At 44.0% G+C, this 277,662-nt stretch overlaps 1 protein-coding gene across 2 annotated transcripts; it reads left to right on the top strand.

The window, feature by feature from the left end:
* The first annotated feature begins 39,338 nt into the window (after nucleotides 1-39,338).
* LMX1A (LIM homeobox transcription factor 1 alpha) lies at nucleotides 39,339-230,852 on the top strand. Of its 2 annotated transcripts, none has more exons than XM_077278323.1 (9): nucleotides 39,339-39,646; nucleotides 40,894-40,973; nucleotides 43,705-43,891; nucleotides 188,236-188,468; nucleotides 217,223-217,386; nucleotides 219,559-219,636; nucleotides 220,704-220,779; nucleotides 224,453-224,620; nucleotides 229,885-230,852. In XM_077278323.1, the coding sequence occupies exons 2-9, from the start codon at nucleotides 40,901-40,903 to the stop codon at nucleotides 230,040-230,042; spliced, it is 1,137 nt and encodes a 378-aa protein (XP_077134438.1). In that variant the 5' UTR covers nucleotides 39,339-39,646; nucleotides 40,894-40,900; the 3' UTR covers nucleotides 230,043-230,852. The 2 variants fall into 2 exon arrangements, with proteins under 2 accessions (XP_077134438.1, XP_077134439.1); XM_077278324.1 differs by having other exon boundaries at nucleotides 39,363-39,409.
* Nucleotides 230,853-277,662: the final 46,810 nt, after the last annotated feature.

Raw genomic sequence — 277,662 nt, 5'->3', positions numbered from 1 at the left:
AGGGAGAGAGTGACAGACCCCACACTACACATGGAGGGCAGGTAGAGAGTGACAGACCCCACACTACACATGGAGGGCAGGGAGAGAGTGACAGACCCCACACTACACATGGAGGGCAGGGAGAGAGTGACAGACCCCACACTACACATGGAGGGCAGGTAGAGAGTGACAGACCCCACACTACACATGGAGGGCAGGGAGAGAGTGACAGACCCCACACTACACATGGAGGGCAGGTAGAGAGTGACAGACCCTGCACTGCACATGGAGGGCAGGTACAGAGAGATAGACCCCCACACTACACATGGAGGGCAGCTAGAGAGTGATGGTGTGACTCCCTGATATGACTTCTGGGGGATCTGGGATCAGAAGGTTACAACATTTATTAGATCGCAGGTCCTCTTTCAGATCTGTTGTTTACCATGAATTGGTGTGGATTTACTTTCATTCGGTGCTGAAAGGGTTAAGGACCCTTTCTCTTCTGGCTGTTAAGGCTACTTTCACACATCAGGTTTTCGCTGTCAGGCTAAATCCGGCTAAATTAAAAAAAAAACGGATCCGGCGAATGTTGCCGCCGGATCCAGCTTTTTTCCCATAGACTTGTATTAGTGCTGGATTGCACCGGATGACATTGCGTTTCGTCTGGTTTTAGCCGGATCCGTCAAATCTGCCGTTCTGGAAAAAACGTCCATAGCAACGTTTTTTGTCTCCGGCGAAAAAGTCGGAAGCCCCGGATCCGGCGCTTCCGGCTGTTTGCTAGGATGGAAGCCTATGAGAGCCAAAAGGTGCCGGATCCGGAAAATGACAGATTCTGGAGCCGGATTCTGGTTTTCTTAAACTGAGCATGCTCCAAATTTTTTTTTATCCAATAATCTAGATATGCCAGCCGGATCCGTCGAAAAAACGATTCCGTCGCATCAGTTTTTCACAATCTGCGCCGGATCCGATTTTTCCAACATTCGCCGGATTGTGCCTGATGCAAAAAACCTGGTGTGCATACCTCCCAACTTTTCAAGATGAAAAAGAGGGACAAAGTTTGGCGCGCGAAGCGCGCCGTGGCAGATTTTAGGCCACACCTCTGACCACACCCATTCATAACTAGCCACACCCATATCCACATCCCAACCACACCCATTTAGCACTGCTGATCACAATGTTTCATAAAGAATAATTATAAACAAAAAAATATGGCCACACAGTGCTCCATACTGTTTAATGACTGCACATGATGCTCCATCTATATATATATAATTGTCTAAGGGTTTTTCTGTCTGTCTGTCTGTCCTGGAAATCCCGCGTCTCTGATTGGTCGAGGCCGCCTGGTCCTCGACCAATCAGCGACGGGCACAGTATCAACGTAGATGTCATAAAGGTTGCCTCGACCAATCAGCGACGGGCACAGTATCAACGTAGATGTCATAAAGGTTGCCTCGACCAATCAGCGACGGGCACAGTCTGCCGCGAATTCGCCTCGACCAATCAGCGACGGGCACAGTATCGACGTAGATGTCATAATGGTTGCCATGGCGACGATGATGTCATAAAGGTTGCCTCGACCAATCAGAGACAGGCACAGTCTGCCGCGAATTCTGGAATCATCATTGTCCATATACTACGGGGACATACATATTCTAGAATACCCGATGCGTTAGAATCGGGCCACAATCTAGTACTGTATAATGGCTCCACATGATGCTCCATACTGTATAATGGCCACACATGATGCTCCATCTACTATATAATTGTCTAAGGGTCACTTCCGTCTGTCCTTCTGTCTGTAACGGTTATTAGTTTGCTGATTGGTCTCGCCAGCTGCCTGTCATGGCTGCCGCGACCAATCAGCGACTCGCACAGTCCGGAAGAAAATGGCCGCTCCTTACTCCCCGCACTCACTGCCCGGTGCCCGCATACACCCCTCCGCTCACCGCTCACACAGGGTTAATGCCGGTGGTAACGGACCGCGTTATGTCGCGGCTAACGCACTCCGTTACCGCTGCTATTAACCCTGTGTCACCAAGTTTTTTACTATTGACGCAGCCTATGCAGCGCCAATAGTAAAAACATCTAATGTTAAAAATAATTTAAAAAAATAAAAAATGATTATATACTCACCTACGCCGCCTTTCCGTTGGCACGGATGGTCTGGCAGAAGGACCTGCCGTGATGTCACGGTCATGTGACCGCGACGTCATCACAGGCCCTGCGCGCCTGCGCGAGCAGGCTGGGACCGGAAGCTGCCGCCTGTACCTCGCACAGGTGACAGAACTACAAGTATGGTGAGTATGTTAGAACTACAAGGGGCCCTCGGATGTTTATTTTTTATTTTTTAACCTGTGACATATGTGGCTAGGCAATATACTATGTGGCTGGGCAATATACTACGTGGCTCTGTGCTGTATACTACATCGCTGTGCAATATACTGCGTGGCTCTGTGCTGTATGCTACGTCACTGGGCAATATACTACATGGCTGGGCAATATACTACGTCGCTGGGCAATATACTAAGTGTCTGACCAATATACTACGTGGACTGTGCAATATACTACGTGGACATGCATATTCTAGAATACCCGATGCGTTAGAATCGGGCCACCATCTAGTACTGTATAATGGCCCCACATGATGCTCCATACTGTATAATGGCCACACATGATGCTCCATACTGTATAATGGCCACACATGATGCTCCATACTGTATAATGGCCCCACATGATGCTCCGTACTGTACAATGGTCCCACATGATGCTCCATACTGTACAATGGCCCCACAAGATGCTCCATACTGTATATTGGCTGCACATGATGCTCCATACTGTATAATGGCCACACATGATGCTCCATACTGTATAATGGCCACACATGATGCTCCATACTGTATATTGGCCGCACATGATACTTCGTACCATATAATGGCCACACATAGCTACTCCTACACACGCGGCTGCACTCCGTACACACGTGCTCCGCTCCATACACCTCATACACACGCGGCTCCGCTCCGTACACCTCGTACACATTTAGCTCCTCTCCATACACCTCATACACACACGGCTCCGCTCGGTACACCTCATACACACGGCTCCACTCCATGCACCTCATACACACACGGCTCCGCTCCATACACCTCGTACACACATGTGCTCCGCTCCATACACCTCGTACACACACGCGCTCCGCTCCATACACCTCGTACACACACGTGCTCCGCTCCATACACCTCGTACACACACGCGCTCCGCTCCATACACCGTCCTCTGTTATGATCCCAATGGTAGAGGATCTCAGGGTTCTCAGCAAAGTCTGCAAACATAAAAAACCAGCTCATAGGGAGGTGGTAACTGAGCTGACCGCATACCTGATCCTAGCCCACAACTAATAGCAGCCGGGGAACGTACCTACGTTGGTTCTAGACGTCTCGCGCCAGCCGGAGAACTAACTAACCCTTTCAGAGAAAATCAGACCTCACTTGCCTCAAGAGAAAGGTACCCCAAAGTAAAGACACGCCCCCAACAAATAATAACGGTGAGGTAAGAAGAAAGGACAAACGTAAGTATGAACTAGATTCAGCAAAGAGAGGCCCACTATATAATAGCAGAAATATAGAAAGCGGACTTATGCGGTCAGCGAAAAACCCTACAAAAATATCCACGCTGAATATCCAAGAACCCCCGCACCGACTAACGGTGTGGGGGGAGAATATCAGCCCCCTTAGAGCTTCCAGCAAAATCAGGAATCACATTATGAACAAGCTGGACAAAAAACAGAACAATGCAAATGAACAAAAATAAGAAAGCAGGACTTAGCTTATCTTGCACAAATCAGGACCAGTGGACAGGAGCAACCAGACAAGGACTGATTACATTGATGCCAGGCAATGGACTAAGAATCCAGGAAGTTTAAATAGGAACACCCAGGGTCTAACGAACCAGGTGACTACAAACCTGGGGAAAGAAAATCCAAGTGCCATACCGCTAGTGACCACAAGAGGGAGCCAAAAAGTATAGTTCACAACAGTCCTCGTAACATACGGCTCCGCTACATCCACACTGTACACCTCCTGACCCCACACACGGCAGCTTACCTCATCCAGCAGGCACCATGGCAAGTTGGCAACCAGCACAGAGCCGAGTCCTGCAATCCACGAGGTCCCGATCATGTGACCCCTGACTCCTCCCCCCTGTGACCTCATCACAGGTCTTGTGGCCACGAAGCAGCCAATATGTGGTGTGCTGTGCTCAGGCAGCTCTGCGGGTGCAGGGAAGAGGCTGACCACAGTGACCGCCTGATATTGCAGCACACCTCCCAACCACTGCGGGACAACTAATGTCCCGCCCAGGATCGCGGGGCTGACTGTCAAAATCAGGACAGTCCCGCTGTATCAGGGACGGTTGGGAGGTATGCTGGTGTGTGAAAGTAGCCTAACTTGGAGCTTGAGTTCTTAGCTGCAGTATCTTGTGACCACTCCCTTCCACTATATAAACCCACTGCTAGCTTCATTCCTTGCTGGTTATAGTTCACCTATACTGACCTCTTTGAAGGTGCTTGACTCTGGATAAGCTGAGGTGGGCGGTCCAGTTGCAACAGTGAAGTTTTCTGTTTGTTGTACCTTCCTTGTGTTGTCTTGTTGTAGTGGGACTAGTGTCTGGATGGCCTGCGCACTAGACAGGGTAAGTTCAGGGCCAGTGAGGGCTTAGGCATATGATCGCATGTGCGTGGAACTACCCGTCTAGGGACAATAGGGATTGCAGGGATCAGACTGAGGTTTATGTTAGGTAGTGACCCCCTCTCCCTTCTCCCAATCGCCAGGGTCTCCTTGTACATATTCCCTGGTGTTGCGCCGCACGATGGGTGTCCTCTCGTCCCCAGTCTGGCAGATGGACCTCGCACTACACTTGCCCAATGCTCTATGTATTCTACATTATATGCAGCCTAAATTTCTGGCATGGCAGGTTTGTTTGGGCGGTCCGGTCCTTTTTATGGGCCATTGTAGCATGTATGTTCCCCTGTGAGTATCCTTTGTACCTGCTCATCTTGTTTTTATTGTTATCTAATAAAATTTGTACTTTTTATGGGACTATATGGCTGCTTGTTCGCTTTTTGGTATCTATATTGTTTGCAGTTTGTCTCGCTATTAGTCTGCTATGCATGTCTTTTATTGTACAGTTATAGTGCTACATAATTTATAATCATCTGAACATGCTTGCCTCAGTATTACTTGACTACACATGAAGGTAGAGTGTCACAGACTCTCACTATACATAGAGGGCAGGTAGAGAGTCCAGGGCCGGACTGGCCATAGGGCACTTCTGGCAAATGCCAGAAGGGCCGGTGCCAGTGGTGGGCCGCTCAATCCGCCGCCCCCGCCGTCGCATTCAACTATACCGGCGTATAGACGCCGGTACAGTTGAATGCAATGATGGAGGAGAGAGCGTCTACAGACGCTCCTCTCCCATCATTCCCCGCTCTGCCTCTGACACTGCGGGTGCGCGATGATGTCATATCATCGCGCACCTGCTGTGTCCCGGCAGACTGCAGCTGCTGAGACAGGAGCAGGAACCAGGAAGCAACGCTGGGCACGAGGAGAGGTGAGGAGAGTTTTTTTTTTTTCTGGACTGTGGGGCCATTCTCGGAGGAGGTGAGGGGAGGAAGAGAAGAGATGTGGGCTGTATATAGTTCTCTGTGGGCTGTGCTCTGTGCTGTATACTGCTGTGGGCTGTATATAGCTCTCTGTGGGCTGTGCTCTGTGCTGTATACTGCTGTGGGCTGTATATAGTTCTCTGGGCTGTGCTCTGTGCTGTATACTGCTGTGGGCTGTATATAGTTCTCTGTGGGCTGTGCTCTGTGCTGTATACTGCTGTGGGCTGTATATAGTACTCTGTGGGCTGTGCTCTGTGCTGTATACTGCTGTGGGCTGTATATAGTTCTCTGGGCTGTGCTCTGTGCTGTATACTGCTGTGGGCTGTATATAGTTATCTGTGGGCTGTGCTCTGTGCTGTATACTGCTGTGGGCTGTATATAGTTCTCTGTGGGCTGTGCTCTGTGCTGTATATAGTTATCTGTGCTCTGTGCTGTATACCACTGTGGGCTGTATATAGTACTCTGTGGGCTGTGCTCTGTGCTGTATACTACTGTGTGCTCTGTGCTATATATAGCTCTCTGTGGGCTGTGCTCTGTGCTGTATACTGCTGTGGGCTGTATATAGCTCTCTGTGGGCTGTGCTCTGTGCTGTATACTACTGTGGGCTGTATATAGTTCTCTGTGGGCTGTGCTCTGTGCTGTATACTACTGTGTGCTCTGTGCTATATATAGTACTCTGTGGGCTGTGCTCTGTGCTGTATACTACTGTGTGCTATATACAGTTCTCTGGGCTGTGCTCTGTGCTATATATAGTACTCTGTGGGCTGTGCTCTGTGCTGTATACTGCTGTGGGCTGTATATAGTTCTCTGTGGGCTGTGCTCTGTGCTGTATTCTCTGTGGGCTGTGCTGTATATAGTACTCTGTGGGCTGTGCTGTATATAGTACTCTGTGGGCTGTGCTGTATATAGTACTCTGTGGGCTGTGCTGTATATAGTACTCTGTGGGCTGTGCTGTGTATAGTACTCTGTGGGCTGTGCTGTGTATAGTACTCTGTGGGCTGTGCTGTGTATAGTACTCTCTGGGCTGTGCTGTATATAGTACTCTCTGGGCTGTGCTGTATATAGTACTCTCTGGGCTGTGCTTTATATAGTACTCTGGGCTGTGCTGTATATAGTACTCTGGGCTGTGCTTTATATAGTTCTCTGTGGGCTGTGCTGTATATAGTTCTCTGTGGGCTGTGCTGTATATAGTTCTCTATGGGCTGTGCTGTATATATTACTTTGTGGGCTGTGCTGTATATATTACTTTGTGGGCTGTGCTGTATATATTACTCTGTGGGCTGTGCTGTATACTACTGTGTGGACTGTGCTGTATACTTCTACGTGGGCTGTGCTGTATACTACTGTGTGGTCTGTGCTGTATACTACTGTGTGGTCTGTGCTGAATACTGCTGTGTGATCTACTACGCGAGCTGTGCTATAGTATGCAGGCTGTGCTGTATACTATGCGGTTTGTGCTATATAATATGCGGGCTTTGCTATATACTATGGGGAGTATATTATATTCTATGGGGGAGGCCATGTTATGTACTATGTGGCTGTGTTATATACTATTGTGGGGGTATATTATATTCTATGGGGGAGGCTGCGTTATATACTATGGGGGGCTGCATTATATTCTATGGGGGGCTACATTATATATTATGGGGAGGTGGGCTGTATTGTATTCTATGGGGGTTACATACTCTGGGGTGGCTGCATTATACTCTGTGGGGTGGCTGCATTATACTCTGGGGTGGCTGCATTATACTCTGGGGTGGCTGCATTATACTATATGTGGGCTGCATTATACTGTATCGAGGACTATGGGGAATACGTTATACTATATGAAGAACTATGGGGTGCATTATACTATGGGAAGTGAATTGTACTACATGGATGACTGTGGCGGTGCATTATACTATATGGAGCACTATGAGGATTGTATTATGCTATATGGAGGACTATGAGGATTGTATTATGCTATATGGAGGACTATGAGGAGTGTATTATACTATGTGGAGGACTGAGCAGTGTATTTTAATATATGGAGGACTATAGGGAGTGTATTATACTATATGGAGGACTATGGAGCACATTATAATATATGGAGGACTATGGGGTGTATTTTACTAAACAAGTAAAATGCTGCATATTCGGATTGTTTTTGCTGGAACTAAAAGCCTTGTTGTCAGCAGCACATTGCCAGTGTAAACTGTAGATGTGCTGCTGAAAACATGATACTGTATGGTGATCTGTTAGTGATCTATTAGTGATCGTTCTGTCTCATCATTATTCCTCAGCTGGTGGAAAGAGGCCGGGAAACAAGCGTTGAACAACTTCAGTATTGTCGATCAAACTCGTTTAGCGGCCTGAACTCAGCGCACGTAAATACAACAGAAAGGCTTCTGTGTGATGTGCAATATGTTAGCATTTGGGGACCCATTTTAAACTTTGCCTAGGGCCCCACTTTGCCTAAAACCGGCCCTGCCTACAAGTGTACAAAGATATTATACAGTCACCATGTGACAAGTGGGCCTGTGTAACTTCAAATGCCAGGGCTGAATTTTAGTCCCAGTCCGGCCCTGCTAGAGACTGAGGTAAAAAAAACACCAAATACTCAACGTGCACGTGGCCTTAGGGTTAGGTCACATGGAGCTGATATGCAGAAGATTTTACCAGAATTGTCAAAGATTTTAAAGGGAACCTGTCCCCCCCAAAATGGAAGTTGAGCTAAGCCCGCCGGCATCGGGGGCTTATCTACAGCATTACAGAATGGGTGAGTATATTATACTCACCCAGAGGCGGTCCCGCTGCGGTCTGGTCCAGTCCGGGGCCTCCCATCTTCATAGGATGACATCCTCTTCTTGTCTTCACGCTCCGGCGCAGGCGTACTTTGTGTGCCCTGTTGAGGTACGCCTGCGCCAAAGCTGCGGCGTGAAGACAAGAAGAGGACATCATCCTATGAAGATGGGAGGCCCTGGACCGGACCTCGACGCCCATCGGATTGGACCGCTTGCCCAGGTGAGTATAATCCGGCGCAGGCGTACTTTGTCTGCCCTGTTGAAGGCAGAGTAAAGTACTGCAGTGCGCAGGCGCTGGGCCTCTATGACCTTTCCTGGGGCCTGCGCACTGCAGAATTGGTGAGATCAGTCAAGGACAATCCTCAGACCACCTCCAGAGAGCTGCAGCATCAACTTGCTGCAGATGGTGTCACTGTGCATCGGTCAACTATACAACGCACTGTTTTTTTGCCGCCATGCATAACGCCTTTTTGTATTACCAAACTCAATCTTGGTTTCACCAGTCCACAGGACCTTCTTCCAAAAAGAAATTGGCTTCTCCAAATGTGCTTTTGCATACCTCAGCCGACTCTGTTTGTGGCGTGCTTGCAGAAACGGCTTCTTTCGCATCACTCTCCCATACAGCTTCTCCTTGTGCAAAGTGCGTTGTATAGTTGGCCGATGCACAGTGACACCATCTGCAGCAAGTTGATGCTGCAGCTCTCTGGAGGTGGTCTGAGGATTGTCCTTGACTGATCTCACCATTCTTCTTCTCTGCCTTTCTGATGTTTTTCTTGGCCTGCCACTTCTGGCCTTAACAAGAACTGTACCTGTGTTCTTCCATTTCCTTACTATGTTCCTCACAGTGGAAATTGACAGGTTAAATCTCTGAAACAGCTTTTTGTATCCTTCCCCTGAACCACTATGTTGAATAATCTTTGTTTTCAGATCATTTGACAGTTGTTTTGAGGAGCCCATGATGCCACTCTTCAGAGGAGATTCAAACAGGAGAACAACTTGCAAGTGGCCACTTTAAGTAGCTTTTCTCATGATTGCATACACCTGGCTATGAAGTTCAAAGCTCAATGAGGTTACAAAACCAAAAAAAGTGTTTTAGTAAGTCAGTAAAAAGTAGGTAGGAGTATTTAAAACAAGAAAATGATAAGGGTGCCCATACTTATGCACCTGTCAAATTTTGTTTGAATGCAGATTGCACATTTTCTGTTAGTACAATAAACCTCATTTCAAGGCAGAAACATTACTGTGTCCAACAGTTATTAGATATATGAAACTGAAATAGCTGTTGCAAAAAAAAACAATTTTTATAAAACATTAAGCTTAAGATTAATAGGGGTGCCCAAACTTTTTCATATAACTATATATATATATATATATATATATATATATATATATATATATATATATATATATATATATATATATATATATATGGAATGGTCTATGTTTTACTAAGGGATCTTGGACTTCTGTTTATGCCTCAGGTCTGTGGTTCCTATCTATTGATGTTTTTCATTGCCTGATTCACCCTTTTCTCTTTTGCTCTGCAATTTTACTGTATTTGTAACAATGCTTTAAAAGATTTTGTTAATAAATATTATTTTACATTATTTTGGTTCTCTGTGCCTTTTTCCTGTATATGTTCTTATGCTTTGTTGCACTGGACCTTCTTTATGGTTTATTTCCCTCTAGTGGATACATGGGGTTATAACAACTTTGTATAGTGTTTTTGTTATCTTTTTATATTCTCCATATTCTCTATATGAGTAGATAAACATCAGAGCAGCAGGGGAACAAGGAAAGGTAAAAATTGTATTTATTTTTAAATCAATGAGTACATAGTGGCCATAATACTTGTGTAATATGGGGTGTGCATTACATTATATAGGGGCTGCATTATACTCAATGGGGCTGCATTATACTCAATGGGGCTGCTTCATACTCTATGGGGCTGCATTATACTCTATGTGGCTGCATTATACTTTATGGGGGATTCTTCATACTCTATGTGGGCTGTGTTATACTCTGTGTACTCTATGAAAATGCATTATCCTCTATGGGGCTGCATTATACTCTGTGGGGGCTGTGTCATACTCTTTGGGGGCAGAATTATGCTCTATGGGGGCTGTGTTAATCTCTGGGGGCTGCATTATACGCTATCAAGGACTATGAAGAGTGTATTATACTAGGTGCACTATATGGGGGATGCAATATACTCTGTTGAGGACTATTGGGAGTGCATTCTACTATATGAAGGCTGCATTATACTGTATGGATGGCTATGGGGAATGCATTATACTATATGGAGGACTATGTGATGTATTATACTATATGGAGGGCCATGCAATGCATTATGCTATATTGAGGCCAATGGGGAGTGTATTATACTACATTGAGGACTATGGGGAGTGTATTATAATATATGGAGGTCTACGGGGAGTGTATTATACTATATGGAGGATTATGGGACACATTATACTATGAGGAGGACTATTGGGTGTATTCTACTATATGGAGGGCTATGGGATGCATTATATTATGTTGAGGACCATGGATTGTGCTTTACACTATATTGAGGACTATGGGGTGTGCATTATACTATATGGAGGACTATGGGAAGAGTATTATAATGTATGGAGGACTCTGGGGCACATCATTCTGTATGGAAGACTATGGGGTCTGCATTATACTATGTGGAGGACTATCGTGTGCATTATACTATGATGAGAACTATGGGGTGCATTATACTAAAGAAGGAAAATGCTGCCTATTCATCAAGTGATTGGATTGGTTATGCTGGAGCAGAAATCAATGTTCACAGCAGCACATCTGCTGATAACATGATACTGTATGTGGACAGTTTGATCTACTAGTGATGGTTCTGTGCCCATCATTCTGCCTCATCTGGTGTAAAGATGTCGGGAAATAATCATTGAACAACTTTAATATTGTTGATCACGTGTTTTTAATGGCCTGAACTCAGCGCATGTAAATAAACCCAAAATGTTTCTGTGTGATGGTGCAATATGTGAGCATTTGGGGCCCCACTTTAAACTTTTACCCTGGGCCCCATTTGCCTAAAACTGGCCCTGGAACACAACATATCTGGGCAAGGGAGACCAAAAAACAGCCAATTTTTGACTTTGGCTAAAACTCGAGAAATACCTGAGCTGCTTTGAGTTATGAGATATAAAATGTCCCACGATTTGGTAGTGAGATATTGAGCTATGAGTGTTTATCAGACGGCCATGTGTTTTATATGAGATGATCGCTTTTTAAAATACACCAACAAAAACACGAGCATAAGCTAGCGCTTGATTTACGCTAGATTGGGATGACTTTAGCAAATCAACATCAGAAAATCTCCAATAAATACAATATATAACAAAATAAGAATTTGTTTCAGCCAGAAATAATATTTTGCAGTGGGATAATCAGCCATAAGCATGTAGTGCACACACATAATCACACAATTATCTTGACCGCTAGAGGGCGATGTGTTACTATTAATTGCTCCAGTGTTGCTTCTTTCAGATACTTCGGGGACCAGACATTCATTTCATTACCACGAGGGGTCAGCAGCACAATTAGTGGAAGAGTGAGTCAATAATTTCCAAAAACAAGCCAGGGGTCCAAGTATAAATCCTGAAAAGGTAAAAGTATTAACTATGAAGGAACACGCATATCTTCTTAGGGTATGTGCACACAACGTCTTTTTCTGACAAATTAAAACTATAACCCGCTTGAAAAAATGTAAAAAAATTGTAAAAATTAATAAAAAAAAGGTCATAATCACTTTGCAGTGCTTATGCTACATCCAGTGTAGTGGAAAATCATTAAGTGGTTTTTAAAAAAAATATCATACTTTCGGTAATGCAGTGTTTGGTGAGAAACACTAATGACTACTGGATGCCGTAATGGAAATAAGCAGCCACATACCAAACCTATAAACTATATGCTAGACCATAGAATTTTCAACCGGCATTTGGCTGCTGAGTATTGGCCCCTTGAAGAAGACACTGCCGCATAAAATGCTCAGTGACTGCTATGGAACGGCGTGTGCCTATCTGGCCCGAAGAGGTGGGTTCATTGGCACAATCCCTTTCATTTGCAGTTGTGCTGGCAGGGAGTTGACCCTCTACAGTGCCTACAGGGGGTCTGTGGTAGTCTGAGACACGCCTCCTGCATCCCCATAGGTCCAGGCTGTGGCTCCTCCTCTCCATTGTAGACCTGCCTTTTTTAGATTAGCGGCTTCTTACAAATGAGTGCACAGCAATGGTGGAGAATGAGCTTTAGTAAGGGGAAGCCTGAAGGGTAGGTTCAATAGCATATGTCCTAACTGCATCGTTTTGCTGGACTTTTTGAGCAGAAACTCTAAAATATTTGAGTTTTTGAGGAGGATTTGGAAAGTTTACCCATACCCATAGAGGTGGTTTTGACCAAGGAATAAACTTTCTGTTGAAGGTATACTTCAGGAGGACTACTGGCGTATATGTGAGTTGGATGGCTGCAATATATTCCATAATGTATGCATATTTTGGGATAAGTGACATGCTGCCAATAGCTAGGGGTACAATATTAAGAGAAGGATGGAGCCTTCTCACCCCCTATACGTGGGGCTGTCCTGCTGTGGGGGACCACATTGTTCCTGGGCCAAATTCCTGACATACTTAAATTAGTAGGACCATACCTCCCAGCATCAGCAGACAGACAATAGCAGAGGTGATCACCGAGCCAAAGGCGCTGCGCAACCTTCAGATGCTGAATTTGGCAGCAATGGTGAATGTATATAAATGTGAATGGCAATTGTTCAGAGAAAGAGCACCAAGATACATTTATGCAAGGGAAGACAAAAAAAAATGTATATACTTTACTGATGACTTGTAAAAACAATACATCAATACTGTAAGATAAAAAGTACAAGGCAAAACAAAAAGAACGAGTCAGAAAAAATGGAGAGGACGTCTAGATGCAAATAAGCTGTAAAGCCTGCAATGTAGTCACATACCACAATGTGGTGCTGCGAAATACTCAAAGAGAAGAAACCCGAACTCCTACAATGAGTGTGCGACGTGTCATGGAGGGCACAGTGCAAGTATAAGGTGCAAAAGATGGGGAGAATGGCAAATCCACCATACCGATAAATCTAGCCACTTCTAAGCCAATATAACAAATGTTAATGCCCCCCATGAGCGGTCTGACAAACAGGAGATCTTCCCTAATATAAGTCACGCAAGGAGTAGTATATGCAGGGGACCAAGGACCCCTCCAATTCCATCTCATGTTTTGCTAGAGAAGCCTCCTCAGAGATGTAATTAGCCATGTATGAATAGTTACAGTATATACTATAGAATATACTATAGGCTCAGTCACTGCAATCCCTTTAAATGAGCAGTGCAGTCCTAGGAGTTGTCCAGTTTCCTATTCTCTGTTGTTGCCCAGAACCTAAGAAGGAAAGAGGCGGCTGTATGCGACATTTACTGTTCCACCACCCCAACCACTCCACATACCAGACCTCTGCTCTTCCCTAATAACCTCCCTCTCCAACATCACTGAAGGAGAGCTTACTCGCCTCCTTTCCAAATCACACCTCACCACCTGTGCACTTGACCCCATCCCTTCCCACCTGCTTCTCAACCTCACTAACATGCTCATTCCAGCCCAAACCCATCTCTTCAACCTATCGCTATCTTCTGGTACCTTCTCCTCTGCCTTCAAACATGCCACTATCACACCCATTCTCAAAAAACCTAACCTTGACCCAACTGCTATGTCCAGCTATCGCCCCATATCACTCCTCCCATTTGCTTCCAAACTCCTTGAGCAGCATGCTCATGCTCAACTTTCCTCCCACCTCTCATCTAACTCTCTCCTTGACAACCTCCAATCTGACTTCTGCCCCCACCACTCCACCGAAACTGCCCTGACCAAAATTACTAATGACTAAGGCCCCTTTCACACATCAGTTTTTTGCTATCAGTCGAATTTTGAAAAAAATGGATCCTGCGACTGATGCCGCCGGATCCGTTTTTTTCTCATAGACTTGTATTAGCGACGGATTGTGACGGATGGCCTCACATTTCATCTGTCGAAAATTGTTTGGCCGGAGACAACGGACAAAGTAACGTTTTTTGTGTATATCAAAAAAACGGACAGCGACGAATCCATCGCAGTCCGTCGTTTGCTCAAGTGGAAGCGTATGGGCACCGGATCCGTCAAATGATGGAATCCTGCAACGGTCTCCATTTTTTTAAATTGAGCATGCTCTGATTTTTTTTTAGGATTCAATTAGCCAGATCCACTAATCAGATCCGGTGAAAAAACAGATCCGTCGCATCACTTTTTCACAATCTGTGACACATCCGTCAAGCCAACGGATTGTGACAAAAAACTGAGTGAAAGGGGCCTAACTCACAGCCAAAGCTAACAGACAGTTCTCCATCCTCCTCCTTCTCGGCCTGTCCTCTGCCTTCGACACAGTCGACCACTGCCTACTGCTACAGGTTCTTTCTTCCCTTGGCATCAAAGACCCTGCCCTGTCCTGGATTGCATCATACCTTTCCGACCGCACATTTAGCGTTTCCCTCTCCCACACTAACTCCTTTTCCCGCCCTCTCTCTGTTGGAGTCCCTCAAGGCTCTGTCCTGGGGCTCCTACTCTTTTCCATCTATACCCTTGGCCTAGGACAACTCATAAAGTCCCATGGCTTCCAGTACCACCTGCATGCGGACGACACTCAGATCTACCTCTCTAGCCCAGATGTCACCTCTCTGCTGTCCAGAATCCTGGAGTGTCTATCAGCCATATCCTCCTACACCTCTCGCTTCCTAAAGCTCAATGTAGACAAAACTGAACTCATCATCTTTCCTCCCATCTCGCGTATCTCCCCTACCCGATCTATCTATTATGGTAAATGGCATCACACTTTTTCCCGTACCTGAAATCCGCTGCCTTGGAGTAACTCTCGACTCTGCCCTGTCCTTGAAACCGCACGTCCAAACTCTTGCCACCTCCTGTCGCCTCCAACTCAAAAGTATTTCCAGAATCCGTCCCTTTCTCAGCCCTCAATCTACTAAAACTCTTGTGCATGCCCTCATCATCCCCCGCCTTGATTACTGCAACACCCTCGTCTGTGGCCTCCCTGCTAACTCTGTTGCACTACTCCAGTCTGTCCTCAACTCTGCTGCGCGACTAATCCACCTCTCTCCTCGCTACGCCCTTGTTTCTCCGCTCTGCAAATCCATCCACTGGCTCCCAATTCCCCAACGAATCCAGTTCAAACTACTAACACTGATCTACAAAGCCATCCACAACCTGTCCCCCCCCTATATCTCTGAACTAATCTCCCAATATCTTCCCTCACGTAATCTCCGATCCTCCCAAGACCTCCTACCCTCCTCCACACTTATTCGTTCCTCACACAACTGCCTCCAAGATTTCTCCCGAATATCCCCCATCCTCTGCAATTCCAGGCCTCAACATGTCCGATTATCCACCACCCTCAGATCCTTCAGATGGAACCTGAAGACCCATCTATTCAGGAAAGCCTACAGCCTGCAATAACCATTCTGCCGCCTCACCACCACCCGAGCTGCTGCCTCACCAACCACCCGAGCTGCCACCTCACCACCACCAGAGCTGCTGCCCCCCTGACCTTCTGTCTCTTCCCCATTATCCCGTAGAATGTAAGTCTCTGTACTAGTCTGCCATCGTAAATCTGTTTACTGTAAACGATATCTATAACTTTGTATGTAACCCCTTCTCATGTACAGCACCATGGAATTAATGGTGCTATATTAATAAATAATAATAATTTGTTAATTCTCTAATTTTCAACTTAGGTGCTCTACTTTATTTATTTTTTTTGCTTTTCCACTTTCGTAGCCATATCTTCTATCTCCATCAGTCACATTGACTTTAAACCGAGCGCTATCTCACTTGCTGGACCATCGGCATTCACATGGGGAACACAGGAACCTGATTCTTATGACCAGTAAACGTCCCAGTGGTGGGACTCCCAAGGGTTCAGCAATTTTTGACTAGCATTACAAAAAACACCTCTAGCTTTTACAAATAAACTTTCATTTATTTCCAGTACCTATCAAGTGGAAATGCTGTACATATTTATATGTTTGTGTATATGACTGTAAAAGGGATAACTGTTGAGGATTTTAGGCAGAGACAATACTACAGGGTGGGTCATTTATATGGATACACCTAAATAAAATGGGAATGGTTGGTGATATCAACTTCCTGTTTGTAGCACATTAGTATATGTGAGGGGGAAAACTTTTTAAGATGGGTGGTGACCATGGCGGCCATTTTGAAGTCAGCCATTTTGGATCCAACTTTATTTTTTCAATGTGAAGAGGGTCATGTGACACATCAAACTTATTGAGAATTTCACAAGAAAAACAACGTTGTGCATGGTTTTAACATAACTTTATTCTTTCATGAGTTATTTACAAGTTTATGACCACTTATAAATTGTGTTCAAAGTGCTGCCTATTGTGTTGGATTGTCAATGCAACCCTCTTCTTCCACTCTTGACAAACTGATAGCAACACTGCAGAAGAAATGCTAGCACAGGCTTCCAGTATCCTTTGTTTCAGTTGCTGCACATCTTGTATCTTCACAGCATAGACAATTGCCTTCAGATGACCCCAAAGATAAAAGTCTAAGGGGGTCAGATCGGGAGACCTTGGTGGCCATTCAACTGGCCCACGACGACCAATCCAGTTTCCAGGAAACTGTTCATGTAGGAATGCCTGGACCTGACACCTATAATGTGGTGGTGCACCATCATTTTTCGCATTTTGGAAGGCAAGGTTTCTAAAAAATGAAAACCCAGCAATTTGGTTGTGTCTTCTGTGGTGTATGCATAGTTTATTTATATTTTATTACTTTTTTTTACAGTAAAATCTAAGTTTAAAAAAAATGATTTGGAGTGTTTTTCAGTCACCATATTCATATTTGCATTGATTGAACTGTATGAGTGTTTGTTTGTGGCAAACATTTTTATTGATATGATTTTGGAGTTCATGTGACTTTTTGATTACTTTTTATTCAGTTTTTTTTGTTGATGTACAGTAACTAAAAAACAGCAATTCTGTTGCTAATTTTACAGTTGCAAAACTGACTATACCTAATATGTATAACTTTTTTCTTTTTTTATTTGTTTATATAATAAAGCAGTTTTATGGGAAAATACTGATTTATGATTTTGTACTTTGATTTTTTTTTTTTACTTTTTTTTACTTCCATTTTTGGACTTCAATATGTAACTTTCAGATCACTGGTATAATATACTGCAATTGCAGCGCCCCAGAGTCCTGGTCGTTGCAGTACTGTGGTTCCGCCACTAAGGGGAGCTATGGTACGTCTGATGGCACTGAAGGAGTTCATCTGGACAGGTATCACAGACACCAATACATTTCACCGCCGGGCCTCCAGGGGGAGCTAAGGGTTCTATTCATTAGGCCACTCTCCACACACTGGTAAAACTGGGGGTCAGGCAGGAAGTTAGACAGAAAGCTGACTGGGTTGGAACCAGGCAACACCTTGTAGCAGAGGGTGTTGTGGGAGAAGATTCAGTAGGGTCCCTGTCAGGGGTGGGATCCTGGCAGAGGCTTGGCAACTTGAGCGAACGTAACGGGACCGTGCCTGCTCAGTATAGCGACGGTACCCAAGAAGGGACTGGAAGCGAGATAGATTGTGCTGAGTGAGAAACGAGATCAAAGCAACAAGGAGAATACCAGTAGGAGTCGTGCTGTAAGACCGAGGCAACATCCTACTGAGGCGCACAACCGGCGGCCGGAACGCCGAGGGAGTATTACAATATTCAGCTTCAAGCAATACTCTAAACCACGGCAGGACAGTCAGTCTAAGGCGGGCTGTCTCACCTAAATCACCTATGCAGTCTTGGGGGGCAACTTGTGGAGAGGGGCGACTCTAGGGTCCCGGAAGAGCTCCGAGCCTACCCGTCATACGGGTGCCGTTCCAACCGTAACATCAGGGAGGGACGGAGGATTAGCAGAACATCATCTAATCGAGTTGTGAGGGAACTTAAGAAACGGACACAACAGTTGTGGGGACTTTCCGTAAGCACAGCAGGGAAGGACCACAACACATAGCGCTAGCAGGAAGGCGCAGATTTCTACCTGTTAAGAGAACTCTAGAGGTGCCATTGGACCGGCCGGACTTGCGCAGCCTGGTTATCCGGATTCCGGACTGAGGACCCAGAGATCTTCAGTAAAGAGGTAAAGAGACTGCAACTTGGTGTCCTCGTTATTTACTGCACCGCACCACTACAGCATCACCACCACCATCACCTACCCACATCTATTACTGTACGCCCCTCAGCAGGGTCACGGACCGGGTCTAGACACCGTGACAACCCCAGAGCAGAGACTCAGAGGCCCGGTACCGGGTACCCCTCAGCCCTGCGGCAGTGGGGGCGCTACAACTTGGCGTCACAAACAGGATCTACTTAAGCCTGAAGAATCAGGTCATGTGTGCCTTGGAACTGTGAATTATTGTGCTTGGACTGTGCTTTATTGAGAGACTGTGTGTTGCCATTTACCGCCAAAATCCGCCGCCATTACAGCGCTGAGGAGAGCGCAGGAGAAGAAGAGAGGCGTGGAGTAGGCGTGGACAAGCTGAAGAGCGCGAAAGACAATGGCCGCCCAGTCTAAATATTTCTGCACTGTGAGGACGTGTCCGTCAGCAGCGGAGATCCGAGAAAACGACACCGCCCACGAAGGAGAGAGCGGGAAAAAGACCAGGAAGTGACCCACGTGGAGAACGCCATGGCCAGCAGCTCCGAACCCGAAAGTGGGGTTGAAGCGGGAGTCTCCCCCAACTACCCGGATGAGCGCAGCAGCCCGTTCTCCACGGACAACACCGATCTCTTACAGGCTGAGATGGAGGACTTGATCGACCAGCTCCTTCAGCTGAACATGAAGGCCCAGGCCCCGCACCAGGTGGCGCCGGAAGAAGGTCCTCAGGCGTCGGACCCTGCACCGTTACCGGAGCAATCGCCGGGACCCTCGCCAACACCGCCAAAGGAACCCGCCGCGGAGGAGGAGCCTGCATCGGCTGGTGAGTCCGCCGACCCCGTCCCGCCGGCCGAGGGCTTGCTAATAGGCCCCGTTGCAGCACCCCCTCTCCCTGGAACCCATAGACTCCAGCGCCTGTTGCCATGGGAGGAGCCCACGGGTCTGGAACACCGCCTGAAGGCCCCGATTTCACCCACTGCCTTGCTATATGAGGACCGTGCGAAGCGCACAGTGTGCCGCTGGGTGAACCCAGGAATCAACCTTATGGGGTTCCCCGGGGTGGAGACCCAGGAGGGAGAGACGGTACAGGCCCTAAGCTGGGAGGAATACCAAGTCCAGCTAGAGCAGCAATGGGAGGAGACACGGAAAGAATATCAGGCTGGGATGGAGGCCGCCCATCAGAAAGATCTGGCGGTCAAGGACCGGGCCCGCAAGGACCCCACCGTTCACCAGGCCCCGCGCAGGCAGGGCATCATCACTACCTTCAAGCTCCGCGAAGGCTGGGGCTTCATTAAAGAGCCGGGCCTGTATGCTGAGGTGTTTGTGAACCGAAGAGATGTCGAGTCGCACCTCAGAGAGGGCCACCCAGACCGGGATCTCTACCCGGGGGATGAAGTCTCATACACCAGGCACTTTGGGGAAAAGGGGTGGTTTGCCCTGAACGTCCGCAAGGGGCCGAACCCTGTGATACCACCGATTAGGGTGCCGGTGAAGCTAACCTCTGTAGCAAAGGTGCCCCCTTGTGGTCGGGCCGTGGTCATTGCCAGGACCACCAAGGACACCCCCACGTGCACTATGGTCAAGACCACGACATGCAGCATTGTCACCTCCACCACCTTCGTGGCCAAGGAGTCACCTCTTCCGGTGAGTGGTGCCCGTGCTGCCGCAGAACTGAAGACGGTGGGTACACAGACCCCCAGGTGGGACAGCAGACCTACTTATGCAGTACCGGGCGGTTCGCAATACCCAAAGGGGTTGCCTCCGCCGGTGTTGCCTCCTGAATGGTTCAAATAAATGTTTAGTATTTTGAACATGTAAATAGTTCCTTAACTGTTTGTTTGTTCCCTGATTTTTGCTGCTAAACCCGTCCAGGGTTAATTATTAAGGGGATCCCTTTGTTGACCCGGGATCCCTATTGTTTTGTTTGCTTTTTCCAAATTTTACACAAGTTTCCAGAACTGCCGCAATCATGAACAGTGCATGATACAAACTTTTTGTAAATAGTTTGCACCTTCTTAAAGGTGCTCCCTACTGGTTTTACTTAAGGAAGGACTCTTTGTGAAGTTACCGCACCGGAGCCTTTGCTGAGTACGGACTGGTAGCTTGAGAAGATATGCTACCTCATGGAGACTTGGTCACCTTTTAAAGGGGACGTTCACCTGTTGCACTTAAAGGGTGATATTGCTTTAAGACAGAAAGTAATAATGCCTTGACAGAAGAAAATGATGATGATGTTTATATGAAGAAGTTATGTGTATTTAACAAGTTAATTGTGAGAAATGTTTAATAATGTTGATAGTAACATGAAGACAGTGAACCCGTACGGGGTTAGTTAGTGAGTCCTCTTAGGAGCCATATAGAGATGGCTCATAGATCTAAAACTGAAAGTAATGTTATGTTCTATACTGTGTATAGTAGTTGAAAAGGCAGTAGGCCCGGGCTGAACGGGGCGGTCCTGTAACCGAAAGGAGAGGCAGAAGGTCTGGTGCCGTTAGGACAGGCGGTCCTGCAGATTTAAAGTAGGAGAATGAAAAAGTTAAATTGCCTTATAATGTGATTATAAGAAGGTCTTTAGTGGATTCAGAGTGTATGTCCTTAAAGGCAATGTTAAATTATTGTTCGAGCATTTGTACTAAGTAGAATACCCGGTTGGGTAAGAAAAGTTACTTATAGCATGTTGCTATGATATCTAACCATGTTTGTAACGTTCAAGTGTCCTCACCTCCCATAAAGGGAAGCTCTGTTCAAGTATACTTATTGTTATTGCACTCAACAAAATTGTATGTCTTTTTGCTAACCTGTATTGTTGTTTTCTTCCCAGTCCCGGAGTACTGGATTTAACCGGGGGGGAGTGCAGCGCCCCAGCGTCCTGGTCGTTGCAGTACTGTGGTTCCGCCACTAAGGGGAGCTACGGTACGTCTGATGGCACTGAAGGAGTTCATCTGGACAGGTAGCACAGACACCAATACATTTCACAGCCGGGCCACCAGGGGGAGCTAAGGGTTCTATTCACTAGGCCACTCCCCACCATTGTGGGTAAACTGGGGGTCAGGCAGGAAGTTAGACAGAAAGCTGACTGGGTTGGAACCAGGCAACACCTTGTGGCAGAGGGTGTTGTGGGAGAAGATTCAGTAGGGTCCCTGTCAGGGGTGGGATCCTGGCAGAGGCTTGGCAACTTGAGCGAACGTAATGGGACCGTGCCTGCTCAGTATAGCGACGGTACCCAAGAAGGGACTGGAAGCGAGATAGATTGTGCTGAGTGAGAAACGAGATCAAAGCAACAAGGAGAATACCAGTAGGAGTCGTGCTGTAAGACCGAGGCAACATCCTACTGAGGCGCACAACCGGCGGCCGGAACGCCGAGGGAGTATTACAATATTCAGCTTCAAGCAATACTCTAAACCACGGCAGGACAGTCAGTCTAAGGCGGGCTGTCTCACCTAAATCACCTATGCAGTCTTGGGGGGCAACTTGTGGAGAGGGGCGACTCTAGGGTCCCGGAAGAGCTCCGAGCCTACCCGTCATACGGGTGCCGTTCCAACCGTAACATCAGGGAGGGACGGAGGATTAGCAGAACATCATCTAATCGAGTTGTGAGGGAACTTAAGAAACGGACACAACAGTTGTGGGGACTTTCCGTAAGCACAGCAGGGAAGGACCACAACACATAGCGCTAGCAGGAAGGCGCAGATTTCCACCTGTTAAGAGAACTCTAGAGGTGCCATTGGACCGGCCGGACTTGCGCAGCCTGGTTATCCGGATTCCGGACTGAGGACCCAGAGATCTTTAGTAAAGAGGTAAAGAGACTGCAACTTGGTGTCCTCGTTATTTACTGCACCGCACCACTACAGCACCACCACCACCATCACCTACCCACATCTATTACTGTACGCCCCTCAGCAGGGTCACGGACCGGGTCTAGCCACCGTGACAACCCCAGAGCAGAGACTCAGAGGCCCGGTACCGGGTACCCCTCGGCCCTGCGGCAGTGGGGGCGCTACACAATACTTCTGTCATGAAAAGAAATAATTAAAAATATAATGCATGCTTGGGATAGAGGGTAATATTCCGATCGCTGGGAGTTCAAATGCTGGGACTGCTCTCGAAAAGAGGGCTCTGGAGAGTCCTAAGAAAATCGAGTGGTGATTGATCATGTGCACCTCTGTTCCATTCATTTTCAATGAAGGTGCCGAAGCTCAGTTGAACACTGTGCTCAGGTATCGCCAATGGTCACATTAAGAATAAATGGAGTGGAGGTGCACATACTCGACCCCCACTGTTCAGAGCCCTGACCTTTGAGATAGTTGGGGGTCCCAGCTGTTGAACCTCCAGCAAAAAGGACATTATCCCCCATAATGTGAATAAGTGATAACTTCCAAACTTTGTACGACCACTTTAACTTTTAGGTCATGGAAAAAAAACTAGGGAATACATGGAGTAGCAATCGTAGTAACAGTCAAGCTCCTAAAGGAAGTTCATAAATACGAACACTAAATATCAGAAGAATTATTATGGGAAACACATTGGAAAATGAATGCTGAACTCTGGGAGAGAAAGCAAAGGATGATGGCTCATTCACGCATCAGTGATTTATCATCAGTATCTGTATGCCAAAACCAGGAGTGTCTCCAAAACACAGAACAGGTGTCAAATTTTCAATTATGGTTTTTCTCTATATATTCCACTCTTAGTTTTGGAACTTAGACACTGATGAAAAATCACTGTTGTCTGAATAAGCCCTGATGATCTGTTTTGTCATCTTATTTTAACATTTTATAGTAAAAAAGTATTTTAAGAATTAGGAAACTGAGATAAATTTTTATCTTTTATAAGTATTTATGCCCTGAACTGTTGATGGTCGTGTTAGAACATTGCCATACCTACCAACAAGTATGTCAGAAGCTGTTAAGTAGGGTTGGGGTTTGTTTAAAAGTAGGGGGTCTGGTTGCTTTTGAGGTATTCACATAGTGGGGCTTAACTATCCCTATTCTGGCTTTTGTACGGTTGGACAATGCAGTGATGCTCTATTACTAGTTTTTCTGTAATTATTTTCACAATCTCTTTCATTCTCTTCTTCGTGAATCTGATGTAGAAGATTTTTGATCAATTCAAGCACCTGACATGAAGCCAACCATTCACTGACCAACATATAACATTGCGATCGTGGTAACAAATTCTCTGCAACTTTCCTTTATGCTTTTCCCACATTTTACATTCAAACTGCCCAGTGTGAACCTGAACTTATGCAAATTACAGAGTTTACATGAATGAACTAGAATTTCTACACATAGTGATTTTTTTGTAGATCTGCTTTCTGGATCCTTATTCTATCACTATGTCCATTGATGTACAAGAGGACTCACTTCACATGCTGAAAGGATTCTGGACTCAGTGGAAAAGGACTTTTCTGGTCTTCTGGTGGATCCAGCCTTTGATACAATTTTGGGCTTTGACTACAACAGGATTGCAAAGATCTAGCAGAAGACAACCTCATTTGGAGCCAAGTTGAAATTTCAGGGACGTTTTTAAAGGGACTCTGTCAGCAGAGAATGACTGTTCAAACCAAGTACAGGTGCTTGGTGCTGCACGGCATGGCCAAAAATTTAGATACAACTTCCCATCCGCTAGGTTTACAGCTATCTCTGCTCTTCTCTGGCTCTATGAAGCCAGAGCTGTCAATCAAAGAAGAGGGGTGGAGATAGAGGGAAACCAAGCAGGCGGGAAGATGTATATAAATGTTTGGCCATGACTTGAAGCACTGAGTGCCTGTACTTGGTTTGAACAGTCATTCAGTGCTGACAGAGTCCCTTTAAATTTTTTTTTTTTTATCAGTCAGCAAGTCCTTGGTAGGCTGTGGTCACACTTGCGAGTTCAATGTGAGAAACTCGCACGAGTCTCTTGCATCAAGTCCTGCACTGCCGCCGGTACTCGGGACCGGAGCGTGCGGCTGCATAGAAATACATACAGCCGCACACTCCAGTCCTGAGTGCCGGCGGCAGTGCCGGGCATTGAGACGCGAGACTCGTGCGAGTTTCTCACAAGTGTGACCACGGCCATAAAAGGCGGCTCTGCGTATTAGGCCGGTTTCACACGTCAGTGGCTCCGGTACGTGAGGTGTCAGTTTCCTCACGTACCGGAGACACTGACTCACGTAGACACATTAAAATCAATGTGTCTCTGCACAAGTCAGCGTGTTTTCACGGACCGTGTGTCCATTTGAAAAACACGGAGACATGTCAGTGTTCGTGGGAGCGCACGGATCACACGGACCCATTAAAGTCAATGGGTCCGTGTAAAACACGTACCGCACACGGATGCTGTCTGTGTGCCGTGCAGGAGACAGCGCTACAGTAAGCGCTGTCCCCCCAGCTTGTGCTGAAGCCGCCATTCATTTCTTCTCTCCAGCAGTGTTCACTGGAGAGAAAGAATGAAAAATCATTGGGTTTTTTTTGTGTGTGTTTAAAATAAAGATCCTTGTCACCACCCCCTCCCACCCCCTGTGTGCCCGCCCGCTTGCAGAAAAATACTCACCCAGCTCCCTCGATGCTTCCTCTCAGTGCCGCAGCTTGTCCTGTATGAGCGGTCACGTGGTGCCGCTCATTACAGTGACGAATATGCGGCTCCACCCCTATGGGAGGTGGAGCCGCATATTCGTCACTGTAATGAGCGGCACCACGTGACTGCTCATACAAGAAGAAGCTGCGGCGCTGAGAGGAAGCATCGAGGGAGCTGGGTGAGTATTTTATTTACAGCGGGCGGGCGCACAGGGGGTGGGAGGGGGGTGGTGACAAGGATCTTTATTTTAAACACACACACAAAAAAACAATGATTTTTCATTCCTTCTCTCCAGCGAACGCTGCTGGAGAGAAGGGATGAATGGCGGCTTCAGCACCATGCTGGGGACAGCGCTTATCTCTAGCGTTGTCTCCTGCACGGTCCGTGTGGCCCTCAGCGGGCACACGGACGGCACACGGCTGCCGCACGTGTGCCACACACACGTGAGCACACGGACACGGATAACTCCGGTACCGGAATTATCTGGACGTGTGGGACAGGCCTTAGGGCACTTCAGCCTTATTCAAGTGCCCCCACTGCACTTGTGTAAATAATGAAAGGTATTTTTAAAAGGGTTGTGCAAGATTAAGCAATCAATAACCTATCAATATGAGATCGGTGGTGGTCCTATTCTATAGATAGGTTAGGTCATCAATTGTTTTGTGCCGTACAGCTCCTTTATCAACAAATTCAATTTTTTTTGTCCTAAAATAGAACATAAACCTAAATACAAATCCATGTTTTTATAACATGGCTATGGGGACAGCCATCTGTACAGTAATCATAGAGGGTTGCCGTTTAGCAGGAAACTGGACAAAATAAAACTGAGACAGGAGACATCCATAGGAGAGTGTTGTGAGCGCGCTCTGTACCAAATGCAGCAGTCGCTGCGCAGGGAGGATGTTATATGTTCAAATATAAATATAGCGTTTTAGATGCTTCTCTGTCAATCAAAAAGTAAAAAAGTTATGGTCTCAGAAACAGATGACAAACCAAAATGTTAAAATTTTAGTGTTTTTATTATTTTAAAAGCAGTAAACTTGAAAATAAAATACATAAATTTGTTATTGCTGTAATCATACTGGCATGCAGAATTACCTGCTTATTTTGACAGTGGAGTGCATACTGTGAAAACTAAACTCAAGCAACAATTTCAGGACTGCAGGGGGGAAAATTCTCTATTTTGCCACACAAAGGAAATTTTTTAATTTGTTTTTCCGTACAATATTTTATTATACCAGATCTTAGACAAAATAATTCCCCATACCCTGCATAAGGCCATGTCGATCTAAAAATAAAAAAGCTGTGACTCTTGGAGGACCGTAGAGAAAAAATGAAAGCAAAATAATGATGGTCGATATGGAAAGGTGTTAATTGTATGGAACACCATCTTATAAAACATATTAGGCGCCTGTGTTAACTGCAAAGTCTATCTATCTAGAAAAAGTTTCTTTAAAGTAGCCCCATAATAGTGTGGCGCCCCTGAGGGTCCAGTCGCCACAAAGGTACTGCACCTCAGACAGAGGTGTGGTACTCCGCTCTCTGTTAAGGAGGGGACACTACCCAGTACCCACACGCTAGCAACCAACACTAGACCTCTCCAGGCCAGGGAGGGACTAGGTAGAGGCTGTGGGTGGAGAGAGTGACAGTAAAAGGGAGGAGTTAGTGAGTGTTCAGTGAGGAGTTGGTGAGGGGAGCAGATGTGGAGAGAGAAGCTCCTGACAGAAGAGAAAGAAGGGGTCCTAGGGGCACGGGAAGTGAAGAATCCACCCGTGGCGCCCGAATCCACGCCAACTGTAGTCGGATGGAGGGACTAGTTCGCAGGGGGGGAGCTACAAGGCTCAGCTGGCAAGCTGGAGGCTGTGGTAATTGTATGTGCCACAACCACACATATTCACCGAAAAGGCAGCCACATTGGGTCAAGGGGACCAGGAGGACATCGACCAACAGGATCCGAGGCTGCTGGCTTGGGATACTGTGTGTGAGACGCAGGGGAGGCGAGGGCCAGTGCAGTGAGATGGCCAGAGAAGGAACATAAGAATGGGGTTCTGGCAAAGTGTACCCCAAATTACCTGAGAGCTGGCTGGACCACAGAACCGGAGGACACAGCACCCGACTGGGGACTGCATAAAAGAACTGTGAGTAAATTGTGGAAACTGCACCCTACTGTGTTCTCAGAATTATTTATTGCGTCACTGCCCTGCACCACAACATCCATCATCATTGACTTTTAATTATTAACTGCCCTGGGGCCTAGCTCTACCCTTGGAGAGCTGTAACATCCCTGCTGCATTACCAACTGCCCCAGTGGACCTGAACCGCAGTATTGGCCATTTCCCAACTGCCGAGCCCCACGGGTGGCGTCATGAACAAATCCCCTATAAACTTTATTCCCCCTTGAATTGACTTTTATTGGATGCCCAGGGCCACGGACCGGGTCACAGCTGCCGTGATAATCCCCTTAAGAACCGTCGGACTCGGGCCAAGTACCCCATGGCCCTGTCGGGCACTCCATTCTGGCATCACAAACAGGATGTACCGACCCGGTAAACCAGGTCCCGTGCGCCTATCGTGGGCAGGGTTACCGAATGGCGCGACAGCCATATCCGCCCACTGTAAAGATTTCCATGTAAAAGGACTTGTCCATCAGTGAGATGAATCTGCCTCCTAATATGGGTGTCGGGAAAAAGAAGGAACTGCCCATGAAGGAGAGAGCGGGAACAGCTCGTGGGTGCGGCAGAGAACCCGACAAGCAAGATGACGAGCAGTGGTTGGCCGGAGAGTGGGGTGGAAGCGGTGGACTCCCCCAGCCAGTTGGACAGGGACCAAGACCAGCTGCCTACCATGGACCCGGAGATCCTTGGAGTGGAGGTGGAAGAGCTGCTAGCTCCTGCGGTCGCAGATCACTGCTGTCTCGTCGTGAAAGGAGGCTTTGTTGCAGAAAGTGTGCGAGCGGTGGGCAGCCTCGTGGCAAGCATCCCTGACCCCAGTGGAGGAGGAGGCCAGCACCAGAGAAACAACGGATGCAGGTACTGTGACCACCCCTGCCCCGGTGACCGAGGAGACCTTGGTAGGCCCACTGAAACCCCCGTTGGCCCTTAGACCCGGACAGACATGCGAAAATCTAGCCTGGGAGCAGGCAGCAGACATTGGGACCGACTGGCGGTGCCGCTGCAACCTAACCGTACGTCCCGGGAGAAGCGAGGAAAATGGATGACATTCCGCTGGGAACAAATGGGAACTGATTTAATGGGGTTCCCTGGGAAGGCCCAGACAGAGGGAGGCTGTGTAGAGATTATTAGCTGGGAAGAATATCGCCAGCAGCAAGCGCTCAAGTGGGAGCAGGAGGAGAAAGAGCGCGAAGCCCAGCGGAGGGACATGGAGGACAGGAACAGGCAGGCCAAGGCCCGCAAAGCTAGATACACTGAACGGGGTCCACTGAGGCAGGGCATCGTGGTTTCCTTTAAGCTAAAGAAAGGCTGGGGATTCATTAAGGAACCCGGAATGGTCTCAGAGATTTTTGTCACCCGGCGGGATGTTGAGGAACACTTCCTGGAAGGACACCCAGACTGTGACCTATACCCGGGAGACCAAGTTACTTACACTCGGCACTGGGGTGAAAAGGGGTGGTATGCCCTTAACGTACAGAAAGGTCCATGGAAGGGCATGGCACCCAGGCCAGTGGCTGCCAGTCCAGAAAGACAATCAGAGGCCTCAACATCAGCTGCTGCACCGTACCCTGCAACAACAACAGCAATAACAACAGTGCGCACACAGGCTACAAAGACCCCGGTGGTAGGGCATGATCCATTTGAGTTACCAAGTGTGACACAGGAGCCGGAACTTTGCCAGCCAGGAGGTTGCAGGCCTGAGGACCTGCCCTGGAGGAAGAAGAAAGAGGTGACAGAACAGAACTGTAAATAGTTAAGTAAACCTGGTTAGGTCTTGTTAAGTCTAGTTAATGCAGAAACAGAGTGGTCATAAACAGTGAATGGCCAGAACTTTTATTGTACAAAGCTAGCACTTAATGTGTTCCTTGTTGGTTTTACATTACCCTTTTAGGCCGGCGTCACACTCGGCGTAAGACAATACGGTCCGTATTTTACGGCCGTAATACGGAGAAATGTTCCCAAAATAGTGATCCGTAGGCAGGGTGTGTCAGCGTATTTTGCGCATGGCATCCTCCGTATGTAATCCGTATGGCATCCGTACTGCGATATTTTCTCGCAGGCTTGCAAAACCGACATCTAATGGATTTATGTGCTCAAATGTTCGGGAAAACATATATACAGTATATATATATATATGTCATTGAGACACATATATATATATAGTCTGTATTTATATTTACTACAGCGCGATATCTGTGAAAAGCCGGTAATTCAATTGCCGGCTTTTCATTTCTCCTTCCCAAACCCGACAGGATATGAGACATGGTTTACATACAGTAAACCATCTCATATCCCAATTTTTTTGGCATATTCCACACTACTAATGTTAGTAGTGTGTGTATGCAAAATTTGGGCGCTGTAGCTGCTAAAATAAAGGGTTAAATGGCAGATCATTGACCTACATTTCCTTCAGTCGCGGTGATGCGCCCCCTGGTAGATGTCCTCATATGACCTGGAGCGTGGGAAAAAGTTCCCAGGCTGCAGTTCATGAGAACATCCAGCAGGGGCGCATCACCGCGACTGAAGGAAATGTAGGTCAATGACCTACATTTCCTTAATTCGCCGGGGAATTACAAGCACGAGCACAGCTGCATTTGCAGGGCTCCTGCTTGTAAATTATTTTAACCCCTTCAGATGGATTACCTCGTGGGACGTGACGGGTCAGCAGAAGGTATGTATATTGTGGGTTTATTGTTTTGCCAAGCGAGGGTCTGCAAATGGATTGAGAGAGCAATAAATTATTACAACAACCGCTGTGTTTATTTCATTAAAATACTTTTAAATCATGTGTGTGTGTGTTTTTAACCCTTTCAAACAATTGGATTAATAATGGATAGGTGTCATAATTGACGCCTCTCCATTATTAATCTGGCTTAATGTCACCTTACAATAGCAAGGTGGCATTAACCCTTCATTACCCCATATCTCACCGCTACACGGGAATGGGAAGAGAGTGGCCAAGTGCCAGAACAGGCGCATCTTCCAGATGTGACTTTTCTGGGGTGGCTGGGGGCAGATGTTTTTAGCCATGGGGGGGCCAATAACCATGGACCCTCTCTAGGCTATTAATATCTGCCGTCAGTCACTGGCTTTACCACTCTGGCGGAGAAAATTGCGCGGGAGCCCACGCCAATTTTTTCCGCCATTTAACCCTTTATTTTAGCAGCTACAGCGCTGAAATTTTGCACATACACACTACTAACATTAGTAGTGTGGAATATGCAAAAAAAAAGGGGATATGAGATGGTTTACTGTATGTAAACCATGTCTCATATCCTGTCGGGTTTAGGCAGGAGAAATGAAAAGCCGGCAATTGAATTACTGACTTTTCACTAACACCGCTGCGTATTTCTCGCAAGTCACACTGCTGGTCCGTGTGGAATCCGTATTTTTCTCGCCCCCATAGACTTTCATTGGCGATTTTTTTGCGCAATACGCTGACAAACGCAGCATGCTGCGATTTTCTGCGGCCGTAGAACGCCGTATATTACGGATCCGTAATATACGGCTGATAGGACGAGACCCATTGAGAAGCATTGTGCCGTATGTAATGCGAGTTTTACGCACGTAGTTTCTGCGCTCTTACGTCCGTAAAACTCGCATGTGTGACGGCGGCCTTAGAGTGCGAGTAGGATACTCTATATCTTTCACAGAAGACCAAAGAATAAAAACCATCTGGCGTGGCAGAAAAGTGGTCCAACGAGGTGACCAGCTATTCCCTGTAGCCACGCCCAGGGCTACGTTGGGGGTTTGAGACGGGTTCCCCCATATTGCACTAATGATAGTAAGGAGAATACCCGGCTCGGGACCTCACTGTAATTTATTGAACTTGATTGAGAAAGTTTTATTGAACAACATGCCATGTTTTAAGTTATTGTTATTTATATGCAATGTTAAAGTGCGCAATACCTCCCATAAAGGGAAGAAATAGTTCTTGATTGTTTACCCGTTTGACTTGTTGAATTTCAATTCAAAAATTTGCATCTTTTTTAACATTTATTTTGTTTACTCTGTTCCAGTGTGCAGACATGCTGTGTTTAACGGAGGGGGAATGTGGCGCCCCTGAGGGTCCAGTCGCCACAGAGGTGTGGTACTCCGCTCTCGGGTAAGGAGGGGACACTACTCAGTACCCACACACTAGCACCCAACACTAGACCTCTCCAGGCCAGGGAGGTAGAGGGTGTGGATGGAGTGACAGTAAAAGGGCGGGGTTAGTGAGTGTTCAGTGGGGAGTTGGTGTGGAGAATTTGAGGGGAGCAGACGTGGAGAGAGAAGCTCATGAGAGAAGAGAAAGAAGGGGTCCTAGGGGCATGGGAAGTGAAGAATACACCCGTAGCACCCGAATCCATGCCGACTGTAGTCAGGTGGGGGACCAGGTAGCAGTAGGGGAGCTGGCCCCCTGACTAGTGGAGAACCACAAGGCTCTGCTAGGAAGCCCGAGGCTGTGGTAATTGTATGTGCCACAGCCACAACCAGACATATTCACCGAAAAAGCAGCCACATAGGGTCAAGGAGACCAGGAGGACGTCTCCCGACAAGATCCGAGGCTGCTGGCTTGGGGCACTGTGTGAGAGGCGCAGGGCAGGAGAGGCGAGGGCCAGCGCAGTGAGATGGCCAGAGAAGGAACATAAGAAGGGGGTTCTGGCAAAGTGTATTCCAAATTACCTGAGAGCTGGCTGGACCACAGACCTGGAGGACACAGCACCTGGCTGGGGACTGCATATAAGAACTCTGAGTAAAGTGTGGAAACTGCACCCTGCTGTGTCCTCAGAATTATTTATTGTGCCACCTGCCCTGCACCACAACATCCATCATCATTGACTTTTACTTATTAACTGCCCTGGGGCCTAGCTCTACCCGTGGAGAGCTGTAACATCCCTGCTGCATTACCAACTGCCCCAGTGGACCTGAACTGCAGCGTTGGCCATTTCCCTATTGCCAAGCCCCATGGGTGGCGTCACAAACAAATCCCCTATAAACTTTATTCCCCCTTGAATTGACATTTATTGGACGCCCAGGGCCACAGACCGGGTCACAGCTGCCGTGATAATCCCCTTAAGAACCGTCGGACCCAGCCTTAGTACCCCATGGCCCTGGCGGGTGCTCCAATAGCACCGGGTATAAATCCAATGGCCTCAACCAGGTCCTCAATAAATGTAGCTCCAAAACACGGTGGCACTCCAAAATTCAGGTAGAAAAAAAACAAAAGTGCCTTTATTTAATCCATGACTTTCAGCAGCAACTTTTCAGTTCCGCCGTTAAGAGCTTGGTCAGATGGTCGTATTTTCGGTCTGAGTGCGATCCGACAAAACATTGGATCGCACTTGGACTGATATTATTCTATGGGGCTGCTCACGTGTCAGATTTTTCCTTGGACTGAGCCGGTCTGGGGAAAAAAATAGCTGTATGCTTCAGCTTGATCCGATATTCGGATCGCACTTAACCATACAAGTCAATGAGTGTGTGGGAATTATCAGACTGCACACGGATGACATCTGAGTGCAGTCTGATTTCTGCAGACTGACAGAATGGAGAAGATGGAGAATTTGTTTCTCCATCTTCTCCTCAACCGAGAGAATCGGATCACGCTATGCTCATGTTCTGATCAGAGTGTGATTTGCGTAATCAACCTGATTTTCCCAGATGAGAGAATACACAGTTGTCTACACCTGCGATAAACCTGAGAAATTGCAATGCTAGGGTTCCACATCCCCTAACATATGCTAAGCTGAAGGTGTGAACCTAAACTTTGAAGGGGTTTTCTAAAACTCCCATGGATGGCTGATCCTAGGGCACAGGTCTGTGAAGGTTCTTGTTTGACCACCAAGATTCCCACTAATTTGCAAAATTATTTTTAGACACAATGACGCATCCAGTCACTGTGACTAGTAATCATCTAGCCCAAATACTGCCTGATTCACAGATCACAGAACCGTCAGGAACACCTAAGAAAGGAGTCATGCTTCTCCAAAAGGCAAGTTGCCACTTAAAGGATTATTCCCCAAATATTATGTTATTATGGATTCAGGTTAAAATACCAATCGCTTGGGGTGTGACCACTGAGACCCCCGCTATCCAGAGATCAGGATGTTGGGACCCAGGTAGAGGGCTCTGCACATCCCCATCTTGGATGGTGTGGAGGTGCGCATATCCAACCTACACTTGATTCTGTGAATATGGGACTACCAGGAATACCCAAGCGCTGGAGGTACGCTGTAACCTTTTTTTTTATGGAATCACTCGGAATGAATTGTGATACATGAGTAGATATCTATGAGCAGGGGCGTAACTACAACAGGTGCAGGGCTTGCAATTGCACCCAGGCCCTGGAGCCTAGGGGGCCCTAAAAGTCCCTTTGGCCTATAGAAAAAACTATTGCTATTACAGATTTAAAATATTTGGGGCCCAAATGGTATATGATATGAACTATGTTAAAAATTCTGTTCATAATTCAGAATTTATTATATAAAATCTGATTTTTGTTAATAGCTTTCACTAGATCAAAAGAGTCATTTTTTGATCAGCTGAAATTTTTACCAACTTTGCAAAATGAAATCGACTGATAAACTGGTCAAACAAGCTCCACCTGACGTATCCTACAGCTCCGTACCCCCCTCTACAAAATCTAAACTCCCCAAAGGAGTAGATGTTTCTGGGAAAATGGGAAGATTACTGTAGTACGAGGACATTTGTTGCACAGCGGGAATCCGATCGGCTTTATCAGGTGGTCAGAAGTGGATAGATGGCCATACACAGTGCAATGGTCAACACCATTATTAGGTGACCTGCTCTGTGGAAGGAATAAATGCAAACAAATCCTTTTACAACTTCCTAGCATTCACTCAATATTAGTTTCCTAATTCAAGGGTGAGACAGCAGAGGAAAAAATAGTATGTGAGCCCTTGGCTCTCTGATGACTCAGTGCAGAGCCTCCTCCTTTATCAACAGTGAGACATGAAATTCTCCAGCTCACTCCAGTACATGGAATCTAATAGACAATGGGAAACTTAGGGTATTTTTGCGATAATGTTTGCATCTTTTTGCATTAAAAAATACTCTGGCTGTAAGGCCGATTTCACACGTCAGTGGCTCCGGTACGTGAGGTGACAGTTTCCTCACGTACCGGAGCCACTGACACACGTAGACACATTGAAATCAATGCATCTGTGCAGATGTCATTGATTTTTTGCGGACCGTGTCTCCGTGTGCCAAACACGGAGACATGTCAGTGTTCGTGGGAGCGCATGTATTACACGGACCCATTAAAGTCAATGGGTCCGTGTAAAACACGTAACGCACACGGATGTTTTCCGTGTGCAGTCCGTGTGCCGTGCTGGAGACAGCGTTACAGTAAGCGCTGTCCCCCCAGCATGGTGCTGAAGCCGCCATTCATCCGTTCTCTCCAGCGCTTTTTTTTTTGTTTTTATGTGTTTAAAATAAACTTTAGGGCATCCGCCCCCCTCCCACCCCCTGTGCGCCCAGCCGCCGGCATTAAAATACTCACCCGCCTCCCTCGACACTTGCTCTCCGCCCCGCAGCTTCTCCTGTATGAGCGATCACGTGGTGCCGCCCATTACAGTGATGAATATGCGGCTCCACCCCTATGGGAGATGGAGCTGCATATTCATCAACTGTAATGGGCGGCACCACGTGACCGCTCAGTGCAGGAGAAGCTGCGGGGCGGAAAGCAAGCGTCGAGGGAGGCGGGTATTTTAATGCCGGCGGCCGGGCTCACAGGGGGTGGGAGGGGTGAGGATGCCCTAAAGTTTATTTTAAACACATAAAAAAAAAAAAAAAAAAAAGATTTTTCATCCCTTCTCCCCAGCGAGCGCTGGAGAGAACGGATGAATGGCGGCTTCAGCACCATGCTGGGGGGACAGCGCTTACTGTAACGCTGTCTCTCCTGCACGGTCCGTGTGGTACCCAGGCGGCACACGGCTGCCGCACGTGTGCCACACGGATGGCCTACGTGAGCTCACGGACACACGGACACGGATAACTCTGGTACCGATTTTTTCCGGTACCGGAATTATCTGGACGTGTGGGACAGGCCTAAGTCAGTATGAATAAATTAATGGTTCATTGTTCATTTTTAGTGTTATGTAAAATTGAGATATTTTTGGTTTACTTTTTGTATCAATTGCATTTGATCATGCTCTAGGTATGGCACCTTTCTCATGGGCTTTAGCATATACTTTTCTATAGTTAAGAAATGCATTTGATATACGTGTGTGTATAAAACGTGTAACAAGAGATGCTGGTGTAAAATTTGGTGTTTTTACAAGCCAGAAAACACACTAAAAAAACTGCTGTATATTAATATAATAAACCTTGTCCTCAACATTGAAATTGTAACACCAACAAGGAAAAGTCGTGGAATTAGGAAATATTAGGAAAGACATCTTAATGATATGCAAATGAAGATAACCTTTTCTAAATATTTAATTTTTTTTAGTTTGCACAACCAACATGGAGCCTTGCATTTTTGTTATGCATGTTATCTCCTGGGAGGGACACTTTGGAGAAATGGCCGTGTCACTGGTTCTATGACCAAATCAATGTAGTGTAGAGCTGCTAGGTTATCTGAAATGATTAGAGGGGGCCAAAAAACAGCAGCCATGGATTCTTCTAAGCAGGTAACTTGCACTCTGAAAATGAAAATGGTGGAGGCCCATAAAGCAGGAGACGACTATAAGAAGATATCAAAGGGGTTTCAATTTGCTCTTTCCTAAGTTTGAAATGTATAGGGTGGGCCATTTATATGGATACACCTAAATAAAATGGGAATGGTTGGTGATATCAACTTCCTGTTTGTGGCACATTAGTATATGGGACGGGGAAACTTTTCAAGATGGGTGGTGACCATAGTGGCCATTTTGAAGTTGGCCATTTTGGATCCAACTTTATTTTTTTCAGTGGGAAGAGGGTCATGTGACACATCAAACTTATTGAGAATTTCACAAGAAAAACAATGGTGCACTTGGTTTTAATGTAACTTTATTCTTTCATGAGTTATTTGCTAGTTTATGACCACTTATAAAATGTGTTCAAAGTGCTGCCCATTGTGTTGGATTGTCAATGCAACACAACCAAATTGCTGGGTTTTTATTTTTTTAGAAACCTTGCCTTCCAAAATGCGAAAAATGATGGTGCACCACCACATTATGGGTGTCAGGTCCAGGCATTCCTACATGATCAGTTTCCTGGAAACTGGATTGGTCGTCGTGGGCCAGTTGAATGGCCACCAAGGTCTCCCGATCTGACCCCCTTAGACTTTTATCTTTGGGGTCATCTGAAGGCAATTGTCTATGCTGTGAAGATACGAGATGTGCAGCATCTGAAACAACGGATACTGGAAGCCTGTGCTAGCATTTCTTCTGCAGTGTTGCTATCAGTGTGTCAAGAGTGGGAGAAGAGGGTTGCATTGACAATCCAACACAATGGGCAGCACTTTGAACACATTTTATAAGTGGTCATAAACTTGTAAATAACTCATGAAAGAATAAAGTTATGTTAAAACCAAGCATACCATTGTTTTTCTTGTGAAATTCTTAATAAGATTGATGTATCACATGACCCTCTTCCCATTGAAAAAAATAAAGTTGGATCCAAAATGGCCAACTTCAAAATGGCTTCCATGGTCACCACCCGTCTTGAAAAGTTTTACCCCTCTCATATACTAATGTGCTACAAACAGGAAGTTGATATCACCAACCATTCCCATTTTATTTAGGTGTATCCATCCAGGAAAGAATGGATACAATTAAATTTCAACAAATTATTGATGCAAACATAACACCATCTGTAAAAAATCTGAAGTTGAAAAGAGCGTAGCTTCTACAAATGGATAATGATTCTAAACACACGTCAAAATCCACAATAGACGATCTCAAAAGGCGCAAGCTGAAAGTTTGACAATGACCCTCACAGTCCCCTGATCTGAACATCATTGAAAATTTGTGGCTAGACCTCAAAATAGCAGTGCATACAAGACGACCCAGGAATCTCACAGAGCTGGAGGAATTTTCCAGGGAAGAATGGATGAAAATCCCTCAAACAAGAATGGAAAGACTCTTGTATAGCTACAAAAAGCGTTTACAAGCTGTGATACTTTAAAAAAGGAGGGGCTACTAGGTACTAACCATGCAGGGTGCCAAAAAATTAGCATCAGCCCGTTTTCCTTTTTGTAATTAATAAAATGTAAAAGATGAATATATATATATATATATATATATATATATATATATATATATATATATTTGCCTAAAATACAAAGAAAATGTGTCATCTTTAACTTTAGCCTCTTAGAGATCATTTCATTTTCAACTTGCCTAACTGTTCACAATAACAGTAATTTTGACCAGGGGCGCCCAAACTTTTACATGTCACTGTACAAAACAACACAAATTATGAAACCACCCAGTAAAGGAAATGTTCAGGGGATTATAAGCCTCTCTACTGGGCTCCTGTACAACTTCACAAATTACGCATATGGTACAGTAATTCTGCCCATGTTTTTGTCTGCTGATATCTGCGTTCAAATTTATAAAATTATAGCCATGTTTTCATTACAATAAATATAATTTTTGACCCACATGAGAAAGTGTCACATTATTTTTTTTTCCTTATATACCTGGAATTCTTACTGAACTTCTGATCTGCGTTCATTACAGGCCTTCTGCTTCCTTTACCAAATCATCAAGATCTCAGAGATAAAGTCTGAAGCAGCTGGGCTCAGCAGGGAACACTAGGAAACCCTTAGGCTATGTTCACACGTTGCATTTTTGCTGCTTTTCTTGATGCGTTTTATTATGCAAATTTTCAGCTGCGTTTCACAGTACCAGCAAACTCTGAGATTTCAGAAATCTCATGCACACACCTTTGTTTTTTTTTTCCATTTTGTGCTTGTTTTTTGCAGGATAGGGCATGTCACTTCTTTCAGCGTTTTTTTTCCAGAGTTTTTCATCCTTTGAAAACAATGGGTGAATAAAACACTGAAAAAAACGCAGGTATCAGGTTATGCTACGTTTTTTTGTGCCAAAACCTTGTGAAGTAGAATCAGATTTTTGTTTTGACATTAAACTTTGCCAGAATGCGCAAGAGACTAATGTAGAATGAGAAAAAAAGCAGCAAAAACACATAAAAAACTAAACAAAACCTGTTTTTTTTTTCCTGCAACTTCTTTACTACCAAGAGAGCAGGTTTTGCTTCAGAAAAAAAACGCAATGTGTGAACATAGCCTTAGTTCTAATGATTGTATACGTGTCTCCCACTAATATGTCTTCATTGCAAATATCATAGGACAGAAAATAATGTATATTACCATAGAAAAAGATAGGAAAATCATTTGTCTAGAACAATCATTAGAATTTCATATCTAGGAAAGAAAGTTATCATGTAGTCTCAGTATAAGTATATAAGGCTCAGTATAAGGCTCCCTTTACAGTTGAGTTGGATACTATTCGGACTTAATGACTATAATGAGAATTCAGACTATGGCTGCTATCAGTTACCAATAGATTCTTCAGTGACCATGTGATTTATTCAGATCTGAGATAGGTTGATAAGGATCCATAGCTTTCACATAGGGAAAAGTTTACACCCCCCCCCACTATCCCCAAATATCACAGCTGGGGTATAACTTTTAGCAATTTCCAATGTCATACCTGCTGTGATAATAAAGCCATGATATAGAGAAGCATGGGACGTTTGGACCATAAAAGTTGACATGGAGATACAAGAAATCATGGAGACATACTGATATTTGCTGCAGGGTGAAATGCTGAGGAAGTGGAAAGGAAACTTGGACTGGTGCAAGAAATAAGAGCGGAGAAGAAGAAGAAGAAGGAGGGGAATGTGGGAGAGGGAAGAGAAGGAACATTGGAAGGAACATCAGGAAGTTTGGCTCCCAGGCAGCAGGAGATGATACAGTGGAGGAGACACCACAAGTAACCACCAGCAGGAGGGAGAAGGCAGGAGCTGCTGCAGGTAGTGGCCGAGGAAGAGTCTGTGGCCCCAGGGTCCCAGCAGCACGGTGACCAGTGAGGAGTGACAGGTGTCAGGTCCCAGTGACCAGTAGCCGCACAGCTGGGCAGGGCTCCGGGCAACCTGTAGCCTGGAGGAGGAGACAAGGCTCAGGACAGGAGCAGCTCTGCTCCCTCTTCTATCAGGATACCCATCGCTGGCTGTCAGTGTCTGCAGGAGCTGCCCTGTCCTCACAGCCGGGTGAGTGCTCTGTACCCCCTGCCCCGCCGGCCTGGGGTGCAACCATCCATCCCTGTCCTCTGCCCACATGTGACTGTATATGTCAGCGCACGGTGTCTGCTGCGCACGGTGTCTGCACTGGGTGTCACCTGGGGGCTTCACCTGCTGTGTCCTCCCGGGCCTGCACTCCTGTGTAGGGGGCCACGCAGCTCCTAGTCATCGCCATGGTGGGTCATGGAATACAGGGAAAATGACAAATGGGCTATAGAAGTGACATCCAATACAGACATGTGTATGGGGGGCTCACACTGAGCAGGGGGCAAACTGCACAAGAAAGTTACATATACAGATTATCTGTGGAGGGGATCGGGGTCATTATTGGAGAGGAACAGCGATGTTCTCTTATCTGGGGCTGATATCTGAATATTATGGCTCTAGTACTGTATGTATCATCTGGTTACTACTGAATTATTGCTAGTATCAAGTTATTTATCTATCGGTAAATATTAATCTATACCTGTCTGCGCATCTATCTACAGTAGCTATCGATTTATTATTATCCATTATCTATTTTTATTATCTACCTATCTCTTAGTCTCATTTATCTATTTATCGGTCATCTATCTATCTAGCATGTAGTATGTATCTAGCTCATATATATCACATATATATATATATGTATCTATTATCTATCTATCTATCTATCTATCTATCTATCTATCTATGTATTATCTATCTATCTATCCCATATCTATCTATCTATAGATCTATCTATCTATCTATCTATCTATCTATCTATCTATCTATCTATTATCTATCTGTCCCATATCTATCTATCTATTATCTATCTATCTATCTATCTATCTATCTATCTATCTCTATATCTATTATCTATCTATCTATCACACACATATATATATCTATTTTCTATCTGTATATCTATCTATGTATTATCTATCCATTATCTATCTATCTATCTCTATATTTATCTATAATCTATCTATCACATACATATATAATGTATCTATTTATCTATCTATCTATCTATCTATCTATCTATCTATCTATCTATCATCTATCTGTCTATCTTATCTGCTTACCTTTTTTCCGCTGTGTATCTATCAGAAAATTGCTCTTATGTAATAAGTTGTTACAACAAAAAGTTCTTTCCAATTGAGTCGTTGTGATCCCTGCACACAGGTGGCTGTGTAGTAATTGTATGGATGGAGCTGGCTCCTAGATGATGGCTGTCTGTTTGTTCCCCTCAGTTTCACAATGCTGGATGGGCTTAAAATGGAGGAAAATATACAGAATGTCATTGACAAGTCGGCGGCTCTGTCTTTATTTGGTGAGTGTGACACCGAGGGGTCCAGGGATTTAGGACTGTGGTCGGGATATAACGGGACCCCCGGCTGTCGGGAGACTCCTGTGTTACCTTTCGTGGCTGAACCTTGGTCATCATCATTCATCTTCCTAATATAATGAATAATAATCAAGACGGTTCATCATGTTCTTACTATTATAATTATTATTATTAGTATTAATAATCATAGTAATAATAACTTGTTTTATATTGGAGCAGTACAGCTCCCACAGTGAGCATACACTCAGGGAATGTCCCGGCCATGGAGGTGGACCGTATTTGATTTATATCAATTGATTACATCAGATTGGAGTCAGATTTCCGTTTGCTGTAATATTCTGTGATCTGATGATGTGTATATCGCTGTAGATGAGCAGATTACAGTACAGATATACAGCACTTACTATCGGCTGTAAATCATTGCAAACAGAAACTTTCTGTTATATTCTGGTGTTAGTGGTAGTAATAATAATGCAGAGCCCAATGGGAGCAGGAGGAAATGTAATAACGAAAACTGACCCCTCAGTGCTGCCTGCCCGGGGGCGACACCGCGATCATCTGCTGCATGAGCGACCGAATCCTGCACCGACAGGAAAAGCGGGGCTCAGAGGAGGCGACGGTATATGTGGGGGCAGATATAGACAGATACATGTGCATCTCTGTGTATATATACATATATATAATCTATACAGAGATACATATGCATCTATCTGTCTATCTCTATCTATATATCTATATATAGATATATATGTATATATGTATATTTACATATATATATATATATATATATATATATATATATATATATATATACATATATATATATATACATACACAAATCTTCTACATAGATGTAGCAGTGTCCAGGTTATCAATGCAGCAGTGCTTACCTAATCATTTATCTAATTTATGTGAAAAATACAGCCAATCTGCAGAAAATGTATGTAATGTGTGTAAATATGTATATATTGTGTGTATATATTATATATACATATATATATATATATATATATATATATATATATATATATATATATATATATATATATATATATAGACACCGATAGGTTTATAGATAGGATTAGGGTATCCATGAATATATTTTAGGCGTAATACATTTTATATACAAGTAATGTATCCCATTTTATGTGTGTATGTCCGAACATAATATACTGAGGATGGATGATAAGTAGATAGAGAGAAAAAAATAGATAAATTTAAATTTAGATAGAAATTAGACAAAGAGATAGATAACAAATAGATAGATATATAGATAGAATTAAAACTGACACTTAAATATCGGATGAATATTATTGAGACGATTTCATAGCATTGGATTTAGATGAATCAGCTGTCTATTTAAATGACTCTCATTTGTTTCTTTCTTTTTAATGATCCATCCATGCACTGTGTGTATAGAGATTTTTATAGCATCACTGCAGAGTTATAATGTTCCTCATAGGGAGGGATTGTTTTATTTGCGGAGAAGGGAAAAGATCGCACCAGGATCGCAGCGACTCTGCAGAACGATTGAGTTTGAATATGTAATAATAATAATAATAATAATAATGTGAAGTGGGCTCTATGGAGCCTTCCTACAGTTCTCTGCTGATATTTGTTCCCAAAGATTGTGCTGTGCTGCGATGATCTGATCTCTGCACCCTGTGCTCCTGGCTCTGGGCACCCGATGTTACTACTTACTATACACTCTATGGACTACAGAAGATTCAGCAATAATAATAATAATAATAATGAGTATCATATATGTAACACTTGTGCACTCTTATATAATGCTAGTTTCTTTTATGGGATGTTATTCAGATCTTCTACCTACCCAAATAAAAGGCTCCTCATTCTATAAAAAAGTATAAATGACCCCACAGGAGATCTCAGAACTGCCATAATGAAGAAAAAACACATTATTAATTGCTGATAACTTGTATTGATGACTCCTGCTGGGCAGTATTATTATATAACTATGATATTGGTATATTTCTATTCTTTAGATGTCTGACTTGTTGGGACTCTGCTGTTTTTGGCAGTTGAATTATTTTCTAGTAATATTTCTGCGCTTAGAGTCTGCCCCTGCCTTCTCTTCTGGCAGGATACCCCTACAGACTATATATTCTCATTCTGGGGGCCACAGTAGTCCCTTATTGAACTTTTGGTGAAGTTATAGGAGCATTGATGTCATTTCCACACACTGTGTCTGCCAGTTATTTCAATAGTTGATTACAGTGGACTTGCATTCAATCAAAATGTATCTAGTATCCACTGATAAAAAAAAGTAAATAAGCAAAGAAAACTTTTTATGTTGGTAAAATTATAGACACATTTTTTTTCTGACATTTTTTTTTAATGAGTAATAGCTAAACAGTTTCTATGTGCCAGCAATGTACAGCAGAGATATAGGTCATTGGAATTAATATGTCTATATATAAATAAGTACACCCTGCATTATAGATACATGATTCTGATATCTATTTACTTAATTGTAAAGTGCTGCGGAATATGTTGGCGCTATATAAATAAAAAAGTATTATTATTATTATTATTTACAGACTATTTACTTCTCACATGTTATAGGGTTATTAAAATAGCAATAATATGACCCCCAGCTCCTGCTCTTCCCCTGTCCCCAGGGTGTTTTAGGATCACTTTAATAGCATCTGTCTGTTTTCTGTGTTCTAGTGATATTGTTATTATTATATTACAGGGCGAGCCCTGGATCAGAAGTGGGTGTGCGAGGGCTGTGAACGTGTCATCTGTGACCGTTTCCTCCTGCGGATCAGTGACAGTCTCTGGCATGAACAGTGTGCTCAGTGCTGTGACTGTAAAGAACCCCTGGAGAGCAGCTGCTTCTACAGAGACAAGAAACTGTACTGCAGGGCTGACTACGAGAAGTAAGTCCGAGACTGAGGCCTCAGCATTGGGTCCTTTATAGATTAGTCATATCAGTTCTGCAGAATGTCTGATGTGTTCACACTATCAGTATTTGGTCAGTATTTTACATCAGTATTTGTAAGCCAAAACCAGGAGTGGGTGATAAATACAGAAGTGGAGCATATGTTTCTGTTATATTTTTCCTCTAATTGTTCCACTCCTGGTTTTGGCTTACACATACTGATATAAAATACTGAACGTGTGAACGTGGCCTTAAGGTCTCATTCAAATGTCAGAGTTTTTCATGTATGCAAGCAATGGTAGCGGTGTTATCAGTGTTTTTCACATATGGATAAATAAATGACTAGCTTTTCCTATCCATTGCAATATTAAATACGGATAGCACATGGATGATACAGAGATTCCATCCTTGTGCTGTCAGTGTTTGTCTCGGACCCATAGACTTGTATTGTTGCTTTTCACTCATGCTGGTAAGAAAAATGGACATACTGAATCTCCATGATTTCTGAATGGACACATGATCGGTGAAAAAAAGCGGACATGTGAATAGCAGCATAGGGTTAAACACGTACGTGAAGCGCGGACATCTGAATGAGGTCTTAAAGGGAATTATCAATAAGTTGTCAAATGTTTATCAGGATAAAACAGAAATGAATGGCTGATAAATCTATGCTAACACATGCTCCTATTCATTTCTTTTATTTATGATATACTTTTTCATCCATAAAAAGATTAAAAAAAACTAAAAAATCCAATATTCAATTCTCCAGTAAATCACAAAGATTAGTCATGTTTGTGTTGGGCATTGACCAATACTATCCATGCAAAATAACAGAATGCAACATTTCTACCAAAAGAGTAAATTAGTTTACTATACAGAAGGAAGCCTGTACGTATGTAATGCACGTTTTCTGTGTCCTCCCTGTGCTGTCCACACAAACTAATGCATAAAAGCAGCCTGGAAACTTTATTTCAGCACATGTGCATATAATGTGTAAGTATCTAATCAGATCGGACACAAAATTGGGTGAGCACCAGCAGGTCGCCATTGCCCAATCCCGATAGCCATGGCAATAGTGTTCATATTGCTGCTGGTAAAGTAAAGGGTGGAATATTGCTGCCAAACTCAATCTAATATATAAAGCTGAATGTGTGTATGTATGTGTGTGTATGTATGTATGTATGTATGTGTGTGTGTGTACGTCCGGGATTGGCATCTGCACCGTCGCAGCTACAGCCACAAAATTTTGCACAGTCACACGTCTGGGCCCCGAGAGCGTCATAGGCTATGTTGTGAGATGAAATTTTAACCCCGAGCATTCCAATTCACCAAACAATTTTGCCCCTATCTACATAATGGGGAAAAAGTGAAAGGAAAAGTGTTGGAGGCAAATTGACAGCCAGGAGGAGATGGCATACAGGTATATACTATATACAAGGGAGATGATATACAGCTATATATTATATACAGGAGGATATGACATACAGGTATATACTATATACAGGGGAGATGATATACACGTATATACTATATACAGGAGGAGATGACATACAGGTATATACTATATACAGGGGAGATGACATACACGTATATACTATATACAGGAGGAGATGGCATACAGGTATATACTATATACAGGGGAGATGATATACAGCTATATATTATATACAGGAGGATATGACATACAGGTATATACTATATACAGGGGAGATGACATACACGTATATACTATATACAGGAGGAGATGACATGCAGCTATATATTATATACAGGAGGAGATGACATACAGGTATATACTATATACAGGGGAGATGACATACAGGTATATACTATATACAGGGGAGATGACATACAGGTATATACTATATACAGGGGAGATGACTTACAGGTATATCTAATATATAAAGCTGAATGTGTGTGTGTATGTATGTATGTGTATGTCCGGGATTGGCATCTGCACCGTCGCAGCTACAGCCACAACATTTTGCACAGTCACACGTCTGGACCCCGAGAGTGTCATAGGCTATGTTGTGAGGTGAAATTTTAACCCCGCACGTTCCAATTCACCAAACAATTTTGCCCCTATCTACATAATGGGGAAAAAGTGAAAGGAAAAGTGTTGGAGGCAAATTGACAGCTGCCAGATATGAACAAGGGGGACTTAAAGATTGAGAGCGATGGCGCCAAAGAGTATATACCGTACAGTTTCTAAGGTGGGGCCCCAACATGGGATACCACACACAGGGATATGAACACACACACAAAATGCGCCACACACTACCACGTGCTTGAACACATATACCACCCTCAGCACACATTTCACCACACATACACCAACCTCGCCACATAAAAGTTGAAACACAAAAGTCGCCGCTCAAAACTCACCACGCGCAAAACTCGCCACATGCAAAACTAGGCTCACGCAAAACTCTCCACACGTGCAAAACTCACCTCATGGAAAACTCGCCACACGTAAAACTTGCACAAGCGGAAAAATTGCCACATGCACAAAAGTTTCAACACATGCAAAAGTTGCCTCACACAAAACTTGCACATACTCAAAACGCACCACACATAAAACTCGCCACGTGCAAAACTCGCCATGCGCAAAACTTGCTGCACACAACTTGCTACACTAAACTGTCACATGCAACTCGACACACAAAAAGTTGCTACACGCATGTCGCCACACGCAACTCAACACACAAAAGTCGCTACATGCATGTCGCCACACGCAACTCAACACGCACAACTTGACACATGAAACTCGCCCTAAAACACACACAAGTGTTGTGAAATTGGATTCTGGGCTCCCCCGGTGGCCACTTGTGGAATTGTACTTGTGTGCATCATCCCCTCTGTTCACCTGCTCCTATCAGGAGTTGGGAGTCGCTATATAACCTTGCTCCTCTGTCAGTTTCATGCCGGTCAACAATGTAATCAGAAGCCTTTCTGTGCATGTTCCTGCTACTAGACAACTCCCAGCTAAGTTGGACTTTTGTCCTTGTGTGTTTTTGCATTTTGTTCCTGTTCACAGCTGCTGTTTCGTTACTGTGTCTGGAAAGCTCTTGTGAGCGGAAATTGCCACTCTGGTGTTATGAGTTAATGCTAGAGTCTTAAAGTAATTTCTGGATGGTGTTTTGATAGGGTTTTCTGCTGACCATGAAAGTGCCCTTTCTGTCTTCTTGCTATCTAGTAAGCGGACCTCGATTTTTGCTAAACCTATTTTCATACTACGTTTGTCATTTCATCTAAAATCACCGCCAATATATGTGGGGGCCTCTGTCTGCCTTTTGGGAAAATTTCTCTAGAGGTGAGCCAGGACTGTCTTTTCCTCTGCTAGGATTAGGTAGTTCTCCGGCTGGCGCTGGGCATCTAGGGATAAAAAAACGTAGGCATGCTACCCGGCCACTTCTAGTTGTGCGGCAGGTTTAGTTCATGGTCAGTATAGTTTCCATCTTCCAAGAGCTAGTTCTCATATATGCTGGGCTATGTTCTCTCGCCATTGAGAATCATGACAGTTTGACCGGCCCAAAAAAAAGGGTTAAATTACTGGCTGAGAAAGGAGAGAAAAAAGAAGTCTGCTACAATTTTTTTTTTTTTTTTTCCTCTAGTTCTGAGTGTGCTCTTAATTGAATCACTTGCTAGTCTGCCTATACTGCAGCCTTCCTCTCTTTCTCTCCTTCTTATCCTTGAATGGCTCTGTGTTCACCTGTTTCAAATGGATCTTCAGAGTGTAGCTACAGGTTTGAATAATCTCGCCACAAAGGTACAAAATTTGCAAGATTTTGTTGTTCATGCACCTATGTCTGAGCCTAGAATTCCTTTGCCTGAATTCTTCTCGGGGAATAGATCTCACTTTCAAAATTTTAAAAATAATTGCAAATTGTTTTTGTCCCTGAAGTCTCGCTCTGCCGGAGACCCTGCACAGCAGGTCAGGATTGTAATTTCCTTGCTCCGGGGCGACCCTCAAGACTGGGCTTTTGCATTGGCACCAGGGGATCCTGCGTTGCTCAATGTGGATGCGTTTTTTCTGGCCTTGGGGTTGCTTTATGAGGAACCTCATTTAGAGCTTCAGGCGGAAAAAGCCTTGATGTCCTTGTCTCAGGGGCAAGATGAAGCTGAAATATACTGCCAAAAATTCTGCAAATGGTCTGTGCTTACTCAGTGGAATGAGTGCGCCCTGGCGGCGATTTTCAGAGAAGGTCTCTCTGATGCCATTAAGGATGTTATGGTGGGGTTCCCTGTGCCTGCGAGTCTGAATGAGTCCATGACGATGGCTATTCAGATCGATAGGCGTCTGCGGGAGCGCAAACCTGTGCACCATTTGGCGGTGTCTACTGAGAAAACGCCAGAAAATATGCAATGTGATAGAATTCTGTCCAGAAGCGAGCGGCAGAATTTTAGACGAAAAAATGGGTTGTGCTTCTATTGTGGTGATTCAACTCATGTTATATCAGCATGCTTTAAGCGTACTAAGAAGCCTGACAAGTCTGTTTCAATTAGCATTTTACAGTCTAAGTTTATTCTATCTGTGACCCTGATTTGTTCTTTGTCATCTATTACCGCGGACGCCTATGTCGACTCTGGCGCTGCTTTGAGTCTTATGGATTGGTCCTTTGCCAAACGCTGTGGGTATGATTTGGAGCCATTGGAGGCTCCGATACCTCTGAAAGGGATTGACTCCACCCCATTGGCTAGTAATAAACCACAATACTGGACACAAGTGACTATGCGTGTTAATCCGGATCACCAGGAGGTTATTCGCTTTCTGGTGCTGTATAATCTACATGATGTTTTGGTGCTGGGATTGCCATGGCTGCAATCTCATAACCCAGTCCTCGACTGGAGAGCTATGTCTGTGTTAAGCTGGGGATGTAAAGGAACTCATGGGGACGTACCTTTGGTTTCCATTTCATCATCTATTCCCTCTGAGATTCCTGAATTCTTGTCTGACTTTCGTGACGTTTTTGAAGAACCCAAGGTTGGTTCACTACCTCCGCACCGGGAGTGCGATTGTGCCATAGACTTGATCCCGGGTAGTAAATACCCTAAGGGTCGTTTATTTAATCTGTCTGTGCCTGAACACGCGGCTATGCGAGAATATATAAAGGAGTCCTTGGAAAAGGGACATATTCGTCCTTCGTCATCTCCCTTAGGAGCCGGTTTTTTCTTTGTGTCTAAGAAAGACGGCTCTTTGAGGCCGTGTATTGATTATCGACTTTTGAATAAAATCACGGTTAAATATCAATATCCGTTACCACTGCTTACTGATTTGTTTGCTCGTATAAAGGGGGCCAAGTGGTTCTCTAAGATTGATCTCCGTGGGGCGTATAATTTGGTGCAAATCAAGCAGGGGGATGAGTGGAAAACCGCATTTAATACGCCCGAGGGCCATTTTGAGTATTTGGTGATGCCTTTTGGTCTTTCAAATGCCCCTTCAGTCTTCCAGTCCTTTATGCATGACATTTTCCGCGATTATTTGGACAAATTTATGATTGTGTATCTGGATGATATTCTGATTTTTTCGGATGACTGGGACTCTCATGTCCAGCAGGTCAGGAGGGTTTTTCAGGTTTTGCGGTCTAATTCCTTGTGTGTGAAGGGTTCTAAGTGTGTTTTTGGGGTTCAAAAGATTTCCTTCTTGGGATACATTTTTTCCCCCTCTTCCATCGAGATGGATCCTGTCAAGGTTCAGGCTATTGGTGATTGGACGCAACCCTCTTCTCTTAAGAGTCTTCAGAAATTTTTGGGCTTTGCTAACTTTTATCGTCGATTTATTGCTGGTTTTTCTGATGTTGTAAAACCATTGACTGATTTGACTAAGAAGGGTGCTGATGTTGCTGATTGGTCCCCTGATGCTGTGGAGGCCTTTCGGGAGCTCAAGCGCCGCTTTTCTTCCGCCCCAGTGTTGCGTCAGCCTGATGTTGCTCTTCCTTTTCAGGTTGAGGTCGACGCTTCTGAAATCGGAGCTGGGGCGGTGTTGTCGCAGAGAAGTTCCGACTGCTCCGTGATGAGACCTTGTGCTTTTTTTTCCCGTAAATTTTCGCCCGCCGAGCGGAATTATGATATTGGGAATCGGGAGCTTTTGGCCATGAAGTGGGCTTTTGAGGAGTGGCGTCACTGGCTTGAGGGGGCCAGACATCAGGTGGTGGTATTGACTGACCACAAAAATTTAATTTACCTTGAGTCTGCCAGGCGCCTGAATCCTAGACAGGCGCGCTGGTCGTTGTTTTTCTCTCGGTTTAATTTTGTGGTGTCTTACCTACCGGGTTCTAAGAATGTTAAGGCGGATGCCCTTTCTAGGAGTTTTGAGCCTGACTCCCCTGGTAATTCTGAGCCCACAGGTATCCTTAAAGATGGAGTGATATTGTCTGCCGTTTCTCCAGACCTGCAGCGGGCCTTGCAGGAGTTTCAGGCGGATAGACCTGATCGTTGCCCACCTGGTAGACTGTTTGTTCCTGATGATTGGACCAGTAGAGTCATCTCTGAGGTTCATTCTTCTGCGTTGGCAGGTCATCCTGGAATCTTTGGTACCAGGGATTTGGTGGCAAGGTCCTTCTGGTGGCCTTCCCTGTCACGAGATGTGCGAGGCTTTGTGCAGTCTTGTGATGTTTGTGCTCGGGCCAAGCCTTGTTGTTCTCGGGCTAGTGGATTGTTGTTACCCTTGCCTATCCCGAAGAGGCCTTGGACGCACATCTCGATGGATTTTATTTCGGATCTGCCTGTTTCTCATAAGATGTCTGTCATCTGGGTGGTGTGTGACCGTTTCTCTAAGATGGTCCATCTGGTTCCCTTGCCTAAGTTGCCTTCTTCTTCCGAGTTGGTTCCTCTGTTTTTTCAAAATGTTGTTCGTTTGCATGGTATTCCGGAGAATATCGTTTCTGACAGAGGGACCCAATTCGTGTCCAGATTTTGGCGGGCATTCTGTGCTAGGATGGGCATAGATTTGTCTTTTTCGTCTGCTTTCCATCCTCAGACTAATGGCCAGACCGAGCGGACTAATCAGACCTTGGAGACATATTTGAGGTGTTTTGTGTCTGCGGATCAGGATGATTGGGTTGCTTTTTTGCCTTTGGCGGAGTTCGCCCTCAATAATCGGGCCAGCTCTGCCACCTTGGTGTCCCCGTTTTTCTGTAATTCGGGGTTTCATCCTCGATTTTCCTCCGGTCAAGTGGAATCTTCGGATTGTCCTGGAGTGGATGCTGTGGTGGAGAGGTTGCATCAGATTTGGGGGCAGGTGGTGGACAATTTGAAGTTGTCCCAGGAGAAGACTCAGCTTTTTGCCAACCGCCGTCGTCGTGTTGGTCCTCGGCTTTGTGTTGGGGACTTGGTGTGGTTGTCTTCTCGTTTTGTCCCTATGAGGGTTTCTTCTCCTAAGTTTAAGCCTCGGTTCATCGGCCCGTACAAGATATTGGAGATTCTTAACCCTGTGTCCTTCCGTTTGGACCTCCCTGCATCTTTTTCTATTCATAATGTTTTTCATCGGTCATTATTGCGCAGGTATGAGGTACCGGTTGTGCCTTCCGTTGAGCCTCCTGCTCCGGTGTTGGTTGAGGGTGAGTTGGAGTACGTTGTGGAAAAGATCTTGGACTCTCGTGTTTCCAGACGGAAGCTCCAGTATCTGGTCAAATGGAAGGGATACGGTCAGGAGGATAATTCTTGGGTCACTGCCTCTGATGTTCATGCCTCCGATCTTGTCCGTGCCTTTCATAGGGCTCATCCTGATCGCCCTGGTGGTTCTGGTGAGGGTTCGGTGCCCCCTCCTTGAGGGGGGGGTACTGTTGTGAAATTGGATTCTGGGCTCCCCCGGTGGCCACTTGTGGAATTGTACTTGTGTGCATCATCCCCTCTGTTCACCTGCTCCTATCAGGAGTTGGGAGTCGCTATATAACCTTGCTCCTCTGTCAGTTTCATGCCGGTCAACAATGTAATCAGAAGCCTTTCTGTGCATGTTCCTGCTACTAGACAACTCCCAGCTAAGTTGGACTTTTGTCCTTGTGTGTTTTTGCATTTTGTTCCTGTTCACAGCTGCTGTTTCGTTACTGTGTCTGGAAAGCTCTTGTGAGCGGAAATTGCCACTCTGGTGTTATGAGTTAATGCTAGAGTCTTAAAGTAATTTCTGGATGGTGTTTTGATAGGGTTTTCTGCTGACCATGAAAGTGCCCTTTCTGTCTTCTTGCTATCTAGTAAGCGGACCTCGATTTTTGCTAAACCTATTTTCATACTACGTTTGTCATTTCATCTAAAATCACCGCCAATATATGTGGGGGCCTCTGTCTGCCTTTTGGGAAAATTTCTCTAGAGGTGAGCCAGGACTGTCTTTTCCTCTGCTAGGATTAGGTAGTTCTCCAGCTGGCGCTGGGCATCTAGGGATAAAAAAACGTAGGCATGCTACCCGGCCACTTCTAGTTGTGCGGCAGGTTTAGTTCATGGTCAGTATAGTTTCCATCTTCCAAGAGCTAGTTCTCATATATGCTGGGCTATGTTCTCTCGCCATTGAGAATCATGACACACAAGTCTGGTATTATCCTTCAAAAACAAAAATCTGATTAATAAGCAGACAAACTACAAGAGCAACAACTGTACCATATAGGAAATCCGGCAGCTGTCAGTCACATGACCAGTCTATTATGTGTATGTGTGAGCTAATATATACTGCCAGGGGGTGGGCTTACTGTTGGCTGGGGATTTATCAGGCTGCCAATTTAGCTTACAAATACTGAGGTAAAAATACTGACCAAATAACGTGTGAACGTGGTCTAATACAGGAGGAGATGACACACAGGTATATACTATATACAGGGGAGATGACACACACATATATACTATATACAGGAGGAGATGACACACAGGTATATACTATATACAGGGGAGATGACACACACATATATACTATATACAGGGGAGATGACACACAGGTATATACTATATACAGGAGGAGATGACACACACATATATACTATATACAGGGGAGATGACTCACAGGTATATACTATATACAGGAGGAGATGACATACAGGTATATACTATATACAGGAGGAGATGACATACAGGTACATACTATATACAGGAGGAGATGACATACAGGTACATACTATATACAGGGGAGATGACACACAGATGTATACTATATAACTATATATAGGAGGAGATGACACACAGGTATATACTATATACAGGAGGAGATGACACACAGGTATATACTATATACAGGAGCAGATGACACACAGGTATATACTATATACAGGAGGAGATGACACACAGATATATACTATACACAGGAGCAGATGACACACAGGTATATACTATATACAGGAGGAGATGACACACAGGTATATACTATATACAGGAGGAGATGACATACAGGTACATACTATATACAGGAGGAGATGACACACAGGTATATACTATATACAGGAGCAGATGACACACAGGTATATACTATATACAGGAGGAGATGACTTACAGGTATATACTATATACAGGAGGAGATGACACACGTATATATTATATACAAGAGGAGATGACATACAGGTATATACTATATAAAAGAGGAGATGACACATAGGTATATAGAGGAGGAGATGACATACAGCAGGTATATACTATATACAGGGGAGATGACATACAGGTATATACTATATACAGGAGATGACATACAGGTATATACTATATATAGGAGGAGATGACATACAGGTATATACTATATACAGGAGGAGATGACACATAGGTATATAAATATACAGGAAGAGATGACATACAGCAGGTATATACTATTTACAGGGGATATGACATACAGGTATATACTATATACAGGAGATGACATACAGGTGTATACTATATATAAGGGAGATGACAAACATGTATATACTGAGGGGAAAATGAGAGGTGTGAGGTGAAAATGAGGGGTGTGAGGTGAAAATGAAAAGGTGTGAGTGCAAAATGAGAGGAGTGAGGGAAAATAGTGGAGTGATCGGAAAATGACAGATGTGAGGTCGAAATGACAAGTGTTAGGGGGGAATGAGAGGAGTGAGGGTGAATGAGAGGAGTGAGGGGGAAAAATAAGAGGAGTGAGGGGGAAAATGAGAGGTGTAAGGGAGAAAATGAGAGATGTGAGGGGGAAAATGAGAGGCGTGATGGGAAAATAAGAGAAGTGAGGTGCTATAACTAATCACAGATATTTACTATGCCCAGGCAACGCCGGGCTCTTCAGCTAGTGTAGTTTATAAAAAAAGTATTAGGGTATGTTCACACTGGGCATTTTTGCTGCTTTTTTAATGCTAATTTTCAGCTTTATTTTACAGTACCAGCAAAGCCTATGAGATTTCAGAAATCTCATACACACACATTGATTTTTTTTGTCATCAGGATTTTGTGCTTTGCTGCTTTTTTTGGACATAGAGCATGTCACTTCTTTCACAGTTTTTGCAGCATTTTTCACCCATTGGCTTCAATGGGTGTTGAAAAAACGTAGCAAAAACGCAGCAAAAACACAGGTATCATTATTTGCAGTCTTTTTTCTACAGAAAAGTCATGGACATTAGCATGGACAAAGAGACACAAGTTAGCCAAAAAAATGCACCCAAAACCGCAACAAAACGCACCAAAAATGCACCTAAGGCTGCCGTCGCACTATCAGTATTTGGTCAGTATTTTACATCAGTATTTGTAAGCCAAAACCAGGAGTGGGTGATAAATCCAGAAGTGGAGCATATGTTTCTATTATACTTTTCCTCTATTTGTTCCACTCCTGGTTTTGGCTTACAAATACTGATGTAAAATACTGACCAAATACTGCTAGTGTGACGGCAGCCTAAACCTGAGTTTTTGCCACAGCTTCTTTCCTGCCAAGAAATAAGATTTTGCTGCAGAAAAAAGCAGCAAAAACGCCCAGTGTGAACATACCCTTAGTTTGGTCTCTGGCAGTTCCTTAAATGTTGGTATATTAGTATACACTAATATTGGGTGTACTATAAGTTCCCATTAAAAGGTACAGTAGTGTAATTTGTTATTAAATAAGTTATGTAAAAGTGGGCATTACTACTACCTTAAAATTGTATTTCTTTACTTCTTATTAATTAATATATTACTGGTCATCGTGGAGGATTAATTCTCACAAAAATATAGTTTATCTTAAAATGACAAAGTTGTAGATGTAGAAAGATATCCGGATACGGAAAAGTGGAACTCAACAGCAATACAACTTCAATGGCTTCTGTTGTGTTATATGTTAAAGGGGTTATCCTGGACTATTTGTATTTTCTCTTGCTATGGGCCTAATAACTACTAACTACCTGCCTGTTGTGCCTGGCACCAGTCTTTACTGGCACAGAGTGGTCACAGACTGCTTCTGCCAGAGATCCAGCAGCTTCCGCTGATGTCATGTTGACAGGACAGGGTCTTCTTTTCTGCTCTGTAGACAGGACATGGCTGCCAAAGTGATGGTGATTGACAGCTGCCTAACTCCGGGGACTTGACTGCCAATCAGCATAACATCGGCTGTCATGTCCAATCGACAGAGCAGCCTGGAAGAAGATCTTCCTGTTGATGTAGAGCAGCTGAATCGCCAGCAGGAGCGGTCAGTGATCACTCTGAGCCGGCACCGGCTAGAACAGGCAGATAGTTGCCTCTGTTAGCAGCTACCAGACTGTTAGTATTTAGGACTATAGTAAAAAAAAAAGTTCTGGACTATCCATTTAAAGGGTTCATCCAGTGAAAATAAGTTATCACTTATCCGCAGGATATGTGACTACTTGCTGATTGTAGATATCCAACTGCTGCGACCTGCACTGATGGAAGAACAAGGAATTTTTATCCACGACATAGAATTTTATCCCTGTTACAAAATGTAACAGCAAGCCAGACGCTCGACCACTGCAGCATTTATTCTTTGCAGGGCTGCTGGAAAGACCCGAATACAGGGCTCGGCAGCCCAGTAGGGAATGAATGGAGCTGCTGTCAAACATGTACACGGCTGCTCCATTCTATTGGGGATAAACGTTACCCCTTCTGCCGATCGGTGCGGGTCCCAGCAGTAAGAACTCCACGATCAACAAGTTATTACCGATCTTCTGGACAGATGATATCTTGTTTTCTCCAGACAACCCGTTTAACGTTTGGCATTGCCACTTATTTCTTGTACATGCTTGTTCGTCTGACCAATGGTGGTTTTGTGCCTCTAATATGGGAGAAACATTGGAGGTAAACTAATGGCAGTTTTCTAGGGGATCATTCCCGGTATCAGGTGCATTGATGGTCGTGCTGGACTGGTCCTGGAGCTGGATCATAAAATGTTGCATGGAAGCCTATGACAATTTTGTTGTCAACTGTGGTCAGACACAACTGGTTTATGGGAACCAACCCTAAGAGTCTACGCCATGTCTCTTACTGTGGACTAATATAGTTATAATTTTGTTTAAATGGCCATTTTTTATTTAAGCCATTTGGAAGATATAATAGATAAATAAAAGACATAAAAATCTGATACGTAAAGGAGACCCATCAGTTCGACTGACATGTCTATCTCATTAAGTATGTGTATTCTTCATGAAATAACAATTCCAGATCTTCTTTTATTAGAAATCTACATTGTGTAGTTGCTCTGTTAGTCCTCCATAAAATTTACAAATAAATTGACAACTAGGGGTTTTTAGTTGGGGGTTTCCTTTCCCTCTCTACACACAGTGATACTGTCCTAAGCTGTGACAGGCTTCCGCCATCAGTGCAGCCATTTTTTAGTGGTTGTATTATTATATTTCATTTTTTACAACACATCCAAGTACTGTGCACTTCTCAGCACTACTGTACCTGGCTGCACTCCATGACCTGATCTGTCCAAGGTACTGAATGGATTGATGAGCCATACTATATACAGTAATGAGCTCCTCTCTATAGGACACATTACGACACCGAGTAGTCCAAGGGGAAAAAACTGATTTCATGTTTGTTAGGGTAGGTTTACACAACCGCGTTCTCCACATCCGAGAAAAACAATCTGATCATTCTGAGCATTCTGATCAGACTTTGATCAGAGTGGCATCAGACGTGGAGAGAAGAAAAAAGTTTCTCCACCTTCTTCATTTTGTCAGTCCAAGAAAATCGGATGGCAATCGAATGCATGGACCCATAGACTGGCATTGACAATTTTGATCTGACACTCGGATTCAAATCCGACTTGTCTCCAATTTTTTTCTGCTTCCACTCAGTCCAAGGAAAAAAATCAGACTTGTGCCCAGCCCCATAGCATATCATAGGTACGAATGCTATCTGTGAACACCGCTGATATCACTCGTCCAAGAACGGTTGTGTGCACAAACCCTTACTATGATGTTACTGCAGAATTACAATTATTGATGTCAGTGTCTCCATTATTAAATCACATGGCAGGAGTAGAGTATCAATTCCTAAAAAGTGATGAGGTTTCTGAGGTTTAGAAGCTCATAGACTTTGGGTTTTGACTAATTCAGATACAGATATAACTGAGTAATTATCCTTCTTTTTAATAATGCAGTAGCACAATGTTTTGTAGGTTGTTATTAGATATATATGTTTTATTTCATTTTCTTGGTCTTTATATGGTGGCTATGCACCCATTGGAATGGATATCTTTTCTAACCATATATTTAGGGGGTGATTCATTAAAGGGAATATGTCACCACATTTGACCTATCTAAGCTATTAACATGGGCTTACAGGTTATAGATGGCTGAAAACAGTCCTCCCTGTGTGTCTCATATCAGATTCTTTTGTTGTGGAGAAATCATCTTTTATTACTTTATATATACTTTATATAAGTGACCTCTTCCATTCTACGGGGCGGAGGGTGTCCGGAGATAACTCGGCCTCCAGAGATTATGTTACATGAAGGGGTGTTACCAGTGTGATGGCCGCTCTCTGCTATCCTGATCTACCTGCAGAGAGACTTCCTGTAAAATAATCTCTGGAGGCAGAGTTATCTTCCAGATAGCGTCCTCCCCATAGCCTGGGAGAGGTCATATTCATGTAAGAAAAAAGTGGATTTCTGTAGAATAAGACATCAGATTGCAGATATTAAGGTATCATTTATTCAGCTTCCTATGACCTGCATGCCCATATAGATGGCTTAGGAGGGTTGAACCTACTGATTGTTACCCTACAAGGTGCTTTAAGCGAGAAATCTGGTGTAAACACATGAATAAATCAGTGTTTTTGCTCAAAAATATTACGACTTTTGGTGTTTATGCGGGAGTCTCGACCAGCCTCAGCAATATGGGTATAGCATGGGTATGGCATAGGTGGGACTGTCCATGGTCACATCCGTCTGTTAAAATCATCAAAAAGTGGCATAACTAACTCCATAAATGTACGTCATCCCCGGGTACAGACTATCCTGATTCATTAAGATGTTTTATGAACCAGGTTAGTGTACTCCAGCGAGTGTTTCATTAAAGGGACACTGTCACCTGAATTTGGAGGGAACAATCTTTAGACCTAGGGGCGGGGTTTTTGGGTGTTTGATTCACCCTTTCCTTACCCGCCGGCTGCATGCTGGCTGCAATATTGGATTGAAGTTCATTCTCTGTCCTCCGTAGTACATGCCTGCACGAGGCAAGATTGCCTTGTGCAGGCATGTACTACGGAGGACAGAGAATGAACTTCAATCCAATATTGCAGCCAGCATGCAGCCGGCGGGTAAGGAAAGGGTGCATCAAACACCCGAAAACCCCGCCCCTAGGTCTAAAGATTGTTCCCTCCAAATTCCGGTGACAGTGTCCCTTTAAGACTGACGTGCATTATGCTAGGCTTAATGAATCGCCCTGACTGTGTTGAACACAACCACGATTCACCAAAGCTTTTACTCCAAAAAGGTGTTGTAAAAGCTTTGAGAACTCGCAATATGTTGCCACAACTTGGAGTTGTGCCAAAAATATGCTACTTTTGGCATTTTAAGGCACATTTCTTCTAGCTCCGTTGAAAAGATAGGAGCTAGGGTGAGACGGGTGCGTGGAATTGGCGTGACGCCACGGCTCATCTTATTCAAAACTGGGGTAAGATTTCTGTCTTATAGTGCGCAGGCACATGGCACTCATTAGAGGCTTCACTTTCATGAAGAGATGTGTGTCTCTTCATGAATCAGACATGTCTGACTCCAACACATCCCCTCATCAAGACTGGCAAAAAGTTTGCCAGTCTCGATGAATCAGGGCCATAGTTGTAGCTAGATGTGCCTTCACTGTGGGAAAGGCTTTAGGATGATTCCTTTGCCTTATATGTAAAACACGTGCAAAGCAGCGTGATTTGTTGGCGATTACTCTGATACTCAGCACCGTGGGCACATGCCACATAAGCCTCCCTAGGCATACATCTGGTTGACCAAATAATGTGAAATAATCACTTCCATCTATTTTGTATTCATAGAGGTTTACTATGAATACTTTGCATGAGGGACAATATGGTATCCAACTTGTAGGTTTGCAGGGTGCACCATATGTTCTCTGTCAGCTAGTTTTACTTCAATTCAATCATGTTTGTCTGGATTGGGGCCTCTTAAAGGGGTTTTCCCATGAATAAAGCTAATTTTAATCAATAAATCTTTGAATAATAATATGTTCCCCAATTAGATGTGTTTATATAAAATATTCCTGTGCTGAGATAATCTTATAAATGTGCCCCTGCGTGTACTGTGTAATGGATGTGTCTGACTCTACAGGAACATGGTCTGATGAAACCACGTCTCCGGGGCAGGGGAGGAAGCAAAAGACCATACAGATATTACAGCACGGGATCACAGATCATTCTTTCTGTGAGGTAAAACCTGTTTAAAAACAGGCAAGGAAATGTTTTACCTCACAGAAAGAATCAGCTATGATCCCCTGCTGTAATGTATGTATACTCTTTTGTGTCCCCCTGCCCAGGAGATGTGGTATGATCAGACCATATTCCTGTATGGTCAGATACGGCCATTACACAGTACACAGCAGGGACACAGGTTTTACCTCACAAAAAGATTCAGCTGCAATCCCGTTCTATAATGTCTGTACATTTTGTTTTAACACATCCAATTGTGAAACATATTTTTATTCCAATATCTATTAAATAAAATGTTGATTAAAAGTAACTTTATTTGTGAAAAAACCCTTTTAAGTACACTATGATTTCTTGAATTTTTAATGTCAGATTTTTTTTATACACTTTTATACACTTCTTTTCATGCATATTTTTTGTTTTGAGAAGCCAATGGAGACACTTATAAAACGACACAGGTAGAGAATGTTGTGTTTGGGGAAAAATACAGGCGCCCAAAAAATGCATAAAAAGTATGACGAAATGACACAAAAAGTGTGGCTGGTATTGTATTTTATATTCTGCTGATGACTTACAACCAATTTCTAGTTGCAGAGAAAAAACAGCAAAAGTGGCAGAAAAAATGCAAAAAAACGTATATAAAAAGAGGCTTGGAGCCCCTCAGTAATTTTAGTCATGCAGTATAGCCTTAAGAGGAGAAGACACTGATGGGTATACTGTAGATCCTGCTCCTCATAGTAATATAAGTGTATTCATAATAGTAGAGATAGTACAAGATAAAGCAAAATACACAAGCCACTATGTGAATGACCAAGAATATATACGTTCCCAGTGGTAAATCTATCTTTCTCAGCTCTGCTTTGTTTGAAGACATGTGGAATTTATTTCCCTTTTGCCCAAATATACGTAGAGATGGTTCTGTATTTGTTGGTTCAGTACTTAGTGACGATGTTGAACATTTCTAGAAGGACTTTTCTTCTCCTCTACAGATAGTTTTGCTTAAGGGGTTAATTAGCTCTTTGAACCTGCTGCTTTCTACACTCTGAGGGATCACCGAAGCTATTTCTGGAATGTCCGAGTGGGCCGTAATAAGAAGACCCCGCTGGGTGTCAGCCCTGTGGCTACAACCTTTGCCATCCTCACAATCCCTGGGCAAAAAAAACCACTGTCTCTGGCCACTTTCCTCACCTCTTTTGAATTAAAAGGTGAAAACAAATTTCAAGTTTTTTCATTGGTGATGTAAAAAAAATATATAAATCAAATATATGATAAGACATGGATAGGAGGCCAGATCCAAGATTATTTTCATTCAATTATTACATATGATAAATTGTATTTAAAAGAGATTTTAAAAATTTGGTGAACTGTTGATGGTTTGATGTAAATTAACGCACAAATGGAGTACATTTCTGACAGTGGAGCATGGCAGCTAAAAATTCAAGGCCAAGCCAATGAATTTGGGGCAATTTACTTAAGTGCACCATGGATCAAGACTGGTGGACGAAGCGCCAACCTTGATGATTTGGACCCTTAATGCATAGGAAAGCCTCACTAACATGGGAAAAGTAACTACACTCTAACCAGTTGGCATACACATACGGGCCACATGCAGCCCATAGGAGCCCACCCTGATGTCAATGCTATAGGGGTGGCTTCTGCATGGATCGCTTTCTTAGGTCAGGTACATATGGCTGTAGAATCTCCAATTCGAGAGAATATGGTCGATTATGCAAATGGCATTCTGATCACACTCTGATCAGTGTTTTATCAGAGTATCAGCATTTTTTGTGATTCAATTCTCTCGAATGAGAAGATCTTGAAAAAAATGTCTCCATCTCCTCCATTGTGTCAGTCCGTGGAAATCAGGCCGCGCTCAAAGACATCCGAGTACAGCCCGATGGTTTGCACGCACTCATTGACTTGCATGATTCGAATATCGAAACTTGGGCATTCTGTGATTTTTTTCCTCGGACATCTGCATGGCCCCATAGACAAGTGCTATCCCTCAAAACGACAGATATCACTCATCCGATTATTACGGTCGTCTGCACGAGCCCTTAGGATGTTTGGGATTTTTGGCTATATAGTAACATTTGCTGGACCATGGACCCAAAGTACTATATGCCAAATATGATGCTGGTATACTCTTTTGGGGCAGAATTAATTTTGTCTCTAGACTCCAGTGCATGGGTGCAACTTTTACCCCTGCAAACCCAGATAGCTACACCTTGGTAGAAGTCTGGAAGTAATACTTTGGAGCTTACAAAGACTGCAGGGCACTCTAGATGGACCAATAATTGGCCGTACAAGTGTTGCTAGACATTGTAAGCAATCAGCTGACAAATGAGCTAAATGGTCAATCACTGGCTGATCATACAGTATATACTTTTTTTCACATATAAATACTAGATGTGGTCTTGACAATGTAAAAACTGTATGGTGACCAAACAATACTGTAGTATGAACGATCATTTGTCCCCATACAGTTTGCCATGGACCATGTCAAAATTTGTTGATCAACTTGTTATACCTTTAGTAAAAATCTGCCATGTAAACCTGCCAACAAATGAGACAGAAAATAATATTTGGTTCCTGAGACTCCAAGATTTTCATAAATATTTTATGTGCCATTTTTGTCCAGTGTGTATATGCCAGTTGTGGAAAATAAAACCTGAAAAAAACAACTGATTCACATCTTCTTCCAAAAGGTTTATTCCCATAAAGTAAAGTTTACATCCAATGCAACTATAAGCTATAATTCGTGTTTCGATATAATTGGGATTCGGAATTAGACTAACTCTTAAAAATAAAAGATATGTTTAAAAAATGTCTGTTTCACATAAAGTAAAGTTGACGGCCAAGAAAAAAATGGCAGTGTTTTTCTACTATATATCTTTTAGTGTATTTCCTTTAATTCTCTTCCTTAGCCGCGGGCAGGCAGTGTCTTCCTACTGTGACCTTACAGCTCCTACTGTGACTCTCACAATAACCGTCAGCCCTACCTCTCTCTTTTCCTAAGTCTGGAGACTAATGTGACTCCGTGGAGACTATTCTCTGTGTGACAGCGCAACAAATCTTATTTAGTAAGAGTTATCAGTAAGTAGTGATGCTAACTGATGGATCTTCCCACATGGAAGATAAATCACCCATTATTATTCATCTGCTGGAGTCCAGTTATAAAATCCAGGTAAAAAGACCTGAATATATCTTGTATGAAGAAATCATTTCTTTATAGACAATCAAGGCTAATATTATACCTCCACATTTTCTGAATATAGTAGACAAATTTCCTAAATAGTCCTTATCATATATAGTCCTTTTATTGCAGTAATGGATTGTTCACCTCAGTGACGTAACTAGAGTCTGATGGGCCCCGGTGCAAGATTTGGACTGGACCCCCCATTCTGGCATAGAAATATGTCCTCCATCCTGGTATATATGTCCCTCATCCTGGCCCCATCCTGGTATATAAATCCCCCCATCCTGATACACATGTCTCTTGTTCTGGGCCCCATCTTGGTATATACATCCCCCATCCTGGTATATATGTCCCTTATTCTGGGCCCCATCCTGATATATATATCACCCATCCTGATATATATGTTCCTTATCTTGCCTGGGCCCCATCCTGATATATGCCTGGGCCCCATCCTGATATATATATATATCCCCCATCCTGGTATATGTCCCCGCTGTTATTTAAAGTATGGAAAAAATAAACAATTATATTCAGTTCCTATCTGCTCCCCCACCATGCGGCATCCTCTTCTGAAGCCGGCAGCTGACTTCAGCATGCAAGCGATGGGAGAGCATGATGTCACTGTCATGCACTCCTAGTCACGTGCAGGCCGAAGTCAGCTGCTGGCCTCTGATTGGCTGGCAGCATATATTGCCGCACACAGACCTGAAAGGTCTCTGCACCACAATACACTTCAGCTGAATGTGTGTCCTAGAATGCACATCCAGTTGAAGTTAGTGCTGATGTCGCAGGCCCCCACACTCATGGGCCCAGTCACGGTTGTGACCTCTGCAACCATAGTTGTTACCCCCCTGGTTCACCCAATCATATGGTTTTTCTGAAAGACTAATACATATGAAGTCAACTTTTGGGGTATGCACCATATAAAATATACCGATAGGCTTGGAGTGAATTGTATGGCTGTATACTACAGTTTAAAGACTTGTTCTCACCTTGTATCTTGAAAAGCCTCTTGGGTTCCTAGTTTCCAGGGTTGGAGCACACCTTGTCCAACCTGAGCGCTCTCTGAGGCTGCTCTCAGGGTCAGCTTTCTCTCTGTAGCATGAAAAAAGTGCAGGGGAACTGAAGCTGGCCAGATCCAGTGATCCATCCAGGGTCAGAGCAGTATGAGAAGTCTCGAAAGCGTAGAGCCTGCAAGTGGTGCATGTTTCTTTCCTAGGTAACATGCCACCAAAGATCTCCTGTGGATGTAGGCTTGTACAAATCCGTCTGTCTTCATGTAATCCCAGACAGATTCGACGATGTTGAGATCGGGGCTCTCTGGGGGCCATATCATCACTTCCAGGACTCATTGTTCTTTTTAACACTGAGGATAGTTCTTAATGACATTGGCTGTATGTTTGCAGTTGTTGCCCTGCTGAAGAATGAAACCAATCAGATGCCTCCCTGATGGTATTACATAATAAATAAGTATCTGCCCGTATTTCTCAGAATTGAAGACACCGTTAATCCTGACCAAATCTCCAACTCCATCTACTTAAATGCACTTGTAAGGAACCTTCACCATGCTTCACTGTTGCCTGCAGACACTCATTATTGTACTACTTTCCAGTCCTTCCACCAAAAAACTGCTACAGCCAAATATTTCACATTTTTGTTTATCAGTTTTGACCGCAATTCTTTCATGAAAATCACTTCTGGCTAGACTTTCCCAAACAATAGAGGGTATAACTGGGTTCCACTAGTTGGTTCCTGTTCTGTGTTGATGACACTTTTGGACACCTTCCATTTTTGAAGAGAAGAATGCAAGATGTGTCTCTCACCTGCTGTACCAAATCTCCTGGGTCAACTACTTCTACTACATCTATGGTGCTTAACATTACCCATTTCTTGGTGCTTCTTCAAAAGAATGTGAACATCACACCTTGAAATCCCAGCCTGCATTGAAATCTTTGCCTGGGAGAGACTTTGTTGCTGCAGTATAACTATCTTGTTTCTTGTTTCTGTGCTCAGTCTTATCATGGTGACATGGTGACATGTGACATGAACCTGTCTTCCACAACCTCACCTTTGTAGCAGAGTCGGTTTGTTCTTCATCCAGTTTTAAGCCTCCTACAAAGCTTCTTCTGTTTAAGTTAATGACTGTGTTTCAACCTACATATGAAAATGACGGTCATACTTTCCAGTTTGGTTACTCTGACACCGGACTGTAATCGTACAAAATCCCTGACTAAGAGCAAGCGTTCCTAGAAGAATTGATGCTGTTTTGAAGGCAATGAGTGGTCATCACACCAAATCTTGACTTGATTTATATTTGTTAATTTTCTTTGCATTGTTAATCGTTAATCGTTAAGGGTAAACTACTAACCCTTCTATTCATGAAAGCATTCTAACTTTGCAGATTTTTTTCCAGACTTGTCTAAAAATTTTGCACAGTTATTATTTCTCTTTAGAGCACCATTGATTCATGGAGCTGTACATGAGAAGGGGTTACATACATAATACAAATAACAATTAGTGTACAAACTTTGTACAGGATAATGGGGAAGTTCTCTATCTTGCTCTTCTCTTTGTAAGCCATAATCATCAACATTAACAGAAATAAACACTTGAAATAGATCACTCTGTTTGTAATGACTCTATATAATTTATGAGTTTCACTTTTTGTATTGAAGAACTGAAGTAAATTAACTCTTTGGTGATATTCTAATTTTGTGAGAAGCACCTGTGCATGTATCTATGCAGGCCCCTCATTTCATTCAGTTTTATGTACTTTTTTATTTAAAGCGAGCTCAACACAGATGTATTTAACACTTCCATACATCTGGGCATGTTTGGTAGACTGTTTAAAGTGATATGGATAACTAAAATGCCTGAACGCAGTGTGAACCTTGCTGTAGTCTGTCATCATATCACAGACTGATTTATGATATACAGCATTCTGTGTCCCATTTGCACATGACACTAAATAGCAGTGTGAAGCCTACTAATAGATGTCTATGGCAATAGCAGTGAATTCATTCATACACTCCTTTACAGCTCATAAACACATTAGATGGTAAACCAGGTGCTTTATTAATTCAGTTTTGTGGAATTGATATTTGCAATGGCATTTTTTTTACATTGACAAAAGTTGATCCTACACTGCATGCCTCTTTAACAAGGACTATCCTATATAGAAAAGATACAATAGACCAACCACACGCCCAGCTACAAATGCGCTGTAGTGATGAGGCATGCGCCTAAGACTCAGTGCACATTGATTTTGCTATTTATCCTCAACAGGTCTGTATGCGTGAATACATTTGTCAAAAAATAATCTGTAGCATAAATTGACGCAATTTGTATTTAAAATCTGCAGCGCTGGTCAGTTTATGCTGAAAGTTTTCTTTGAAGTGCATAGATAAGATTTCGGAATATTTTATCCATAACGCTGGTGCCTATATTTCTGTGTAATAATAAACGGGGAAGTTTGTTAAATTAATATTGAGATGATGCCCTTGTAAAATATGTATTGTGCCAACTATTTCTCATATACAGTACAGACCAAAAGTTTGGACACACCTTCTCATTTAAAGATTTTTCTGTATTTTCATGACTATGAAAATTGTAAATTTACACTGAAGGCATCAAAATTCTGAATTAACACATGTGGAATTATATACTTAAAAAAAAGTGTGAAACAACTGAAAATATGTCTTATATTCTAGGTTCTTCAAAGTAGCCACCTTTTGCTTCGATGACTGCTTTGCACACTCTTGGCATTCTCTTGATGAGCTTGAAGAGGTAGTCACCGGAAATGGTCTTCCAACAATCTTGAAGGAGTTCCCAGAGATGCTTAGCACTTGTTGGCCCTTTTGCCTTCACTCTGCGGTCCAGCTCACCCCAAACCATCTCGATTGGGTTCAGGTCTGGTGACTGTGGAGGCCAGGTCATCTGGCATAGCACCCCATCACTCTCCTTCTTGGTCAAATAGCCCTTACACAGCCTGGAGGTGTGTTTCGGGTCATTGTCCTGTTGAAAAATAAATGATGGTCCAACTAAACGCAAATCGGATGGAATAGCATGCCGCTGCAAGATGCTGTGGTAGCCATGCTGGTTCAGTATGCCTTCAATTTTGAATAAATCCCCAACAGTGTCACCAGCAAAGCACCCCCACACCTCCTCCTCCATGCTTCACGGTGGGAACCAGGCATGTAGAGTCCATCCGTTCACCTTTTCTGTGTCACACAAAGACACGGTAGTTAGAACCAAAGATCTCAAATTTGGACTCATCAGACCAAAGCACAGATTTCCACTGGTCTAATGTCCATTCCTTGTGTTCTTTAGCCCAAACAAGTCTCTTCTGCTTGTTGCCTGTCCTTAGCAGTGGTTTCCTAGCAGCTATTATACCATGAAGGCCTGCTGCACAAAGTCTCCTCTTAACAGTTGTTGTAGAGATGTGTCTGCTGCTAGAACTCTGTGTGGCATTGACCTGGTCTCTAATCTGAGCTGCTGTTAAACTGTTGTTTCTATGGCTGGTGACTCGGATAAACTTATCCTCAGAAGCAGAGGTGACTCTTGGTCTTTCTTTCCTGGTGCGGTCCTCATGTGAGCCAGTTTCTTTGTAGCGCTTGATGGTTTTTGCAACTGCACTTGGGGACACTTTCAAAGTTTTCCCAATTTTTCGGACTGACTGACCTTCATTTCTTAAAGTAATGATGGCCACTCTTTTTTCTTTACTTAGCTGCTTTTTTCTTGCCATAATACAAATTCTAACAGTCTATTCAGTAGGACTATCAGCTGTGTATCCACCAGACTTCTGCACAACACAACTGATGGTCCAACCTCATTTATAAGGCAAGAAATCCCACTTATTAAACCTGTCAGGGCACACCTGTGATGTGAAAACCATTCCCGGTGACTACCTCTTGAAGCTCATCAAAAGAATGCCAAGAGTGTGCAAAGCAGTCATCAAAGCAAAAGGTGGCTACTTTGAAGAACCTAGAATATAAGACATCATTTCAGTTGTTTCACACTTTTTTTAAGTATATAATTCCACATGTGTTAATTCCTAGTTTTGATGCCTTCAGTGTGAATTTACAATTTTCATAGTCATGAAAATACAGAAAAATCTTTAAACGAGAAGGTGTGTCCAAACTTTTTGTCTGTACTGTAAGTGGCGTGAACAGCCCTGCATGACGGCCCACCAGAGGATTCTCCTGTTCTCCTGTGGGCCAGTCCAAGCCTGCGCTGGTACTATAAGACACAGTGGATTATGATCCGTGTGTACACTTTTTAACATGTATTCACTATCAAAGTCTATTAGCATTTGAGTGGACATTGTAAGATTTTTCTGAGGTTTACATCTGTAGAAATTGAGTCATAGTCCCTTGACTATATGACCCCAATTTTGCCAGACAGACAGTGCTGCAAACCAATATTGCTAATTCTGATTACGAACACATTGTGAATGTAGAGAAAGAAATACTGACAATAGCACAAAACATATACCGTATATGGAAAAATCATTGAGGACTTCATTTTTTTTTTGTAATTCCAAGGAAAGAAGGGCATCGCGCTACCAATATCACACGTGAGCCGAGCAGAATGTTGGATAATGTTTCATAACCAAGCGTCACTCGGTGCTGCTCACCAGCCTGGCACATGTAACCTTCTGCACAGTCTGTTCCTGATGTATATCTGAGTCCTGCTCCCTCCTTCCATGCTTTCAGCAGCATGTAATATGCCAGTGCTACACTAAGGCGTTGCTGGCAGATGTCGCACCAGTACAGACACAAAACGTTTTATTTTGGTACATGTGTAACCTGGAAGGAAATAAATCATGTTGGCATTGACCTTTCAAGTTGTGATGTTACCATACAAGATATATTATTATTCATTTTTTTTATTTTTTTTATTCACTGATACAGGGTCATTAATCCCATAGCACTTTACAGACATTATCGGCACTGTCCCCATTGGGGCTTCACAGTCTAAATTCCCTATCAGTATGTTTTTGGATTAATTATATTAATGATAAGAACAATAATTGGGGTAATTGTGAAAAAATAAAATGGCATGCACACGTATTGAAATGTTAAAATTAGAATTGAGGGAATTTATTCAGGTGGAATTAAATTCTATTCGAATTATACCAAAATCTGTTTTTTTCCAGAATGTGGATTTTTTTGTCATTAATTCAGTGCTAATTGATCAAAATGCCTCTTCCTACTGCCGCCACATGCTGAAACGCCAGTCATCTTCACGCACAGCAGGAACTTGCAGGTTCCGGACATCCCCGTGCATACACGTTCTAAGTAGAGTTGAGCAAATTTTTCAATATTCGGTTCAGATTACGATTGCTGGCGAATATTGTATTTGCAATATTCTCTGAACACAGCCGAATGCCATTGGAGTCTATAGGATTAGAAATGAGCGAATATGTTCGGAAATGATCGTTAAGCATAAATTCGGTACGAATATAACAAATTCAGATTCCGAGCATATTCGCTCAGATCTAGTTATAAGTTTACAGTGACATTGTGATGTTAAGACTTGTGTCGCAACCTTAGGATGCACCCTCGAGTCTAGGCCAAGACTTCCAGCAGCTACCAGAGCCTGGATGAACTTTGTAAGGTGGGGGAAACATTGTGATCTCGTCGTGATGTCACAACGTGTGCTGTGACCTTACAACACGCACTATAGACTGAGATTTCTAGGCCAAGCGGGTCTGCATTCTGGGAACTTAAAAGGGGTTCCACAAAAATAACACACATCAGCTGTCCACAGAATAGGTATGATCACTGGAGGTCTCACTGCCAAGACCCCCACCGATTATAAGAATGGGAGACCCAGATTCTCCTGTGTGATAAAAGCAGTAGTATGGAAACTCAGGGATCATACACTTACCATCTATACTGTGGATAGATGATGAAAGTTGTCTACGTGATAACCCTTTAGTAACACCCCATGTAGGAGCTCTGCTGTTGACCATATTACCCAAGTTGGGTGTAGTATTCAGAACTTCTTCACTGTTATCTTTGAAGGATTAATATTAGGGTTAATATACAGTACAGAGAATGCCAAGAGTGTGCAAAGCAGTCATCAAAGCAAAAGGTGGCTACTTTGAAGAACCTAGAATATAAGACATATTTTCAGTTATTTCACACTTTTTTGTTAAGTATATAATTCCACATGTGATAATTCATAGTTTTGGTGCCTTCAGTGTGAATGTACTATTTTCATAGTCATGAAAATACAGAAAAATCTTTAAATGAGAAGGTGTGTCCAAACTTTTGGACTTTTGATCTGTACTGTAGCTTTCTTCAGACTTATTTTCTGGAATATTCTTACTCATTTAGGATTAATATCTAGGATGGTAGTCATTTTGTTTTCTGGCCTGTCACATCACCACTATCATATAGTATTTCGAGGGTTAATATCTGGGATGGTGGACTTTGGCGCTCTTGTGTGATATCTCTCACATGGACTCTTCTTGGATGATGTGATCATTGAGTCACTTCACAATTAGCTGCAGGCGTGTGGAAGTGTTTGTCTGCCGTCCCTACATATCGTCTCCTATGTAGTTGCAGGTCCCAGCAGTTTGCTGCAAGACATTGCAGGGCTGTGATGATTGTACAGTGTAGCCACGTGTCCTCCTACTGACAGCAACACCGAGGCGAGCAGAAAACGTGGACAACTTATCACTCAGTATCTGAAATGACCCAGAAGAAAGACAGAGGATACGAATCACATTTCCTCGTTTCTTCTCCTGTATTGCAGTTGGTGGCATACTTTGAGTGTGTAAATTCACCCGGTTGCAAATGCAAACATATTATAATGCACTTTAGGAAGTTGTTTGAGCAGTTTCTTTATCGCACTCCTATGTGTTGCTTGTTCTTTATTGTCTTTAGGGGAAATCAGTGTTGCAAGCAGTAATTGTTTTTTTTAACATAGAGAAATTGTTTTTAAACATTTTTTGTCCTAAAAATATGACATAAAAAATACTTATCAACAATGGGGATTTTGCTTTGTTTTTTTTTCTGTAAATTTGGCCTAACGCACTTTAAAATGAAATCAATCCATTTATACATTCACAGGTTAACCCCTATAAAAATCATATCTGTAGTGTATAATTTATTGTGATTTGTATAAAAAAACATTTTATGAGATATGTAAATGAGGGGGCTTTGGTGCACCCTTGGCATGGCCAAGAGTTCAGTGCTCCCCAAATACAACTCTCGAGACCTCCCCTTTTGTTGATTGACAGCGCCTACTTTGGAGCTCTGCCTGCATTGAATTCCAAGTCTTGTACACACTGACACTGCAGGAGCCAAGAGCGCATGCAGTGTCAGTGTGCAGGTGCATTCTCAACCCTCTTTCTTGTCTGCAGCAGCCATTCACTTCACACAGGATCAAACAGCACAGGGCAGACGATGCTAATAGGAGAGAGGGATAAGAGTGCACACCCTAACAATGGTGGCTCCAAATGCTCATGAACATACATTGTCGGAGCTCTCTCTGATCTCTCTCTTCTGTCATCATTGGCTGCTCGATACTGTGTGTGGTGAACAGCTGCTTCAGACAGGAGAGGGAGGAAAACGCACCTGCACCCAGACACTGCCTGTATTCTGTACTGTGTCACTACGTATGTGGCTGAGGATTTAATTGAGGCAGCACTCCAAAGGGAGCATCATCAGAGGATTATAATTGGGTGTCAGATCAGAGCAGCGAGCTGTTGGCCACACCAAGGGTGCGCCAAGCCCCATTCATTTACATATCTAAAAAAATAATTTATATTAAATGCAGTTAGTAAAATTTACACTACTGGTATGATTCTTATCAGAGCTAAATTCCATACATCATTTTATAAATGGTTTAATTTGCATTTTGGGGTGTCAGACTCTATTTAAATTGGTTCTTACCTCAGGACCCCTAGTATTTGCAATTTAAGATCAGAAAGATAAGATGGATAGATGTGTATGCAGTTTCTTCTTACCCCTGCACCTGTGACATCTTTAGTATTAGATCAGATAGACAGGTTGGACAGCGGTGTGAGCAGCCTCTTCTTTACTCAGCATCCCTGGTATATCCAGTATTGGACCAGATAGACAGGGTGGGCAGCAGTGTGAGCAGCTTCTTCTTTCCTCAGCATCCCTGGTTTCTCCAGAACTAGATCAAATAAAGAGGAGAGCAGTGTGAGCAGCCTCTTCTTACCCCAGCACTCCTGGTATCTCCAGTATTAGATCAGATAGACAGGGTGGACAGCAGTGTGAGCAGCCTCTTCTTACCTCAGCACCCTGGTATCTCCAGTACTAGATCAGATAGACTGGGTGGACAGCAGTGTGAGCAGCCTCTTCTCACCTCAGCACCCTGGTATCTCCAGTACTAGATCAGATAGACTGGGTGGACAGCAGTGTGAGCAGCCTCTTCTCACCTCAGCACCCTGGTATCTCCAGTACTAGATCAGATAGACTGGGTGGACAGCAGTGTGAGCAGCCTCTTCTTACCTCAGCACCCTGGTATCTCCAGTACTAGATCAGATAGACTGGGTGGACAGCAGTGTGAGCAGCCTCTTCTTACCTCAGCACCCTGGTATCTCCAGTACTAGATCAGATAGACTGGGTGGACAGCAGTGTGAGCTGCCTCTTCTTTACTCAGCATCCCTGGTATATCCAGTATTGGACCAGATAGACAGGGTGGACAGCAGTGTGAGCAGATTCTTCTTTCCTCAGCACCCCTGGTCTCTCCAGTATTACATCAGATAGGCAGGGTGGACAGCAGTGTGAGCAGCCTCTTCTTACCTCTGCTCTCCTGGTATCTCCAGTATTAGATCAGATAGACAGGGTGGACAGCAGTGTGAGCAGCCTCTTCTTACTTTTTGCATTCCTGGTATCTCCAGTATTAGATCAGATAGACAGGGTGGACAGCAGTGTGAGCAGCCTCTTCTTACTTTTTGCACTCCTGGTATCTCCAGTATTTGATCTGATAGACAGGGTGGACAGCAGTCAGAGCAGCCTCTTCTTACCTCAGCACCCTGGTATCTTAACTATTAGAACAGAATATCCACTAGGAGTGTATTTTCATATACAAGAAGGGAGGGGATGGAGCTTCCTACTGCACATGCTCACTGGCACCTGTTCAATTAACTTTCTAGGATAAATTTTGTAATTATAAAAAAAGCGGATAACTTAATGCACCACAACATTTACCTCCTTAGACAAAACTAGTCTGATTTGCTAATTTAGGAATTTAGAATGACATTTTATTTCATTATTTTTATTTATTCTTGGAAAACTCATTTAAAGAGCACCTGTCAGTATGATTTTGTAATGTAAAGTAAAGCCATGGCTGTAATGGTGCTGTAATACTAATTTCATTGATACCTTTGGTGGAGAAATCCACTTTGTTGTTCTTCTTTAAACACCATTTGAAGTTTTCTGCTTTCTAGATTTCGGTGCACAGGGGCCGGACTGTGTATTGGGACTTCTAATCCTTGTCTGTGATTTCCCAGCCCCTCCGCCGGCCTCTGGTCTGTGAATGACAGGTCACTGCTGAGATTTCAAATTGAGAAGGCAGGTCATTCACAAACCAGAGGCAGACGGAGGGATCGGGAATCACTGATAGGGAGAAGTCCCAGTGCACAGTCCGGCCTCTGTGCACCGAAATCTAACTAGCAGAAAACTTTAAATGATGATAAAAGAAGAACAACAAAGCGGATTTATTTACCAAAGGCATCAAATTAATCTATATTACAGCCATGTCTTTAGTTAACATTAGAAAATAATGCTGACAGTTTCTCTTTCAAGTGTTTGTTTAGGACGAGAAGAAAAACGCTTGCAGTTTTTCAACAAACAATTTCATATCTGTCCATTAGATGTGCATGGTATTATAGTTTAATGTAATTTATTTTAATAGGCCTAATGTGCAATACCAGATAAGGTCTATGGATAAGGCTTAAAAATTACATTCTGGGAAAAAAGTAAAAAAATTAGCTTTTGGCCAAAACAGAGGTACTAATACTTAAAGGGAATCCGTCATCAGGTTTTTGCTCCCCTATCTGAGAGCAGCATAAAGTAGGAACAGAGACCTTGATTCCAGTGATATGTCACTTACTGGGCTGCTTGCTGTAGTTTTTATAAAATCACTTCTGCTTCAGATCTTCCAGTTCGCCAGTTGTTGAGCTGTGTATAACCCCGCTCTCACCACTGATTGGCAGATTTCTTGGTACATTGTACATTGGCAGAAAGCTGCCAATCAGTGGTGGGGGCAGGGTTACACAGAGCTCATTAATATAAAGGATTACATGGCAACAGGTTTACTAGTCTTCTAGTGATAATCTAGTGCTGATAAAACACAGATTTTTATAAAAAAAATACAGCAGACAGCCGAGTTAGTGACATATCACTGGAATCAGGGTCTCCATTTCTACATGATGTTGCTTTCAGATTAGGTGGCAAACAGCTGGTGACAGATTCCCTTGAAAGTTTACAAACCTGTTCCTTCTAAACTAGAGATCCCAAAGTGTCTTATTTTGTCTCACTACGGGCTGTTTTTCCTGAAGAACTCCATAAGGTTGGATGAGTTGCATTTAAGATTTTCTGTGCATTTAAGTATACATCAATTGACACTCTTCATTTTGATTTGGAGGATTGTTACCAATAATTATTTAAAAGGGTTTGTATAAAATATAGCGCCACCTTTGTCTATGGTTGTGTCTGGTATAGCAGTTAGTCTCCGTTCATGATCCCTTATGCCAGAGTTTACGTTTGGGAAGCAATGAGAGATTGCAAGGTTCAGCTTGTGTCATTTGATATAGACATAACCCAGCGCTAGGTCGTTGTCACTTTACAGACATTAGGGCTGCTGATCTTCATGTAGAAACACATAGTTTATCTTACGCTAGCAGCTAACACTTCTTGACATGGCCTTAAATGTTGAGTTTGGGCAGTTTTCTCAACAGTCCAGATGTCTTTACGCACAATAGAACTTTTCATGGTGCAGAAATAGAGGGCGCACTGTGGAAATCATCTCAAGACTTAGCACAACCTTGGGCCAAGGAAGATCAAACAAATAGGACATTGTTACAAGCTTAACGTGACGGGAGCACAGCATCTTCCACACCTGTGCACCATGAAGGCATCTTATACAACAGAGGAACTATTCCAAAATTATCCAAAATCTTATAAATTTAGCTTTTTTATGTTTTATGAACACAACTAGACTTCATCCATTTTTCCCTTTATATTTAACCGATGCATTGTTTGCTATCGCGGTTACGCAGAATATTCATTACAAATCCAGATTATTGTAAATGACCCAGGTAGCAAAGGGGTTAAAGCATCTGGGGTTTTGTCAGTTCTTGAATCAGAACATGGTTTTCGACAAGCAACCAGAAGGGCTCCAGGGATCCGCCAGATGTTCCACGAGAATCCTCTCCATCCAGCTGTGCAGAAACCTCTCACAACTGGAAGGAGTTCCAAAGTTTAGTCACTCGGCATTAACTCTTGCATGATTGAATACGTCTCAAACGCTCATAGATGTCTTTCTTTCTGTAAGAAATACGGCCTGGAGGATACTAAGATACATGAGTGGTGTCGTCTAAACACCTGACATTACTCAGTTCCCCCCAAGTCATTTACAGTTCTGTAACTTTTGATGGAATCACAGCTGCAGTTATTGAACATCTCAGCGCAATAATTCCTCCCTTTATAAGAGGTCAGGAGGTATAAGACAAGATCCGCTTACAATATGTGAAATTTCATCTTGTGTTACAAATACAAATACATATTTTCCGAGTCAGAAATACTCGATGGTAGATACTGATGAGATTAAGGTCTACATAAATGTCACATACATGCAGAGAGTCATTTACTTTTACTACATGGGTGTTTTCTAGCTTTATGTTGTTTTTTATGTATTTTTAAAAAAGGGGATTCTTTGCTAGGTGAAGAGAATGGGGCATCAGACTGCGCTGCTCACCTGTCAGGATAATGTACCAGAGAAGTCCTAGTAGATGTAGTAGAGAATAGACTTTATTTCTACGTGTTTTGTGGTCTTCCTCAGGACAGCCATAGACATATCAGGGGGAGTCCGACATTGGCGTACTATTACGCCCGATGTCGGAAAAGGGGTAAAAGAACACTCCGATATAAGTGATATATTGTGTAATTCCATGTACATGGGCTAAGATTCAGAGATTTAAATAACTCTAGAGAAGTCATGTACCAGGCAGTAGGCATAACACATTTATACCTAAAAAGATCCTTTAAATGAGTTTTCCACCAAAATTGTGGTAGTAAAAGATAAAGAAAGGCTTAGTTTTCCTGCCTTCTCTACCCACAATTTGGAGGCACTTTGGTCTGAAGACCAGATTAATCTATGGGCATTCTCATTGTAAATGCCAAACTCATTGACTATGCAGTAAGTTTCCTTGTTAATATATTACCCACGTTTGCTCTCGCCGGGATCCAGCGCCGTTCTTCCCCTCATCTCAATGACATCACCGCTCTTCAGACTCTGCAGAGCTCAGCCTGACCCAGAAGTGGCCTTTATAATGTACCATATTTTTTGGACTATAAGTCTTATAGTCTGAATGTAGCTTACCAGAGGTGGTAGTGACGGTGGAGGGGAGGTCACTGGAAGTAGGGTAGCGGCTGCAGGAAGTTGGTGGAAGCAGGAGTCAAGCGATGCTGAGAGGAAGGGGTGTCCCAGCGCTGGAAGGCAGGAGCCATTGATCTCCTGGTGGGCTTCAGGAAAATGTCGGCAGTGCAAGGCAGAAGCGGAGTTCTCACTCAGCACATTGATCGACCAGCGGTGGGCTTCAGGAAATTGGCGCATCGCCGGGACACCCCTTCCTCCCGGCCTGGTGCCCACAACATCGCCCCACTGACTTCCTACAGGGGGCGACTTTGCCTCCTGTGACCTCGCTCTACCACCACCCCCACCAGTATGCTAAATTTGGACTATAAGACAGACCCTCATTTTCACATTACATTTTTTTCCCTATTTTCCTCTTCTAAATTTGCAGTGCATCTTATAGTCCGAAAAATATGGTAAGTCTATGGAGCAAGAAGAATGAGGCATCATAGGCCCACATTGTATAAGAGACTTCCTGCTCACGTATGGAGTGAGCTGGCTAGTGGTAATTCCGGTCACATTACTGAGAAGAGGAGAAGAGTGGTGGTGGATCCCAGAGAGAACGGCGACATGTGAGTATATTAATACACTCACACCACATTACATGAACATATACACACATGTAATGAATAAAAAACTTACTGGGAGTACTTCTTTAAATGGAACCTGTCCTATTGAACATGCAGTCCTACATGGGGGCAGCAAAAGAAGATAAGCAGATAAACACAGTTCTGTAGTAAAAGATGTCCATTCTGTGCTTCATAGTCCAGTGGGTGGTCTTAACATTGATTGACAGCCTTCTTGCATAAGTGTGTGAATACTGAGATGCAATCACTGAGGAGAACCACCCTCTAGAGTCCTAAACCCAGAGCGAGAAGAGATTACCATGAAAACAAAAACACAATTACACTGAATCTTTTTCTATAAACGTATATATGAGACTGCTCGGCTCCTTCTGTTCCATGACATTCTGCCTGAAAATCAAGCCACATATCTGAAGCAACAGATTCACTTTAAAGGGAACCTGTCACCAGGTTTGGCCGATATAAGATGCGGCCATCGCCTTTCAGGGCTGATATACAGCATTCTATAATGCTGTAGATAAGCCGCCGATCCGTCCTGAAAGATAAGAAAAATAAGTTTTATTATACTCACCTGTGAGGCGGTCCAGTCCGATGGGTGTCACAGGTCCTGGTCCGGCGCCTCCCATCTTCTTGCGATGCCGCCCTCCTGCTTGCTTCACAGGCTCCCCAGCATTGTGCAGGCGCAGGGCCTCTCTGACATTTCCAGGCGTATGCACACTGCAGTACTTTGCTCTACCCTCAGCAGGGCAGATAAGTACACCTGCGCAGGAGCGTGATGCCAGGTGACAGGTTCACTTTAATGTGTGTTACAACACATAATTGTTTCTGGATGTCATGGCCAGAAAAATCACAAAATATGTTACATAGGTTCTTAAAGGGAATCAGTCACCAGGTTTTTGCTACCCCATCTGACAGTGCCATGACGTAAAGGCAGAGACTCTGATTCCAACTATGTATCACTTACTGGGTTGATTGCTGCAGTTTTGACAAGATTACTGCTTTATCTGCTACAGATCTACCAGTTCTCTTAGGGTATGTGCACACGTCCGGATTTCTTGCAGAAATTTCCTGAAGAAAACCGGAAATTTTCTGCAAGAAATCCGCATTTTTTTTTTGCGTTTTTTTTTCCGTTTTTTTCGCGTTTTTTTAGCATTCTGCAAGCGTAATTAGCTTGCAGAATGCTAAAGTTTTCCAATCTGTAGCATCGCTTGGAAAACTGACTGACAGGTTGGTCACACTTGTCAAACATAGCATTTGACAAGTGTGACCAACTTTTTACTATAGATGCTGCTTTTGCAGCATCTATAGTAAAAGATAGAATGTTTAAAAATAATAAAAAAAATAAAAAAAATGCTTATACTCACCCGCAGACAGCTGATCTCCTCACCGGCGTCCGTTCCGTATAGATGGTGTGTGCGCGCAGGACCTTCCATGACGTCGCGGTCACGTGAGCGGTCACATGACCGCTCACGACCAATCACAAGACAGTGACGTCATCAGAGGTCCTTCACCGCACACCAGCTACAGGAACCGAAGCGGCAGCATGTAGCGGAGAGGCGGGAAGACATCGAAGGTGAGTATAGGACTATTTTTTATTTTAATTCTTATTTTTTGACCACTTATATGGTGCCCAGTGCGTGGAGGAGAGTCTCCTCTCCTCCACCCTGGGTACCAACCGCACATAATCTGCTTACTTCCCGCATGGTGGGCACAGCCCCGTGCGGGAAGTAAGCAGATCAATGGACTCCTAGGTGTGCGGAATCCCCTGCAATTCCGCATTTTAATGAACATGTTGCTTTTTTTTCCGCGATGCGATTTTTTCGCGGAAAAAAAGGCTACATTTGCACAAAAAATGCGGAATACACTGAAAATAATGGGAGGCATATGTTAGCGGTTTTTTTGCGTTTTTTTCGCATTTTTATCACGTTTTTATAGCGAAAAAACGCGAAAAAAACACGAAAAATACTGAACGTGTGCACATGGCCTAAAGGCTGCATTTTATATGACCAGCCCACACTACTAATTAACAACTTTCTGTGCACACTGTGCATAGGCGGAAAGCTGGTTCCCTTTGAAGATTGACGTCTGTGCAGTAAATTTAAGTTCATTACCAACTTGTGATCCTTTGAGCACGAGAAACTGGGCATGCAAAAGCTATAGCCACAACTCTCCAACTTCAAGCCTGGATCTTGAGAAAAGCCAAAGCCATTGTCCTCTTTCACCAAACTTTATACATTGATATGTCTTTGAGCAGGAACTGGTATCTTAGCTTCCATAAAACGAATATTGACCAATCAACCTGCCAGATGGTATAGCATGACATCTATTATTCACTATCTTATTCCAGAATTGTCAGTGCACGTTACACCCCACCGTATGGCCACCTGAGATGGGAATCACTAATTTGTGTGCAGTTCTTTCCTACCAGGTAGAATGGAGGTCTACATACTTGAGTCCATCCAGTGTACTATCAGCACCCCCCAAGAAACACTAGATAAAAGAATGTGTTTGTTTAGTAGTTCTTTACTGTCAAGTTAAAGTAAATTTCTCATGTTTCACTTGTATCAAATATATTTCTTGATTCACATCTTCAGTCCCACCAGAGAATGCATCGGTAACCCCAATGGTCAGGACACACTTGGCCGCTTTAACTATACATCTGTAAGCTTGAAATCATATAAATTTGCATTGGTGGAATGGGAGCTGTGTATTTCATCAGCAAATATAGGCAGAGGGACCAACTACTGTGATGAAATTCATATATAACCCAGAACAAACATCCTGTAGCCTAAACATTCAGTAACACTTAAAGAATCACTCTCATACTAAATGAGAACGTAAGATCATGTTGTCCTAGTTGTCTGCTCCGTTGAGACTTACTGAGCAGCTTTAGCCTGGCAAATGTCTTATATTACTAGATCCTGGTCCGAGCACTATTTTCCATTAATACCATGGCTAAACATTTGTCGCAGAAGAGGTGACTAAGTGTATTTTGTGACTAAGAAGATTTGTATGACTGCAAGAAGAAAATATGTGTGAAAAAGTCAAAAGTGATTAATTGGTCGTCATTATCTATCAATTTTAATATTGGCTATAATAAATTTATATACCAACTCAGGTAAGTCAGTATGTCTCCAGATATTTGCATTTGCCCAATTTACAGTGTAATGTGAACTGTGTGGAAATGTTTTAGTGTGTGTATAGACATGTGGATGGTTAGATGCGTTAGTATGTGTACAGTATAGACATGTGGATGGTTAGATGTGTTAGTATGTGTATAGAAATGTGGATGGTAAGATGTGTTAGTATGTAAATAGACTGGTTTCACATTTGCGGTTGTGTCCGCAGCGTTTTCCGCATGAGTTGTGTTTTCCTATCTTTAACATTAGGGACGCATGTGTCTGCGATTGGTTGCGTTTTGCCGCGTTTGACGACGCATGCGTCGTTTCGTCGTCTGCGGCTTGGCGCGGTAAACGCTACATGTAGTAATTTTAGAGGCGTCAATTTGCCGCCTAGAAACGTATGCGATTGTTAGCGCTAGGAATGCGGCAAAAAAACGCATTACAGTTTATGGGAACACATGCGTACACATGTCTTTGCGTACGCATGCGTTTGATGCACTTGCGTTCTTTGGACTGCACATGTCCAGGAACTGATTTAGACATGCCCATTAAAGACACACCCTCCTGGAAATATCAAACGCATGTGCATAAAAAGCGCAAACATATGTAAAAACGCATGCAAACGCTGCGTTTTTTTTTACCATCATGTGTAAGCTGATGCGGATAAAAAAAACGCTGCATTATCAGACGTTTGCATGCGTTTTTGCATGCATTTGTGGTTGCGGACAATACGCTGCGGACTTAACCAAATGTGAAACTAGCCTTAGTATGTGTTTAGACATATGGATGGTCAGATTGATATGTAGAAAGGTAGGTAGATATGAATGAAAAAGTCCCAGAATAGTTGCGCTTGGGCTAATAAAGTCACTTTTCCACTGAAGATCTTCAATTGGTTTGTAGGATATACTGTGGGGGCATAGAGTTGGGGGTGCTGAGTCCTGCACTCTATCTCTCCTGGTGATTATATGGTGCATGCCCTCTCCTGTCCATTTCAGGCCGCTAAATGAGCGTGATTGACAATATTGAAGTCGTTTGATGCTTGTTTCCCAGCCTCTTTCCAACAGCTGAGAAAGAATGATGGGGACAGAACAATCACTATTAGCTCAATCTGTCCCAATACAGTATCATGTTATCAGCAGCACATCTGCAGTTTTCAATCGCTTGATGAATAGGCAGCATTGTGCTTGTTTAGCATAATGCACCCCATGGTCCTCCACATAGTATAATGCACCCCATAGTCATCCACATAGTATAATGCACCTCACAATCCTCCATATAGTACAATGTGCACCACAGTCCTCCATATTGTATAATGCACACCGCTTAGACCTCCATACAATGTGTCCCATAGTCCTCCATATAGTATAATGCACTCCCCATAGTCCTCCATATAGTATAAAACACTCCCCATAGTCCTCCATATAGTATAATACACTCCCCAGAGTCCTCCATATAGTATAATACACTCACCATAATCCTCCATATAGTATAATACACTCCCCATAGTCCTACATATAGTATAATGCACTCCCCATAGTCCTCCATACAGTATAATATGCTCCCCATAGTCCTGCACATAGTATAATGCACCTCACAATCCTCCATATAGTGTAATGTGCACCACAGTCCTCCATATTGTATAATGCACACCGCTTAGTCCTCCATACAATATAATGTGTCCTATAGTCCTCCATATAGTGTGATGCACTCCCCATAGTCCTACATAAAGTATAATGCACTCCCCATAGTCCTCCATATAGTATAATACACTTTCCATTGTCCTACATATAGTATAATGCACTCCCATAGTCCTCCATATAGTATAATACACTTCCCAAAGTCCTCCATATAGTATAATATACTCCCCATAGTCCTCTACATAGTATAATACACTCCCCATAGTCCCCCATATAGCATAATACACTCCCCATAGTCCTACATATAGTATAATGCACTCCTCATAGTCCTCCAAATGGTATAATACACTCCCCATAGTCCTCCATATAGTATAATGCACTCCCCATAGTCCTGCATATAGTATAATACACTCCTCATAGTCCTCCATATAGTATAATACACTCCCCATAGTCCTCCATATAGCATAATACACTCCCCATAGTCCTCCATATAGCATAATACAGTCCCCATAGTCCTCCATATAGCATAATACACTCCTCATAGTTCTAGATATATTAAAAAAACACTCCTCAGTATAATACACTTACCATAGTCGTCCATATAGTATAATACACTCCTACTATTACCTTAGGTAATAAATTGTAAACGTGTTTGTTTTTACAAGTATTTTACATTTTTATCCGTTTAGCAAAATGAGACAACCTCAATAAAGAGCAAGTGCACACCCAAGTTTATCTTCCCAAATCAATATTAAACTAGCCCAAAATCCTTCTGCTCATTGTCTGTGCATTAAAGGGGTTTCCAGATTTGTGACGAAACTCTGTAATTACTCTCTGTGACTGCAGACTTGAATCTTCACAGATCACGAGTCACGACTTTCAGCCACATTCTAACTAGATGTGTACGGCCTCGTCCACTATAAGTGACTTGAGCAAGGCTTCCACTATCTAGCTGCGATATAGCTAGAAGTATGAATTTTGCATACTTGAGGTCACACGACTGTCTCCTCTTGCAGCCGGCACCAGAGAATCCTAACTGTGTGTGTTTAGCTTGCTGTAGAGATTCAGAAGTTTGAAGTCGCATAAAGTGACAGCAGTCGTTCGTCAACAAACCTGGAAAACCCCTTTAAGATTCTCTAAAGGCCCCGTCTCACATAGCGAGATCGCTAGCGAGATCGCTGCTGAGTCACAAGTTTTGTGACGCAACAGCGACCTCAGTAGCGATCTCGCTATGTGTGACACGTACCAGCGATCAGGCCCCTGCTGTGAGATCGCTGGTTGTGTCGGAATGGCCTGGACCTTTTTTTGGTCGTTGAGGTCCTGCTGACATCGCTGAATCGGTGTGTGTGACACCGATCCAGCGATGTCTTCACTGGTAACCAGGGTAAACATCGGGTTACTAAGCGCAGGGCCGCGCTTAGTAACCCGATGTTTACCCTGGTTACCAGCGTAAAAGTAAAAAAAAACAAACAGTACATACTTACCTTCCGCTGTCTGTCCCCCGGCGCTGTGCTTCTCTGCACTGTGAGCGCCGGCCAGCCGCAAAACACAGCACAGCGGTGACGTCACCGCTCTGCTTTCCGGCCGCTGTGCTTACACAGTGCAGAGAAGCAGAACACCGGGGGACAGACAGCGGAAGGTAAGTATGTAGTGTTTGTTTTTTTTTACTTTTACGCTGGTAACCAGGGTAAACATCGGGTTACTAAGCGCGGCCCTGCGCTTAGTAACCCGATGTTTACCCTGGTTACCCGGGGACCTCGGCATCATTGGTCGCTGGAAAGCGGTCTGTGTGACAGCTCCCCAGCGACCACACAGCGACAAAACAGCGACGCTGCAGCGATCAGCATCGTTGTCTGTATCGCTGCAGCATCGCTGTGTGTGACGGGGCCTTAAGAAGTGCTTATCCTGTTAGAGATCTGGTCTTTATCCAAGTCTTCTCTGCTGGTAAAATATTCAACATATTTCTTTGGCCACAGCTGATTTATAGATACACTGTGTGCAGAATTATTAGGCAAGTTGTATTTTGATCACATGATACTTTTTACACATGTTGTCCTACTCCAAGCTGTTCAGGCTTGAGAGCCAACTGCCAATTAAGTAAATCAGGTGATGTGCATCTCTGTAATGAGGAGGGAGGTTGTCTAATGACATCAAAACCCTATATAAGGTGTGCTTAATTATTAGGCAACTTCCTTTCCTTTGGCAAAATGGGTCAGGAGTGAGATTTGGCGGGCTCTGAAAAGTCCAAAATTCAGAGATGTCTTGCAGAGGGATGCAGCAGTCTTGAAATTCCAAACTTTTGAGGTGTGATCACCGAACAATCAAGCGTTTCATGGCAAATAGGCAACAGGGTTACATGAAGCGTATTGGGCAAAAAAGGCGCAAAATAACTGCCCATGAATTAAGGAAAATCAAGCATGAAGCTGCAAAGATGCCATTTGCCACCAGTTTTGCCATATTTCAGAGCTGCAACGTTACTGGAGTAACAAAAAGCACAAGGTGTGCGATACTCAGGGACATGGCCAAGGTAAGGAAGGCTGAAAAACGACCACCTTTGAACAAGAAACATAAGATAAAACATCAAGACTGGGCCAAGAAATCTTAAGACTGACTTTTCAAAGGTTTTATGGACTGATGAAATGAGAGTGACTCTTGATGGGCCAGATGGATTGGCCAGAGGCTGGATCAGTAAAGGGCAGAGAGCTCCACTCTGACTCACACGCCAGCAAGGTGGAGGTGGGGTACTGGTATGGGCTGGTATCATCGAAGATGAACTTGTGGGACCTTTTCGGGTTGAGGATGGAGTGAAGCTCAACTCCCAAACCTATTGCCAGTTTCTGGAAGTCAACTTCTTCAAGCTACAGGAAGAAGTCGGTCTCATTCATGAAAAACATGATTTTCATGCAGGACAATGCTCCATCACATGCCTCCAACTACTCCACAGCGTGGCTGGCCAGTAAAGGTCTCAAAGAAGAAAAAATAATGACATGGCCCCTTGTTCACCTGATCTGAACCCCATAGGAAACCTGTGGTCCCTCATAAAATGTGAGATCTACAGGGAGGGAAAACAGTCCACCTCCCGGAACAGTGTCTGGGAGGCTGTGGTGGCTGCTGCACGCAATGTTGATCGTAAACAGATCAAGCAACTGACAGAATCTATGGATGGAAGGCTGTTGAGTGTCATCCTAAAAAAAGTGGCTATATTGGTCACTAATGTTTTGGGGTTTTGTTTTTGCATGTCAGAATTGTTTATTTCTAAATTTTGTGCAGTTATATTGGTTTACCTGGTGAAAATAAACAAGTGAGATGGGAATATATTTGTTTTTTATTAAGTTGCCTAATAATTCTGCACAGTAATAGTTACCTACACAAATGGATAGCCTCGTAAGATAGCCAAATCTAAAAAACACACTCCAACTTCCAAAAATATTAAGGTTTGATATTTATGAGTCTTTTGGATTGATTGAGAACATAGTTGTTGATCAATAATAAAAATAATCTTCTAAAATACAACTTGCCTAATAATTCTGCACACAGTGTATTTGATAATGTTATTATACAAACATACAACATAATATTTGACAGGATTTAATGCTGTCTAGTTACAGAAGTTCTCCACCTATATGTATCATTCAACAACTCTCATGACCTTAGAAGTCGGAGACGTACTTGCTGCGCTTTGGTGACGTTTGTTGTCCTTGAAGTCAGTGCCGAATCTACAAGCTGAGTAATTTGAGATAGACTATACAGTAGTTCCTAATGTGGCAGAGAGAAGCTGATCTGTTGATTTAGAACCATCCAGCAATTATAGTTGTTAAAATGGTTATAACAGACAGGGAGTGATTAGCTCAACACCAGGGGATACTGGGAAAGTTGTTATTGTGTCCTGAACATCCAAGAGTAAGGTGTGTGTTAGAGAGCCTCGTGTCAGACTGAAATCAGACAAGCTGTATATCCCTGGTTCTTCCTGGGAAGCGATTGTTGTAATCATAGAAGCAGACAGGACAGCCAGGAGCATCTTTATTAATTAAGATATAAGTGAGAGAGCTACAGCACCAGACTCATTCACCTATCCCCCATCTCACTGCCTGAGTATGGCACAGTTCTGCTTCGGTTAAGACACTGTGTGTGAAGAGAAGTTATCTGTAAATAGACTTTCATATATGTTGATGAAGCATTGCATGACGAGAAGTGATTCTGTGTGATGAAAAGAAGCTTGAATAAAACCCCTGTGATCAACTTCAGCTCAGGACTGTATCATAGCTGTGTGCCTGCAAACCGTTACCTCCCCTGTACTGTGAAGAATTATAATTAATGGTTGCTCTGAGTAAGATTTCCCCAGGATTTAAAAAATAACTCATGTTTCCTTTGTATCATACTCCTATCCTGGGTGGCGTACATGCAACACCAGGCATGCGACTCCTGACAATAGTCACTGTAACCATGAAGCAGAGTATCCATGGCAACCAGCCTGTCACTCATAACTCAAAGCTGCATTGGCACTTTGCTTCCAGCGGAGAGAAAAGTGCATCCTGCTAGCCCTCATGAAGAGATAGTTTTTGATTTCTCTTACATCTAATGACGACCAGTAGGTAGACTGTTCCTCCAGCAAAGATTATCCAGGCTGAATCCCTCTTGGAAACCGCTTGTGAGTTTTAACACCACAGAAACACATTTAGCAAAGCTCTTCTAGATTTTGCCAAAGAGAAATTCAGCACAACGCGATACAAAATCAACATTGAAGCAATGCCTGAAAGTTCAGAAGTGTCAAAGCATAAATCCATCTTGGTGGAGCAGATGCAATGTGCATAGAAACCCCTGTAGCATATTCTCCTGTCTGTACATGCTGCTATGATTACATATATATATATATATATATATCTTTATTTTTTGCTTAAGGAAATGTGTTGTCAGAAAATGAGCTATTGTTTAAAACAGGTTTTTGTATTAGATGGTTTTTTTTGCAATTTTTTCCCACATATTACGATCTTTATAAAAAATTAAAATGAATAATCTTGTAGCTTTCATAGTCCTTTCAGGAAGCGTTTTCTCCAGGATTACATTGACTGATAACACCTAAATACACAGCTGATAATGCAAGATCCTCACCAGGTGGAAGACATATTAAATATCTGGATTCTGTGTCTAATAGCCGCTGATGTAGATGAGTGCTAGCTGCGGCTATTAGCCATTTAATGCTGCTGTCAATCACTGACAGAGGCATTTCAATGGATGTCTGCTAGAGCATAGCAGCTCCCATCAACGCCATTGTGTGCCACTAATGGGTTACCAATACCATGACAGTTGAAGGCCTGATGAATGCCACCATTGCTGGCATCTTTGTCTTCCTCTTAGGCTTCCTTCACACATCCATGTTTCCAGTATGTGTGGTGTCGTTTTTTTTATGGATACAACATGTACTGTATTTTTCAGACTATAAGACACACCGGACCATAAGACGTACCTAGGTTTTAGAAGAGGAAATTAAGAAAAAAAAACTGAAGCAAAAAAATGGTCAATTCCGTACTTAATATCCCCTATCCTTGTATATGTTCCCCTCATCCCCATTCTGTTACACATGGCCCCTCATCCCTATCCTGGTATGTATGGCTCCCTCATCCCTATCCTGGTATCTGTGGCCCCTCATCCCTATCCTGGTATGATTGGCCCCATCCCAGTCCTGGTATGAGTGGTCCCATCCTTATTCTGGTATAATTGGCCCCATCCCATTCCTGGTATGATTGGTCCCATCCTTTTTCTGGTATAAATGGCCCCATCCCATTCCTGGTATGATTAGTCCCATCCTTTTTCTGGTATAAATGGCCTCTTCCTGTTCCTGGTATGATTGGTCCCATCCTTTTTCTGGTATAAATGGCCCCATCCTGTTCCTGGTATGATTGGTCCCATCCTTTTTCTGGTATAATTGGCTCCATCCCGTTCCTGGTATGATTGGTGCCATCCTTTTTCTGGTATAAATGGCCCCATCCTTTTTCTTTTAGAATTCGCCCCATCCCGTTGCTGGTATGATTGGTGCCATCCTTCTTCTGGTATAAATGGCCCCATCCCGTTCCTGGTATGATTGGTCCCATCCTTTTTCTTTTATAATTGGCCCCATCCCATTCCTGGTATGTACGGCTCCATCAGGAAAGATTTAAAAAAAAAATTACACTTACCTTCCTCCGCTCTCTCGCAGTGGCAGCGTCCTGCTCCGGTGCCAGCAGCTGCTTAGTGCTTGTAAGAAGAGCATGGCAGGGACATCATGCGCTGCTCACAAGCAGAGCACAGCTGCCAGAATACTCACCTGGACCATTCATCGCAGAGAGCGGTGAGTATCCATTCCTCTTCAGTAGCACACAGTGTCAGCCAGCGGCTTCCTGCTGCTGCGGCGGTCACTTGTGCCGATACTTAAGAGAAATGAATATTCTCTCAGAATATTAATTTCTCTTAAGTATCTGCACACGTGACTGTCGGCAGCAGCAGGAGGGCTCTGGCTGACACTAGCCTACTGAAAAAGAATGGATACTCACTGCTCTCTGCGATGAACTGTCCCGGTGAGTATTCGTGTAGCTGCTGGCACCGGAGCAGGACACTGAAGGAAGGTAAGGAAGGAAGGAAAGTGGAATTTTTTTAATCTTTTTTTTTTATCTTTTCTGATTTGACCAATCATACCAGCAATTGGATGGGGCCAATCATACCAGGATGCCAGAAAGAAATTAATATTCATTGCCCTCCAAGCCCACGGGCGTGGAATGCAATGCATATTAATTTCTCTTTAGCAGCAGGCACCGAAAAATACGATACCCATTATAACCTAAGTTGCTATTCACATGTTCATGTTTTTACAGGGACGGTATGTCCGTACAACACACATTGAGACATGTTTGTATTTTTACGGCAGCACGGATGACAGTGACCAATGCAAGTCTATGGGTCCTTGAAAAACATGTACAAAACACGTATGGCATCAGTGTGTTATCTGTGTGCTGTCTGCATTTAACATGGCAAAGTATAGGAGAAGCATTGTAATTTATTTCTTTATCCATGCCGGACAAACACTGGTAACACCCTGATGGTAAAAACTGACAGATGGATGACACACTGATGGTAAAAATGGACACACGAATGACTCACTGATCGAAAACACTGATTACACGGGTACCATTTTTTCACATACATGACCTCTATTTTCACTGTGGTATTGCAGTACATAGTATAAGCGATTGGACAGTCGGATGATTGTGCAGCGCCCCAGATTCCTGGTCGTTGCAGTACTGTCGCTCCGCCACTAAGGGGAGTGATGGTACGTCTGATTGCACTAAAGGAGTTCGCCTGACCAGGTATCACAGTCACACATTACACTTCACACTCCGGCCACCAGGGGGAGCAAAAGATTCTATGTATTAGGCCACTCCTCACACTCTGGTAAAACTGGGGGTTGGATAGGAAGTTAGAGAGATGCTGACTGGGTTTTGCCCAGGTAACACCTTGTGAGAGAAGAGGTTGCTTGGGAAGATTCAGGGGGGTCCCTGTCAGGGGTGGGATCCTGACAGAGGCCTAGCGAAAGGACAGATCGTTACGGAGCCGCGCCTGCACTTCATTGCGGCGGCATCTTAAGAAAGGACACGAAGCGAAGTATATTGTGGAGAAGTGAGAAACGAGATCGCAGCACAAAGGCGATCAAACCAGTAGGAGTCGTGCCCCGAGATCGGCAACATCCTACTGAGGCACGTAGCCGGTGGCTGGAACGCCGAGGAAGTATTGGGCTCCAAGCATTACTTCAAACAGCGGCAGGGCAGTTAATTTTAGGTTGGCTGCATCACCTTAATCACCTAATGAAGACAACGGAGGCAATTGTGGGAGAGGGGCGTCTCTAGGGTCCCAGAATAACTCCAGGCCTACCCGTCATACGGGTGCGTCCTATCCATATCATCTGGGGGACGGAGAGAAAGAACAGAAACATACACGACAGTTGTGAGGACTATCCCGTGGTGCTCAGCAGGGAAGTACTACAACACCCAGGCGCTAGTAGGTAGGCACTGATTTCCACCTGCAAAGGGAACTCTGGATGTGCCTTCGGACCGGCCGGTCTCAGCCAGCCCTGTTAGCAGTGCTCTGGATTGCGGATGCCGAAGCCTTCAGTAAAAAGGTAAAGAGACTGCAACCCTGTGTCCTCGTCATTTACTGCGACCTACACCTGCACCTACACCTTTTATTGGGCTCCCCTTAGCAGGACCACGGACCGGGTCGGGCCACCGTGACATCCTCAGAACCGATAGACCCGGTACCGAGTACCCCGCGGTCCTGCGCGTGGGGGCCGCTCCAATTGCATGTTCAAGTAACCTCATGGGACTAAAAAAATAATGTAAAAAATAAAAATCTTTTAAAAAGTATTATTTTTAAATATAACAGTTCAAATCATGTCCCTTTTCCACCATGAAAAAATAAAGATAAAAAAAATACAGTATTTTGAACATAGTTGATTTTGCAGACCTATTCAAATATAAAATGTATTAACCCCATCGATAAACAGTGTAGTGAAAGAAAAAATGAAAAGGTCAGAATTTAGGTTTTTTGGTCACCAATCCTCACTAGAAAACTGTGATCAAATCATTGTATTTATCCCAAAAAGGTATCAATAAAACCAACAGCTTGCTAAGCAAAAAACAACCCCCTCACACAGCTCCATTGATGGAAAAATTAAAATGTTACAGGTTTTGGAATATGGCAACAGAACCCCCCCCCAATATTTGTTTTTTTGCAAATTTCAGACTTCTTTTTCTCCACTTCAATTAAAAAACAAATCTATGTAAGTTTGGTATCTCTGTAATCTTACCAACTTACCAACTTTGGGAATCGTGATTCAAGATTTTTACCACCAAATTTATGCCCCAAAAACAAGACTCAAAAAACATGTTGGAATTGCACCACACTTGGAATCTTTTCCCCTTTATCTAGTACATTGAATGCTAAAATGAATGATGTAGTTCAAAACTATAAATTGCCCCGGAAAAAAAAGGCTTTGTTCACGGAAAAGTAGCAAAATTATGGATGGATCTTGGAAGGAGGGGAAAAATAGACAATTGAATGAAAAATTGCCTGTGGAGGGAAGGGGTTAAGGAATAGATAGGTTTTGCAAAAACTAGCTTCATAGTAATCCTATGTGCTTTTCTTAAAGGAGGCTAAATATGTGTAGTATTAATTTTCTTTCCTACAGAATACAAAATGCAGTTCTAAGGTAGTCATCTTCATGGCTTCGTCTCCTTTGTCTCTCGTGTCTGAGTAGACTGCAATGGCCGCTCCTGTGGATGTGTTTATTGCTAGTGAATGTGAATGTTACTGGCACATTGGATGACCTGAGCGTTTTAACAGTCTTCTGCCTTGAGCTCAAGGGACCTTTGAAATCACTTCTGAAGAGCCAGACATATAAGTAGTTCCGTAATCTGTAATTCCCCCAGCCGCCCTCCGATTCCTTTCAGGAAAAGGTTTACATTAATATAGGCATTAATTATTCACCACTGGGGGCAAGTAATCGGAAGGTTTCGCCGCGGCAGACTTGGATAAAGTTAAATGCACTGACAACCCTATAAAGAATGGAGAATTATCTTATTAGAGAACTTGAGGTCAGCAGATGAATTGTTCAGGTGTAGATAGGATGTTGGTTTTATAATGCAAGACGCATTGGTTTCCTAAGCAGATGGTTTTCTGTAGACACTAACTTTTTTTGATCTTCAGAAAAGAAGAGTAAATTCTACACCAAAACTAAATATTCTCTAGTTTTTCTTTTTTTTTTCCAAAATATTTTTTTGTCAAATAAAAAATTAGAACAAACAACTAGGAATGCATAAAAATAAGTATATCCAAGATATTACCCAAAGAAGAAAAATGAATCTCAGAGCAATGGAAGAGAAATATATAATCACTTTAATAATAAATAATTTTAAGAGAAATAATCATTAAAATAAATACAAAATAGCTGGGGTAGTGACACCTAAGTGCCACGTCCGGTGAAGTTGGTATGAAATGCACAGACAACAAAGTCAAAGACTTCTTCCAATGGTGTTATAATAAAGATCTTCTGTACCCAGATACAAAGGTGACCAAGTAGTGGTACAAAATAATCAATACGTGGTAGGATTTAAAGCTGAATGTGGACTCACACATGAAATTTAGGTGCAATGTACAATATTGTATATAAGTAAGTACAAAACCAATCAGCACAATAAAGTGTGAGGAGCCACAGCCAAATAATCTGATGTCAATAATAAATCCATTATTCTAAACCGCCACCTTTGACGCAGAGGTACATACATGTAGAATGGGTAGATAATGCTGGACAACAGTACAGAAGTGATACTTTGTAAAATGCTGTAATCTTTGGTAAATTATCATTAATCCTGTGGATTTGCATATGCTTAGAAGCCAGTTCCAGTAGGACAGGTGCCTCATCCCCCTTGACTATTCCAGCCTTTGATCTTCTAATCACGCTTCCCTGAATGTGATTGACAACCAATATACAACACTTGTTATGGTAGCACCTCTATGTAGGTTGTCAGTCACCGCCAGGGAGGCGTATTAGAAGATCTGAAGCAGGACTAGCACAGGAAAGAGATTCCCTGGCAGACTAATTTTGCCTCATTAGCATTCATGATGCTGCAGGTTAAAAGTCAATATTTCAATGATTCCAGTGTTAGTATAGCCAATGAGAATCCATCAAACTAAAAAGTGGTCTTCCATAGACAGAGTAGGTGCAAGCTCCCATTTATAGGCCCCGAAAGCACTCTGTATTCACCCTTTTATTATACAAGAATGTGGTCTATGCTGCAGGGGCTCCTGGGTTGCACCCACTGAGTAGCTGTTGAGTGGAGCGACCTGTGGGAACATGTGTTGGCTAACTGTGTCAGAAATAAGAGTCAGAACAATGGCAGAGTAGTATACAAAGTAGAATAGCCAGAAAAACAGCCAAGTCGAAGTCCAGGAGTAAAGCTTAGACATGAAGCAGAAGAGAAATGAAACAGTCTAAGGTCAAGTTCAGAAAGACATCCAAGAGTAATCCATGTACAGGAGTTGGGCAGAACCCAAAGGTTTAATCCAATAATAAATGGAAAAAAAGCAGTATATAACAATATGGCTCTGTGCCATATTTAAATTAACCTTTGAACCCCAACCTTCTATCCCCGGCATTGGTTCACTGACCTGTTGTAGTGATTGGCCATCTAGTAGGATGTTTTTTAACAGATTTTATTACACTTTGGACTGGGAGCTGCTCACTCCATCATGCATGAGGGGAGAACACTTCCCCACCATAGGAACTGATTGCCAGACGTGTAAGTGATGATGTCATCACTGCCTCCTTCGCTGACAGCAGCTGACAGTCAGCTCCACTGACAGATGAATGAATATACATTATATTATGATATACTAGTTGGCCCATGCAAAATTTTCGCACATTGGTTGTCTTGGGCTCAGGCGATTTCAGGAAAATCAAGCTGGTCAAATGTTAATGTATTTAATGAGATGATGAGCACAGAGAGGTATTTATATATGTAGATTGGTAATACAATAAATTGGTTTGATAAGTAGAGGCTAAAAACATCTAGAGGTTGTGGTGCCACTTGCAGATTATTGTTTTTTTCTGCAGGTTTCTGAAAATGAATATACAAACTGTATTTATTGATCAAATCGTTAATGTGTGGTTTGTTTGTGTCTTTTCTTGCTGAAGGGGGCAAGTTTACCTTTCAAATGGTGCATTATTTGTGTGTGTGGGCCCAAGTAATCACCGAAAAAGCAGTGCATGTTTACAAATGTTTGCATATGTGACTCACCTGCAGTGAAGTGTGAAATCCTCGAATTTGCCTGAAATAGGCAGGGCAAGCACTTTGGCAAGCTGGAAAGACCCCAAGGCAAATGCTACCTGCAGGTAATTTGACCTTTGAAATGGTGTATCATTTGTGTGTGTCAGTGGAGTATAAACTGAGCAAGTGTGCAATTGAATAGGCAGTGCAAGTTTACAAATGTGTTTGCATATGTGACTCATCTGCAGTGAAGTGTGCAATCCTCCAATGTGCCTGAAATCGGCTGGGCAAGGAGTTTGGCAAGTTGGAAAGCCCCCAAGGCAAATGTTAGGATTTGTTTGCGATGTCTGTAAGCAGCTTTGTGGTAGTATGCATGGGGTAGTGTGATGCCACCTGCAGGTCATTTTTCCTTACTGCAGATTTATGAAAATTAATGTTTAAACTGTATTTTGTGATCAGATTGTGGATGTGTGGTTTGTTTGGCTATTGTCTTGCTGAAGGGGTCAAGTTTACCATTCAAATCGTGTATAATTTGTGTGTATGTGCAGTATGAACGGAGATACAAAGTAATCACCGAAAAAGAGTGTTTACAAATAATATATAAGGATTATAACATACTGAATATTTACCCACTTATAGGGGCTTAATAGAAGAAAATAAAAAGCCTCTTATGTGTAATATCATTTTAACACTGTGTTGAAACAAAATCGCTTGAAGTTTTAGACTGAAAGATTGGGACAGAACTATAGGAAAATCTGATAACAGCAAGTCATAACAAGGTGTCAGTATTAGTGTTGAGCGATACCGTCCGATACTTGAAAGTATCGGTATCGGATAGTATCGGCCGATACCCGAAAAGTATCGGATATCGCCGATACCGATACCCGATACCAATACAAGTCAATGGGACACCAAGTATAAGGTATCCTGATGGTTCCCAGGGTCTGAAGGAGAGGAAACTCTCCTTCAGGCCCTGGGATCCATATTAATGTGTAAAATAAAGAATTAAAATAAAAAATGTTTGATATACTCACCCGTCCGGAGGCCCCTGCACCTTACCGCTGCGACGTCATTCTCAGGTCCTAAATTCCTAGAATGAGGAGTTTAGGGCCTGAGAATGACGTTGCGGCTTGTGATTGGTCGCGTGGCGGTCACATGAGAGGCACGCGACCAATCAGAAGCCGTGACGTCATGGAAGGTGCTGAACGCGCTCATTTTAAGCAAAGCAGGCTGCTGGTTACTACCAGGGCGCGTCAGAGGGTGAGTATATCCCTATTTTTTATTTTAATTCTTTATTTTTTACATGGATATGGATCCCAGGGCCTGAAGGAGAGTTTCCTCTCCTTCAGACCCTGGGAACCATACACTGGGAACTTCCAATTCCGATTCCCGATACCACAAAAGAATCGGATCTCGGTATCGGAATTCCGATACCGCAAGTATCAGCCGATACCCGATACTTGCGGTATCGGAATGCTCAACACTAGTCAGTATATGTAGTTATTATGTTTTTATTTATTTTCCTCACTGGTGCCTTTTACACATCATCATCACTGTTCCCATTTGGGCTCACAATATAAATTCCCTATCAGTATGTCTTTGGAATGTGGGAGGAAACCGGAGAACCCGAAGGAAACCCACGCAAACACAGGGAGAACATACAAACTCCTTGCAGATGTTGTCCTTGGTGGGATTTGATCCCAGGACACCCAGAGCTGCAAAGCACTAACCACTGAGCCACCGTGCTTTCCAGTTTTATATTTAAAAATAAAATGTTTATAATTGTATTTCATTATTAATAGTTACCATCTCCCCTCTCTCTCTCCTACTTCTTTTTAAACTCAGATTTTAAGGAACAGGAAATATAATCTGCGAAATGCATGTTAAGAATGGGACCTCTTTTCAGCAGTAGTGAAGAGCTTTTGTAATTGAATATGAAGTTTGTCTATGAAGCTATCAGATCTCAGGGTCACATCTTAGTGAGATTCTTGTCATACTCAGAGCTCTTAATTTGCCATTCGAGAGTTCAAAGCACAATAAGGCTTCTTGAATAATAAGAAGCAATAAAGTCACATCAAATATAAAAAATATTAAATTTCTACTTTATTGCAGGTTACAATTAAAACACAAGTAAATCCCCAGGTCTGAATCACTGTGGGACACAGACAGAAGAAGGCCCCTGCGTATGTCCAGCATATGGGCCCCTTGCAGTTCAATAGCTGATCATAATGACCTCTTGGAACCCTGTTACGCCAATGATAAGTCTGTCCCGGTCTGAATATTGACAAGGTTGCCTGTCTATCCTCACTCCTATAACTTGTGATAGACTGTTTCCAAAGCTCATTGGGCTAGCAATTTATTTGCCTGACCCCCTCAGTCTTTTAGCTATTTTATTACAGCCTTAGCTATATAAACTCTTTTGGCTTCTTGCTGTTCATATTCTTTCTACATTTATTGGCTGATCTTTTTCTGCTAATTTGAAATATTATCAACAACAATGTAAAACAGGTTTCTCCACTGTGAATCACTTGGGCACTGACTTCTGTAAATCCAGGGGGATTGGACAAAAAAGAGGCAGCGGTCATTTTGTTTTCTAGACATCAATTCCCATGGAATACAGTATTTTACACGTGTTATGTGATATCAGCAGAGGTCCTCCAAGACCTGTCCTCCATCTCTGCTATTGATGGTGGACGTTCTCTTCTAGCCAGTAACTCTTGTAGCTCAGCAGTGATATTCTGCTTAGGGTTTGTTGAATGCTATAGTAATAGTGTTTACTTCACCCCAGATCAGTAGTGGCTAAATCTGCCTGTAAATCTCTATGCATGGTTTACATTTGGTAGACTTGGTGCCTACGCTTCCATACTAGGTCAAGCTCACATCTCTAGTAATTTACACAGCCCAAATAAATGTTCAGGTCAAAGACTTTTACCATCGAAACCCCCATCAAATGTACGATTGAATATGGCATGTGTATGATGTCCCTATAGAATCAACCACTGTGAGTCTCCCTCCCCATTACGGAGACCAGTGGTGCTGTCAGCTTCTTTAAATGGCTTTTCCAAGCTCAAAGTGGGGCTCAAGTTTGCAGTCAATCTATGTCCTCACAATGTGCACTGTCAGGATTGCAGCGAGCCTGAGCAGTCATCGGACTGCAAGTATGCGATTTCCATGCTTCCGGTCACATTCTGACTAGACGTGCATGGTCTCGCTCAGTTGCATTGAGTGAGGCTGCACACGTCTAGTTGGCATGTGACAGCATGTATGCAAATCGTAAACTTGCAGTCAAGTCCACCCGCTCCTGGCTCCAGCAGTAGAGAATCCTGACAACACGCACACTCTATGTGACTGCAGACTTGAACACAAAGCCTGGACAACCCCTTCAACCATACAGTTCTCTTCCAGTCAATGTGCTAGTGGTGATGTTGATTGGAGTAGAGCCAGTGACAGATGGGGCTGTCGTCCTGCCATTCCACCCATCCATTCGAACCACCAAGGTGACTGATACAGTTTGTAGGCCTCCAATGTCAGCTGTATAGCAGATGCTCATATCATCCAATATGTTGATTCTGTACTTATACCGATACCCCTATTTAAAGAGATTTATGTAATTAAGGGGGATTTATCAATATTTTGAAGCAACACTAAAGGTCATATACGTATCAAGTCAATACATACCCATGATATTCACTATTTGTATTGTTCTCAATGGACTCAAGTTAGAGACGGTTCACCATGATCTCATAGTCATCAGTGACACAATGGATACACACTTTATTGTAACCTCAAAGATGTGAACAAAGCAGCAGAATTTATATTTTATATTCGTACACCACATGTAAACCATAAAAAGTTTCTTTTTATAGAAAGTACAGTAAAGCATGCAGATGCCTCCTGAATTCGGTCGCAATGCCAATTTGTAAGGGGATTAAAGGTGAAATGAGTGGAAATTAGACTATATTTACATGGTATTTCTGGGACTGAGCTACTAAAAAGCAAACAATCACACTAAGCCGTGCACTCACACACTGGGCTCATACCATTGTATGACATTTATGGCATTTGATACATGTCCACCATATTCTTGTCACTAGAGATTATCTGGATAATGAAACATATGATTATGTCAGTTAGGATAAATAGCATTTTTTGTGCTGTAGAGGACGGTACGTTATGTAGCGCAGCCCACTAGGGGACACAGACGGAAGAGGGCCCTTGTGCAAGAGCAGTATATGGGCCCTTTGCAGTACAATAGCTCATCACAATGCATATTTCCACCTGTTTTGGAGGTGGTAGTGGCCCCCTTACCTCCTGGGTCCCTGTGAACAGGTTGCCCCAATGATTTGTATGCCCCTAGCGCAGCCTGTTGTGCAAATCTCAGCATCTTATCCTGGAACTAGCCCTTATTATGAACCTGATCTACCCCACAGACACATATATTCACAGGTTACTGTCTTAAAAATGGCACCCCAAAATGTATTAACCTTTCACTACAATACTCAAGACTATTGGGTATTAAACCAAGCTTAACATTAGAGAAGCACTCCCATCAAAGTTTATATCCTCATGATATATTGCAATCATCACATTATATGGCACTGTGTACTTACAATTCCTCCTTTTGCCCTTCTACCCAGTTAATTCTTCTATTTTCAATTAGGTCTACTATGACATCAAGAGATTAAAAACAGGTTAGCTGAATCCTTCTAAGCTCTTTGTAGAAACAAGAAGTTGCTTTTTCCTGCATGAGTCATCATTAAAACTACAATTCTACATCACTGCCAAGTCCCTTGCAGGGTGGAGGAGTGGGGTCAGGACATGAAGAGTAGGTGGAGCTGGACTTCCAGGGACTGGGTGATATCATTGACTTCCTAAAGGGTTGTAGCCATTTAGTAGTGGTCTACCTGCAGCGTCAGTTAGAAGTTCACCGACAGCCATATTGGGATACCCAACTGATGGGTGTCTCAATATGGAAACTGCTGGTGGTACCAGCCTCTAGTGTGGTACCACCAGCGGAACACCGTCGCACAACACACACACACACACAGACACTGTATATGCCATACACACCACACACACAAACACACACTGTATACGCCGTACGCACCATACACACACTGTATACGCCGCACACAGCCTCTTGCGCAGTACCACCAGTGGAACACCATTGTAAACACGCCGCCGCCAGGATCAGCCGAATGATTCACTGACTGCCACCATCTTTGTACAGAAGGAGCGCATGCGCAGGTTTAATGTGACCGCCCTATCTGTCTGCACAAAGATGACAGCAGTCTGGCAGACAGCTCAAACGGGACAGCACATGAGGGGAGAACACAGCACAGGAAGGAGAAAGACAGCAGACAAGGGGGATAGCACATGGGGTAGACAGATCAAAGAAGAGAGCACAGACTGGAGAAGTCAGCACATGGGGAAAGAGAGAGTGGATAGGTGGGGAGCACATAGGGGGAGAGATTCTCAATGCTGCAAAGCCTGCCCCCATCATGACATTACCGCACTCCCGATGTGATGGCATCGGGCCTCCATCTAGTATGTAATAATGAGAAATGACACAGAGAAAAAGTTTTTAACACATGAAGAAAAAGTGGTACAAAAACAATGGAAAGTCCTGACCCCAGCTGAAATCGTTCAGTAACTAGAAAGCAATTCTGCCACTTAGTGAAAAATAATATCAGCTGATGACCAATAACAAGGAGTCTCATTACCAAGGTGGCACATAAGAACCAGCTCAAGATGGGTAAAAACAGTGTCATCTCAAGACCATCACAACCTTCTTGTTTCAAAACATACTGATGGCATTTGTTAAAGAAGAAGTTATAAACTACTGAAGGTTCCATTGAGCACTGTAGGGGCCATAATCCGGAAGTGGATAAGTGTTAAATACTGGGGGAATGTAGTCTGGTCAGATGAGACCAAAATGTAACTCTTTGGATGCTATATTACTCACAATGTTTGGAGACCAAAAGGCACTGCATATCATGCCCGAAACACCATACCAATAGTGAATTTTGGCAGTGGGAACATCCTGGTGTGAGGGGGGCTGTTTTTCAGCATACAGCATTGGCAAACTTCATATCATTGAAGGAAAGATGAATGGACAAATGTACCAAGACATTATTGATAAACATCTGATGCCATCTACCAGGAAGATGAACATGAAATAAGGTTGGACATTTCAGCAAGACAATGATCCCAAACACACAGCCAAGGAAACTCTCAATTTATTTCTGAGATAGAAAATAAAGCTGCGAGAATGGCCCAGACAATCACCTGACTTTAATCCCATAGAAAATTTATGGAAGGATTTATGGAAGTTCAGAGTTCATAGAAGGAGCCCACGGCACCTTTAGGATTTGAAGAGTCTTTGTATTGAAGAATGGGCCAAAAATCACACCTGAGCAATGCATGCGACTAGTTTCTTCATACAGAGACGTCTTGAAGGTGTCTTCAGGCTTCTATACAAAGTATTTAATACATTTCAGTAAGCGTGTTCAATACCTTTTCCCTGTGTAATTTCTCGTTATTACACATAAAATTGGTGACGAGTTCAATACTTATTTCAGCTGGAGTGTATATATACTGTATATATTTAAATATATATCTACTAGATGGCAGCCCGATTCTAAAGAATCGGGAGTCTAGAATCCATATATACTTTATTTATTCAAATGTAAGAATAATACAATTAATAAATAATAGTAAGAAAGAACAAAAAATGGCTGCACTCACCAGCTCTTGACAATTCTTGTTATTTAAGGTACAGTTACACAGGATCTATGAACATGCTTATGAGGGGAGTGATGAAAGACATCAGACAACAACTTTGCGTGTTGTGGCAAATGCCACAACAACGGTTCTTTGCTTAAGAACAATAATGTAAATAATAAATAATATGTATCAATAACTATGTATATTGGTATGTTCTTTCTTGGCACAAATTGCAGGAAGTAGTATTCTAGGCAATTATATATTAGATGGGCATTTCCTGAAGGAAATACATGGTGCTTGAACAGCGCTACCAGCTTTACAGCAGCACTTTTCACACACGGGACTGGGGGGCGTGCTTACTTTTGCACCCGGGGCCGGGGGCGCGCTTACTTTTGCACCCGGGGGCGCACTTACTTTTGCACCCGGGGGCGCACTTACTTTTGCACCCGGAGGCGCACTTACTTTTGCACCCGGGGGCGCACTTACTTTTGCACCCGGGGGCGCACTTACTTTTGCACCCGGGGGCGCACTTACTTTTGCACCCGGGGGCGCACTTACTTTTGCACCCGGGGGCGCACTTACTTTTGCACCCGGGGGCGCACTTACTTTTGCACCCGGGGGCGCACTTACTTTTGGGGCCGCACTTACTTTTGGTGGGCGGGGCTCCTCGGTCTCCGATTTGGTTGGTGGGGCCCCTCGTCCTCCGATTTGGTGGGCGGGGACCCTCGGCCTCCGATTTGGTGGGCGGGGACCCTCGGCCTCCAATTTGGTGGGCGGGGACCCTCGGTCTCCGATTTGGTGGGCGGGGACCCTCGGCCTCCGATTTGGTGGGCGGGGACCCTTGGCCTCCGATTTGGTGGGCGGGGACCCTCGGCCTCCGATTTGGTGGGCGGGGCCCCTCGGCCTCCGATGTGGTGGTCGGGGCCCCTCGGCCTCCGCTTTGGTGGGCGGGGCCGGGCCCCTCGGCCTCCGCTTTGGTGGGCGGGGCCGCTCGGCCTTCGATTTGGTGGGCGGGGCCCCTCGGCCTCCGATTTGGTTGGCGGGGCCCCTCGGCCTCCGATTTGGTTGGCGGGGCCCCTCGGCCTCCGATTTGGTGTGTGCTCTGCCTGGGGCCACTGTGCTCTGCCTGGGGCCCCATATGCTGCCTGGGGCCCCTGTTCTCTGCCTGGGGCCCCATATGCTGCCTGGGGCCCCTGTGCTCTGCCTGGGACCCCTGTGCTCTGCCTGGGGCCCCATGTTCTGCCTGGGGCCCCTGTGCTCTGCCTGGGGCCACTGTGCTCTGCCTGGGGCCCCATATGCTGCCTGGGGCCCCTGTGCTCTGCCTGGGGCCCCATATGCTGCCTGGGGCCCCTGTGCTCTGCCTGGGGCCCCTGTGCTCTGCCTGGGGCCCCATATGCTGCCTGGGGCCCCTGTGCTCTGCCTGGGGCCCCTGTGCTCTGCCTGGGGCCCCATGTTCTGCCTGGGGCCCCTGTGCTCTGCCTGGGGCCACTGTGCTCTGCTTGGGGCCCCATATGCTGCCTGGGGCCCCTGTGCTCTGCCTGGGGCCCCATATGCTGCATGGGGCCCCTGTGCTCTGCCTGGGGCCACTGTGCTCTGCCTGGGGCCCCATAGGCTGCCTGGGACCCCTGTGCTCTGCCTGGGACCACTGTGCTCTGCCTGGGGCCCCATATGCTGCCTGGGGCCCCTGTGCTCTGCCTGGGGCCACTGTGCTCTGCCTGGGGCCCCATATGCTGCCTGGGGCCCCTGTGCTCTGCCTGGGTGTAGGACACTGGTGACGTCACTTATCTCCGGACATTATCTCAGGACATTAGCTCCGGACAAAGCCACGGAAGTTGGCACAAATTGCAGGAAGTAGTATTCTAGGCAATTATATATTAGATATCTATTTATCTATCTATTTATATATACACTCCCTGACAGAAGTTATGTCGCTTATCCGTGTTATGTAAATAAAAGCTTATAACCTGACGTTAAATTCATCCATTGATTGTATAAATTATTCTTTTGAAAGCTGAAACCCTCCGAAATGTGGTTTAGGTTAAGAAAATAAATTGGCATCAATGCAAAAATATTGATCAGTTAATAGACACAGAAGAGGAGACTTTGTGCAGCAGGCCTTCATGGTAAAATAGCTGCTAGGAAACCACTGCTAAGGACAGGCAACAAGCAGAAGAGACTTTTTTGGGTTAAAGAACACAAGGAATGGACATTAGACCAGTGGAAATCTGCTTTGGTCTGATGAGTCCAAATTTGAGATCTTTGGTTCCAGCCACTGAGTCTTTGTGCGACGCAGAAAAGGTGAATGGATGGACTCTACATGCCTGGTTCCCACCGTGAAGCATGGAGGAGGAGGAGGTGTGATGGTGTGGGGGTGCTTTGCTGGTGACACTTTGGGAATTTATTCAAAATTGAAGTCATACTGAACCAGCATGGCTACCAAAGCATCTTGCAGCGGCATGCTATTCCATCTGGTTTGCTTTTAGTTGGACCATCATTTATTTTTCAACAGGACAATGACCCCAAACACACCTCCAGGCTGCGTAAGGGCTATTTGACCAAGAAGGAGAGTGATGGGGTGCTATGCCATGTGACCTGGCCTCCACAGTCACCAGACCTGAACCCAATCGAGATTGTTTGGGGTGAGCTGGTGTGAAGGCAAAAGGGCCAACAAGTGCTAAGCATCTCTGGGAACTCCTTCAAGATTGTTGGAAGACTATTCCCGGTGACTACCTCTTGAAGCTTATCAAGAGAATGCCAAGAGTGTGCAAAGCAGTCATCAAAGCAAAAGGTGGCTACTTTGAAGAACCTAGAATATAAGACATAATTTCAGTTGTTTCACACTTTTTTGTTAAGTATATAATTCCACATGTGTTAATTCATAGTTTTGATGCCTTCAGTGTGAATGTGCAATTTTCAGTCATGAAAATACAGAAAAATCTTTAAATGAGAAGGTGTGTCCAAAGGTTTGGTCTGTACTGTATATACATAGTAATGGCCGAAAGTGTTGGCGTCCCTGAATTTTTTCCAGAGAATGATGAAGAATTTCTTCCAGAAAATTATTGCAATTACACATATTTTGTTATAGACATGTTTATTTCCTTTGTATGTATTAGAACAACACAAAAAACATAGAAAAAATTGCAAACTCAGAATTCAGACAGAATTTCATACAAAACTCACAAAATGGGCCTGCCAAAATTGTTGGCACCTTTCCAAAATTGTGGGTAAACAACTTTAATTCAAGCATATGATGCTCGCTCAAACTCACTTGTGGCAAGTAACAGGTATGGTCAATATGAAAATCACACCTGAAACTAGATAAAAAGGGAAGAAGTTGACTCAATCATTACATTGTGTGTCTGTGTGTGCTACACTAAGCATATAGAACAGAATGATGAGAAGAAAACTGAGGACTTGAGAACCAAAATCATTGAACAATATCAACAATCTCAAGGGTACAAATCCACCTCCAGAGATTTTGATGTTCCTTTGTCCACGATGTGCACCATAATCAAAAACTTTATAACTCATGGCACTGAAGCTAATCTCCCTGGACTTGGACGATAAATAAAAATGTATGAAAGTTTGGAATGCAGGACATTCCGGATGGTGGATAAACAGCCCCAATCAAGTTCCAAAGAAATTCAAGCTGTTCTGCAGGCTCAGAGTGCATCAGTGTCAGCGTAAACAATCAGTCGACATTTGAATTAAATGAAACACTATGACAGGAGAACCATGAGGACCCACTGGTGACACAGAGTCATAAAAAGCTAGACTGTAATTCTCAAAAATGTATGTGAATAAACCAAAATCCTTCTGGGAAAGCGTCTATAGAACAGATTAGACCAAAGCAGATATTTTTGTTAAAGCACATCATTCTATGGTTTACCGAAAACAGAATGAGAAAATAACACTGGACATAAAGTCAAATATAGTGGCAGTTCAAATATGTTTTGGGGTTGTTATGCTGCCTCTTGCACTGTGTGCCTTGACTGTGTGCAAGGTATCATGAAATCTGTAGATTACCAAAGGATTTTGGGTTGCAATGTAGTGCCCAGTGTCAGAAAGCTATATTTGCATCCTGGGTCATAGGTCTTCCAGCAGAAGCACCCAGAAATGGATGGAAGCAAAGAGCTGGAGAGTTCTGAAGTGGCCAGCAATGAGTCTGGATCTAAATCCCATTGAAGATTTGTGGAGAGATCTTAAAATTGCTGATGGGAGAAGGCGCTCTTCAAATATGAGTGACGTGGAGCAGTTTGCAAAAGGGCAGTGGTCCAAAATTCCAGTTAAAAGGCGTAAGAAGCTTGTTGTTGGTTATTGGAAGCGATTAATTGCAGAAACTTATTCCAAAGGGCGAGGAACCAAAAATTAAGCTGAGTGTGCCAACAATTTTGTCCTGCCCATTTTGGAGTTTTTGTGTGAAATTGTGTCCAATTTGCCTTTTTTTCCTATGTTTTTTGTGTTGTTCCAATACACACAAAGGAAATAAACATGTATATATATAAATATGTATGCATAAATATGTATATAATAAAATGTGTATTTGCAATAATTTTCTGGGAGAAATAGTTATTTTTTTTTAACAATTACAAGGGGCCAACACTTACTGCCATGTATATATAATTTCATAAGTTGTATGTTGCATAATATAAGAAATATTTATAAATTATATAAATAAATACTATATACAGTATATACAGATTGTGCTGTTTGACTTGTGGAGTCAATTTTGCTGCAGATAAAAAGGACATTTACTGAACTTAAATCAATAGTTTTAATTTTCCCTTTTGTGCAAGAATACACAGAAGCTTGTAACTAGCCGGTATCTATTACAATGGAAAACAAGTACGGAGTCGCTTCTCCTGGTGATGAACACGACCATTAAGAGGTGCAGGGCTGGGCTCACCGTCCCTTACACAAGCTTTCATAGTCACTAACAATGAGGAGCTGAGATTGTGTTTAACTTTCCAGCCAGGATCTGTAATTGGTACAATAAACAGGCGCTATAAAAAGTAATTTGGGGAGAAGGGTTTATTTACAAAGCAGGAAATTAACACATCTATAAAAATAGGAGCTGGGTCCCGTTATGATGAGATTTTTAATTATGAAGCAAATATTTGAGAGAGGCAGAGGTAATAAAATAAAGGATAAAATGTTAATAAGTTCTAGTGCACGTGTCCACACTGCTTATTTAATGTGCAGGCTACTGCTTACATCCTTGTAACAAACTACTGTCTGTTACAGTTCAGAAAGATCACATCAGTAAGTTAAGGGCTCGGAACTGTACAGACTTCAGCATTCTTTGATATTGGGATTGCAGTACACACCAGGCAGGGTTGAAGAAGTACTCCTCCTCCCATCAAAATTTGTATCCTCTTATTAATTGCAGTCATAATATTATATGGCACTGTGTACTTACAATTGCTCATTTTGCCTTTCTACTCGTTTAATTGTTCTCTTTTCCATTATGTCTATGACATCACAGGATTAAAAAAGGGGATTTGAAACCAGCTCACCTATAGCAGCTCTCAGCTTGCTGAAGCAAGGAACTCGTGTGTCCCTATGTGCAGTCCATATGGTAAAAAATATATTCCAGCTTCATAAAAATCCAAGATTTATTACATTTTTTAAAAGCTGATTACAAATAGAAGGTATGCATGACGACCCACAAAGCAACGCTATCTATCAAAGCTTTGAAAAAGGATGACTGTGAGCATTTGAAATGCAGACCTTCTATTTGTAATCAACTTTTTAAATAAACGCTCACAGGTGTCCCTTTTTAAAACTTTGATATATATCTTTGAAATAGGAAACCTTTGAGAATATATTTTTTACTATATCACAGGGTTAAAAACTGACTAGCTGAATCCTTCTAAGCTCTATGTAGAAACAGGAAGTCTCTTTTCCCTGCATGAGTCATCATTAGAACTACAATTCTTCAGTACAAAATCCTTAGCAGGGAGGAGGAGCAGAGAAGCTGAGTTAGGAGTTGAAGAGGAGGTGGAGCTGGACTGCCAAAGACTTTGCAGTGATGTAGAATTGTAGTTCTAATGATGACCCATGCAGGGAATAGAGCTTCCTGTTTCTATATCGAGCTTAGAAGGATTCAGCTAGTCTGTTTTTAATCACAGGATGTCATAGACCTAATGGAAAAGGAAAGAAGGTAGAAGGAGCAATTGTAATTGATGACTATATTAAGAGGATAACATTTTGAAGGGAGTGCTTCTTAAATATTGTTATTTGGAACAACATTAGATACAAAATATACGATCGCTTTTCTATAGGAATTGCAAACTAACAGCATTATCTTAGTTTACAAAATTACTTAGAAAGTAATAAAAAGAACTTAGAAAAAAGTTATTGATATTCTAAATACTTATTTCTTCCCTGCAACAACACATGGCCCATCATGACTGACTCCCAAGTAGGTCAAACCAATAAATATCTACATTGAAAGGCAAAAGGGTAACAATGTATTGAACTTTTGACTTTCAAGCTCCATATCTCACCATCCACTACTACTTCAAATGGGAGACTTCCATCATTTTATAGACAATCATCTTGAATATCTCATACATAAATTTGACTTGCAACTATTTAGCATATGATTAGTTATGCAGATTCTTGTCATGTCACTGCAATGTTCCTGTTTTTTTCCTAAAAATCTAAATTTTTATTATTTTGCTAGTATTTTGTGAATCCACATTTGGCTTTCGACACTCTTTGAATCCTTCTGGGCAGGCTCTCAATCAGATTCAAGCATGTCTCTACTAAAATCTGATCCAATGTCTCTTCTACACATTCCCAAAGTTGGTTCATACTGGTCGACTCACTTGGGTATGTATACAGTTTTTTCTTCAACTCTACCCACAAGTGTTCGATTGGGTTGAGGTTTGGGGACTGTGAAGGCCAATCTAGCACCTTTCCTCATTGTTATTGAACCATTTCTTCGCCAATCTCAACGTATGCTTTGGGTTGTTATCCTGCTGGAACACTATGTCGTCCTTTTCATACCCACAGTACTTGAGTGTACAAAGTAACTTGTCTTGTAGGATACTCACATATAGCTCAGCATTGAGACCACCATGAATTTTGGTCAAGTACCCAACGCCTTTGGCTGTGAAACAACCCCATATGTTGTGAATTTGGATTCTGGGCTCCCCCGGTGGCTACTGGTGGAATTTAACTGGTGTCTTCATCTTCTCTGTTCACCTGTTCCCATCAAGATGTGGGAGTCGCTATATAACCTTGCTGCTCTGTTAGTTGCTTGCCGGTCAACAATGTTATCAGAAGCCTCTCTGTGCTTGTTCCTGCTTCTAGACAACTACTAGATAAGTTGGACTCTTGTCCATGTTTGTTTTTGCATTTTTGTTCCAGTTCACAGCTGTAGTTTCGTTACTGTGTCTGGAAAGCTCTTGTGAACAGGAATTGCCACTCTGGTGTTATGAGTTAATGCCAGAGTTTTAAAGTAATTTCTGGATGGTGTTTTGATAGGGTTTTCAGCTGACCATGAAAGTGTCCTTTCTGTCTTCTGCTATGTAGTAAGTGGACCTCAAATTTGCTAAACCTATTTTCATACTACGTTTGTTATTTCATCTTAATTCACCGCCAATACATGTGGGGGGCCTCTGTCTCCTTTCGGGGTATTTCTCTAGAGGTGAGCTAGGACTAATATTTTCCTCTGCTAGCATTATTTAGTCCTCCGGCTGGTGCTGGGCATCTAGAATCAACGTAGGCATGCTACCCGGCCACTGCTAGTTGTGTGTTAGGTTTAGTTCATGGTCAGCTCAGTTCCCATCTTCCAAGAGCTAGTTCCTATATATGCTGATGCTATGTTCTCTTGCCATTGAGAACATGACAGTTTGACCGGCCCACTAAAGGGTTAAAATCCTTGGCTGAGAAAGGAGAGAAATAAGAAGTCTGCTGAGATTTTTTTTTTTTTTTTTTTTCTCTCTCCTTCTAATCTTTGAATGGCTCTGTGTCCACCTGTTTGTAATGGATCTTCAGAGTGTAACTGCAGGTTTGAATAATCTCGCCACGAAGGTACAAAATTTGCAAGACTTTGTTTGTCATGCACCTGTATCTGAGCCGAGAATTCCTTTGCCGGAATTTTTCTCGGGGAATAGATCTGGGTTTCAGAATTTTCGAAATAATTGCAAATTATTTTTGTCCCTGAAATTTCGCTCTGCCGGAGACCCTGCACAGCAGGTCAGGATTGTGATTTCCTTGCTCCGGGGCGACCCTCAAGACTGGGCTTTCTCATTGACACCAGGGGATCCTGCGTTGCTCAATGTGGATGCGTTTTTTCTGGCCTTGGGGTTGCTTTATGACGAACCTCATTTGGAGCTTCAGGCAGAAAAAACTTTGATGTCCCTATCTCAGGGGCAAGATGAAGCGGAAATTTACTGCCAAAGATTCCGTAAATGGTCTGTGCTTACTCAGTGGAATGAGTGCGCCCTGGCGGCGACTTTCAGAGAGGGTCTCTCTGATGCCATTAAGGATGTTATGGTGGGGTTCCCTGTGCCTGCGGGTCTGAATGAGTCCATGACAATGGCTATTCAGATCGATAGGCGTTTGCGGGAGCGCAAACCAGTGCACCATCTGGCGGTGTCCACTGAGAAGTCGCCAGAGAGTATGCAGTGTGATAGAATTCTGTCCCGAAGCGAGCGGCAGAATTTTAGACGGAAAAATGGGTTGTGTTTCTATTGTGGTGATTCTACTCATGTTATATCAGCATGCTCTAAGCGCACTAAAAAGCTTGATAAATCTGTTTCCATTTGCACCTTACCGTCTAAGTTTATTCTATCTGTGACCCTGATTTGCTCTTTGTCATCTATTACCACGGACGCCTATGTCGACTCTGGCGCCGCTTTGAGTCTTATGGATTGGTCCTTTGCCAAACGCTGTGGGTATGATTTAGAGCCTTTGGAGACTCCTATTCCTCTGAAGGGGATTGACTCCACCCCATTGGCTAATAATAAACCACAATACTGGACACAAGTAACTATGCGTATTAATCCGGATCACCAGGAGATTATTCGCTTTCTGGTGCTGTATAATCTACATGATGATTTGGTGCTAGGATTGCCTTGGCTGCAATCTCACAACCCAGTCCTCGACTGGAGAGCTATGTCTGTGTTGAGCTGGGGATGTAAGGGGGCTCATGGGGATGTACCTGTGGTTTCCATTTCATCATCTATTCCCTCTGAAATTCCTGAGTTCCTGTCTGACTATCGTGACGTCTTTGAAGAATCCAAGCTTGGTTCGTTACCTCCGCACCGAGAGTGCGATTGTGCCATAGATTTAATCCCGGGTAGTAAATACCCAAAGGGTCGTTTGTTTAATCTGTCTGTGCCTGAACATGCTGCTATGCGAGAATATATAAAGGAGTCCTTGGAAAAGGGACATATTCGTCCATCGTCATCTCCCTTAGGAGCCGGTTTTTTCTTTGTGTCAAAAAAAGACGGCTCTTTGAGACCATGTATCGATTATCGGCTTTTGAACAAAATCACTGTTAAATATCAATACCCATTGCCGTTGCTGACTGATTTGTTTGCTCGCATAAAGGGGGCCAAGTGGTTCTCTAAGATTGACCTTCGTGGGGCGTATAATTTGGTGCGAATCAGGCAGGGGGATGAGTGGAAGACCGCATTTAATACGCCCGAGGGCCACTTTGAGTATTTAGTGATGCCTTTTGGTCTTTCAAATGCTCCGTCAGTTTTCCAGTCCTTTATGCATGATATTTTTCGCGATTATTTGGATAAATTTATGATTGTGTATCTGGATGATATTCTGATTTTTTCGGATGACTGGGACTCTCATGTCCAGCAAGTCAGGAGGGTTTTCCAGGTTTTGCGGTCTAATTCTTTGTGTGTGAAGGGTTCTAAGTGTGTTTTTGGGGTACAGAGGATTTCCTTTTTGGGATATATTTTTTCTCCCTCTTCCATTGAAATGGATCCTGTCAAGGTTCAAGCTATTTGTGATTGGACGCAGCCCTCTTCTCTTAAGAGTCTTCAGAAATTTTTGGGCTTTGCTAACTTTTATCGTCGATTTATTGCTGGTTTTTCGGATATTGCTAAGCCATTGACCGATTTGACTAAGAAGGGTGCTGATGTTGCTGATTGGTCCCCTGACGCTGTGGAGGCCTTTCGGGAGCTTAAGCGCCGTTTTTCCTCTGCCCCTGTGTTGCGTCAGCCTGATGTTGCGCTACCTTTTCAGGTTGAGGTCGACGCTTCTGAGATCGGAGCTGGGGCAGTGTTGTCGCAGAAAAGTTCTGACTGCTCCGTGATGAGGCCTTGTGCCTTCTTTTCCCGTAAATTTTCGCCCGCTGAGCGGAATTATGATGTTGGGAATCGGGAGCTTTTGGCCATGAAGTGGGCTTTTGAGGAGTGGCGCCATTGGCTTGAGGGGGCCAGACATCAGGTGGTGGTATTGACTGACCACAAAAATTTGATTTATCTTGAGACCGCCAGGCGCCTGAATCCTAGACAGGCGCGCTGGTCATTATTTTTCTCTCGGTTTAATTTTGTGGTGTCATACCTACCGGGTTCTAAGAATGTTAAGGCGGATGCCCTTTCTAGGAGTTTTGAGCCTGACTCGCCTGGTAACTCTGAGCCCACAGGTATCCTTAAGGATGGAGTGGTATTGTCAGCCGTTTCTCCAGACCTGCGGCGGGCCTTGCAGGAGTTTCAGGCGGATAGACCGGATCGTTGCCCACCTGATAAACTGTTTGTTCCTGATGATTGGACCAGTAGAGTCATCTCTGAGGTTCATTCTTCTGCGTTGGCAGGTCATCCTGGCATTTTTGGTACCAGGGATTTGGTGGCAAGGTCCTTCTGGTGGCCTTCCCTGTCACGAGATGTGCGAGGCTTTGTGCAGTCTTGTGACGTTTGTGCTCGGGCCAAGCCTTGTTGTTCTCGGGCTAGTGGATTATTGTTGCCCTTGCCTATTCCTAAGAGGCCTTGGACGCACATCTCGATGGATTTTATTTCAGATCTGCCTGTTTCTCAGAAGATGTCTGTCATCTGGGTGGTGTGTGACCGTTTCTCTAAGATGGTCCATTTTGTTCCTCTGCCCAAGTTGCCTTCTTCTTCCGAGTTGGTTCCTCTGTTTTTTCAAAATGTTGTTCGTTTGCATGGTATTCCTGAGAATATCATTTCTGACAGAGGGACCCAATTCGTGTCTAGATTTTGGCGGGCATTCTGTGCTAGGATGGGCATAGATTTGTCTTTTTCGTCCGCTTTCCATCCTCAGACGAATGGCCAGACCGAGCGGACTAATCAGACCCTGGAGACATATCTGAGGTGTTTTGTGTCTGCTGACCAGGATGATTGGGTTGCTTTTTTGCCATTGGCAGAGTTCGCTCTCAATAATCGGGCCAGCTCTGCCACTTTGGTGTCCCCGTTTTTCTGTAATTCGGGGTTTCATCCTCGATTTTCCTCTGGTCAGGTGGAATCTTCGGATTGTCCTGGAGTGGATGCTGTGGTGGAGAGATTGCATCAGATCTGGGGGCAGGTGGTGGACAATTTGAGGTTGTCCCAGGAGAAGACTCAGCTTTTTGCCAACCGCCACCGTCGTGTTGGTCCTCGGCTTTGTGTTGGGGATTTGGTGTGGTTGTCTTCTCGTTTTGTCCCTATGAGGGTCTCTTCTCCTAAGTTTAAGCCTCGGTTCATCGGCCCGTATAAGATATTGGAGATTCTTAACCCTGTTTCCTTCCGTTTGGACCTCCCTGCATCCTTTTCTATTCATAACGTTTTTCATCGGTCATTATTGCGCAGGTATGAGGTACCGGTTGTGCCTTCCGTTGAGCCTCCTGCTCCGGTGTTGGTTGAGGGTGAGTTGGAGTACGTTGTGGAGAAAATCTTAGACTCTCGTGTTTCCAGACGGAGACTCCAGTATCTGGTCAAGTGGAAGGGATACGGCCAGGAGGATAATTCTTGGGTGAATGCATCTGATGTTCATGCCTCTGATTTGGTTCGTGCCTTTCATAGGGCCCATCCTGATCGCCCTGGTGGTTCTGGTGAGGGTTCGGTGCCCCCTCCTTGAGGGGGGGGTACTGTTGTGAATTTGGATTCTGGGCTCCCCCGGTGGCTACTGGTGGAATTGAACTGGTGTCTTCATCTTCTCTGTTCACCTGTTCCCATCAAGATGTGGGAGTCGCTATATAACCTTGCTGCTCTGTTAGTTGCTTGCCGGTCAACAATGTTATCAGAAGCCTCTCTGTGCTTGTTCCTGCTTCTAGACAACTACTAGATAAGTTGGACTCTTGTCCATGTTTGTTTTTGCATTTTTGTTCCAGTTCACAGCTGTAGTTTCGTTACTGTGTCTGGAAAGCTCTTGTGAACAGGAATTGCCACTCTGGTGTTATGAGTTAATGCCAGAGTTTTAAAGTAATTTCTGGATGGTGTTTTGATAGGGTTTTCAGCTGACCATGAAAGTGTCCTTTCTGTCTTCTGCTATGTAGTAAGTGGACCTCAAATTTGCTAAACCTATTTTCATACTACGTTTGTTATTTCATCTTAATTCACCGCCAATACATGTGGGGGGCCTCTGTCTCCTTTCGGGGTATTTCTCTAGAGGTGAGCTAGGACTAATATTTTCCTCTGCTAGCATTATTTAGTCCTCCGGCTGGTGCTGGGCATCTAGAATCAACGTAGGCATGCTACCCGGCCACTGCTAGTTGTGTGTTAGGTTTAGTTCATGGTCAGCTCAGTTCCCATCTTCCAAGAGCTAGTTCCTATATATGCTGATGCTATGTTCTCTTGCCATTGAGAACATGACACCCATATCATCAGTCTTTCTTGATCGAACTTGACAGTTCCTTCAATTTCTTCATCTGTTAGCCCCTTTTTCCCTTATTTTTCCAGACTCATTTGTACTCATCAGAGCCTTGTCTATTTTGTTCCATTGCTCTATATCACCCGTTTCAGATTTTCTACTGTCTATTTTTTTTCAAATTTTAGCCGACGCTTCTTATGATGATATTAAAGTCCAGGCTTCTTCACCTTTTTTCGGGCCACCATTTCAAACTTTCGTAATGTGTGTCGCACGGTACTTGCATGAATGTATGCAATCTCACTATTACGAAACATATGAGCCACCTTCACTGGAATATTTGTCGCACCAGAACTGGTAGACTTTGTGATGAGCCGACTTGTTATCTCCGACATTTTGCCTGGATGTCCACCTCTTTGCTTTTGAATGGATGGATGTCGTATTGTAGTATTCAGGAAGAAATTTTTTTTTCCACCACCAGGAACAAAACAGTAACAATGCAGTGACCTGACAAGAATCTGCATAACTAATCATATGCAAAATAGTTGCAAGTCAAATTTATGCTGGACATAGCCAAGATGATTGTCTATAAAATGATGCTAGTCTCACGTTCAAAGCCGTAGTGGATGGTGAGATATGGAGCCTGAAACTCAAAAGTTCAAAACTTTTGTTACCCTTTTGCTCATCAGTGTATGTTATGAACGCTATGTGGAAATACATGAATATCTTAAAAGAATTTCACAGGCTAGCTAGATATTACATTTACCAGGTTCAAGAGAACTCTTTGATTTCAACACTTTCTCTTCTGTACAGGGATCTGGGATTTGCACTGAGAGAAATGAGGTTGTACCCCCTGGAGTAGATGCTGTCCGGTGTAGCCAGTTGGCAGTAAATAGTCAACTAGCTGGGTCGATACCAGAGGTGTGGTAACAATTAAAAACTCAGAAGGCCAAGGCTTAAGGTACCTTCACACGAAACGACTTTACAACGAGAACGACAACGATCCGTGACGTTGCAGCGTCCTGGATAGCGATATCGTTGTGTTTGACACGCAGCAGCGATCTGGATCCTGCTGTGATATCGCTGGTCGGAGCTAGAAGTCCAGAACTTTATTTGGTCGTCAGATCGGCGTGTATCGTCGTGTTTGACAGCAAAAGCAACGATGCCAGCAATGTTAAACATGGAGCTAACGACCTATGAGAACGATAAGTGCGTCACCGCTACGTCACAGGATCGCTCCTGCGTCGTTCTGGAGCTGCTGTGTTTGACATCTCTACAGCGATGTAAACAGCGACGCTGCAGCGATCAGATCGTTGTCGTTCTCGTTGTAGAGTCGTTTCGTGTGAAGGTACCTTTAGTCAAAGGGATAAAACCATGATAGAAGAACCAGAGTACAAATCATCCAACAAGAACTGGGTTGATTCACTGTAAGTTTAGGTCAGACATATAGCAAGCAGGGTTGTTATTAGGCATTAACTGCAGAAGACAAACACCAGCCTCTCAATTCACTTATGACTGGCAATGGGAGTGTTAGGGAAATATTTAAATATGGATTTATGCTGTGTTCAGGAATTGGCCTGCTGACCTCTGCCATTGGCTGGACATCAAGACGTAACATGCATTATTAACAATAAAATCACCTGGGCAGCGATTAACCTGTCCAGCAGAAGATGGATAAAATATATTGATGTTGCAGTTGGGTAGCATGTGCCCTATGTGCAGCGTAGAAGAATGTTCTGCTAACAGAATGACAAGCTGGGTAGCAATCATGCTGCACAGCAATGATGTCGGCACTCAGCAATGCTCACAAAGTGGCAGTGCCTGACAGCGGAGATCGAGAGTGCTGGGCTGTGGCCAGGTAAGTATGTGACATTATGGAAAGCAATACTGGCCAACTATGATACCATTTAGTTATTTATGGTATGGAGAGCTGACAAGGGGGTGGTAATAAAATCCCTTGTATTTAACCCACAGAAAGAATGGTGAGGTCACCTAGAAGGAATTATCCATGGTCTTGTAATGGCTACGGGCAATGTCCACCATGCTGGTTCATCTACATCATGCTGGTAATTGTTGAATAATCCCATCAATTGCTTTGTACTTTAAAGGCCAAAAACAAACAAAAACTCTATAAATCACATTAGCAGTGTATACTGGGAGCCTGGTCCTTATAATAATAATGCCACCAAAGAAGGCGCTTTATCCCTGAGATTAAATATAGTGCTGTTAAATGGCCGATCCTTCAGTATTCAATTATAGCCCTGCATATATCACATCGCTGCTTGTAGTAAAGCAGCACAATGAGCCGCACTGGGGAGGACGCAGAGAAATAGTCGCAGTGAGGGCTCTGACAATACCTATACACCCAGAACAGAATAGTTACAACTCTAACACAAAAGTTACACTTGGACTGCAATATCACAAGAAAAGAGAATAAAAGGAGGGAGAGAAGCCAATGGCTGTAACCACAATGAAGCCCCTGCTGGCTCCCAGCAGGGACGTGACTGTTGGCTATGCCATCTCAATAATGGCAACAAAGACAGTGTCAGCTCAGTCATCTACCAGTTCACAATTTAAGACCACTTAACACAAACTCGCTTTAACCCGTCAATGCCCCAAATCTTCATGATATTATAGACATAGAGGGATTTTCTACTAAATATGTTATTGCAAAAACTACCAAACCTATGACACATACATTTAAATGATAACATATGTGTTAAAATGTGTTCTTACAGTCACAATGCACAATTTTTTAAAATGGAATTGTGAGAAAAGAAAATTTGGAGGTGCTTTCCTCTTCCAGTGGGGATTCCAAACAATCATCAGATGTAGAACATACCTCCGGGTAATGTTCAAATTAGTCATGATGATGCTCTTTTGTTTGTAGAATTGAATTTATTGAAAAATTCATATATAGATATAGTTATTTCATGCTGGTTGCAGATTAAAATAACATGAAAAATCTTGAAAAGTAATTAAAAACACAACACGTTTCTGCTCTAGAAGAGCCTTCCTTTCTCACATTTCCCTTTGGAGTCGTGAATGGAACTGGACCAACTCAACTCCACATGAATCAGAAGGGCACCTCGCCACAGGGTTGTATCCCTACTTGTTACTAAGATTTAACATAGCATTGTGCCTACCCTGCACAATCTCCGCAGGTGAACACATCTATATATATATATATATGTATCACCCCTATTATTTATACGTCATTTATTGTAGGTAGGTAGCGCTCTCTCTTTTTTTCTCTCCTCTCACTTTACCCTTCTGCCAAAACTCCTATTAAAAATGGAATTAACATGGCATTTATTTAATTTTAATAATTACATGTTTAAAGTGGTTGTCACATTTTCTATCTTCAGGAGGGCACTGCTCCCTGCCTCCCAGGTTCGTGCTTCCTAGGGAAGGGTGTGCTCCTGATGATTGACAGTTCGGACAAGCTGTCCTCCCAGCTTAAAGAAGCACGCCCATCAAAATTTGCATCCTCTTAATATATTTCAGTCACCATGAATAGCACTGTGTACTTACAATTGCTCATTTTGCCTTTCTACCCAGTAAATTATTCTCTTTTCCATTAGGTCTATGACATCAAGTAATTAAATACTGACTAGCTGAATTCTTCCAAGCTCTAAGCTAGTTGGTTCTTAATCACTTAATGTCATAGACCTAGTGGAAAAGAGAAGAATTTGCTGGGTAGAAAGGCAAGATGTGCAATTGTAAGTACACAGCACTTTATAATGTGATGACTGCACTATATTAAGACGATGCAAATGTTGATGGAATGCTTCTTTAAACTGGGAGGACAGCTTGTCCGATCTTTCAATCATTATCAGCGCACCGCCCCCTAAGAAGCACGAACTTGGGAGCAGTGGGGACAGTGCTTATATGGGGCGCAGGGTCATGGATCATAACAACCACATTAGGGCCCCGGGAATGCGAGTGCTGACACTGCTGGAACAGTGCTGGCATTGGAGGTGAGCATAAGTGCTTTTATTTTATAGGCACCAAACATTCAGATTGAGAAGGGGTTGTCCTAATAGTGGACGACCCCTTTTCAGTAGCCACCACTCCATTTATATAAAGTACAGTCTCATCCAAAAAATGGTGTCTGAAGAAATTCAGCTGCACTCGCTTTTGTAGGGCTGAACTGCAATAATATTCACGGCCCATACTCGAGAATGGCGTTATTTCTCATAGTAGGTTCTGCCGCATCTGTGGCTAAACTCTATAGCAGTTAGCCCCTTAATTATGCCAATATTCCTAATTACCATGGACATTTCACATTATCCAAGATGGAAAGTTAAAATTATTAACATTTCGTTCTGAAACGAAATGCTGACATTATATATGTCTCATATATTTGTTATGAATTCAATTAACGACCATCAATCAAGATAAGAGACCCCATGAGAAACTTCCTGATAGATCCCCCTGTTGAGTTGGTGTTGATACCTCTGGTCTTGATTTGTTATATTTCTCTATAACATCTCCATTTTCTACAATAATATGTTTTTTTCATTCTTTTCTATATGATAAATGTCAGTCTTAATATTTGTGCACTATGTAGCGTCTGCAGGCCGCTCTATTATAGGATCTCCTCTCTCATGCTGAGCCAACAATGTGCTGTCGCCATGTATGATCCTAGAGAATATATTATCTCTCGCCTAACATCAGCATGCACTCGTTGCTTCCATAGCACTAACACAAGTGTTTTCATAATATGATATATAATGTGTATAAAACCAATCCCTGCCTGGCACTATTCTAAGGAAACCACACAAATGACGATCTGAATTCACTAGGGGAGAGCTTTACTTAGTGAAATATAGCAGAACTCATAAATAGTTATATATTCTCATAAATTCTGTCAAAATAATTCAGTATATGCTGTGCCCTAAATGTAATATTGGTTTAAAAATCTTTTTTATAACTAAAGTTAGAATCTTTTTAATTCATCATACATATTGTACTTATTCCATTCAATAGAAGTCAGCACTACACTTTTACGCAGTGTCGGACTGGGGTGCCAAAGACCCACCAGTACTCCAGGGCCCCACTTTTCAGCTACATGCAAATTTATATAACAATGAACTGGGCAGATTGTTACATGAATAAGATGCCGCCTCTGTCTGTAGATAGTGATTCACGTATATTGTGCCAAGTGTTGCTCATATAAGAGGGTGGTGGCCCACTCTTGCCCAGGGGCCCACCGGAGGATCCTCCTGTTCTCCTGCTTTGCCAGTCCAAACCTGCTTGTAACCACACAACAGACATCCAAAAAATGCAACTTCAGACATTAATCATTCAAGTATCAGAGTGGCTTCAAAATGACATTGGTGGCGCTCTGTGTAATATTAGCAGTTTTCCAAATAACTTACAAATAGTGATGAGTGAACGTGCTCGGATAGCAAGTTATCTGAGCATGCTCGGGTGTTATTTGAGTATCTTGGGCATGCTCGTGTATAATGTTCGAGTCCCTGCGGCTGCATGATTTGCAGCTGGTAAGACAGCCACAAAGCATGCTGGGATTCCTTGTTTGTTAGGCAATCCTCACATGTGTGGTATCCGTCTAACAGCCGCAAATCATGCAGCTGCAGGAACTTGAACATAATATACGAGCTCGCTAAGATGCTCAGATAACTCGTGAGCATGCGCGGATAAGACGTTATCTAAGCATGATCGCTCATCACTACTTACAAATAAGAAAGTTCAAACATTGCACTCACCATTATTCAAAATGTTCCTTGTTTTATTGACCCAAAAATAACAGACAGTATTTAAGGCTTTAGAGCGGGTTTCCCCTCTTTCTTTTTAGTCGAAAATGATGCTGATGCGTCAGAGGTGATGAGAAACGGTCGTTGTCATAACCAACAAAAAAAAAATGGGAACCCGCTCCAAAGTTCTTATAGTCTGTTACTTGTGAATCTATAAAAGAAGACATATCTGGAATATTGGTGGTGTGTTTCAACTTTCTTATTTGCAAGCCTTATTGTCCTGTATGTCCCAGTTTCCGGTTAGAGGCACTATCCATTTTCCATATCTTTCGATTTGTTCCCATTTATACCTTTCTTTCATCACTAGTTCCCATAATTTTTATGAAAAAATATCTCTATAAACTAACAAAAAGATAAGAGAATTCAGGCAAACACAAGGCAGGTCTCATTATAAGTCATTTGGAGCCATCAAAATTTGCTGTGATCCATTTGAAAACTTTAGATTTTAAAGTTCCATTATAAACGCTTCTAGAGTAGAAAAGAGGCGACAGTTTGCGCTCATCACACAGAGCTTCCTTGTTCACCCAAGGTGGCCATCCGACTGGCGTGTATGGTCAGTCACCAGTCAGCATATGACCAGCTCGTGTTTTCCAGAGTCTCTGTAAATGGCAAATGTCTGGGTAGAGAAGAACCAGCCATATTGAATTTCAACATGCCTAATTTTTTTGTGCTTGAACAATTTGTGCAGCTTAAAAAAAAAACAAAAAAAATACAATTTTTTAATTTTGCTTAAAAAATGCAAAATATACAACTTGCTACAATTTACAAAGATGCCTCTATTCCGAGCTATCAACACCGGTCCTGGCTCACCGAAGCTCTAGCTTGGAATCAATGCAGGAGGACGTGGGCACATGGCCAGTGCTGTGTATGAAGGGGTCTGGTTTATAGATCATTTCATTAGCTAATGCAGCCCCCTTCTCTGTCTATGCATCAGTCGTGACTTATATTAGTAACTTGTATAACTTAATTTTCTAGATATTTATACTTTTTTTTTCAAGTTGGAAATACCACTTTACGGGAGATAAGATGTCTCCAGCAGGTGGTTAAGGCCCAATTTGAAATATTAAAATGTGTCATACTTAAATTCAGTATTGCATATGGAGTGACAGATCTCTTTTATACAGCAATATTAATTACAACAATGCCTATCAGTGAGATTTGAACCTGCAGAGACTGAAAATAACATCTTACATCATTAATTACATCTTACACACACGCACGCACGCACGCACGCACGCACGCACGCACGCACACACACACACACAGACATACATATATTAAACCGTTAAACTATATAATTGGAGACATTTATCCCTCTAGGTTTAATAATTTCTTGCTGGAAGCACCATCATATGTCTTACCTCATGTTTCTTTCATCTAAGTATTTGTGTTGCTTCATTCTCTGTCTAGTAAGACGGACATGTTCAATATTTCAGCTGAAAATAAAATAGAACCAAGGAAAAGAGACTTCCAGTTTTTATATAGACCAGAGAAAAGTGAGGAATTATCTAGGTAGAAAGGCAAAATGAGCAATTGTAAGTACACAGTGCTATATAATATGGTGATTGCAATATACTAAGAGTAGGGTGAAGAATGAATGAATCTGAACGGTACAGTTCAGAGTCCGTACCAGACACTATGACACTATGAGAAGGAGGAGATAGTTCAAGGTTATTCTCCTATCCTAGAATCCCAATATGTTCATAACCTGAACAGCTACCAATGTATCAGCAAAAGTGCATGTGCATTTAAACAACAACTACAAAAGTTTGCCCATCATAAAGAGCAAGTGCAGATTCCCAGGGGACAGCCCCTGCACACATTTCGTGTTTGCATTTCAGAGGGGTATGACCTAGTCGGGGAGGTCAACTGGGAGTCTGCACTTGCACTTTATGACAGGCAAGCTTTTCTAGTCGTTGTTTACATTGGTACTTGGACCTATGTCTTGTGGTTTTAAATAGTTTCAGATTTGTCAAATCAAGATTGTTTTCAGTCAGGTCTATAAAGAAAAACAAAAAAAAACAAAAAATACAAAAATAACCAAAAAAATATGAGTTGGATTACTCTTCCTTTGCCTCTTCCTCCCATACTGCTACTGAGTCGCCCGCCAGGGCCATGTGGTACTTGGTACCGGGTTCGGTACTTAAGGGGACGTGTCACGGCGGCGACCCAGTCAGTGGCCCTGGGCGCCCATGTAAAAGGAATATTGATTAAAGTTTATGTTCGTGACGTCACCTGTGGTATTCGGTCAGTAGGGACCAACGCTGCTTAAAGGGGTCCTCTGGGGTGATGGTATGGCAGATAGATGGTATAACTTCCCACAGGTGAAGTAGGTCCCCAGGGCTCCCGGTGTATAGGTGAAGATGGCGCGAGGTGCAGTAAAGAACGAGGACACAGGTTTGCAGTCCCTTTACCTGGTTTACTGAAGCTTCAGGCAACCGCAGTCCAGGGCACCAGATCACAGGACAGGCAGGGTCCGGCTGGCTTGGAAGCGAATCCAGAGTCCCCTTTACCAGGTGGAGATGAAAGCCTTCCTCAAAGCATGGTGGTGTTGTAGTCTCTTACTGCCTATGGCTTCTGATAAGGTCCTCACAGTTCTTCTCTGTCCCCCATATAGGTTAGGACACAACCCGTATGACAGGTGAAGCAGGCCTTTTTACAGGGTCTCTATCATGACCCAGGCCCTTTATATATCACTTTGTCTCCTGGGTGTAAAGACGGACAGGTAACTTGAAGTTCAGCTGTCCTGCCGGTTTCAGCTATGCCCCTTAGAGTCCGACACGGCCTCGGTCTTCCGGATACCGGAATCTGCGCTAGCCAGGGAGGTAGCTAATTCACTGCTCTGCTCCCCAGGTGTCACTCTCCTGCGCCTTCTCTCTCCTGCACAATTTCTGCACATGTTCCTTCCCTTTTTGTTCTCTTCCTCCAGGAGCTGTAGTACCTCAGACTACATGGCCCCTTCAGACCTTCTGACACTCTACAGTATGTCTGTTGTTGTGAATTTGCTTTTTGCTCCCTCTAGTGGTTACTAGTTTTTTGACTCTGGTTTTTCTGTCATTCCTTTTATCCGCACCTGGGTCGTTAGTTAGGGGTGTTGCTATATAAGCTCCCTGGACCTTCAGTTCAATGCCTGGCAACGTAGTTATCAGAGCTAGTCTGCTGTGCTCTTGTCTACTGATCCTGGTTCCAGTTATATCAGCTAAGTCTGCCTTTTGCTTTTTGCTATTTGTTTTGGTTTTGTATTTTTGTCCAGCTTGTTCCAAATCTATATCCTGACCTTTGCTGGTAGCTCTAGGGGGCTGGTGTTCTCCCCCCGGACCGTTAGACGGTTCAGGGGTTCTTGAATTTCCAGTGTGGATTTTGATAGGGTTTTTGTTGACCATATAAGTTACCTTTCTTTATTCTTCTATCAGTAAGCGGGCCTCTCTGTGCTAAACCTGGTTCATTTCTGTGTTTGTCATTTCCTCTTACCTCACCGTCATTATTTGTGGGGGGCTTCTATCCAGCTTTGGGGTCCCCTTCTCTGGAGGCAAGAAAGGTCTTTGTTCTCCTCTACTAGGGGTAGCTAGATTCTCCGGCTGGCGCGTGTCATCTAGAATCAACGTAGGAATGATCCCCGGCTACTTCTAGTGTTGGCGTTAGGAGTAGATATATGGTCAACCCAGTTACCACTGCCCTATGAGCTGGATTTTTGTATTCTGCAGACTTCCATGTTCCTCTGAGACCCTCGCCATTGGGGTCATAACAGTTTGCCAGGCCAGTATTAAATGTTTAATGCATTGCAGAAGAGGGATTATAAGAAAGAAGATTCTGAGGTTTTTTTTTTTTTTTTCTCTCCTTCCCCTTTACCTCAGAGTGGCTATGCTTGCTGCAGACATGAATGTCCAGACCTTGATTACAAGTGTGGACCAGCTGGCTACTCGTGTGCAGGGCATACAAGACTATGTTATCAGAAATCCTAGGTCAGAACCTAAAATACCGATTCCTGAACTGTTTTCCGGAGACAGGTTTAAGTTTAGGAATTTCGTGAATAATTGTAAATTGTTTTTGTCCCTGAGACCCTGTTCATCAGGAGATTCTGCTCAGCAAGTAAAAATTGTTATTTCGTTCTTACGGGGCGACCCTCAGGATTGGGCTTTTTCGCTGGCGCCAGGAGATCCGGCATTGGCTGATCTTGATGCGTTTTTTCTGGCGCTCGGTTTACTTTATGAGGAACCCAATCTTGAGATTCAGGCAGAAAAGGCCTTGCTGTCTATGTCTCAGGGGCAGGACGAGGCTGAAGTGTATTGCCAAAAATTTCGGAAATGGCCTTTCTGAAGCCATTAAGAATGTTATGGTGGGTTTTCCCATTCCCACAGGTCTGAATGATACTATGGCACTGGCTATTCAAATTGACCGGCGGTTGCGGGAGCGCAAAACCGCAAATTCCCTCATGGTGTTGTCTGAACAGACACCTAATTCGGTGCAATGTGATAGAAAAACCGCAAATTCCCTCATGGTGTTGTCTGAACAGCCACCTGATTTAATGCAATGTGATAGAATCCTGACTAGAAATGAGCGGAAAATTCATAGACGCCGGAATGGCTTGTGCTACTACTGTGGTGATTCTACACATGTTATCTCAGCATGCTCTAAACGTATAGCTAAGGTTGTTAGTCCTGTCACCGTTGGTAATTTGCAACCTAAATTTATTCTGTCTGTAACTTTGATTTGCTCACTGTCATCTTATCCTGTCATGGCGTTTGTAGATTCAGGTGCTGCCCTGAGTCTCATGGATCTCTCATTTGCTAAGCGCTGTGGATTTACTCTTGAACCATTAGAAAATCCTATTCCTCTTAGGGGTATTGATGCTACACCATTGGCAGCAAATAAACCGCAGTATTGGACTCAGGTTACCATGTGCATGACTCCTGAACACCGCGAGGTGATACGCTTCCTGGTTTTACATAAAATACATGATTTGGTCGTTTTAGGGCTGCCATGGTTACAGACCCATAATCCAGTCCTGGACTGGAAGGCTATGTCAGTCTCAAGTTGGGGCTGTCGTGGTATTCATGAGGATTCCCTGCCTGTGTCTATTGCTTCTTCTACGCCTTCGGAAGTTCCGGAGTATTTGTCTGATTATCAGGATGTCTTCAGTGAGTCTGAGTCCAGTGCACTGCCTCCTCATAGGGACTGTGACTGTGCTATAGATTTGATCCCAGGCAGTAAATTTCCTAAGGGAAGACTGTTTAATCTGTCGGTACCTGAACATACCGCTATGCGTTCATATATCAAGGAGTCTCTGGAAAAAGGACATATTCGTCCGTCTTCTTCCCCTCTTGGTGCGGGATTCTTTTTTGTGGCAAAAAAGGACGGATCTTTGAGACCTTGTATTGATTATCGGCTTTTAAATAAGATCACTGTCAAATTTCAGTATCCTTTACCGCTGTTGTCTGACTTGTTTGCCCGGATTAAGGGTGCCAAGTGGTTCACCAAGATAGACCTTCGTGGTGCGTACAACCTTGTGCGCATTAAGCAAGGTGATGAATGGAAAACCGCATTCAATACGCCCGAAGGTCATTTTGAGTACTTGGTGATGCCTTTTGGGCTCTCCAATGCGCCTTCAGTTTTTCAGTCCTTTATGCATGACATTTTCCGGAAGTATCTGGATAAATTTTTGATTGTTTATCTGGATGATATTTTGGTTTTTTATGATGATTGGGATTCGCATGTGGAGCAGGTCAGGTTGGTCTTTAAAATTTTGCGTGAAAATTCTTTGTTTGTCAAGGGCTCAAAGTGTCTCTTTGGTGTACAGAAGGTTCCCTTTTTGGGGTTCATTTTTTCCCCTTCTGCTGTGGAGATGGACCCAGTCAAGGTCCGAGCTATTCTTGATTGGACTCAGCCCTCGTCAGTTAAGAGTCTTCAGAAGTTCTTGGGCTTCGCTAACTTCTACCGTCGTTTTATCGCTAATTTTTCTAGCATTGTGAAACCTTTGACGGATATGACCAAGAAGGGCTCCGATGTAGCTAACTGGGCTCCTGCTGCCGTGGAGGCTTTCCAGGAGTTGAAACGCCGGTTTACTTCGGCGCCTGTTTTGTGCCAGCCTGACGTCTCACTTCCCTTTCAGGTTGAGGTGGATGCTTCGGAGATTGGGGCAGGGGCCGTTTTGTCGCAGAGAGGCCCTGGGTGCTCTGTTATGAAACCTTGTGCCTTTTTCTCTAGGAAGTTTTCGCCTGCCGAGCGAAATTATGATGTGGGCAATCAGGAGTTGTTGGCCATGAAATGGGCATTTGAGGAGTGGCGTCATTGGCTCGAGGGTGCTAAGCATCGTGTGGTGGTCTTGACTGATCACAAAAATCTGATGTATCTCGAGTCTGCTAAACGCCTTAATCCGAGACAGGCCCGCTGGTCATTGTTTTTCTCCCGCTTTGATTTTGTTGTCTCGTATTTACCAGGTTCAAAGAATGTGAAGGCCGATGCTCTTTCTAGGAGCTTTGTGCCTGATGCTCCTGGAGTCGCTGATCCTGTTGGTATTCTTAAAGATGGAGTTATCTTGTCAGCTATTTCTCCGGATCTGCGACGTGTGTTGCAGAGATTTCAGGCTGATAGGCCTGAGTCTTGTCCACCTGACAGACTGTTTGTCCCGGATAAGTGGACCAGCAGTCATTTCCGAGGTTCATTCCTCGGTGTTGGCAGGTCACCCGGGAATTTTTGGCACCAGAGATCTGGTGGCCAGGTCCTTTTGGTGGCCTTCCTTGTCAAGGGATGTGCGGTCATTTGTGCAGTCCTGTGGGACTTGTGCTCGAGCTAAGCCTTGCTGTTCTCGTGCCAGCGGTTTGCTCTTGCCCTTGCCTGTCCCGAAGAGACCTTGGACACATATCTCCATGGATTTCATTTCTGATCTTCCGCTATCTCAGGGCATGTCCGTTATCTGGGTGATATGTGATCGCTTCTCCAAGATGGTCCATTTGGTTCCTTTGCCTAAGCTGCCTTCCTCTTCCGATCTGGTTCCTGTGTTTTTCCAGAACGTGGTTCGTTTGCACGGCATCCCTGAGAATATTGTGTCAGACAGAGGATCCCAGTTCGTTTCCAGGTTCTGGCGATCCTTTTGTAGTAGGATGGGCATTGATTTGTCGTTTTCGTCTGCTTTCCATCCTCAGACTAATGGACAGACGGAGCGAACCAATCAGACTTTGGAGGCTTATTTGAGGTGTTTTGTCTCTGCTGATCAGGACGATTGGGTGACATTCTTGCCGTTGGCTGAGTTTGCCCTTAATAATCGGGCTAGTTCCGCCACCTTGGTTTCGCCTTTTTTCTGCAACTCTGGTTTCCATCCTCGCTTTTCTTCGGGTCATGTGGAGCCTTCTGACTGTCCTGGGGTGGATTCTGTGGTGGATAGGTTGCAGCAGATCTGGAATCATGTGGTGGACAACTTGAAGTTGTCACAGGAGAAGGCTCAGCGCTTTGCCAACCGCCGCCGCGGTGTGGGTCCCCGACTACGCGTTGGGGATTTGGTGTGGCTTTCTTCCCGCTTTGTTCCTATGAAGGTCTCCTCTCCCAAATTTAAACCTCGTTTTATTGGGCCTTACAAGATATTGGAAATCCTTAATCCTGTATCTTTTCGTCTGGATCTTCCTGTGTCGTTTGCTATTCACAATGTATTTCATAGGTCCTTGTTGCGGCGGTACATTGTGCCTGTAGTTCCTTCTGCTGAGCCTCCTGCTCCGGTGTTGGTTGAGGGCGAGTTGGAGTACGTGGTGGAGAAGATCTTGGATTCTCGCCTCTCCAGGCGGAGGCTTCAGTACCTGGTCAAGTGGAAGGGCTATGGTCAGGAGGATAATTCCTGGGTGGTCGCCTCTGATGTTCATGCGGCCGATTTAGTTCGTGCCTTTCATGCCGCTCATCCTGATCGCCCTGGTGGTCGTGGTGAGGGTTCGGTGACCCCTCACTAAGGGGGGGGTACTGTTGTGAATTTGCTTTTTGCTCCCTCTAGTGGTTACTAGTTTTTTGACTCTGGTTTTTCTGTCATTCCTTTTATCCGCACCTGGGTCGTTAGTTAGGGGTGTTGCTATATAAGCTCCCTGGACCTTCAGTTCAATGCCTGGCAACGTAGTTATCAGAGCTAGTCTGCTGTGCTCTTGTCTACTGATCCTGGTTCCAGTTATATCAGCTAAGTCTGCCTTTTGCTTTTTGCTATTTGTTTTGGTTTTGTATTTTTGTCCAGCTTGTTCCAAATCTATATCCTGACCTTTGCTGGTAGCTCTAGGGGGCTGGTGTTCTCCCCCCGGACCGTTAGACGGTTCGGGGGTTCTTGAATTTCCAGTGTGGATTTTGATAGGGTTTTTGTTGACCATATAAGTTACCTTTCTTTATTCTTCTATCAGTAAGCGGGCCTCTCTGTGCTAAACCTGGTTCATTTCTGTGTTTGTCATTTCCTCTTACCTCACCGTCATTATTTGTGGGGGGCTTCTATCCAGCTTTGGGGTCCCCTTCTCTGGAGGCAAGAAAGGTCTTTGTTTTCCTCTACTAGGGGTAGCTAGATTCTCCGGCTGGCGCGTGTCATCTAGAATCAACGTAGGAATGATCCCCGGCTACTTCTAGTGTTGGCGTTAGGAGTAGATATATGGTCAACCCAGTTACCACTGCCCTATGAGCTGGATTTTTGTATTCTGCAGACTTCCATGTTCCTCTGAGACCCTCGCCATTGGGGTCATAACAGTCTGTCTTCTCTCTTCTCTGTCCTCTGACAGTCTGACTGAAATCTTTCTTTCCCTCCAGACCAGAATGTATTTATAGAGGAGTTCACCCTAAACCAGGTTTAGAGCTCCCCCTTCTGGCCTGGGGTATGAACATGTTGTGGGTCTGTGATTACCTGGTGAAAGTTATCCTTCATTGCTTCCAAGCGTAACATCACTCTCCCCGTGGGGAAAGCAATGCCACTGTGACGACCAGGACCCTGGGGCGTCACACTACGTCCACCTCTTCCTCCACTTGGACCTACGCCTCGTCATTCTAGATATAGTTATAGGTTTTTTAAATCTAGGTTATTTTAAGTCAGTTCCATAAAAAAAGCTAAAAAAACCAAAAAAAAAATGTTGGATGACTCCTCCCTTGACTATTTATTTTACTCACTTAATTAATTCCATTAAATAATGCCATTAATTCCTCAGCGCTTTGCAGACATTATTGGCACTGTCACCACTGGGGCTTACAATCTAATTTCCCTATCAGTATGTCTTTGGAGTGTGGAGGGAAGCACATGCAAACACAGGGAAAAGATACAAACTCCATGCAGCTGTTGTCCTTGATTGGATTTGAACCCCAGACCCCAACGCTGCAAAGCAACAATGCTAACCACTGAGCCACCGTGCTGCCCTGCCTCTTCCACCTCTACCTCCATGTCCACCTCCTCGTCTCCTTGGACTTTTTCCTTCTGGTCCAAGATTCTTATTTTTTATTTCTACCCTGCTTAGCATAGGGACAGGATGCACCTGTAGTGGGGGACAGTTTTTTTTGCTTGTGTACAGTTTTAAAAAAAAACCTCTCTGCACTCTGCACCCATGTCTGTGATAGTACTGTGTGTAACCAGAAGTTTTTATAATCTTCAACTGTGTTGGTGGGAGTGATATGCGTCTAAACATATTTTTCTACTCTCATGCAACCATGTCTGTGATAGTACTGTGCCAAAAGTTGCTGTGTGTATTCTTTAACCCTTATCTGTAGGATTACTTTGCCAAAAGCCACTGTATGTATTCTCTAACCCATATCTGTGGGACTACTTTGCCAAAAGCCACTGTATGTATTCTTTAACTTATATGTGTGCCTTTAAGCTGCTGTGTGTACTCTACAACCCTGCCTATCCCCTATTGTCTGGGTTTGAAGATTTTAATCAGCTTCTCTTGGGAAAATGTGAAAACATGCTCTGTGGGTGAAATTTGTTATCAGCTTCTGTAGAGGTACTGTGCCCAAAAGCCTCTGTGTACTCTGCAGCTGTGTCTGTATGAGTAGTGTACCTAAAAAAATTATTTTACTCTACCTTTGTGGCCTGGCCTAATGCTTATTAAACTATTTAACTACTCAATCCAATTACAGAGCCTGTAAATTGTCATGGATGCCTATTCTGTCTCTCTACATCTACTTCTAACTCAGTTGAGAAGTGGTTAATTCGCTTGGCTGCTGCCTTCCTTGAATGTGGTGCACGTTTATCAGGCTGAATCTCCGTAATAGAACCCTGACTCTCCGTTACCCATGTACTCTGCATCCCTGTCTGTGGGAATACTGTGGCATAAGCCGCTGTGTGTACTCTGCAACTCTGCCTGTGGGGGTACTGTGTCCCACTGTCTGGGTGGGAAATTTTTAATCAGCTTCTCTGGAGAAAATGTGAAAATATGCTCTGTGGGTGAAATTTGTCATCAGCTTCTTTGGGGGAAATGTGAAAACATGCTCTGTGGGTGAAATTGTTAACTGGACTGCTGGTAGCAAACCTTGCGGTGGACCGCCAGCTCAATTCAAGAGCATACGATCATACTACCAGCTTTTCATCAGCGGCATTTGTAACGTACGCTACAAGAGAAGACATTTTGGAGCTGTGGGGGTACTCTACCCCATGCTCTATGGGTGAAATTTGTAAGCTGCTTCTGTAGGGGTACTGTACCCCATGCTCTGTGGGTGAAATTTTTAACAGGAGTGGCGGGAGCAAGCCTCAGTCTCATAACATTACAATTTTTCAGTGCCTTCACGCCTATTTTTCTTCCTTTTGCAGCCTCCTACCTCTTACGCCATCCATTTTACAGCCAATTTTCGGGTTCAGTGTCCGGGGTCAATTTTGAGTCCCAAACCTGACTTTTTAAAAAGTGTGGTCGAACCCAGTGAACCCGAACATCCACGGGTTCGCTCATCACTAATTAAGGGGATAAAAACTTTGATGGGACTGCTTGTTTAATCATCAATACGTATCTCTGGTGTCTGTACATTTAGGCCGTCAGATGGAAGGTTTTTATTTGTTTGGGTGCATCTGAATATTACATATACCATAACGATCGTCGCTGTACGGTAGGATCATATTACAGGATTTAGTGAGCTGTGAAAATGGCATAATAATGGACTCCTTGGGGACATATTACTTCAGCAAACTGACATTCAGTGAATATGGGGAATTCATTGCTGTAGAAGCAGCTGCTGATGCGCTAATTATACCAGAATTCATAGCCAGCGGAGCCACATGGAGACCACGGACAACAATTGCAGTTACATTTGTAATAACTGAGTGGATTGGATAGAAACCAATGGAAACTATATTGCCGGAGCTACACTGATCATTAATATAGAGGGCTTCGACAAGTTTATCTCTTGCTCAAAATATAAATCATTGAGAATATAAATCAATTTATGCTGCAGATTCTCATTGAGGATTTCCACCTTTGAAATACAAATAGTGAATTCTGCAGCAATTCCGAAGCAATTCTGCAATGAAATCTGCACAATTCAATGCAGATTTAGGCTATGTGCCTCCTGATGAAGAGACTTCGAAACGTGCGTAGGGGCGGCAGGTTGGGTCCCTCACTACACTAGTAAGTACCGGCTCTAGCTTTCCCTGTTCGGCTCATATGGTTGGGATCATGATTATCGCTGCACTTGGGCACTTTAGCACCAGCACTTTACTACAGAGCACACTAAATGCTGCTTCCTAATCAGGACATGATCAGAGCTTTGTCATTAAGAGTTTGTCTTATATATATGCTAATTTCTGTTAGGTTACCTTATTACTAAACTTTTTCAGGGAATACATTGTTTTCAGAAGCTACTTAGATGCATATTGAATTTAATTTAATTTAAAATGGATTTTTATCCTCTATGGAATCAATGTGAGTTACAATACTGGTAGCCTGGAATTATAATAGGGATCCACTTTTACCTGCTTCGGTCTGAATATTCTGTTCAAATTTTTTTTTTAATATTATGTATTTATATTAAAATTATTTTGGCCTAAAATACCCTTTTTGTCCCCATTTTGCTTGACTTAAGTTTGCTGGGTATGGTATTGTTTGTTGAGTTTGTGCTCATATTATATTCTGACGTAGGGTCTTTTGGTGTTTAAAATAGTAAATTCTGCAGCAATTCTGAAGCAATTCTGCAATGAAATCTGCACAATTCAGTGCAGATTTAGGCTATGTGCACACGTTGTGGATTCGTGTGTGGATTTTTCCACGCAGATTCTGAAAAATCCGCAGGTAAAACGCCCTGTGTTTTATCTGCAGATTTACCGTGGATTTACTGCGGTTTTTGTGCGGTTTTCACATGCGTTTTTACACCTGCGGATTCCAATTATGGAGCAGGTGTAAAACGCTGCAGAATCCGCACAAAGAATTGACATGCTGCAGAAAATAAACCGCAGCGTTTCCGCGCGGCATTTTCCGCAGCATGTGCACTGCAGATTTGGTTTTCCATAGGTTTACATGGTACTGTACAGCGCATGGAAAACAGCTGCGAATCCACAGGGGCTCTGTGCTGGGGCTCTGTGCAGGGGCTCTGTGATAGGGCAGGGGCTCTGTGCTGGGGCTCTGTGCAGGGGCACTGTGCTAGGGCAAGGGTGGCGACTCTGTGCTGGGGCAGGGGCTCTGTGCTGGGGCAGGGGCTCTGTGCTGGGGCTCTTTGCTGGGGCTCTGTGCAGGGGCCCTGTGCTGGGGAAGGGGTGGCGGCTCTGTGCTGGGGCTCTGTGCTGGGGCTCTGTGCTGGGACAGGGGCTCTGTGCTGGGGCTCTGTGCTGGGACAGGGGCTCTGTGCTGGGGCTCTGTGCAGGGACTCTGTGTTGGGGTAAGGGTGGCGGCTCTGTTCTGGGGCTCTGTGCTGGGGCAGGGGTGGTGGCTCTGTGCTGAGGCAGGGGCTCTGTGCTGGGGCAGGGGCTCTGTGCTGGGGCAGGGGTGTCGGCTATGTGCTGGAGCAGGGGCTCTCTGTGCTGGGGCAGGGGCTTTGTGCTGGGGCTCTGTGCTGGGGCAGGGGCTCTGTGCTTGGGCAGGGGGGCTGTGCTCCGGTGCAGTGGCAACAGCTCCTTGTGCTCCGTGGGGGGCTCCACTGGCATTTCATCAAAGCCTGGAGGCCCCCGCATATCAGTTGCTGCCATGTTGTGGTGGCCTCTGGGAACATGGCCTCCGGGGGCGGCGCATGCTCTGATTCAAATCTTGCAATGAGATCTCGTTCCAAGATCTCGTCTCCCGAGATCTCGGGATGAGATCTGAATCTGAGCATGCGCCGCCCCCAGCCCGCCAGCCATCTTCCCTGGAGGCCGCCCCCGGCCCGCCAGCCATCTTCCCTGGAGGCCATGTACCCGGAGGCCACCACAACATCGCAGCAACAGCCTGAAACACTGTGTCTACGAATTGAGATACTGATTTGGCTTTTATCCTAAGTCATATTGCACGACTCGTTAAAGGGTCGATTGTGACTTGTAGGATCGCTACTTCCAACAGGTGGCGCTATAGAGTTTAAGTCCTCTTTTTCTCTGAAGAGGCAATTTGCATATTTAATTTAATTGAAAAGAAATAAACCCAAAATGTGTCCGTATCCTTCATGGACCTATCAGCAGATCCAATAGCTAAGTGGATTCCTGACAAAGCTACAGGGGAACATAAGCATCAAAAACATCCACAGCATTTAAAAATCCTTCAGCTCTGAATGTGCACAGATTGCAATTCCTTGATATTCCTGGGGCAGGCATATCAATGGTGCAACCTGTGTAGCCGCACAAGGGCCCAAGAGGTAAGGGGGCTCATTTCCACTTTCAAAACACATGGAATTGTCCATTACGAGGAGCTATTGGACTGAAAACGGCCCGTATACTGTTCCTCCACAGGGGCCCTGTTTCCACCAGTGTAACATCCACATGGGGGTTCCAGTCATAGAGGACCCGAAGCAATGTTTTATACTTACTGATCTCAAAGTTTCCCAAAATATTTGTCTCTAACCTGTTATTTCAGGCATACAAAACTAATGGCTAATATTGGCTACCTGCAAAAACATCATCTTTGCGAAAGTTTGATAGATCAATAAATCTATCCAAAAAAATGTGTGTATAATGCAAACTTGATCATTGTTGTTTGTCCTGACTCCTGATGAAGAGATATGACACTTCAAAATGCGGTGAAAAATAAAAACCTCATCTATACTTTGTTTTGGTCTCTCATTGTGTTTTGAATCTATGGCCTCGCGGATTTATGTCCACTTTATCTCCAAGTTTGCATCCTATCATTTTGGGTAGATCTGCAGCAACCTATGCAAACAAGACACTATTGCGCTTATTGTTGTTCCAATTTTTATTTTATTTGAAAACAAATGTGTATAAACATAGGAAATTATAAGGTAAAAATCCTAAAATTTGGGTCTGACGGATCAACTCCTGACACTCATATTTGTCATATGTCTGAATATCTATCATGCTGAGCAGGGCAGTTTCTAGCCCAAAAATGACACAGGGCGAGAGTAGGAAATTTCTCCCCCCCCCCCCCCCCCCCCGGCACCGAAAATAATAAACATTATTTTTGTGGGCTTGAGTAATAAATAGAGAGCAGGCTTGTATCTTCCCTTTTTTTAATAAATTATAATTTGCCTTTAACTTATATAGAACTTGGGGAAAAGGGACAAGTATGCTAATTATTAACGGTGAGAACAAAGTTGTAGGTAAATAATATCTATTAATTATTTTGGAAACAGATCCTAAAAATTGTAGGTTGCAGATTTATGAGAAACTGACTCTTCTAGATTTAGCCGCTGCAAAAGCATTAATAGCTTCCGAATAATTCAGCTTTTCTGCCAGTTCATTTTCTAATTCCAGGTCACATTTACTAATCTCTTCTAAAAGGAGATTGGCGAGACTTTCCCCAGATGTATCAGTAGCAGGACGATAGCCAATAAAATGTTCCTTTATTGCTACGTGATCATCATCTATATCAACAAATCTTAAGGTGTATGACAACTGTTCAGTGTGACCTGCATCTTGTGTGCAGTCCAACATTATTGAAAAATACTTAGATCTTTTGGCTTTTTCTAGAATACATTTCTTCACCTGAGAGGCCATCAAGCAGATAATTTCATTTTGAATTAAATTTCCACAGTAATGTGTATGGATTTCCTGGGAAGTAATTCGTTTTAAATGATCTCTCATTACTGGTTCAAATTTTCCAAGAAGCTCTATAAGCCCAAGGAAATGTCCATTATTTGGTGTAAACAATGTATTTGACGATCCTCGAAAAGCTAAATTATTGGTTGCCAGGTATACAGTTACTGCCATAACTCTTTCCAACACTTCTCGCCTGGGTGAGGATGCCACCAGACTGCCAAAGATGAGGTAAGTCAGCTGGGCCCCCTCCCGGGTTTCATGCTGTGGGGCATGCCAAATCAGCATGCCCCAAGGGTGGTTGGGGGGGGGGCAGGTGTGGGGGTCCCCATCCAAAAAAAAAGGCTAGCCCAACCCATCCCATCCCTCAGACCCCCTCACCTGTTCAGTGTGTCAGTGCCCTCTGCCCTCTGAGTCTGAGCGCGCTCAGACTGCTAAATGGGGCTGCTGGGAAGGGAAGGACTAATCCATAGGCAGGGGGTGGGCATTTTTGCTATACTGCTACCACTGTCAGACTAGACTGCAGCCTGTCCTGTCCAGCATTGAAATTGGCAACAGCCAGGCAGCCTAGTCTGACAGTGATAGTGTGTGTGCTTAGCTCTTTGATCACTGTCTCAGGGAGCGCCCGTGCTCAGCCGAGAGCGCGGCGCCCCTGCTATCAGTGTGGGAGTGGCCGAGCTGCCTCATCCTGGCTGTTCATTCTCGCTGTTCATCCAGCGCGGAGCGGAGGTGAGTCATACCTCCCAACTTTTGAAGATGGGAAAGAGGGACAAAGTTTGCGGCGCGCTTTGCGCGCCGCGGCAAATTTTAGGCCACGCCTCTGACCACACCCATTCATAATTAGTCACACCCATATCCACATCCCAACCACACCCATTTAGCACTGCCGATCACACTGTTTCATATACAATAATTATAAACAAAAAAATATGGCCACACAGTGCCCCATACTGTATAATGGCCACACATGATGCTCCATACTGTATAATGAACACACATGACGCTCCATACTGTATAATGGCCACACATGATGCTCCATACTGTATAATGAACACACATGATGCTCCATACTGTATGACCGCACATGATGCTCCATACTGTATAATGACCGCACATGATGCTCCATACTGTATAATGACCCCACATGATGCTCCATACTGTATAATGGCCGCACATGATGCTCCATACTGTATAATGAACACACATGATGCTCCATACTGTATGACCGCAAATGATGCTCCATACTGTATAATGACCGCACATGATGCTCCAGACTGTATAATGACCGCACATGATGCTCCATACTGTATAATGACCCCACATGATGCTCCATACTGTATAATGACCGCACATGATGCTCCATACTGTATAATGACCGCACATGATGCTCCATACTGTATGACCGCAAATGATGCTCCATACTGTATAATGACCGCACATGATGCTCCAGACTGTATAATGACCGCACATGATGCTCCAGACTGTATAATGACCGCACATGATGCTCCAGACTGTATAATGACCGCACATGATGCTCCAGACTGTATAATGACCGCACATGATGCTCCAGACTGTATAATGACCGCACATGATGCTCCAGACTGTATAATGACCGCACATGATGCTCCATACTGTATAATGGCCGCACATGATGCTCCATACTGTATAATGGCCACACATGATGCTCCATACTGTATAATGGCCGCACATGATGCTCCATACTGTATAATGGCCACACATGATGCTCCATACTGTATAATGACCGCACATGATGCTCCATACTGTATAATGACCGCACATGATGCTCCATACTGTACAATGACCGCACATGATGCTCCATATTGTATAATGACCGCACATGATGCTCCATACTGTATAATGACCGCACATGATGCTCCATACTGTATAATGGCCACACATAATGCTCCATACTGTATAATGACCGCACATGATGCTCCATACTGTATAATGACCGCACATGATGCTCCATATTGTATAATGACCACACATGATGCTCCATACTGTATAATGACATACAGGCACGCAGCTCACACACAGGCACGCAGCTCACACGCACGCAGCTCACAAACACATGCAGCTTTGACACAAATGCATCACACACGCAGCCATCACACACACACGCAGCCATCACACACACACACACGCAGCCATCACACACACACACACGCAGCCATCACACACACACACGCAGCCATCACACACACACACACACGCAGCCATCACACACACATGCAGCCATCACACACACACGCAGACATCACACACGCAGCCATCACACACACACACACACGCAGCCATCACACACACACGCAGCCATCACACACACGCAGCCATCACACACACACAGCCATCACACACACACAGCCATCACACACACACAGCCATCACACACACGCAGCCATCACACACACGCAGCCATCACACACACGCAGCCATCACACACACACAGCCATCACACACACACGCAGCCATCACACACACGCAGCCATCACACACACGCAGCCATCACACACACGCAGCCATCACACACACGCAGCCATCACACACACACACGCAGCCATCACACACACACGCAGCCATCACACACACAGCCATCACACACACACACGCAGCCATCACACACACACACACGCGCAGCCATCACACATGCAGCCATCACACACACACGCAGCCATCACACACACACACGCAGCCATCACACACACACACGCAGCCATCACACACACACGCAGCCATCACACACACACACGCAGCCATCACACACACACACACGCAGCCATCACACACACACACACGCAGCCATCACACACACACAGCCATCACACACACACACGCAGCCATCACACACACGCAGCCATCACACACACACACACGCAGCCATCACACACACACAGCCATCACACACACACACCCAGCCATCACACACACACACACGCAGCCATCACACACATCACACACACACAATCTCCTCTGTGATGCAGGGGCGGCTGATGTCCATGTGCAGCTCTCTGCTGAAGTCTTCAGTCTCCTGCTCACAGCTCTGCACTATCCCGGCACCTCCCCCGTCTCTCCTTCTCTGCCGGGATAGCAGCTAAGAGCAGAAGCCGGAGCTCCGTGCACACACAGCCAGAGGTAGTGAATCGCTCGCTGACCTTTCTTCTTGATTGCTGCAGGCTCTCTCCTTCAGCGTGGCAGCGCCGCACAGGGGGCGGGAGGGGGGGGGGGGGTGTTGCGCGGGCGGTCAGGAGGCAGCTTTTATATAAAAAAAAAAAAAAACAGGCTCTCTCTACGTCCCGGAAGTGGGCGGGGCTTCACCGGCGGCCGCAAATTCGGGATTTTAAATGCCCGAAGCGGGACAGCGGGACCCCGGTGCCAAAGCGGGACTGTCCCGCTGAAATCGGGACGGTTGGGAGGTATGGGTGAGTGGCGGCGCCGAGGTGGCCGCAACCATTATGTGCGGTGCGGGGGGGGGGGCGCGGCGACGCGAGGCGATGATCTGACCGCTCAGCTGTCAGATTTGCAGCTGAGTTCGGGCAGGGCGCGCCCGCGCTCAGCACTGAGCGCGGCATCCGCGCCCCTGACAGCCCTTAAACAGCAGCAGCAGCGGGCAGGGGACCACCGGGGCCCGAGGCCTCTCCTGCGCCCCCCGGCCCCACGGCGCCCCGTGTGGCCGCCCTGCCCGCCCTGTTGAAGAAACGGCCCTGATGCTGAGAGGTATCCAGTGACATTTCTGTGCTATCCAAATCTGGAACCTCCTCTTCCCTCTTACATTGTAGATTGTAAGCTCTCACGAGCAGGGTCGTCTTATTTCCCTTTAATTATTGTATTGTTAACATTGGTACTCATGGCTGTTGTGTTTGAGACTGTTAAACTGTAAAGCGCTGCGGAATATGTTGGCGCTATATAAATAAAGATTATTATTATTTAAGCCACTGTTCTTTTCCACTGGTTTTTATTTATGTAATTATGTCCTATGCTCCATCAAATTATAAATTATATGGGTGCACGGTTTTATAGAATCGGTATTTTGCATGTTGAGACTGCGTCTTTTTCCAGCATCTTTTGACCGGTGTAACAGGCCAGATTATACCCCCAGGCCAGACTATACCCGGGGTTAAAGTGGCCTAGGCTAGATTATACCCCGGGGTATACTTTGGCCTAGGCCAAACTATACCCCGGGGTATAAAATAGCCTAGGCCAAAGTATACCCCTCCAGGCCAGATTATACCCCCCAGGGTAAGCTGAGGGAAAGCTGCTCATTCTTCTAGGTCACAGCTCCCCCTCCCATCGGGCACTGCTCCTTTTCAAGCTCCTCCACCTCTGGTGACGCCAGGGATCTCCCTTTCTAAGCCCCACCCCCTCCCTATAGTCACATGTGACATGAAATCTTCAGCCCTGCTCGTGCCAGCTCGTTGTCTTGGCGCCTTGGATATGCTTGGAAAAGGGCTTTGTATACCTAGGGGGCACTGACGAGCACTGAGGGGTGGGTGGGGAACCCCTTTACTGGTTGCTATGGGATATAGCATGATCACTCTATCCTAGCAACACCTTGGATACGCTTGGAAAAGGGGTTTATCTATCTTGGGGGCACCATTGCAGCACTGCGGGTGGGTGGGGAAACCTTTTACTGGTTGCTATGGGATTTTACATGATCACTCTATCCTAGCAACGCCTTGAATACGCTTGAAAAAGGGGTTTATCTACCTTGGGGGCACTCTCGCAGCACTTAAGGATAGGTGGTTAACCCCTTAGGTGGTTGCTATGGGATTTTACATGACCACTTTATCCTAGCAACGGCTTGTATACGCTTGGAAAAGGGGTTTATCTACCTTGGGGGCACCCTTGCAGCACTGTGGGGAAGCCGGGGAACCCTTTTACTGGTTGCTATGGGATTTTACATGACCAATTTATCCTAGCAACGCCTTGTATACGCTTGGAAAAGGGGTTAATCTACCTTGGGGGCACCCTCACAGCACTGCGGGGTGGGTGGGGAACCCTTTTACTGGTTGCTATGGGATTTTACATGGCCATTCTATCCTAGCAACGCCTTGGATACGCTTAAAAAATGGGTTTATCTACCATGGGGGCACCCTCGCAGCACTGCGGGGAAGCCGGGGAACCCTTTTACTGAGGAAGGAAACAGCACAAAAATTCAAAAGCTGACTTAGGCCATAGTATACCCCCGGGGGATAAACTTTATACCAGGGGGTATAAAATAGTTTTTATAGTATTTCTCTAGGCCATAATGTTATCACTTCACTGTTTTTCTCACCCTATTGCTTATTTGTTGAAAAGTGTGCAGATCTGAACTGACAGTAGATGGCGCTGTCCTGTCAGTGCATAGTTAATGATAACTTGTTTTGTATGTTCTCTATGACACCTCTCTGCTCTCTATGACACCAAATCTTTTCCAATTTTGACAACCATGGAAGATCAATTGTATGACCAGCTTTTGAGATTCTACACTGCAACAGAACAAAGGTACCCTCAGTATACCTACGATCTACCTCCTGAGAAACGTGCAAATGCCAAGTCCCAGTTTAGACAAACAGCAAAGCCATATCGAGCCCAAGGAGGAATTGTTTATCATAGGGAAAAGGAGGTTCTTACTAAAAGTCGACTGCCAAATATCCTGAAGGCCTGTCATGACAACCCAATATCTGGGGGCCATTTTGGCAGAGATAAAACTTTAGCCAAAATCTCTGACCGGTTTTACTGGAAGGGAATGAAAAATGACGTTCACCAGTATGTGAAAGCCTGTCAAAAATGTTTTGTTATAAATCCCAAAATCACAAAGGAAGCTCCACCACTCAACAGTATATCAGTGCCTGGAAAAGTATGGAGCTTAGTTGGGATTGATATGATTGGCCCTCTTCAGGAAACATCAAATGGCAACAAATATATAGTTGCTGCCACTGATCATTTCTCCAAATGGACTGAAGCAACAGCTGTCCCAGATAAGAGTGCCAAGTCAGTGGCAAATTTTTTGTACTCCGTTATCTGTCGCCTTGGCTGTATGGAGACTCTGATTAGCGACCAGGGACGAGAGTTTGTAAACTCGATCATTGACAACCTGATGGAACATTTTCAAACAGATCACCGTATTTCATCTGCATACCACCCACAAACAAATGGCCAGCGGGAACGTGATAATCGGACACTTAAAGAAGCTCTTAGTAAGCTTGTCAATGACCAAGGAAACAACTGGGATCAATTCATCCCTGGTGTTCTGTTTGCCTATCACACATCTGTGCATGCTTCAACCAAGGTTACTCCATTTGAGGTCATGTATGGACGGAAGGCCAAGCTTCCCATGGACCTTAATCCCTCAAAAGATGATACGGTGGATCCCATGCCCATTTCAGATCATGCCACCCCTGATGTGCTAAATACACTGTCAAGCATTCTTAAAAAGCTGCACTCAGACGTCAGTACCAACATCCACTCTGCTCAAGAACACCAGAAGTGTGCCTTTGATCGCCGACACAAAAGCAACAAAGAAATCACTGCTGGTACCATAGTTTATATCAAGAATCAGCGCCGTATTCAACGCATAGGTTCAAAGATGGAACCACGCTGGATTGGACCTTATTTAGTTGTGGAATCCTTGACCAAGGGACGAGTAAAACTTAAGAACAACAAAACTGGCAAGATATTAAGCAACACATACCACACCAGCAACCTAAAGATTTACCAGGATAAAGAGGCTTCTCCACCATCCGATGATGATTATTCCAGTGACTCTGCCACACAGAAAAATAAGCAAACTAAGGCTTTCAACCTACTACCAAGTTCAAGAAGGAAGTATCTTAGCACCACTCTTGGCCTTACGTTTAGTAAGGTTGTATACTGTGGATGCAGACGAGACCTTGAACAACCACGGCGTACATATAAAACCAAAGGTGATGGAAACTGCTTCTTCCGGGCCATCAGCTACATCTTGACAGGAACAGAGGACAACCATTCCCTTCTCAGAGATAAAGTCATCCACCATATGAAAACTGACTTGACAAAAAAACTACAGGACTACTTGAACCAAAATGTGAATGAATATGTGAACATCTCTGGAATCTCTCGTGATGGAGTCTGGGCAACTGATGCAGAGATCATGACCACGGCGAATCTGTTGAGTTGCGACATAATAATCTACACAAACGTCGGTGACTCCATGGATTGGTTGACATATCCTGCAAGCTTCAATCTGCAGTCAACAACTGAACATGCACTGTATCTTGAAAATAAGCACGATCATTTCAATGTTGTTATCAGTGTTTAGCTTTAAACGTTAATTTGGTAGCAAGGACATGCTAGACTAAATGTCATAATACACAGAATGACTGTTGGGCGATTTGTTGCCCCAGATAATTGCATTGCATGATAAGTGACTTATAGCTAATGAGAAATTATTGCCCCCCCTCCCACCGCTAGGTGGTGCTGGCTCTGCTTCTACAAGCTCCAACGGCACTAGCCAGGTGCCGCTCTCCTCTATGGCGCCTGGCTGTGACGTCGGCGCATGGAGAGGCAGCGCCACCTAGCGGCAGGAGGGGGACCCCGTCTACCAGGAGACGGGCAGCGGCGGTTAGCGAGGGGGGGTAATCGGGCAGCCCCCCTAAGGTAACTATAAAATGGGGGGGTATTTGTAATGCATATGCATTACAAATACCCCCCTTTACAACTACTTTTGCCATGGGCAAAAGTTTTGTATAGTGGGAGGTACTCTTTAAGAATTGTCAGTTTGGTTTCTCAATAAAATGTTGAAGCATTAAGTAATTCTTGTGTATATCACTCAATGCAAATGATTTCATTGGGGTATAATATGAGCTGAGAGGTATAAATTGGGCTAGGCAACTTTAACCCCAGATTAGTTACATAATCTGGCCTGGAGGGGTATAGTTTGGCCTAGGCTATTTTACACCCCGGGGTATAGTTTGGCCTAGGCCAGTTTATGCCCGGGTATACTCTGGCATAGACCAAATTATACCCGGGGTTAATCTGGGACAGGGTTACTTTGGCCTGTTACACCGAGGAACCCTTTTACTGGTTGCTATGGGATTTTACATGACCACTTTATCCTAGCAATGCCTTGTATATGCTTGGAAAAGGGGTTTATCTACCTTGGGGGCACCCTGCTTGCTATAGGGTTTTACATGGTGTAAGTACCTTAGATTGATCATTTGAAATCGCTTAGCAACCAGGAAAAGAGTTCCCCAGCCTCCATGCAATGCTGCGACAGTGCCCCCAAGGTAGATAAGCCCCTTTTCCAAGCGTATCCAAGGCGTTGCTAGGATAAAGTGGCCATGTAAAATCCCATAGCAACCAGTAAAAGGGTTCCCCGGCTTCCCCGCAGTGCTGTGAGGGTGCCCCCAAGGTAGATAAACCCCTTTTCCAACCGTATCCAGGGCGTTGCTAGGATAAAGTGGCCATGTAAAATCCCATAGCAACCAGTAAAAGGGATCCCCACCCACCCCGCAGTGCTGTGAGGGTGTCCTCCAAGGTAGATTAACCCCTTTTCCAAGCGTATACAAGGCGTTGCTAGGATAAATTGGTCATGTAAAATCCCATAGCAACCAGTAAAAGGGTTCCCCGGCTTCCCCGCAGTGCTGTGAGGGTGCCCCCAAGGTAGATAAACCCCTTTTCCAACCGTATCCAGGGCGTTGCTAGGATAAAGTGGCCATGTAAAATCCCATAGCAACCAGTAAAAGGGATCCCCACCCACCCCGCAGTGCTGTGAGGGTGTCCTCCAAGGTAGATTAACCCCTTTTCCAAGCGTATACAAGGCGTTGCTAGGATAAATTGGTCATGTAAAATCCCATAGCAACCAGTAAAAGGGTTCCCCGGCTTCCCCGCAGTGCTGTGAGGGTGCCCCCAAGGTAGATAAACCCCTTTTCCAACCGTATCCAGGGCGTTGCTAGGATAAAGTGGCCATGTAAAATCCCATAGCAACCAGTAAAAGGGATCCCCACCCACCCCGCAGTGCTGTGAGGGTGTCCTCCAAGGTAGATTAACCCCTTTTCCAAGCGTATACAAGGCGTTGCTAGGATAAATTGGTCATGTAAAATCCCATAGCAACCAGTAAAAGGGTTCCCCGGCTTCCCCGCAGTGCTGTGAGGGTGCCCCCCAAGGTAGATAAACCCCTTTTCCAACCGTATCCAGGGCGTTGCTAGGATAAAGTGGCCATGTAAAATCCCATAGCAACCAGTAAAAGGCTATAGTCTGGCCTGAGGGTATAGTGTGGCCTGTTATAGTTTGGCCTAGGCTGTTTTACATCCTTAGGTATAGTTTGGCCTAGGCCAAAATATACCCAGGGTTAAATGTAGCCTAGGCCACTTTAACCCTGGGGGGTATAATGTGGCCTGGAGGGGTATAGTTTGGCCTAGGCTATTTTACACCCCGGGGTATAGTTTGGCCTAGGCCATTTTATGCCTGGGTATAGTTTGGCCTAGGCCAGTTTATACCCCGGGGTATACTCTGGCCTAGGCCAAATTATACCCGGGGTTAATCTGGGACGGGGTTACTTTGGCCTGTTACACCGGCTCTACTCCTAAACACACCGGAAAAATCGCTCATAAAATGTTACATTCAGAATCATCCTATTTATTTATATGGAAAAAAATGACTTGCTGTTCGTACAGTATGCTCAGGTTACTTGCGGTCTTTTAGACGCTTGACGTTTTCAAAATGGCCAAACGTTTGAAAGAAATGACATGTCCATTCTTCAGTTGCTTCCTGCTTTGCAATAGAAGACAATGGAAAGGCTAAAACAAAGCCTGGAAGAGTCTTTTTGATTGTTAATAATCTGCAAAACAACAAAAAAAAATTTTTGCTCGTTGCTTAAGGCTGTGTGCCCATAATGAGTTTTTGGTGAATTTATGACACTGTATATTTTCGCTTCTTTCAAAACGCAGCATCTTACAGCTCCATCAAAATGAATGGGATTTATAGTTATCTCATGTCCAGTGTGCTTATTTTTTACTCAGCGGTGCACGTTTCAAATCCACAACGTGTCGATTTCTTTTTCGGATCCGCTGAGTGTTATGTGCTTATTTTTTCCCATAGACTTGCATTTGATGCAGAAAAACTGCAGGTAAGAAATGCAAATTTTTTTAAATGTATTTCCACAGCAGAAACGCATAAAAAAGGCATATCATTTACACATGACTGCATCAATAAGGTTTTGTCAAAGCCACATACCAATAAGTATCAAAAACAAAGCAGCTTTATTTAAACATGACGCACCAAACAAAGCGAAAAATGCAGTGTCAAAAAAGTCATAAAAAGGCATGTAAAAAACGGATCGAAAAAACGCAGGTAACTTGATTTAGTTAATAGGTGCAGAAATGTTGCTGAAAATCTGCAACATCAAAAACTCATCAAACGCTCATTGTGGGACCCTAGAGTAAAAGATATAAAAAAATGTGAGAAAAGCTGATAAAAAATGATGATCTAGAACGTTAAGAAAAGTTAAACAAAAATGCTGGCTGAAAAAAAGGCGGATCAGGAATAAAAAGCATCCAGAAAATGCCAGAAAAAAGAAGCAATTCCTGAAGTGTCTTCTGCTTGAATAATGGACGGTTTTGACCTCCAGGAAAAGATGAAGTGTGAACATACACTAAAAAAGTGAATTGGTTATTAAATAAAAAAAGTAATTGCAATGTTAGTTTAGTTACCTACTGGCTACAGAGCTTTATCTGACCTCGTGTCTACATAACTATCTGTATCTTTGTAGCTTTGTATGTATAGACAGAACGCTGTATTACCGCAGAGCGAAGTAGTGTTTACTACTGACAATATGGGAAGCTATTTTTCTGTCACCCTCCTAAGTGTGAGTTATACAGATGGCATTATGTACAAATTGCTAGATGACAAAATGTAGCAAATAAAGATAAAACATGTCTATAAAATCCGTCGTGCAGCTGCCAATCCAGAGCAACGTATGCCATGCAGTCTGGTGAAATGTCACTCAGTATATGTGCTCCAAGCAGGTAACGGCAATAACTAGTAGATTAGGCAGGCGGTTCGGTGTTGTGTTCGGTGATGTCTGCCACTGTCCTCTCTTTAACTCTGGGAGTCGGAATATTACAAAATAATTGTCTTTAGGCTTCAGGAGGGTCTTTTTTTTTACAGGTCTTCTTCTGTGCTAGACCAGCCTCTTGGTTTGTTTCACAAAGACCAAACTGACAACAAAGACTGATTTGCCGTGAGGATTGTCCAAAATCCAAAATGTCTTTATTCCACTGATATGTCCGGTTGTTGCAGCCTTGAGGCAAGAGTCAGAGCTCGCTAGCATAGTAAAAGCACTGCTAGAATTTAATTAAACACAATAGCAATCTCCATTAAATGGATTGCTGCACAGCTCCAACATATCAGTAATGCTGGCTGTCACGGCTCCTCGGTATGTCACCTATGGCCGGGCAAGGCTTGGGTCAGTTGATTGACTGTGAAATGACATTAAACTTTGACAGATTTGTGGGAGTGAAGGGGTTACGAAGGAAAGAATTCTCCATTACACAGCAATATGCTGGGAATCAGCTCACTGAGTGCTGGCTACATTGGCTGTCTTTGTTGAGGGGCCTTGTTAAGTATTAACTAGAGAAAGGCCGTGCCCGGCCTACTCCATGGGAACACTTTATCTCCCCTTCACTGGAGCCACAGCCTGCGGTGTTTAATTTTTCTCTCTCGGTTGGGCTGCGGCCCTGTGCCGTTCCAGCCAAAAAAATGCTCATATTTGAGGAAGCTTAACTCTCCCTTGGTTGCCAGGTATTAAACGAAAACTTGTCTGTCACAGGAGGAGAGGGTCAGGGGGAGAGAATAAAGGGTCACGTTAACTAGTAAGGCAAAAAACAAATTGCAGGCCGACCAGTCACGTGAACCAGCTTTTAGCTATGGAGACAACGCTGGGGCCAAGAAAGAGAGATACAGGAGTGACCCTCAGGAGGTGCGAGGGAAGTTACAACAGTTCCCCCCTTCGATCCCTGAGGACTACAAGAACCCTCCCTTGCTTCATGAGATTGCTTTCAGCATTTCTTCTCCTGAAAAACAATACATAACACTCAATGGTGTCTCTAACATGTCTGAAAAAAAAATAAAGAGCGTAACAGAATCATTTATTGAAGATCATAATATAATACATCCACAAATGTATACAGCTAAAATTCCATCAGTGAAAATACTACATAGTTCTCGATAGCATAACAGTAGTGGCTCTCCTGTTGTTTTGAAACTACAACTCCCAGCATGCCCTAAGAGCATCCTGCTGTCAAAGCATGCTTGGAGTTATGGCTTTACAATAGCCACAGGTTGGAGGCAACGTATATGGAGAATGGAGCTATATAGTGGATTAATTTGATGCAAGTCCACAGCTAAATATGCAGCGGCAAATCTCTTCTTAATTGTGTAGCTTTCATTGCAGATTTAGCAGATTTAACCCTTTGCAATGTAAAGGGTGAAATCTGCATTAAAACATTAATTGTCATGGTGTGAAGTAAACATCTGCAAGGCAGGTCAATACACAGTACATTCTGATTGTTTATGTTTCATGTGGATAAAGTTTGGTAAATCTGGAGCACATTTGCCATGTGGAAAGTGGGAACATACATGGACACGTAAAGGGATTGACCACGACTCAGAAAATGCCTTCTGAATCCCTATGTTTCTCTCCATTAAAATATTAACACTTATACTCCTTTCCGGTGCTGGCGCCATTCCAGCAGTGTTGGCATTGACTTTCCCGGGGAAAGTTATGTCACATGATCCACGAGAGAGTACTGTCACCACTGTAATGGCGCCAGCCCCGTAGGTGAGTATAAGTGTTGTTATTTTACCGGAAGGAGCCATAAAGATTAGAGATTCAAAAGGAGTTGTCCTATTAGTGGACAACCTCTAAAGGGAAGCTGTTACCATAAAATGACCTATTGTTTAAATCAGGGTTTTGGGATAAATATATATATTTTAAAAATGTTGGCTTACTCTCTATTGTTTCAGGAAACAACACTTGTACATAGTCACAGTGTTCAGACCCTGAGGTTATTTTTTATATTGAAGCATCTAATGAGCTTGTGTACAGGTCATTGTAAAGAGAGCGGGCTAAGAGGCAGTTTTGACATCACCTATTGTGATTGGTGGATCTTTTCTTATCAATTGTGTATAGAGATGTAACCTGACATTTTTAAACATAATGTTTTTGTTAGGAAGTTAGAAGGGTTAAAAGTTGACCAGTGATTTCTAATTTTTCCAACAAAATTTGTAAAAACTTTTTTTAGTGACCTCATCACATTTGAATTGACTTTGATGGCCCTATATAACAGAAAATATTCTAAAGTGACACCATTCTGAAAACTGCACCCTTCAGAGTACTCAAAACCACATTCGAGACATTTATTAATCCTTCAGGTGCTAAACAGGAATTAATGGAATGTGGAAGGAAAAAAGGAATATTTAACTTTTTACACAAAAATTTTACTTTAGACTTTCTTTTAATTTCACAAGGGTAACACATTACCCTTATGTGGTGAAAAACTACTGTTTGAACGCACAGTAGGGCTCGAAAGGGAAAGAGCTCCACTTGACTTTTTGCACGCAATATTGACTGTAATTGATAGCGGACACCATGTAGCCTTTGGAGAGCCCCTGATGTGCCTAAACAGTGGAAACCCCTCACAAGTGAACCCATTTGGGGAAAAAGAACCTTCAAGGAACTTATATAGATGTGTGGTGAGCATCTGGAACCCCAACGTGATTCACAGAAGTTTATAATGTTGAGCTATTAAAATAAAAAACTCACATTTTTCCCACGAAAATGTTATTTTTACCCCAATTTTTTTATTTTCACAAAATTAACAGGAGAAAATAGACCCTAAAAATTGCGCAATTTTTCCTGAGTATGCCGATACGCCATATGTTGGGAAAAACTACTGTTTGGGCGCACGGCATGGCTCAGAAGAGAAGAAGCACCATTTGACTTTTTGAATGCAAAACTGGCTGGAATCATTAGCAGACACCATGTCACATTTGGGGAAGCCCCTGATGTGCATAAACAGTGGAAGCCCCCCACAACTGACCCTATTTGGAAACTGGACCGCTCAAGGAATGTATTTAGATGTGTGGTGAGCATCCTGAACCCCAGTATGCTTCGCAGAAGTTTATAACATTGAGTTGTTAAAATAAAAAAATCTAAATTTTCCAACAAAAATGTTCTTTTAGCCCCAATTTTTTTTATTTCCACAAGGTTAACAGGAGAATTTGCACCATACACTTTGATGTGCAATTTCTCCTGAGTACGCCAATACCAAATATGTGGTTGAAGGCTACTTTTGAGGAACAGTGGAAAGCGCAGAAGGGAAGAAGCGCCATATTGGAGTTTAGATTTTGTTGGAATGGCTTGAGGTTGCCATGTCGAATTGACAGAGCCTCTGATGTGCCAAGAACAGCAGAAACACACCATAAGTGATGTCATTTTACAAACTACATCTCTCAATGAATTAATCTAGGGGTTTTCCCTTCAAGGCCACAAGTCTTTCTGATGAAGTCTAGCAAATTGCATTGAGCCTCCCAAGCATAAATCAGCCCCTCCCCACCTGATGTCGTAGTACAGGCCAGCCCCGATACTGTATGTTATAACTGGAAGTGACTGCCGTGCTCACTTGCGGTATCCCAATGCAATGATAGGTGTGATCCTCTGGTCACCATCCCCTCGTGGGTCTTCGGTGTTTGACCATCAGTGCATGTCTCCTGGGCTTGGGGCATAAAGGACTGGGTCTTGACTCTTGACGAGTGTCATCTGGTCCCTGGAACTTGACTGGCATAGGGCGCAGGTCCTGGTCTTGACCAGCACAGTCTGGACTCTGGGTTTTGATCAGCGCACTTCAGGTCTCTGGATCTTGACTGGCACAGTCTGGACTCTGGGTCTCACCAAGCATCATCTGGACCTTGTCAGGTGATGACTGGCACCTTAGTGGCATAGGCTTTCCACTGAGATCTGTCATGCTGGCCTTGGCATCATCCCTGATCAACGTCTGCTTCGTTCTTGGCACCAAATCCTCCTGCAGTTTGGCACATAGGGCTTTTATATCAAGGAACTCTGTCATGCGGGTCACCTGACCAGGTCCAGCACAAGAACTTGCTCCCCCTGCAATTCTTCTAGAACAAATTAGTTCCACCTGGTTCCGCTCAGCCAGCAGATGACAGTTTTTCTGCACTTATGTCACATCATGCAAGGGCTTTTCAGGGGTTTTACCGCTTCATCTTACATTGACACCACATGTACCTCAAAGAAATTTATACCATTGGGCGGTAAAGAAAGAATAACTACATTTTTACCACTTTCATGTAGTTTTAGCTCATAGGAAAAAATGGACCTCTCAGTTTGTTGTGCAATTTCTCCTGAGTGCGTCAATACCCTATATGTAATCGGGAACTACTTTTCAAGCGCCTTCGCAAAGCTCAAAAGGGAAGAAGCGAAATAATTTAGCACAGATTTTACTATAATGGTTTGCAGGTGCCATGATCCACTGGGAGAGCCCCTGAGGTGCCAGAATAGCAGAACCCTCCATAAGTAACCCTATTTTACCAACTACACCTCCCAATGAATTAATCTAAGGGTGCAGTAATTATGTTGACACCACGGGTGTGTCCCAGAATTAAATACCATTGGGCAGTGAAGAAAAAATAATTACATTTTTACCACTAAAATGTTTTTAGCCCTTGTTTTACATTTTCTTTAGGGAAAATGCCACCAAAATTTGTCACACATTTTCTGAGAAATGTGGAAATATCCGATATGTGGCTGTACAGTACCGCTTAGCCACACAGCTAGACTCAGGAAAGACAGAGTGCTATTTGCCTCAGGAGCACTATTTGTTTCCTGGAGTGCAGATTTTCCTAGAATAGCTTTCAGACTCCATATACAGAGCCCCTACAGTTAAGGAAATAATTATTTGATCCCTTGCTGATTTTGTAAGTTTTCCCACTGACAAAGACATGAACATTCTATAATTTTAAGGGTAGGTTAAATTTAACAATGAGAGCTAGAATGTCAAAAATGAAACCCAGAAAATCACATTGTATAAATTATATAAATTAATTTGCATTTTGCAGTGAGAAATAAGTATTTGATCCCCTACAAACCATTAAGATTTCTGGCTCCTACAGACAAGTTAGACACTCCTAATCAACTAGTTACCTGCATTAAAGACAGCTTTCTTACATAGTCACCTTCATAAAAGACTCCTGTCCACAGACTCAATTAATCAGTCAGACTCTAACCTCTACAACATGGGCAAGACTAAAGAGCTTTATAAGGATGTCAGGGACAAGATCATAGACCTGCACAAAGCTGGAATGGGATACAAAACCATACGTAAGTCACTGGGTGAGTAGGAGACAACTGTTGGTGCAATAGTAAGAAAATGGAAGATATACAAAATGACTGTCAATCGACATCGATCTGCGGCACCATGCAAAATCTCACCTTGTGGGGTATCCTTGATCATGAGGAGGGTGAGAGATCAGCCTAAAACTACACGGGGAAACTTGTTAATGATCTTAAGGCAGCTGGGACCACAGTCACCAGGAAAACCATTGCTAACACATTATGCTGTAAATGGTTAAAATCCTGCAGTGCCCGCAAGGTCCCCCTGCTCAAGAAGGCACATGTGCAGGCCCATCTGAAGTTTGCCAATGAACACCTGCATGATTCTGTGAGTGACTGGGAGAAGGTGCTGGGGTCAGATGAGACAAAAATTGACCTCTTTGACATTAGCTCAACTTGCTGTGTTTGGAGGAAGAGAAATGCTGTCTGTGAACCCAAGAACACAGTTCCCACTGTCAAGCATGGAGGTGGATACATTATGTTCTGGGGATGTTTCTCTGCTAAGGGCACAGGACTACTTCACCGCATCAATGGGAAAATGGATGGAGCCATGTACCTTAAAATCCTGAGTGACAACCTCCTGCCCTCTGCCAGGACATTAAAAATGGGTTGTAGCTGGGTCTTCCAGCAAGACAACAACCCAAAACATACAGTCAAGGCAACAAAGGAGTGGCTCAAAAAGAAGCACATTAATGTCATGGAGTAGTCTAGCCAGTCTCCAGACCTTAATCCCATAGGAAACTTATGGAGGGAGTTGAAGCTCTGAGTTGTCAAATGACAGCCTAAAAATCTTAATGATTTAGAGATGATCTGCAAAGAGGAATGGACCATTTTTTATCGCTTCCTATTCTGATTTTTGATAGGCAAAATAAAAAAAACAGCAATTCATGATTTATTTTTAATGCAGTTTCGTGTGTTGCAAAATTGATAAGGCAACTTTATTCTTTGGGTCAGTATGATTACAGTAGTATCGCATTGATATAGTTTTTTATGTTTTATCGCTTTACACACAAACTATTTTAAAGAAAAGAGAGAGCTATAATTTTTATTATTTTTCTGCTCATGTAGCTGCATGGTGGCTTGTTTTTTGTGGGACAAGATGTCATTTTTAGCAAAACAACTTTTATTTACAATTGTCTTTTTGATCCCGTTCTATTCCACTTTTTGTTTGGTGTTATGCTGAGAAAGCATAGTTTTTTGCCTTTCTTTTATTTATTTTATATGCCGTTCACTGAAGGGGTTAACTTGTGGGACAGTTATATAGGTTGGGTCATTCCAGACATGGCGATAACAAATACATTATGTGTACTTTTTTTTTCATAAAAATATTTATTTATGGGTACATAAATACAGCTCTGGCAAAAATTAAGAGGCCACTGCAAAATTTTCAGTTTGTCTGATTTTTCTCTTTATAGGTATATTTTTGAGTAAAATGTAAATTTTTCTTTTATTCTATAAACTACTGACAACATGTCTCCGAAGTTCCAAGCAATACATTTTGTATTTATTTTCTGAAAATGAGAAATGGTCAAAATAACAAAAAAATGCATTGCTTGCAGACCTCAAATAATGCAAAAAAACAAGTTCATAATAATTTAGAAACAGCAATACTAATGTTTTAACTCAGGAAGAGTTCAGAAATCAATATTTTGTGAAATAACCATGATTTTTAATCACAGCTTTCATGCGTCTTGGCATGCTTTCCTCCAGTCTTTCACACTGCTTTTGGGTGACCTTTTGCCACTCCTGGTACAAAAATGTAAGCAGTTCTTCTTTGTTTGATGGCTTGTGACTATCCATCTTCCTCTTGATTACATTCCAGAGGTTTTCAATGGGGTTCAGGTCTGGAGATTGGGCTGGCCATGACAAAGATTTGATGTGGTGGTCCTTCATCCACACCTTGATTGACCTAGCTGTGTGGCATGGCGCATTGTCCTACTGGAAAAAACAGTTATCAGAGTTGGGGAACATTGCCTGAGCAGAAGGAATCAACTGTTTTTCCAGGGTAACCTTGTATGTGGCTTGATTCGTATGTCCTTTGCAAAGATTAACCTGCCCTTGCTGAAGCATCCTCAGATCATCACCAATCCTCCAAATTTCACAGTGGGTGGAAGACACTGTGGCATGTATGCCGCGCCAGGTCTCCGTGTAACCATTAGACGACCAGGTTTTGGGCAAAGCTGAAAATGAGACTCATCAGAGAAGATTAACTTACTCCAGTCCTCTATGGTCCAATCCTTATGGTCTGTGGCAAACTTCAGCCTAGCTCTCCTTCGCTTCTCATTGATGAAAGGCTTTTTTCTAGCTTTACATGACTTGAGTCCTGCCTCTAGGAGCCTGTTACGAACTGTTCTTGCCGTGCACTTCACCCCAGCTGCCATTTGCCATTCCTTTTATAGGTCACTTGATGTCATCCTGCGGTTGCTGAGTGACATTCGAATAAGATGATGGTCATCCCAGTCAGTGGAGAGTCGTTTTTGCCCTCTGCCAGTCTGTAGCTTTGTTGTCTGCTGCTTGACCTTGTTGTAATGGACTGCCGTCTTAGAAATTTTAAGGATGGAGGCAACATGATGCTCACTGTGTCCCTTTGCTAGTAAAGCCAGAATTGAGCCCTTCTTTCCTCACTCAAGACTTTTCTTTTCAACTCCTTTGGCATGGTTAAACTTTATTTTTTCATTCCTATTACTTTTGGGATATTACTAGCACTTGTTTTGCCATCCAGCTTGTCCTATTGCAAGAGGATTGTGAACACCACAGCAGTGTTTTTTATACTTTCCTTCATTAAATAAGAATTGGTTCAGATGATCACCTAATGAGAAGCACATTAAGTAGAATGAGGTGTCCTCTGGTTGGAATTCAACTGACACTGGAATGAAATGGCTGTCAGACATGTAAAGAAGCTGATTTTTATAAAACTGTGCAGTGGTCTCTTAATTTTTGCCAAAGCTGTATATATATAGACAATATCCTTCTCACCCCCAATGGGGGTGGCCATTGTTGTCCTTTCTCATTCTCGGGTCCGCTACCAGAGGCCTGGGAGTTTGAGGGTTCTGCGCAGGATCTTAGCTGTTCCCAGCATTGCACTTCTCTGGACAGAGAGCTCAGATGTTGCTCCTGGGATCTGTTATAGCCATTTTCCCAACTTAGGGGTCACTGCTCCAAGTGCTCCTATCACCACTGGAATCACTGTTGCCTTCACCTTCCACATCTTCTCCAATTCTCCTTTCAGGCCCTGGTATTTCTCCACCGTCTCATATTCCTTATTTCTGATGTTGTTGTCACTTGGCACTGCCACAATTATCATTGATGTCTGATGATCCTTGTCTACTATCTCAATGTCTGGTTGGTTAGCCCACACCTGCTTATGTCTCTGGACGTTGAAGTCCTATGGGATTTTAGCCCTTCCATTCTCCACCACTTTTTCTGGGGTCTCCCACCTGGACTTAGGGGGACTTAGCCCATATGCTGTGCAGATGTTCCTGTATACAATTCCCGCTACTTGGTTATGGCGTTCAGTATACGCTGTTCCTGCTTGTGTATGTATATATATATATACAGTATATATATAATTATATATATTGTGGTGCAGTGACCCCTGTAACAGGTAGGGGCTTGCATGGTCTCTTCAGATTATGCACGGAGGCGTATTGAGGCCATAAGAATGCATGGCAGTCGTGGGTATAACTGTGGTGATGAGACAAAGTCCGGCAGGATTGTAAATGGCCGGAATGTGTCACAGAGGAAGTCTGTGCATTAAGCCTGCAGTATTGTTGTTCTGGGACCTCTAGTCCCACAAGTGTTTGTATAGTTTATAGAAGGAGGCTTACTGGGCTAGTTTGAAGAGCTGGGCGGGTCAAACTAGCCACACACACCTCACACCTGTGGGTGTGATTACAGCTTCATAATGTGACCAGGGTGTGGGTCACATGGTTGAGAGTGTTTGGACCTGAATGGTCTGTACTGTAGGTCCTGGAAGAGGTCAGGTCTGTGTTGGAAGCTCTTGTGAGTGGAGACTTCTTGGAAGCACCTGGAGAGACCGTGGACCTGGACGGTCTGTGTTGGAAGCTCCTGTGAGTGGAGACTTCCTGGAAGCACCTGGAGAGACCGTGTACCTACAGAGCCTGGGACGGCATCTGTGTTGGCAAAGCCAGGACTGACAAGGAGTCAGCGAGAGGAGCGGAGCTCCTGGAAGGTAACCCCGGACAAGGGGGATTGTAATATACGTCAGAGAAGTTTATCTGCTGCATGAACAGACTGGTGGTCATGATATGTTCAAATGTGATGAAGTAATGGACTATGTGTAAGCCGGTGATGTGCAACCTGGCTTACGATGCGGTTTGTGCTGCATAAAATAAACCATATGGACTGATTTATGTGTGAAAAACCGTGCCTGACTACGTTAATCCCGTGCCAAGCGAGTGTCCCCCAACACAAACAGTGGGCGCAATGCCACAATATATATATATATATATATATATATATATATATATATATATATATATATATATATTCATATATATGCCGTATATATACAGTGAGGAAAAAAGTATTTAGTCAGCCACCAGTTGTGCAAGTTCTCCCACTTAAAAAGATGAGAGAGGCCTGTAATTGTCTTCATAGGTAGACCACAACTATGAGAGTCAAAATTGAGAAGACAAATCCAGAAAATCACCTTGTCTGATTTGGCAAGATTTATTTTTCAAATTATGATGGAAAATAAGTATTTGATCATTAACAAAAGTTCATCTCAGTATTTTGTTATATAGCCTTTGTTGGCAATGACAGAGGTCAAATGTTTTCTGGAAGTCTTCACAAGGTTGGCACACACTTTTGGTGGTATGTTGGCCAATTCCTCCATGCAGATCTCCTCTAGAGCAGTGATGTTTTGGGCCTGTTGCTGGGCAACAAGGACTTTAAACTCCCTCCAAAGATTTTCTATGGGGTTGAGATCTGGAGACTGGCTAGGACCTTCATATGCTTCTTACGAAGCCACATCTTCGTTGCCCTGGCGGTGTGCTTGGGATCATTATCATGCTGAAAGACCCATCCACGTTTCATCTTCAATGCCCTTGCTGATGGAAAGAGAGCCAGAAATCTTGCATGTTTTTAGGTGACCATATACTTATTTTCCACCATAATTTGAAAAATGAATCTTGCCAATTCAGACACGGTGATTTTCTGGATTTGTTTTCTCAATTTGACTCTCATAGTTGTGGCCTACCTATGATGTCAGTTACAGGTATCTCTCATCTTTTTAAGTGGGAGAACTTGCACAATTGGTGGCTGACTAAATACTTGTTTTCCCCACTGAAGATGAGTCGCTCGCCAGGGTCGTGGGGTACTCGGTACCGGGTCCGGTGTTCACAGGGGATGTCACGGTGGCTGCGACCCGATCCATAGCCATGGGCGCCCATGTAAGAGGGAAAGGTCTTTAAAGGGAATAAAGTTTATGTTCGTGACGCCACCTGTGGTATTCGGTCAGGGTGACTGACGCTGCTTTAAGGGGTCGGCTGGGGTGATGTTATGGCAGCTAGATGGTATACCTTCCCACAGGTGAAGTATATCCCCAGGGCTTCCCAGTATGTAGATGGTAGAATGGTGAGAGGTGCAGTGAAGAACGAGGACACAGGATTGCAGTCTCTTTACCTTGTTTACTGTTGGTTTCAGCAGCCACAGTCCAGGGCACCAGATCACAGGGCAGGTAGGGTCCGGCTGGTTTGGAGGCAAGTCCAGAGTCCCCTTGTCCAGGTGGAAATCAATAGCCTTCCCTTGCACTGTAGTGGTGTAGTCCCTTACTGCTAAGCCTCTCGTAAGGTCCTCACAGATGTGGTGTTTCCCTCTCTCTCTGTCCCCCTTATAGGATAGGACAAAACCCCTATGACTGGTGACTTGAGCCTGTTTATAGGGTCTCTTAGATAACCCGGCTCTGTGGGGTGTCACCGTCCCATCTAGGTGTAGGTGCGGACAGGTACGTGCAATTAGTTGTCCTGCCGGTCTCTGAAGTAAGGCGTAGAGGTCCTTACTACCTCGGTGTTCCGGCTACCGGCGTTCTGCGCCTCAGAAGGAGGCAGCCTGTTCAGGGCTGGTCCCCTTCTGGTATCCTCTCCCGTACTTTGCTTTCCTGCATGCTCCCTGCAACGTATTCGGCTTCCTATGTGTCTCTTTCTGGGAGCTGTAGCTCTTAGGCCATGCATAGCTCCGTGAACCCTCTATCCTCCTCAGACGGCTGTCTGGAACTGACTCTGTCCGGAACTAACTAACTTTCCCTACAGACTACCAGTTATATATATATGGGGAGTAACCTAGTAAATAGGATCAAAAGCTCCCCCTGGTGGTCTGGAGTATGAATGTGTTGCATGCCTGGTACCTGGATGCAGTTATCCTTCCTTGCCTCTGAACGTAGCATCACCCTCCCCTGGAGGAAAGCAATGCCACTGTGACGACCAGGACCCTGGGGCGCCACACTTATATATATATATACAGTATATATATATATTTTTTTTTTTTGAAAAATGTTTACAATTTTTTTAAACTTCTTTTAATTAGTTTCACTATGGGACTTTGAGTTTCACAACTCTGCTCTTATAAAGCATAGCAATGCAGGAGCATTGCTGTGATTTATAACTGCCAGTGCTAAGTTAGTTAGTTGCTAAGTTAGTTAGATCATGCACTGTATATCATCTACTGATACTGCTCCAGGCAGTGAGTGTCAGGTGTCAGCTGTCATGTCAGCTGAACACCCGGCAGCAATTGCGTGCGTGCACAGCTCTTCTGCAAAATGTATATTCCATCTTGGACTTATGGATACATCTAAGGTTGTGAAAAAATGATAATAATACATTTAACACAAACACCTGATTTAAACAAAAGGTCATTTTCTGATAGTACACTACCTTTAAAATACACTTCCACTTCTAAACTGTAATGTTGTGCAATCCTAACTCCAAAAAAAGGCAAAGTAATTCCAACTGTTTACAAGCAACAGCCGGAGCTGGGAATATGTCCGAGCTTATTTTTATATGGAAAGCATTTTTTCCCGTTTGTTAAAAAATAAAATGTACTTAATATTTTAACTCCCAACTCGGTGTTGAAAGTTTTTTTTTCATCATAATTTATTATATATGGCAGAACATTTCAGGCTGGTTTTTTTTCATCTTTTTCAAGAAAATATAAAGAGAAAAAAATGTAATAATGTAGAAATGTATGTATTATACTGTATATATACACAGCTCTGGCAAAAACTAAAAGACCACTGAAAAAATTTTCAGTTTGTCTGATTTTTCTCTTTATAGGCATATTTTTGAGTAAAATGCAAATTGTTCTTTTATTCTATAAACTACTGACAACATGTCTCCGAAGATCCAAGCAATTTTGCATTTATTTTCTGAAAATGAGAAATCGTCAAAATAACAAAAAAATGCATTAGTTGCAGACCTAAAATAATGCAAAAAAAAAAAAAACAAGTTCATAATCCTTTAGAAACAACAACACTAATGTTTTAACTCAGGAAGAGTTCAAAAATCAATATTTTGTGGAATAACCATGATTTTTAATCACAGCTTTCATGAATCTTGGCATGCTTTCCACTAGTCTTTCTCGCTGCTTTTGGGTGACCTTGTGCCACTCCTGGTACAAAAATGTAAGCAGTTCTTCTTTGTTTGATGGCTTGTGACTATCCATCTTACTCTTGATTACGTTCCAGCGGTTTTCAATGGGGTTCAGGTCTGGAGATTGGCCTGCCCATGACAGGGATTTGATGTGGTGGTCCTTCATCCACACCTTGATTGACCTAGCTGTGTGGTATGGCGCATTGTCCTGCTGGAAAAACCAGTCCTCAGAGTGAGGGAACATTGCCTGAGCAGAAGGAATCAACTGTTTTTCCAGGATAACCTTGTGTGCGGCTTGATTCATACGTCCTTCGCAAAGAACAACCTGCCCCATTCCAGCCTCACTGAAGCATCCCCAGATTATCACCGATCCTCCACCAAATTTTACAGTGGGTGCAAGACACTGTGGCTTGTATGCCTCTCCAGGTCTCCACCACTAGAAGACCAGATGTTGTACTAAAGACCTGTGGAAGCTAGGTGCCCTGTTGGAGAGTTTTCATTTGGACCCATAAAGTTAAAGTTACAAAATTGGACACAGCCAAACACATTTGGGTATGTATTTGACCTGCTATATTCATTTAACCTGAACATGTATACTCAATTACTCAGGTGATGAATAAATGATCATCCTGAATATATTATTTCAATAAAAGACCTTTCATGGAAGAACAATTTGTCTTTGAATTAAAGAGCTTTCATTTAAAAAAATTAAGCATGACTGACTTAAAGGGGTACTCCAAGGAGATAAAAAAAAAATTTTGTATTGTTCCATGCCATCATAAACTAAGTTGGACTTTAATCATATGTATATGGGAGCCTTAAATCTCAATGCTCAATTTTAAGGGAAATCTCAGACATAGTTACATTGTTAGTTAATTAATGTCATTATATGAAACTGATTGATCAGTAATACAAAGAATTTGCTCCAGCTTGAGAAGAACATCTTGATGTGTCTGCAGGCCAGCGGCTGAGAATGCTGTACGATAGCAGGAGGGTAGAGAACTAGTATGTAGACATCATTCTTCCTCGAGTTGCAGCTGCTTTTCCCTCTGTGTCTTATAACAGACACATTTCTTCCTCATCTCTTGTGGGTATTTTGTAGAATGGATAATCCTTTAGTTTAATTAAAGGAAAATAAAAACACAGAGTACGTGAGTCAGTCCATTGTTGGTCGCCTGGAACAGAATGTCAACCAGTAACTTCTCAATAGGGGATGGATAAAACCATCCATGAATCATAATGTCCGTGTGTTAAATCCTCTTATCCCAATCCCACCTCCTTCCTCACTTCACCAATGCCCTGCTGAGAGTAGAGGCCTAGAGACATGCTGTAAACTGCCTAAAGAACAGCTCCACAGATAATGGGTTTGTAGTTGCAGAATTTTTCTGGTCTGTGTAAACAGAGAGCACAGAGAATTGGAATAGCAGAGGAGCAGTGAAAGTGCAAAGGGAGCACAACCTAGACCAAAGGTACCTTAACACTAAGCGACGCTGCAGCGATACAGACAACGATGCCGATCGCTGCAGCGTCGCTGTTTAGTCGCTGTGTGGTCGCTGGAGAGCTGTCACACAGACGGCTCTCCAGCGACCAACGATGCCGAAGTCCCCTGGTAACCAGGGTAAACATCGGGTTACTAAGCGCAGGGCTGCGCTTAGTAACCCGATGTTTACACTGGTTACCAGCGTAAATGTAAAAAAAAAAAACACAAACTCACATTACAGTGCCTGCGTCCGCTTCCCTGCACTCCTCCTGCATCCTGTGTCTGCACTGTGTGAGTGCCGGCAGTACAGAGCACAGTGGTGACGTCACCGCTGTGCTCTGCTTTTACTTTCCGGCCGGCGCTCACAGTCAGTGCGGGAAGCAGACGGCGAGGGACGTGTGACAGACAGCAGAAGGTGAGTATGTACTGTTTGTTTTTTTTACTTTTACAATGGTAACCAGGGTAAATATTGGGTTACTAAGCGCGGCCCTGCGCTTAGTAACCCGATATTTACCCTGGTTACCATTGTAAAACATCGCTGGCATCGTTGCTTTTGCTGTCAAACACGACGATACACGCCAATCTGACGACCAAATGAAGTTCTGAACTTTCAGCAACGACCAGATCGCTGCTGCGTGTCAAACACAACGATATCGCTATCCAGGACACTGCAACGTCACGGATCATTGTCGTTATCGTTGCAAAGTCATTTAGTGTGAAGGTACCTTAAGTGTTAGCCCCTGAGGGATGCAGTGAAAAGAGCAGATAAGACACTGAAATACGTAGTGAAAGGGAACACAGTAAGGCCATGTGCACACGTTCAGTATTTTTCGGGTTTTTTTCGCGTTTTTTTGCTATAAAAACGTGAAAAATCCGCTTACATATGCCTCCTATTATTTACAGTGTATTCCGCATTTCTTGTGCAAATGTTGCATTTTTTTCCACGAAAAAATCGCATCGCGGAAAAATAAGCAACATGTTCATTAAATTTGCGGAATTGCGGGGATTCCGCACACCTAGGAGTGCATTGATTTGCTTACTTTCCGCATGTGGCTGTGCCCACCATGCGGGAAGTAAGCAGATCATGTGCGGTAGGTATCCAGGGTGGAGGAGAGGAGACTCTCCTCCACGGACTGGGCACCATATAATTGGTAAAAAAAAAGAATTAAAATAAAAAATAGTCATATACTCACCCTCTGATGGCCCCGGAGTCTTCCCGCCTCTCATCGGTGCACGCTGCTGCTTCCGTTCCTATAGATGGTGTGTGTGAAGGACCTGCGATGACGTCGCGGTCTTGTGATTGGTCGCGTGACCGCTCATGTGACCGCTCACGTGACCGCGACGTCATCGAAGGTCCTGCACCACACCATCTATAGGAACGGACGCCGCTGAGGAGATCGGCTGTCTGCAGGTGAGTATAACCATTTTTTTTATTTTTTTTTATTATTTTTAAACATTCTATCTTTTACTATTGATGCTGCATAGGCTACATCTATAGTAAAAAGTTGGTCACACTTGTCAAACACTATGTTTGACAAGTGTGACCAACCTGTCAGTCAGTTTTCCAAGCTATGCTACAGATCGCTTGGAAAACTTTAGCATTCTGCAAGCTAATTTCGCTTGCAAAATGCTAAAAAAAAAAACGCGAAAAAAACGCAAAAAAATGCGGATTTCTTGCAGAAAATTTCCGGTTTTCTTCAGGAAATTTCTGCAAGAAATCCTGACGTGTGCACATACCCTAATACACATATACAACATTGCGAATTTATTTACTTGTTTACATAGAGCCATTAATTTCTCAGCCCTTTACAGACCTCATAATCACTGTCTACATTGGGGCTAACAATCTAAATTCCCTATCAGTATGTTTTTGGAGTGTAGGAGGAAACCAGACTACCCGGAAGCAGTGTGAGACTGGGGTGCCAAGGGCCCACTAGTGACCAACTCCAGGGTCCCACTTTTCAACTACATGCAAATGTGACATTATCCTCAATTAAAGATTTTATATAACAATGAGCTGGGTAGATTGCTAAATGAATAAGATGCTGCCTCTGTACATACTTGCAGTTATTCAAATATATTGTGCCAAGTACTGCAGTGCTCATATAAGAGGGTGGTGGCCCGCTCTAGCACAAGGGCCCACCAGAGGATTTTCCTATTCTCCTGTGGGCCAGTCCAAGCCTGCTTTAAGGGAACCCACTGAGACACAAGGAGAACATACAAACTTGTTGCAGCTGTTGTACTTGGTGGGATTTGCATCAGGACTCCAGTGCTGCAAAGCAAAAGTGCTAACCACTGAGCCACCGTACTGCCCAGTTGTATGACCATAAGTTGTAGAACAAATATATTACAAGTGGTTCTGAAAGGCAAGGCATTGAAGAGTTCTGTGGGATCTCGGGATTTGGATGTTTTGCCCCCAGCAGTTCACTCTCGGGTACATTCACTTCATCTGTGGGAAGTTACACCATCCAGCTGCCATACCATCACCCCAAAGGACCCCTTAAAGCAGCGTCGGTCCCTACTGACCGAATACCACAGGTGGCGTCAAGAACAAACTTTATTCTTAAACTCCCTTTAATGACCTTTCCCTATACTTGGGCGCCCAGGGCCACGGACCGGGTCGCGGCCACTGTGACATCCCCTTCAAGTACTGGACCCAGTACCGAGTACCCCACTGCCCTGGCGGGTGACTCAACTTTGCGTCACGACCAGGATGTACCCGGGGGGCGATCCTATAACCTTGGGATCCCTTACCTCTCACCTCTTTGTACAGGTGGTACGAACACAATCACTTTCCTATAGTGCAGGTCTACCTTGGTACTACAACCAAAAAACTATTATTTTTGGCATGTACAGAGGGGCTAGTTTCTCACATTGCCCCCATGTTTACTAATGCTGTCTAAGGCTTGGTTCACACGAGCATATTTAATGGCCTGTATATGGATCGTTATGCCTGGATTGACCACAGATGTTCTGACCCAAACTTATAGATGCATATGAGGCTGCAATTATTTCAGGTTGGCAGATGCATGGTCAGTATGGGCATTTCGGTCCATTCAGATCCTTGTGGCATAATAGGTAGACAGTGTAAACTTATTCCAGGCAGTACAATATGAGCTGGATTGCTCACAATGCAGCATGCTTTGTGTTAGACTTGACATCTTGCATGAAGTTAGTACTAAAACTGCTCACACTAAGCAGAAATTTGGCACATTTTTCATACTCCTCAAAGCCACGCTCCGTATTCTACTAACTTCGGAAATGTTTTAAATGGGGCATTTTGACACAAGTCAATAATAAATTTGTCCAAAATTGATTTGTGCTAAAAAAAAGGTGCAGAAGACGGATGTAAACCTGGATGGAGGAGCTCAGTAATAGTGTCTGTTCCTAGGTACTGCAGATTAACTTCTAAATAGGTGACCTGCAGTACCTACCCAGCAGCAGACACTACACAGTGTACGGAGCTGTGGTGTTCTGCTCCACTCACCATTTATAACCTGCTGCTATCAGAATTATTAACACTTGATCTGTAGGGTGTTGGGTTTTGGAAACCAACTGATTTTGTATTGGATAGTAGGTCATCAATATAAAAGCACTTGTAAACCTCCTTTAAGTTTCCCAGCTGATTCCCCTACTGAAGTCAGGAGCTTGATGGCTCCTGATCATGGTCTGCTAATTAAATGTAATAATAATATTTCTATACATTTGCACCATGAATTGAAGCAAAGGGACAGTGGTAATTTTTTGAGGGATCTAAAAATATACATAGCATTCTCCTTATACACTCAGGTCAAAAAGTTAAAATCTCGTAACTGTTTAGAAGCTGTGATCCCTCTCCGAATGGGTTGAATATCTTTACTCGCCGTCTCGCCGTGATGGAATCCAATGCTAAATTGCTCCCAATTAATGTGAATGGTACATGTAATTAGATCACACTCTATAAATAGGTTCAGCGGGTTAGCAGAAGATGTGAAGCCATCTGGCCACTACCCTGACATCAGCCTGCCAGGACTCAGTGTGACTTGTCATCATAGATACAAGTGTGGCTCTTCTCTGCAGCCGGTAATGTGAAAAAACGTCTTATGCTCATCTCATCTCCAGCAATGTCTTATAGAATAAGGAATAATGCACAGAATATTCAGTAAATGTATAAGTGTCACTATCAGCTGCAATAGAAAATCGCTGCATTAAAAACAGTATAGAAGTAAAGTAAAGAAGTGGTGACATGTAGTAACATGAAAGGGCCTGCCCATGGAACTTTTAGCCTTGACACAAGAATTATTTAGTTCTCCATATATTTCCTGCTTTAGTTACTGGTGATTTCAGGAATTAAGCGTTGTCAACCTTTTATGGATTTTTTTTGTTTAAATGCATGTATACATAATTTTTGTAATTGGGTTTCATAAAATTTTTTGCACAATTTGCCTTTTTGGTGTTAGGGCTCACTCACATGAGCGAATAAATCGGACGAGTGCAATCCGATAAAAAATTGGATTGCACTCGGCCCAGTGTTACTCTATGGAGCAGCACACATCTGCAATTAAACTATCGATTGGATCCGAGAATTGGATCGCATGCAGTCTAAGGGTACGTGTGATACATCACACTGCACTCGGATATTGTGGCGCCCCTGGGTGTTGTGAACTCTATTTTTAGGCTCCCTCTAGTGGTCACAAGCGGTACTGTGTAGTGTTGTCTTTCTGCAGGTTGGCTGCATCAGCTGGTTCGTTATCCTTGGTTGGTTTCCTATTTAACTCACCTGGATACTCAGTTCCTTGCCTGCTATCAATGTATTCAGTGCTCTTCAGATTCCTTGTGATTACCTTGCTCCCAGCCTCTCCAAGACAAGCTAAGTTTTTGTCCGTTCATTTTTTGATTATCAGCATTCATCATGTTTCTTGTCCAGCTTGCTAAGATGTGATCTCTTCGCTTGCTGGTTGCTCTAGGGGACTGAGTTTCTCCCCCCACACCGTTAGTTGGTGCGGGGGTTCTTGAAATCTCAGTGTGGATATTTTGTAAGGGTTTTTTACTGACCGCACAGACCCCTTTACTATTTTCTGCTATCTAGTATTAGTGAGCCTCATTTGCTGAATCTGTTTTCACCCCTGTGTATGTGCCTTCCTCTTACCTCACCGTTATTATTTGTTGGGGGCTTCTATATCTTTGGGGATTATTTCTCTGGAGGCAAGAGAGGTCTTTCTTTCTCTCTAGGGGTAGTTAGTTCCTCAGGCTGGCTCGAGACGTCTAGGATTTTTAGGCACGTTCACCTGCTACTTCTAGTGTGTTTGGATAGGTTCAGATTTGCGGTCAGTCCAGTTTGCCACCTCCCTAGAGCTTGTCCTATGTTTGTTACTTAGCTGGAGTAATTCGTGATCCTCAACCACTAAGGATCATAACACCTGGGGTCCAGTCGCCACAGACATACTGCACTCTCAGGTAAGGAGGGGGCACTACCCAGGACTCTAACACTCGCATCCAACACACACCAGTTCAGTCGGGGCACCTGGGCATACCCTTAGGGAGGAAGGCGTCATCCCATGCTTGACAGGAATGGGTGGGGTAGTTAGAATAGGGGAGGAGCTAATTAGGAGGGAAAGTGAGTCATATTGTGAGAGAAGTGGAGCTGAGCAGGCGTGAGGGTCTGCAGCTACTGACAGCCTGAAGAGAGAATTGAGAGGGAGAGACAGAAGGAAGCTTCCCGGAGGACAGAAGAGGTCCAAGGGACATGGGTAGTGTAGAAGCCACCCGTGGGTTCCATATTCAGATGTGGAGGACCAGCCCCAACTTAGTGGAATACTTCAAGTCCAGCTAAGAAACAGGAGGCTGTGGCTTTGCAAGAGTCACAGTCACATCCACTCATACTTCGCCAAAAAGGCAGCCGTATAGAATCCAGGGGACTTAGAAGGTGTCACCCGACCAGGTTTGTGGCTGGTGGCTTGGGACACTGTGGGTAAGGCACTGGGCAGGAGAAGTGAAAGCCAGCATAGCGAGACGGCCAGAGAAAGGCATACGAAAGGAGTCCTGGAAAGGTGCATCCCAATCTACCTGGGAGTTTGCTGGACCACTAACCCGGAGAACACAGCATCCGGCTGGCATTTGTGGACTGGAGAACTGTGAGTACAAGTGGAAACCTCACCTTATTGTGTCCTTGCATTAGCATTATTCCTACAACACCTGCCCGGCCTACTATAACCACCATCATCTCATCACTTATACATACAGTTGCCCTGGGGTCTAGCTCTACCTGTGGAGAGTTGTACCAACTCTCCTGCATCACCAACAGCCCCAGCGGACTCTGAAGCAGCATCAGCTAACACCTTTATTGCCGAGTACCACAGGTGGCATCATGAACAATCTCCCATAAACTTTATTTCCCCTTTATTTCACCTTTAGTTTGGATGCCCAGGGCCATGGACCGGTCACCACTGCTGTGACCACGTCCCCTTTAAGAACTGTCCTATCCACGGCCCTTGGCGGCTCTCCAATATCACCCAAGTGCAGTGCCATTCCCCTGCGGATACTGGCAATGGAGGAGATGGGGAAATTAATTTCTTCGTATCCTCCGTATCTGTGCTCTAATCGGAGCACACCGACACTGACAGAGCTGGAACAGAGCGTAATTAGCATCTCGCATCCAATGCTCTCGCATCAGATGCCATACGCTAATGTGTCTCCAACCTAACACTGTATATTGCTAGGTGCAGAAGGAGTTAATGGGAACCTGTCATTAGAGCCACATGCAGCATGAAGCAGATCCTGCCTGTGTGACTGCAGTCCGGCATATTTTACACTCAAACATTGCAGTATTTCAGAGAAAACAAAGTTTTACAAGATGTTATAGGGAGGAGTCTGGACTAGTTTGATGTTGTCCCTGGCCAGCTTCTCCCCTTCTCGCTCCAATTGTACACACAACAAGGCTCTGATTCCTGCTGCCTGTGGTTCGAGCAGAATAAATCTAATGACAAGTTCCCTTTAACTGAGAATCAGTCAGTGAGCTTCTTCTGATGAGAGGGTCTGGTTTTTGTTTATTTATCTCGTTTCAGCTGATTTATAGCCACAGATCACATCAAAGTTGACTGTGCAGGGAAAAAAATAGGAAAAGGCAAAAAAGTGCAAAATTTTCAATGGAACCGAATGTAAAAAAAATATTTTTAGCCTCAAATACATTCTGGGAAAGTCACTGGTAAGGTGCTGGAGGGGAGATATGTTTTTCTGTGGTTAATGCCTTCAGTGATGTAAAACGCAGAAGTTTTCCTCCAGCACATTAAGTGCTGTGAGGGGTTAACAGCCAATTTGTTTAAAGGACTGTTTTTTATGGACAACCATAGAGTGGGTGGGAGGATGTCTACCTTATCTTCATCCTAGGGTGTGGTCTGGGGCTTAAATATCTGGCCTCTAGAGGCAGTCGGTGTTCAGCATGTGTGGAGAGAGGAACTCCAGGAAAGGTCTTATGTTGGTGCTAAACTGAACCAGGAGGTTCTGCCAACCCAGAGCGGGGCGGATCTCCATAGCTGCAGAGACTGTGAGATACCATTTTGTTTTGTTTTCCAGTTTTGCCACAAGGGCTGTGTTTATTTTCACATCACGTTGGTTTATTCTGTATATTAATAAACCAACGGAAGATTTAAAGAGACAGTGTATCTGTGTCTACCTCAGTGTACAGCCGAGTGCGCCGATCTACCACAACATGTATTTAATTTAAAAAAATGTTGCCTAAAGGTGGAACTGGAACCAAATGGAGAAGGGTAAAAACATGGAGACACTGTAGCCCAGAATCAACATTCTTTTTTGTATCATTTTTTGGGGAAAATAGTTTTTTTGCCATTTTAAGAACAGAAACATGTCTTACTCTGATCCTTGTTGTGGATCAAACTCACCAATGTGAGCTGTTATTGCTGTATGTGGCCACTGCACTTCCAGCTCTCTTGCTTCTCTGCCTCCTGCGTCTGACTGACAGGGCGCCTATGTTTCAGTGACTTGTCAATCAGACAGGCGGCAGGCAGCTGGCAGTGAACCAGCAGAAAGGCAGGATGGCTGGACGTGCAGTGCCCGCCCACTGCACTTACATTGTTTGTACAAATCCGTTTTGATGTTCTAGAGAAATCAATAGTTGAAATTATATGCTAATGAGTAGAGTTGAGCGACTTTTACTTTTTTAGGATCAAGTGGGGTTTCGCGAAACCCGACTTTGTCAAAAGTCGGGTAGGGTGAAATCGGCCGATTATTGCGAAAAGTCGGGGGCTGACTGAAACACGAAACCCAATGCAAGTCAATGGGGAATCAAAGTCGGCAGAGAGTGGAGGATAGGAAAACACCTACAGTGCCTATTTTAATGCCAAAAACATCAAGTCTTATTACTGAAACTTGTCAATCTTAATTAACTTTAGAATAATAGTTAGGCATTGAAAATTGGGGGTCATTTGGCTAAAGTTGTGGGGGGGTAGGGCTGGTTCAAGTTTTTCGTGGGCCCAGGAAACGCAGACTACGTCACGGCGGTGGAGCAGGGAGAGGTAAGTATTTCAACTTTGCAAGGCTGTGATCCTGAGCAAGCAGGGGGCCCAGTCGTTCGCATTGGCACTGGCACAGGGCCCCTCAAAGTACGGCGGTGTGTTTGACGGCGGGGGCGCCTCCCACCGGCGGAGACACTTTTGCATACTATGAGGGGCCCTGTGCCAGTGACGTTGCCAACGAGTATGCCCCCCCACCTAATGAAGGAACCTGCACTTTCATCTGCACCTTCCTCTTTGTCCCCGTGTAAGGTGGTATAGTATGCGGGAAGGGGAACCTGACTCTCAGCAGGGTCAGATTCTGGCTGTGTAGAGTGCAAGGGGAATGTAGTGGTCTGGGTCAATGTACCAGCAGACTCATCTAGCAGTGGCTGGGCAATGGGCAGGATGAGGAGGAAACACAGATATAGGCCCAAATAATAAAGTGGGCTAAATGCAGTTCAAAATTGGTAACAGGAGTAAACTGGCGGCATAGCTTTGTTCAGCAGAGGACAATTGTAAGGAGTGGCAGACACAGTTAGTAGGCCCAAAAAAGTACGTAGGCTAAATGCAGTTCAAAATTGGTAACAGGAGTACACTGGCGGCATAGCTTTGTTCAGCGGAGGACAATTGTAAGGAGTGGCAGACACAGTTAGTAGGCCCAAAAAGTACGTAGGCTAAATGCAGTTCAAAATTGGTAACAGGAGTAAACTGGCGGCATCACTTTGTTCAGCGGAGGACAACTGTAAGGAGTGGCAGACACAGTTAGTAGGGCCAAGTAATAAAGTGGGCCAAATGCAGTTTAATATGTGATATAGGCTGAAAATTGAAGCTCAGCTTTGTTCAGTGGAGAAGAGATAAAACAAATTGCAAAGAAATTGATCACGTATAAAAAATCTATATAAAATATCTATAAAATTCTTAGTAAAATATTATCCGTGAATATAGACCAATATATGGATACGTGGATAGTCGTGAAAAAACCACAAAGAAAACAACAAGAGAAAACGACCATAAATCCACTAAAATCAATTTTATTAATATATAGTTACAAGATTTAAAAATAGCGGTAAAGAGAAAATTACAGGTTTCAAAATTGTAAGACGCTGTTAAAAGTCAGTATTTCCCATAGCACTGAAAGATAAATATATACTTTAAAAATTTATGTGCAGAAAAAATCATGTGCAAAAAATGCCCGGATAAATGAAAAACAGTGTGCAATATCACAAATTGTAAATAAAAAAAGACTATGAAAAAGAAAAAAATTGTTTAAAAGTAAAGTATTAGTGCGTTTGTGCAAATATGCAAAAAGAAAAAGGGCATATGGGATGTGCTAACAAAGACCAGTATATAACACCGTCAGTGCCAAGTAATATGTACTGGGTATCCACAATAAAATGGTGCAAATGTTCACAAAAAGTAGTTCAACTTACTGAATATGATATGTGGCCCAGGATATAAAGAAACAGCGTCTGCCCCAACGCGCGTTTCGGCGCTATTGCCTTCGTCAGGAGGTTTTGAAACCTGTAATTTTCTCTTTACCGCTATTTTTAAATCTTGTAACTATATATTAATAAAATTGATTTTAGTGGATTTATGGTCGTTTTCTCTTGTTGTTTTCTCAGTGGAGAAGAGCAAGGAGCGGCAGACACCGTTAGTAGGCCCAACCAAACAAGTAGGCCAAATGCAGTTTAATATTTGATATAGGCTGAAAATTGAAGCTCAGCTTTGTTCAGTGGAGGAGAACAACAAGGAGCAGCAGACACCGTTAGTAGGCCCAACCAAACAAGTAGGCCAAATGCAGTTTAATATTTGATATAGGCTGAAAATTGAAGCTCAGCTTTGTTCAGTGGAGGAGAAAAGCAAGGAGCGGCAGACACCGTTGGTAGGCCCAACCAAACAAAGGCCAAAAATTGGTTACAGGGGTACACAGGCGGCATAGCGTTGTTCAGCGGAGGACAATTGTAAGGAGTGGCGCAGACAGACACAGGTAGTAGGCCTAAAATAAAAAAAGTAGGCTCAATGCAGTTCAAAACAGGTTACAGGAGTGAACTGGCGGCATAGCGTTGTTCAGCGGAGGACAATTGTAAGGAGTGGTGCAGACAGACTTAGTAGGCCTAAAATGAAAAAGTAGGTTCAATGCAGTTTAAAATTGGTTACAGGGGTACACAGGCGGCATAGCATTGTTCAGTGGAGGACGATTGTAATGAGTGGCGCAGACAGACTTAGCAGGCCTAAATTAAAAAAGTAGGCTCAATGCAGTTTAAAATTGGTTACAGGGGTATGCAGGCGGCATAGCGTTGTTCAGCGGAGGACAATTGTAAGGAGTGGCGCAGACAGACACAGGTAGGTAGCCTAAAATAAAAAAGTAGGCTCAATGCAGTTCAAAACGGGTTACAGGAGTGAACTGGGGGCATAGCGTTGTTCAGCGGAGGACAAATGAAAGGAGTGGCGCAGACAGACTTAGTAGGCCTAAATGAAAAAGTAGGCTCAATGCAGTTTACAATTGGTTACAGGGGTACACAGGTGGCATAGCGTTGTTCAGCGGAGGACAACTGTAAGGAGTGGCTGACACAGTTAGTAGGCCAAAATAATAAAGTGAGGTAAATGTCGGACAAAATTTTTTTTCAAAAATAAACAGGTGGCATAGCTAGGTACAGGGGTGGGCTCCTCTGCTGAGTAGCAGACTGGTAGTTGGCGCAAAGTATTAAATGGTCTAAATGGAGGCCAGGGCCCCTGTATATTTTTACTATCATCTATCATTTCAACAAATTTGTATTGGCAGTGCCATTGAAGGATTTAACAGCACAGACTAAACAGTGGTGGAGCAGTGAGAGGTAAGTTTTGCAAGTGGTAGAGCACTGTTCGAGCTGGGGGGGGAACACTCTCTCGTGGGCGGCGGTACTGGCCCAGGGCCCCTCATATTACGACGGTGTGTCTGACGTTGGTTGTGCACCACCACCGCCAGAGACACTTCATTGTACTATGAGGGACCCTGTGCCAGTGCGGTCGGCCAAAAGTGGGGCACACCCACCTGTCCAGGCAAACGGCACTCGCACGGGTGCTTGCACCAAGTGGTGACCACGGCCCCGTGGGGGGAGTCAGCCCATTTAGGGAGGTGTAAAAATGGCCTATGGTGGACATTCAGCAGCTGCAAATGGGGGAATTGGAGCAGTCAGTAAGAAGAGTGCAAAAGTAAGACCTTTTTACAGGAAAGCTACGTGTCAGCAGGGGAGGGTGGGGCAAAATAATTAGAAATCCATGATTGGTTAATTTTAATGAAGGTTAGATCATCAACATTTTGGGTAGCCAGACGAGTCCTTTTTTCGGTCAGTATTGAACCAGCAGCACTGAAGACTCTTTCTGATAGCACACTAGCAGCTGGGCAAGCGAGCTCCTGTAATGCATATTCTGCCAATTCAGGCCAGGTGTCTATTTTAGATGCCCAGTAATCAAAGGGGAATGACGTGTGAGGGAGAACATCGATAAGGGAGGAAAAATAGTTCGTAACCATACTGGACAAATGTTGTCTCCTGTCACTTTGAATTGATGCAGCAGTACCTGTCGTGTCTGCGGTCATTGCGAAATCACTCCACAACCTGGTCATAAAACCCCTCTGTCCAACGCCACTTCTGATTTGAGCACCTCTAACACCTCTGCCATGTTGCCCCCTGCAGCTCGTGTGAGAACCATCACCGCCGCTGTGTGCTGGGAATGCCTGAACCAAACGGTCTACAAGAGTTGCTTGTTTGGTAGCCAATATTTGTTCAAGGTTCTCATGTGGCATATTTTGAAATTTCCCTTTATAGCGTGGATCCAGGAGGCAGGCCAACCAGTAATCGTCATCGGTCATCATTTTAATAATGCGGGGGTCCCTTTTTAGGATACGCAAGGCATAATCAGCCATGTGGGCCACTGTTCCAGGTGTCAAATCACTGCTTGTGCTGGGTTGAGGAGCACTTTCTGGCAAATCAACATCACTTGTCTCCCGCAAAAACCCTGTACCTGACCTTGCAACGCCACCAGTTTCTATTGCCCCCTGAGAAGCTTCCTCCTCCCATAAGTAATCCCCATCATCCTCCTCCTCCTCCTCTTCGTCCGCCACCTCGTCCAGGAGAGTTCCCTGAGCAGACAATGGCTGACTGTCATCAAGGCTTCCCTCATCCTCGGCTGCAGACGCCTGCTCCTTAATGTGCGTCAAACTTTGCATCAGCAGACGCATTAGTGGGATGCTCATGCTTATGATGGCGTCGTCTGCACTTACCAGCCGTGTGCATTCCTCAAAACACTGAAGGACTTGACAGAGGTCTTGTAGCTTCGACCACTGCAAACCTGACAACTCCATGTCTGCCATCCAGCTGCCTGCCCGTGTATGTGTATCCTCCCACAAATACATTACAGCACGCCTCTGTTCGCACAGCCTCTGAAGCATGTGCAGTGTGGAGTTCCACCTTGTTGCAATGTCGATTATTAGGCGGTGCTGAGGAAGCTTCAACGATCGCTGATGGTTCTGCATACGGCTGGAGTGTACGGGCGACCGGCGGATGTGCGGGCAAAGTCTTCGCACCTTCAGGAGCAGGGCTGGTAACCCCGGATAACTTTTCAGGAAGCACTGCACCACCAGGTTCAAGGTGTGAGCCAGGCAAGGTATGTGTTTCAGTTGTGAAAGGGCTATGGCAGCCATAAAATTCCTTCCGTTATCACTGACTACCTTGCCTGCCTCAAGATGTACACTGCCCAGCCATGAATGAGTTTCTTGCTGCAAGAACTCAGCCAGAACTTCCGCGGTGTGTCTGTTGTCGCCCAAACACTTCATTTCCAACACAGCCTGCTGACGCTTACCACTAGCTGTTCCATAATGAGACACCTCGTGTGCAATACTGGCAGCTGCGGATGGAGTGGTCGTGCGACTGCGCTCTGTGGACGAGCTTTTGCTTCTGCTGGAGGAGGAGGAGGAGGGGTGGCGAACGCCTACAGCCAACTGTTTCCTAGACCGTGGGCTAGGCAGAACTGTCGTACTATGGCTGTCCCCTGTGGAGCCTGCATCCACCACATTAACCCAGTGTGCCGTGATGGACACATAACGTCCCTGGCCATGCCTACTGGTCCATGCATCTGTTGTAAGGTGCACCTTTCTACTGACAGATTGCCTGAGTGCATGGACAATGCGGTCTTTGACATGCTGGTGAAGGGCTGGGATGGCTTTTCTCGCAAAGAAGTGTCGACTGGGTAGGTCATAGCGTGGTACTGCGTAGGCCATCAGGGCTTTGAAAGCTTCGCTTTCAACCAACCAGTAGGGCATCATCTCTAACAAGATTAATCTAGCAATGTGGGCGTTCAAACCCTGTGTATGCGGATGAGAGGATGAGTACTTCCTTTTCCTAACGAGAGTCTCTTGTAGGGTGAGCTGGACTGGAGAGCTGCATATGGTGGAACTAGCGGGGGTGGTGGTGGACATGGCAGATTGAGAGAGGGTTGGTGAGGGTATTCTTGCTGTTGGCCTACATACAGTGTTTCCTACCAACAACCTGGTGATTCCCTGACTGCTTTGGCCTTGCGACAATACCTCCACATTTGCTGCTGGTGGTGTCCTAAATGGTGGGCTTACAGTGAGGGAAGCAATGTAGCGTTGCTGACTAGCTTCATTCTGAGCGGGTGCACCTATGTTACGGGACGTTTGGTAGTTAGTCCAGGCTTGCAAGTGCATGCTGGTTAAATGTCTATGCATGCACGTTGTATTTAAATTTTTGACATTCTGCCCTCTGCTAAAGGTCCTTGAGCATTTCTTACAGATAACTTTGCACTGATCATTCGGATCTTGGTTAAAAAATTGCCAGACTGCACTCTTCCTACCATCGAATACCTTTTCAGGCATTGCATGCTGTGCTACTTTCACCGGATGGCCACGCTGTCCTAAAACTGTTTTTGGTTTTGACACACGGTTTTGGCCAGATACGGGCTTGCCAGATGAAAGCTGTTGCGATGTTGATGCCTGCTGCGGCTCATACTCCTCCACTTCAGAGCTACTGGCAGCGGCACCCTGTTCCCCCAATGGCTGCCAATCGTGGTCAACAACTGAGTCATCTATCACCTCCTCTTCAATGTCCTGTGCACCTTCCTCTGTGTCACCGTGTAAGGTGCTATAGCGTTCGGGACGGGGCACCATAGTCTCATCAGGGTCAGATTCTGGCTCAGTACACTGCGAGGGCAATGTTGTGATCTGAGTCAATGGAACAGCATAATAATCTAGCTGTGGCAGTGCATCTGTGCACTCCATGTCCGATTCATCTTGTAATGGCCTGTTAACAATTTCCCTTTATAACCCAGGCACGGTATGTTTAAAGAGCTCCATGGAGTAAACTGTTGTGTCGCCTGACACATCCTCCACTGTTGTTCTGGGTGAAGGACACAAGGAAGCGACTTGTTCCTGACCGGGAGCATCCACTGACGACTCGCTTCTTTTAAATTTTGAACTTTCCGAAGCCAAACAGAACTGACGCAGATGCACTTAGTGGCAATATTAATCTCCCTTTTTATGTGTGGGACACTGCTGCAAAATGCAGGCCCACTGCATTACACTACACATTATAAGTGGCAGAAAGTGGCTGGAAATATATATATATATATATATATATATATATATATATATATATATATATATATATATATATATATATATATAAAAAGGGACTGTACTACAATAACAATCTCCCTACAATGATCTCAGGACAAGTATGGCAGCCAGCAATAAAAAGGACTGCTGCACACAAAAGTGTGGACAAATAAACAATAGAACTGTGCAGAAAGGAGCAACAGGACTTTTGCTTTTAAAAAAGCAGTTGGTTTGCACAGCGGCGTATAAACAGCAATGCAGCTATCAGGGAGCCTTATAAGCTACAGAGCTGATGCACAGAAATCTAGCCTCCACTGTCCCTGCAAAGAAAAGGTGGTGTTGGACAGTGGAAATCGCTACAGCACAAGCGGTTTGGGGGTTAATCTTTCCTCCCTAACAATATCCCTGCTTCTGACGAAGCTGCAGCAACCTCTCCCTATGCTCAGATCGGCAGAAGTAAGATGGCGGTCGGCGTGCACGCCCCTTTATAGCCCCTGTGATGCCGCAGAAAGCAAGCCAATCACTGCCATGCCCTTCTCTAAGATGGTGGGGACCAAGACCTATGTCATCACGCTGCCCACACTCTGCGTCCACCTTCATTGGCTGAGAAAATGGTGGTGAAAGCGTCATACGAAACGCGACTTTGGCACGAAGATCGCCGACAGCATGGCCGATCCCACGCTGGGATCGGGTCGGGTTTCACGAAACCCGACTTTGCCGAAAGTCGGCGATTTTTGAAAATGTCCGATCCCTTTCGCTCAACCCTACTAATGAGTGGCAAGGATTAAACCATCATTAAATTGCCTTTATATACATGCCCTTAGTTTAGGATATAAAATCCTGATGACAAGTTTTCTTTTATAGAGTGATTGCATGTGTAAAGTGCCCAAATTTATAGCCTGATTCCTTTGAACCCTCAGCCATCAGCTGATTTTCTGCAGTAGCTGCTTTGAGGAAAATATAGTTTATATGGCGCTAATCTACCCTACTGGACACCAAGTGATATATGGCCTCTCTAAGGGATTTGGTATGGAAACAACAGCTGTTAGGGAGTGCCATGGCGGAGACGTGCCTCACTTTGGGTGCAGTCGAATGTGCACGTAGCTGCAGTCACTGACATCTGTTGTTGTAGAGAGATATTAAAACACACATACAACATACAATACTTACTGTAATTCAATAAAGAAAATGTAGAAAACCCCAATCTCGGATCTCCCGCCTGGATTTTTGAATACTTAGTAGCAATACTTAAACTATAGTTTTCAAACGTTTTCTATGTCTATATTGGTTGTATAGAAGATATTGTACATGTCCAACTTATCTGTATCATTTTCATTTCTCTCGGATATATGAAACACAACTAATGAACACATACTGTATATTAGATTCAGAAATTGTGGAAAAAAGCCATAGAATGTTTTGGGAAACTTTTATAGGATAATTATGCTTTCCGGCCTTGGGAACAAATCTGATGTCTGCAGGAAGCTGTATTTCTGTCAGTAAGGGAGGTCTCTGCTGGACGTCTTATCAAAGAGTCACAAACACAATGTACATAAGTACAAGAGGAGCAATGAACATGTCTGAAAATGTTGTTGGTCAAATTTATTTGGCAGATTATTATGACTGGTAGGACTTTATAAATGTTCTGGGTATGTTGCATGTACTCCTAATGTATGTTTCTTGTAGGCACAATAAGGCTTGTTGCCCATTATAGGGACCATATTACCCTTTTCAATTGTACCATCTGAAGAAGAAAGAGTTCAAAATGCTAACTAGTAACTAGTATTATCAAGACCAATATCAGCTACAGAGTCTGGATTTTCAATGCTGGTTATCATATGATTACTGTCTTCTGGATTGATTTACAGATATGCAGACGCTGTGTTCTTCTGTAATGACAAATAATAATAATAGTAATAATAGTAATAATGACTCGTCACATGAAGACAATCTTTGTTTAGGGCAAATGTGGAGGTCATAGATTGGGTCTCTTGAATAGGATGTCCACTGGAATGCCCTGTATTTCTTCTATGATGACCAATCTTGACTCACAAAGACAGCCCTTCACATGGACATCATAAAGAATGTCCCCTGCTTAGGAATACATCTACAGTGTTCTGTATTCAGGATTGGTCTATAACCTTGCAAAAGTTATGTTTTTCTATGATGAACCATCTTGTCTCAGAAAGATGACCCTATCAGTGCATGTAAATTGGATGTCCGCCACTTAGGATGTCCTTTAGAATGTTTTGCCTTCAGTTTGGATCTTTCAGCTTTAAAAAAGCTGGGATCTTCTATGATGAATAATGTTGTATCAAAAAGACATCTGCAGCGCCCCAGAGTCCTGGTCGTTGCAGTACTGTGGCTCCGCCACTATGGGGAGCTACGGTGCGTCCGATGGCACTGAAGGAGTTCATCTGATCAGGTATCACAGACACCAATACATTTCACAGCTGGGCCTCCGGGGGGAGCTAAGGGTGCTATTCATTAGGCCACTCCCCACCATAGTGGGTAAACTGGGGGTCAGGCAGGAAGTTAGATCAGAAAGCTGACTGGATTGGACGAAGCAACACCTGGTGGCAGAGGGTGTTGTGGAGGAAGAGACAGTAGGGTCTCTGTCAGGGGTGGGATCCTGACAGAGGCTTGGCATTGAAAAGAACGTAACGGGTCCGCGCCAGCTCCGGAAAGCGGCGGGACCCAAGAAAGGATTAGAAGCGAGATAGATTGTGCTGAGTGAGAAACGAGATCAAGCGATAGGAGAATACCAGTAGGGGTCGTGCTGTAAGACCGGAGCAACATCCTACTGAGGCGCACTACCGGTGGCCGGAACGCCGAGGGAGTATTACAATAACCAGCTTCAAGCAATACTCTAAACAGCGGCAGGACAGTCAGTCTCAGGCGGGCTGTCTCACCTAAATCACCTATGAAGTCTTGGGAGGCAATTGCGGGAGAGGGGCGTCTCTAGGGTCCCGGAAGAACTCCAGGCCTATCCGACAAACGGGTGCCGTTCCAACCGTACCATCAGGGAGGGACGGAGGATTAGAAGAACATCATTTAATCGAGTTGTGAGGGAACACGAGAAACAGACACAACAGTTGTGGGGTACTTTCCGTAAGCACAGCAGGGAAGGACTACAACACATAGCGCTAAGAAGGAAGGCACCGATTTCCACCTGTGAAGTGAACTCTGTAGGTGCCATTGGACCGGCCGGACTTGCGCAGCCTGGTGAACCATATTCTGGACTGAGGACTCAGAGATCTCCAGTAAAAAGGTAAAGAGACTGCAACCTGGTGTCCTCGTTATTTACTGCACCGCACCACCACCACTATCCACACCGATCATTCACTGTGCGCCCCACGGCAGGGTCACGGACCGGGGCCTAGCTGCCGTGACAACCCCAGAAGCAGAGACTCAGAGCCCCGGTACCGGGTACCCCTCGGCCCTGCGGCAGTGGGGGCGCCACAACTTGGCGTCACGAACAGGATCTACGAAGACTGTGTTGCGCCATTTACTGCCAAAATCCGCCGCCATTGCAGCGCTGAAGAGAGAAGGGGCGTGAAGTAGGCGTAGACAAGCTGGAGAGCGCGAACAGCGATGGCCGCCCAGTCTAAGTATTTCTGTGTCCTGAGGACGTGCCCGTCAACAGCCGAGGTCCGCCTCCTGATCCTGGTTGGAGGGTGGAGACCATGGGGACGGGGCCGCCCACGAAAGAGACCGCGGGAAGAAGACATTGGAGGAAAGGCCAAGATGGCGACACCAGGAGCACCACGCGGGGCTGACCCGGTCCGGCCTGAGGCTGCGCAACCTGACATAGCCCCAGAAACGCCGACGCTGCGGGGTTTGACCCTCACAGGGTCACCGATGGGCCGACCCCCTCTGCCGCTGTCTGAGGAATGTGTGGCTGCAGCCGAGGCCCGACAGCTAGCCCGCAGGCTGGAGGCTGATGCCCGCGTGCTCACTCGGCTGGGCCAGCCTACGGAGATCCGTTTATCCCCAGTGTCCCCTGCTCCCTCCCACCTGGCCGCGGCTGAAGGTATGCTACAGACGCCGGGCCTGAAGATCATGCCGGACGCCGAACATCTACGGCGTCTGATGGCAGCGTGGCGGAGCCGGCCCCAGCCTGCAGAGCAGGTTGATTTAATTAGCACCCCGGAGATCCCGCCATCACACTGGGGTGTAGTGGTGGCCTTTAACCCTCAGTATGGACGCGGGGTTATCCAAGAAATCGGGGAGCCGCTACAGATCCACGTGGATCGGGAGGAGGTGGAGCCCTGCAGCGGAAGATTTCCCCGCGACCTGGAGCCAGGCGATGCGGTGACTTACACCAGATGGAGGAGGGCTGCGGGAGAGTCTGGTTGGATGGCGCGAGGTGTGCAACGATGCATTGCCCTCCAGGCTGCTGCCGGAACACCGGAAGAAGATGATCCCAAGGGGAAAGCAGCAGAGCCCGGCCCCGCGGAATCTCGAGGAGCCCGTCCTCGCCGTGCTCCGGAGGAACGTGTGCACCTACCCATGAGAAGGGCGTCCCGGCGAGGGATTTTATCACTGCTGGGACCGGAACCGCTTCCTGGCGCACCAGTGCGATCCGTTGGCCTGGTGATGCCAGACCGGAGACCACCACAGTAAGATTCTACTGTACTTTGTTACTTGTAAAATAGTTACTGTTTTATTGCCTTTTATGATTGCTAAAACCCGTTCAGGGTAAACTTTTAGGGGGATCCTTGTATGGACCCGGGATCCCTATTGTTTTTGGTTATTTTTCTATTTTTTCTATGTTATTCAAAAACTGCTGAAATCATGAACAGTGCATGATCCGAACTTCTTGTAAATAGTTGCACCTTATTAAAGGCGCTCCCTACTGGTTTTACTTAAAGACTCTTTGCGAAGATACCGCACTGGAACCTTTGCTGAGTATGGACTGGTAGCTTGGGAAGACACGCTACCTCACAGAGACTTGGTCCCCTCTTAAAGGGGATGTTCATTTATCGTATTTCAATAGTAAAATTGCTTAAGATAAATAGCAATAATGTCAATGAGAGAAAAGTGATGATAATGTTTGTATAAGAGAGTTATATGTGTTTAATTAGTTAAATGTGAAGGAATACTGATGATGTGCTCTGAGAAGTAAAAGGTGAAAGATAGAAGAAGGATGCAGTGGGCCCGTAGAAATAGATGTGGTGTCCAGCATGCAAGAAAGGAAGAAAGATAATGAGAAGGCTTAATGTTCGATAGACAATGTTTAGGTAATGCTGATAGAAAGTTAGGATAGAAGGTAAACCCTGAGTCCTGATAGGAGTCATGTAGAGATGACTCAGTGCTCTTAAACTGAAAGAAATGTTATGTTCTATACTGTGTATAGTAGTTGAAAAGGCAGTAGGCCCTGGCTGAACGGGGCGGTCCTGTAAAAGAAAGGAGAGGCAGTAGGTCTGGTGCCGATAGGACCGGCGGTCCTGCAGATTTAAAGAAGGAGAATGAGAAAGTTAAAGTGCCTTATAATGTGATTATAGGAAGGTCTTTAGTGGATTTAGAGTGTGAGTCCTTAAAGGCAATGTTAAATTATTGTTCAACAATTTTGCACTTAAGTAGAATGCCCGGTTGGGTAACAGGAGTTATTTATAGCCTGTAATTTATAATGTTAACCATGTTTGTAATGTTCAAGTGTCCTCACCTCCCATAAAGGGAAGTTCTGTTCAAATATGCTTATTGTTATTGCACTCAACAAAATTGTATGTCTTTTTGCTAACTTGTATTGTTGTTTTCTTCCCAGTCCCGGAGTACTGTGTTTAACCAGGGGGGAGTGCAGCGCCCCAGAGTCCTGGTCTTGCAGTACTGCGGCTCCGCCACTATGGGGAGCTACGGTGCGTCCGATGGCACAGAAGGAGTTCATCTGATCAGGTATCACAGACACCAATACATTTCACAGCTGGGCCTCCGGGGGGAGCTAAGGGTGCTATTCATTAGGCCACTCCCCACCATAGTGGGTAAACTGGGGGTCAGGCAGGAAGTTAGATCAGAAAGCTGACTGGATTGGACGAAGCAACACCTGGTGGCAGAGGGTGTTGTGGAGGAAGAGACAGTAGGGTCTCTGTCAGGGGTGGGATCCTGACAGAGGCTTGGCATTGAAAAGAACGTAACGGGTCCGCGCCAGCTCCGGGAAGAGGCGGGACCCAAGAAAGGATTAGAAGCGAGATAGATTGTGCTGAGTGAGAAACGAGATCAAGCGATAGGAGAATACCAGTAGGGGTCGTGCTGTAAGACCGGAGCAACATCCTACTGAGGCGCACTACCGGTGGCCGGAACGCCGAGGGAGTATTACAATAACCAGCTTCAAGCAATACTCTAAACAGCGGCAGGACAGTCAGTCTCAGGCGGGCTGTCTCACCTAAATCACCTATGAAGTCTTAGGAGGCAATTGCGGGAGAAGGGCGTCTCTAGGGTCCCGGAAGAACTCCAGGCCTATCCGACAAAAGGGTGCCGTTCCAACCGTAACATCAGGGAGGGACGGAGGATTAGAAGAACATCATTTAATCGAGTTGTGAGGGAACACGAGAAACAGACACAACAGTTGTGGGGTACTTTCCGTAAGCACAGCAGGGAAGGACTACAACACATAGCGCTAAGAAGGAAGGCACCGATTTCCACCTGTGAAGTGAACTCTGTAGGTGCCATTGGATCGGCCGGACTTGCGCAGCCTGGTGAACCATATTCTGGACTGAGGACTCAGAGATCTCCAGTAAAAAGGTAAAGAGACTGCAACCTGGTGTCCTCGTTATTTACTGCACCGCACCACCACCACTATCCACACCGATCATTCACTGTGCGCCCCACGGCAGGGTCACGGACCGGGGCCTAGCCGCCGTGACAACCCCAGAAGCAGAGACTCAGAGCCCCGGTACCGGGTACCCCTCGGCCCTGTGGCAGTGGGGGCGCCACACATCCTTATAAAGGGATGGGGACAACATAGAAGGGTATCTTTTGCTTAGAATATCCTCGGGAATGTCCTATCTTTGGGTTTGATCGACAGCTTTAAAAAAGTTTTGCTCTTTAAGATTGACCCATTTTGTCTCAATAAACTACCCCATGAGGTCGCGTTGAAATAAAGAAGTGGGCCGTGATCCCTGTTAAGGGTGTCCTCTAGAATTTCCTATCTTCAGGAAAGATCAATAGCGTTGTGGATCTTGTGTTTTTCTATAATGGTTCATCTTATACCTCGAGTTGTTCAAGCTTAAATTTGTTGCATTAGGAAGATAATTCCATAGCTGGCAAAATGTTTGCCTAGATGTGACGTAAAGTTGAGCGTGTAGCATTCAGCTGATTTCTGTGTGTGTCACTTAAAAAAAGAGGTTGCCTTTCTATGAAAACCCTTTCATTTGTCTTCATTAATCTTCTGATGTCCCTATAAGATTGCTTCATTTTGGTAATTTCTTTAATTGAAATATAGCTGCAAGGGTTTTAATTTCATTACATTTCAATCTATATATTTTTCTTAAATTTTACAAAATCTTCAAAAACTTTATAGCTCCACAACTCTCAGGAATCATTACCTCTCTCATCCTTCTTCATTTTTGTTCTTGACTTTGTAGTTTCCCAGTATAAAGAAGTGCTACATGACAATACTCCTTGAGTTATCAGCTTATCACACAAGTCGATGACCTGGGTCAGTGGTAAATATTTTATAAGTACAGAATGAACGTGGTTTCAAACAAAAAAAGCAACGGCTAAAGATCTGACTCGAAGGATTACCAATAAAACCAGTTATGTGTTCCCTAAATTTGGGTTCAAATTTCATGAGATTTTAATCTTTAGTGAACTATACAAATATTATGCAGACACTGTGCAGAAACAACTAAAGATCATTCCACTTTGGAGTTGATTTGCCAAAATTAACCCCTTCCCACTGTGACCATGTTTTGATTTTCTCACTTTCATTGCGCTTAATAAATTTAAATTGTTATGTTTTCATCTTTAAAAAAATAGCAAATAAAACTTTAAAAAAGTTATTATATTTTTTTGTAGATCAAGCTATATGAGGATTTGTTTTATTTGGGGCAGGCTGTATTTATTATAGGTATCATTTGGGATTATTTATTGAGCTTGATTACTTTTTTAAATGCATGTTCCCACATATGGCAAATGCTACAATTCTTCTGTGAATTTCTGTGCAGAAAATCTGCTGCGTTTAACAATTAATGCAAAGTGGATGAAATTTCATGAATTCTTTCTCGTTGTCTGGTGTGTTTTTTCCTTACAGGCTTCTATAGGTGAAAGTAAAAACGCACGTAAAAAGACAACTGACTGTTTTAAGTGCAAAATATCAGCATTTGTGCTCTAAGAATGGTTTAAAAAACAATATGTCAAATCTGCATTATTAAAAGGGGAAAGCACATAAAAAATCCAACGAAAACACAATAATGAGAGCAGGTTGTTCTTGTATACCTTGATACAGATATCTGAAAGAAAATGTAGTAGAAAAAAAAAGCAGTGCTCCTGTACATGGAAACACAGCTTTACACTTTTTTTTTCATAATAACAGCAATTCTGACATTTGTATTAATTTTCTATGCTGTTCTTTGGGGGGGGGGGGGGGGGGCGGATTTATTTCAATTTTTTTTAGCCCCCATCAGGGGACCACTTAATCGTAGCCATAGTAGAGTGCAATGATTCTGCCAGTAGCGGAGTTTAGTAAAAGGGCGAATATGGCAGAATCACGGGAACTTTACTGGCCATAACATCCTGCAATTCTTTTGCACAGGGAAAGATTGAAGTGATGTTGTGAATGAAGGAGTGTTGGACTGTTCGACAGCGTTGGGCTGTTTGACAGCTGCAACACATGCAGGAATTGCCTATTTGCTAGGTAATCCTTTCATGTGTTGCGGCTGTCGAATATCCGCGAGACATGCAGCCGCCGGGACTCGAACATATTATTCGAGCACGCTGAAGATACTTGGTTATCACCTGAGCATGGTCAGATAGCACCTTATCCAAGCATATACGCTCATCACAATTTTACATCACCAGCATAGTTGTTGGCTGGTGAAAATTGCTGTTTGTTTGGTTATCAATTCTCATTAATTATAAGGTCAGGGTCAAACAACAGTATGAAAAATGGGGCCTGTTTTCATTCAGAAAAATGGGACTATTTTTTTTTCTACTTGTCATTAGTATACAATCCGTTCTTTTACTCAGCAGTCATTAATAATTTACATGACAATATACAGTTTCTTATGCTACAAAATTGCAATGTGTCCATAAAAATCTGCTGCTGTTCTGTGGCTCCGTATGGCATCTGACTTTTTTTTTCTTGTCTCATCCATTTTTCGCAATAAAATCATGTATGCTGTGGTGTTTTCAATACACAGATTTGGTCAGTGAAAAAAAATTGCTTATCTGCACGGCCCCATTGAATAACATTAGTTCAAGTGCAATCCGAAGCTTCATTTTCAGTAGAACGTTGCTTCTTTTTCCTGCACTTTATTTAGCAGACACCAATTTCTTCATCATTTATGGGTGATTTCTGCTAGCCCAAATTTCCTTAAAATTTAAGAACTCCTGTTGATCTTTTTATATGAATATTTCAAGCAGGATATTAAGGAATAACATCCTTGAATATTAGACAATAAATTTGAAGCAATTACACTCTACTGTGCATCAAATAAAAAAAATGCAGAAAGTGCAGAATTTAGGAACTTCTCAGTAATTAGGTTCCTGTTCTCTTCACTTTCTTAAATATTACAGCAAGAGCCGTATCAGTCTCCCTGAGTTCCTCCTGTATCCTCAGACAGAACAGACAGGGGGGCTGTGTATATTTTGCACGGCGCGGCCTTGGGATAAAGTGTTTGAATAAATAACTAACGTATAATTCGCTGTCCTTCTGATGAAACAGCTGGACCGGATCAGACTTTGTAAAGGTTCACTTGTGGGACGTGTGTGTGGTTTTGCAGCTTGAAGTCACAGGCCTTGTTATCTACAGCCATGTTATTGCTGGATTTAAGAAGATTAACTCTGTTCTGAGCTATTAATGAACTCTGTACACAGTCCCTACAACACCCCCAACCATTGACTTGGGAGAGGGCGGAAGGTGAAATTGGCCAGCGCGGAAAACAGAATAGCCTTTTCTTTCAATTAAAATTAGACATTTTATAGATTTATTTTCACATCAGAATTTTAGTGGCAGGGTTTATATTCACTGGTTTAGTGTGATAATATCGTTTAGAGTGACTGCACATGTGGAATACTACATACTGTATATATATCTAGTTTTACACATGTGTAGTCACTGTAAACTGTATTATTACACCAAATTTGCATGATATAGACATATTATAGTATATATATATATACTGTATATATTTATAATGGTATATATATACATACACACAGTATATTTATACTTTATGTATATATACTTATATAAAATTATATATACATGTACTGTATATACACATATATATATATACAGTACATGTATATATAATTTTATATAAGTATATATACATAAAATATACATATACTGTGTGTATGTATATATATATACCATAATAAATATATATATATATATATATATATATATATATATATATATACTATAATATGTCTGTATCATGCAAATTTGGTGTGATAATACAGTTTACAGTGACTACACATGTGTAAAACTATATATATATACAGTATGTAGTATTCCACGTGTGTATACTGTATATATATATGCAGTACAGACCAAAAGTTTGGACACACCTCATTTAAAGATTTTTCTGTATTTTCATGACTATGATAATTGTACATTCACACTGAAGGCATCAAAACTATGAATTAACACATGTGGAATTATATACTTAACAAAAAAGTGTGAAACAACTGAAATTATGTCTTATATTCTAGGTTCTTCAAAGTAGCCACCTTTTGCTTTGATGACTGCTTTGCACACTCTTGGCATTCTCTTGATAAGCTTCAAGAGGTAGTCACCGGGAATGGTCTTCCAACAATCTTGAAGGAGTTCCCAGAGATGCTTAGCACTTGTTGGCCCTTTTGCCTTCACTCTGCGGTCCAGCTCACCCCAAACCATCTCGATTGGGTTCAGGCAGGTGACTGTGGAGGCCAGGTCATCTGGCGTAGCACCCCATCACTCTCCTTATTGGTCAAATTGTCCTTACACAGCCTGGAGGTGTGTTTAGGGTCATTGTCCTGTTGAAAAATAAATGATGGCCCAACTAAACGCAAACCGGATGGAATAGCTTGCCGCTGCAAGATGCTGTGGTAGCCATGCTGGTTCAGTATACCTTCAATTTTGAGTAAATCTCCAACAGTGTCACCAGCAAAGCACCCCCACACCATCACACCTCCTCCACCATGCTTCACGGTGGGAACCAGGCATGTAGAGTCCATCCGTTCACCTTTTCTGCGTCGCACAAAGACACGGTGGTTGGAACCAAAGATCTCAAATTTGGACTCATCAGACCAAAGCACAGATTTCCACTGGTCTAATGTCCATTCCTTGTGTTCTTTAGCCCAAACAAGTCTCTTCTGCTTGTTGCCTGTCCTTAGCAGTGGTTTCCTAGCAGCTATTTTACCATGAAGGCCTGCTGCACAAAGTCTCCTATTAACAGTTGTTGTAGAGATGGGTCTGCTGCTAGAACTCTGTGTGGCATTGACCTGGTCTCTAATCTGAGCTGCTGTTAACCTGCGGTTTCTGAGGCTGGTGACTCGGATAAACTTATCCTCAGAAGCAGAGGTGAGTCTTGGTCTTCCTTTCCTGGGGCGGTCCTCATGTGAGACAGTTTCTTTGTAGCGCTTGATGGTTTTTGCCACTGCACTTGGGGACACTTTCAAAGTTTGCCCAACTTTTTGGACTGACTGACCTTCATTTCTTAAAGTAATGATGGCTACTCGTTTTTCTTTACTTAGCTGCTTTTTTCTTGCCATAATACAAATTCTAACAGTCTATTCAGTAGGACTATCAGCTGTGTATCCACCAGACTTCTGCCCAACACAACTGATGGTCCCAACACCATTTATAAGGCAAGAAATCCCACTTATTAAATCCAACAGGGCACACCTGTGAAGTGAAAACCATTCCTGGTGACTACCTCTTGAAGGTCATCAAGAGAATGCCAAGAGTGTGCAGAGCAGTCATCAAAGCAAAAGGTGGCTTCTTTGAAGAACCTAGAATATAAGACATAATTTCAGTTGTTTCACACTTTTTTGTTACGTATATAATTCCACATGTGTTAATTCATAGTTTTGATGCCTTCAGTGTGAATGTACAATTTTCATAGTCATGAAAATACAGAAAAATCTTTAAATGAGAAGGTGTGTCCAAACTTTTGGTCTGTACTGTATATATACACTCACCGGCCACTTTATTAGGTACACCTGTCCAACTTCTTGTTAACACTTAATTTCTAATCAGCCAATCACATGGCGGCAACTCAGTGCATTTAGGCATGTAGACATGGTCAAGACAATCTCCTGCAGTTCAAACCGAGCATCAGTATGGGGAAGAAAGGTGATTTGAGTGCCTTTGAACGTGGCATGGTTGTTGGTGCCAGAAGGGCTGGTCTGAGTATTTCAGAAACTGATGATCTACTGGGATTTTCACGCACAACCATCTCTAGGGTTTACAGAGAATGGTCCGAAAAAGAAAAAAAATCCAGTGAGCGGCAGTTCTGTGGGCGGAAATGCCTTGTTGATGCCAGAGGTCAGAGGAGAATGGGCAGACTGGTTCGAGCTGATAGAAAGGCAACAGTGACTCAAATCGCCACCCGTTACAACCAAGGTAGGCCTAAGAGCATCTCTGAACGCACAGTGCGTCGAACTTTGAGGCAGATGGGCTACAGCAGCAGAAGACCACACCGGGTACCACTCCTTTCAGCTAAGAACAGGAAACTGAGGCTACAATTTGTACAAGCTCATCGAAATTGGACAGTAGAAGATTGGAAAAACGTTGCTTGGTCTGATGAGTCTCGATTTCTGCTGCGACATTCGGATGGTAGGGTCAGAATTTGGCGTAAACAACATGAAAGCATGGATCCATCCTGCCTTGTATGGAGCATCTTTGGGATGTGCAGCCGACAAATCTGCGGCAACTGTGTGATGCCATCATGTCAATATGGACCAAAATCTCTGAGGAATGCTTCCAGCACCTTGTTGAATCTATGCCACGAAGAATTGAGGCAGTTCTGAAGGCAAAAGGGGGTCCAACCCGTTACTAGCATGGTGTACCTAATAAAGTGGCCGGTGAGTGTATATATATATATATATATATATATATATATATAGCATTAATAATTCTGTTTCTACTTGTCATTGATATATGTCAGAAGTTTTGATCAGTGCTGGCCCTGGACTCCCATTCATCACTTAAAGGGCCAGGAGCTATGCCCTCTTTTACGATACGATACGATACAATACGATACACTTTATTGATCCCGTGGGAAATTATGGTATCACAGCAGCACAAGCTGTGCTGCTGGGACGGGGATAGTTAGTGTCCCAGTTACAGGGACAGTATGAGACCCCTCTGCCATACTTAACTGTCACAGCGAGACATCCAATTATATTTGTGGAATGACGATAACATTAGAAAGCTGCAGCTGAGTTATTTTACAATGTTATTGCCTTCCAAGAATAAATTGTGAATATCTTTTTTTTTTGTCCTCCAGGCTTTTTGCAGTAAAATGTGGATCCTGCCATGACACCATAACACCTAGTGAGTTTGTTATGAGGGCTCAGAAGAGTGTCTACCATTTGGGATGCTTCTGTTGCTGTGTATGTGAAAGACAACTACAAAAAGGTGATGAGTTTGTGCTCAAGGACGGCCAACTTCTTTGCAAGAGAGACTACGAGAGAGAACGGGATCTACTCAGCATTGTCAGTCCAGCTGCATCTGACTCAGGTACCTAACAGACATTAATGAGGCTGACCAAATTAATTATCTCATGCATTGTAATCATTTGCATTAATACTGGAAATAAAAGGATCCAAAAGTAACAATTTCCCTAATAATTACACATTAAAGGGCCACTGTCACCCCCTCCAGCCGTTATAAACTAAAAGAGCCACCTTGTGCAGCAGTAATGCTGCAGTCTAACAAGGTGGCTCTTTTAGTTTTTTATTCATTTATTAGCTCAATAAAGCGTTTTATAAATTGGCCACAAATACCAGATATTATACCTGGAGGCGGTCCGAAGCGTCCTGTATGAATCCCCCAACTGCCGTCACTCTTCTCTTCAGGGCCGATGGTACCCGCCCCCTTCGCGTTGTTGCTTCTAAAATCCGGCGCCTGCACTGTGCGTGCCTGCCTGGGGCCTGCACAGTGTTCTTTGTCAGTCACAGCTCGAATGCCGGGTGCCTGACTGCGCCTGTGCGGGCAGTGCGGCCGCCCTGTTACTGAATCCCCACCCTGCACTGTGTTATTCATTATGCACAGTGCGGGGCTGGGGTTCCTGGGCATGCGCACTGCGCTTGTCAGACGCTCCCCCGGTCCCCCGCCTTCCAGCATTGCCGGAATATACAGGTTTCATTGCCGACGTTTGGAACAGCCACAAAGAACAACGCTGGAAGGTGGGGGACCGGGGGAGCGTCTGACAAGCGCAGTGCGCATGCCCAGGAACCCCAGCCCCGCACTGTGCATAATGAATAACACAGTGCGGGGCGGGGATTCAGGAACAGGGCGGCCGCACTGCCCGCACCTGCGCAGTCAGGCACCCTGCATCTGAGCTGCTACTGATAATGAAGACTGCGCCTGCCCCAGGCACGCACAGCGCAGGCCCTGGATTTAAGAAGCAACAACGCGAAGGGGGCGGGTACCATCGCCCCTGAAGAGAAGAGTGACGGCAGTTGGGGGATTCATACAGGACGCTTCGGACCGCCTCCAGGTATAATATCTGGTATGTGTGGCCAATTTATAAAACGCTTTATTGAGCTAATAAATTAATCAAAAACTAAAAGAGCCACCTTGTTAGACTGCAGCATTACTGCTGCATAAGGTGGCTCTTTTAGTTTATAACGGCTGGGGGGGGGGTGACAGTGGCCCTTTAATTTGTATTTACATTTACAAAATGAAACTATACTTTATATTGACTGCATTTATAAAGCAATCTTCAAAATGTTTACAATCACTTCATTAGAGCTTATATTGCTTCTGTCTATGTTACTAGATTTGATCCTTTCTGACCATCAATGTCTATGAAGCTGCTCATTCCTAGGAGTGAGGGAAAGTACGTGACCATACACATTAAATTTGCCAAGTATTTTGCTGCCAGAGGAAGAGCTGCTTATTTTTCTCTGTATATGAAAAAATGGTGGTGACGCGTTTCTTTTATACAGGGTGGGCCATGTATATGGATACACCTAAATAAAATGGGAATGGTTGGTGATATCAACTTCCTGTTTGTGGCACATTAGTATATGGAAGGGGAAAAACTTTTTAAGATGGGTGGTGACCATGGGGGCCATTTTAAAGTCAGCCATTTTGGATCCAACTTTATTTTTTACAATGGGAATAGGGTCATGTGACACATCAAACTTATTGAGAATTTCACAAGAAAAACAATAGTGTGCTTGGTTTTAACGTAACTTTATTATTTCATGAGTTATTTCCAAGTTTCTCTTTGTTTACAGCCATTGACATGTCGCAGATAGAAATTGTGTTGATGTCTGGTGAAGGCAGTGTCCGGGTCATTGCAGCAGATTTCAATGCAAGACTCCCTATGCAAGAAAACGGTCACCATTCCCATGTTATTTAGGTGTATCCATATAAATGGCCCACCCCAAAGGTTTGCCTCATCACTGAACATAACGTTCTGTGTAAACTGAGGGTCATGTTCCAATTTTTGTTTTGCCCATTCTGCAAATTCTTTCCTGTACCAAACCATATTTTCAGTGTCAGATTCTTACTTCCACCATATCTTATGCAACTGGGTCGCCCCGCCTGGGCCGTGGGGTACTTGGTACTGGGTCCGGTGTTTCATAGGAGGATGTCATGGTGGCGACCGGGTCCGTGGCCCTGGGTGCCCATGTAAAAGGGGAAAGGTCTTAAAAAGGGAATAAAGTTTATGTTCGTGACGTCACCTGTGGTATTCGATCAGTGGGGACCGACGCTGCTTTAGGGGTCCTCTGGGGTGATGTTATGGCCGCTAGATGGTATAACATCCCACAGGTAAAGTATATCCCCAGGGCTCCTGGTGTGTAGATGGAAGGTGGTGAATGGCGCAGTAAGGAACGAGGACACAGGTTTGCAGTCTCTTTACCTTGTTTACTGAAGACTTCAGGCAGCCACAGTCCAGGGCACCAGATCACAGGGCAGGCAGGGTCCAGCCGGCTTGGAGGCAAGTTAGGAGTCCCCTTGTCCAGGTGGAAATCAAAGCCTTCCTCTAGTGCCGTGGTGTTGTAGTCCCTTACTGCCTATGGCTTCAGATAAGGTCCTCACAGATGTTCTCTCTCTCTCTCTGTCCCCCGTATAGGATAGGACATAACCCATATGACTGGTGATTTGAGTCTGTTTATAGGGAGTCTAGCACGCCCCGGGCTCTAAATGTGTCACCGTGTCTCCTGGGTATTAAGGTGGACAGGTAATGTGACATTCAGCTGTCCTGCTGGTCTCTGTTGTAAGACGTAGAGGGCATTACAACCTCGGTGTTCCGTCTACCGGTATCTGTGTCTCAGAAGGAGGCAGCCTGCTCAGGGCTGGTCTCCCACTGGTATCCTCTCCTGTGCTTTGCTCTACTACACGCTCACTGCAATGTATTCGGCGTTCTGTAAGTCTCTTTCCAGGAACTGCTGCACTGTGGCTACACAGCTCCGTAAACCCTCTTCTGCCTCAGACTGATCCAGTCTGTTTCCTGGCAAGAACTGTCTAACTTTCCCTCCAAAAACTACCTTATATATGGGGAGTCACCTAGTAAATAGGATAAAAAGCTCCCCCTGGTGGCCATGAGTGTGAATGTGTTGCATGCTTGTGTTTAACTGGCAACAGTTATCCCTTCTTGCCTCCAAACGTAACATCACTCTCCCCGTGGGGAAAGCAATGCTACTGTGATGACCAGGACCCTGGGGTGCCACACAACCTTGCCATCTTCTTTAGTCAGAACACCCCCAATAAAACCACTTTTCTGTGTGATTTGGGGTGAAGATCTCAAAGAGTTTTTATAGTATTCAATTTTTACTTTACCTAGCAATCGCTGCATTATAAGGCACATTGCCTTTTGTCTGTAAAGACTACTGTGACATGTAAAAGTTTGGGCACCTCCTGGTCAAAATTGCTGTTAATGTGAACCGTTAAGCAAGTTGAAGATTAAATTATCTCTAAAAGGGCTAAGGTTAGAGATGACACAATTCCTTTCTATTTTAGTAAAATATATATATTGTTATTTTTTACATTTTAAAAATTACAAAAAGGAAAATGGACTGATACAAAAGTTTGGGCATCCTTGGAGATTTGTGTGCTCAGTTAACTTTGACCAAGGTTTCAGACTTGGCTTGTTCACTATCATCATTAGGAAAGGCCAGGTGCTGAAAATTTCCCAGCTTTACAAAAACCCAGCCTCCTCTAACCTTGTTCCAAAAAGCAGCAGTCATAGGTTCTTCTAAGCAGCTGCCTAGCACTCCGAAAATGAAAATGATGGAGGCCCAGGAAGTAGGAGAAGGCTATAGGAAGATCTAAAAGTGTTTTCAAGTTGCCCTTTCCTCAGTTCAAAATGCAATTAATAAATGGCAGTTAACAGTAACAGAGGAAGTCAAGATAAGGTCTGGAAGACCAAGCAATTTTTCAGTGAGAGCTGCTCATAGGATTGCGAGAGAGGCAAATCAGAACCCCCACTTAACTGCAAAAGACCTTCAGAAAGATTTAACAGGCTCTGTAGTTGTGGTACATTGTTCTACTGTTCAGAGACACCTGCACAAATATTGCCTACATGGAAGAGTCATTAGAAGAAAACCTCTCCAGGGTTCTCACCATAAAATTTAGCACCAGAAGTAAGGAAAAGAACATCCAAACAAGCCTGATGCATTTTTGAACCAAGTCCTTTGGACTGATGAGGTTAAAATAGAACTCTTTGGCCACAATGATCAAAGGTATGTGTTGAGAAAAAAGGGCACAGAACTTCAGGAAAATAACATCTTGCCAACCATTAAGCATGGGGGTGGATCAATCATGCTTTGGGGTTGTGTTGCAGCCAATAGCAAGGGGAACTTTTCACGGGTAGAGGGAAGAATGGATTCAATGAAATTTCAACAAATTCTTGATGAAATCATAAAGCCATCTGTAAAAAAGGTGAAGAGGATGGCTTCCACAAATGGATAATGATCCTAAACACACATCAAAATTCACAATAGATTACCTCAAAAGGCGCAAGCTCAAATTTTACAATGGCCCTCACGGTCCCCTGATCATTAAAAATCTGTATCTAGACCTCAAAATAGCAATGCATGCAAGAAACCCAGGAATCTCACAGATCAGGAAGAATTTTCCAAGGAAGAATGGATGAAAATCCGTCAAACAAGAATTGAAAGACTTGTGGCTGGCTACAAAAAGTGTTTACAATCTGTCATTCTTTCAAAAGGGGGTGCTACTAGGTACTAGCCATCCTCAAACTTTTGCATCTGCCCATTTTCCTTTTTCTATTTTTTAAAATGTAAAATATGAAAATATAAATATAGTTTTCCTAAAATACAAAGGAAATGTTTTGACCAGAGGTGCCCGATTTTTAAAATGCCACTGTAACTTTTTTGCTTGTTTATACCAGAATACATTGAAATAGTGCACGGATATTAATTAGTTCTATTTATTTTTTTAAATAAAGTATTATTCATACATAGCAGATAAGAGGGAGTTGGTGTCTGAGACTTGTCTATCCACTGGCATCGTCATTCTGCAAGATTGGTCTTTCTTTATATCCCCCTGCCTTGCTTTTTTTCCTAATGTCTATCTTTCAAAGGGTTTTCTATAGACAAGAGGGTGAGAGAGGGAAAGCATAAGTTAAACCCAATTTTATTGGAAAATGTAGAAAGGCACAGAGCTGAGCTGCAGATCCCATATGCTGAAGCTAATCTCCAAAGCTCGTACTTCAATTACAGCCTCTGTCGACTCAGGCACTCAATCCTATGTAAACAGAACCAACTCAAAAACCATCCACATTTCCAATTAAGTGCCCAAACTCTACCGCTCCATCTAATTCCCTCACACCAAAGAAGTAGTGATTCAATAGGCAAGAAAGAGACTGATGAGTGCAGCTTTATTATCTGCAATGTCCTTTTTACCCGTCATCTCATACAATGAGAAACACCTCTGGTACAATATGGACCTTACAATTGTCTAGAGCCATCCAAGACCAACTCATACAAAGGTCGCCAAGCACAATATGTTTCCTATTTCTCAGGCAGGACTAAGAGAAGAGGGTTAAGGCTTAATTAAGTAGCCCTTCTAACGCCAGTGACACTTGAGATTGCGGGGATCTCACTAATTAAAATTAAGTCTCGGCTTGTTGAATTTGCATCGGTCTTATGAGCTGTCTCCTTTTATTCCACACAACTATGATGTTTTGTAGCAGGTGGTGACAAGCTGGGCGATATTAGGGTCCCAGCATATTGGCCAATCCCCCTGTGTGCTCATGTTTGCTCTTTCTCAGTCTATCCTCTTGGCTTGGCGTTTGTAATATCGACCTACAGAAATACTGTTCTTACTGGAGATCGGCTATAAAGGACAGTCTGCTGCCATGCTAAAATAGATTAAACATTAATATCCAGTATTATTTTAAATGGCACTTCCAAATTCTTGAACCAATAACAAGGACTCAAACCCAAAATAAGGATCGGGTAAAAAAGAGATCCATGACAATAGTTTATTTTTATTAGATCATAAAAGATTTAAAAAAAATAAATAAATAAGCAAAAAATGTCATATAGGGGATACTACTGGGTGACACCAAATAAGTGTGGATATAGTGGACAAGATGGTATAAGTACAATAATATATTGGTCCACTCCTGTGACTATAACTGACTCAAAATGATAAAACTTGGCACTATCAATAGTTGAAAATTAATACTGCACAAGGAATAGGCACAAAGAAGATATATGTTGTTTTATAACTCATATGAAGAAAGTCCTGTTGGAGATGAGAAAAGAAATCATCAAAGTGCTCCGCGGACATCCCCACTATCATCATGGGCGACTTGAACATCCCCATTGACACTTCCCTCTCAGCTGCCACTAAACTTCTATCTCTCACTTCCTCCTTCGGCCTCACTCAATGGTCTTCTGCAGCCACTCACAAAGATGGTCACACACTGGACCTCATCTTCACCCGCCTCTGCTCCCTATCTAACCTCTCTAACTCACCTCTTCCTCTCTCTGACCACAACTTTCTCACATTCTCTTCCCTCTCCACTCGATGTCTACAATCCCCACCCCACAAACTTTCACACCCTCGCAGAAATCTTAAACATCTTGACCTACATTCATTCTCTGAATCCCTCCTCCCTCTTACAGACATAAGTTCTTTACACAATGCGGATGATGCTGCCGCTCTATATAACACCACAATAGCTGTAGCTTTGGAATCTGCTGCCCCACTTACACATACCAAAGGCCGCAAAATCAAGAGACAGCCCTGGCACACCAGCCTGACCAAAGAACTGAGGCGAGCTTCCAGGGCTGCTGAGCGCAGATGGAAAAGATCCCACTCCAACGAGCACTTCATCGCATTCAAACAGTCCCTCACTACTTTCAAGACCACACTTGCCACAGCTAAACAAACCTACTTCTCATCTCTCATATCCTCCCTGTCTCACAACCCTAAACAGTTATTCAACACCTTCCATTCTCTCCTCCGTCCCTCAGCACCTCCTCCCTCCCCACTTATCTCAGCTGAAGACTTTGCCTCATTTTTCAAGCAGAAGATTGATAACATCAGAGACAGTTTTGGTCAACAACCCCCAGAGCCCTTCCTCCCGACTTCCCAGCCCTCCACCTTCAAATCCAACTTCTCCAACATTACAGAAGATAAACTCTCCACTCTACTCTCAAGATCACATCTCACCACCTGTGCACTTGACCCGCTCCCATCCCACTTCATCCCAAACCTCACCAAAGTCTTCATCCCAACCCTAACCCATCTCTTCAACCTATCACTAACAACTGGTGTTTTCCCCTCAAGCTTTAAACATGCCTCAATCACACCTATCCTCAAAAAGCCTTCTCTTGACCCATCCTCTGTATCTAGCTATCATCCTATATCACTTCTCCCTTATGCCTCCGAACTACTGGAACAACACGTCTACCTTGAACTGTCCTCCCATCTCTCTTCTTGCTCCCTCTTTGACCGCTTACAATCTGGCTTCCGGTCACACCACTCCACTGAAACTGCCCTAACTAAGGTCACCAATGACCTCTTAACCGCCAAGGCCAAGCGACACTACTCTGTCCTCCTCCTGGACCTTTCCTCTGCCTTTGACACAGTGGACCATTCCCTATTATTACAGACCCTCTCATCCCTTGGCATCACAGACTTGGCCCTATCCTGGATCTCATCATACCTAACAGACCGGACATTCAGCGTCTCCCACTCACACACCACCTCCTCACCTCGCCCCCTATCTGTCGGAGTCCCACAAGGTTCAGTCCTTGGGCCCCTGCTCTTCTCCATTTACACCTTTGGCCTGGGACAGCTCATAGAATCTCATGGCTTCCAGTATCACCTTTATGCTGATGACACACAGATCTACATCTCTGGACCAGATATCACCTCCCTACTAACCAGAATACCTCAATGTCTGTCCACTATTTCATCCTTCTTCTCCGCTAGATTTCTGAAACTTAACATGGACAAAACAGAATTCATCATCTTTCCCCCATCTCACGCGACCCCCCCAACGAACTTATCCATTACAGTGCATGGCTGCCCACTCTCCCAAGTCCCACAAGCTTGCTGCTTCGGGGTAATCCTTGACGCTGATCTCTCCTTCAAACCACATATCCAAGCCCTTTCCACTTCCTGCCGACTTCAACTCAAAAAATATTTCATGAATCCGTACATTCCTCAACCAAGAATCTGCAAAAACCCTAGTCCATGCCCTCATCATCTCTCGCCTTGACTACTGCAACCTCCTGCTCTGTGGCCTCCCCTCTAACACTCTCGCACCCCTCCAATCTATTCTAAACTCTGCTGCCCGACTAATCCACCTGTCCCCCCGCTATTCCCCGGCCTCTCCCCTCTGTCAATCCCTTCACTGGCTCCCCATTGCCCAGAGACTCCAGTACTAAACCCTAACCATGACATACAAAGCCATCCACAACCTGTCTCCTCCATACATCTGTGACCTCGTCTCCCAGTACTTACCTACACGAAACCTCCGATCCTCACAAGATCTCCTTCTCTACTCCCCTCTTATCTCCTCTTCCCACAATCGTATACAAGATTTCTCTCGCGTATCACCCCTACTCTGGAACCCTCTACCACAACACATCAGACTCTCGCCTACCATCGAAACCTTCAAAAAGAGCCTGAAGACCCACCTCTTCCGACAAGCCTACAACCTGCAGTAATCACCGATCAACCAAACCGCTGCATGACCAGCTCTATCCTCACCTACTGTATTTTCACCCATCCATTGTAGATTGTGAGCCCTCGCGGGCAGGGTCCTCTCTCCTCCTGTACCAGTTATGACTTGTATTGTTTAAGATTATTGTACTTGTTTTTATTATGTATACCCCTCCTCACATGTAAAGCGCCATGGAATAAATGGCGCTATAACAATAAATAATAATAATAATAAAGTGACCCACATAAATATGAGAGAGGAGAGAGCAAAGAGGAAATGGTGGTAGATTATATGCATGGATCTGAATTTATCAATAAGGTAAAATGCAATGGTAAACAAGGTTCATCAAATAGATCCATTATAAAGTTGCTTGGTTGGAAGAGAAATACCTCAAAGGCATAAAGATGCACAGGCAATATACGAGAGATACATACATCCAAAGATGATAATGATAGAACTATACAAATTACTTTGTGGCAGCTAGTAGTGTACCAGGGTAGAGTGATCCCCCACATGTCCCCTCACCACGACGCGCGTTTTAATGCCAGCTTCTTCCAGGGGCGTGGTCTCCTATATGAAATTTTTTGCTTATGTTATTATTTGTTTTTTAATCTTTTGTGATCTAATAAAAATAATCTTTTGTCATGGATTTCTTTTTTACTCGATAATTATTTTGGGTTTGAGTCTTTGTTATTGGTTCATGCTAAAATGGAGCTGTTTTGTCTCAGGCTAAACAGGGCGTAGTAAAAGAAAAAGGCTCACAAAATATTGAGCACTAACTTAATTCAAAGTTCTTTGAAATGCATTGAACTAATCTAATGCAGTACTGGTGCTGGGTAGGGTTGAGCGAAACGGGTCGATCATTTTCAAAAGTCGCCGACTTTTGGCTAAGTCGGCGTCTCATGAAACCCGATCCGACCCCTGTGCTTGTCGGCCATGCGGTACGCGACTTTCGCGCCAAAGTCGCGTTTCAATGACGCGAAAAGCGCCATTTCTCAGCCAATGAAGGTGAACGCAGAGTGTGGGCAGCGTGATGACATAGATCCTGGTCCCCACCATCTTAGAGAAGGGCATTGCAGTGATTGGCTTGCTGTCTGCGGCGTCACAGGGGCTATAAAGGGGCGTTCCCGCCGACCGCCATCTTACTGCTGCTGATCTGAGCTTAGGGACAGGTTGCTGCCGCTTCGTCAGAAGCAGGGAGAGCGTTAGGCAGGGTCCACTAACCACCAAACCGCTTGTGCTGCAGCGATTTCCACTGTCCAACACCACCTTCGGTGTGCAGGGACTGTGGAAGCTATTTTTTTTTTTTTTTCCCCTCAGCGCTGTAGCTCATTGGGCTGCCCTAGAAGGCTCCGTGATAGCTGTATTGCTGTGTGTACGCCACTGTGGAAACCAACTGCTTTTTTCAAAGCACATATCCTCTTGTTCCTTCCTTTCTGCACAGCTATCTTTTTTGTTTGTCCACACTTTTTATTTAATTTGTGCATCAGTCCACTCCTATTGCTGCCTGCCATACCTGGCTTAGATTACTGCAGGGAGATAGTAATTGTAGGACAGTCCCTGTTTTTTTTTTGTTTTTTTTGTGGGAGATTAAGATTGGCATTTCTGCTACAGTGCCATCCCTGTGTGTGCCATCTCTCACTGAGTGGGCCATAGAAAGCCTATTTATTTTTTCCGTGATTTGTGTTCTAAATTCTACCTCAACACAAAAACACTACATCAATCAGTGGGAGAAAAATATTGGCCTCAGTCAGGGCTTGTGTGCCACTGCTGTGTGTGCTATCTCTCATTCAGTGGGCTATAGAAAGCCTATTTATTGATTTTTTTTTTTAATATTATTTGGTTTCTAAAGTCTCCCTGAAAAAAAAAAAAAAACCTAAAAAAACAGTGGGAGAGTAATATTGCCCTTTCAGCTTGTGTGCCAGTCTTGACTCCTGGGTGTGCCACCTCTCTCTAATTGTGGGCCATAGAAAGCCTATTTATTTTTTCCGTGATTTGTGTTCTAAATTCTACCTCAACACAAAAACACTACATCAATCAGTGGGAGAAAAATATTGGCCTCAGTCAGGGCTTGTGTGCCACTGCTGTGTGTGCTATCTCTCATTCAGTGGGCTATAGAAAGCCTATTTATTTATTTATTTTTTTTCTTATTATTTGGTTTCTAAAGTCTCCCTGAAAAAAAAAAAAAAAACATAAAAAAACAGTGGGAGAGTAATATTGCCCTTTCAGCTTGTGTGCCAGTCTTGACTCCTGGGTGTGCCACCTCTCTCCCTCTCATTCAGTGGGCCATAGAAAGCCTATTTATTTTTTTTTTTAAATATTATTGGGTTTCTAAAGTCTCCCTTAAAAAAAAAAAAAAAACATAAAAAAACAGTGGGAGAGTAATATTGCCCTTTCAGCTTGTGTGCCAGTCTTGACTCCTGGGTGTGCCACCTCTCTCCCTCTCATTCAGTGGGCCATAGAAAGCCTATTTATTTTTTTTTTTAAATATTATTGGGTTTCTAAAGTCTCCCTTAAAAAACAAAAAATACATAAAAAAACAGTGGGAGAGTAATATTGCCCTTTCAGCTTGTGTGCCAGTCTTGACTCCTGGGTGTGCCACCTCTCTCTCTCATTCAGTGGGCCATAGAAAGGCTATTTTTTTTTTGGTTTTTTTAATATTATTTGGTTTCTAAAGTCTCCCTGAAAAAAAAAAAAAAACCATAAAAAAACAGTGGGAGAGTAATATTGCCCTTTCAGCTTGTGTGCCAGTCTTGACTCCTGGGTGTGCCACCTCTCTCCCTCTCATTCAGTGGGCCATAGAAAGCCTATTTATTTTTTTTTTTAAATATTATTGGGTTTCTAAAGTCTCCCTTAAAAAACAAAAAATACATAAAAAAACAGTGGGAGAGTAATATTGCCCTTTCAGCTTGTGTGCCAGTCTTGACTCCTGGGTGTGCCACCTCTCTCTCATTCAGTGGGCCATAAAAAAGCATTTTTTTTTTTTTCCCTTGATTTGTGTTCTAAAATCTACCTCAACACAAAAACACTACATCAATCAGTGGGAGAAAAATATTGGCCTCAGTCAGGGCTTGTGTGCCACTGCTGTGTGTGCTATCTCTCATTCAGTGGGCTATAGAAAGACTATTTATTTATTTATTTTTTTTCTTATTATTTGGTTTCTAAAGTCTCCCTGAAAAAAAAAAAAAAAACATAAAAAAACAGTGGGAGAGTAATATTGCCCTTTCAGCTTGTGTGCCAGTCTTGACTCCTGGGTGTGCCACCTCTCTCCCTCTCATTCAGTGGGCCATAGAAAGCCTATTTATTTTTTTTTTTAAATATTATTGGGTTTCTAAAGTCTCCCTTAAAAAACAAAAAATACATAAAAAAACAGTGGGAGAGTAATATTGCCCTTTCAGCTTGTGTGCCAGTCTTGACTCCTGGGTGTGCCACCTCTCTCTCTCATTCAGTGGGCCATAGAAAGGCTATTTTTTTTTTTGTTTTTTTAATATTATTTGGTTTCTAAAGTCTCCCTGAAAAAAAAAAAAAAAACATAAAAAAACAGTGGGAGAGTAATATTGCCCTTTCAGCTTGTGCGCCAGTCTTGTCTTGACTCCTGGGTGTGCCACCTCTCTCTCTCTAATTGTGGGCCATAGAAAGCCTTTTTTTTTTTTTTTTTTTTAATATTATTTGGTTTCTAAAGTCTCCCTGAGAAAAAAAAATAAATAAATTAGGTGGGAGATTAATATTGACATTAGTGCTTGAGTGACAGTCCTGCGTGTGTGTCATCTCTGTGATTTTGTGCCACAGAAAACAGAGTGTGTAACATTGTGCCTGATTTTCCTTGTGGTCTCACCAACCTGTTAAGGGATATTGAAATCATACTGAAGTTATAGCTCACCGTGTAAGTTGTTTGACAGCAACAAATAAAGTTACTTTGGTTAAGATTTTAAAACAATGAGGAAGTCTGGTGCAAGAGGTCGTCGTAGGCGTTCATTGTCAGCTGGTAATGATGGTAGTGGTAGTGGAGCATCAGGTGGTCGTGGGGATAAAAATATTCCACCTAAGTCTGGAGCTGTGGAGCCAGTTTCGTCGTCAGGCTACACAAGGCCTCGAACGCTCTCTTTTCTGGGAGTAGGAAAACCGCTTTTAAAGGCGGAGCAGCAACAGCAAGTTTTGGCTTACATTGCAGACTCAGCCTCTAGCTCTTTTGCCTCCTCTTCCGAAACTGGTAAATGTAAAAGCAGCGCGTCGCTTGTGGATGTTCACGGTCAGGGACAAGTCGCTTCCTTGTCCTCCTCAGCAAAAACTACAACAAGAGAGAAGGATGCAGCAGGCGACACAACGGGTCACTCCATGGAGCTCTTTACACATACCGTCCCTGGCTTAGAAAGTGAAACATTTAACAGGCCATGCCCATTACAAGTATATTCTGACATGGAGTGCACTGATGCACAGCCACAGCCAGAGTACTATGCTGCTCCTTTGACTCAGACCACCACATTGCCCTCTCAGGGTACAGATCCACAATCAGACCCTGATGAGACTATGTTGCCCCGCCACGAACGCTATACCACCGACCGACACAGTGACACAGACGAAGTTGCACACGAGCTCGAAGAGGAGGTAATAGATGACCCAGTTATTGACCCCGATTGGCAGCCATTGGGGGAACAGGGTGCAGGCGGCAGTAGTTCAGAAGCGGAGGTGGAGGAGGGGCCGCAGCAGGCATCAACATCGCAACAGGTTCCATCTGCCGGGCCCGTATCTGGCCCAAAACGCGTGTCAAAGCCAAAACCTGTTGGAGCACAGCGTTGCCATCCGGTTAAAGCTCAGTCTGCAATCCCTGAAAAGGGATCCGAGTCTAGGAAGAGTGCAGTCTGGCATTTTTTTAAACAACATCCAACTGATCAGCGCAAAGTCATCTGTCAAAAATGTTCAACTAGCTTAAGCAGAGGTCAGAATCTGAAAAGTCTAAATACTAGTTGCATGCATAGACACTTAACCACCATGCATTTTCAAGCCTGGACTAACTACCAAACGTCCCTCAAGGTTGTAGCACCCTCGGCCAATGAAGCTAGTCAGCAACGCAACATCCCTTCCGTCACTGTAAGGCCACCATTTTCCGCACCACCGGCAGTATCTGTGCAGGTTTCTTTGCCAGCCAAAAGCAGTCAGGGTCAGGGAATCACCAGTTTTGTAGGAGGAAATATTGCATCTAGGGCACCGGCGGAAACAATACCGTCTCCAACCGTCTCTCAGTCTGCCATGTACACCGGCACACCCGAAAGTTCCACGATCTCCAGCTCTCCAGTCCAGCTCACCCTACATGAGACTCTGGTTAGAAAAAGGAAGTACTTATCCTCGCATCCGCGTACACAGTGTTTTAACGCCCACATAGCTAGACTAATCTCGTTAGAGATGATGCCCTACCGGTTAGTTGAAAGCGAAGCTTTCAAAGCCCTGATGGAGTACGCTGAACCACGATACGAGCTACCCAGTCGACACTTTTTTTCCAGAAAAGCCATCCCAGCCCTGCACCAGCATGTTAAACAGCGCATCGTCCATGCACTCAGGCAATCTGTGAGTACAAAGGTGCACCTGACTACAGATGCATGGACCAGTAGGCATGGCCAGGGACGTTATGTGTCCATCACGGCACACTGGGTGAATGTGGTGGATGCAGGGTCCACAGGCGACATCAATTTAGGGACAGTTGTGCCTAGCCCACGGTCTAGGAAACAGTTGGCTGTAGGCGTTCGCACCCCCTCCTCCTCCTCCTCCTCGTCCTCCTGCAGAAGCTACAGCTCTTCCACAGAACGCAGTCTGCCAACCACTCCATCGGCAGATGACACTGTTGCACACCAGTTGTCCCATTATGGGCCAGCTACTGCCAAGCGTCAGCAGGCTGTATTGGCTATGAAGTGCTTGGGCGACAACAGACACACCGCGGAAGTTCTGTCCGAGTTCTTGCAACAAGAAACGCAGTCGTGGCTGGGCACAGTAGATCTTGAGGCAGGCAAGGTAGTGAGTGCTAACGGAAGGAATTTCATGGCTGCCATCTCCCTTTCCCAACTGAAACACATTCCTTGCCTGGCTCACACCTTAAACCTGGTGGTGCAGTGCTTATTGAAAACTTATCCTGGGTTCTCCGACCTGCTCCTCAAAGTGCGTGCACTTTGCTCACATATCCGACGTTTGCCTGTACACGCCAGCCGTATGCAGACCTATCAGCGGTCTTTGAACCTTCCCCAGCATCGCCTAATCATAGACGTTGCAACAAGGTGGAACTCAACACTGCACATGCTTCAGAGACTGTGCGAACAGAGGCGTGCTGTTATTTATTTGTGGGAGGATACACGGGCAGGCAGTAGGATGGCAGACATGGAGTTGTCAGGTGTGCAGTGGTCTAAGATACAAGACATGTGTCAAGTCCTTCAGTGTTTTGAGGAATGCACACGGCTGGTTAGTGCAGACAACGCCGTAATAAGCATGAGCATCCCCCTAATGCGTCTGCTGATGCAAAGTTTGACGCACATAAAGGAGCAGGCGTCTGCACCAGAGGAAGAGGAAAGCCTTGATGACAGTCAGCCATTGTCTGGTCAGGGCAGTGTACAGGACGAGGTAGCGGGCGAAGAGGAGGTGGAGGACGAGGAGGATGATGGGGATGAGTATATTTTTAATGCCGAACCTTTCCCGGGGGCACAGGAAATTGGTTGCGTGTCACGGCCGGGTTCTGGTTTTTTGAGGGACACAAGTGACGTAGATTTGCCTGCAACTGCCCCTCAACCAATCACAACCGGAGATTTGACAACTGGAACTTTGGCCCACATGGCGGATTATGCCTTACGTATCCTAAAAAGGGACACACGCATTACGAAAATGATGAACGATGACGATTACTGGTTGGCCTGCCTCCTTGATCCACGCTATAAAGGCAAATTGCAAAATATTATGCCACATGAGAACTTGGAACTAATATTAGCAACCAAACAATCAACTCTTGTTGACCGTTTGCTTCAGGCATTCCCAGCACACAGCGCACGTGATCGTTCTCACACGAGCTCCAGGGGGCAGCAGACTAGGAGTGTTAGGGGTGCACACATCAGAAGTGGCGTTGGACAGAGGGGTTTTCTGACCAGGTTGTGGAGTGATTTTGCTATGACCGCAGACAGGACAGGTACTGCTGCATCAATTGAAAGTGACAGGAGACAACATTTGTCCAGTATGGTTACTAACTATTTTTCATCCCTTATCGATGTTCTCCCTCAACCGTCATTCCCATTTGATTACTGGGCCTCCAAATTAGACACCTGGCCAGAATTGGCAGAATATGCATTGCAGGAGCTTGCTTGCCCGGCAGCAAGTGTCCTATCAGAAAGAGTATTCAGTGCTGCAGGTTCAATATTAACCGAAAAAAGGACTCGTCTGGCTACCCAAAATGTTGACGATCTAACATTCATTAAAATGAACCACAACTGGATTTCGAAATCTTTTGCCCCACCTTGCCCGGCCGACACCTAGCTTTCCTATGAAAAGCTCTTGCCTGTGAATTACTTTTCTAATGTCTAATTTGCTGCAGCTGATTGTACAGCATACGACATGTTTACACCTCCCTAAATGGCAAAACTCCCCACACGGGGCCGTGGTATCGCGACTTGGCGCAAGCACCCGTGAGACTGCTGTTTGTCTGAAGAGGTGGGTGTGCTCGCTTTTGGTTGACGGCATTGCTACTGGGTCCCTCATAGTACAATGTAGTGTCTCTGGCGGTGGTGGTGCGCACCCAACGTCAGACACACCGTTGTAACATGAGGGGCCCTGGGGCGGTCCCGCCGGCCTCAAGAGAGTTCCCCCCTACCCCAGCTCAAAATGTGCTCTACCACGTGCAAAATTATGTCGCACAGCTCCACCAATCTTTAGTCTATTCGCTGACATCATTCAATGTCTGGCACTGACAATACAAATTTGTAGACATCTATGATGCAACTTAAAGTAGTCTGTGTCTGTGTCCTATATTGGCACCATTAAATAGTTACTGCCAAATTACTATGTCAGAAACTCAGCAGATGAGCCCACCCCTGTACCTAAGAATGCCAACTTTTTTTTTGTTTTGGTTGTTTTGCGAGACATTAACATCTATTTATATTTTGGGAGTACTGGGACAGACACTCCTTGCACTACTCCTCCACTCACCACCAAGCTGCCCGTGTATCCATGTAACCGCTGTAAAACTGCCATGAGCCTATTGTTTGTTATTTTAGGCCTTTGAAGCCTGTCTGCGGTCCCTCCTTCCACTAGTCCTCCACTGACCAGACCACTGCTGCCCGTGTACCCCTGGAACCAATTATAAAGTGCCTACAGCCAGCCCATTTTTTTATGTTAGGCCTTTGAAGCCTGTCTGCGGTCCCTCCTTCCACTAGTCCTCCACTGGCCAGACCACTGCTGCCCGTGTACCCCTGGAACCAATTATAAAGTGCCTACAGCCAGCCCATTTTTTTATGTTAGGCCTTTGAAGCCTGTCTGCGGTCCCTCCTTCCACTAGTCCTCCACTGGCCAGACCACTGCTGCCCGTGTACCCCTGGAACCAATTATAAAGTGCCTACAGCCAGCCCATTTTTTTATGTTAGGCCTTTGAAGCCTGTCTGCGGTCCCTCCTTCCACTAGTCCTCCACTGACCAGACCACTGCTGCCCGTGTACCCCTGGAACCAATTATAAAGTGCCTACAGCCAGCCCATTTTTTTATGTTAGGCCTTTGAAGCCTGTCTGCGGTCCCTCCTTCCACTAGTCCTCCACTGGCCAGACCACTGCTGCCCGTGTACCCCTGGAACCAATTATAAAGTGCCTACAGCCAGCCCATTTTTTTATGTTAGGCCTTTGAAGCCTGTCTGCGGTCCCTCCTTCCACTAGTCCTCCACTGACCAGACCACTGCTGCCCGTGTACCCCTGGAACCAATTATAAAGTGCCTACAGCCAGCCCATTTTTTTTATGTTAGGCCTTTGAAGCCTGTCTGCGGTCCCTCCTTCCACTAGTCCTCCACTGGCCAGACCACTGCTGCCCGTGTACCCCTGGAACCAATTATAAAGTGCCTACAGCCAGCCCATTTTTTTATGTTAGGCCTTTGAAGCCTGTCTGCGGTCCGTCCTTCCACTAGTCCTCCACTGGCCAGACCACTGCTGCCCGTGTACCCCTGGAACCAATTATAAAGTGCCTACAGCCAGCCCATTTTTTTATGTTAGGCCTTTGAAGCCTGTCTGCGGTCCCTACTTGCAATACTCCTCCACTGACCACAATGCTGCCTGGAGTGCCTGCCTGTGTATCCATGTAACCGATGTAAAACTGCCATGACTGCCTACTGTTTGTTATTTTAGGCCTTTGATAGCCTGTCTGCGGCCCCTACTTGCAATACTCCTCCACTGACCACAATGCTGCCTGGAGTGCCTGCCTGTGTATCCATGTAACCGATGTAAAACTGCCATGACTGCCTACTGTTTGTTATTTTAGGCCTTTGATAGCCTGTCTGCGGCCCCTACTTGCAATACTCCTCCACTGACCACAATGCTGCCTGGAGTGCCTGCCTGTGTATCCATGTAACCGATGTAAAACTGCCATGACTGCCTACTGTTTGTTATTTTAGGCCTTTGATAGCCTGTCTGCGGCCCCTACTTGCAATACTCCTCCACTGACCACAATGCTGCCTGGAGTGCCTGCCTGTGTATCCATGTAACCGATGTAAAACTGCCATGACTGCCTACTGTTTGTTATTTTAGGCCTTTGATAGCCTGTCTGCGGCCCCTACTTGCAATACTCCTCCACTGACCACAATGCTGCCTGGAGTGCCTGCCTGTGTATCCATGTAACCGATGTAAAACTGCCATGAGTGCCTACTGTTTGGTATTTTAGGCCTTTGATAGCCTGTCTGCAGCCCCTACTTGCAATACTCCTCCACTGACCACACCAATGCTGCCCGTGTACCCCTGGAACCTATTTAAAAGTTCATAGAGCCTAGTTATATATTTTATTTACTATTAATAAGGCCATGATGGACTACGCTGTACCACGCTACAAGCTAACCAGTCGACACTTCTTTTGCGAGAAAAGCCATCCCAACCCTCCACCAGCATGTAGAAGACCGCATTGTCCATGCACTCTGGCAATCTGTGAGTACAAAGGTGCACCTGACAACAGACGCATGGACCTGTAGGCATGGCCACGGAAGATTACGTGTCCATTACGGCGCAATGGGTTAATGTGGTGGATGCATGGTCCACAGGGGACAGCCTACTAAGTCTGTCTGCAGTCCCTAATTCAAATTGTCCTCCACTGTCTAAATTGGAGCTTCCACCTTCTGGCTTTCGGCCTATAGTATCAGAAATTAAACTGCATTTGGCCTTCAACTTTGGTTAGGGCCTACTAACGGCTTCTGGCCCTCCCTGGTGTTGCCCTCAACTAAATAAAGCTGAGCTTCAACCTTCCGGCTCTCATTAAGTGGTTTTTAAAAAAAAAAAATGGTGGTTAGGGCCTACTAACGGCTTCTGCCCCTCCCTGGTGTTGCCCTCAACTAAATAAAGCTGAGCTTCAACCTTCTGCTCCAAATTACCATTTTAAAAAATGCAATAGGCTTTTCCGGCCTACTAAAGGTGTCTGTCTGTGTGCCCCTGCCTGGTGTTGTCCTCAACTAAATAAAGCTGAGCTTCAACCTTCTGCTCCAAATTACCATTTTAAAAAATGCAATAGGCTTTTCCGGCCTACTAAAGGTGTCTGTCTGTGTTCCCCTGCCTGGTGTTGTCCTCAACTAAATAAAGCTGAGCTTCAACCTTCTGCTCCAAATTACCATTTTAAAAAATGCAATAGGCTTTTCCGGCCTACTAAAGGTGTCTGTCTGTGTTCCCCTGCCTGGTGTTGTCCTCAACTAAATAAAGCTGAGCTTCAACCTTCTGCTCCAAATTACCATTTTAAAAAATGCAATAGGCTTTTCCGGCCTACTAAAGGTGTCTGTCTGTGTGCCCCTGCCTGGTGTTGCCCTCAACTAAATAAAGCTGAGCTTCAACCTTCTGCTCCAAATTACCATTTTAAAAAATGCAATAGGCTTTTCCGGCCTACTAAAGGTGTCTGTCTGTGTGCCCCTGCCTGGTGTTGCCCTCAACTAAATAAAGCTGAGCTTCAACCTTCTGCTCCAAATTACCATTTTAAAAAATGCAATAGGCTTTTCCGGCCTACTAAAGGTGTCTGTCTGTGTGCCCCTGCCTGGTGTTGTCCTCAACTAAATAAAGCTGAGCTTCAACCTTCTGCTCCAAATTACCATTTTAAAAAATGCAATAGGCTTTTCCGGCCTACTAAAGGTGTCTGTCTGTGTGCCCCTGCCTGGTGTTGCCCTCAACTAAATAAAGCTGAGCTTCAACCTTCTGCTCCAAATTACCATTTTAAAAAATGCAATAGGCTTTTCCGGCCTACTAAAGGTGTCTGTCTGTGTGCCCCTGCCTGGTGTTGTCCTCAACTAAATAAAGCTGAGCTTCAACCTTCTGCTCCAAATTACCATTTTAAAAAATGCAATAGGCTTTTCCGGCCTACTAAAGGTGTCTGTCTGTGTTCCCCTGCCTGGTGTTGTCCTCAACTAAATAAAGCTGAGCTTCAACCTTCTGCTCCAAATTACCATTTTAAAAAATGCAATAGGCTTTTCCGGCCTACTAAAGGTGTCTGTCTGTGTGCCCCTGCCTGGTGTTGCCCTCAACTAAATAAAGCTGAGCTTCAACCTTCTGCTCCAAATTACCATTTTAAAAAATGCAATAGGCTTTTCCGGCCTACTAAAGGTGTCTGTCTGTGTGCCCCTGCCTGGTGTTGTCCTCAACTAAATAAAGCTGAGCTTCAACCTTCTGCTCCAAATTACCATTTTAAAAAATGCAATAGGCTTTTCCGGCCTACTAAAGGTGTCTGTCTGTGTGCCCCTGCCTGGTGTTGCCCTCAACTAAATAAAGCTGAGCTTCAACCTTCTGCTCCAAATTACCATTTTAAAAAATGCAATAGGCTTTTCCGGCCTACTAAAGGTGTCTGTCTGTGTTCCCCTGCCTGGTGTTGTCCTCAACTAAATAAAGCTGAGCTTCAACCTTCTGCTCCAAATTACCATTTTAAAAAATGCAATAGGCTTTTCCGGCCTACTAAAGGTGTCTGTCTGTGTTCCCCTGCCTGGTGTTGTCCTCAACTAAATAAAGCTGAGCTTCAACCTTCTGCTCCAAATTACCATTTTAAAAAATGCAATAGGCTTTTCCGGCCTACTAAAGGTGTCTGTCTGTGTTCCCCTGCCTGGTGTTGTCCTCAACTAAATAAAGCTGAGCTTCAACCTTCTGCTCCAAATTACCATTTTAAAAAATGCAATAGGCTTTTCCGGCCTACTAAAGGTGTCTGTCTGTGTGCCCCTGCCTGGTGTTGTCCTCAACTAAATAAAGCTGAGCTTCAACCTTCTGCTCCAAATTACCATTTTAAAAAATGCAATAGGCTTTTCCGGCCTACTAAAGGTGTCTGTCTGTGTGCCCCTGCCTGGTGTTGCCCTCAACTAAATAAAGCTGAGCTTCAACCTTCTGCTCCAAATTACCATTTTAAAAAATGCAATAGGCTTTTCCGGCCTACTAAAGGTGTCTGTCTGTGTGCCCCTGCCTGGTGTTGTCCTCAACTAAATAAAGCTGAGCTTCAACCTTCCGGCTCTCATTAAGTGGTTTTTAAAAAAAAAAATGGTGGTTAGGGCCTACTAACGGCTTCTGCCCCTCCCTGGTGTTGTCCTCAACTGAACAAAGCTGAGCTTCCACATTCTGGCTTTCGCCCTATACTATCAGATATTAAACTGCATTTGGCCTACTAGTGTGGTTAGGCCCTTGAAACAGTGTCTGCTGCTCTTGGGTTTGCTACTCCACTGAACAAAGCAATGCCGCCTGTTTAGTCCTGTTACCAATTTTGAACTGCATTTAGCCTACTTTATTCTTTGGCCCTATATCTGTTTCCTCCTCATCCTGCCCATTGCCCAGCCACTGCTAAATGAGTCTGCTGGTACATTGACCTAGACCACTACATTCCCCTTGTACTCTACACAGCCAGAATCTGACCCTGCTGAAAGTAAGGTTCCCCTTCCCGCATGTTATACCACCTTACACAGGGACAAAGAGGAAGGTGCAGATGAAAGTGCAGGTTCCTTCATCAGGTGGGGGGGCATACTCGTTGGCGACGTCACTGGCACAGGGCCCCTCAGAGTACGCAAAAGTGTCGCTGCTGGTGGGAGGCGCCCCCGCCATGCAAACACACCGCCGTACTTTGAGGGGCCCTGTGCCAGTGCCAATGCGAACGAGTGGGCCCCCCCCTGCTTGCTCAGGATCACAGCACTTGCAACATTTAAATACTTACCTTTCCCTGCAACACCGCCGTGACGTAGTCCGCATTTCCTGGGCCCACGAAAAACTTGAGCCAGCCCTACTCCCCCCACAACTTTCCCCCAATTCCCTATGCCCAACTATTATTATACAGTTAATTAAGATTGGCAAGCTTCAGAAACAAGAATGGATGTTTTTGGCATTAAAATGGGCACTGTAGGTGTTTTCCTGGCCTCCACTCACTGACGACTATGCTTCCCCATTGACTTGCATTGGGTTTCGTGTTTCGGTCGATCCCCGACTTTTAGCGATAATCGGCCGACTGCACTCGACTCGACTCTGGACAAAATCGGGTTTCCCAAAACCCTACTCGATCTTAAAAAAATGAAAGTCGCTCAACCCTAGTGCTGGGATTTAGGGCGCAGAAGTCTATGCAAATTGGTTCCGAGATCAGACGGCAATGTATGGGCTGGCCGACTCAAGGATGACAACTTCATATATTTCTATGAAACTATCATACTTGGGTCCGGAGATCCGCGGCAAATCTGTGCTTTGCTTTCCGAACTTGGACCAATTCGCATGGAAGTCTGAAAGCACCCGTGATGTAGACAATCTAAATTAGAAAAAAAATCTTTGGTTATGTTTGCACTGCAATTTTTCTTTTTTTTATAAAGCTGCTTATCTCCAAAAATTACTGGAAAAAGTGCTCAGAAAATGATCAAAAGAATCTTCCAATTCATTTTGACGGTAAAACAACTTGCTGTTCATATGTCCCAGCTTTTGAGCATTTTTAAAAAACTTCAGGCTTTCAAAAATGTCTGGTTGGATAATAAAGTGAACATCACTTTTTGAAGTGGCTCCAAACTAGGTATTGTCCAATCAAAAGGCTGTAAAAGGCTGCACAGCAGAAAAAGTCTGCAAAAAGGTTTGAAAAACTGCTCAAAACCACTTCAGGAAATGCAAAACTCCTCCAAAAACCTTTTAAGCCTATGTTTACGCCTAGCATTTTGCAGCCTTTCAATTCTTTCATAGTTTTTGCATATTTTTGCACCCATAGAAAACAATGAGGAAGTTACAAAAACACTGCAAAAATGCAGCAGATTTTGCTGTGTTTGTGCAGAATTTTTTTGCATTGTTTTTAGTAAATTAAACTAATTTTATTAATCATTTACTGTAGGAAAATCACACATGTAATCCACAGCAAAAAATGCAACTAAAAATGCAACAAAAAAGCAGTAAACAGCAGCAAAGCATGCAGTTTGAATGCAGTGTTTTTACTGCCAAGAGAACATGTTTTGGCTGCAGAAAAAACCTACTAAGGGTAGGTGCACATTAAATCTTTAAGGGTATGTGCAAACGATAAGTAAACGCTGCGGGTTGGATGTTGCGTACTTGTGCAGCGTCCAAACTGCAGCGTCCAGCTGTTACAGCCTAGTGGATGGGATTTCAAGAATTCCCATGCCCATTATGCGTCCAAAGATGCCTGCGGATCACCTGCAGAGACGGACAAGCAGCGCGTCTTTCCAGACCGCATCATGTCTATTTACCGTATCTTGTAGACAGGCGAGTGTCCACAAGATAAATTCCACCCATACTGTATTGGGCGCAGTGAATCCGCACAGTTCAATGAACACATGTGGATTCACCTGCGTTCAAAAGCCTGAAGCGGTTAAAAGAAGTTACAAAAAACGGAACAGGTGCTCAAGTCATTTTGACATTTAGGTGCATATGTGCATTATTTTTTATGTTCATTGAGCACTTTCTCAGGTGGGTTACAGGCGGAATCTGCCTGAAAAAGATGTCTCTGTGCACATCGCCTTAAGGCTGCCGTCACACTAGCAGTATTTGGTCAGTATTTTACCTCAGTATTTGTAAGCTAAAACCAGGAGAGGAACACTCAGAGGAAAAGTATAATAGAAACATATGCACCACTTCTGTATTTATCACCCACTCCTGGTTTTGACTTACAAATACTGAGGTAAAATATTGACCTAATACTGATGTTGCAGCCAAATCCTAAGAGGAAGAGTCTCCTGAAGCAGTTTCCAAAAAAGAAAAACTCATAGATTTTAACTTTTGGTAAAAAAAATTCAGTGTGAACAAACCCTAAAAGTGAAAGTTGCAAAACAGCATAATATTATCCCTTAATAGTTGGATAATCTGTTGTATATGACCATAAGTACATACACAATACAAGGTCTTCCACTGACGGACACAGACAAAATAGGGCCTTGTGCAAGAAAAATATAAAGGCCCTTTGCAGCCCAGTAGCTCCTAAAAATGCAAAATGGCACCTGCTTTGGGGGTAGAAATGCCCCTTTTACCTCCTGGGCCCCTGTGCGAGCGCACAGGTTGCACCAATGATATGTCCGCCCCTGAATTCTTCTATGAATAGTCTGAATATGCACATCATAGAGGAGGGTCTCTATTAGCCAGATCAGAGAGTCAGTGCAGACAGCAGCTCTTGCTGTAGTGGATTTGGCTGGGATGCAAGTGAATGGATGTCTAGCAGAAATGTACCCCAAGTCCCCAACAGTAACAGACTGAGGGTTTCTGAAGGTGGACCAAAATTATAGCTAATGACCAGGCTGGATTGCTTATAAGAAGTACTATTTATACTCATATTATTCAAAGATGACTATGTGAAGTGATACTTGGAATAACCGAATTGCTCAGATATTTTAATTACTTTTCTCTTTGCATTTCGCAATTCAAGATCCATAGACAAGGAAGGCTGTGTACAGTGTCTGCATTCAACTGGAAAGGACACGAGCGATGAGCACGCAGCACTGTTGGTTGCTCTTGGCCAATCAGCATTGCCGGAAAGGTTCTCAGTGGAGTTGGGTCAATTTAATCCAGTGTCATTGAATTTTTTAAAAATCTATTTTATCCAGAATGGAGATTTTTCAGAAGCTGCACTGCGCGAATTCAGCAAAATGGCGGCCGGCTGGCCATTAATTTTGCTGAACTGCATTAAGCTGATCAAAGGTTTAAAAAATAAACTAATACTCAGCTTACCTCTCACCTGTCCTTACCTCTCACTCCTCCACTGATCTCTCTACAACGCATGGCTCCCAGCACCTCTTCTTACTGCAGCCGATTGGGGGCATGTTCACTCTGGGCCACGAATACCATCTCTGCATGTTGCGTGCATCTCGTTACCGCAGTCGTTATGTAGCAGTAAGAGGTGGCACAGCGGACGTATGGGGATCAGTGTGCGGTTAGGGGAATAGTTGTAGTTCTTTTTTCTATATCTTACATTTATTATGCTTTGGGGTCTCTCCAGAACCTAGAGCATAAGAGACATTTAATTTGCAGTGAATACGTTTGCGGCAAATTGAATTTCTTGGTAAAATCCCAGCAATTTGGTGAATTCAAATCCTATCAGCTCTGCTCATCTCTAGTTGTCTAGATCAACTGACTGACAGGGCTTCACTCACAATACACCCAAATGTCTTTTCAGTTGGATGCAGGTATACCATATACCATTTCGTGGCAGCACAGTGACTAAATATAACACCATCTGGACCCATCATACCCATAGTTGAAGCAAATGACTGATTTTATGGGTTTTCCTTCTCAGTCTTTGTTATCGGTCGCACCGCCATTACTTTACTGTACCTTATGACAACTGGTTTGTAACTGTCCTAAGCGGTCAGGTACGGACATGAAGCTCATAGACAAATGAGTAAATATATTTAAAGTAATATTAAAAATAACAAATGACCCTATATGTCTTTTATGACCAAATAAATGGTACATAATAAGTAAATGATTGCAGTAATGAGATAAATCAGATGGGAGACAGGAGAGACCTGTACATTTATCATCAGCTACTTTGTTATTAATTAACAGGATACTTCCATCTTCCCGCTGCGTTCTAAATCAAGCCCCATAGACAGATAAATTTACTCTTTTAATTCAGTGATCATTTCCTTTCCAAATTGGCTGTAATGGAACTAAAGAAAAAGTGCTCTTAATAATTTATGCTCCATTACAGGTAGTTTAGGATCTGAAATATTCATTAGTTTTGCTGACAAGTTTCACAATCTCGATCGTCTCACCACAAAATATTCTGGAATAGGTATTTAAATTACACAACAGCAAAAAAGTAAGGAGACTTTTATAAAAAGGACAAAACCAATAGCTCCTAAATAAAGGCTACAAGCAACTGATTTATCTACCTTAACGGGGATTATCCAATTTGGACAATTCCTTTTTGTTAGACTTTGTGCAGACCATCGTATTTTGAGACCATCATATTTTCCAGTGTTACTCTATGGGGCCGTGCAAATGTCCAATTTTTTTCTTCGCATGGAGTCCTTCCGAGGAAAAAAAAATCACAGCATCAATTTGCATCCGATATTCAGATCCCACTGGGCCTTGCAAGTCATTGAGGCTGTGGAAAAAAATAGATCACACTTGGATGACATCTTAGTGCAGTCCAATTTCCATGGGCCTACACAATGGAGAAGATGGAGAATTTTCATCCCTATCTTCTCCTCATCCAAGAAAATTGGATCACACTATGAGCAAACTCTGATCTTGGTGAGAATAAACATAATCAGTTTGATTTTCTCAGATGAGAGAAAATACTGTTGTATGACCCTAGAAGGGTTCCTTGATGAAAAGCTGATTATAGGGAGTTCTTCTGCGAGGTGCCCTTTGCAACAGGCCATACTCAGTGGGCTGAGCATGTAGTGCAAGGACATGCCATATCCTCCAGAGAGAGTGGGAGAGATAGAATCTCTCTATTTACAGATTCTGTTCTCCCACTGCTGAATTACACAGGAAGATGACACCAATAATCTCACTAAGAAGATGACACCAATAATCTCACTAAGGGTATATGTCCACGTTCAGGATTGCATCAGGATTTGGTCAGGATTTTCCATCAGTATTTGTAAGCCAAAACCAGGAGTGGGTGATAAATGCAGAATTGGTGCATGTGTTTCTATTATACTTTTCCTCTAATTGTTCCACTCCTGCTTTTGGCTTACAAATACTGACATAAAATCTTGACCAAATCCTGACGTTCAGGATTGCATCAGCATTTGGTCAGGATTTTCCATCAGTATTTGTAAGCCAAAACCAGGAGTGGAACAATTAGAGGAAAAGTATAATAGAAACATATGCACCACTTCTGTATTTATCACCCACTCATGGTTTTGGCTTACAAATACTGATGGAAAATCCTGACCAAATCCTGATGCAATCCTGAACGTGGACACATACCCTTATATAGATCAACCCTGTAACATGTGGCTGCACTTTCATGACTTCTCTTTATTTTAACTAATTTAGGGGGTCTCTATATTGACCAAATGCTCTAATATGGCACATGGGAAAAGACTGACATTGAGAAATAAGCTTTTTAAGGAGGACCTGTCACCATGTCAAAAGTAGCTAGTTTTAGCTTTTATTTTTTTCCTGCTGCTTCACTGAGTGCTTTTTTCAAATCCGCCGTACAGTTCCAGAGATAGGGCCCTTTTTATTTAGTGCTAGTTTTTATATTCTTTACTAAGGGGGCGTGGCTCGCAAGGTAATAATACAGAATAGTATAAATACACGCCCCCAAGGAGTCCTGTGTGCCACGCCTCCTTAGAAAAGACAATAAAAATATCACCAAACAAAAAGGCCTATATCTCTGGAACCCTATGTAACATTTAGAAAAAAAAAAGTAATAGCCATGGGAAATGCAGAGATAAGATTTTTCAATTAATAAAATTTTTCATATATCATAGTGCCGTTAGAAGTTTTGATTGTGGTGGTCCAGGTCAGAAACGTAGACTAAAACGAAGGGGTAGAAGTGTCCAGCCTATTCCATAAAACAAAGAAAAAAATGACATGCAAAGCAGAACCGTACATCCAAAATATGAAAAGCAGCTTTAATTATTTAAAAACCTAGAAACACAACGAATTGCTGTGCCCCTTTGTGATTGGTTGTGCTCGGCTCTCCTAGCGTAGATGGGTCTAGGGGTCTTCAGACTTGCACAACTTTGAGGAGATGAGCAGAGCAAAGAGCTAGAAGAAAATAGCAAATTACAACTAACCACTTAATTTCATAGATTGGTAGGGGGACTTAGCACCTGACCCCTATTGATCAAACCTTTTCACTTGTCAATATGACAAGTAAAAATTTTATGAAACTTCAGCTATTCTTTACCAGACAAAAACCCACTTTAAAATTGAGAAATAGGATGCTGTCAGGGCAAAGCAATGCTCGTTTGCGCAGATTGTGTTATATTAGATTATGGCTAAGGCCTTCTTCTTATTTTATGAGGTAAAAGGAAGCTTAAAACATTATTCCCAAAACAGCAAGGCTCTCTGGAAACCGGTCTTGAATTGAATAATTGTGCACTTGCTCAATCTTCACTCCATTTATTGTCTATAGGACTGTGGGAAATAGCCAAGCTCTATACCTTGTTTGCTACAGCAGTCCCATAGATAATGGAAGGCCCACAATGATGTGTACCCCCTGCACCCATTCTCAGAGTTTCAGAGTTTAGTCTTGGCATTGCTGGGTGTCCCAGGAGTTGGACCTCCAGCAATCAGCAAGTTCTCCCTCACCCTAGGGATGGGAGAGAGACTTCTATTTTAGAAATAACCTGATTACTAAAAGTAGGAGGGTAGTTTTTAGATAGAAATACATTCAATAATATTTCTAGTTTTGGTAAAATATCTGTTACTAACTATGCAGACTGGGTTAGAAAGCAAACAGTTACCGTAACTTCTTATATATTTGAGCAAAATTGCTGAATGATTTCCTGCTTGTAGGTAAAAGTGATGATGATGAAGATGGGAGTAAATTTGAAGATGGAAAAGGAACTGAAGATGGTAAAGATCAAAAACGGCCTAAGAGACCAAGGACTATTTTGACAACACAGCAGAGAAGAGCTTTCAAAGCTTCGTTTGAGGTCTCCTCTAAACCATGCAGGAAGGTAAGTTGGCGCAGACCCTGTTTTATTCTCCTCCGTAAAATGTAATTTATAGGATCAACCCAAACATCCAGAGTGGGAGGTCTAATCTGAAGGGATAGAAACAGTTTCCTGTTGGGATGTCAGATAGGGCCAGGAGAGTAGAGAAAAGAAGCTTAAGGTCTGGTGTGAACAGTGCCACATTTCTTCGGTGTCCCTAGAAGTGAGAAGAGACAGGGAGAAAGAGAGAGAGAGATCTGGAGCAGAAACGAGGAAGAGTGACTGAGAGACAGAGTGATTTACCGGAGCCGGGTCCTGGAAAAGGACGCCTAGCAGTAAGGCCCAAAGTTTATAGCTCCTAAAGCTAATAGGCCTAGACATGATGGAGTATGTGAGACGAAGAGAGAGCCCTGAGTGGGAGTTCCAGAGCATCAGTAGAAGAGAAGATACGTATTGACCGCACTGGCACCATAGCTCCATAGCTCCCCTAAGGGGAAAGAAGATGCGGAATCACGGGTTGCGTAAAGGACTCTTTCTAGCTGAACTGTAGTGTTGAGCTGGTTTGTGGTGACGCAGTGAGGAATAGTGAAGACAGAGAATAAGTGAAACGAGAAGAGAAAGGGATTGAATTTGTGATGAGAACGTTTGAGAAGATATTCACCCGCTATCTACTGTATATAACCATACCTAAGTTAATGTTCAGTAAAAAGTTTATTTTGACCTGGTAGTCTCCCTCCTTGAATTGTCAAACATCTGGTCCTGACCAACCAGCAACATTGGTTTCATGCGGCCTTTAAAGGTGTAGTACCTTCACAGCTCAAGTCCACACACCCAGCCAGGACCGCACCTCCATGTAAATGACGAGTACCTCACCCACAGCCTTAGCCATGTTACACATCCAAGATATTTGTGAAGTTCACTCATTCATAAACCTAGTATTAGCACATTCATGCCCATTAATAGAGCTGCATGCTGTCTTTAAAGATAATGACTGCCACGACTGTAAATTTGTGAGGCTTCTGTTAACCTTTGCAGCGTGGTGTCCGTGTATACAGGAATTTATGATGCTCTTCCAGAATGGTCATAGCAGTTGCTATTGACGTCTGATGGACCAATTTGGACTTAAAAAGTCTGTTATTGCTACGTTGGAGACTCCATTTGGATCCTTTGTACCATATTTGGCCAAGAATGCTGGACAAAATAATTGATGTCTGCTATTCTACTGTGCTATATTGTCAAAGTTCTTAGCCCTGTCATGGAAACTTTACAGACCACATTAGGGTCAATGGAGTCCATCAGACATGCTGTTGTCGGGCATGTGAGGGGTCCGGCACTACTGGTAATTACCTTGTTCGGCTTTTATAATTAGAACAATGAAGTTAACAAATGCTGATTAAACAAAGCCTGAACAGCATAACTGATACTCACCCTAAGGGCAGGTGCAAACGACCATTTTTGCTCCATCCAAGAAAATCGTTACGATTATGCTATTCACACTCTAATCAGACTTTGATCAGAGTAGGATCCAATTTTATATGAGGTGTAGAGAAAAATGAAAGGATCTCCTTCTTCACCACCAGTCCAAAATTGGACCGCACTGTCATGTGAGTGCTGTCCTCCAATTTTTTTTCATGGACCAATAAACATGAATGGGCAAGTGCTATGCAATTTTTGGAGACAAATCCTGCATGCTGCAATTTTTTTCCTTGGACCATTCGTTCCGAGGAAAATAATCAGACATGTGCAGGGCTGCATAGAATCACATGGGTATGAGTGCTATCATCTGCCACAACTATGGGTAGCACTCGTCTGATTAAAACAGTCGACTGCATGAGCCAAATAACTCATCTAACCCACATGAATTGACAAATTTATTATATTAAAGATAATCTAATGTTAAAAGGGTTTTATTCCTATAGTATAAAGTAATGGCATATTGTTAGGATGTCATCACTTTGTTATAGGTGGGATTTGATCGCTTGGGATTAGGAGGCGTAATATAGCGCTGCGCACTTTTCACTATTTTTTTCACCCATGTAAAATTCAGAGGACATTTTGCTAACCAGCTGAGGGTCCCCTTCATTCTCTGAATCAGTGGTGTCCCACTAACTTCACTTTATAAGTCCTGTTGTTGGCATTGTTTATTCTTGTATAGAATATTCTGTACACTGACTACTTGATGTTTCCTTTGTGAAGGTGAGGGAAACACTTGCTGCAGAAACTGGCCTGAGTGTCCGGGTGGTGCAAGTCTGGTTCCAAAATCAAAGAGCAAAGGTAAGAAAACTAAACCAGCATCTGTATACATTGCTTCCTACAATTCATGCCTGACAACTCTCATCGAGGACAATACAAGCAAATGTTACTGCATGTTGCTCCTAATCCTTCTAGGGTTTGGGAAACAGAAGCTTGGTACTATGTGTGTAAAATTCAAACTATCAGTAAGTAAAATTATTTAACCAGTTTAACACCATAAAGAAAAAAGTTAAGGCGTCTCCCCCCAAAAAATGCAAACTTTTTTTTATGTACTTAAAATAAAGTACCAATAAAAACTACTGCTCCACATGCAATATATAAGTTCTCATACAGCTCCATTGACGAAAAATAAAAAAACTATGGGTCTCAGAAAATGACGATGCAAACCAATTTTTTTTTCAAAGTTCTGATTTTTTACCACTTGATACTGTAAATTAAAAAAAATAGTGATACAGGTTTGGTATTGTTGTAATCATACTGAGCTGGAGAGCCATGCTATTAGGTAATTTTTACCACCCAATGAAAGCGGGAAAAACAGAACCTCAAATTGGTAGCAGAATTGCATTTTTTACCATTTCACCCCACTTGGATTTTTTTCCCTGCATTTCAATACATCACATGGTAAAATGTCTGCAATTCAATCAGCAAAAACAAGCCCTCTTTTGGTATATCTATGGCAGAATAGAAGAGTTCTGGCTCTTGGCGGAAGGAGTGGAAAAAATAATAGTGAAAAAAACGAAAGCGGCAAAATATAGCTGTACAAAAAACTTGCAACCTGCTCCTCCTCTCAACTCCTGTGTGTGGTCTGGTAAAGAGTCCCAGCGGTGACTCACAGTGGTCTAACAGTTATCACATAGACCTTTAATCTACCTTTTTTTTAGGTAAAAATAATCTGGTAGAGAGCGTGAATAGACGTCATACCACATGCCATTTAATATTTAACAAGGCAGAGCAATGATTATCACTTGAGCTATAGAAAAAGCCCATCTCGCTATTCCCGGATCTGATATATAAAGTGATTGTATTACCAGAATACCACGTAGGCGGCTATATTCTGCAGTCTTATTCCTGTACTTTGCTTTAAACAGATGAAAAAGTTGGCAAGAAGACAGCAACAACAGCAACAGCAGCAAGATCAGCAAAACCCGAAGCGTATACCAGCAGGTAGGAAAATGTCTAGGGGCTGAACTCTTATAGTAAGGTACTGTATATATATAGATTATGTATGTGTATGTATATATATATTTATTTGTATATCCATGTGTATATACATCTCTGACAAAAATTAAGAGACCACTGCAAAATGTTCAGTTTGTCTGATTTTTCTCTTTATAGGTATATTTTTGAGTAAAATGTAAATTGTTCATTTATTCTATGAACTTCTGACAACATGTCTCCGAATTTCCAAGCAATAAATTTTGTATTTTTTTTCTGAAAAGGAGAAATGGTCAAAATAAAAACAAAACAAAACAGTGCTTTCAAATAATGCAAAAAAAGACAAGTTTATAATAATTTAAAAACAACAATATTAATGTTTTAACACAGGGAGAGGTCTTGAATCAATATTTTGTGGAATAACCATGATTTGTAATCACAGCTTCCATGCATCTTGGCATGCTTTCCACCAGTCTTTCACACTGCTTCTGGAGCAAAAATGTAAGCAGATCTTCTTTGTTTGATGCTTGTGACTATCCATCATCCTCTTGATTACATTCCAGAGGTTTTCAATGGGGTTCAGGTCTGGAGATTGGGCTGAACATGACTGGGTTTTGATGTGGTGGTCTCTTAATTTTTGCCAGAGCTGTATATATATATATATATATATATATATATATATATATATATATATATATATATACGCTGACTGCATTACTGATTGGACGGTCCTTTCCAGTGCTTAATATCATAGGCTTGCATTGTGCTATATATTCATTTTCAATGACATTGTGCAGTATATATATATATATATATATATATATAATAACAAAAAAAGAAAAGCAGCACAAAAAAATATAGAAAAGTGGACTTTATTGCTTGAAAAAGGATTTTTGTATCCGAAACGTTGCCACGCCGCTCAGGCAATAAAGTCCACTTTTTTATATTTCATTGTGCTGCTTTTCTTTTTTTGTTATTATTACTGGAGGCTGTTTTTGGACTGCTGGTTGGGAGAGCTTTGCACATCATTGAGGTAGTACTGGATGCTGTTCCAATGTTTTCCTTTATATATATATACACTCACCGGCCACTTTATTAGGTACACCATGCTAGTAACGGGTTGGACCCCCTTTTGCCTTCAGAACTGCCTCAATTCTTCGTGGCATAGATTCAACAAGGTGCTGGAAGCATTCCTCAGAGATTTTGGTCCATATTGACATGATGGCATCACACAGTTGCCGCAGATTTGTCGGCTGCACATCCCAAAGATGCTCCATACAAGGCAGGATGGATCCATGCTTTCATGTTGTTTACGCCAAATTCTGACCCTACCATCCGAATGTCGCAGCAGAAATCGAGACTCATCAGACCAAGCAACGTTTTTCCAATCTTCTACTGTCCAATTTCGATGAGCTTGTACAAATTGTAGCCTCAGTTTCCTGTTCTTAGCTGAAAGGAGTGGTACCCGGTGTGGTCTTCTGCTGCTGTAGCCCATCTGCCTCAAAGTTCGACGCACTGTGCGTTCAGAGATGCTCTTAGGCCTACCTTGGTTGTAACGGGTGGCGATTTGAGTCACTGTTGCCTTTCTATCAGCTCGAACCAGTCTGCCCATTCTCCTCTGACCTCTGGCATCAACAAGGCATTTCCGCCCACAGAACTGCCGCTCACTGGATTTTTTTTCTTTTTCGGACCATTCTCTGTAAACCCTAGAGATGGTTGTGCGTGAAAATCCCAGTAGATCAGCAGTTTCTGAAATACTCAGACCAGCCCTTCTGGCACCAACAACCATGCCACGTTCAAAGGCACTCAAATCACCTTTCTTCCCCATACTGATGCTCGGTTTGAACTGCGGGAGATTGTCTTGACCATGTCTACATGCCTAAATGCACTGAGTTGCCGCCATGTGATTGGCTGATTAGAAATTAAGTGTTAACAAGAAGTTGGACAGGTGTACCTAATAAAGTGGCCAGTGAGTGTATATATATATATATATATATATATATATATGTATATATATATATATATAATACCTCCAATGGTGACGAGCTGCATAACCTCTAAGGGGCTTGTGAGCTGGAGAAGCTTGGTGCCAACAGCCCACTTCTGACATTTGCAGTATATAAAACTGAAATTGCGAGGATTTGTATGGACTGGGCTTACATGCTGAGTTTGCTCTTAGAGATAATTGAACCTGAACTTAAAAGTTTGGGGTTCGTACCAGACAATTAGTGCCCGTTGCTAAACGCGAACATGGACTTCTCCCAGAAGTCCAATATGATGTTCGGAGTTCCGGGGGAAGAGAAAGAGAGAGATTTTTTCCCCAGATCCAAAGTTTGGGTCTCCATTGTTTTTAATGGGGTTCAGGTTCGGGTTCAAGTTCGAGTACAGTTCTGGTACCCGAACCAAACTTTGGAATAAAGTTTGAGTCTGGTACCAGAACCTGAACTTCCATGGGTCCGTTAATCCTTAGTTGCTCTATACCTGTTGTGTGCCAGATTTGTCTCCAAGGGCATGTACTTCTTCTACATGAGGTTCACCAATCATAAACAGGAAGTGTCATACAGAGGATAAAATAACATGTCCTCCTCTTCTCACTGATCTCTACAGCCAGTCTGTAGAGATAAAACAGAGCTGAGTTATGTATCATTACAAACACTTCCAGATCTCATCTGCCTGCATATAATTGTTCAACCTCAAGCACGGGAAAAAGTACACACTCCCCAGAGACACATCTCTGGTAACTTCCAGATGAACTATAACATAAATTATAACCTAAACTTTTCAAACCAATTTCTATGCGACGAAGAGAAGACATAAATAGACAGTGGGTATGGAAAGTATTCAGACCTCTTTACATTTTTCACTCTTTGCTTCATTGCAGCCATTTGGTAAATTCAAAAAAAGTTCTTTTTTTTCTCATTAATGTACACTCTGCACCCCATCTTGACTAAAAAAAACAGAAAAGTAGAAATTTATGCAAATTTAATAAAAAAAATAGTGAAATATCACACAGTCATAAGTATTCAGACCCTTTGCTCAGTATTGAGTAGAAGCACTATTTTGAGCTACGACAGCCATGAGTGTTCTTCGGAATGATGCAACAAGTTTTTCACACCTGGATTTGGGGATCCTCTGCCATTCTTCCTTGCAGATCCTCTCCAGTTCCGTCAGGTTGGATGATGAACGTTGCTGGACAGCCATTTTCAGGTCTCTCCAGAGATGCTCAATTGGGTTTAGGTCAAGGCTTTGGTTGGGCCAGTCAAGAATGGTCACAGAGTTATTCTAGAGCCACTCCTTTGTTATTTTACCTGTGTGTGTTATAACTACTGTATCTGGTTTAAGAGCATAAAAATTAAATGTTTGAAAATTGCAAAATTTTCAAAATTTTCTCCAAACTTCTGATATTTTCATAAATTAACACAAAAAATAATGGCCTAAATTTATCACTAACATGAAGTACAATGTCTTGCGAAAAAAATCTCATAAGCACTGGGATACGTTAAAGCGTACCTGAGTTATTGCCACATAAAATGACACTGATCAGAATTGCAAAATTTGACCTGGTTAGGAAGGTGAAAACCAGCTTGGGGGTGAAGGAGTTAAGTAACAGGCTGATGCAGTTTACGATATGTCATTGTTTAATAAAGCAGCTAAATAAATGTTTTTCATATATCTTTTGCAGCACAAACGCACAGTTCCAGTAACTCCAGCATTGAAGGAATCATGAACGTCTTTACTTCACTCCCTCAACAACATCTACTTTCCATAGAGCAAAACATATATATTTCAGACCCATTCCAGCAAGGGCTTACACCTCCGCAGATGCCAGGGGACCACATGCATCCTTACGGTACAGCATGATTTCATTATTTTGTATTTTTTTACCTTAAAAACAATCTTTGTAGTTAGATTTTACTAGAATTATTGTTATGAAACTGTTCATAGAATCTGGAAACTCCTAGTAGGATTTCCACAGACCTTTGTGGCAACCACTATGCTAAGAAGATACCAGCGAATGATTTTGTGTTCATCTTTTTACCAATAGAGAGGAATAAGGTCATGGAGGTAGAGGCCGCTGTAGGACAATGGAGTGAGTTGGCAGTGGCATAGTTAACAAACGGCGTCAAAACCAGAGGGACGGAACCAGAAACAGAATCAGCAGGCAATAGAAGGGGTAGCTAGTTCAGACTCAGGGTGAAGAGGAATTATACATGCTGGATTCAATATCCTTATGTCAGTGGGACTTAAATGGAAGCTATCATTAGAAAATGACATGCTACTTAAATCCGATTTCTTCTTCACTTATATTTTTTTTTTCAATTTCTCAACATTCTTTTTTTGTTTCATGATTTTTATTAACCCCTTCATGACCTATGACATATATACACGTCATAGGTTGTGTCCAAGCATTTGATGCATACGTATATACAGCATAGGTTGTGTCCCAGCATTTGATGCTGGCTCCGGCACTGAGCCCGCATCTTTTCAGGCATATGACAGTTGATTTTGCAGCGCCCCCACTGTCGCAGGGCCGAGGGGTACCCGGTACCGGGCCTCTTGAGTCTCTGTTCTGGGGTTGTCACGGTGGCTAGACCCGGTCCGTGACCCTGCTGAGGGGCGCCCAATAATAGATGTCGATGATGGTGGTAGTGTGGTGCAGTGCCGGTCGCAGTAAATAACGAGGACACCAGGTTGCAGTCTCTTTACCTCTTTACTGAAGGCTTCAGGGTCCTCAGTCCGGAATACGGTTAACCAGGCTGCACAAATCCGGCCGGTCCGATGGCACCTCCAGAGTTCCCTTTGCAGGTGGAAATCTGTGCCTACCTTCTAGCGCTCGTGTGTTGCGGTCCTCCCCTGCTGGGCTTACGGGATAGCCCCCACAAATGTTGTGTCTGTTTCTCGTGTTCCCTCACAACTGGATTCTGATGTTCTTCTTCGTCCCCCAGATGATATGGCTAGGACGCACCCGTATGACGGGTAGGCTCGGAGCTCTTCCTGGACCCTAGTGTCGCCCTTCTCCTAGTGTGCCCCCCATGTCTTCATAGGTGATTGGTGTGAGACAGCCCGCCTATAGCTGACTGTCCTGCCGTAGGTTTGAAGTATTGCTTGGAGCCTGATACTTCCTCGGCGTTCCGGCCACCGGCTACGCGCCTCAGTAGGATGTTGCCTCGATCTTACAGCACGACTCCTACTGGTATTTCTCCTTGTTGCGTTGATCTCGTTTCTCACTCAGCACAATATACCTCGCTTCTTGTCCTTTCTTGGGGTACCGCCGCGATCAAGTGCAGGCGCGGTCCCGTAACGTTCTCTCTGGTTGCTAGGCCTCTGTCAGAATCCCACCCCTGACAGGGTCCCCTCTGAATCTTCCCCCTACAACACCCTCTGCCAGAAGGTGTTGCCTGGTTCCAACCCAGTCAGCTTTCTGATCTAACTTCCTATCCAACCCCCAGTTTTACCAGACTGTGAGGAGTGGCCTAATGCATAGTGCCCTTAGCTCCCCCTGGAGGCTAGACTGTGAAATGTATTGGTGTCTGTGATACCTGGTCAGAAGAACTCCTTCAGTGCCATCAGACGTACCATAGCCCCCCTTAGCGGTGGAGCGTCAGTACTGCAGCCACCAGGATTCTGGGGCGCTGCAATTTGATCAGCTGTCATGTGGCCTTAACAGCTGCAGATGGAATCGCGATCCACCCACAGCTGTTAACATGGTAAATGCAGCTGTCAATCTCTGACAGCGGCATTTAACATGCGCGCGCCGGAAGAGCATCACAAACTCATCGGTGTCTCTGTCACATGATCATGGGGCGTCGGTGGGTTGGCAAAGGACCTTGGGCTCCACTATGGTTTGCTGGGGAGATGAGAGTCCCACACCAGATTTATCAGGATGCTGCAAAACCACCATGTGTAAATCTGCCATCTGCCGACTGAGCTGTTGCAGATGCCCTGTCAGAGCAGCGATTGGATCCATAATGGATCAGAAAAAAATGGTTATGTCAGAGCTAATGTCACAACACGGCTGTCGGGTGACCCTGGACCAGGGGCTCCATCCCAGTCCCTAACACTAGGGGGCTACCTAGCTCGCCCTACTCCCAGGGATACTTCCAAAGGTGAAGATGCTGGGGCTACCGCCTTTACCTTATTTCCTGTGTTTGCCCTCCATCTGCTCTTTTCCCCCACCCAGGGAAGAGGGGCGCTACTGTGTACCGTAGTACACCAACCTGACAAACAGGGCAACACAAACAAGGGTTTGCATAAAACTCCAGGCATACTAAATATTCACTCACGTATAACAGAGGAATGCGCCAAGATGTGAAGGTATAAGAATAAACCAAAATAGAGAAGGATAAGGAATTACCACACATACAAACCAAGCAACAGTCACTAATAACTCCTGCAACTCTCCTTCTCATGAGAACTCCTCTCTCCATTTGCCATGCAGCAAATGCTGGCTCTGACAAGGATTTGTAACAGAGCCCAGATTATAAAGGGTAAAGAAGTGGCTAACTGAGCCTAACTGTGAGAACAGGGAATTCCAACATGGCCGATTAACCCCTGTTCTGCCAGGAGGAATAAACACATTTAAAATGAAGGAGAAGTGCTTCTTCTCAGCATCATAGTAGGAGCAATCAGACACTGCGGTCTTCTGGCTTCACACTATTGCGGTAACTCAATAACAGTCATCCAGGCCTCCTTGTACTTTTTAGTCAATTAACCATTACAGCATGTTGTTGTAATGAGTTCCATAGTCTCTATGCTCATACAGGAAATAATCACCATCTATGATGATGATTAAACCTTCTCTCTAGATGTCCTACTTTGCCTAGGTGTAAAAAAGATCAGTAAAAAGATCTTTTTGTTGTCCATTGAAATATTTGTATTTAGGGCCGAATTTCACATTTGTGTTTTTTTAAGCTTAAGTGCTGCAGCTTCCATCTCACAGGCAGTCATTGTGTGGGGAAGGGCAGTACAGCAGAGCTGATGCACTGTGAGAGGACAACTGCAAATGTATTTGTAATGAGGCAAGGTTCAACTCTGCTGTACTGTGTTAGTTGTAATCAGGCACAGCTCTGCAGCAGAGCTGAAAGCACTGTGAGCATACAACTGCTGCTGCAAACATATTTGTAATGAGACAGTTCAGCTCTGCTGTACTGTGTTATTTGTAATCATACACAGCTCTGCAGTGAGATCAGGAGAGCAGTCCGTCAGTTATTACATGTCTCACACCAGTAACTCCCCCTTTCATTTAAAATAAGCTCTGGGGGCAGATTTTCAAGGTCCAGCCCATAGATCTTAAATCTCACAGTCAGTGCGGGAAGCAGACGGCAAGGGACTTGTGACAGACAGCAGAAGGTGAGTATGTACTGTTTGTTTTTTTTACTTTTACAATGGTAACCAGGGTAAACATCGGGTTACTAAGCGCGGCCCTGCGCTTAGTAACCCGATATTTACCCTGGTTACCACTGTAAAACATCGCTGGCATCGTTGCTTTGGCTGTCAAACACGACGATACACGCCGATCTGACGACCAAATAAAGTTCTGAACTTTCAGCAACGACCAGCGATATCACAGCAGGATCCAGATCGCTGCTGCCTGTCAAACACAACGATATCGCTATCCAGGACGCTGCAACGTCACGGATCGCTATCGTTTAGTGTGAAGGTACCTTTAGTCTCATGAACATCAACATTAGCTGAAGTGAGAGGCCTTTAGTTGGTTAGAGGTTACCTTGGATTTCTTTATAATCTTTAACATTTGCGTGAATATCTGATATAGATTCACAAAGTTTTCAAGCATCATTGCATATAGATACTCAAATTTGTACAGAGTTTACCATATCATATTAAACATTACGAAGTGCAAAATTATGATCATTATCTGAATGGTTATTCTAAAAAACATGGTATCCTCTATCCTATTCAATCCATTGGAAAGGTGATAACTTTCTGTTCCCTGGGGGTTCCGACCACTAAATCTTGAGATTGGGGCCCTGGAAACCTATGTACACTATTTTCATTGTCTGTGTGACATTCATAGTCTATGGAATTGCAGGAAATAGTTGAACACTGTAATGAACTGTTATGGGCTCATGTGGTGAGATGGATTCTTTAAGCCATAGGTCATGGTGAGCAGCATCGACTAGGGGCAGGGGTGTATCACAGCTGAATTTGCCAAATGGTATGTGGATCAGCGAGGACCAGTACAGCAGAATATGTAAGATGGCAGGTGGATAGTGGAGCCGGAAGCACTAGATGCAGCAGAGACAGATGGGTGGATTGTACAGAAACAGCAGACATGTATAGGCAGTCGTGTAGCAGAAGTGTGGATACACACAGGAAAAGCAGATACATGAGTGTGGACACCACCAGGATAGCTGAGAGGAGTTGGTTATTAGGAAACTTGACACAGCTGAGTTGAAGATATGGAAAGCAACAATATAACTGAGATGAGATGGTTGAGGAGTTGAAGATGTGGCTAACATCAGGATATGTTAGACAAGTTGGTAATTAGGAAAATTAACACAGCAAAGTTGAGAGTGCAGCAGCACTAGGGATAACAAAGGCAATTAACAGATACCTTGATAGTAGAGACAAAGGAGTGAACAACTCCTACACTATCTGAGATATCTTAAATTTTAGATGTGGGGAACATGTAGAATAGCTGGACTGAGCTTGATAGTGAAGCTTATATCTGGATAAAAGTCTGGGGTACCTGAGAAGATCATTAGATACCTAGCTGGATTTAATCCAAGTAGTAGGTGAAGCTTAACACCTAACAATCATGTGGTAGCAGATTGCTATACTATCTCAATACATGAGTCAACCTTAGAAGGCCTTAGTTGACATTAGTGTTGCCTGTCATCCTACCACAGTAACCTGGCATGGCAAGCATTAATATTTTAATTTTTAATCACGTAACTAGCCACAGTCTTGGTATACCACATAATATAAATCTAGATCGCATGAGGTTTACAATCAATTTGCGTTAATTCTTTGGTGCTAGTATAGGCCATGATGCTGAGCCATCACTGCCATGAATCTTATCAATTGCCAATGGAGTTTTGCTTAATAAGTGCAGTAGAGAAAACGTGACTGTATTTGACTTGTGTTTTCCAGGTGGAGAGTCCATGTTCCATGACATGGACAGTGATGACGCCTCCCTTAATTTGAGTGAATGTCTTCTAGCAGCACCTGAAGTAGGATCACTGCAGACTCGAGTGGGAAATCCCATTGATCGTCTTTACTCTATGCAAAGTTCTTATTTTACCTCCTGAAAACAATGCAACAACTTGCAGTAAGAATATTATCTGGAACTGGAAAGATGCCGATTGTCTGCAATTTCTAGTCAATCTGATTAAATTTATGGCTGTTCATGATGCTACTGAAATTCTGGCCATGCATTACTTTTTAAGAACAGTTTCCACTGGACTATCATCCATTAAATAAAACATATATGTCTTTTTAGGGTCTAAAAATGAAACCAATTGATTGTTGGCATCATATCAGTCTCCAGAACTCATTAGATGATACTCGGAAGTGTCCACGTAACTGCTGCTGAAGTGTGAACACATCCTATAGGAATGACCTTAGCTGTCTATCATGGTTACTGTAGCATTGATAGAGCCCCTTCTGGCTGCAGATGTAGCACACTTCATGTTGTTATGGACTTATAGCACCGTTGAAAAATATTCCAGATATAAATGGGTACATTGTCATTTTACCTACTGACTCTACTCATTGCAGATTATGAAGGAGCACAGTCACAAGGTTGACGTGGAACAAGAACGTGTTCACTTGTGATATCAAGCACATTCAGTCATTCACTTGAAGGATGTTGACCGACCGTAAACTCCATGTACTAGTTGTATTATCCCTGACACTGATTGTACAGCCCAGCAATATTGCCATTGGGAGCTATTTAATATTGCACACTTGTGCATTAACTTATGTCAGATTTAGACTATTTCTATTTTTTTTCTCTTGTCTTAGGCTGGAAAAACTGTCTGTGACTTTGTTTTTTGTCTGTTAATTGCATTATGTCATTAAGTTTTGTTGTTATTACGGAAATAGATGAAGAAAAAATTCAGTTGTGTCCTGCTGATTTACTTTCTGCGACTAAATTGAAAGAGATAAAGATTATTGGAAAGATTGGAGTTGAAACTTCAAATAATCAGCCATCATGGCTACAAAATGACTAAATTGTTAACACCTTTACCCCCGGGGGTGGTTTGCACGTTAATGACTGGGCCAATTTTTACCATTCTGACCACTGTCACTTTATGAGGTAATAACTCTGGAACGCTTTAACGGATCCCGGTGATTTGGAGGCTCTTTTTTCATGACATATTGTACTTAATGATAGTGGTAAAATTTCTTTGGTATGACTTGCATTTATTTAAAAAAAAAAAAAAAGCGGAAATTTAGTGAAAATTTAGAAAATTTCACAATTTTCCAACTTTGAATTTTCATGCCCTTAAATCACAGAGATGTGTCACACAAAATACTTAATAAGTAACATTTCTCACATGTCTACTTTACATCAGCACAATATTGGAGCCAACTTTTTTTGTTAGGAAGTTATAAGGGTTAAAAGTTGACCAGCAATTTTTCATTTTTCCAGCAAAATTTTCAAAACCATTTTTTTAGCGACCACATCACATTTGAAGTCACTTTGAGGGGTCTATGTGATAGACAATACCCAAAAGTGACACCATTCTAAAAACTGCACCCCTTAGGGTGCTCACAACCACATTCAAGAAGTTTATTAACCCTTTAGAATCTAAATCAATTTTTTGTGAAAAAAAGTTAAATGTTAATTTTTTTTTCAAAACATTCCTGTGAAGCATCTAAAGTTTAAAATCTTCACAGGAATGTTTTGGAAAAAAAAATAACATTTAACTTTTTTTCACAAAAAATTGATTTCAGATCCATTTTTTTATAAATTCTTTATTTAAAGTATTTTTAACAAACAAGAAAAACAAAAGAACATAACATCTTTTTTTGTGACGTAAAATAAAGGTTACTGTTTGCATAACCAGTTGTTATATTCAGAGAGTCACAAAGTCATCTAACTATAATATGAAGTGGGGGATAAAGGGAGTGGAGGCGAAAACTTAGGGAGAATTGGGGGCAGTGGCGTAGGAAGGGGGGGTGGGGGGGGCGGGCCGCCCCGGGCGGCACAATGCCGGGGGCGGGTCCGACCCAGAGAGGAGGAGGAGGAAGAAAAAAAAAAAAAAAGAGAGACGCGGGCCCTTTAAATCTTCGGGCGGCGCCGACCGCCGCCACGACCAGGCCCACCCCCCCTTCTGACTCTGCGACGTCTCAGGGCAGAGGGTGCGATGACGTCATCACTGCGCGCTCAGCCTCTCTGTCCTGAGCGTTGCAGAGCCGGAGAGACGCTGAGTGCACCAGACCTGCGCTGGGAACGGGAGAGGTGAAGATTTTACTTTTTTTTTTTTCTTTATGTCTGACTCAGACACACTGGGGGCAATGCTGGACACTGGGGCAGGTTGCTAGACACACTGGGGGCAATGCTGGACACTGGGGCAGATTGCTAGACACACTGGGGGCAATGCTGGACACTGGGGCAGATTGCTGGACACACTGGGGGCAATGCTGGACACTGGGGCAGATTGCTGGACACACTGGGGGCAATGCTGGACACGGGCAGATTGCTGGACACACTGGGGGCAATGCTGGACACTGGGGCAGATTGCTGGACACACTGGGGGCAATGCTGGACACTGGGGCAGATTGCTGGACACACTGGGGGCAATGCTGGACACTGGGGCAGATTGCTGGACACACTGGGGGCAATGCTGGACACTGGGGCAGATTGCTAGACACACTGGGGGCAATGCTGGACACTGGGGCAGATTGCTGGACACACTGGGGGCAATGCTGGACACTGGGGCAGATTGCTGGACACTGGGGGCAATGCTGGACACTGGAGCAGATTGCTGGACACACTGGGGGCAATGCTGGACACTGGGGCAGATTGCTGGACACACTGGGGACAATGCTGGACACGGGCAGATTGCTGGACACACTGGGGGCAATGCTGGACACTGGGGCAGATTGCTGGACACACTGGGGGCAATGCTGGACACTGGGGCAGATTGCTGGACACACTGGGGGCAATGCTGGACACTGGGGCAGATTGCTGGACACACTGGGGGCAATGCTGGACACTGGGGCAGATTGCTGGACACACTGGGGGCAATGCTGGACACTGAGGCAGATTGCTGGACACACTGGGGGCAATGCTGGACACTGGGGCAGATTGCTGGACACACTGGGGCAATGCTGGACACTGCGCCTGTGCGGCCGCCCGGTTTGTGTATCCCAGCCCCACACTCTGCATAATGCATAACACACTGCGGGGCTGGGATTACCAAGGTGGGTGGCCGCACTCGCCGCACAGGCACAGTCTGCAAGCCTGGCTGTGACGTCAGACGGCCAGAGCTCTCTGCGCCTGCACCAGACAGCGATACACAGCGCAGGCGCCGGATTTCATGGGTAAACAGCGCTGAGGGGGCGGCGCCCTGTGTTGAGTGACGGCAATGGGGGGGCGCCAAACTCGGGAACAGCCCCGGGCGGCAAAAGCTCTAGCTACGCCAGTGATTGGGGGATGGGAACAAGGGAAAGAAGGGTAGATAAAGGGCTCTGAGGTGTCCTGCTCAGAGTGATGATGTTGATTAAGTAGTTAGAAAGTTCAGTCTTTCAAATTTGGGTATAAACATTCGATTTTGAGATAGACATAAAGAAGTGATAAAATTGTAAAGAGGTTTGTTTTAAGGAGTATAGATTGTTTCTCCTGGAGGTTTCTCTGATGTATTTAACCACAGGGTTCAGGAGTCAATAATTTTTGAGTTTTTGGAGTTGGATAGTCTAAGCTTTTCGTATATGCCTGTTTGATTTGTTTCTTTTAACCATTCTTTACATGTAGGGGCTTCAACATCTTTCCAATGCCGTGCAATGGTAATTTTAGCCACATTGATCAAATGGGGTATCAACGATTTTCTGATTAGGTATATATCGGAGGGATCCAAATTGAGAAGAATGAAGCTGGGTGTTATTGGTATATCTGTGTTAAGGACTTTTTTTTAATGAACTCTTTGATATTTAACCAGAATTGTTTAATTTTTATGCATTCTAGCCAAATCTGTGTTGGAGTTCCTCTTTCTCCGTTGCATCTCCAACAAAGGGCATAAATAGAACTGTTCATTCTATTTAGGATGTCCGGCGTTTTGTACTATTTTGAAATGATTTTATAGATGAGTTCTTGAAATTTCAAAGAAGAAGCTAGCCAATGAGTATTTTTAAACATTATGTGTATTTCCTCTGAGTGGAATTTTGTGTTAAGCTTTAATTCCCATTTTTTAACAAAGTCTGGAATATCGTCTGTTTGGGTAAAATTTTTGTTGATTTTGGCTATTATTTTTCCATTTTTCCACAGGCGGGATGAATTGAGCTCCTGAGGGTGTCCAAGTCGGGGCCTGCTGCTTCCCACTGGCTAACGTCTGAGTGCGCAGCAGGGCTTCTCTTCGCGCCCTTCCTTGGGCTCCGCCCATGACAATGCACCCCTTCTGCTTCTTGCACACCATGCGGTGTAATAATGGTGGCTACCATACAGTTCAATAAAGTTTATGGCACACAGGACCCGGTGGCACCGGGTTACGAAATCCTGTTCATGATGCCAAAATGTGCCCGCTAGAGCCGTGGGGTACTCAGGCCGGGTCGGACAGGTCTTCAGGGGGATTGTCACGGCAGCAGTGACCCGGTCCGTGGCCCTGGGCGTTCAACAAAATGAAAATGAAAGGGAAAGTTTGTAGGGGATTTAACGTGATGTCACCTGTGGTGTTTGGCAATGAGTGGCCGACGCTGCTTAAGGAGACCGCTGGGGCCAATGGTGATGCAGCTGGGATGGTTCTGCTCCCCACAGGTGGAGTGGGGCCCCAGGGCTACTGGCATAGTTTTGTAAGGAATCGTGGACGTTGGGGTGCAGGACTGAGTGTGCGGGAAATGACTGGAAGACACAAGGACTGTAGTTTTCTTTAACTTTACTTGATGGTTGAAGGTGCAGTCCATGGCATGGGTAACAGATGATACTGGGAATCCGGGCAGCCTGGACGCAACTTAGGATCCACCTAGCCAGGTGGGTTTGGAGGCCTACCTACTGCGCTGTTCTCTTGGGTCCTTGCTGCTTTAAGCTCTGCTCAAGTTCCTCTCCTGCATGTTGCTTCTAACCTGTATGGCAGACAGTGTGAGCCTATCATGAGCACTGCCTTTTTTCTGGCAGCCCTGAGCTCTTGGTCTGATGTGGTGCCTCTGGGTGTTCGGTGTGGCCAGGGAGCTTGCAGTTCCCTGCCCTCCAGATTCGGCTGATGGGTCTTACAGCACCCACACAGCCAAGGACTCTGGCGTCCTACTTTGTCAGTGCTCCATTCTGGGGTGAGCTTGGTTACAGCTCCACTCCCCAGGTTCTCCTCAACTTCCCTATTCTCCTCTCTGATTCAGACTCAGACTAACTAACTCCGCCTCCAGAAGCTCCCCTGAAACTGGGTGTTAGAGCTCCCCCTTCTGGTCTGGAGTAGGAAAGCTGTTGGATGCTGGTATTACCTGGTAAGGGCACCCCTCCTTGCTTCCAGGCATGACATCACCCCCTGTGAGGGAGGCAATGCCACTGTGGAACTGGACTCCTGGTGTGCCACATTTTCCACCAGTCTTTCACACTGCTTCTGGCACAAAAATTTAAGCAGTTCTTCTTTGTTTGATGGCTTGTGACTATCCATCATCCTCTTGATTACACTCCAGAGGTTTTCAATGGGGTTCAGGTCTGGAGATTGGGCTGCCCATGACAGGGTTTTGATGTAGTGGTCTCTTAATTTTTGCCAGAGCTGTATATAAGTCATCACACTGGATCTTTCCATTTAATAATGTTATTTATTGAATATAGTCTTTACAATACCATTGTATATGAAGATATAACAGCACAATAAAGAAGCCATTTGTTCTAGTGTATATGTACCATGTTTCACTTGTTATTAGTATCCCACCCTCGACCCGAAGAAGACTCCCTAGCAGGGTTCCCTCAGCATAGAAGTCATCTTCCCACTTAACCCCACATAGGGTGACAAGCCCAATAATAGACTAAGAAGATGAGCCTCACTTTGTTAAGAGCCGCTTGTTTTTGGCATCTTTTGTGTTTCAAAACACATTAAATGAAGCACTGTCCTCTCATCTTGGCTCTTTACTCTATATTCACTAGAGAGAAGGTATTCAGATGCCGACAGAAACCTCCAGCAGTAGCTTATCACCAAGGAGAACAAAAGAATTGGACATGAAAATATTTCTTTCCCCAAACATCATCTGTTGGGGGAGAGTCAGGAGGCCTCAATATGCATCAGATACAGGGTCGCCATCAGGGCATTACAGCTGTGACTGGGGTATGGGGCCCTGTGAGCAGAGGGGGCCCGTATCGGGCCCCGTCTCATCTGCTCACCGGGCCCCTACCGGCAGCCGCAGGCTGAACCGGGCCCTTAGCGGCGGCCGGCGCTGCAGCTGTTTAACGCTATTGACGTGCGGGCCCACCGAGGCTGGCAGCTGACATCAGCCGCAGCATGCATGTTTTTCAGCATCTGACTTCATTTTCAGTCGCCGGTGAGTGCATGCTTCAGCTGCGTGGAGAGAGCAGGAGCGCGGCAGGTAAGCAGAACTTTTTTTTTTCTTTTTTAATGGGAGCGGCGATCCGGGCGGCCCAGGGCAGAAAGCTGGACACAGGGGCAGAAAGCTGGACACGGGGGCAGAACGCTGGACACGGGGGCAGAACGCTGGACACGGGGGCAGAATGCTGGACACGGGGGCAGAACGCTGGACACGGGGGCAGAACGCTGGACACTGGGGCAGAACGCTGGACACGGGGGCAGAACGCTGGACACGGGGGCAGAAAGCTGGACACTGGGGCAGAAAGCTGGACACTGGGGCAGAATGCTGGACACTGGGGCAGAATGCTGGACACTGGGGCAGAATGCTGGACACGGGGCAGAATGGAGAAACAGGGCATGATTGGAGACACAGGGGGCAGGATGACAGACATGGTGGCATGACTGGAGACACTGGGGCATTACTGGAGACAGATGGGGCAGGATTGGAAACAGATGGGGCAGAATTGAGACACAGGGGGCATGATTGCAGAAATGGGGGCATGATTGGAGACGGGGCAGAATGGTGATACGGGCATGATTGGAGACACTGGAGGCAGGATTGGAGACAGATGGGGCAGGATCATGGGGCAGGATGGATACGATGGAGACAGATGGGGCAGGATGGGGAGATCATATGGGGCAGAATGGGTACTCATTAGGGCTGGATGGGAGAACATATGGCTGACGCCAGGAATGAGACACATGGGGGCTAGGATGGCGAATATTATTACCATAGGGGCTAATTAAGGGATATTATTACTGCAGTGATGTATTTATTTTATTTTTTGAGTACACTGTTTTAAATGGAGGGGCGGTCCTATTACTGTGTAGAATGATACAATGTCGCCTTCTTCATGTGGTGTAATGTAGAAGTTGGGAAAATTAAGTAATGTGTTCTGCAAGTGGAACTCGAGATAACTGTGTTATTTCCTGCAGAGACGAGTCCTGGCTGGATGAAGTGATGGCGGTCTGTGCGGGATGAAAGATGAAGGACTTCACCTAGAGACGTCACTGGTGAGTCAGTGTTACCTATACACTGACACTATACACTGTATACTATATACAGAGGTCCTGTGTATAATGTCACCAGTGATCACTGGATTACCTATACACTATATACAGAGCTCCTGTGTATAATGTCACCAGTGATAACTGTATTACCTGTACACAGACACTGCATACTAAGTACAGATCTCCTGTGTATAATGGCACTGATGGTGATAGTACTGTGGGTTTTTTTTATTATTGATCAGTATTGTAGTATTCAGTCACTATGTGGTGGTAATATGTGGTCTGGTCATGATGTTGTGGTATTTGTTCCTTGTATTTGATATTATTCGATCACTGTGGTGGTAAGGTAATATGTCATCTGGTCATGGTGTGGCGGTATTTGTGCCTTGTAGATAGTATTATAGGTCACTGTGGTGATAATATGGTGTCTGGTCATGGTGCTGTGGTATTTGTTCCTTGTATGTGGTATTATAGGTCATTTTAAAAATTGAAAAATAAATAAAAATATATCTAAATTGTATTGCATATTTTAACAAATATTTAATAGGTTACAGTAGAGTAGGGCCTGGCCAAAAGTGTCTACCTTGTCATTTTGGTGGCTTAAAAAATCTTTTGGCCAAAACAAATGCTGCCGGCTATATGTGTGATCTGGTGATGGGAACTGTCAATGTGTGATAGGTGAGAAGTGGAGTTTTTCCAAGAGAGAGCGGTGGGACTGTGGACAGTTTGAGGGGTGGAGCGTGGAGGCGGGGCTGGGTTGGAGCCTGGGCGGAGTCTCAAGGGGGCCCCAGAAATTTTGCCAGTATGGACGGTGGCGCAGTGGTTAGCACAGCAGCCTTGCAGTGCTGGAGTCCTGGGTTCTAATCCCACCTTGGACAACATCTGCAAAGAGTTTGTATGTTCTCTCCATGTTTGCGTGGGTTTCCTCCGGGCACTCCGGTTTCCTCCCACATTCCAAAGACATACTGATAGGGAATTTAGATTGTGAGCCCCATTGGGGACAGTGATGATGATGTGTGTAACCTGTAAAGCGCTGCGTAATATGTTAGCGCTATATAAAAATAATGATTATTATTATTATTATGGGGCCCCAAAATTTCTAGTGGCAGCCCTGATCAGATAGTCACTTGGTCTTGAGATAGACATTGATACCAGCAGGAGAGATGGTCTTTTTGCACCTTGGGTCATGTATGATCCTTACATAAGTTTATTAGAATGGATTTGTGAACAGTAATAAGTGGACAAGCTGTGAACTTTCGGTTGTCATACTGTATCAGCCGTTCACACCACAGCATCTCGTAACTTCACAGTCAGAGATGTTTCTCATATCTGGATCACATTGTTCACTAGAGCAGATGTCATCCTAGAAAGAGTTAAATTCCGTCTTTTTCGGCATGAACTAGGCAAACTCTCGACTCTATGAATGGAGGTCATATCATTATTTTAATCCTGAGGAGGTGGCTCAGTTCCAGGTGACACCTGTTCCAAATGTTCAGATAAGGGGGGGGAATGGATCAGCTAGCGCATAAATTAGCACCTGATGACAGACTTAACTAGAAGACTGACCTGCACACAGCTTATCTTCTCAGCAAGGGGTTGGACAGGTAAATATGTGTGGAACAGAAAGAGGATTCAAGATCAGATTCCACTGCATGTCAAGAAATATTATGAGCACAGATACAAGGCTAAAACTTAGGCTGAAGTCACGCTGCACCATATGTTAAAGGTGCCCATAGGAACCAATTCAACTGATGGTGACCAAAAGGGTGTCCTTCAGGCTTCTGTCTGCTGCCTATTACATACAGAGATATTCCACAAAAAATATGTGTTTTTAATATAGAAGCCTACATGTACACTCTATGTCTATATACCATATTTTTCGGACTATAGGACGCACTTTACTATAAGATGCACCCAGGTTTAGACAGGATAAAATCTGAAAAATATTTTTGCTAGTAATTAAAACTTCTCTGGTGTTGTAAAGTGGATGGGCCATTATATCTACAGTAATTTTAATGCACTAAGGTAGAATATGGGAGTAATAGATCTATTGTTAGTGTTTCTCTGCAACATGTGAATTATACATGGAGCGCCCCCCAGGGCCGTGGGGTACTCGGGCCAGTTCGGACAGTTCTTAAAGGGGAAGTGGTCATGGCAGCTGTGACCCGGTCCGTGGCCCTGGGCGTCCAATTAAAGGTGAAATAAAGTTTATGGGAAAGGGGATTTGCTCGTGACGTCACCTGTGGTAATCGGCATTAAAGATGTTAGCAGCTCCAGAGTCCGCTGGGGCTGGTGGTCATGCAGCAGAGTTGGTACAGTTCTCCACAGGTAGAGCTAAACCCCAGGGCAACTGTATGAATAATTGATGAGGTGATGGTGGTTGTGGTAGGCCGGGCAGGTGTTGTAGGAATAATGCAAGGACACAGTAAGGTGCAGTTTCCACTTTTACTCACAGTTCTCCAGTCCACAAACGCCAGCCTGATGCTGTGTCCTTCAGGTCAGTGGTCCAGCAACCTCCCAGGTAAATTGGGATGCATCCTTTCATATGCCTTTCTCTGGCCGTCTCACTACGCTGGCTTCCACTTCTCCTGCCCAGCGCCTAACCCACAGTGTCCCAGGCCAGCAGCCATGAACTTGGTCGGGCGACATTCTCTGAGTCCCCTAGATTCTATACAGCTGCCTTTTTAGAGAAGTATGGGTGGATGTGGCTGTGTTTCTTGCAAAAGCCACAGCCTCTGGTTTCTTAGCTGAACTTGAAGTATTCCACTAAGTTCCCCTAACTGCGACCTGGTCCCTCCACATCTGGATACGGGCCCCACGGGTGGCTTCTGCACTTCCCGTGCCCCTGGGATCCCTTCTGTTCTTCTGAGAGCTTCTTTCTGTCTCTCTCTTACACTTCTCTGTTCTGTCTGTCAGGAGCTGCAGAGCCGCATGTCTGCTCAGCTCCACACCTTTCACAATCTGTCTAACTTTCCCTCCTCATTAGTTCCTCCCCTACTCTACCCCACCCACTCCCACCACCCATTTCTGTCCAGTCTGGGATGACGCCTTCCTCTCTAAGGGTACACCCAGATGCCCCAACTGAACTGGTATGTGTTGAATGTGAGTGTTAGAGTCCTGGGTAGTGCTCCCTCCTTACCTGAGAGTGGGATACCACACCTCTGGGTGATGTGCAGTAACTCTGTGGTGACTGGACCCCAGGGGCACCACATACACTTACAACTTTACAGCATGCACATTATGTATAGGGTTGAGCGAAACGGGTCGTTCATTTTCAAAAGTCGCCGACTTTTGGCAAAGTCGGCGTCTCATGAAACCGAGCCGATCCCAGCGTTGCATCGGCCATGCGGTACGCTACTTTCGCGCCAAAGTCGCATTTCAATGACGCGAAAAGCGCCATTTCTCAGCCAATGAAGGTGAACGCAGAGTGTGGGCAGCGTGATGACATAGGTCCTGGTCCCCACCATCTTAGAGAAGGGCATTGCAGTGATTGGCTTGCTGTCTGCGGCGTCACAGGGGCTATAAAGGGGCGTTCCCGCCGACCGCCATCTCACTGCTGCTGCTCTGAGCTTAGGGAGAGGTTGCTGCCGCTTCATTAGAAGCAGGGAGAGCATTAGGCAGGGTCCATTAACCACCAAACCGCTTGTGCTGTAGCGATTTCCACTGTCCAACACCACCTTCGGTGTGCAGGGACAGTGGAAGCTACTTTTTTTTTTTTTTCTCTCAGCGCTGTAGCTCATTGGGCTGCCCTAGAAGGTTCCCTGATAGCTGTATTGCTGTGTGTACGCCACTGTGCAAACCAACTGCTTTTTTCAAAGCACAAATCCTCTTGTTCCTTCCTTTCTGCACAGCTATCTTTTTTGTTTGTCCACACTTTTTATTTAATGTGTGCATCAGTCCACTCCTTATTGCTGCCTGCCATACCTGGCTGAGATTACTGCAGGGAGATAGTAATTGTAGGACAGTTTTTTTTTTTGTTTTTTTGTTTGTGGGAGATTAAGATTGGCATTTCTGCTAGAGTGCCATCCCTGTGTGTGCCATCTCTCACTCAGTGGGCCATAGAAAGCCTATTAATTTTTTTGCTTGATTTGGGTTCTAAAATCTACCTGAAAAAAAATCACTACATCAATCAGTGGGAGATTAATATTGCCCTTTCTGCTTGTGTGCCACTCCTGACTCCTGTGTGTGCCATCTCTCACTCAGTGGGCCATAGAAAGCCTATTAATTTTTTTGCTTGATTTGGGTTCTAAAATCTACCTGAAAAAAAAACACTACATCAATCAGTGGGAGAAAAATATTGGCCTCAGTCAGGGCTTGTGTGCCACTCCTGACTCCTGTGTGTGCCATCTCTCACTCAGTGGGCCATAGAAAGCCTATTTATTTTTTATTATTTTGTTTCTAAAGTCTCCCTGAAAAAGAAAAAAAAAAGAAAACAGTGGGAGATTAATATTGCCCTTTCTGCTTGTGTGCCACTCCTGACTCCTGTGTGTGCCATCTCTCACTCAGTGAGCCATAGAAAGCCTATTTATTTTTTATTATTTTGTTTCTAAAGTCTCCCTGAAAAAGAAAAAAAAAAGAAAACAGTGGGAGATTAATATTGCCCTTTCTGCTTGTGTGCCACTCCTGACTCCTGTGTGTGCCATCTCTCACTCAGTGGGCCATAGAAAGCCTATTAATTTTTTTGCTTGATTTGGGTTCTAAAATCTACCTGAAAAAAAATCACTACATCAATCAGTGGGAGAAAAATATTGGCCTCAGTCAGGGCTTGTGTGCCACTCCTGACTCCTGTGTGTGCCATCTCTCACTCAGTGGGCCATAGAAAGCCTATTAATTTTTTTGCTTGATTTGGGTTCTAAAATCTACCTGAAAAAAAAACACTACATCAATCAGTGGGAGAAAAATATTGGCCTCAGTCAGGGCTTGTGTGCCACTCCTGACTCCTGTGTGTGCCATCTCTCACTCAGTGGGCCATAGAAAGCCTATTAATTTTTTTGCTTGATTTGGGTTCTAAAATCTACCTGAAAAAAAATCACTACATCAATCAGTGGGAGATTAATATTGCCCTTTCTGCTTGTGTGCCACTCCTGACTCCTGTGTGTGCCATCTCTCACTCAGTGGGCCATAGAAAGCCTATTTATTTTTTATTATTTTGTTTCTAAAGTCTCCCTGAAAAAGAAAAAAAAAATAAAACAGTGGGAGATTAATATTGACATTTGTGCTTGAGTGACAGTCCTGCGTGTGTGGCATCTCTGTGATTTGGTGCCACAGAAAACAGAGTGTGCCTGATTTTCCTTGTGGTCTCACCAACCTGTTAAGGGATATTGAAATCATACTGAAGTTATAGCTCACCGTGTAAGTTGTTTGACAGCAACAAATAAAGTTACTTTGGTTAAGTTTTTAAAACAATGAGGAAGTCTGGTGCAAGAGGTCGTCGTGGCCGTGGGCGTTCATTGTCAGCTGGTAATGATGGTAGTGGTAGTGGAGCATCAGGTGGTCGTGGGGATAAAAATATTCCACCTAAGTCTGGAGCTGTGGAGCCAGTTTCGTCGTCTGGCTACACAAGGCCTCGAACGCTCTCTTTTCTGGGAGTACGAAAACCGCTTTTAAAGGCGGAGCAGCAACAGCAAGTTTTGGCTTACATTGCAGACTCAGCCTCTAGCTCTTTTGCCTCCTCTTCTGAAACTGGTAAATGTAAAAGCAGCGCGTCGCTTGTGGATGTTCACGGTCAGGGACAAGTCGCTTCCTTGTCCTCTTCAGCAAAAACTACAACAAGAGAGAAGGATGCAGCAGGCGACACAAAGGGTTACTCCATGGAGCTCTTTACACATACCGTCCCTGGCTTAGAAAGTGAAACACTTAACAGGCCATGCCCATTACAAGTAGATTCTGACATGGAGTGCACTGATGCACAGCCACAGCCAGAGTACTATGCTGCTCCTTTGACTCAGACCACCACATTGCCCTCTCAGGGTACTGATCCACAATCAGACCCTGATGAGACTATGTTGCCCCGCCACGAACGCTATACCACCGACCGACACAGTGACACAGACGAAGTTGCACACGAGCTCGAAGAGGAGGTAATAGATGACCCAGTTGTTGACCCCGATTGGCAGCCATTGGGGGAACAGGGTGCAGGCGGCAGTAGTTCAGAAGCGGAGGTGGGGGAGGGGCTGCAGCAGGCATCAACATCGCAACAGGTTCCATCTGCCGGGCCCGTATCTGGCCCAAAACGCGTGTCAAAGCCAAAACCTGTTGGAGGACAGCGTGGCCATCCGGTTAAAGCTCAGTCTGCAATCCCTGAAAAGGGATCCGATGCTAGGAAGAGTGCAGTCTGGCATTTTTTTAAACAACATCCAATTGATCAGCGCAAAGTCATCTGTCAAAAATGTTCAACTAGCTTAAGCAGAGGTCAGAATCTGAAAAGTCTCAATACTAGTTGCATGCATAGACACTTAACCACCATGCATTTTCAAGCCTGGACTAACTACCAAATGTCCCTTAAGGTTGTAGCACCCTCGGCCAATGAAGCTAGTCAGCAACGCAACATCCCTTCCGTCACTGTAAGGCCACCATTTTCCGCACCACCGGCAGTATCTGTGCAGGTTTCTTTGCCAGCCAAAAGCAGTCAGGGTCAGGGAATCACCAGTTTTGTAGGAGGAAATATTGCATCTAGGGCAGCGGCGGAAACAATACCGTCTCCAACCGTCTCTCAGTCTGCCATGTCCACCGGCACACCCGAAATTTCCACGATCTCCAGCTCTCCAGTCCAGCTCACACTACATGAGACTCTGGTTAGAAAAAGGAAGTACTTATCCTCGCATCCGCGTACACAGGGTTTTAACGCCCACATAGCTAGACTAATCTCGTTAGAGATGATGCCCTACCGGTTAGTTGAAAGCGAAGCTTTCAAAGCCCTGATGGAGTACGCTGAACCACGATACGAGCTACCCAGTCAACACTTTTTTTCCAGAAAAGCCATCCCAGCCCTGCACCAGCATGTTAAACAGCGCATCGTCCATGCACTCAGGCAATCTGTGAGTACAAAGGTGCACCTGACTACAGATGCATGGACCAGTAGGCATGGCCAGGGACGTTATGTGTCCATCACGGCACACTGGGTGAATGTGGTGGATGCAGGGTCCACAGGGGACATCAATTTCGGGACAGTTGTGCCTAGCCCACGGTCTAGGAAACAGTTGGCTGTAGGCGTTCGCACCCCCTCCTCCTCCTCCTCGTCCTCCTGCAGAAGCTACAGCTCTTCCACAGACCGCAGTCGGCCAACCACTCCATCGGCAGATGACACTGTTGCACACCAGTGGTCCCATTATGGGCCAGCTACTGGCAAGCGTCAGCAGGCTGTATTGGCTATGAAGTGTTTGGGCGACAACAGACACACCGCGGAAGTTCTGTCCGAGTTCTTGCAACAAGAAACGCAGTCGTGGCTGGGCACAGTAGATCTTGAGGCAGGCAAGGTAGTGAGTGATAACGGAAGGAATTTCATGGCTGCCATCTCCCTTTCCCAACTGAAACACATTCCTTGCCTGGCTCACACCTTAAACCTGGTGGTGCAGTGCTTATTGAAAACTTATCCTGGGTTCTCCGACCTGCTCCTCAAAGTGCGTGGACTTTGCTCACATATCTGACGTTCGCCTGTACACTCCAGCCGTATGCAGACCTATCAGCGGTCTTTGAACCTTCCCCAGCATCGCCTAATCATAGACGTTGCAACAAGGTGGAACTCAACACTGCACATGCTTCAGAGACTGTGCCAACACAGGCGGGCTGTTATGTTTTTGTGGGAGGATACCCATACACGGGCAGGCAGTAGGATGGCAGACATGGAGTTGTCTGGTGTGCAGTGGTCGAAGATACAAGACATGTGTCAAGTCCTTCAGTGTTTTGAGGAATGCACACGGCTGGTTAGTGCAGACAACGCCATAATAAGCATGAGCATCCCCCTAATGTGTCTGCTGATGCAAAGTTTGACGCACATAAAGGATCAGGCGTCTGCACCAGAGGAAGAGGAAAGCCTTGATGACAGTCAGCCATTGTCTGGTCAGGGCAGTGTACAGGACGAGTTAGCGGGCGAAGAGGAGGTGGAGGACGAGGAGGATGATGGGGATGAGTATATTTTTAATGAGGAAGCTTTCCCGGGGGCACTGGAAATTGGTTGCGTGGCAAGGCCGGGTTCTGGTTTTTTGAGGGACACAAGGGACGTAGATTTGCCTGAAACTGCCCCTCAACCAATCACAACCGGAGATTTGACAACTGGAACTTTGGCCCACATGGCGGATTATGCCTTACGTATCCTAAAAAGGGACACACGCATTACGAAAATGATGAACGATGACGATTACTGGTTAGCCTGCCTCCTTGATCCACGCTATAAAGGCAAATTGCAAAATATTATGCCACATGAGAACTTGGAACTAATATTAGCAACCAAACAATCAACTCTTGTTGACCGTTTGCTTCAGGCATTCCCAGCACACAGCGCACGTGATCGTTCTCACACGAGCTCCAGGGGGCAGCAGACTAGGAGTGTTAGGGGTGCACACATCAGAAGTGGCGTTGGACAGAGGGGTATTCTGACCAGGTTGTGGAGTGATTTTGCTATGACCGCAGACAGGACAGGTACTGCTGCATCAATTGAAAGTGACAGGCGACAACATTTGTCCAGTATGGTTACTAACTATTTTTCATCCCTTATCGATGTTATCCCTCAACCGTCATTCCCATTTGATTACTGGGCATCAAAATTAGACACCTGGCCAGAATTGGCAGAATATGCATTGCAGGAGCTTGCTTGCCCGGCAGCAAGTGTCCTATCAGAAAGAGTATTCAGTGCTGCAGGTTCAATATTAACCGAAAAAAGGACTCGTCTGGCTACCCAAAATGTTGACGATCTAACATTCATTAAAATGAACCACAACTGGATTTCGAAATCTTTTGCCCCACCTTGCCCGGCCGACACCTAGCTTTCCTATGAAAAGCTCTTGCCTGTGGACTACTGTGAATTACTTTTCTAATGTCTAATTTTCTGCAGCTGATTGTCCAGCATACGACATGTTTACACCTCCCTAAATGGCCAAACTCCCCACACGGGGCCGTGGTATCGCGACTTGGCGCAAGCACCCGTGAGACTGCTGTTTGTCTGAAGAGGTGGGTGTGCTTGCTTTTGGTCGACGGCATTGCTACTGGGTCCCTCATAGTACAATAAAGTGTCTCTGGCGGTGGTGGTGCGCACCCAACGTCAGACACACTGTTGTAACATGAGGGGCCCTGGGCCTGTACCGCCGGCCACAAGAGAGTTCACCCACCCCCAGGTCAAACATTGCTCTACCACTTCCACAGTTATCTCTCACACTTCCACCAATGTTTAGTCTATGCGCTGACATCCTTCCATACCTGCCACTGACAATACCATTGTGTTGACATGTATGATGGTACTTAACATAGTCAGGGGCAGTGTCCTCTATTTACCACAGTAAATACTTTGCGCTAAATAAGTAGGTCTGAAACAACGCAGAGGATCCCACCCCTGAACCTAATGATTGCACCCTTTAGTGTTTTTTTTTTTTTTTAATGCGAGACATTCACATTTAATTGTTGTTTTTGACTACTAACTGGCAGACACTCATTACAATCGGCCTCCGTTGACCAGACCAATGCTGCCCGTGTACCCCTGGAACCTATTTTACAGTGCCTACAGCCAGCCCATTTTATTATGTTAGGCCTTCGAAGCCTGTCTGCGGTCCCTCCTTCCACTAGGCCTCCACTGACCTGACCACTGCTGCCCGTGTACCCTTGGAAACAATTCTAAAGTGCCTACAGCCAGCCCATTTTATTGTGTTAGGCCTTCGAAGCCTGTCTGCGGTCCCTCCTTCCACTAGGCCTCCACTGACCAGACCACTGCTGCCCGTGTACCCCTGGAACCTATTTTACAGTGCCTACAGCCAGCCCATTTTATTATGTTAGGCCTTCGAAGCCTGTCTGCGGTCCCTCCTTCCACTAGGCCTCCACTGACCAGACCACTGCTGCCCGTGTACCCTTGGAAACAATTATAAAGTGCCTACAGCCAGCCCATTTTATTGTGTTAGGCCTTCGAAGCCTGTCTGCGGTCCCTCCTTCCACTAGGCCTCCACTGACCAGACCACTGCTGCCCGTGTACCCTTGGAAACAATTATAAAGTGCCTACAGCCAGCCCATTTTATTGTGTTAGGCCTTCGAAGCCTGTCTGCGGTCCCTCCTTCCACTAGGCCTCCACTGACCAGACCACTGCTGCCCGTGTACCCTTGGAAACAATTATAAAGTGCCTACAGCCAGCCCATTTTATTATGTTAGGCCTTCGAAGCCTGTCTGCGGTCCCTCCTTCCACTAGGCCTTCACTGACCAGACCACTGCTGCCCGTGTACCCCTGGAACCTATTTTACAGTGCCTACAGCCAGCCCATTTTATTATGTTAGGCCTTCGAAGCCTGTCTGCGGTCCCTCCTTCCACTAGGCCTCCACTGACCAGACCACTGCTGCCCGTGTACCCCTGGAACCTATTTTACAGTGCCTACAGCCAGCCCATTTTATTATGTTAGGCCTTCGAAGCCTGTCTGCGGTCCCTCCTTCCACTAGGCCTCCACTGACCAGACCACTGCTGCCCGTGTACCCTTGGAAACAATTATAAAGTGCCTACAGCCAGCCCATTTTATTGTGTTAGGCCTTCGAAGCCTGTCTGCGGTCCCTCCTTCCACTAGGCCTCCACTGACCAGACCACTGCTGCCCGTGTACCCTTGGAAACAATTATAAAGTACCTACAGCCAGCCCATTTTATTGTGTTAGGCCTTCGAAGCCTGTCTGCGGTCCCTCCTTCCACTAGGCCTCCACTGACCAGACCACTGCTGCCCGTGTACCCTTGGAAACAATTATAAAGTGCCTACAGCCAGCCCATTTTATTGTGTTAGGCCTTCGAAGCCTGTCTGCGGTCCCTCCTTCCACTAGGCCTCCACTGACCAGACCACTGCTGCCCGTGTACCCCTGGAACCTATTTTACAGTGCCTACAGCCAGCCCATTTTATTATGTTAGGCCTTCGAAGCCTGTCTGCGGTCCCTCCTTCCACTAGGCCTCCACTGACCAGACCACTGCTGCCCGTGTACCCCTGGAACCTATTTTACAGTGCCTACAGCCAGCCCATTTTATTATGTTAGGCCTTCGAAGCCTGTCTGCGGTCCCTCCTTCCACTAGGCCTCCACTGACCAGACCACTGCTGCCCGTGTACCCCTGGAACCTATTTTACAGTGCCTACAGCCAGACCATTTTATTATGTTAGGCCTTCGAAGCCTGTCTGCGGTCCCTCCTTCCACTAGGCCTCCACTGACCAGACCACTGCTGCCCGTGTACCCCTGGAACCTATTTTACAGTGCCTACAGCCAGCCCATTTTATTTTGTGTTAGGCCTTCGAAGCCTGTCTGCGGTCCCTCCTTCCACTAGGCCTCCACTGACCAGACCACTGCTGCCCGTGTACCCCTGGAACCTAATTTACAGTGCATAGAGCCTATTTTTTTATTTTTTTTAATATTAATAAAGCCATGATGGACTACGCTGTACCACGCTATGAGCTACCCAGTTGACAATTCTTTTGCGAGAAAAGCCATCCCACCCCTCAACCAGCATGTTAAAGACCGCATTGTCCTTGCATTCTGTCAATCTGTGAGTTCAAAGGTACACCTGACAACAGACACATGTACCTGTAGGCATGGCCACGGAAGGTTACGTGTCCTTTGTGGCGCAATGGGTTAATGTACTGGATGCATGGTCCACACAGGGGACAGCCTGCTAAGTCTGTCTGCAGTCCCTAATTCAAGTTGTCCTCAACTGAATAAAGCTGAGCTTCTACCTTCTGGCTCTGATTAACTGCTGTTTTTTTAAAAATTGGTGGTTCCGGCCTACTAACGGTGTCTGCCCCTGCCTGGTGTTGTCCTCAACTGAATAAAGCTGAGCTTCTACCTTCTGGCTTTGATTAAGTTTTTTTTTTTTATTGCTGGATGGGGCCTAATACCTCTGTTTGCTGCTCCCTGGTGTTTGTCCTCAACTGAATAAAGCTGAGCTTCTACCTTCTGGCTCTGATTAACTGCTGTTTTTTTTAAAATTGGTGGTTCCGGCCTACTAACGGTGTCTGCCCCTCCCTGGTGTTGTCCTCAACTGAATAAAGCTGAGCTTCTACCTTCTGGCTCTGATTAACTGCTGTTTTTTTAAAAATTGGTGGTTCCGGCCTACTAATGGTGTCTGCCCCTGCCTGGTGTTGTCCTCAACTGAATAAAGCTGAGCTTCTACCTTCTGGCTTTCGGCCTATACTATCAGATATTAAACTGCATTTGGCCTACTAGTGTGGTTGGGCCCTTGAAACAGTGTCTGCTGCTCTTGGGTTTGCTACTCCACTGAACAAAGCAATGCCGCCTGTTTAGTCCTGTTACCAATTTTGAACTGCATTTAGCCTACTTTATTCTTTGGCCCTATATCTGTTTCCTCTTCATCCTGCCCATTGCCCAGCCACTGCTAGATGAGTCTGCTGGTACATTGACCTAGACCACTACATTCCCCTTGCACTCTACACAGCCAGAATCTGACCCTGCTGAAAGTAAGGTTCCCCTTCCCGCATGTTATACCACCTTACACAGGGACAAAGAGGAAGGTGCAGATGAAAGTGCAGGTTCCTTCATCAGGTGGGGGGGGGCATACTCGTTGGCGACGTCACTGGCACAGGGCCCCTCAGAGTACGCAAAAGTGTCGCTGCTGGTGGGAGGCGCCCCCGCCATGCAAACACACCGCCGTACTTTGAGGGGCCCTGTGCCAGTGCCAATGCGAACGAGTGGGCCCCCCCTGCTTGCTCAGGATCACAGCACTTGCAACGTTGAAATACTTACCTCTCCCTGCTCCACCGCCGTGACGTAGTCCGCGTTTCCTGGGCCCACGAAAAACTTGAGCCAGCCCTACTCCCCCCACAACTTTTGCCAAATGACCCCCAATTTCCAATGCCCAACTATTATTATAAAGTTAATTAAGATTGACAAGCTTCAGAAACAAGAATGGATGTTTTTGGCATTAAAATGGGCACTGTAGGTGTTTTCCTGGCCTCCACTCACTGCCGACTATGCTTCCCCATTAACTTGCATTGGGTTTCGTGTTTCGGTCGATCCCCGACTTTCAGCGATAATCGGCCGACTGCACTCGACTCGACTCTGGACAAAGTCGGGTTTCACAAAACCCGACTCGATCTTAAAAAAATGAAAGTCGCTCAACCCTAATTATGTACACTCTCTGCAGCACACATATATACACTGCTGCATGGATAGTACAGACACGCTCGGCTCTTCCAAGTACACACACAGCTCTGCCACATACACACACACAGCTCTGCCACATACACACACACAGCTCTGCCACATACACACACACCCGCAGCTCTGCCACATACACACACAGCTCTGCCACATACACACACACACACACAGCTCTGCCACATACACACACCTGCAGTTCTGCCACATACACCCACTCAGCTCTACCATATACACACACAGCACTGCCACATACACACACAGCTCTGCAACATACACACACAGCTCTGCCACATACACCCAAAGCTCTGCCACATACACACACATAACTCTGCTACATGCACATTTACATGCACATAAATCACTGCTACAAGCATATTTATATACATATTCAGCTCTGCTACAGGCATATTTATATACATGTACAGCTCTGCTACATTCACATTTATACATACACACATTCACTATACATTGCCACATCTTGTAGGTCCTTCCAGGCATGAGATTGATCACATGCCCTGAACCTCCTAGAGTTGGTTGGGTGGAATGTACAACTGTACGGGATGTGCAGCCTCCATGCAGATCCCGGTAGCTTCCTCTCCTGCCCTGCATTGATCACATAGACAAGTGTGGGGCAGGAGAGGAGAAAGCAGCTCTCTTAGTGACCGGTGTAACAGGCCAAAGTAACCCCGTCCCAGATTAACCCCGGGTATAATTTGGCCTAGGCCAGAGTATACCCCGGGGTATAAACTGGCCTAGGCCAAACTATACCCAGGCATAAAATGGCCTAGGCCAAACTATACCCCGGGGTGTAAAATAGCCTAGGCCAAACTATACCCCTCCAGGCCACATTATACCTCCCAGGGTTAAAGTGGCCTAGGCTACATTTAACCCTGGGTATATTTTGGCCTAGGCCAAACTATACCTAAGGATGTAAAACAGCCTAGGCCAAACTATAACAGGCCACACTATACCCTCAGGCCAGACTATAGCCTTTTACTGGTTGCTATGGGATTTTACATGGCCACTTTATCCTAGCAACGCCCTGGATACGGTTGGAAAAGGGGTTTATCTACCTTGGGGGGCACCCTCACAGCACTGCGGGGAAGCCGGGGAACCCTTTTACTGGTTGCTATGGGATTTTACATGACCAATTTATCCTAGCAACGCCTTGTATACGCTTGGAAAAGGGGTTAATCTACCTTGGAGGACACCCTCACAGCACTGCGGGGTGGGTGGGGATCCCTTTTACTGGTTGCTATGGGATTTTACATGGCCACTTTATCCTAGCAACGCCCTGGATACGGTTGGAAAAGGGGTTTATCTACCTTGGGGGCACCCTCACAGCACTGCGGGGAAGCCGGGGAACCCTTTTACTGGTTGCTATGGGATTTTACATGACCAATTTATCCTAGCAACGCCTTGTATACGCTTGGAAAAGGGGTTAATCTACCTTGGAGGACACCCTCACAGCACTGCGGGGTGGGTGGGGATCCCTTTTACTGGTTGCTATGGGATTTTACATGGCCACTTTATCCTAGCAACGCCCTGGATACGGTTGGAAAAGGGGTTTATCTACCTTGGGGGCACCCTCACAGCACTGCGGGGAAGCCGGGGAACCCTTTTACTGGTTGCTATGGGATTTTACATGGCCACTTTATCCTAGCAACGCCTTGGATACGCTTGGAAAAGGGGCTTATCTACCTTGGGGGCACTGTCGCAGCATTGCATGGAGGCTGGGGAACTCTTTTCCTGGTTGCTAAGCGATTTCAAATGATCAATCTAAGGTACTTACACCATGTAAAACCCTATAGCAAGCAGGGTGCCCCCAGGGTAGATAAACCCCTTTTCCAAGCATATACAAGGCATTGCTAGGATAAAGTGGTCATGTAAAATCCCATAGCAACCAGTAAAAGGGTTCCTCGGTGTAACAGGCCAAAGTAACCCTGTCCCAGATTAACCCCGGGTATAATTTGGTCTATGCCAGAGTATACCCGGGCATAAACTGGCCTAGGCCAAACTATACCCCGGGGTGTAAAATAGCCTAGGCCAAACTATACCCCTCCAGGCCAGATTATGTAACTAATCTGGGGTTAAAGTTGCCTAGCCCAATTTATACCTCTCAGCTCATATTATACCCCAATGAAATCATTTGCATTGAGTGATATACACAAGAATTACTTAATGCTTCAACATTTTATTGAGAAACCAAACTGACAATTCTTAAAGAGTACCTCCCACTATACAAAACTTTTGCCCATGGCAAAAGTAGTTGTAAAGGGGGGTATTTGTAATGCATATGCATTACAAATACCCCCCCATTTTATAGTTACCTTAGGGGGGCTGCCCGATTACCCCCCCTCGCTAACCGCCGCTGCCCGTCTCCTGGTAGACGGGGTCCCCCTCCTGCCGCTAGGTGGCGCTGCCTCTCCATGCGCCGACGTCACAGCCAGGCGCCATAGAGGAGAGCGGCACCTGGCTAGTGCCGTTGGAGCTTGTAGAAGCAGAGCCAGCACCACCTAGCGGTGGGAGGGGGGGCAATAATTTCTCATTAGCTATAAGTCACTTATCATGCAATGCAATTATCTGGGGCAACAAATCGCCCAACAGTCATTCTGTGTATTATGACATTTAGTCTAGCATGTCCTTGCTACCAAATTAACGTTTAAAGCTAAACACTGATAACAACATTGAAATGATCGTGCTTATTTTCAAGATACAGTGCATGTTCAGTTGTTGACTGCAGATTGAAGCTTGCAGGATATGTCAACCAATCCATGGAGTCACCGACGTTTGTGTAGATTATTATGTCGCAACTCAACAGATTCGCCGTGGTCATGATCTCTGCATCAGTTGCCCAGACTCCATCACGAGAGATTCCAGAGATGTTCACATATTCATTCACATTTTGGTTCAAGTAGTCCTGTAGTTTTTTTGTCAAGTCAGTTTTCATATGGTGGATGACTTTATCTCTGAGAAGGGAATGGTTGTCCTCTGTTCCTGTCAAGATGTAGCTGATGGCCCGGAAGAAGCAGTTTCCATCACCTTTGGTTTTATATGTACGCCGTGGTTGTTCAAGGTCTCGTCTGCATCCACAGTATACAACCTTACTAAACGTAAGGCCAAGAGTGGTGCTAAGATACTTCCTTCTTGAACTTGGTAGTAGGTTGAAAGCCTTAGTTTGCTTATTTTTCTGTGTGGCAGAGTCACTGGAATAATCATCATCGGATGGTGGAGAAGCCTCTTTATCCTGGTAAATCTTTAGGTTGCTGGTGTGGTATGTGTTGCTTAATATCTTGCCAGTTTTGTTGTTCTTAAGTTTTACTCGTCCCTTGGTCAAGGATTCCACAACTAAATAAGGTCCAATCCAGCGTGGTTCCATCTTTGAACCTATGCGTTGAATACGGCGCTGATTCTTGATATAAACTATGGTACCAGCAGTGATTTCTTTGTTGCTTTTGTGTCGGCGATCAAAGGCACACTTCTGGTGTTCTTGAGCAGAGTGGATGTTGGTACTGACGTCTGAGTGCAGCTTTTTAAGAATGCTTGACAGTGTATTTAGCACATCAGGGGTGGCATGATCTGAAATGGGCATGGGATCCACCGTATCATCTTTTGAGGGATTAAGGTCCATGGGAAGCTTGGCCTTCCGTCCATACATGACCTCAAATGGAGTAACCTTGGTTGAAGCATGCACAGATGTGTGATAGGCAAACAGAACACCAGGGATGAATTGATCCCAGTTGTTTCCTTGGTCATTGACAAGCTTACTAAGAGCTTCTTTAAGTGTCCGATTATCACGTTCCCGCTGGCCATTTGTTTGTGGGTGGTATGCAGATGAAATACGGTGATCTGTTTGAAAATGTTCCATCAGGTTGTCAATGATCGAGTTTACAAACTCTCGTCCCTGGTCGCTAATCAGAGTCTCCATACAGCCAAGGCGACAGATAACGGAGTACAAAAAATTTGCCACTGACTTGGCACTCTTATCTGGGACAGCTGTTGCTTCAGTCCATTTGGAGAAATGATCAGTGGCAGCAACTATATATTTGTTGCCATTTGATGTTTCCTGAAGAGGGCCAATCATATCAATCCCAACTAAGCTCCATACTTTTCCAGGCACTGATATACTGTTGAGTGGTGGAGCTTCCTTTGTGATTTTGGGATTTATAACAAAACATTTTTGACAGGCTTTCACATACTGGTGAACGTCATTTTTCATTCCCTTCCAGTAAAACCGGTCAGAGATTTTGGCTAAAGTTTTATCTCTGCCAAAATGGCCCCCAGATATTGGGTTGTCATGACAGGCCTTCAGGATATTTGGCAGTCGACTTTTAGTAAGAACCTCCTTTTCCCTATGATAAACAATTCCTCCTTGGGCTCGATATGGCTTTGCTGTTTGTCTAAACTGGGACTTGGCATTTGCACGTTTCTCAGGAGGTAGATCGTAGGTATACTGAGGGTACCTTTGTTCTGTTGCAGTGTAGAATCTCAAAAGCTGGTCATACAATTGATCTTCCATGGTTGTCAAAATTGGAAAAGATTTGGTGTCATAGAGAGCAGAGAGGTGTCATAGAGAACATACAAAACAAGTTATCATTAACTATGCACTGACAGGACAGCGCCATCTACTGTCAGTTCAGATCTGCACACTTTTCAACAAATAAGCAATAGGGTGAGAAAAACAGTGAAGTGATAACATTATGGCCTAGAGAAATACTATAAAAACTATTTTATACCCCCTGGTATAAAGTTTATCCCCCGGGGGTATACTATGGCCTAAGTCAGCTTTTGAATTTTTGTGCTGTTTCCTTCCTCAGTAAAAGGGTTCCCCGGCTTCCCCGCAGTGCTGCGAGGGTGCCCCCATGGTAGATAAACCCATTTTTTAAGCGTATCCAAGGCGTTGCTAGGATAGAATGGCCATGTAAAATCCCATAGCAACCAGTAAAAGGGTTCCCCACCCACCCCGCAGTGCTGTGAGGGTGCCCCCAAGGTAGATTAACCCCTTTTCCAAGCGTATACAAGGCGTTGCTAGGATAAATTGGTCATGTAAAATCCCATAGCAACCAGTAAAAGGGTTCCCCGGCTTCCCCACAGTGCTGCAAGGGTGCCCCCAAGGTAGATAAACCCCTTTTCCAAGCGTATACAAGCCGTTGCTAGGATAAAGTGGTCATGTAAAATCCCATAGCAACCACCTAAGGGGTTAACCACCTATCCTTAAGTGCTGCGAGAGTGCCCCCAAGGTAGATAAACCCCTTTTTCAAGCGTATTCAAGGCGTTGCTAGGATAGAGTGATCATGTAAAATCCCATAGCAACCAGTAAAAGGTTTCCCCACCCACCCGCAGTGCTGCAATGGTGCCCCCAAGATAGATAAACCCCTTTTCCAAGCGTATCCAAGGTGTTGCTAGGATAGAGTGATCATGCTATATCCCATAGCAACCAGTAAAGGGGTTCCCCACCCACCCCTCAGTGCTCGTCAGTGCCCCCTAGGTATACAAAGCCCTTTTCCAAGCATATCCAAGGCGCCAAGACAACGAGCTGGCACGAGCAGGGCTGAAGATTTCATGTCACATGTGACTATAGGGAGGGGGTGGGGCTTAGAAAGGGAGATCCCTGGCGTCACCAGAGGTGGAGGAGCTTGAAAAGGAGCAGTGCCCGATGGGAGGGGGAGCTGTGACCTAGAAGAATGAGCAGCTTTCCCTCAGCTTACCCTGGGGGGTATAATCTGGCCTGGAGGGGTATACTTTGGCCTAGGCTATTTTATACCCCGGGGTATAGTTTGGCCTAGGCCAAAGTATACCCGGGGTATAATCTAGCCTAGGCCACTTTAACCCCGGGTATAGTCTGGCCTGGGGGTATAATCTGGCCTGTTACACCGGGACAAACATGGAGTCTGTGTTCTAGTCCATCACAGAGAGCTACCCTTGGAATTTAAGATACATTCACTTTTTTGCAATAGTTTTTCTTGTTAAAAAATGCATCTTATAATCCAAAATATGGTAGATAATAGGCATCCTTTAGAGCAAGTCTTCTCAAACATTTTCTGCTTTAGACTCATCAGACAAGATAATGTCTGGGCCTCACCATCTGTAATGTCTGGGCCTCACAATATCTTCCCATTTTCCATTGTTTGGGTTCTGAACCTAATAAAACATTTAAAGAACAACCTAATGGGTCCCTATGTAGAATTAGCCCCATAGTCAGTCATGAAGTACCGTATTTTTCGGACCATAAGACACACCACAAATTTTCAGAAGGAAAATAGGGAAAATAAATTAATGCATCAAATGGGAGTCTGCCTTACATTCCAAATTCAGCTTACCGGGAAGGGGGATTGGCAGCGCTGGTGGAGAAGGGTCACAGGAAGTGTTCAGTGATCCAGTGATGATGTGACTCCCATCCCAGGTAGGTGCGGTAGGTTCGGCGGTGATTAGTTGTGCTGGGGCTCTGCCGACATTATGTGAAAACCTGAAACCCCTGCACATTCATTGCTGCAATGCGGTGGCCTCTGGGAAAATGGCTGCTGGAGGTGGCTCATTCGCAGTTTGAGAGCTTAGATTTGCCTCAGTAGCAATCCTATGAGCAGCTCTCAATTAAAGTTTGCTTGGTCTTCCAGACCTTATCTTGACCTCCACTGTTGCTGTTAACTACAATTTCTTATTTGCATTTCAAACTGAGGAAAGGGCAACTTGAAAATGCCTTGCTATCTTCTTATAGCCTTCTCCTGCTTTGTGGGCCTCCACCATTTTTATTTTCACAGTGCTAGGCAGCTGCTTGGAAGAACCCATGGCTGCTGTTTTTTGGCACATGATTATAGAAGGCTGGGTTTTTATAAAGCTGGAAAATTTGCATCACCTGGCCTTTCCTAATATTGATAGTGGACAAGCCATAACCCTAACAGGCTAAGTAAGGTGTGAAACCTTGGTCAAAGTCTCCAAGGGTGCCCAAACTTTTTCATCGGCCCATTTTCCTTTTTGTAATTATTTTTTTTAATGTAAAAAATTACAATATATATTTTTTTGCCTAAAATACAAAGTAAATGTGTCATCTTAAACTTTAGGCCTTTTAGAGATCATTTCCTTTTCAACTTGCTTAACTTTTCACAATAACAGTAATTTTGACCAGGGGTGCCCAAACTTTGCCATTATATAATAATGTGCAAATATCTCTAAAAAAGTTTTCTTTACTTCATTTGGAAACTAATGAAATTACATTTACCCCCCTTCATTCAATGTTCCTTTTAGTGTTGGCATCATGTCTACATTTTCAGGATAATGAGGCTAAATTATATTTATCCTTTCTCTCTACTAAGCTCTGAGATAAAAAAGAGGAAAATACAGACATTTTCCAAAATTATCAAAATTGGTTTTATTTGGATGACTTTCAAAATAATGTAAGGTTTCAGAAAGAAATTCATGCAGAGCTCCAAACTCGTTGGCAGCCATGACATAGGACTATTGTGTTGTATGGTCTCTGCATTCTCATTACTAAGCTGATAAGTGTGGCTCACATGGGTGAGCGCTATCTTGATAACCCCTTTATGTTTTCTAAACAGCATTAGCAGGCGTACAAAAGTCTGCTGTATGCTCAGCCAAGAAGCAGATGTGCACAAGGGTCAGCCTGCCCATTTACTGTAGGTCACCCCTTTTAAAGGGATGACATATAACTAGTATATGCCATCACTTCATGATCCAAACTCTAGGACCCCCCATCTATCCTTAGAATGAATGGGCCTCAGTGCTAGGTTTTTCCGGCAGAACAGTACTTTTGTCAGCCTGACTGTGTAAGGAATTGCAGTCAGCCCCATACACTTAAAAGGAGCAGAGAGATTTCGGAGGGTATGTATGAGTCAGGTCACATTCACACCACAGTATTTGGTCAGTATTTTACATCAGTCTATTCAAATCAGGAGTAGAAAAATTAGAGGAAAAGTATAATAGAAACCCGTCACCACTTCTGTATTTATCACCCACTCCTGGTTTAGACTTACAAATACTGAGGTAAAATACTGACCAAATACTGATAATGTGAACGTGGCCTTATACATACTCCCGGCCAGTGAGCGTGGCCTCGCTTCCATACGCTTCCATACACCTCTAGTCTGCTACGCCCACTGTAAGGCTGTGTCACTAGACGGGGTGTGGTCTTTCTCTATACAAGTGTATGGAGCTAGGCCATGCCCACAAGATGGCTTCTGCTCGGGAGTATGCATAACTCATACATACCCTCCGGCCCCGGCTCAGACAATCGGCTCAGTGCGTGCTGGGGGGATTCATAAGTCTGCAGTTAGAGTGACTGAAGACAACAATTTAGACTGGACAACCCTTTTAAAGGAGACTCCCAGGACATTAATACGAATGACCAATTCTTTGGATCGATTATTAATATCACATTAGGATCCGATTAGGATCAGCAGGTCCAGCAATGGGCAGAAGTAAACAGTGTACGGAGCTGGAACATCGCAGCGCCATAAATCGTAGTGGTCGTTCTTAGGTACTGCAGCACTATTCCCATTAACATGGGAAGAACTTATAGAAAGAAGTGACTATAGACAGGTTAGACTCTCCAGTCTCTCTACCTTTGATTTCAACAATACTTGACAACTTCTACAGTCAGTTCTTCATGATAAAGATAGAAAATATCGATTAAAGGGGCTGAATTCATGTATTTGGGGCTGAACATTTTTCCGTAATTTTATTACAAATGTTGCACAGTTTGGCTTGTACAGGCTTTTCTTTTCTGCACGTTCAATATTGATATGGTCTGTGGTCATAAATTACACGAAGGAGCTCAGAAAAAGACAAGGAAAAGAGTTGCAAACTCCCTGACTGATTCTTAGTTAACTCATTCTGCAGCCAGCAATAGAGGATATAGAAAGCAAATGGTGCAACATTTTTTTACTTTAAATGAGCCTCAATTGTAAAAATTATTTTTTGCCTCAAATGTATTAATTTCAAATAAATAAATAATAAAATGTCCAAAGGTGGGCAACCCTTTATACCATCAGAACTCCAGCCTCAATAGCCATGAAAAACAAAAAAACAAGTGATCCTATTGAAGCCTTCAGTCCTGTGAGTTTAAATGTCCATGTTTTGCTCTCACAGGCGAGATTGACAAGCTGAAGTACCGTACACCCTACACAGTGGTGTGAGCACAAAGGCCGCGTCACAACAATGCAGGCGATCAAATACCACCATGCGGTCAACCTGAGGAGAAAATACATTTTCAAGATGTTTCATGGGGAACTATGGAATAGATCTTGTTTCTTCCTGTTTGAAAAGTATTCCTGAAAACAAGGGGTCATTCATTCCATAGAAGCTGCGGTGCAAAGAGTGTTCAGCCGTGCATTACGTTTATGCTAAAAACTATGTCTTGCTTATTCCTTCCTAGGAGGCACAAAGCGTAGCCCTGGAATATGGCTAATCCAGATTAAAAATGGCTTTATTACAGGAGAAAATATATCATTTATTAATCTATGGGGAGTCAGGACACAGTTGTAAAAAAAAACCATAGAGCCCGATTTATCAATTGCAGCTTTTTTTTATGTTTCTTTTCTTCTTTTTGGGTTGTGGTATTCGTAGAGAATTTTTGCACAACATTGTTCAAAATTTGGGGCAAAATAAAGAATGCTCTTTATTTTGTCTTTAATTTTTTTTGCCACTCTTTTGCCCAAAAATTTGCATATTCAACTAAAATTTTTCCAAAATTTGGGCAAAAATGTCAGCTGTGCATAAATTCACTCCGGGGAGGACTGGAGTATAATTACTCCAAAAATTCATGACTTTTTAAAAAGTCTCAATTAATGAATCCCTCGTAAACATCTGGAATCTGCAAACCGCGCCTACGAATATAAAAAAGTCGCAAAATTAAAAACAGGCAAAAAAATATTACAAACTAAACAAAAAAAAGGTACAAATGCTTTAATGAATCAGGAGCATGGTTTTATATCTGTCAATACAGTAGATAACTGTTCACACCAATCATTGTCAATGATCATAATTAAACTTCTAATTTAGGAATCCAATTATCTTATTAATATGTTTTTTAGCATGGGAGCAGTAAGCCAGGAATCCAGTAGAAATACAAGCAAACCAGGAGACAACATATAAAGCCCAGGCAGATAATAATAATATTTTTATTTATATAGCGCCAACATATTCCGCAGCACTTTACAATTAAGTGGGGACATATACCGACAATTAAGACATTACAAAGTAACACATAGTTCAACAGTTCCTTGAGGAGTAAGGCACCTGCTCGCAAGATTACAATCTGTAAGGAAATAGATGGGACACAATAGAAAATGCTTGTCGTGTATGGTCCAGCCATCATTATAATAAATAGAGGCTATGCTATAAAGCCGCATGATCCGTTCCTCAGCCATATCTCCTAAGTGCAGTTACCAAGTGCTATTGGGTGTATGGAGGATGTGGAGACAGATGAATAGGAGCAACCAGATTCTGAGGAAAATGTAGGTCTGTCTAAAGATGTCTGAGGTGATAGGTCTGTCTGATATGTTTTCAAAGCACGCTTACAAATGTGGAGTCTATATATTAATCGGATTGTCCAGGGTAGTGCATTCCAAAAGACTGGCACAGTGCATGAGAAGTCTTGGAGACGAAACTGGGAGGTTCAGATTTTGGAGGATGTTAGTCTTAGATCGGTTGCAGAACGGAGTAGGGTGATAGACAAAGATGAGGGAGGAGATATATGGTGGTACAGAAATGTGGAGAGCTTTGTGTGTGAGAGAGATAAGCTTGTATTGTACTCTGGGCAACCAGTGTAATGACTGGCACAAGGCGAAGGCTTCAGTCAAGCTGCTGGACAGAAATATGACCGTGGCTGCCGCACTGAGGACGGATTGAAGAGGAGAATTTGGTAAGAGGAAGACGTATCAGTAGAGAGTTGCAATATTCCAGGCAAGAATGAATAAGAGCGACAGTAACAGTTTGTGCAGATGTCGTCCTGGTCAAATATGAATGCTGCACACCAGTGCCACAAAGTGACTGAGCTAACTACTGAGTGGCTTGTGATTGCTGTGTTTCTTTACTCTACTTATTAGCCACCACTTTTTCTCCTCCACCCTGTCTCTGAACTAATCATCTACTCTGAAAAAAATAGCTCAAAGCTGTCTTCCTCAAAAAGGATAGACTCCTTGCTCACTTTAATGTCAGGCTAATTACTCTATGGAGAGGGGAGGGGTTGGAGGAGAGTGGAGCAGAGTGAGGAAACAAGCAGAGGGAGATAGAAAAATTGTGCTGAACTTTTCTTTTTCCTCACTCCACTGCAGGATTCACATCTGTACTGATCACTACTGCTGAATAATATCCTCCACTTAGACAGTTATTTTGCCTCTACTGATGCCCCTAAATGTAAGACAAGAATAAAGACAGAACAAGGCGAGTATAAGTATGTGCACTGGTTATACACTCTATAATATAATATAAAGGTTTCTATATGCTTCATAAACCCTGGACTGGATGTAAGAAGAGAACTTAGTAGTAATCACAAACAGAAAAAAGGAACGAAAAACTTAGGTTATGGTCAATGGTGATGATAAAAATTACCTTTATTAAATACACAAAATATTCAGCGGAGAAGCAATGAAATACTAAAAAAGAAGACGCATATAAAAAATTATGATAAACATAACGCACCAACCCATTTCCTTAAACTGAGGATGGCTAACACTCTAAACTTGGTATAAACATACTGACTGTAAAGTTATTAAACCATACTTAGTTACAAAGTGTTTGTTACTTTTTTTTAATTAAAAAAAGAACTTTATTCACATAAACAATACACACAATTAAAAACAGTGCCTCAAAATCAGAACAAAATAGCAATCTAGAGGCCAGAAAAAAAGAGCGGTGGGTATCCAGACAAAACAGTTACCTTATTTTAAAGTGACAGTGCAAAGTTGTTACTACCAGACCATATCACATAAAGGTGCAAGTGCATAATATTCTTTAAGCAATCATTATTGTGGTAAAGCCACTATCCAGTAGACAATAAATATTTCACTACTATAGGGGACAATTCCCCACCACTAGATATGCGAAACAAAACCACCAGGCATCATAAAACTGTGTGCCTTATAGCTGCCCTGTAACCAATATGCCTCAGACTGTCACCAACCTAGCAGGTACAATTGACACAGGCGAAATTACCTGAGCAAAAGAAAGCATATTAACACCATGATAATGCACCGCCCGTCGGCCTCATATAACATGTAACTAGATTATGCACAAATGTCACATGTAATCTGCTCGGTACATATTACCTGGATACAACCGCCGATCTCCTGCCTCGTGGCACACTAGACCTCAGCTACCCCGATGCACGTTTCGCATCAGCTTCCTCCTGGGGGCGTGCTTCCTCCCAGGAGGAAGCAGATGCGAAACGTACGTCGGGGTGATTTCGCCTGTGTCAATTGTACTTGCTAGGTTGGTGACAGTCCGAGGCATATTGGTTACAGGGCAGCTATAAGACACACAGTTTTATGATGCCTGGTGGTTTTGTTTCGAATATCTAGTGGTGGGGAATTGTCCCCTATAGTAGTGAAATATTTATTGTCTACTGGATAGCGGCTTTACCACAATAATGATTGCTTAAAGAATATTATGCACTTGCACCTTTATGTGATATGGTCTGGTAGTAACAACTTTGCACTGTCACTTTAAAATAAGGTAACTGTTTTGTCTGGATACCCGCCGCTCTTTTTTGCTGGCCTCTAGTTTGCTATTTTGTTCTGATTTTGAGGCACTGTTTTTAATTGTGTGTATTGTTTATATGAATAAAGTTCTTTTTTTAAAAAAAAGTAACAAACACTTTGTGACTAAGTATGGTTTAATAACTTTACAGTCAGTATGTTTATATAAAAAATTATGTGAAATGTGATAAGACCAATGTATGTAAAATGTTGTAAACGTGGCTGCACACGTAATAATAAAACAGGGATACCATCATATTGTACCGGGGGCTTAGGTGGACATCATACTTTATACATCATACATCATACATTAGGTGGATCGACCAAACCACTGCACGACCAGCTCTACCCTCACCTACTGTATCCTCACCCATCCCTTGTAGATTGTGAGCCCTCGTGGGCAGGGTCCTCTTTCCTCCTGTTCCAGTTGTGACTTGTATTGTTCAAGATTATTGTACTTGTTTTTATTATGTATACCCCTCCTCACATGTAAAGCGCCATGGAAAAAATGGCGCTATAATAATAAATAATAATAATAATAAATAATAATAATAATGTGTCATGGTCTGTGGTCTGTCCCTCAAACTCTATATTGGGGGCTATGGGGAGTACCATACTGTATGTGGGGCTGTGGTGACCATCAAAGTGTGTGGCATTTGTGGGGCAATCATACTGTTTGGAGTCATCATACCGTGTGGAGGCATAATACCCCTTTCATGTATCATATTGGGTGAGGCCACTTAGGGGCATCAGAAAAATGGAAAGAAAAAATGAGGTTATTGTCAATGGTGATGACAAAAATGACCTTTATTAAGTACACAAATTATTCAGCGGAGAAGCAATGAAATACTATAAAAGAAGTGCATATAGAAAAATTATATGAAATGTGATTAGACCAATGTATGTAAAATATTGTAAGCGCTGCTGCAGACATAATGGAAAAACAGGGAATATCAATATAACATATATACCGTAGTTGAATTTCTTGAACACTAAAAATTAAGCTCTAAAGAAGAGACCACAACATCAAAACCTTGTCATGGGCAGCCCAATCTACAGACCTGAACCCCATTAAAAACCTCTGGAGTGTAATCAAGAGGATGATGGATAGTCACAAGCCATCAAACAAAGAAGAACTACCGTATATACTCGAGTATAAGCCGACCCCCCCTAATTTTGCCACAAAAAACTGGGAAAACTTATTGACTCGAGTATAAGCCTAGGGTGGAAAATGCAGCAGCTACTGGTAAATTTCAAAAATAAAAATAGATACCAATAAAAGTGAAATTGATTGAGACATCAGTAGTTTAAGTGTTTTTGAATATCCATATTGAATCAGGAGCCCCATATAATGCTCCTTACAGTTCATGATGGGCCCCATAAGATGCTCCATACAAAATACGCCCTATATAATGTTCCATATTAAAATATGCTCCATATAATGCTGCACAAAGGTTAATAATGGCCCCATAAGATGCTCCATAGAAACATTTGCCCCCATACAATGCTGCATAAAGTTGATGGCCCAATAAGATGCTCCACACATTATGGCCCCATACGATGCTCCATACATTGTGGCCCCATAAGATGCTCCATACATTGTGGCCCCATGAGATGCTCCACACATTATGGCCCCATGATATGCTCCATACATTGTGGCCCCATGAGATGCTCCACACATTATGGCCCCATGAGATGCTTCATACATTGTGGCCCCATAAGATGCTCCATACATTTGCCCCATTTGCTGTTGCTGCGATTAAAATAAAAAAAATCACATACTCACCCCTCTTCGCTCAGGCCCCCGGCACTTGCGATAGTCACCTTCCTCATTCCATCGCTGCGCGCTGCTCTGTCTTCCATCCTCTGCACTGACTGTTCAGGCAGAGGGTGGCGCGCACAGTAATCGCGTCATCGCGCCCTCTGACCTGAACAGTCACAGCCAGAGGACGGAAGACAGAGCAGCGCGCAGCGATGGAACGAGGAAGGTGACTATCGCGCAATGCTCATCTCCCCTGAAATACTCACCTGCTCCCGGCGTGGTCCCTGGCAGCGTCTCACTGTCAGATGGTCTCCGGGAGCCGGCAGCGTCTTCCTATGTTCAGCGGTCACGTACCGCTCATTACAGTAATGAATATGCGTGCATATTCATTACTTTAATGTACGGTACCACGTGACCACTGAACACAGGGAGAGCTGCCCGGAAACCATCGGACATGCAGGGACCGCGCCAGGAGCAGGTGAGTATGTCACCGCGCCGCTCCCCCTCACCCGCCGACCACCCCGCCGACACTGACTCGAGTATAAGCCGAGAGGGTCACTTTCAGCCCAAAAAAGTGGGCTGAAAATCTCGGCTTATACTCGAGTATATACGGTACTTACATTTTTGCGCCAGAAACAGTGTGAAAGACTGGTGGAAAGCAAAAATAAAGAGACCACTGCAAAACGTTCAGTTTGTCTGATTTTTCTCTTTATAGGTATATTTGTGAGTAAAATGTAAATTGCTCTTTTATTGTCATAAACTTCTGACAACATGTCTCCGAATTTCTAAGCAATACATTTTTTATTTTTTTTCTGACAAAGAAAAATGGTCAAAATAAAAAAAACAAACAGTGCTGTCAGACCTCAAATAATGCAATGAAAACAAGTTCATAGTCACTTAGAAACAACAATACTAATGTTTTAAGTCAGGAAGAGTTCATAAATCAATAATTTGTGGAATAACCATGATTGTTAATCACAGCTTTCATGCGTCTTGGCATGCTTTCCACCAGTCTTTCACACTGCTTCTGGCGCAAAAATGTAAGCAGTTCTTCTTAATTTGATGGCTTGTGACTATCCATCATCCTCTTGATTACATTCCAGAGGTTTTCAATGGGGTTCAGGTCTGGAGATTGGGCTGCCCATGACAGGGATTTGATGTGGTGGTCTCTTAATTTTTGCCAGAGCTGTATATCGCCCATTCTGGTATATGTCCCTCATCCTGGGCGCCCTTCTGGTATATATACCCCCCATTTTGGTATATGTTCCCTGTTCTGCCTCTGTTCTTCAATATATAGAAAAAAATACATTATTCTACTCACCAAGGGCGTACATTGAAGTCCTGGAGCTCCATAGCATAAATATAATGCACATCCCATAGTCCTTCATGTAATATACTGCACAGCCCATGGTCATACATGTAATATAATGCATCCGATAATCATCCATACAGTATAATGAACATTCCATATCCTTCATATAATATAATGCACAGCCCATAGTCATCCATGGAGTATACTGCAAAGCTCATAGTCCACCATAAAGTATGATGTACAGCCCATAATCATCCATAAAGTACAATGCACCCCCATAGGCATCCATAAAGTATAATGCAGCCCATAGTCATCCATAACGTATAATGCACCTCCATAGTCATCCATAAAGTATAATGCACCCCATAGTCATCTATAAAGTATAATGCCCCCCATAGGCATCCATAAAGTATAATGCACCCCATAGTAATCCATAAAGTATAATGCACCCCATAGTCATCTATAAAGTATAATGCACCCCCATAGGCATCCATAAAGTATAATGCACTCCATAGTCATCCATAAAGTATAATGCACTCCATAGTCATCCATAAAGTATAATGCACCCCATAGTCATCTATAAAGTATAATGCACCCCCATAGTCATCCATAAAGTATAATGCATCCCATAGTCATCCATAAAGTATAATACACCCCATAGTCATCCATAAAGTATAATGCACCCCATAGTCATCCATAAAGTATAATGCCCCCCAATAGGCATCCATAAAGTATAATACACCCTATAGTCATCCATAAAGTATAATGCACCCCATAGTCATCCATAAAGTATAATGCACAGCCGATAGTCATGCATGTACTATAATGCACCCCCCATAGTCTTCCATAAAGTATAATGCATCCCATAGTCATCCATAAAGTATAATGCCCCACAGTCCTCCATAAAGTATAATGCATCCCATAGTCATCCATAAAATATAATGCACTGCACCCCTATAGTCCTTCATAAAGTATAATGCACCCCCATAGTCATCCATGAAGTATAATGCACCCCATAATCATCCATAAAGTATATTGCACCCCATAGTTATCCATAAAGTATAATGCATCCCATACTCTTCCATAAAGTATAATGCACTCCTATAGTCATTCATAAAGTATAATGCGCCCACATAGCATCCATAAAGTATAATGCACCCCATAGTCATCCATAAAGTGTAATGCATCCCATAGTCATTCATAAAGTATAATGCACCCCCAAAGTCCAACATAAAGTATAATGCATAGCCGATATTCATCCATAAAGTATAATGCTCCCCCATTAGTCACCCATAAAGTTTAGTGCACCCCCTGTTATGACCCCAATGGCAGAGGGTCTCAGGAATAATGCTAAGTCAGTAAATACAGAAAACCAGCTCATAGGGCAGTGGTAACTGGGCTGACCATATAACTAATCCTAGCACCACAAATACCAGCAGCCGGGGAACGTTCCTACGTTGATCCTAGACGTCTCGCGCCAGCCGGAGAGCTAACTACCCCTAGAAGGGAAAAGAAAGACCTTTCTTGCCTCCAGAGGAAATACCCCAAAAAGTTGGATAGAAGCCCCCCACAAATAATAACGGTGAGGTAAGAGGAAAAGACAAACATAAGAATGAGCTAGGAATTTAGCAAAGAGAGGCCCACTAGCTAATAGCAGAATATAGAAAGATAACTTATATGGTCAGCAAAAAATCCTATCAAAAATATCCACACTGGAAATTCAAGAACCCCCGAACCGTCTAACGGCCCGGGGGGAGAACACCAGCCCCCTAGAGCTTCCAGCAAGGTCAGGAATCACATTTAGTACAAGCTGGACAAAAATGATAGCAAACAAATAACCCAAAAAACAAAGAAGCAAGACTTAGCTTAATTTAGCACGAACCAGGACCAGCAAACAGGAGCAAACAGAATGTGTCTGATAACACCGATGCCAGGCACTGGACTAAGGTTCCAGGAGGTTTATATAGCAACACCCCTGAAGTAACGACCCAGCTGGGTGCAGACAGAGGGAAGGAAATCCCAGAGTCATATCACTAGTAACCACTAGAGGGAGCCAAAAAAGTCTAATTCACAACAGTACCCCCCCCTTAAGGAGGGGTCACCGAACCCTCACCAAGACCACCAGGGCGATCAGGATGAGCAGCGTGAAAGGCACGAACCAAATCGGCCGCATGCACATCAGAGGCAACCACCCAGGAATTATCCTCCTGACCATAACCCTTCCACTTGACCAAATACTGAAGCCTCCGCCTGGAGAGACGAGAATCCAAGATCTTCTCCACCACGTACTCCAACTCGCCCTCAACCAACACCGGAGCAGGAGGCTCAGCAGAAGGAACCACAGGCACAACGTAGCATCGTAACAAAGACCTATGGAACACGTTGTGAATGGCAAACGAAACCGGAAGATCCAAGCGAAAGGACACAGGATTAAGGATTTCCAATATCTTGTAAGGACCGATGAAGCGAGGCTTAAATTTAGGAGAGGAGACCTTCATAGGAACAAATCGAGAAGACAGCCACACCAAATCCCCAACACGAAGTCGGGGACCCACACCGCGGCGGCGGTTGGCAAAACGCTGAGCCTTCTCCTGTGACAATTTTAAGTTGTCCACCACATGATTCCAGATCTGCTGCAACCTATCCACCACAGAATCTACTCCAGGACAGTCAGAAGGCTCCACATGTCCCGAGGAAAAACGAGGATGGAAACCAGAGTTGCAGAAAAATGGCGAAACCAAAGTAGCGGAACTAGCCCGATTATTTAGGGCAAACTCAGCCAACGGCAAGAAGGTCACCCAATCATCCTGATCTGCCGAAACAAAACACCTCAAGTAAGCTTCCAGAGTCTGATTAGTTCGCTCAGTTTGTCCATTAGTCTGAGGATGAAAGGCAGATGAGAACGATAAATCAATGCCCATCCTAGCACAAAAGGATCGCCAGAACCTGGAAACAAACTGAGATCCTCTGTCAGACACAATATTCTCAGGAATTCCGTGTAAACGAACCACATTCTGAAGGAACACAGGAACCAGATCGGAAGAGGAAGGCAGCTTAGGCAAAGGCACCAAATGGACCATTTTTGAAAAGCGATCACATACCACCCAGATGACAGACATACCCCGAGACACCGGGAGATTAGAAATGAAATCCATGGAAATATGTGTCCAAGGCCTCTTCGGGACAGGCAAGGACAAGAGCAACCCGCTGGCACGGGAACAGCAAGGCTTAGCTCGAGCACAAGTCCCACAGGACTGCACAAATGACCGTACATCCCGTGACAAGGAAGGCCACCAAAATGACCTAGCCACCAGATCTCTGGTGCCAAAAATTCCCGGATGACCTGCCAACACCGAGGAATGAACCTCGGAAATGACTCTGCTGGTCCACTTATCAGGAACAAACAGTCTGTCAGGTGGACAAGAGTCAGGTCTACCAGCTTGAAATCTCTGCAACACACGTCGCAAATCAGGAGAAATGGCTGACAAAATAACTCCTTCTTTAAGAATACCAACAGGTTCTGTGACTCCAGGAGAGTCAGGCACAAAGCTCCTTGAAAGAGCATCAGCTTTCACATTCTTTGAACCTGGTAAATACGAGACCACAAAGTCAAAACGGGAGAAAAACAATGACCAGCGGGCCTGTCTAGGATTCAAGCGTTTAGCAGACTCGAGATACATCAAATTTTTGTGATCAGTCAAGACCACCACACGATGCTTAGCACCCTCGAGCCAATGACGCCACTCCTCAAATGCCCACTTCATGGCCAGTAATTCCCGATTGCCCACATCATAATTCCGCTCAGCAGGCGAAAACTTCCTAGAGAAGAAAGCACATGGTCTCATTACCGAGCAACCAGGGCCTCTCTGTGACAAAACGGCCCCTGCCCCAATCTCAGAAGCATCCACCTCGACCTGAAAGGGAAGTGAGACATCAGGCTGGCACAAAACAGGCGCCGAAGTAAACCGGCGCTTCAACTCCTGGAACGCCTCCACGGCTGCAGGAGCCCAGTTAGCAACATCAGAACCTTTCTTGATCATATCCGTCAAAGGTTTAACAACGCTAGAAAAATTAGTGATAAAATGACGGTAGAAGTTAGCAAAACCCAAGAACTTCTGAAGACTCTTAACTGACGTGGGTTGAGTCCACTCATGAATAGCTCGGACCTTGACTGGGTCCATCTCCACAGCAGAAGGGGAAAAAAATAAACCCCAAAAAGGGAACTTTCTGTACTCCAAAGAGACACTTTGAGCCTTTAACAAACAAGGCATTCTCACGCAAAACCTGAAACACCATCCTGACCTGCTCCACATGTGAGTCCCAATCTTCAGAGAAAACCAGAATATCGTCCAGATAAACAATCATAAATTTATCCAGATACTTCCGGAAAATATCATGCATAAAGGACTGAAATACTGAGGGAGCATTAGAAAGCCCAAAAGGCATCACCAAGTACTCAAAATGACCTTCGGGCGTATTAAATGCAGTCTTCCATTCATCACCTTGCTTAATGCGCACAAGGTTGTATGCACCACGAAGATCTATCTTGGTGAACCACTTGGCACCCTTAATCCGGGCAAACAAGTCCGACAAGAGAGGCAAAGGATACTGAAATTTTACAGTGATTTTATTCAGTAGCCGATAGTCAATACAAGGTCTCAAAGATCCGTCCTTCTTAGCCACAAAAAAGAATCCCGCACCAAGAGGGGAAGAGGATGGACGGATATGCCCCTTCTCCAGAGACTCCTTGATATATGAACGCATTGCGGCATGCTCAGGTACTGACAGATTAAATAATCTTCCCTTAGGAAATTTACTACCTGGAATCAAATCTATGGCGCAGTCACAGTCCCTATGAGGAGGCAGAGCACTGGATCTGGACTCACTGAATACATCCTGATAATCAGACAAATACTCAGGAACTTTCGAAGGAGTAGAGGAAGCAATAGACACCGGCGGGGAATCAGCATGAATTCCCTGACAGCCCCAACTTGACACAGACATTGCCTTCCAATCAAGGACTGGATTGTGGGTCTGTAACCATGGCAGACCCAAAACGACCAAATCATGCATTTTATGCAGAACAAGAAAACGAATCACCTCCCGATGTTCAGGAGTCATGCACATGGTCACCTGCGTCCAAAACTGCGGTTTATTTTCCGCCAATGGCGTAGCATCAATACCTCTAAGAGGAATAGGATTTACTAACGGTTCAAGAACAAAACCACAGCGCTTGGCAAATGACAGATCCATAAGACTCAGGGCGGCACCTGAATCCACAAACGCCATAACAGGGTAAGAAGACAAAGAGCAAATTAAAGTCACAGACAAAATAAATTTAGGTTGCAAATTACCAATGGCGACAGGACTAACAACCCTTGTTAGGCGTTTAGAGCATGCTGATATAACATGTGTAGAATCACCACAGTAAAAACACAACCCATTCTGACGTCTATGATTTTTCCGTTCATTTCTAGTCTGAATTCTATCACATTGCATTAAATCAGGTGTTTGTTCAGACAACACCACCAGAGGATTAGCGGTTTTGCGCTCCCGCAAACGCCGGTCAATTTGAATAGCAAGCGCCATAGAATCATTCAGACTTGTAGGAATGGGGAAACCCACCATCACATTCTTAATGGCTTCAGAAAGGCCATTTCTGAAATTTGCGGCCAGAGCACACTCATTCCACTGAGTAAGCACGGACCATTTCCGAAATTTTTGGCAATACACTTCAGCTTCATCCTGACCCTGAGAAATAGCCAGCAAGGCTTTTTCTGCCTGAATTTCAAGATTGGGTTCCTCGTAAAGCAATCCGAGCGCCAGAAAAAACGCATCAATATTCGCCAATGCCGGATCTCCTGGCGCTAGCGAGAAAGCCCAATCCTGAGGGTCGCCCCGTAAAAAAGAAATAACAATTTTAACTTGCTGAGCAGAATCTCCAGATGAACGGAGTCTCAGAGAAAGAAACAATTTACAATTATTCTTGAAATTCCTAAACCTAAATCGATCTCCAGAAAACAATTCCGGAATAGGTATTTTAGGTTCAGACATAGGACTACTGGTAACAAAATCTTGTATACCCTGCACACGAGCTGCCAGCTGGTCAACACTTGTAATCAAGGTCTGCACATTCATGTCTGCAGCAAGCACACGCCACTCAAAGGTAAAGGGGAGGAAGAGAAGGAAGGAAAGAAAAAAAAAAAAACTCAGAATTTCCTTTCTTATTATCCCACTTCTGCAATGCTTTAAACATTCAATATTGGCCTGGCATACTGTTATGACCCCAATGGCAGAGGGTCTCAGGAATAATGCTAAGTCAGTAAATACAGAAAACCAGCTCATAGGGCAGTGGTAACTGGGCTGACCATATAACTAATCCTAGCACCACAAATACCAGCAGCCGGGGAACGTTCCTACGTTGATCTTAGACGTCTCGCGCCAGCCGGAGAGCTAACTACCCCTAGAAGGGAAAAGAAAGACCTTTCTTGCCTCCAGAGGAAATACCCCAAAAAGTTGGATAGAAGCCCCCCACAAATAATAACGGTGAGGTAAGAGGAAAAGACAAACATAAGAATGAGCTAGGAATTTAGCAAAGAGAGGCCCACTAGCTAATAGCAGAATATAGAAAGATAACTTATATGGTCAGCAAAAACCCTATCAAAAATATCCACACTGGAAATTCAAGAACCCCCGAACCGTCTAACGGCCCGGGGGGAGAACACCAGCCCCCTAGAGCTTCCAGCAAGTTCAGGAATCACATTTAGTACAAGCTGGACAAAAATGATAGCAAACAAATAACCCAAAAAACAAAGAAGCAAGACTTAGCTTAATTTAGCACGAACCAGGACCAGCAAACAGGAGCAAACAGAATGTGTCTGATAACACCGATGCCAGGCACTGGACTAAGGTTCCAGGAGGTTTATATAGCAACACCCCTGAAGTAACGACCCAGCTGGGTGCAGACAGAGGGAAGGAAATCCCAGAGTCATATCACTAGTAACCACTAGAGGGAGCCAAAAAAGTCTAATTCACAACAACCCCCATATGCATCCATAAAGTATAATGCACCTCACAGTCATCCATAATGTATAATGCACCGCACCCCATAGTCATCCATATAGTATAATGCACTGCACCCCATAGTCATCCAAATAGTATAATGCACCGCACCCCATAGTCATCCATATAGTATAATGCACTGCACCCCATAGTCATCCATATAGTATTATGCAATGCCCCCCATAGTCATCTATGTACTAGAATGACCACTGGTTTTAAAAAATAAATAAATACGCACCTTCACTTCGCTCCCATGCTGCATGTGTCCTCTTGTGAAGCCGGCAGCCATCGGGAGCATATCATGTCACTGCCATGAGCCCCGCCACATGCATGCTGACATCAGCTGCTGGCATCTGATTGGCCAGCAGAGTGTATTGTCGTGCACGGGCCCGATGTGTCTGTGCACAACAATACACTTCAACTGGATGTGCGTCCTCGGATCACATCCAGCTCAAGTTTCTGCTGACGTTGGCAGTCCCCTGACCCTGGTTGCAGTTGCGACTTTGGTCGTTACGCCCCTGCTATCTACTTATCTGTCATCTATATATCATTATTTATCTATCTCTATCACATTTATCTATCTATCTATCTATCTATCTATCTATCTATCTATCTAGCATCAATCTATTATCTATCTGTCTATTATCTATCTATTATCTATCTATCTATCTATTATCAATCAATCTACTATCTATCTATCTATCTATCTATCTATCTATCTATCTATCTATCAATCTATCTATCTATCTATCATCTATCTATCTAATAGACACAAGTCTAATAGTCACAAGATAAAAGACTGTATCCGAGCCCACCTTGGATTAAACACTATTCAACCACGTGCTGCCGGCCAGTCCTAATGTGATAACATCTCGCCCAAAATAGTATGCGCATTGTGCACCTCCAGAGATCCAGTTACTCGGCACTGGCTGGCAGAGCCGAGTTCAAGCTGGGGATGACTAGTCAGACGCATTAAAAGGTTTTGTTATTGAAATCCTATATGTGGCATGCCTGCCGGGCCCTGCAGGGGCTTCTCAACAGCACAGACAGATTAATATCACTCAGACCCCTGTATTTTACCATTTGGGACCTGCAGGACATTGGTACCAGGATCCTCTCTCTTTTGCGTCGGCCTGAGAAGCCATAATAGATACATGGAAAAATCGAACTGAAAATGAAATATTTTATAATATAATGTATTGAGCAAGTAAAAAAACTTCAACAAAAGCTAGGAATCAATGGGATAAAGTATACAAATATTCATTGCTTGTTTGGAGCAATTTTTCTGTATGACTTTTTTAAGAATATTGTGAATGAGCCATATCTGTGTAATCTTGTCAGTAGAAAAGACAAATAGTTTGAAAGACGAATCGTGAGTTAACTTGCGAGTAGACATTCTTGACTTGCAAAAAAAAAATGAAAGGGAATATGTCGGCGGAAAATAACCTACTGTTTAATTCAAGTTTGTATGTCAAATTTATGTTTTAAAGCATTTTAATACTTTTTTTTCAATTTTGCATATCACTACCATTGTGAAAATCTTTCAATTTGCTTCTTGACCACTAATCTCATACTAAACTCATACTTCCTGCTCTGCACAGATGATTTTTCAGCTGTCATTACCATCACTGTCAGAATATTTATGAAAAGTAACACCTCTATATTCAGTAGATAATGCAGGTCTGGATCGCCCCCCAAGGGCAGTGGGGTACTCGGTATCGGGTCCTGCGGTTCACAGGGGGATGTCACGGTGGCTGACCCGGCCCGTGGCCCTGGGACATCCGTATAAAAGGGAAAGGTCTTTAAAGGGATAAAGTTTATGTTCGTGACACCACCTGTGGTATTCGGTCAGGGTGACCGACGCTGCTTTAAGGGGTCTGCTGGGGTGATGTTATGGCAGCTAGATGGTATACCTTCCCACAGGTGAAGTATGTCCCAGGGCTTCCCGGTGTGTAGATGGTGGTATGGTGAGAGGCGCAGAGAAGAACGAGGACACAGGGTTGCAGTCTCTTTACCTTTACTGAAGACTTCATCATCCACAGTCCAGGGCACCAGATCACAGGGCAGGCAGAGTCCGCCCGGTTTGGAGGCAAGTCCAGCGTCCCCTTGTCCAGGTGGAAATCAGTAGCCTTCCCTTGCGCTGCAGTGGTGTAGTCCCTTACTGCCTATGGCTTCACATAAGGGTCTCACAGATGTGATGTTTTGCTCTCTCTGTCACCCGTATAGGATAGGACAAAACCCATATGACTGGTGACTTGAGCCTGTTTATAGGGTCTCTTAGATAACCCAGCTCTGTAGGTGTCACCGTGCCTCCTGGGTGTAGGTGCGGACAGGTAACCTGCAATTAGCTGTCCTGACGGTCTCTGAAATAAGGCGTAGAGGTCCTTACTCCCTCGGTGTTCCAGCTACCGGGATTTTGCGCCTCAGAAGGGGGCAGCCTGAGCAGGGCTGGTCCCCTTCTGGTATCCTCTCCTTTGCTTCGACTGCCTTCACGCTCACTGCAATACAATTCTGCCTTTCAATGTCTCTTTCTGGGAGCTGCAGCTTTGAGGGCATGCACAGCTCCTTTAACCTTCCATCCTCCTCAGACTCTGGTCTGGAACTCCCTCCAGAACTCCTGTCTGGAACTAACTAACTTTCCCTACTACCAGTTATATATATATGGGGAGTGACCTAATAAATAGGAGCAGTAGCTCCCCCTGGTGGCCTGGAGTGTGAAATGTGTTGCATGTTTGTGATACCTGGATGCAGTTATCCTTCTTTGCCTCCAAACGTAGCATCACTCTCCCCGAGAGGAAAGCAATACCACTGCAACGACCAGGACCCTGGGGCGCTGCAGGTCCACCATTTACAATAGGTCTTGGTTACAGCTCACCTCTTCCCCCTGCATTCTCAATGTAATTTTTCCAGAGGAGAGCATGCCCATAGGTTATTTTCTAATTACACATTCCACTAAGGGTATGCATATACGATGGATTAAAATTTGGCTTGTATTTTTTACTGCAGAAAATTGATTCTTTGATTTCTGCTGCGGATGTTACGCGGATGTACAGTTTTCACTGCTGGAGCTTTGCATGGTGATAAGCCTCATTATCATTCAATGGCTACACATCCTGGTGTCCATGAAGAATCTATGGGAAATATGCAAAATGCAGCTATTTCCACTGTGGATTTTTTCTCTAAAGTGGCATCAAAAATCCACATTGTGTAGTATCCACAATCAATGATGGTTTCGGGAGCCATGTCATCTGCTGATATAGGTACACTGCGTTTTATCAAGACCAAAGTCAGCGCAGCCGTCTACCAGGAAATTTTAGAGCACTTCATGCTTCCCTCTGCCTACAAGCTTTTTGGAGATGGACATTTCATTGTCCAGCACCACTTGGCACCTGTCCACACTGCCAAAAGTACCAATACCTGGTTTAAAAACAGCAGTATCACTGTGCTTGATTGGTCAGAAAACTTGTCTGACCTAAACCCCATAAAGAATCTATGGGGTATTGTTAAGAGGAAGATGAGAGACACCAGACCCAACAATGCAGACGAGCTGAAGGCTGCTATCAAAGCAACCTGGGCTTCCATAACACCTCAGCAATGCCACAGGCTGATTGCCTCCATGCCATGCCACATTGATGCAGTAATTGATGCCAAAAGAGCCGCGACCAAGTATTGAGTGCATTTACTGAACATACATTTCAGTAAGCAAACATTTCGGAAGTTAAAATCATTTTTCAAGCTTGTGTTATAAAGTATTATTATTTACTGAGATAATGACTTTTGGGTTTTCATTGGCTGTAAGCCATAATCATCAACACTAACAGAAATAAACACTTGAAATAGATCACTCTGTTTGTAATGACTCTATATAATATATGAGTTTCACTTTTTGTATTGAAGAACTGAAATAAATTAACTTTTTGATGATATTCTAAATTTGTGAGTTGCACCTGCATGTATATAGCACTGTATTTTATGTCCCCTTTTTCTAGAGGGAAAA

The sequence above is a fragment of the Ranitomeya variabilis genome, chromosome 8 (genome assembly GCF_051348905.1).
Source record: "Ranitomeya variabilis isolate aRanVar5 chromosome 8, aRanVar5.hap1, whole genome shotgun sequence".
NCBI lineage: Eukaryota > Metazoa > Chordata > Amphibia > Anura > Dendrobatidae > Ranitomeya > Ranitomeya variabilis.
The sequence above is the reverse complement of the archived record's forward strand: the minus strand, read 5'-3'. Positions and strand labels throughout refer to the sequence as shown.

Bases quoted from the DNA above. Each gene is read 5' to 3' on its own strand.
- LMX1A (XM_077278323.1), top strand. From the start codon at position 40,901: ATGCTGGATGGGCTTAAAATGGAGGAAAATATACAGAATGTCATTGAC. The intron at 43,892-188,235 runs GTAAGTCCGAGA...TTTGTCCTCCAG, and splicing joins TGCAGGGCTGACTACGAGAA to GCTTTTTGCAGTAAAATGTG. The intron at 217,387-219,558 runs GTAAGTTGGCGC...TCCTTTGTGAAG, and splicing joins CCTCTAAACCATGCAGGAAG to GTGAGGGAAACACTTGCTGC.